Source organism: Myotis nattereri, assembly GCF_964212035.1.
Source record: "Myotis nattereri genome assembly, chromosome: 15".
NCBI lineage: Eukaryota > Metazoa > Chordata > Mammalia > Chiroptera > Vespertilionidae > Myotis > Myotis nattereri.
In genome coordinates this window covers 23,383,339-23,628,758 of record NC_138090.1, presented here as the reverse complement: position 1 = coordinate 23,628,758, position 245,420 = coordinate 23,383,339, and the positions used below count along the sequence as shown (strand labels likewise).

The window sequence follows — 245,420 nt, the reverse complement described above, 5'->3', positions numbered from 1 at the left end:
TTGAGATATATCATGCAGTAAATTGTTCCATATGGATACACCTGTGAAATCACCAAGTGATTCACAGATCAAGATAAAAAAAAAACATTTCCAGTAACTGAGAAGGTTCCCTCAAGTCCATTTCCAGTCAATACCTCCCAAAGGAAACCACTGCTCTGACAATATTGCTATTGATTAGTTTTTACTGTTCTTTAACTTTTCTCACTCAATACTACATCTTTGAAATTCTTCCATTTTGTTGCTTGTGCATTTAGCTTTTCTCATGCAATACAGGGTCTTTGAAATACTTCCATTTGATTACTGGGACTATACCATTGTGCAAATATGCCACAATTTATCCATTTTTTGTTGATGGATATGTGGATTGTTTCCAGTTCGGGGCTGTTATAATAAAGCTGTATGAACATCCTTAAACAAGTCATCAGGTGGATATAGTGCTCTTTTCTCTTGTAGCTATGCCCAGGTTCAGTTGCTGGATCATAGGGTGAGCATATGTTCAGCTTTAGCAAATCCTGCCAAACTGTTCCAGAATGATTGTGTCAAATTATACTCCCACCGGTCACATGTGAGAGGTCCAGTTGCTCCACATCCTTAAGTAATTGATGGTGTCAGTCTTTTAATTACCATTCTGCTAGGTGTGAAGTGATATCTTGTTTTAATTTCCCTGAGAATAATGATGTTGAGCACCATTTTATATGCTTTTGACCACTTGGATAACTTTTTAAAAAGTATTTGTTCAAGTTTTGCATCATTTTCAAAAATTGAATTTTAATTTGATTTTTAGGAGGAGTTATTATATATATATATATATATATATATATATATATATGGAAACAAATTTCTCCTCCCAATCTGTGACTCACCTTTTCACTCTCCTACTGATGTCTTTGATGAACAGACATTATTTTTTTCTTTTTGAAAAAAATTTTTATTGAATTTATTGGGGTTACATTGGTAAATAAAATTATATAGGTTTCAGTTTTACAATTCTATTAACACATCATCTGCATATTGTATTGTGTGTTCATCACTCCAGGTCAAGTCTCCTTCCATCACCATTTATCTCCTGCTTTACCCTCTTCTACTCCCCCAGCCCCTTTTCCTCTGATAATCACCATACTGTTGTCTGTATGAGTTTTGTTTTGTGTGTAATCCCTTCACCTTTTTCTCCCAACCTCCTAACCCCCTTTCCCTTAGACAGCTGCCAATCTGTTCTCTGTATCTATGAGTCTGTTTCTATTTTGTCTGTTAGTTTATTTTGTTCACTAGATTTCACATATAAGTGAAATCGTATGGTATTTGCTTCTCTCTGACTGGCTTATTTCTCTTAGCATAATACTGTCCAGGTCCATCCATGATGTCTTTTTTTATGCCTGAAAAGTATTCCACTGTGTAAATGTACCACAGCTTTTTTAATATACTTATCTACTGATGGGCACTTGGGCTGCTTCCAAATCTTGGCTATTGTAAATAACACTCCAGTGAACATAGGGGTGCATATATCCTTTCAAATTAATAGAACAGTCATTCTTAATTTTAATGAAGTTTGATTTATCAACCTTCTCTTTTTAAAAATATGTTTTCTTGATTTTAGAGAGAGTGAGGAACTGAGAGAGAGAAAAACAGAGGTGGTGCTGGAGCAGCGAGCCTCCTTCACATCCCCACTGGGGATCGAGCCTGCAACCCGACATGTGCTCTGATCCGGAATCAAACTAGTGACCTTTTGGTGCATGGGACTAAGCTCAACCAACTGTGCCATACTGGCCAGGGCTCAACCCTCTCTTTTATGGTGAGTTCTGTTTGGAAATCTTTGTCATCATGATACTATCCTCCTATGCTTTCTTCTAGAAGCTTTTCTTTTCTCTTTCACATTTAGGTCTATGATCCACCTCAAATGCATGCATTTCTTTAAAAAAAAAACCACAACTCAAAATTCAGTTTTTCAGAGACTCGCTCATTCATTCATTCAGTCTATCAATCACTTATTCATTTAACAGAATTTTTAATCACCTATCATATATCAGGCACTTGTGGGAGAACAAAAGCAATTAGAGTCAACATTTAAGGCACTTATTGGCCAGCAGGGGAAAGGGTGAGACTTGCACATAAACAACATCTAGAAAGTAGTAATTTAGTTGGAAAATATGAGGTGGCCTAATTATTCAGATGTGCCGCCCAGAGTCATTTTCTGTTTGAACACAGGCAGATAGATTACATTTCCTACATGCCCGTGATCCTGTCTTTCTCGTCCTTCATTTCCCCCATGTCCTCCAAGTAAAAGTCCTAGTCCCTGTGCTTGGTACATGAGGTGTCCCACCATCTGGCCCCTCCTCACTCCTGACCCTCATTCTTCTAGACCCCTCCATCTCCATCCCACAGCCTCTGCACAGACACCTGAACTCCTGAGCAGAGCGAGCTGTTCATCCTGCCAGCTCTTTGTCTCTGCTTTCCTTCTGCCTGGATTCCTCCCATGACACTGATGTCTGAATATCTGCTTACTGCTCCAGCACCACCTCTGTGAAGCCTCCCCTGGTTCCTTTCTGCCTCATTGTTTGTGCCTTGAAGTCTACCTCTGGAGCCAGACTGGTAGGTTTGAACCCCGCTTGTCACTTTCCAGCTCTGTGACCCTGGGCATGTTACCTAAACTGCCAACCAAGTCTCATGTTCTTCAGTGGGAATGGTTGTGGATCCTGGTATGGATGGTTTTGTGCAGAATAAATGAGATTATCCAGATGCAATTGTTTAACACAGTGTCTAGCTGCTCTAGCACATAGTAAGGGCTCAGTAATTATTTGCTTAGAAAACAATAAAAATAGTTCTAACCATCATACAAATGACATTTATCAGCTAATATATTGGTCTTTTCAGTAGACAGGTGTTTTCTTTAGATTATAAATCACTTCCTTAATTTTTCTACAATTGCCACTGGGACCAGTACCCAGCTGTGGAGGTCCTAGTGCAGTTCTCTATGCAGGGAGCTTTATGCCGTTACCCCAATGAATCTTTACAGCAACTTACAAGGTAAGGACTAGGATCTCCAGGCTATGGTTTGAAAAACTGAGGCTCAGAAAGCTGAAACTCTGTCCCATGTCCCTCAGCTGATTTGTTGAGGAGCCAGGATTTTGACTCCCTGCTTCATTGCAAAGTTTGTGAGCTACTAATTACATATCCCATCACATCACAGTGAGCTCACATTCGATGAATAGAATGGAGTCTAATAAGCCCAGAAGCTACCCAAGTTTGGTAAAAGGAGCATGGGCTTATCTGCACTGCTAAGTCTCCAATGTGATCATCAAAGGTCAAGCAACCAGAGGCTGAGACCCTCCCAGCAAACAGATAGCATCTCGAGCAGGTGCTTTCCACTTTTCCCTCTTGGGAAATGGCGGTTTCATCATCAATAATTTATACTCTGTGACTTCAAGGTGTGCTCTTTAATTGACACAATGCTACCTTTCCAGAGGAACAGGTTGTCACTTTTCACAAAATTTGCCCTATTTAATGAAACTTTGTTGTCTAATTACAGACCATTTCCTCTATTGCTGTCTCATAGTCCCAACCAGCAGTCTTAGAAAGATTGTTTTCAAACAGACTCCGGAACCTTGACCTCTCCAGCCCAGTTGTAAATGTCTTGAGAGCTGGGACCCCATTGTACTTGTCTGTGTCTCCTAGGCCACCTGACTTGGTTAGGCAGGAATTCAACAATTATCTGTTTACTTGTTTCATGCTGGGTACTGGGCTAGGCCCTGGGAGGGAGAAAGGAGGAAGCAGATTCAGATCTTGCCCTCCAGGAGCTTCTGGTCCAACCCAGAAGATAAGACTTAAACATAAGCAACAAACATCTGATATGGGAAATGGGGGATGTGGTAGGGATTGTAGCAGAGAGCTACACTGGGGTACACCCCCGTCCCAAAGCATCACTTGTACTTCAAGATTACTGTGGGATGCTCGGCTGGCATGGCTCAGTGGTTGAGCGTCAACCAATGAATCAGGAAGTCACAGTTCAATTCCCAGTCAGGGAACATGCCCGGGTTGTGGGCTCGATCTCCAGTGTGGAGCATGCAGAAAGCAGCTGATCAATGATTCTCTCTCATCATTGATGTTTCTATCTCTCCTTCTCCTTTCTTCTCTGAAATCAATAAAAAATATTTTTTAAAAAAGATTGCTAGGGAATTCTTTGCAAGTGTGGGCATGTTACAGTTTTATAACAATCATCTGTTATGTGCATGCATTTTAGGTAAAAGAAATTTCAAGGTGCTATATTTGGTAGACCCTTCCCCCTGCCTTCCTCCTAGGCTAGGTGGCTCTCTCTCCTCTGTCTTGAGGAATGTTTTGGTAGGTGATAAGCATGACTGTTGGAATCAGGCAGAATTAGGTTTTCAATCACTTTCCAGCTATGTGAATTTCAGCAAGTGGTCTGAGCTCTCTGAACATGAGTTTATTCATGATTTTATGAGTTTTATGAGAATCAGTGTTTTACATAAAGCTTTTGTCATATACACAGTAGCTTTTATGCATGTTGTGAAGAAATGAATGTTCATGGGACAGATGGATGGAGTAGAGAACAAGCCAGCCTGTTGCCACATAGCAAAAAAATAAAATAAAAAAAAAGGCACATATTCCTTTGGTCATTAGTACTTTGCAATTCTATGGCATTTTGTACCCTTGAAGCACTTTTGTATTCACACAAAAATCAAAGAAAGTAGAGCCATCTCAATTCTGCCTCTGAGAAAAAAATGAGGCCTCAAGAAAAGCCCAGAGTCTTGCCAAAACTGAGATTGGTCAACTTGAAACTGCACCTGGTTCAGCATCTTTAACACAATAACTTGAGGATGTGTTAGGGGGTGAGGATGAGGGGAAGAGGACATGCCTTTCAAATTACTGCCTTTCCTTTCTGAGCTGTGTACAGCCTGCTAATTGAGCTACATGTCATGGGCCATAAAATTCCAGAATCCACACAGCTGGGGCAGGGCAGAAGTTCTTCACTTTCCCTGTTGAGAAACTGAAACAAGCTATGGACTTGAATCTCCTTAACATACATACACACATAAATTCACATGCTACTTCAGGAAGCCTGTGGGCACCCTGAAGGCCCTCTACCATGCCCCCTCAGGTCTCAAGACCCCTCTAAAGCAGGCATCCTGAACCTGACTAACTGCAGAAACCACAAACTCCTTCAGGCAGAGGAGTAGAAACAGTACATCCAACATAGCAAATCTCAGCAACTTCAGCCAGGCACAGCCTACACTCCCAACTCTGCAATCATCTCAATTCTGGAAAGTTTATCTTTCAATAAATATCCAAAGCCACGCCATCCTTTTCCCTACCAGCTTTTGGAAAGTTTTGGTGGAAATCAAAATTGAGGTCATCTGTGTTTTAGAGATGAAAATTGCTAGCATGTTAATGGAACAGGGTGGAGACTGGTGAATAGGATAACACATAGTTATCTAGAATCAACTGGCTTCACCAAGGGCAATGCCTTCGCTGTCATGTAAGCCACGATCAGGTGTGAAAGATAAAGAACCAGACTCGCTGCTGGAAGGAAACTTGTTAATGACATTCACATCCTCATTCAACACTTGTGAATTGAGCAGCTACTATGTGCCAGGCACTGTTCTAGACCCCTAAGATATACGTGATACTAAAACAGAGAAAAATTCTTGTCCCACATATAATGGTTGAGCTTATATTCTAGTGAGGAAGATGAACAAATACCCCTAAGTGTAATAAATAAATTGTACAGTACATCAGAAGGCAAAAAGTGCTGGTGGGGAGGGGCAAGAAAGGAAGTCAATCAGGATAAAGGGATTGGGGGGCGTGTGATGGAGGAAGCAAGTTGCAATAGAGTCAGGAAATCTTCATTGAGGTAAGACTTGGGTGAGGTTTGGGCAAGGCTTGAAGACAAGGAGGCTGCCAAGAAGATGCCAATAACAATACTAAATGGCTAATATTCAGGCATTCACTCACAAGTGTGTATTGGGTGCATGAAGATCTGCTTGAGGTAGGCTGAATAACAGCCCCCAAACACACCCAGGTCCTAATTCCTGGAACCTGTGAATGTCACCTTTAGGGCAAACGGAACTTTGCAGATGTCATAAAGTTAAGGATTTTTTTAAAAAAAAATTCTTTTATTTTAAAACTAGGGGCCCGGTGCACGAAATTCGTGCACTGGGTGTGTGTGTGGGGGGGAGTGTCCCTCAGCCCAGCCTGCCCCCTCTCACATACTGGGAGCCCTCAGGCGTTGACCCCCATCACCCTCCGATCGCCTGATCGGCCCCTTGCCCAGGCCTGACGCCTCCGCCAGAGGTGTCAGGCTTGGACAGGGGACCCCAACATCGCCCCGATCACTGGCTCTGGCCCCCGCCCAGGCCTGAGGCCTCTGGCCCAGGAATCATGCCTGGGCAGGGGACCCCCATCTCCCTCTGATCGCTTGCTCCACCCCCAGCCCAAGCCTGACACCTCTGACCCAGGCTTCAGGCCTGGGCAAGGGGACCATCATATCCCCCCAATCCCCGGCTCCGCTCCCCACCCAGGCCTGATGCCTCGGCCAGAGGAGTTGACCCTCATCACCCTCCGATCACCAATCACCGGATCGGCCCCTTGACCAGGCCTGAGGCCTCCAGCAGAGGTGTCAGGCCTGGGCAGGGGACCCCCAGCTCCCCGCGGTTGCAGGCTCCGCCCCTGCCCAGGCCTAACGCCTCTGGCCTAGGCGTCCGGCCCGGGCAGCGGGGACCTGCAGTGGCAGCGGGGGGCGCCGCGATTGTGGGCTTCGCTTTGGGCCCAGGCAAGGGACCCCTAGCTCCTGGGACTGCCAGCTTCGACCGTGCCCAGCTCCCATCGCTGGCTCCACCCCTACTTCCTGCTATCACTGGCCAGGGCGGCAAAGGTGTCTGATTCTCCGATCATGGCTGGGGGGCAGGGCAAAGGCGGCCCCAGGGCTGCCTTTGCCCTGCCCCCCAGCTCTTAGCTCCCCCCTGGGTTTCCGATCACTGTCAGTGGCAGGGGGCTTCTTCCTGCTTTCCCTTTCGCCTCCCTGCATTGTGCCTACATATGCAAATTAGCCGCCATCTTGTTGGCAGTTAACTGCCAATCTTAGTTGGCAGTTAACTGCCAATCTTAGTTGGCAGTTAATTTGCATATAGCCCTGATTAGCCAATGAAAAAGGTATCGCCGTACGCCAATGACCATTTTTCTCTTTTATTAGTGTAGATGTTTTTATTGATTTGAGATAGAGAGAGAGGGAGAGAAACATGGATCAGAAAGCACCATGGATTGGCTGCCTCCTGCATGCCCCCTACTGAGGATCAAGCCCACAACCCAGGCATGTGCCCTGACCAGGAATTGAACTGACAACCTCTTGGTGCATGGGACGACGCTCAACCAACTGAGGACACCGGTGAGGGCAAGTTAAGGATTTTATGATAGGGATATTATCCAGGATTTTCCGGCAGGCCCTAAGTGTATGCATTAGGGGCCTTATAAGCGGGGAACAGAGGGAGACTTGACTATAGAAGGGAAGAAAGTGATGTGACTATGGAAGGAGGGGGAGAAGGGTGATGTGATGTGATGTAATGTGAAGCCGCCAGCCAAGGAATGAGGAAGCTGGTAAAGTCAAGCAAACAGACTCTCCCCTAGAGCCTCCTCCTGACACCTTCATGTTATTCCCATAGAACTGATTTAGACTGCTGACCTCCAGAACTGTAAGCATAAACCTGTGCTGCTTTACGCCTCCACATTTGTGGAAATTTGTTGAAGCAAATTACTACAAGTGCTATTGTAGACAAGGATATAGTAATGCGCCAAAGTGACAAAAATCCCTGCCATGTGACGTCCTATCCTTGACCACTTGTTCTGTGCCCTAGATATGCACAATCCCTTTGCACACCAGTGCTAGGAGATGGTTGTTACACGAGGCTGTGTAACTCAGAGACCTTGTTCTTTAACCATCCGAGGGTCTTCTGGTCATGCCCGATTAGACTAGGTTTGTGGCTCGATTTGCTCATGTCACCTCCGATGCCATTGGACTCCTGGGTGGATTGTACTACTCTGGGTGCCTGGGAAGCTAACCCCTTCCTCTCTCACCACACCAGGAGTAAGCCTCTTCCCAAAGAAAGGGTGACATCCTTCATTCAAGGTTATATGAATAGCATCCTCTACGTGAATTGCCCACATAATCTTAGCTAACTCAGAGGTGGGACTATGTGGCAGGCACTTCTTCTATGGGGTTTCAGAACAAATTTAGCCCTATAAGGTGGGTTTTTAGTATTCTCCCCATTTCACAGATGAGAAAACACAGGCACAGAGAGATTAAATAATGGTCAAATGTCATATGATCAGTAAGGGTTGGGTGCCAAGATTCAACCTCTTCACTGCTTTTAAGGCTTGTTAATAAAAATTAAGTAGTATTGAGCATCTACTATGTATCAGATACTCTTCATTTAAGCTTCACAACAACTCTTTGAATGAGAGAAAAGTACTATGTCTATTTTATGGATGATGAAACTGAGGACAAAGAGGATAAAGCCCAGGCTGTGAACCTAAAGCCCATTCTCACCTATTGTGCTGTCGTGTAACTTAAGCACCCACTTTGTCCCAGGAACTGTACCAAGCCCCTAAAATGACGTGAATAAGATTAAGTCAATAAAAGTAAATGGTTAAGAAGTTGAACTTTGTACTAGACTCATTGGGGTGATTACTTCGTAGGTTATAAATATGTCTAATCACTGTATTGTATACCTGAAGCTAACATAAGAGAACCACCATGTGAAGTACTAAAGCACAGTGTTTGGCACAGCATGAATTGTCAATACACATCAGTTGTTGTCATATTATTGCTATTATTATTATAAGAAAGCTCAGTTCCTGGCCTTAAATAGAGAAGAATGCACCAACGATGTAGACATTAATTATAATGGTAATTTAGAGAACCCTGACCTAGGGTTAAACCTCTTGTTTGCATAACCCAAATGTCAGACTGAAGGTGAAACCAGGGAACCCATCCATGTCTTTTACCTCTCCCGAAGACACCTGGAATAGAGAAGGAGATCTAGGAACATTGGTCACTTTTAATCCTCTTGGAACACAGTGGATGTACTTAAAGAAAATTCTAGCCTAGCCGGCATGGCTCAGTGGTTGAGTGTGAATCTGTGTGAACCAGGAGGTCTTGGTTCAATTCCAGGTCGGGGCATATGCCCGGGTTGCGGGCTCGGTCCCCAGTTGGGGGCAGGCAGGAGGCAGCTAATCAATGATTCTCTCTCATCATTGATGTTTCTATCTTTCTCTCCCTCTCCCTTCCTCTCTTAAATCAATAAAAAAAATATTTTTTAAAAAAGAAAATTCTAGAAAATCCCACCAGGGTGTATGAGTCTGACTTGAGCACTTATATACTGGACTTACCTGGTGCTCCACCAGGACCCTGTGATGGAGATGAGGAAGAGTTCTAAAGCTCCATTGCAGAAAGAGCCATGGCAACCACCACTGACAGAGGATTCCATCTTGGTCTCCAGGTCTGTGAACCAAAGCTTTGCTGGGACCAGTAGAGGACTGCCCCAGAGTTGTTTCTCACTGGTTGAAGGAAACATCTTCTAGGGAATGATGGAGAAATAGGGGCTACATTTTTTTTCTCTTCCTGGAAGATTTATAAACCCTAAAATGTGACTTTTATGCTGGGACAAGATATCCATATGCAAAAGAATGAAGTAGGACCCCTACCTGGTACTGTATATAAAATTTAACTTGAAATGGATCACAGTGCTAAATGTAAGTGCTAAAACTGTAAAATTAGTAGAAGAACACATAGGAGTAAATCTTTGGGACTACAGCTTAAGCAACCATTTCTTAGATAAGCAGAAAAGATAAAAATTAGATAAATTGGACTTCATAAAACTTTAAAAATTGGTGAATGTCCAAGGGCACCATTAAGAAAGTGAAAAGACTACATACAGAATAGGTGAAAATATTGCAGATCATATGTTTATAAGGAACTTAAATCCACAATATATACAGAACTCTTACGATTCAACAATAGAAAGACAAATACCTCAGTTTATAAATGGCAAAGGGTTAAGAGATTAACCAAAGAACTTACTTATATGCACAGCCCATGGACACAGACAATAATGTGGTGAAAGCCTAGGTGAGGTAGGAGCTGGGTGGAGGGGGGCAAAGGAAAGGGAAATGGGGATGTCTGTAATACTGTCAACAATAAAAATATACATTAAAAAATAAAAATAAAAATGGCAAAGGATTTGAGTGGATATTTCCCCAAGACAATGTACAAATGACCAGTAAACACATGTGAGATGTTCAACAGCATTAGTTATTAGGGAAATGCAAATCAAAACCACAATGAGACTCCATTGTATCTAGGACGACTAAAATAAAAACAGCAGACAATAACCAATGAGGGAGGATGTGGACATACTGAAACTCTCATACCTTGCTGGTAGAATTGTAAAATGGTATAGCCACTTTGAAAACCAGTTTGGGAGTTTCTCAAAATGTTAAACATAGAGTTATCATATGACACAGCAATTTCACTCCTAGGAATAGACTCAAAGAGAACTAAAAACATATGTTCACATAAAAAGTTTACACATGAATGTTCACAGCGGCCTTATTCATGATAGTCCCAAAGAGGAAACAACCCAAATATCTACCAGCTGACAAATGGATAAGCAAAATATGGTCTGTTCATACAGTGGAATGTTACTTAGCCAAAAAAGGAATGAAGTACTAATTCATGTGACAACATAGAGAAATTTGAAAACATTATGCTAAGTGAAAGCAACCAGTCACAAAGAACCCAAACATTGTATGATTCAATGTATATGAAATGTCCAGAATAGGCAAATCTATATATAAAGTAAAAAGTAGGTTTGTGGTTGCCTAGAACTGGGGAAGAGGGGTGCAGAATAAGGGGTGACTGCTAATGGGTACAGGGTTCCTTTTGGGAGGTGATGAAAATGTTCTAAAATTAGTGGCAATAGTTGCACAATTTAAAATATACTAAAACCATTAAATTGTACACTTTAAAGGAGTGGATTTTTATGGCATGTGAATTAGATCTCAAAAAAAAGGTATTATTTTCAAAAATGACTGTCCATCCTTGAAGAAGTCACTGGAGACTTCTCTTCAGTTAATGCCAATTCCATGCCACCTGAGAATAGATAAATTGGGGGTCTGGTTGGAACTTGTCTTTTCTGTGGTCCTCCTTTTTCAAGTTTCCCATGTTGTCTCCTGATTCCAGATCCAGGCACCACCCCTTTCTTTATCGGGACCCATATCACCTAGTTACCTGGTACCATCCTTCACATGTCAGCCGTCCCTGGCTCCCAGCACAGCATTTTCTTATCCCCATCCCACTGAATTGTGTTGGCTTGTTTCCTTGGTACTGTGTCCTGTACTATGCCATTCGCTCCCTGAGGACAGTTGAGATACTGGTTTTGCTTACCATTACATGCCAACACGAAATGAATGAATGAATGAATGAATGAATGAATGAATAAATGACTGAAAAGAACAAGTATATGTATTGAGTGGAAAGATACAGAGAATAAGAAAGAATAAGGAAATGGAAGAAGGGGAGATTTGGACTAAAGTCATATTAGCATGTACTCATACCCACTTTTTTTCTGTTTCTGAGAAATAAGGATTTCTCAGCCCTACAGCCACATTGATCATTTGAGTCTCTCAGATTCTAGAATGGCTACTCGGTTTCCTATGAATCAAACCAAACCCATCGGCCTTTCAAAGAACACCCTAAACCTTGTTTTTCTAACTTTGGCTCAGAAATCCTAAATTGGGAATCTAGCCAAAGAAAATAACAAGCACCTGAACACAGAGCCGGGGAGAGGGGTGAGCTCTTGAAACCCAGGCACAGAATTACTAAACTGGCATGACTTGTAATAGCCAAAACCACCACCAACTTAAATGTCCAGCAGCAGGGTAGTGCACATCATGTCACGTCCCAAAGATGAAGTAATATATACTCATTAGAAGAATTTAGTGACCTAGGAAAATGCGTGAATCATTCGTTGTGAAAAAACGACAACAGGTTATTAACGGATGAGTAGATTAGAAAGTGATTGCTAATATGCAAACTGTGCACACACAAAAATTTTTAACTGGGGAAAAAATACCCACACCAGAATGATTGAGGGGGTTTCCTTTTTGTGGTGTCTTCCTCATTTCTTTTTTTTTATATATATATGTTTTTATTGACTTTAGAGAGAGAGGAAGGGAGGTAGAGATTAAGAGAGAGAAAAATATCAATGTGAGAAAGAAACATCAGATCAGCTGCCTCCTGCATGCCCCCTACTGGGGATGGAGCCCTACTGTCAGGAATCGAACGGGTGACCTTTTGGTATAACAGAGCGACACCAGCCAGGGCCTTCATTTCCTTTTCTTAATGTATCCAGGTGTTCTACAATGACCATATAGGACTTTAATAACCAGAGGGAGGGAAATCCCCCAGTTCTCTCACTCCACTGCTGTTTCTTAGGAAATTCACTCTCCACCTGCTTCTTTCAGTTAACCCACATCCACCTGCAAATCCTCATCCTGAGCTGCACCCTCAGCCTACGAGGACTTTGCTGGGTGCTCCGTCCAACCACTTCTAGGAAGCCTTTCCTGATCACCAGAAGGAGAAGAGGCTGGCTGGGGCCCCACAGTGCCACCACATATCCCTCTGCTCATCTTTGAGGAAATCTCCAGCTTCTTGGCTGGTGCTTGACCTCAAGAGACCATTTCCCAGCAGCTGGCGTAGCCAGGCCTGTGTGCATCTGCACCTGGCTGATGAGTCTACACCCCTAACCACTATGGAAAACAGTCTGGCGATTCCTCAAAATATTGAGAATAGAGCTAACATACGACCCAGCAATCCCTCTCCTGGGTATATACCCGAAAACCTTGAAGTCATATAGTCACAAAGATATATGCACCCCTATGTTTATTGCAGCATTTCTCATGGTGACCAAGACACGGAAACAACCAACGTGTCCTGTGATAGAGGACTGGATGAGGAAGATGTGGTTCATATACACAATGGAATTCTACTCAGCTATCAGAAAGGATGAAATAGCGCCATTTGCAACAACATGGATGGACCTTGAAAACACTACGCTAAGTGAAATAAGTCACGTCAGAAAAAGCTAAGAACCATAAGATTTCACTCATATGTGGTATATAAAATGGAAACTCGTGAACAGAAACAGCAGTGTGGTGGTTGCCAGGGGGGAGGGGGTGGGAGGTGAAGGAAGTCCTAATATATAGTGACAGAAGATTTGACTTTGGGTGGTGGGCACAGGGTGCAATATACAGATCTTATAACATAGAAACCCACACCTGAAACCTCTATGCTAATGTTAACCAATGTCACCCCAATAAATTTTAAAACATTTTTAAATGAGCCCCCAGAAGGAAGTTGGTGTTGAGGCCATGGTCTCACACTTATTGCTGGATAATGAGGAAGGTGACCATGACTTTTCTGTCTGCATGTCCTGATTTGCCATGGGAAAGACTTCTCATTTAAAAACCACCCAAACAGTCTTCAAACAACTTAAGAAGTGATCAAAGGTATTTGTCTTTAACCTGGACAAGCAACCTTCTTAATGGAGTCAGCCCAATGCTTGGTAACTTTGGTTGGGAAGAAATGAACACGAACCAATACTGCTGATGTAGCTCGAATGCACTTAGATTTTCCGTGAGTTGAGTTGTCTGGGGATATAGATCCAGCTTGTTCCTGAATTGGAATTGACTTAGAGAAACGCTTGAAGGAAAAGGGGAGTGTGCCAGCAAACGCTTGAGAGCTTACCGTGTGCCTGGAATCCATCTTAGAGCACTTGTGAAATGTTGTGGCTTTCCCAGAGCAATAAACAGCTGAGTGATTTTTCCTGTAGAGCTTCCTGGTCACGGACTCCACCCACCTGGAGCATAACAAGGAAGGCTCGAGGATAGGATGGACTGTCTTGTGGTGCTTTGAAGAAAGGCGCATGCGTCTTAGCTCCTGTGGCATTTTGAGCTCGTTACCCTGGCCTGTGTATGAAATGCGATGGAATTAAGGTACAAGAAAAGTCAGATATCATGGGAACTGACCTTTGGTGCTTTTGAAACTGAGAAAAAAGGATTTGTTGTGCCAAGCTTCCTCATCAGTCTGGTATTTCACCTCTCATCTTAAACAAGGTAAACAAACCACCACGGACATATTTTTCTTCCCCGCAGAACTGCACCCTTTTTCATGATTAGGTCTGGGTGCTGTTTGGCAATGGGAATTGAGTAGAATGGAGGTGGGGAAGCATTTTTTCATTCCGCCCTCTTCTCAAATATTTAAAGTAGAATAACGAGTAGGTGAGTGACTATCATTGTCACAACTCTTTTCCACTCCTGCCACCTGAATACGGACATCAATCACCCTTTTCTTCGGCCACCACAGATGGCATTTCCTGATGTGCCCTGCAAGACCGGAGGTGCCGAGACCTCTGGGGGAGAGTCTGAGGAAGATGGGATGGTCTTCATTCTGTCAGCTTTAGGGTCCGGGTTTTTTTTTTTTTATGAGATCTGTAAGCTTTGCATGAAATGGGAGGACAGAAGAGGTTCTGAGGGACCAATAGGGGAAGAGCTAGGCTAGAGATCACAGGTGGCAGGAACCTGCATGGGAATTTTGTGTGTTGTCATTGGGGTCATTGTGAACGGTCTTCCTCATCTTCCCAGGAGATCCTCAGTAAAATAAATATCCATTTCTTGTTGGTACATTATCGAGTTGAATCTGTTTGTTGAGGGAATTCATTCATTCAACAGATATTTATTGAGAACCTGAACCTGCCTGCAGTGTTCTAGATGCTGAGGATAAAGTAGTGAGTAAAACATACCCAACAAGGGAACAAATTGGATGAATCTTCAAGGAATTCTGCTGTGTGAGAACAGCCAATCCCTAAAGGTCAATATTGTGTGATTCCATTTACATAACATTTTCAAATGACAAAATTTTAGAAATGGTGGTTGCCAGGGGCGAGGTATGGGAGAGAGGTAGGTGTGGTGATAGACAAGCAACCAGAGACATCCTTGTGTCAATGTACTGTTATTCAGTATCTTGACTGTAGTCCTGGATACAGGAATTTATACATGTGATAAAATTGTATAGAACTACACACACACACACACACACACACTATACTGCCCGCCGCCCCCCCCCACCCCCCCCCCCCCGACACACACAGGTAAAACTGGGAAAATCCAAATAATATCTGTGGATTGGTCTATGTCAATAGTCTGGTTGTGATATTGTACTAAAATGTTACCATTGGAGGAAACTTTAAAGTTCATGTAGAACAGCGGTTCTCAACCTGTGGGTCGCGACCCCTTTGGCGGTCGAATGACCTTTTCACAGGGGTCGCCTAAGACCGTCCTGCATATCAGATATTTACATTACGATTCATAACAGTAGCAACATTACATTTATGAAGTAGCAACAAAAATAATTTTATGGTTGGGTCACAACATGAGGAACTGTATTTAAAGGGCCAGAAGATTGAGAACCACTGCATTCTCCTGTTATCATTTCTTAAAACTGCACATGAATCTATAATTACTCCAATAAAAGTTTAAATTTAAAAAATGTCCCTGACCTGATGGTGCCTACATTTGAGTAGAAACTAAGTATGGCTTCAGGGTAGCTGCAGGGCAAAAGCCAAGACCATCTGTCCCCCTCCCCCTTGGAGTATTCATGCACTGTCATGGGAGATTCCATCCCATCCTTGTGACGTGTCATGAATCCCCTCCGGTGACTGAATGCAATCTAGACTCGGGAGTAGGCAGGTGCAACACTAAGGGTGGAATCCCAGGCCTCCCTGACCCCCTGCCATAGGTATCTGGGAACTATCCAGCCTGCCTTTGGTTCTCTAAACCAGGCACCAGGCACACCCCTGGGGCTTGCAGTATTCACATGGGACCATGCTTGGCTTGCTCCTAGTTTCCTACATCCCCACCACCATGCTCCTTCCACCTCTGCCCCAAATGCCTGGTCTGTCCTAATAGCACATTCACCTTGGAGAACCTTCTTTCCTGTACACACGGGTGTGGCTTGCTGCCCTGATTCTCAGCATCAGGCAAGTGCTCCTCAAGCCAGCCTTGGCCTGGGACTCAATCCTGGATCCTGGGCCCTTAGCCATGGCCAGTTGGATCAGAGTCCAGATCTTTAACCCCCTCCTGTAAAAGGCGATTCCCACACCCATCTGTTGAAGCTTTGCTGTACAATGAGCCATCAAGCTTACTACCAACCATCTAGCTCTGCCACTGTATTTTATTGCCTTAGAAGAACTTCAGAGGAAGGAAGCCATGTAAAAATAAAATAAGGTCTGAAGAGACTTTAAAGTTTTTATTATTTTATAGTATGTCATGCCTTGCATAGAATGGACCACAAAGCAACATGCCTTTCTGGCCACATAATTTACTAACAGGGCACGGTGAGAAGGCTGGAACTCCCAGACATACAATGTAGCCCACTGGAAAGAATGGAGGGAGGAAAGGGAGAGAAGGGGACAGAGGAAGAAGTAAAGATAAATGTTTATCTCTTCTCTGTCATTCTAAGAGCGATGAATACATGACAACATAATTTCTGACTCATGGTCATTGTCTTTATAGGAAAAGAGCTTCCTTCCTTCCTTTCTTCCTTCCTTCCTTCCTTCCTTCCTTCCTTCCTTCCTTCCTTCCTTCCTTTCTTTCTTTCTTTCTTTCTTTCTTTCTCCTCACCCAAGGATATTTTCCATTGATTTTTAGAGAGAATGGAAGAAAGAGGGAAAGACAGAGAGAAATATCGATGTGAGAGAAACACTTCGATTGGTTGCCTCCTGCACATACCGACCAGGGCCCGGGCCAAGGAGGAGTCTGCAACCGAGGTACGTGCCCTTGACTGGAATCAAACCTGGGACCCTTCAGTCCAAGGGCCGATGCTCTATTTACTGAGCCAAACTGGCTAGGGCAGAAAGGGGCTTTCTTAGAAGTGCTAGAACTATCAATAAATATTTGATCAATGCTCAAACAAAGTTTTTATGGCCAAAATGAAATGAAAGAAAGATACTGATAAGCTCTATCTCCAAACCTTTGTCTCAAAGCAAACACTGAAAGAATAAGCACCAAATGAAAGGAAGGACCCAGAGAGGGATCACACCTGTGTCCCGGGAGCCTACCCATGGGGCCGCTCACACCTGTCCTGTCTGCGATGAAGCCCTGTCCTGGACTTCCTGGGAAGGGGCCTGCTTCCTTGGGTCCCAGTCTGTGTCCGGGATGAATAACCCGTGGAGATCCAGGTGCATGTCCACATCAACATATGCGCGAGCTAGTTCTGCAAAAGTTTTGGCATCCAGAATAAGCAGAAAAGGCAGCTTTTGGGGATCGGAGGAGACAATGGCCGATAAGAGAATTCCTTTGGGGAAACAAAAAGAGACACTTTGTAAAAGTGCAGCCTTGAACCTCCTCCAGCTGGAGGGACGAGCTTCTCAGCTATGTTTCCCCGTCCTCTATGAATGTCAGTATCTATCAAAACAGAAGGAAAGTGAATTTTATATTCTGTGTGAGCCGAAGAGAAAGATCAGGGAACTGGGAGTCAGGAGACCTGCTTCCAGCCCTGGCTAGGCCAGTCCCTTTACCTCTCTGAACCTCAGTCTCCTCAATTGTAGAGTGGGATAATGTCCCTCCCCTCACAGGCTTGCTGAGAGGATCTCTTGCATGATGAATCATAAAAGCACTTTGTAAATTACTGCATGTGCTGCAAAATGGCTATTTCTCTAGTGTTTAGAAACTGATTATAGAGAATTGGTTTCGATGCTGCATTTAGGCTAATATGTGTCACTTGGCTAAATTCAGACTAGTTACACTCAAATGGCATTTGAATGAGCCCAGTTCACCTCAAGGCAGCCTCAGCTTCCCCCTCTGTACAATGGAAGCTTTCTAAGCACTCACTCTCAAGGAACAGGGGGTTAAACAAAATAATGCACATAAACTTCCAGCTAACATTTGTGCTTTGTCCCAGGGCCTCCCAGGTTTCAGAGTGGCTGAGCATAATTGAAGTCAGATTGGCTTGGTCTCAAATCCTATCTCTATAAGCGCTGGGCGTGTGACCGTGGGCAAGTTACTTCATTCTTTTAGCCTCTCCTGTGGTGAAGGGAAGACAATGCTACTCTCTGCCCATGGAGAAAATGCATGGCACACACTCTCAAAGCCCAGTGGAAGGCCGGCCTCAGCAGGAGGTGGTACCCACAACCCCCCACCTCGGAGATGACAGTGACACGAAGTCCCCAGCCTGGAGCCATGCCATGCATGATCAGTAGGTAGAAAACCGCTCCCTTCTCACCTGAGGGAAGCAGCTGGCAGGCTCTGTGGGGCAGCCCCACCCAGGGTTCTTGTTACCATCCTTAGCACCCTCATGGGTGTAGGCAGGGCATTTCTGGGTCAAAGTCAGAATCAAGGAGGGAAAGGACCATCTGTCATATGGAAACCCAGAAAAGCAAGGTGGGCCTCAAACACACATTTCTAGGTGCTCCTTCCCCCAAAAGTTACATGCTTAGATAATGAAGAACTCTGACCCTGCCATGAAAGTGAATTTTAAAACCAAGATTCTACTCTGGGAAAGGGTGGTGCTGCTCACTGGGAAGTGGGCTTTTGTGTAGTGAATAATTCAATGCCAGGAGGTAATGGCTAACCTGCGGCCAGCCAGATAACCTACCCTCACAAAGGGACTAATGGAAGCTTTAAGCCAGAGTCAGCTTGACCTCCAGAAGGGCTGAAGACTAAAGTCAACCACAGTTACGTGGCCAACACCCCCCCCCCACCCGACTCCCCACAGGCTCTGACACCAAGGCTCCGGGGAGTGTCCCTGGTCGGTGATACTCCACGGGTATTGTCGGGAGAAGGTGGCATCCATGACTTTCCCAGAGAGAACAACTGAAGCTCCATGCATGGAACTCTGCTGGACATTGCCCCCAACACCTCTTCTCTTTTTATCTGCATCCTTTAGCTGAGATCAACCATAACCATGAGAGGAACAGTTTTCAGTGTGTTCTGTGATCCCTTCTATTGAAACCAAGGGTGGTCTTGGGGACCACAAAACTCGTAGTTGGTGTCAGAGGTATGGGTGGTCTTGAGGACTCCCTAACCCTGCAGTTTTGGATTCATACAGACCAGGGTTTCAAAGCGTGACTCCCCAAGTTGTGTGATGTGGGCGGGGCCACTGTCCCCAAAGGATGTCTCTGTCTGAGGATGTGACCACAGGCAGAGTACAGTGGGTGGGCTCCCCTTCCCCGGGTCTTACCGTCATCCTCCTCTTTGGCATCTGGTGTAGGCACAAACACGGGTTCCGACGGCCAGCAGTGCTCCTCTCCCCATCTTAAGAACGACTTTGTGAGAATGTCATATTTTAGTATCTGCACATCCAAAGAGGAAAACATGGAGATGACTTGTTGGAAAGCATGCTTATCTCACAGAGAAAGAGGATTAAGCCCCTCCAATGTAGACTCCAACATGACATCTTGGAGTCATGAAAGCAATGAGCTTCCTCCTCTAACTTGAAGCAAAGGTCCTCCTGCCACCACATAGCTGACACTACACACTGAATTCTTTTCAAAACAAAAATCCTGAATTTATCTGGTGTTTGGTATCACATTGCAATTTCTCTGTAGTTAAATAAACTAACATATTCAATGCAAACATTTAAAGTATAATACAGCCCTGGCTGGTATGGCTCAGTTGGTTTCGCATCGCCCTGGGCACTGAAAGGTTGTTAGTTCAATTCCCGGTCAGGGCACATGCTTGGGCTGTTGGCTTGATCTCGGGCTGTTGGGGACTTGCAGGCGGCAGCCAATCTCTCTCTCTCTCTCTCTCTCTCTCTCTCTCTCGCCTTCAACTTTTCCTCTCTCTAAAAATCAATAAAAAAATCTTTTAAAAAAATAAAGTATAATACAATTCTTTTGTTGTTTTAAAAGTACAGATCACTGGACTTCTCTTAATTACCAGGAGGCCTGTTTCCTGTAGGGTATGGGGTTAGTGGGAAGTCACTTGTGGGGTGTGTATGTGTGCGTGGAAAACTTTATTTTATTAGTGTGTACTTTTTTGCACTGTATATTTTTTTCAGACTTCCCATTGTATTCTTTAAAAATGAAGATAAAAGTGGTATCTGTACAGCACTTAGCCTATCCCGTGGGATACAGCAAGTGTTCCACAAATACTAGTTTGAAAAAAACCACAACTAAATCTTCCAAGTTTCAGCTTTACCCTCCCTGCTTGAGCGGTTGGGCAGGGGATCCCCCTGTATACTTCCTTATCCTCATTGCCTACTACCTTGTAGCACAGAGTTGGCGTTCGAAAAACACGTACGGAATAAAGAAATCAATGGATAAACTCAGCCATGGCCTCTTTCCTGAGCTTCAGCCCACTAGGTACGGCTCCCTCCCTGGGCTCATCATTGCTTCAAATGTATTTGGTTCCAAACTGGCCTTACTCCCTGACCTACCTCCTGTCCCCCAGGGGACCTCCCTCTTGCCCTCCATCTTCTAATCAAGGTCACCCAGTCTGAGAACCTAGCTTTGTAGACAGACAGGACTGTTGCAAGCGATGATTACCCAGGAATCAGTACCTTGTTTGGGATGGGACTCCTTTGAACTTCAAAAGCAAAGACATACCGATATCGCTTCCCGTTGTGAGCGTAATTGATCTGAGGCAGTTCTAAGCCTAGAAAGAATGACACAGCTGACAAAGGCCCATCTTGAGGGCTAGGACATCGCCCTTTGTGCAGGGCTGGGCACCTTCTCCACAAAAACATCTCCCAGGCCAGGATCCCTGAACTCCATTCAGGCCCTGGATTGGATCAGGGTAGTCACCAGGCAGTGGGAAGGAACCTCTGATAATTATCCTGGCTCTAGTAGAAGGTTCAGGAGCAAGGTACTTAAGTATATAAAAATCTTTAATTATCCAAGATAGAAATCAAAAATAATTGCACGATTAAAATCAGAAGCCACTGCAATTTTTTAAAGCTCTTGGAAAAAAAAGTACTCATGTGTGCGCACACGTGTGTGTGGGTGTGAAAAGAAACTTCTGAATCTGTGTAAAGGAGTGTCAATGGGGAATAATTAAATAAATCTGTCGAATTCATATAAGAACCTTATGTTAAAATAATATCTACAAATAATTTTAATAACATGGGAAAGTGTCCATTTCAAAAGATTAAGTGTAAAAGGCTGATTATAGAATTATATCCACTATGCTAAAATATAAAGCGAAAAGTTTAGAAGCATTGCTGGGGTGATAACTTCCTTATAGTTTATATTGTACACTAGATTTCTCATTTTGTGAAATTTTCATTGTACTTATTGCTTTTAAATTAAAAAATACCCTTAAAATTTTGTCCATGTGAATGCATATATATTGATATATGCCTGTTATGTCAGATTCAATTTCTAAGGCTGAATACAAAAATGAAAGTCCCCCTCTGATGAAATATGCCAGGTAGTTGGAGCCAACTGCTGATGAAAATATAATGTCCAAGAAAAGAGGAAGCAGGCATGGGGACAGCTGCCACAGAAAGGCCTCCTGAGAAGGACCAAGGCATAAATGCTTCTCAGGCTCACTGAGGAGCAAAGGGGAACGGATTCCTGAGATGGGAAGACCTATAATCTTACAGGTGAGTAACCATGAAACTTACAAGACACAGGTCATGATGAATGTGATGAGGAGGGACCTCCCACACACTTAAATCGGAAAAAGATGCCCATAGCCCAGCCAGCATGGCTCAGTGGTTGAGCGTCGACTTATGTACCAGGAGGTCATGGTTCAATTCCCCGTCAGGGCACATGCCTGGGTTGCGGGCTTGATCCCCAGTCGGGGGCGTGCAGGAGGCAGCTGATCAATGATACTCTCTCATCATTGATGTTTCTATCTCTCCCTCTACCTTCCTCTCTGAAATCAATAAAAATATCTAAGTAAAGTCTGGTTAAGTAAAGTCTGACTCATCCCAGCAAATTCTGCATGGCTTATTAAAGATGCATTCTTGAAGAAGAAGCCTTTTCAGAACATTCTAGATAGTATGGTATAGTACACATTCCTAAAAGTATAAATGTAGAGGTTAAGGGTTTTTGAGTCAGAGAAACCTGGGTGCATATCCTGGCTTTGCTGCCTGTTACCATGTTGTCCTCAGCTTTGCTAGCCTCAGTTCTAAAGGAAGAAGAGGTCGTGCCAACACCAGCTTGCTGGAGTTGCTCTAATAGTAACGGCTACATCTCTCGGACTCTCACTACCCTGAGCTCAGCCCCTCGTGTGTGAACTCGTTGAATGTGGATGACAACAGGATGAAGTGCCGTGATGAAGGGAGAGGACGGCTGAGCAGCTCCTAGAAGAGTGCCTGGCATCCGCCAAGCAGTCCACACACAAGACAGGAGACTGGGTGGGTATTTCCAAGGGTTGTCACAGGTGGAGGTATCATGAGGGATTTATTTATTGCCATACTTTACAGTATTGCCCACCGTTGCTATAATAAACAGGAATTCTCAGAAACAAAAGGACTATAATGTTTTAAGTCTCCATCTCCCACACCACTTGGTGGATGAGAGAAAATTGAAGTTGATGCCTTAAGAATTAGAAATGGGCCCTAGCTGGTTTGGGTCAGTGGATAGAGCATCGGCCTGCAGACTGAAGGGTCCCGGGTTCGATTCTGGTCAAGGGCACATGCCCGGGTTGCAGGCTCAGTCCTCAGTGGGGGGCATGCAGGAGGCAGCTGATCAATGATTCTCTCACATCATTGATGTTTCTATCTCTTTTTCCCTCTCCCTTCCTCTGAAATCAGTAAAAAAATATATGTGTGTATATATATATATATTTTTTATATATATTTTAAGAATTAGAAATGGCCCTGGCCATTTTTTCTCAATGGTTAGAGCACCAGCCTGTGGATGGAAGGGTCACGGGTCCAATTCCCAGTCAAGGCAGTTGGTTGCACGTTCAATACTGGCCCTGGTTGGGGCACAAGCAGGAGGCAACCAATCGATGTCTCTCTCACATCACTGTTTTTCTCTCTATATATACTCTCTTTCTCTCCCTCCCCACTCCCCCTTCTTTTACATTCTCTCTAAAAGTCAATGGGGAAAAAATATCCTCACTTTTTAGGCGAGGATTTAAAAGAAATTTTTTTAAGAATTAGAAAACGAGATCTGTATTTTCACTTTTAAAGACTCTGAGAGTCTGGGGTGCCACGCAGATTGGTTGTTGGATCCATGGGGCACTGTTTACAGAACTGATTGTTAGTGGTCAAATCTGAGGTCATCCCAGGAAAGTCCCCAGACCAGCACCCTTCCAGATGCCTGGACCTGGCATGGGGCAGCCACCTGGGGAGCCACGCCTTGCCACGCCCCGAGTATCCTGGGCAAGCCTGTTCACTACGAACTCAAGTGTTGAACTCAGACCCAGACTTTTGTCACATGGTGATAACACTGAGCACAAAAGCGTGGTCCCCGCCGCATGGACTTGTAATATTCCAGTACGGAGGTTCTCAATCAGGGCCATGGTGCCCCCCATGGACACTGGCAATGTCCGGGCATGTTTCTGCTTATTCCAGTTCAGGGTGGGGGTGCTCTTGGCATCTGGTAGGTCAAGACTTGGGATGCGGCTCAACATCCTACAATGCCCAGGATGGCCCCACCATAAAGAATGACCAGCTCCAGGTATCAGCAGTGCCAGGTGGAGGAGCCCTGCTCTAGTGGGAGTGACTTCTAATCAAGGGTTTTACGTTGTGTGTATAGCTCAACCTTTCTGAGGCCTGGTTAGCTCCTCTGTGACATGCTGACAGCACCTGTTATGTGGGCTATTGTGAATGTGTAGAGGTAGGGATCCAAACGTGCTGTGCCTGTTAGTCCGCATTCAGTACAGCACAGCATTTGGGGGGGAGGGGCAGCCGTGAAAATCACCAGGTCCAATGACCACCCAGTGCCTTCCTGGGTGGGGTTTGAGGGCATATGAAAGACAACTGTCCCAAAATGCTTTGCATTGGGACAACCCCAAGAGCCTTCCTCTTTGTCCCTTGTCCATGCGTAGCATCTCTAAATCAGAAGGAGGTTACATAAAGAGGCCTGGGGGGCTTCATGAAATTCTGCTCTTCCCTTAACACAGGGATAGAGGATGTAGTTTACCTTCACAGAGCAACTCTGGTTGGCAGTAGACTTGGTCATCTTTTTCCTTCAGGGCTCTTGCTGTCGTAGATGCCAGTTTGATTAAATTTGAGCCCACTTCTGCATTCTGAAAGAATCAATTTTCCAACAAAAATGAAAACTTGTTACCCAGAAGAAACATTTGTTTTACTGTGTACATTTTTAAAAAAATGCTTCTGTGTATGCCATCTTGCTGTGTTCTCACATTACTCACAGGAAGCAGCTATTTACGTAACTGGTATTCTTAGTTAAAAATGTGGATTGGCGATTGTAAGTGACTTCTCCAAGATCGGATAGCTGGTCGATGGTAGGGCAGGGGCCCCTAAAACCGTGGCTCTTTTTTTCTACCAGGGGCCACCTTATCCCTCACAGGTGAAATTAATGAACTTTTTAAACACTGGATGATTCACCTGTCAAAGGCTGCATCAGTCATTACAAGGCTGTTTATGAAGAGTTCATAATAACATGGGAAATGCTCCTGACAGAATACTGAGTGAAAAGAGCAGCAGAGTAAATTGCATATGCAGTCTGACCTCAGCCAGCGAAAATAATTACATTGAAAAGAGCCTGGGGAGAAATAGACCAAATATTAACAATGTAGCAGGCAGTGGCAGTATGAAGACCTTAATTTCTTTTTCTATGTTTATCTATATCTTTGGTATATTCTCCTGTGAAAATGTATCACTGCTGAAAATAAAATAAACATGCAATAAATTTTACTTAGGAGAAAAATATCTATCAAGGACATTCCTTGGTCTCGAGTTTCAATCAGACTTAGCTCTGTTCAGTGCCTTACTGCCATCATTGTAACTCAGGAGAGGGATTTAACACAATTGATTGAATATTTGTTGAGCATTTGCCACTCCCTATTTCTCCACATACTAGTTATGTGAGTTGAGTAAGTTACTTAGTATCTCTGAAATTCAGTGTTTTCACCTGTATAATGGAGTATAGTATACGCATTGTAGGAATAGTATATGTGTCTCTGAATTATTGTGCAGATTAAATAATCCATGCAAATAATTTAAAGAGAGCCTGGTTGGCAGAAAGTGCTAGATAATCAGCTGCTGTTGATGATATGGCTGTTGTATTATTGCCACTAGTACTCCTACTATACATTACTGCCATTACCACGGGGAGAGAATGAGAAACAAGCCCCTGTCTTCACAGAGTTTACTGGGGAGAATTATTGTTATGGCTGACTTTTCATTTAAACTTTTCTCTACGTTCCAACTTTTCCAAAATGGGCTTTTATAATTAAAACAAACCTATTTGAACAATTGCTGCTTTTGGCTGGGAAGGACAGGAAATTTACTGCATCCTAGCTATTAAATTGCAGGGGCCCTTCAAGGTATTTTTATTAGTTCAATCCCTCAAGTGACAGAAGTCTACACTGAGGCCCAGAGAAGGAAAGTGGCTTGTCCAGGGACACACAGAGAGAAGCAGAGTCTGAGCCCAGACCTTCACCTGGCGATTCTTCTACTCAGAAGCAAGAGCACTGCAGGCAGAGGACAAAGCAGGTGCAAAGGCCCGGAGGCCGGCCCGTTCCCATCCTGCAGGTCTCAGCTCAACATCCCTTCCCCAACGACTCAATCTGCAGGGTCTCTGAGGTGTGTGTCCCAACCTGCAATCATCTCCTTAGGGAGCTGCTTCCTTCTTTTATGCTCTTTCCCTGTGAAGACAGGGACCAGATTTTGTTCAGTGCATGGCACATAGCTCCCAGGGAGTAACTGCTAAACAAATGAGTGAATACATGACTCAGTAAGCTTTCCCTTTAACTGTCAAGGGGCAAAACGTGCCTTGCCGAGTGGTTGTAAGAATTAAATGCGATAAAGTGCATTTAAGAGTCACTTAGCACCCAGCACATCTACGGTTTCTTATAAACAAAAGCTCCGAATGCCTCCACCTGTGATGCACAACCAATAGGTGGGAGGCCCCTCCTGGTGACTTGCTAGTCACATGACAGCAATAGGCCTCTCGTGCATGTCCTGGGCTTGATTCTTAGGGAGTCGATCTGCAGAGCCGTCTTAGAACTCCAGCCTGAAACTGGTCAGACTGGTTGAGGGATAAACTGAATTTTTCCACACACAGCAGTAATGAACATGACTCGGCTGCTTTCAGTGGCCAACATGCTCCGCTTTGGGAAGAAATGGCTTTCCAGCCAGAATTCAACAAAAATTCTGCGAGCTTACTTTGAAATCCCTAAATTCTAGGGGAGAAGAAGTCATCTCAGTAATTCCCCGAAACACGGACTTCGGGGTTCAGCAGCCCTGGGTGTGAAATCTGACTCCACAGCTTTCTCTGTGAACTTGCTCAGCCTCCCTGGGCCCCCTTCCTCCTCGCTTCGCTTCCTCGTTTATAAAACCGGGGGGGGGGGGGGGGGGGGCGGGGGGGGCATTCGTAACTTTTGGATGGGTTCCTTTGACCTGCATCTGAGGATAATGGCTAGGATTAAGTTAAATAATGGTTATGAAAACACCTGGCCCAGGGCCAGACCCATCATAATTAGTAACTGGGAGCCAGGCAGACATGCATTCAAACTCCAACTCAAATCTCACTGACAATTCCGCGATGTTGGGCAGGTGGCTCTCATCTGTAGTCACGGGATAATGAATCACTCAGAGGGCTGTCATAGAGATGAGGTGAGAAGCATGCAAAGCATGTAACCACCCCTAAAACTGCAGGACCCCAATGAGAATGAGGCCCACCAACCCCAGGTCTAAACATAGCCAATTTTTGAGTAAAAGGCCGTTCTCTCCTCTGCCTTGGCACACAGACCTTCACAATGTGGTCGACCGGTGCTGTCCAATACGGCAATCAGTAGCCACATGCGGCTATTTAAATTTAATGTTTAATTGAAATTAAATAAAATTTAAAATTCAGTTTCTCAGCTGCACTGGCCACATTTCAATAGTACATGTGGCTGGTGGCTACTGCGTTGGGTGGACAGATAAGTGTTCCTTCATTGTAGCAGCTTCCATTGCATGGTGCTGGTCCCAAGTGTGAATTAAAAATTCTAGGAACTCCTGGAGTCTGGAGCTGGAATAGGGTAGTGGAACGAGGGCCAGCTTTTAGGCCCAGGTTCTCTGCCCCTGCCCCTTTTCTTCCCACTGCATGGACGCCCCAGCCAGCACCACCAAGCCAGCAGCCAGCCCTGGCCACCGCGTGGGCCTGAGGAGGACAGGAGCAGGTGCTGCAAGCAGGCTGGGGCTATTTGGGCAGGAAATTCAGGGATCCAGGGTAGCCTGTTCAGGGTTGGGGTGGGGGAGGGTCCCTCTGGGTGGGCATCACTCCATAGCCCTTTAACTCCTCACTCTGGGGAGAAGGGGAACTGCTGGAGAAAGGCCAGAGCAGGGGCCCCTCTTGCTGAGGTCTAAGAGCAGAAGAGTCATCTTATCACAGGGCCTGGAACACAGTGAACTCCCATGGTGGCTGTCTTATAATATGGGTCATTTTTACATTTGGAGAAAAGACAAAAACCAAACCAACTGAGCTGCCCTTTCTAGGTCCAAGATACCTACCCTCCTCCCACCCCCTGCCCGTGAAGGCCCCTATGTGTGGATGGCTGTCAGGAGGGAAGTCAGTGTTTACGAACCCACCTGCAGGACAAGGGCAGGGCACCTGCAGGGACTGTCTGCACACGCCTACACCCCTCCCAGCCCAGCCCTGCCTTCCACAATCCCCACGCCACTCTACATAAACAGGCCTCTCCTTCCTTTGACCCCAGCTGGCCCAAACACAAGAGAATCTGGGGCAGCTAGGAGGCCCCAGACTTCTGAATATACTTCACTGTTCTCATTCTACAAGGCAAACACTTAACACTTGGGAAATGTTCCAAATGCTAAAGGAAGACCTTGTGCCCTTTTGGAGACCTTGATTCATGTTTTCATTCATTCAAAAATACTTAAGAGCTTAATGAGAACTCTTTGAATGCCAGACGCTATGATGGGTGCAGGGGATAAACTGACAAAACAGAGTCCTGGCCCTCTGGGAGCTTCAGCAGGAAGAGGAGACTGAACACGTTCATTACAAAGAGCTGCAGGTGCCATTAGAGTGTATAGACTCATCTGAGGGGAGTAAGGATCTTGAGACCTGCAGGATGACCAGGAATTTGCTTCCTGGATGTGAATTAGAATCCACTGCGGGCTCTGAGGCCATGCCCACCCCTGGACCCCACTCCTGAAGGATGTGGGCTGGGGCCCAGCAGGAGCTGATGTGGCCTCAGAGCCCCCAGGTAAGTCCGACCTGCAGCCAGGACTGGAGTGGAGATCTGATGGGAAGAGAATGGAGTTGCAGGCGGAGGGACAGGGATGTACAAAGGCCCCAGACTGAAGGGCATTAGAGAAAGAGTGGCATGGCCTGCAGTTCTTCCCTGATAAGCCTTTGGATGGGATGAAATGAGAGCTGTTGGATCTGGGCATAGAGGCCAGATTGATTTCCAGATTTCAATATGCAGGCGGGGCGACTTGAAAGTGAAGCAAGGAGACTTTTTTTAAGGGACAATAAATAGCAATTAGAACGCGTGGCCAGAGCTACCCTTCCCAGACTCACTCTTCCCTTGCAAGTTTCAAGGCAGCAGATGGCTCACTCGGCGCCTTTTAAAAATATACATGCTAAACGTCTTAGCTTGGTTCCAAGGAAGCAAATCATTTTCGAGCGTGACAAAAGGTTATAAAATACGGTGGTGTGTGGGCAGTGGGAGGGAGTCTTTCCTCTCTGTCTTTCCCCGGACTGAGGTCGACATGAAGTGGGGGCGGGCTGGGCCTTGGGATTTGCCACCTGTGAGCTTTGTGACACCCCCATTGCTTCCTGGAGCCAGGAGCTGCGGTTTGAGGCCCTGCCCAGAGCAAGGGGCACAGGGGGCGGTGGCTCCTGTGAAGATTATGTGGGACACGGCCAGTTCATTCAGTAGCCCCAGGGAGAAAGCTCATTCCTTTTTCTCTTCCAAGCTTTCTGACAGGTCAAGGAACAAGTCTCAGTTAGGTGCCACTAAGTCTTTAACAGGTAATACATTTTGGAACTTTCTTATTAACAAAGACATTAAGTCTTGGCTAGAGCGTAAGACCTCTGCTTTATTTCCATTTTTTTATGCTCATGATTGCCTGCTATTTGCAGCAAGCAAGGCTGGCTTCCCATTGGGTAGTGATAGGTTTTCTTTCAACAGTGAGTGATTTAAACAAAAATATGACTTGTAAATGTTAAATAGAGGTGATAGGAAATATGGTGTAAATCACAACAGAGATATGCAGATGGGGAAATGCCAGAGAGGCAGGAACAACCAACAGACCTGGTATTTAAATGCAGGCCTTGCTCACTGGTTGGGAGATGCCTGAACTCCAGCACTGAGGAGCCTGGCAGTAAGGAGCCTGGGTGGGAGAGGTTCCCTGGGCGCTGTGGGAGTGTCCCCTACCCCTCAGGCCTGCAGAGCCCCAAGAGGCATCAGTGCGACCCATCGGGGGTTCTTTCCAGGAGTTATACCCCTTACCATCCATAAGGATGGGTTTAGAGACAGGCTGGTGCAGATAATAACCTTGGCCCTGCCATTCTGAGCTGTGTGACCTTGGGCACATTCATTAACTTCTCTGAGCCTCAGTGTCTTCATCAATTAAGTTAGTCTAATATAAGGACCTCTCCCACAAGTTGGTTGGATCATTAAGTGAGGTAAGGAAAATAAAACACTTAGCAAAGTACCTGGCATATAGAGTGCAGTTAGTAAATATGAGCCATCAAAATTGAATTGAAATGAATTTGGCTTCATTTAAATTAATTAAGTCATGAAATCAGTGAGTTCTGGAGCCAGAAGCCTCTGTAGTCTCCAAAACCAAGTCCAGAACTCTGGCAGCATCACCCTACTTAAGGATAACATCTGACCTAGTGGTCATTTTTAATGCAAGAACAGAACTATTCAACAGCAGGGCACCAGGTAGGCAAATGGTGTTGAATCCCTGCCATAAGCTATCAGGAAAATAGCAAAACGATGTTGTAGAAGAACATTTAATGTCATGGAAAGATATTTAGATATACAAATAGGTGGGAAAAGCAGTACACAAAAGAGTATGTACACATTCAGCCATGTATGGACACATACTACAACACAGATGAACCTTGAAAACATGATGCTGAGTGAAAGAAGCCAGTCATAGAAAACCACTCCCGTATGATCCATTTCTATGAAATGCCCGAGAAATACATCCTCAGAGACAGGAAGTAGAGTAGTGGTTGCCTAGGGCAGGGGGTTCAATTCTGGTCAAGGGCACATGCCTGAATTGCAGGCTCAATCCCCATTGTGGGGCATACAGAAGGCAGCTGATTGATGATTCTCTCTCATCATTGATGTTTCTATCTCTCTCTCCCTCTCCCTTCCTCTCTGAAATAAATAAAAAATAGATTTAAAATAAACAAATAAAGCAGTTAAAAATATGTACAGTGTGATTGATTTCCTTTTATAAAATTAAATCACACTACATAAGTTTAATCACTTTATCAAGATATATATCAATATGTATGTAGTATATACAATATACATATACTGTATACACATGTCAATTATGTGCATATATACATATATATCAGTGTGTCTGTCTAGCTAGCTAGCTAGCTATGGAGAGAAAGAGAGAGAGACTGACTTGGGGGAGGGCAATACAAATATATCTACAAGGGGTTTATGGGGAATTTCTTTCCTTTTTACTTAATCTATATTTTCTAGTTTCTACTATGACTATCTACTAACTATGGGAAAATAATGAAAACCTTTTTCTGTCTCTCTTTAAGAACAGCTCATTTTGGATTTCAATGTCAACCAACTCAGCTTCCTACCTGGCACTCATGTCTCCCCAGGAATAAAATGGCCTTCCTTCAAGCCATTACCTTGTCCGTGCAGAGGGGCACGGCGAACCTCTTGAGGGTGGGGACAGGGACGATCCTGGAGTTCCCTTCGAAGCCTTGTTTCAGGTTGGCCAAGTAGAAGCAGTCATACAGGCTGCTGTCCTCGTAGGCGATGACGTCAAACAGAAGGCAGCCATCCTCTTCGTAGGCGTTGATGTGATGAAAGACCACCATAGGGTCCGTGTAAAACTTGGTGGACACGGGCTTCCCAGTCCTTTGGTTGACAATGTGAATGTAAGTCTGAAAGAAGAGGCACATCCAGTGGTCAGCTCCCCCTCTGTTGGCCCAGCGCGGTGGCCTCAGGTACGGGACAAGACCCAGCCCTGTCATGTACTGGCTCATGCCCTGAGTGTCCCTTCCCCCTTCCGACCTTGTGTCCCACTCCAGAGTGCCAGCCCCGCAGAGCACTGGGTATGTGGGGCTGTCACTTGCTGCATGTCTGGGATCATCTCTTTCCCACAGAGAGGAAGTTTGTGGGCCAGGGCTTCTGTGTCACCAGGACAGTGTTTGGGGGAGGCCCCGGGGGGTGCACTGTTTCCCTTGGTTGTGATTCCAGGTGGGCGGCAACATGCCAGCTCCCTGGAAATGGCCGAGTTGGAGAGAACTGGCGAGGTGCCAGAGCTCTAGGGCTTCCCAGGCTCCATCCACAGCCAGAGCCCCTAACACTCTGAAACCACACTTTCCCTTTTGGTTCCCCTCTCCAGCCTGCATCGCAGAGCCTGCAACCGGGATGCGGTTGCCACAGCAACACCCCTGCCCTGGAGGGCTGAGTGACCTGGTTCTAGTTAAGGATCCCACATGGGTATCTGCTCATGAGGCCGCTGCACACACTCTGGGTGTCACAAGGTGGTGTCACCCTGGGTGGTAATTAGCCATATCTGCAGCCCCAGTTGCCTAATCCAAAGGGAGGGGGGTGGTTCTATCTTTTGGCAGCTCTGGCCCTATCACCCTCCTGAAAAGAAGGGAGGGACCACTTCTGGCTGATCTTTCACCACCTCCTCCCTGCCTGTTTGCTTCTCTCTCACCTTCCTCAGAATCAAGCTTTGAATGTTGGGCAGGGTGCAGAGGAGGAAAGCTTTGACAGCATGGTGGTGGGAGTCAGCAGGACAGTGAGTACAGGGGTAATTATTTTAGGCCTTTTCTTCCCTAGGATCCCAATCCCTGGGTCTTTCAGAAAGTTCTCTTCGAAATGTCTTCCAAAGCTCTCCCAGCGTTCTCAGCCTGCCCTCCAGAGCCGGGGAATCCCCAGGGGCCTCAGGGTGGAGGCACAGAGGGCCCTGCAGCTCCTGGCAGTGGGATGCGCCTCAGGTATTTGAGGATTTTTTATTTTTGGTATGAGCACTCTCTAAGGAAGCAGTCTTTCTTTGCATTTTAAGAGAGTGGACACATAAATGAAAAACACTGCAGACAGGTTGGCAAAAAGCTCAGCCCCTTTTTAATTGACATCCTGGGAGAAGTCAGAGACGTGGGGAGGCAGAACAATGGAAGGCACACAAGAGACTACCTATGGTGCACCCTATGAGTAAACAATGTGGCCTAACTTCGCCATTCCCAAGAAGTGTCTGGGGGATTTAACTGGCTCCCCTGCCGCCCCTTTGCCCCACTCATTTATTCCACAAATATTTATAGAGGGTCTATGACATAGACAATTTCTCAGGAACTAGAGAGACAAAACAAAACCAAGCCTCTGCTTTCCTGCAATTTATATTTCAGTTGGGGTGAGGCCGACAGCCCATGATCAAATATATCATCTGTCAAGGATGATGAGCGCTACTGAGAAAAGTGAAGCAGACCCGGGGATGGAGAAGCCTGGGGAAGGGTCTGTTATAGATAAGTTCACCAAGGAAGGCCTCGAGGTCAGGGGGCTGGAGCTGAGACCTAGAGTAGTTTCGGTAGGAAGCCATGCAGGGAAGAACATTCCAGGGGATAGAAAACCCAAAGGTGCTGAGGCAGGAATGTGTGCGGCTGGTTTGAGATACAGGAGGAGGTGGAGTGAGCAGGGAGCCTCTGGTTGGGATGAGGTGTGTAGGGATTTACAGGCCAAAGAGTGAGGCCTTTGGATCTTATTCCAAGGAATATGGAAAATAAGTGGAAGGCCTTAGCAGAGGAGGGACCACACCTAAGCCCTTTGTTCCTTTGAACACCTTACGCTCCTCCCTGAGAAGAAAATATAAGCCTTAAAGAGCCGGGGGGGGGGGGGGGACGATGACACACATTTGTATATGTACATAAAGATGTGTGTGGTGCGTGGAAAGAGGAACAGAAGGATGTCAAACGGATATGGTAGTTCTCTCTGGAGAGGGCAATGATTGGGGGGAGGAGTGGGGGCGAGGTGGGAAGGGGCCTAATAGGTTGGTTTCTATACTTCCATATTATCTGAATGGCACAGAAGTATAGAAATTACTTGATATATTTCACAAGTAACAGCAGCAAAAAAAAATACATACATACACATGTACATGCATATATATAGACATATACACATTTATACACATATACACATGTGAAGACATATATAGACATCATACCTACATGGACACACTCACATGCATCCACACATACATACTTGGTGCACCCAGGGGTCCCTACATGGAAGATGTTTCTGTTGTACCGTCTGGTGGAATGCTCTCATTATGATGTCTGAACAATCTATGGCCCCCCTGCCCTGACATTACACAGCGGCCGCAGGGGTGCTGAAAAGGCCGTGTCAATGGACAATGGAGGCTGAAGGAGCCCAGATATTGGTTAGGACTGAGGGGAGTGGGGACTGCCTTGGTTGATGAGGCTACCTTTTCAGGACAGTCCTTTTCACTGACTTATTGATGTGGGACCATAAAGGCCCAGCTCCCTTGCCCTAACTCAGGACCTCTCTGAAGGACCACCCTAAGTTCAGAACTCTCTGGAAGGTTGGCTGATGCCTCCGGGGCGGCTGTACGGTAGCTTACTTCCTCCTTTCCTACGAAAGCTCCTCCGTGCTGACCTCCGTCTCAGTGTCCAGGGACACCTCACTCTGGCCGTCCTCATGTTGGGTGTCCTCATGAGGCCCAGCCAGGGCTTACCTTGTCCTCCCTGTGGAAAGCCAGGCAAGAAGCCCAGCTCACTCCCCGGATGTACGCAGTTGCCATCTTGAGAATATCCAACTTGAAGGGCTGCTCGAGAAAAATGATGTAGTTCTCGGTGACCCCGAAGCTGTGGTAATAGCTTGGGGAGAGGAGGGAGCGGGAGGGGATGGAGCAGAGCACCTCCGTGTGCTGCAGGGGGCTCTTCCTCTTCATCCTGTCTGGAGAAAAGCAAGCCTCAGGCACCAAGCAGGGCCTGGATGCCCAGACCACAGCACCATCACCTGCAGCAGAGCCCCTCAAACTGACCTGGTCACTAAGAACCTTGGAAAAGGAGCTGATGGGGAAAGCAGGTGAAGGGGTGCTGCCTAGCTGATGCGGGGCACAGGCCCACCCCACTCTGAGACCGGGTTCTGCATCTGAAAACAGTGAACCACAGTCAGACCTCTGGGCCAGGGGTCCACAACACAGCCCCGGGTTTAACCCGCCTCCACCTGCTTTTGGATGAAGGTTTATTCGAAGCACAGCATGCTTCCTCCTTTATGCAGGGGCCACGGCTGCTTTTGCTTTCGTGCCACAGCAGCGCTGCTGAGTAGTTGCAACAGAGACTACCTGTCTGCAAAGCCTCAAATATTGACTCTCAGAAATATTTACTGGAAACGTTTGTCAGCCCCTGTTCTGGAGCAATGCTCTCAAACTTTGATGTGCATATGGGTCAGCTGAGGAGCATAATGAAACGTGGAGTTGGGTTCAGCAGGCGGGCTGGGCCTGAGGCTCCATCAGGCTGGCCCAGGGGAGGGGCCAGCTCCCAGGCTAATGCTTGGATATTTAGCTGAGGACCCTCATTTGACATTGTGAGTTAATAGAAAAAGCATATTTTGGCGTCTGTCCCCAGGCCCTGGCACGGGGCTCCTAAAACCTGTGTAGTTTCCTAAGTAGTGAGAGCATGAGGAACATCCCTTGTTCTAATGTTTGGTCTTTGACCCCATCCATGACCCCAGGCTCCTGAAAGCTCTGTAAACTCCCAAGTGATAAGAGCATGAGGAGCATCTTTTGAGCTGACTCTGGGTGGGCTCCACGATGGGGGCTGGTTACCAGAAAGACCAAGTCATAATTACAGCTTGGAATTTTTCAATTCCATCCCTCATCCTCCAGAGAGGAGAGAGGGGCTAGAAATGGAGTTAATCATCCATCATGCCTACCGAAGAAAGCCTCTATAAAATTCCAACAGTATGGGGTTCAAAGAGCTTACAGGTAAGCAAATACATGCACACTGGGAGCCTGATGTACCCCAACTCCATGGGACAGGCATTCCTGAGCCCCGGAACCTCCCAGACCCTACCCTCTGCATCTCTTCATCTGTATATTCATGTGTATACTCTATTGTGGCTTTTAATAAACTGGCAAACATGTTTCCCTGAGTTTTATGCGCCGCTCTAGCAAATTAATTGAAACCGGGGGTGGGGGGGGATTGGGGGGGGGGCTGATTTGTAGCCAAGTCGGACAGAAGCTGTGCATAACCTGGGGACCTACTGCTTGTGATTGGCATCTGAAGTGGGGTAGGAGCAGTCTTGTGGGACTGAGCGCTTAACCTATGGGGTTGTCACTATCAAGTAGATAGCCTTAGGATTGAGTGAAATCACAGGACATCAGCGGGCATCACAGAGAACTGCTTGGTGTGGGGAACCTCTCACCCCCCAGCCAGGGTCAGAACTGTTCTGAGTGTGTTGGAGTGTCAAAGTGAAGGAGACACAAAGGTGGGGAAACTGGAGTTTTCCTAATACAGACATGTATTTCAGAGGGTTTCATGAATTTCTCTTGCCATTGCCCATTCTGAAACACTTGGGAGAGACTAAGTACCTATTGGTGATGAGGGGGTTTTCCATATATTGTGACCATCAAGGTAGGCTGTATAATTCGCATTTTATAGATGGGAACCTGAGACTTGGTGGAATGATCTATCATTATGGCCAAAGTTACAGGGTAAACCAAGAAGACAGCCCCTTTGCCTGGCTACCTCCTCTGCTATGTGTTAGGGGTCATAACATTCACAGCATGAAGGACGAGAAAAATGAGATAATGGAGTAGTCCAAGTACCTCGCCCAGTGCCCAAACACGGAAGGTGCTCAGTACATGTTCAGTTTTCTTATTCCTCTGCAAGCATGAGTCACCCACAGGCCAAAAGGCCTCCCCTCCCAGGCCTGGGGCTGATTTCTAATGAGCTGTCTGCAAGCGTCTCTCCCTTCCTTGTGGCCACCTGTGCACATTGTGAACAGCTGGCTGGTGGGAGGGAGGCTGTGGGTTGCGGGTTAGTTCTTTTTTACACAAAACAAATGAAGCACAAAGCAAACCAAAATGAAAAGCACCCTGGTCTGGCAGGCAGGAGATGGGTGTGATCCTAGGGAAGCCACCAGCAGGGAGCAGGCACTCGGGGCAGCAGCTTGCATGACGTTACTGTAAGCTGTGACTGTGGCATGTCACCTGATGCCCTGGGCCTCATAGTCCTCTGTAATATGAGGTGGTAAACTCAAATGCCTAGACCACCCCCAGGTCTGACATTCTAGGATTCTAAGCTACACCCTAGATACATTTATTGGTTTAATTAATAGGAGTTCCATTTAACAAGAATGCTCATTGCACCTTCTGACTTCAGGGGCTTGCTCACATCTGCCAGCAGAGCCTGGTAGCTTGCTTAGGAGGTCCTACAGGACTGGGGAGAGGAAGCAGCCGGGAGCACAGATGGAAATCAGTTTTCCTAACACAGGAGGCCAAGCCAAGCACCCATATAGTTCTGCCCTATCTCCAGCCACCACGGGAGGCCTGGTCTCCTGGGTGAGGTGCCCACGAGGGTCCTGGACAAAATAAGGCCAGAAGCCCCACCTTCCTCCCCCTTAGGAACACGCAATCGCAATTGGCCTGGGCTTCCCTCCAGGATCGCTGTGCTAAGTGGAGAAGGTCCAGAAGGCCTGCAGAGCAGGGTGGGGAACTGGAGTTGATCCCAGCAGGGCTGAGCTCCCTGAACAACCCTGGGAACCTGGCTTCGGGGGCTGGCATGAAAGTGGGTGGCACAGCCCTGACATACAAAAGTTGGTCAGAAGACTAAAAAAATGACAGGAAGGAAGGAAGGAAGGAAGGAAGGAAGGAAGGAAGGAAGGAAGGGAAGGAAAGGGAAATGGGTAGATGAGATATATATGGATGGATGTGTGGATGACAAATGAGTGGATGGATGGGTAGATGAAGGATGAATAAATAAATAAATAAATAAATAAATAAATAAATAAACTGTAAACTACAGAAAAGGTTAGAATAGTAAAGGATTCACTTCTTCCAAAAGAAAGCCCAGCAACATCTCTTTTCTCCTAGAGAAGGGAAAAGAGCTCATGGTCATCTGGACCATCTGGGAGGGAATGTGTCAGACTGAGTCTGTGTCATGAACAAAAGTCAGAACTCTTCAGAGAGAGCCACTTGGTGTCCATGCTTCTTGTACCCCCAGGACGACCTACCTGGTGCTGCGGCAGGGATCTTAAAGATCACATATTTTGTCTTCCCCTTGTCCACAATGGATGTGCCTATGTTGAGAACATTTCCAGCCGAATCATAATGAGGATGTGCTGTTGCCAGATTTATACCCACATATTTACGATAATCAACCTGAAAAATATGACAGGCACCTGGGTTTAAAAAGAAGAGAAGTTGAAATCCTATGAATAGCTGACTGATTCTAGGTTCAAAGAGATGAAGGCTAGTTCTGCACATTGTCTCATCTGAAAATAAGGCAGACTTCACCTTTCAAGAGAAGGTTTATTCTTGTGAACTGATATAACCTCATGGGGGGCCTCTACAGCAAATAGGTTGCAGGGAGTTAGTGAGCCCTGTGTTTTCTGTGGCAGTTTTTCAGATCCTGCTTCCTGGCCCTGTCGGGAGTCCTCAGAGTGAATACAGGACACCTCACCACAGAGAGCTCTCAGCAATGACCTGTGCAGAGAGGCAGCCATAGTGCTAATTTTGGCCACGGCTCTGTGTCATTCTGCTGAAGTCATTTAAACCATCTCCTTTTGCATTCCACAGAGGCAGAAATCTCCAGGCCTCTCTCATAGGATTATTCTGGGAATGGAGAGGTTACAAAAACATTTGTTCAGCCCTGCCCAATGTGGCAAAGTGATAGAGTGTCGGCCTGTGCACCAAAGGGTGGCAGGAGGCAACCAATCCATGTGTCTCTCTCACATCAATGTTTCTCTCTCTCTCTCTCTCTCTCTCTCTCTCTCTCTCTCTCTCTCTCTCTTCTCCCCCCTCCCTTCCTCCCTGCCCCTTTCCATTCTCTCTAAAATCAATGGAAAAAATATCCTTGGGTGAGGAGTAATAAAAAATATACACATAAGACAAAAAAAAAGGTGGTCAAAGCAAATTCAACTAGCAAGCTCAATAATGGCCCACTCTGAACAGGCCGCAGCTGTAGAACAATGCGGTGGTCTGGGAACTTGCTGTATGCCCTTCCTCCCCAGTACAGCACAGCCCCCAGCTAAAAGTCAGGCAATCCTCTGTTCAAGTAATACTCCTTTCTCTCCTAGGATTTCCTCTCTGCGACTTTGTGGAACTCATACATCAGTTAGACCTATGCCACCTCGCTTAAAAAGAGCTGGATATAATTTCACAGCTAAGAAAAGCACTCCTTTTAATAGATCATTAAAATGTATGATGAAGTCATTGAGGCTTTGAACAGCCAGCTGGAAAAAAATTGAAAGTGGGTCTATTGATTTTGACAAAAACGTTGACTTGATTCGGCCCAGGAAAGGTATCTGCTTGGGCATTTATTTTTGTACTCTTGCTCTCTGTCTAATGCCTCCCTCTTCAGGTCAATACAAGGTAGGGCCACTGCGATTCCTGGGAGGTCCAGCATAGCCACTCACTTAGACACTCACTGAGCTACCACTCAGAGCCAAGAATTATGGACTCTATTAAAGGTTGAGTTGTGGTCTTCCAAAAAGATATGTTGAAGTCCTAACTCATGGTGCCTGTATTTAGAAATGGGGTCTTTGTAGATGTAATCAAGTTAAAATGAAGTCATGCTAGATTAGGGTGGCCTTCATCCAATGATCTATATCCTTAGAAGGGACTAGAGCAGGGGTGGGCAAACTTTTTGACTCGAGGGCCACAATGGGTTCTTAAACTGGACCGGAGGGCCGGAACAAAAGCATTGATGGAGTGTTTGTGTGAACTAATATAAATTCAAAGTAAACATCATTACATAAAAGGGTACAGTCTTTTTTTCTTTTTTTAGTTTTATTCATTTCAAACAGGCCGGATCCGGCCCACGGGCAGTAGTTTGCCCATGGCCAGACTAGAGTGATACATCCTATCTATCAGTCAAGGAACACCAGGGATTGCTGGCAACCACCAGAAGCTGGAAGAGGCAAGGAATGATCCTCCCCTAGAGAACACTGTCCTCCTTCAGAGAGAACATGGCTCTATGGCACCTTGATTTCAGACTTTCAGCCCTCAGAACTGTGAGAGAACAAATTTCTATTGTTTTAGGCCACCCGGTTTGTGGCGCTTGCTAAGGTAGCCCTAGGAATGGAAAACAGCCACAAAAATGAAAAAACACAGTCCCAGCCCTAAAAAAGCTTAGAATCTAGTGTAAATGCCACAAGTTCTTGCAGTCCACATGGCCTCCCCTTAAGGGATTCCTGTCTTGAGTCAAAAACTGATGCTCATTGTAAATTCACTGATACCTTTTCCAGAGTTTCCAGAGTCTGTGGGTTGATTTTCCTGATGTAATTGGTCTCCGTGGTCACATAGAAGTCTTCTCCACACTTCATGAAGTTAATCAGGCAGTTGTCTGTGAAATCTGGGATGGTGTGGGACAAGTAGGTAAAAGCTCTGGGGAAGAAAGCAAATGTATGGGTCAGTGGCTGGGTCTACCCAGCTGGAAAATTCTGCTTGAGATGATTTTAGTTTTCCTAACACTTAAAATGTGCTACTTCAACTTAAGGCAGAAAAAGTGCTGAGTCCCAAAATGTCACTTGAGGACTCAGATATCAAGTGGCCAAAGGTACCACCATAATGAATAAACTAAGGAGTGACAATCAGCTGGACAACATGGCCACCAACTGAGCCCTTTGGGCTCTCAAAAATCCAAAGGTCTCCCGCACCAAAGCCAGAAAGAACTAGTGGGTTATTCTGAAGATTTTAAAGAAGCTCTATAGAAACCATACATGTACCCATAATGGTCCCTAAAGACTAGCAAAACAACTAATCTTTACTTTTGGCAGGAATGTGAGTCCACACTGGTTACCTCAAATTTGTCCAGGAAATGAGTTGTTGTTGTTGTTTTTTAAAGAAAGCAAACTAATTTTAAGTTAAGAACCCATAACTAATTTGATCATAAGGCAAACTCAAAAAAGTTAAGGGATAAATGGGGATAGAACGAGACTTGACTTGGGGTGGTAAACATACTACAATATACAGATAATGTATTATAGAATTGTATGCCTGAAACTTGTATACTTTTATTAATCAACATCATCCCAATAAATTCAATTAAAAAAAAAGAAAAAGAAAAAAAGCAAACCCAAAGCAGAAAAAAAGGATCCTGGATTCCTGTATTTGTTAGTGCTCCCCCTACTGGCAAGTAATATAACAGCAAGGATGCCCCAAAGGTGGTTTTATATTCATTCCCTCCCCTCCCCTTTTCTTTGCTGCCTCTTCCCCCTCCTGCAAATGTGAGTTTAGAGCAATTCTGGAAAAGCAGAAGCCATCATCCATCTCTGGGCCCCTCTACCCCTAACGCATTTCATAATTCTTTTATAATATATAAAGGGTACCAGGAAGGGGATACTGACAGCAAGCCCGATTCCGTGGCCAACAATTTAATTGTTAAATATGTAATACATTCATATGCATCATAACCCAGATGTTTTAAAATATATACAACTAAAAATCTTCCCCTACCCTTTTCTCCCATTTGCCAGTTTCCCACCTCCTTTATACATCTTTCCAGTTTCTTTTTGCATGTACAAGCAAAATAAAACTATATTTCTTCCTGCCTTTTTACACAAAATATAGCATATTTCTTGCTCTTTAAATTTTTATTTATTGATTTCAGAGAAAGGAAGGGGGGGAAGAAGGGAGGGAGAGAGAGGAAGGGAGAGAGAGAGAGAGAGAGAGAGAGAGAGAGAGAGAGAGAGAGAGAGAGGGAGAGAGAGAGACATCAATTTGTGGTTCCACTTATTTATGCATTCATTGGTTGATTCTTGTATGTGCCCTGACCAGGGATCAAACCCACAACCTTGGAATATTGGATGACACTCTAACCAACTGAACTACCCAGCCAGGACTTATTTGCTATTTATATACCTTGATTTTCTTAACTTAATATATCTTAGAAATCCTCCCATTTGATACATAGAAAACATCCTCTTCTTTTTTTTTTTTTTTTTTTTACTTCTGCCTGGTACTTTTTTTTTTTTTTTTTTTTTTTGTAGTTTTACTGTTAGTAATCTAACCATTCCTCTGTTGATGAACATTTGGGTTATTTTCAGTTCCTCATTATAACAAATAATGCAGCCATGAATAACCTTGTGCATTTATCATTTCAGCAGGAACAAGTATGCCTCTGGACTGAAGGGAATGTGCGTTTGCAATTTTGATAGATACTTTCAAATTGCTCTCCCACCAGCCATGTGGGAGAATACCTAATAATCTGTCAGATGCTCTTTGCCTCTCTTGCTATCAGTGACCGAAAATTGCATAGCGAAGACAGGCCAAGGCCAGTCACGTGACATTTTCATCTCCCCTAAAGACCATCGTCAGAGCAGCAAACGCTGGTTGTTTTGACCATCAAGGACATCATAAAGCATGACCAGATTAAAAATGGACAGTTACTTGGACAATACGTTTTTGCTGGGGTCTGGATAGGCCATTGTTCCAAACTCTGACACCACAATCCTGTTTGCCTCCATATTGGCGTTGTAGGTGTCACTTCTCAGGTATCTGCTCCTGTAATAGACTTCACCTGAAAGAGAAGAAGCAGAATCATCGCAGGCTAACACCTTCACCAGGCTTTCACGTTGATTTCAGCCATCCCAGGGGTTTTACTGGGGGATATTAGGGTGAGCATGATAGGCATGAGCTTTACCCCTGAGGAGATGCAAGTCTCCACATGGATATGAATCCTTGCTCCATCATCTACCAGCCATGCACTTGACCTTGTGTCACATGCAGGCTTAGCCCCCTTCACTGTGACATGAGGATCCTGATACCTTTCTCACAGAATTACTGTGGCATTTAAGGCCTGTATAGCACTTGGCATATAGTAGGTGCTCAATAAAAGCTACCTATGCTATTGAGATGCAGAGTAGAGTGGACAAGGCTTTGGGCCATTGTCACACATTGATAACTGACGGCTACTGAAATTCTGGATTGTCAGACAAAATCCTGGAGGCAGAAGGATCAGTTAGGGCTTGGTGAGGCTACACACACTGGTCTTTAACCAAATGCTACACAGAACCTGCTCTAGGGACATCCTAGTCTCCCCTTGATCTGGCCTGTTCTTTCCTGGCCTCTCTCTGAGAGTCACCACCCACAGGCACTGGCTAAGGTGCTTTGGCCCTGTGGTGCTTTACTTAAAATGTTGAATTCTGTTTACTTGAAATGTAAACACCCAATCCAGGCGGCCCATTTCATGTAAACAACCATCCCCAGAGCACGGAGCACTTGGGGCCACAGGAAAATGTCTCTGGAATTGCTCAAGGCTGACATTAAAGAAGGAGTCACCCCCCACCCCACCCCACCCCCACTCCTGGAAGAGTCCAATTAGCCACATTCCTTCTAAAGCAGCGGTTCTCAACCTGTGGGTCGCGACCCCTTTGGGGGTCGAACGACCCTTTCACAGGGGTCACCTAAGACCATCGGAAAACACATATATAATTACATATTGTTTTTGTGATTAATCACTATGCTTTAATTATGTTCAATTTGTAACAATGAAAATACATCCTGCATATCAGATATTTACATTATGTTCATAACAGTATCAAAATTACAGTTATGAAGTAGCAATGAAAATAATTTTATGGTTGGGGGTCACCACAACATAAGGAACTGTATTAAAGGGTCGCGGCATTAGGAAGGTTGAGAACCACTGTTCTAAAGGAAAGCAAGTAAACAGTCTCCTGCTTGGAATCTTCTATAATAAGGTCTGGTTTGGGGGGAGGGGAATGGCTATACACACACACACACACACACACACACACGTGTGTGTGTGTGTGTGTGTATGTTGGTAAGCTAACTTTCCAAAGGTTTAACAATCCTTGGAGCTATAACAATTGAAAAAGCTTGCAAAGGCTAAATTCTCAAGATCTCTTTTGTCTGTAAATCTTGGCAACTCTGGTTCTTAGAATTCCCATGTTCCAATCCTCATGGGACAACTTTGACTCTTACAAGAAAATTATTGACTATATTGCTGAGGGAGACCTGGGTTCATGCATTTCTATGCCTGCTTTATGAAATGCCTTATTTTGAAATCATTTTAGACTTAAGAGCACTCCTGCATACCCTTCGCCGGCTTCCCTTGCTCCACTCTGCCTTTTTCATTCAAATCTTTGTTTTTTTTTTTTTTATTATTATTAGTTAAGGTATTACAAATGTGTCCTCATCCCCCCCTTTAACCCCCAACCTCCCCCCCACACACAAACTCCAAATCTTTGTTTTTTTAAAGCATTACTTCTCAGGCCTCCGCTGAAGACCACAAGTCATTTTTCTGTCTTTTTGTTTTCTTGCTCCAAAGTCTTATTGGTTTGGCACTACCATAGGTTCTCCACGATGGCTGTATACTAGAATCACCTGGTGCTTTTAAAAATTTCAAGAGTCTGAGCCCCACCTCATAGCACCCTGATAAGCTTGGGTGGGGTGGGCTGGGCAGCCAGGCTGGAGGTCCTCGGTGGAGGCATTTTCCAAACCTCTGTATGCTCAGGGTCATCTGGGAAACATGTTAGAAACATGCTAGAAACAGATGCTCTGGCCCTACTTTCAGGATTATGAATCTCTGAAGGTGGTGGTGGTGGTGGTGTATGTGTATGTGTGTTTGTAGCTTTAATTAGCATCCCAGGGGGTTCCAGTGCAGGAGGTTCACAAACCACCTTTTGAGAAAAACTGACTTTGTGTTCTCTACAAATCCAAGAACCCCACTTGCCCTGTGCATGCCCTCTTGAGTCCTGTATAGTATACTTACCACTTTTGGTTTGTATTTCTATTGTTAGACAATGGGGAGCCATTGAGAGTTCTGGAGGAGAGGAGAGGAGGCCAGGCTGTGCCACACCAACACTGACCATCTGGCAGGCTCAAGAGGACTGGGCTGGGGAGATGGGGAGAGATGGTAGCTGGCAGGATGGGGTAATGGGGGCAGAACTGAATAATGATTGGGACTTGGGATTCTGGATTTAGAGAGTATTGGGTTTATATCTGACCACCACCACATTTTAGCTGTGTGCATTTGGACAAGAATCTTGGCCTTTCTGGCCTTAGACTCTCACTATAAAATCGAGATAATAACAGTAGTATCTACTTCAGAAACCATAGTGAGGGCTGAGGTGTGAATGGGCATGAAGCACTTAGGCCAGTGGCCAGCAAGCACTTCCTGTAGTGAGTACTGAAGAGATGGGTGGGAAAGGATTGCTTCCTTCTACCAAAACAATCTTTACTTTATGTGTGTCATTTCAGCTCCATAAAGAGTTTTAAAGTGCCTCTCTTTAAAGGGCAAGAACAGGACAAGGGAAGTAACTGGGTGTTCTCTCCATACTTCCCATTTTCCACCCAGTTTCAGATTATGAATAAAACTGTCTTTCATGCTACTGTATTATATCTATTCTAATTGTTTAACTTTATTGCTGTTGCACCATTTATACAATTATATCATTTCAATGCATCCATGTGTAGTATGATGTTTTGACATCTTAAAATACCTTCCTGGCTGGGGAGAGACTGTCTCTCCCTAGACTAGCCAATTCTGAGAGGTAGCAATGGGCCCAGGATGTCTTTGATATGCAAACTAATTCAGAATCAGATGGAAGACAGGAGGTTCTATCTGGTTCTTACACCCCAGGAGTGAATATTCTTCTGCCTTAACCATCGCAGGGCTAGGTGCCAGGCAACTAAAGATCACCACCATAGCCCAAAGTCCATTGAATCATTCATAATAAGCCAATCCTGTTCTGTCTTTCCTTTCCCTCGAAACCGCAATAAAGGCCGTGGCCTAAGCATTTTCCCTGTCCTGTCTTCTGCCTCCTGACCACCCTGGTGTTTTCCCATGTGGCCTTGCGTGATGTACTTTGTCTCCTGTCCCTAGGACCTGTAAGTATAATAACCTTTGTTTCCTGAGCTTCTCTGTGTCTCCTCTTGTGGTCACACCTGTCTGACCATCTCATAAAAGGATATAAGATAACTTCTTACCTTTGACAATGAATTTTTAGTTTGAAAACCTACTAGAAGCTTTTGAAATCCTAAACAGCATGGGATAACTTTGGTCGTTTGCTTATTTATCCCATGCTTCCATAAGACAGCCATGGCCCGGCCACTCCCTGCTGGTTCCCTTGTCCCTGGGAGTCTCTATGGAAGGATGCCAGAGCTACTGCTTGGTAAGCTGTGAGGGGGCCACTTAAGCAACCTGCTATTTCTCAGGTAGGGGTGTGTGTGTGTGTGTGTGTGTGTGTGTGTGTGTGTGTGTGTGTGTGAGGGGGATGGCTGCAAACTAAACTCCAGATAACACAAGTTGAGACCTCAGCCCAATCTGGATAAGTCACTCAACCTCTCGAAAGTTTCCATTTCTGCACCTGCAAAGAGGGGACCAGAACACCTCCTACAGCATCAACATGAGCACCAGACATGGCCACAGAGGACCTGGCAGGCTGGTGAGGCAGAGCCTCACAGAAAGGAAGCCACATTTATGCACCTCAGCCAGCACAGCATTTATTCCCCCCCGGAACCATTGGTGACTTCTGTCTAGTAAAGGAGGAGATTGTTAGAACTTGGGGCTATCAGGAAATATGGAACCACCCTCTCTGCAGCTCAGTCTGAGTAAAATGTCTAAGTTTTTGCAAACAGAGCTCATGGTTTTCACACATAGTATCTCCATTCCTGAAACATTTGAGCAAATTGCTGGCATAGAGTCAATAATTGCTGACTGGCTTGGAAGAAATAATAGTTATGCAAAAATAACTGTTAATGCTTACTGAGCACGGATTATATGCCGGACATTATACAGAGCTCCTTACACATATTAATGCCTTTAAATTCTACAGCAACTCTATGAGATATTTGGCCAAGGTCACACAACATAGGTGCATGTTAGCTAGGATGGTGGAGCTGGGATTCAAACCCAGAAATAGTGATGATGGTTTTTAATCTACTGAGCGTCTCCCAGGTGTCAGGCCCTTGCTAGTCATCTATACTTCTAAGCATCACAACAGCAATCAGGGGAGGATGATTATGCTCTTTTCACTGCTGAGGCCAAGGAAGATGAGTGACCACAGATTGCCCAGCCTAAAGCACAGGGGTTAAAGAAAAAGTTCACTGAGCTGAAGTTCTTAAACATGAATTTTCCCACCATGTGCCCCTGAGCTTATTAAAGCCTCATGCAAGCCATCCTGGACCTCTTGGAGAACTCAGCTCATGCTACTGTGACATAAACCAGCCAGTGGCCAACAGCAAAGAGTTTATACTCCACTTTTTGTTGTTGTTAATCCTCACCTGAGGATATTTTTCCATTGATTTTTTGAGAGTGGAAGGGAGAGGAAGAAACAGAGAGAGAGAAACATCAATGTGTGAGAGACACATTGATTGGTTGCCTCCACACATGCTTTCCAACCAGGGTGGGGGATCAAGCCTGCAACTGAGGTATGTGCCCTTAACGGGAATTGAACCCGGGACCCTGCGGTCTGTGGGTAGACGCTGTATCTACTGAGCCAAACCAGCTAGGGCTACAATCCACTTCTTGAGCCAGTACCCTGAAATCAGAATTTCGGCTTATCGGTGGCACTCCCTACTTTCTGCCCTATATTCTGTGTCCACTCAGGGAGAGCTACTGAATGTATTACTTGAGTGACATGGCTCTCCTGAGCAATACATTCGACTTTGATCTTTTCAGCTCTGTACTCCCCCTATTTTGATTTGATGCATGTTTGATTCCAAAGCCTGTAATCTTCTGCCTGTGGTTGCCCACCTTATTGAGAATACATATTATTTTGCAAGTTGAACTCTTTGAAAAAGAACCTTGGCCACCTTTCCAGGGAGGTTTATGCTTATGGTGGGCTGAATAATCACCTCCCCAAGAGGTCCATGTCCTAGTCCCTGGAACTGTGAATATGTTCCCTGACAGGGCAAAAGAGACTTCATATATATAATTAAGGTAATTACTTAATTACTTTGAGAGTGATGGTGATCCTGGATTATCTAATGTGCTCAATGTCATTATAAAGATCCTTATAAGAGGGAGATAAGAAGGTTAGAGTCGGAGAAGGATATGTGATTACAGAATCCGAGAGACAGAAACAGAGAAAGAGAGAGAGGTAGCTTTGAAGAGGAAGATGGGGCCACAAGCCAAGGAATGCTGTTAGCTTCTGAAGATGGATAAGACAAGAAAGTGAATTATCTCCTAGAGCCCTGAAAGAATGCAGCTCTGCCAACACCTTGATTTTAGCCCAGTGAAATCCATTTTAGACTCCCAACTTCCAGAACTATAAAAAAAATTTAATTTGTATTATTTGAAGCTGCTAAATTCATGGTCATTTGTTACATCATATAGAAAACTAATATAGTGCTTTTACCATCTCTAATTGTGAAGCTGTGGAGCAAGGCTAGGCCATCAAACCAATGGTTGTATCTGGTCTCCCCCACAGTGTGCATCCCGGGCCCATTTCGAAGCAGTGTTCCCTGTAGCCAGGTTGGGATCTTGCCTGTTAAGAGAAAGAATGTTTAGTTTCCAGTTTCCATGTCTAAACCAAAAAGCTAGGAGAAAAGACCATGGAAAGGAATTGAGGTCATACCACTCACTACATCCATTCATTACCTTGCAGTCATTTCCAGAAAGTGTGTCATATGCTTGATATGGTGCCAGCCCTGAGGAGACCAAGAAGAAGAGGCATCGCCCCTGTCCTTAAGTTGCTCTCCGTCCATTGAGAGACAGAGACAGAAGAATGAACAGACAGTCAAAATGAACTGTGCTAAAGGCAATGCAAGATGCAGCCAGGGGGTGAGGGGAGTGCAGTAGGGTGAGAGCTGCTTCCTAGGGGAAGCAACTTGGATGAGACTGGAGGGAAAGTTGTCTGAGGAAATAACATTTTAGAGCTGTGCAATCCAGTATGGTAGTAGCCTCCAGCCCCCTGTGGCGATTAAACACTTAAAATGTGGCTAGTCCAAACTGAAATGTGCTGTAAGTATAAAATATACACCGGGTTTCAGGGACTATGAAAAAATACAAAATATTGCATTAGCAATTTTTAAAATATTGATTACATGTCAAACTGGTCATATTTTGGATATGTTTGGTGTGCAAAATAAAATATACTACTACAATTAACTTCACCTGTTTCTTTTTACTTTTCTGAATGTGGATATTATTAAACTGAAAATTGCACATATGGCATGCATTATATTTCTATTGGACAGCACTGCTCCAAAGATAGAGTGCTGTAGCGGATGGTGTTGGTCCCCACCCACCTCCCCTGAGGGCTTTGTTCTCCTGCTGGGAGCTGCTCTGCTCATGTGCTGGACAAGCTGGAAGCACCTTGGAGAGCTAACATCCCCGGAGGCGGTTCTCACGCATCAGTGGGTGGGGAGTGGGGGGTCAAATGGCACCACTTCCTTGCCCTGAGCCGGGACAATGTGAGGCAAGTGTTATACTATGCCCAGAGGATTCAGCTCCAATGATTTCCAGTGGTCAGTGTCTTAAAATGCTCCTATTTTTTTTTTTTTTGGCTTCCCTCCCAGTATTTCTTGGAATCGAGGCCCACATAAACTACTTACACCTGAATGCTTGTCGCTGAAAGAACCCAAACCAAGAGATCAAAGACCAGCCTAAAGACCAGGAGATGTGCCAGCTGTTGAGTGAGACTGGACTGTAATGTTTTTTGTTTGTTTTTTTTTTTAAAAAAAAAACAACAACAAACATTGTATTGCCATTGATTCATGACACTTTTTAAAACAATATATTTTATTGATTTTTTTACAGAGAGGAAGGGAGAGGGATAGAGAGTTAGAAACATTGATGAGAGAGAAACATTGATCAGCTGCCTCCTGCACACTCTTTACTGGGTATGTGCCCGCAACCAAGGTACATGCCCTTGACCGGAATCGAACCTGGGACCCTTGAGTCCACAGATCGACGCTCTATCCACTGAGCCAAACCAGTCAGGGCTGGACTGTAATTTTTGAGTGAGAACATCATAAGTATTGAGGTTAGAGAGGTAAACAGGGGCCAAGTGACAAAGGTCAACAAGACCATACTCCAAGGGCTTTGATTTTATGTTCAGAAGAATGGGACACTTTTGATGGTTATAACAGAGAATAATAGGATCAGACTTTTTAAAATCCTTACCTGAGGATATGCTTACTGATTTTAGAGAGAAAGGGAGGGGGAGAAAGAGAGAAGAAACATTAATGTGAGAGAGAACATCTGCAGGTTGTTTTCCACATGCACCCAAACCAGGGATCGAACCTGCAACTTCTGGGTGTTTGGGATGATGTTCCAATCAACTGAGCCACATTGGCCAGGGCAGGATCAGATTTTTTTCTTTTTGACATTACAAAAAAATGTATGTTTTTATTGTTTTAGAAAGAGAGGAAGGGAGAGAGATAGATAGAGACATGGATGAGAGAGAAGCATAGATCACCTTGCCTTCTGCACACCACCCACTGGGGATTGCAACCTGGCATGTGCTGGCCTGGAATTGAACCATGACCTCCTGATTCACAGGTCGCCATTCAACCACTAAGGCATGCTGACCGGGCTGCAATTTTTTTTTTTAATTCTTTATTGTTTAAAGTACTACATGAGTCTTCTTTTCTTCCCATTGACCTCTCCTTTGCCACCCTCACCCCCAAGCATAAGCCCTCACCCCGCTACTGTCTGTGTTGATTAGTTTTGCTCATATGCATGCATACAAGTCCTTTGTTTGATCTCTTACCCCCCTCACCCCACCCCCACCTTCCTTCATAGGTTGTATAGTCTGTTCGATACTTCTATATCTCTGGCTCTATTTTTGTTCATCAGTTTGTTGTTCATTGTATTCCACAAATGAGTGAGATCATGTGATATTTATCTTTCTCTGACTGGCTTATTTCGCTTAGCATAATGCTCTCTAGTTCCACCCATGCTGTTGCAAATAGTAAGAATTACTTCTTTTTTACAGCAGCGTAGAATTCCATTGTGTAGATATACCAGTTTTCTAATCCACTCGTCTGCTGATGGGTGCAATTTTTTTTTTTATTCAGAAAATTCACACAACATAAGATCCACCATTTTGAAGTGCATAATTCAGGGGTTTTTAGTATATTCCCAATATTGTGCAACCATCACCACTATCTAATTCCAGAATATTTCCATCACCCCCAAAAGAAGCTCTGTACCCACACATTAGTCATTCCCACTCCCCAGCCCCAGTCCCTGGGCAACCACTGATCTACTTGTTGTCTTTAAGGATCTGCCTTTTCTGAACATCTCATATCAATGAAATATGCTCAGATTTAGGATTTTGAAAGTTGTCTCTGGCTGTGCTATGGAGTGTGGACAGCAAAGAGACCTGGATGACAGAACTGATAGGATTCAGAATTGGACTAAATACGGAGGAAAGGACAGAGACAACCAAGATGGCGGCATAGGTAAACACCTGAACTTGCTGCCATACACAACCACATTAAAACTACAACTAAAAGACAAAACGAATATCATCCAGAACCACGGGAAGGCTTCCTGAGTGGAAATTCTACAACTAGAAGGAAAGAGAAAAGCACATTGAGTTCGGTAGGAGGAGTGGAGGTGTGGAAGTGTGCAGATACAGAGGTGCGCAAACAAGGGGCTGTTGTCTTTTTCAATCGGGTGGGAGATACAAGCTCCCAACTGCTCTGAACTCCAGTTCCGGGCAAGAATTTTGGGACCCAGACTCATATGGAGAGAAACTATACTGTCTGGCATTGGGCCAGAATGTGAGGGCGACTTTCTCGCAGAGGTGCTTGCAGTGTTCACTGTCCCTACATGGGGCCACAGGACACAGACCCCGGGACCTCTCCAAAGTAGAGCAGACTGGTAGCCATTGTAGTTTGCTCCACCCTGGTGACTCCCTGAGACCCCGCACCACCCAATTTACAACCCCACCCAAGCTGTGAGCAGAGGCTTTTGCATACGAATGGCCTGGCCTTTCTCCGCCTAAAAACCTGTTAAACTGAAGCTGGGTCAGAGAACCCCAGAGCTTCCAAAAGAAGGCCTAAGGCTCATCAGCAGCCTGCATTCCTTCACAGCTGCGCCTCATCTGGGCATCTCCAAACCCCAAACAAACAGAAGGAATCTGCAGATCTCTCTGTAGCTCTTGCTGGGTGGCCTCAGGCAGTGGCTGACTTTGTACCTCTTTGGAGATTCAAGAGCCAGTCTACCCAGTTGTCAGAGTGAGACCATCCAGATTACAACTCTTCACATCCATAAGAGACACACTCAAGGGGGCAGACTCAGTGAGCGCCAAAGCCCCACTGAAGCAAGTCCTGCCCCAGAAGGGTGTCTCCAGCACAGAAGTTCTCCCATTGTAGACACAACTAGTCCTCACAGTCAAATGACTTGGAGGTCAATTCCTCCCAGGGATACCAACAGCAATCAAGGCTTAACTACAACAAGACTGTGCACACAGCCCACAAAGGGGTGCACCAAGAGTGTCCACCTCAGGTAACTGGGGAGGCTGAGCCACTGGGCCCTATAAGACACCTAGCACACAAAGCCACTCTATCAACACAGGGAAGCAGCCAAAATGTGGAGACAAAGAAACAGGTCACAAATGACAGAAATGGAGGACAGCAAACTACTGGATATAGAGTTCAAAACCACGGTTATAAGGTTACTCAAGAATCTTCTAGAAACCTCCGAGAAATATAGTGAGACCCTCAAGGATATGAAAAAGGATCAATTAGAAATTAAGCATACACTGACTGAAATAAAGAATAATATACAGCCCTGGCTGGTTTGGCTCACTGGATAGAGTGTCGGCCTGGGGACTGAAGGGTCCTAGGTTCGATCCCGGTAAGGGCATGTACCTTGGTTGTGGGCACATCCCCAGTAAGGGGTGTGTAGGAGGCAGCTGATCGATGTTTCTCTCTCATTGATGTTTCTAACTCTCTATCCCTCTCCCTCCCTCTCTGTAAAAAAATCAATAAAATATATTTTAAAAATTAAAAAAAGAGAATAATATACAGAGATCCAACAACAGACTAGAGGATCCCAAGAATCAAGTCAAAGATTTGAAATATGAAGAAGCAAAAAACACCCAACCAGAAAAGCACAAGGAAAAAAGAATACAAAAATATGAAGACAGTGCAAGGAGCCTCTGGGACAACTTCAAGCATACCAACATCCGAATTATGGGGTGCCAGAAGAAGAGAGAGAGCAAGATACTGAAGACCTATTTGAAGAAATAATGACAGAAAACTTCCCCTACCTGGTGAAAGAAATAGACTTACAAGTCCAGGAAGCACAGAGAACCCCAAACAAAAGGAATCCAAAGAAGACCACACCAAGACACATCATAATTAAAATGCCAAGGGCAAAAGACAAAGAGGGAATATTAAAAGCAGCAAGAGAAAAACAGTTAGCTACCTACAAGGGAGTACCCATATGACTGTCAGCTGATTTCTCAACAGAAACTTTGCAGGCCAGAAGGGAGTGGCAAGAAATATTGAAAGTGATGAATAGCAAGAACCTACAACCAAGATTACTTTACCCAGCAAAGCTATCATTTAGAATTGAAGGTCAGATAAAGAGCTTTACAGATAAGAAAAAGCTAAAGGAGTTCATCACCGCCAAATATGAAATGCTGAAGGGTATTCTTTAAGAAGAGGAAGAAGAAAAATGTAAAGATAAAAATTATGAACAACAAAGCGACAAGAAATACATATCTATTGACAAGTGAATCTAAAAATCAAGTGAATAAAAATTCTGATGAACAGAATAAACTGGTGAATAGAATCAGGGGCATAGAAAGGGAGTGGACTGACAATTCTCAGGGGGAAGGGGGTGAGGGGGTGTGGGGGTGTGGGAAGAGACTGGACAAAAATCGTACACATATAGACGAGGACAGTGGGGGGAGGGTAAAGGCAGGGGGTGTTGTGGGAACTGGGTGGAGGGGAGCTATGGGGGGAAAAAGAGGAACAACTGTATTAATCTGAACAATAAAGATTTATTTAAAAAAAAATACGGAGGAAAGGGGAGGGGAAAAAAAGCCAGGTAAGTCTCTTGCCTTGGGACACTAAGTCCCCTTGGGGGGACTATTCAGAGAGACCCAGGATGAAGGAGCAGGTGAGAGGTGAATTAGAGCATAGAGGTAATGTCATAGATACATAGGAACAACATTTATTGAGCACTATGCAATTTCCAAGGCAAATTCTCAGCTGAAAAGCTCCAATCTGACCTTCCTCATAAAGAATGCTCACTGTTTTCCTCTCCTCACATAACGTCCAGTTAATTTCTCCAAAGATGAACTTTGAGCATGAGCTGCCCCACATGCTGTTCTCAGAACACAGAGCAAAGGACAAGCTGGGGATCTGAGAGTTCAGACCCAGTCACTAGCCTGTATGTAGAATCTAAACAAGACGGTACCAGAAAGTCAAGTTGCAATGCAGAAGAGGAGAAAGCCAGAGAAATAAAGGAGACACAAGGAATGGGTCTTTTGGCTCTGCAGGCACTCCATGCCCAAACCACCCCTGTGGTATCTGGGAGGACATCACATCAGGTTCCCCATGCCTTCCGGTGAGCACATGCAGGAGTGGGAACTCACCCCACTTCTCGCACCACTTTGAAATTAATTCAGGATACACACATTTGCACAAATACAGCACCCAGTTGGAATGGGCCACATTTTGCAGAATAATCCCGTTGTATACCAGTATATGCCAGATGCAGCATTCCTGGGACTTTTCTCCTGGAAATAGTGAGGACAGTTCCCTCTCTATTAACCGACTTATTATATACAAAAGCACACCTAGATTGTCACAGAGAATGTGTCTGGTTTATGGGTCATTTTCTCCCAGATACTGTTTTCCAGAAATAACTTTAAAAAGCAGAAAAAAAGCATACATCTAAACATTAAAGGAGCCAATCATTTATACAAAACACTCACCTGTCACTTTGGCCCTCACAGGCTCTGGTTGTTCTTTCTTATTTCTGCCAAATAGTACCTCCATCGCGCAGGCCCCGAGGGAGAGTGACATTGACAGTGAGCAGACGCTCCTCTGCGTTCAAGGCGACTGCTCCCTGGCTCCTCCTTGCGCCTCCGGCAGCTTCCCTCCTGGTGTGCCCTGTTTCTCCCTTGGCTTTTCCCTCCCTCTCTGAGGGCCTGGTATCTCTTCACCTACCAGGGCGAAGCTGCACCTGGGCTTCTTATGTTTGGTCAAATGTCAATTCCCCAGCCACATGTCCTAGTTAATCTTTAATCCTCCTATTGTCTCTCGATTTTCAGTTCCACTTTTGGTTTAAGGGAGAAAAGCTAGTTTCTTGCTGGGCTTAGATTGGAGAGATAATTTAGCAGTGCATTCAGCTTGGGTATGCCATCTGAAATAATCCGACCAGGAGGTGGGGGTGGTTTATAATCAGGAGAGAGGCTGTCAGGACCATCAAAGACACCTGGACTCAATGATGAGCACTCATATTGTCTTGAAGAAGAAGAAAAGACACCTGGAATCAGGGGGTGCCAAGAGCACGCTAATCACGTGAATCCCTGCTGCACATCATGAGAAGTTCTGCAGAGACGGGAAAGGACTTTTTGGTTTGGTTTTAAATAAAGGTTGCTGAGCCTCCTACCCCACTCTCCATCCCCACTCCCCAATTCATATGTAAAGAGCAACTTAATTCGTATTTCTCTTTTGGAGAAGTAAACATAAAATATTTTATGTACCTATTTAAACAATAAATGGAGGAAACCAAGAACAAACTTCAGCTTAACTTCCTGGCCTATCAGGAGGGAGAAGCGATGCCTGAATTTGATTTTAGGATCTCCCTATATTTGTGCATCTTGATGCGATGCCATTGCCTAAAATCTATATTCAGTTGCTGGGAATGTTGGGTGATAAATTCGTGAGCTCATCTTAACTTGTGCTGCTTAAAGAAAGAACCAGCCATTCCCTAAGGAAAGGGGGTGGTGCGGCCGCTGAGTGGAATTACTGTCAGGCCTGGGAGGAGACTGTGTTCCAGTAGCTCAGAGCTTAGTCCCGACAGCAGCTGGCTGTGCTTTCCTTCTGGCTGCACATTCCTTTCACCTGGCTGGGCCCCACTCCAGAGCCATGATTCAGAATCCCTGAAGATGGAGCCCAGCCATTCAATGTCCTAAAAATGTCTCTAGATCAGTGGTTCTCAACCTTGGCTGCACATTAGAATCACCTGGGAATCTTTTTAAAATCCTGATTTCTGGGCCTCATCCTCCGGAAATTCTTTCTTTGTTATGGGGTGGGGCCACAACATTAGTAACAAAGAAACAGAATTTCTGGAGGATGAGGCCCAGAAATCAGGATTTTAAAAAGATTCCCAGGTGATTCTAATGTGCAGCCAAGGTTGAGAACCACTGCTCTAGATGATTCTCTGTGTGCAGCAGACATTGAGAAGCCCAGATCCAGGGTAGATGTACAAACTTGTGTTGATACCAGATTCACATTCCTCCCTTTTCTGTGCGTCTTGTCCTCTTTGAACCTCTATTTCCTTAACTGTAAAATGGGGGCATAATGATATCAAAATCTCAAGGTTATTGTAGATCAAAGATCTAGCAAAAGCACCTGGCCCCAAACAGTTATCCATCAATGTTATTGCCTCCCTATTCAGCCCCCTTCTCTCAGAAGCCACTTCCCTTTGACCTTCATTTTCCATTAAGTCCCGTAATACTTTCCAGTTTATTCTGCCATCTGGTCTAAACATGTGTATCCATGTCAGGGTTATTTATTCCCAGGTTGTGAAAGCTGCATCCTCACTTTGCAAAACAGGATGGCAATACATATGTCACAAGGTTTGTTGGGAGGATTATATTGAAATTATAAATGAAAACATGACATATTCTCCTTTATTAAAAGTATAAATGAAAACTGACATGTTCTCCTTTCTTGTCCATTTTGTGTCTTCAGAAAAGCAATGCCCCCAACCACTGAGCTCATTCTCTGAGTCAAGTGCTTTGCAAAGCACTCCACATGTAACAGCTCGCTCTGGCCTTATATAATCGTATGAGATGGGTATTCTTAGCATCATTCTAGAGATGAGAAAGCTCAGGGAAGATAACCAACTTGCCTTAGGATACACAGCTATTAAGAGATCGAATTAGGAAGCCAAGCCAGGCAGTCTGACTTCAATATGTACCATAATCTGTGACAATTCCACACAGCCCCAGTGCATGATGGATGTTTGCTAGATTTTTATTGAATGAAGTATCAGGTGGTTGTGTTGACGAGTGGAGGACCATGAGAGAGCCAGTCTTTAGTTGATACCATTGCCTTATTACAAAATACTGAGGCACCAAGGCAAGCTCTCTTCATTTAGGTCCCATCTGCACCCTGGGGACAAGGATTCAGAGATAAGGATTTTTTTAAATAATGGTGATAATATATTGATCATACTGATAGATATCTGTCTTAGTTTTGTAGGGCTACCGTAGCAAAGTACCACAGACTGGGTGGCTTAAACAACAGAAATTTATTTACCTACATTTCTGGGAAGTCCAAGATCAAAGTTTTGGCAGGGCTTCGGAGGCTGTTCTCCTTGGCATGCAGATAGCCTCTTCTCACTGTGTCCTTACATGGTCTTCCTTCTGGGGGCCTGCATCCCTAGTGTCTCTTTGTGTGTCCAAATTTCCTCTTCTAATGACACCAGTCAGGCCCAGTTACTGTGGCTCAGTTGTTGAGCATCGACTTATGAAGCAGGTCACAGTTCGATTCCCAGTCAGGGCACATGGCCGGGTTGCGGGCTCGATCCCCAGTAGGGGGCGTGAAGGAGGCAGCTGATTTAATGATTCTCTTCTTTGATAATTCTCTCTCTCTCTCTCTCTCTCTCTCTCTCTCTCTCTCTCTCTCTCTCTTCCTCTCAGAAATCAACAAATATATATTTTAAAAGAAAAGAAGAACACCAGTCAGATTGGATGAGGGCCCAACCTAATGGACTCACTTTAACTTAATCACCCCTTTAAAAATGCTATCAGCCCTGGCCGGATAGCTCAGTTGGTTAGAGCATCATGCTGATATGTCAAAGTTGCAGGTTGGGTCCCCAGTTAAGGCACATGTAAGAACCAACCAATGAATGCTCATTCTTTAAAAAAAAAAAATCAATAATTAAAAATAAATAAAATAAAAGTGCTATCAGTCACATTCTGAGGTACTAGGGGTTTGGGCTTTAACATATGAATTTTGGGGGGACACAATTCAGCCCATAACAATATCATGAAGGTTCAACAAGTTAATGGAAGATGCTTTGGCTGAAATTAACAAGAATATCTGCTGAACTCCTGAAAATGTGCATTCATCTTGGACATGATGTCATCTGTTGGGTCCTGGTAGCTCAGAAGCTCACCTGAGTCATCTCGTCAGGATCCATTCCGTCCGACACATTGCCATCTTCAGAGAGGTGGTTTCTCATCCATGGGCTTGCTCAGTTTTGCTTATGAATGACTGCCTTCACTCCAGGAATCGTCCTGGCATAGTAATATGCAAAAGCAGGGACATACCAGTAGGTGGGGACAAAAGAGGCATGTTCTCTTCGCATCTCTCTCCTTTAAAGCTAAAGGAAAATCTTTCCCAGAATCCCTGATTTTTTTCTTAGTCTCATTGGCTGAACTGTGTCACATGATCACCCCAGGCCAATCCCTGGTGAGGAGGAACTGGAGTGCCCTGATTTCCTTAAATCAGGAGTCTCTTCTGGGGGCAGCAGGTTGTCACATGAATGATATCAGGATTTCATTACCAAGGAAAAAAGGAGGGAATGGCTTGGGATAGGCAACCTACAGGCAGTACAGCATTCATGCATTCTCACATTCATTCACATTCAGTATATATTTACTAAGCATCTACTACATGCTATAAATACAGCAGCGAATAAAACACTAATTCTGTGCCTTCTTAGAATTCACACCGACTACACGCCAAGTTCTAGGGATACAGAGGTGATCTGTGAGACTCGATCTCTGCTTTTTTGGGCTCCCATTAGGTTCTTTTTGTTTGGGGTCGAGTTTGCATATCCCAAAGGACATGAATTTCCCAGAGGGGTTAGGGACTCTCTTCATGTTGACCCTCCATCCTTCCTCTTTATAAACAGAGATAACAAGCAGTAGCTGCTCTTCCCCAAGAAGCTCTGGAATTGCTCTGAGCCTGAGGAAGCCTGATCACTGCTTTGAGGTATTTACTAACATGGGAAGAGCAGGACAAGGGACTTGTTAGTCTCCTGGCCCATCCTCCAGCCTCTGATAAATGTCATTCACTGGACACTTGACACATGCCAAGTACTATGCTAAGCGTCTTATTAGCAGTCTTTTCTCTAATCCCTACCCATCCCTGGAAGGGAATCATTAGCAATTTTACTTTTATAGACTCAGAGATGCGGAGGATCAAGGTCAACAGCTGGTCAATGCATAGTCTTTCCCACTACACAGTAGTGCCTCCCACCTTTTGAAGATCCTGGTTGAGGAGATATGAGAGAAAAAGCGGATGTTCCACAGACAATGTTTTTAGAACATATTTGCTGCCTCAAATGGGATGAAAACTGGCTATTGCATAAGAGAACAGGGCAATGGGCACGTGAAGAGAGGTAACTCATCTTATAGATGGTTTCAGTCGGCCTTTGGAGAGTCTGAGTTGCTCACAGGGTGAGCCGGAAGGCTTCGTCTCCTCCCTTCAGGAGGGAGAAGGAAGGGTGTTCACCCCGCTCTGGATTTGCACACACCATATCTTCTAATCCTGGCACAGGCCTGGCAGGCAATTATTAACCCCTTTGTCTTGAGGAAGCAACTGGAGCTTGGTGAGGTTGTGCCCCTAGGCCAGAGATCACACGACATGTGGCAGGGTAGAAGATTTGAACTGTGCCATCCTCTTACTTCATAAATTGGGGGAAGGATTCCAGAGGAGGAGGCTACCCTTCCCTGAGGCCACTTATTCCACATATGTGTGATGTCCATAAAACAGTCATGAGGTGAAAAAGTGAAAGCTGAATTCAAGAAGAAACATTTTTGTGCTATAAAAAACAGCAGTCTTAGTTTGCAATTCTGTAGCTCCTATTACAAAGTTATTGCCTGAAGTGAGTTAATATTTCCCTTTCAGAGGTAATGTTATCATATCTAAATTACTTTGCAGTTTTTCAATTAAGTTAGCTTCTAAATGGTACCTTTAATTAGCCAGGGTGATGAGCTGAGCAGATAATGTGGAAATCTTAGATAACAAGGTTCAAGGTGGCAGGCAAAGTCCCAGCAGAGGTGCAGCCGCCTCCCTGAGGGAGAAGCACTGGAGGTGAGCTCCGGAAAACCCCAGTTCTCCGCAGGCCTGTGCAGGAGGGAGGGAGTGGTGGGAGAGCCGCCCTAGGACTCCTGGAGTGAACACTTCACCACTAAAGGAAAGACCACACATTAGGCAATTAACACTTAAGAGCATTCATTAATTCCACAAAGTCCTACTGGACAGCAGAGACTAGTGTCATATTGGGTATTAGAGATTAAACAAAAGCGGGGGTAGGGGGGGGGAATCATAGCTCCTGTCTTCAATGAACTCAGAGACTAACAAGGGAGAAAGGAATACAAATAGTAGTAGTAATAATAATAACAATAAGCCACTCTTGGAAGGTAGAATTGATGAGATTGAAATACAATGGGTATTGCTGTTAGAAAAAGAAGTGCCTTCTAATGAATGAGCTGGAAGACCTACATTTTCCACTGTGTGCTCAGGCCCAAACAGTGAGGCTGGACAAAAAATTCAATTTAAATAATAACTCCTAGGTTATAGCCTGGATTGTAGTTCTGACATTTCTACTTCCTAAATAACCTTTCGGATTCTTTCTCTCTCCTGCAGCTCTCCAGCCACTGTCCTCACTACCGTGTGCCTCTTGGGAACAGCCTGACTTCAGTCCCAACCCCTCCAATCAACCTTCCTTGCTGCCACCAGGTGACCTAGCTGAAATCCACACCCGATCCTGTCACTCTCCCATTTAAAAGCCAGAGTTGAGCACAGTGCCTGGCACCTGGCCTCACTGTGCTACATCATGTTGCCGCGTTTCCTGGGGCTGCCTTAACAAACAACCACAAACTCAGTGGGAACAGACCTGTCCAAGCATGGGCTCTCCCAGAAGCTGACCCCAAGGCAAGGATTCAAATGCAAGTGGTTTATTCGGGAGGTGACCCAGGAAAGGCCAGCAGCAGATGGGGGAGTAAAACAGGGAGGGAAGACACTAGGTACATTGTCGTTGCCATCACGGACACTGAAGCTGTCTGGCTGGGGGATGCGGAGATGCTGTGAACCTGCCGCAGAGTGATTTTGAGGGACATGGGGGACTGGTCCACCACTGCCAGTCAGTCAAGGGTGAGAGTTTCCCATGAGAGGTGTTAACTTCCAGGCACTTCCATCCTGTCCCTCGTATGCAGAGGAAGGCAAAGAGCCATGGGTGCAAAGAGCATTTAGAAGCCTTACATGGTAAGTGTGATGGGTTAAGGTGGGACATTGACAGTGTCTACAACAACCCTCAGGAGAGAACTCAGCCCAGGCTAAAGGGTAAATGCAAAATGATGTCCAGTGTTGACTAGAATAGCAAAACTGAACACATGGTAAACAAATGATGAAAACCACACAAAATATCTAGCAATGTGAGGATGGTTTAGTGATGTCCATTTAAATAAAGGAGGCACAGCTACCACCATGCTGCTTTCAAACCTTGAGCAGCATAGAAAAGACTCACCATCAGATGCTAAGTGGGAAGTGCAGGATGCAATGTGAACTAGTGATACGTACACTATGGTTGTGTGTAGGTAAATATCTATCTTCAAGCAAGAAGCATTCAAGGGAACCACAAAGAATTGAAAATGTATGAGGGTGATGGGACCAGGAGAATTCTTTTGCTAAGTTGTCTTTTCAGCCGAGTGGAGAGCAAAGATTTACTATGACTAATTAAAAACACAAATTCACGAGAGAAACCAAGATGGCGGCATAGGTAAACACCTGAAATTGCTGCCTCACACAACCACTTCAAAATTACAACTAAAAGACAAAATGGACACCATCCAGAACCACAGGAAGGCTGGCTGAGTGGAAATTCTACAACTAGAAGGAAAGAGAAAAGCACACTGAGACTCAGAGGAGGTGAGGAAGTAAAGTGCAGAGGTACTGAGGCGCACGTGGAAAGGGCTGGCAACTGAGGACACGGTTGTCTTTTTCAATCGGGAGGGAGTCTCAAGCTCCCGACTGCTCTGAACTCCAGTTCCAGGCGAGTCTCTGGGGCCCCAGACTCATACGGGGAGAAACTGGACTGTCTGGTATCAGTCGGAACTTGAGGGCGGCTTTCTCTCAGAGGTGCTTGTAGGGATTACCGTGGGACACTGAGACCCAGGACCTCTTAGGGCAGGGCTGAGGATCAGCCATAGCTTTTTGCTCCACCCTGTTGATTCCCTGAGACCCAGCCTCACCCAAACTGTGTGCAGAGGCTTTTGCATATGAATAGCCTGGCCCTTTGCGATCTAAAATTACCTAACAAACTGCAGCTGGGTCAGAGAGACCCAGAACATCCAAAAGAAAGCCCAAGGCCCCACAGCAGCTTGCATTGCTTCACAGCTGGGCCTCATCTGGGCACCTCCAAACCCCAAACAAAGAAGAGGATTCTGCAGATCTCTCCATAGCTCCTGCTGGGTAGCCTCAGGCAGAGGCTAAATTAGCACCTCCTTAGAGATCCAAGAGCCAGTGTACCCAGTGGTCAGAGTGGGACCACCCAGATTACAACTACTAAGATCCATAAGGGACACACTCAGGGGCAGACTCAGTGAGCACCAAAGCCCCACTGAAGCAAGTCTTGCCCCATAAGGGTGTCTCCAGCGCAGAAGTAGTTCTCCCACCATAGACACAGCTGATTCTCAGACAATTGGCCTGGAGGTCAATTCCTCCCAGTGATACCAACAACAATTAAGGCTTAAACTACAACAAGACTGTGCACATAGCCCACAAAGGGGTGCACCAAGAGTGTCCACCTCAGGTAATTGGGGAGGCTGAGCCACTGGGCCCTATAAGACACCTAGCACACAAAGCCACTCTTATCAACACAGGGAAGCAGCCAAAATGTGGAGACAAAGAAACAGGTCACAAATGACAGAAATGGAGGAAAGCAAACTACTGGATATAGAGTTCAAAACCATGGTTATAAGGTTTTTCAAGAGTTTTATAGAAACCGACTATAAATTTAGTGAGACCCTCAATAAATCTAGTGAAACCCTCAAGGATATGAAAAAGGACCAACAAGAAATTAAGCGTACACTGACTGAAATAAAGAATATTATACGTAGATTAAACAGCAGACTAGAGGATCGCAAGAATCAAGTCAAAGATTTGAAATATGAAGAAGTAAAAAACACCCAACCGGAAAAGCAAAAAGAATTCAAAAATATGAAGATAGTGTAAGGAGCCTCTGGGACAACTTCAAGCGTACCAACATCCGAATTATGGGGGTGCCAGAAGAAGAGAGAGAGCAAGATACTGAAAACCTATTTGAAGAAAGAATGACAGAAAACTTTCCCTATCTGGTGAAAGAAATAGACTTACAAGTTCAGGAAGCACAGAGAACCCCAAACAAAAGGAATCCAAAGAGGATCACACCAAAACACATCATAATTAAAATGCCAAGGGCAAAAGACAAAGAGAGAATATTAAAAGCAGCAAGAAAAAAACAGTCAGTTACCTACAAGAGAGTACCCATATGACTGTCAGCTGATTTCTCAATAGAAACTAAGCAGGCCAGAAGGGAGTGGCAAGAAATATTGAAAGTGATGAATAGCAAGAACCTACAACCAAGATTACTTCACCCAGCAAAGCTATCATTCAGAATTGAAGGTCAGATAAAGAGCTTCACAGATAAGAAAAAGCTAAAGGAGTTCATCACTGCCAAACCAGTATTATATGAAATGCTGAAAGGTAATCTTTTTTTTTTTTTTAATATATTTTATTGATTTTTTTTTTTTTTTTTTTTTTTTTTTTTTTTACAGAGAGGAAGGGAGAGAGATAGTCAGAAACATCGATGAGAGAGAAACATCGATCAGCTGCCTCCTGCACATCCCCCACCAGGGATGTGCCCACAACCCAGGTACATGCCCCTGACCGGAATCGAACCTGGGACCTTCCAGTCTGCAGGCCGACGCTCTATCCACTGAGCCAAACCGGTTTCGGCGAAAGGTATTCTTTAAGAAGAGGAAGAAGAAGAAAAAGGTAAAGATAAAAATTATGAACAACAAAGTGACAAGAAATACATATGTATCGACAAGTGAATCTAAAAATCAAGTGAATAAAAAATCTGATGAACAGAATAAACTGGTGAATAGAATCGAATCAGGGGCATAGAAAGGGAATGGACTGACAATTCTCAGGGGGAAAGGGCTGTGGGGGTGTGGGAAGAGACTGGACAAAAATCGTACACCTATGGATGAGGTCACTGTGGAGGGGGGGTAAGGGCAGAGGGTGGGGTGGGAATCGGGTGGAGGGGAGCTATGGGGGAAAAAAGAGGAACAACTGTAATAATGTGAACAATAAAGATTTAATTAAAAAAATAAAAACACCAATTCACATAGATCAATGTACTCCACACTCCCCTGCCACTGTTTCCTACTGGTGCTTGAATTCTTGTCTCAGTTAGCTTTTGGGGGAACCCAAACTAAAATTGGTCTATTCCCAGGACTGGGGTGTCTGGGCCACAGGGCATGAACATCTTTATGGTTCTTTTCATGGTTCAATTTAAACCAAACTCCTTCTCTTTCTGTTTTTATTTGCTGATCCCAAAAATCAGCATCTGGCGGCTCAGACAGCTGCTTCAGATCATTGGAAACACGTTCACACGTGTCCAGCCATGTCCTGCTTCCTTTCTTCATGTACACAGAGGCTGAGGAACTTTGGGAGTTGACATCATCAAGACATATTCTGTGCCCAGGAGCCTGCAATTTATCAGAATGTAAACAATGTGAAAATGGAATTTAGCCTGCAGATTGTGTTCCTTATCAAATGTCTCCAAGCACGTTCCACCGGCGGCACAAATTAAGCCTTTACCCAGAAGATACATTATCTCTGTGTGAGGCCTTCCACATAGTTTTCTAATGGAAGTCATTAGAAGCTTGGCTCTCACAGATAAGAGACCAATTTTGCCCATCCTGTGAGTCAGCAATGACATCGAATCCTGCCTTGGGCTCTGTCTGGCAGGGATACTCCGGAGGGCTTGCAAGGGCTTCTGGGAAATCAAAGGGGGACTAGAGTCAGCCCCAGGGACCTGGGTGACAAATGTTCATTGAGTCCTACTATGTACCAGCCATAGGATAGATAGAGAGTTTAAGAGACATTATTTCTTCCCCTCAAAAAATTCACAGAATAAGACAACTCAAATGTCCATCAATGGATGAATGGATGAACAAAATGTGGTTTACTCATATGATAGGATATTATCCAGTCATAAAAAGGAATGAAGCACTGACACAGGCTACAAGATCAGATGAACTTTGAAGACACTGCGCTAAAGTGAAAGAAGTGGGTCACAAAAAGGTCATCATCATATTGTATGATGATGCCACGTATATGAAATGTCTGGAATAGGCAAATCCAGAGACAGAAAGTAGACGAGTGGTTCTCTGATGCTTGGGGAAGGAGGAAATGGGGTGAAAATGCTAATATATTTCCTTTTGGTGGGATGAAAATGTTCTAACACAACCTCGTGAATATACTAAAAAACATCGACTTGCCTTAGCCGGGTGCTCAGTGGTTAGAGCATCATCCCACGGACTGAAGGGTCAAGGGTTCAATTCCAGTCAAGGGAACATAATTCTGTTGCAGGCTCAATCCTTGTGTATGTGGGAAGCAACCAATTGGTGTGACTCTCTCACATCAACGTTTCTGTCTCTCTGTCTCTCCCCCTCCCTTCCAGTCTCTCTAAAAAAAAAGATCAATGGAAAAAATATCCTTAAGTGAGGATTAATAAAAAAACAAAAAATATAAAACATTGACTTGTAAAGTTTAAATGGGTGAATTATATGGCATGTGAATTATATCTCAGTAAAGCTTTTATTGAAAAAAGAGAAAAACATTCAGAGAAGAGAAGCATATTATTATATGAAGCAAGTTCTACAAAGTTCACAAACGAAGTGAGATTTGAGCTGAATCTTGAAGGTGATCAGGGAAGGACTAGGAAGAAAGTGGCTCCTGGCAGAGGGGACAGCACAGGAGCACACAGTGTGAGGAAAGGTCTCCAGCAATCGATGAAGATAGAAAGAGCTGTGACTTTGAGCTTGTGGAGGATGGGGTGGAGGATATTTTTCCATTGATTTTTAGGGAGAGTGGAAAAGAGAGAAAAGACATAGAGAAACATCGATGTGAGAGAAATACATCAATTGGTTGCTTCCCGCACGTGCCCCAACCACGGTCCAGGCCAGGGAGGAGCCTACAACCGAGGTATGTGCCCCTGACCGGAATCAAACCCTTGACTAGAATTGAACCCAGGACCCTTTGGTCTGGAGGCCTACACTCTATCCACTGAGCCAAACCAGCTAGGACCATATATGTTTTTATGTAAATGCATTCCAGTGGTTCTCAACCTTCTGGCCCTTTAAAACAGCTCCTCATGTTGTGACCCCCAACCATAAAATTATTTTCATTGCTACTTCATAACTGTAATTCTTCTACTGTTATGAATCATAATGTAAATATCTGATATGCAGGATGGTCTTAGGCGACCCCTGTGAAAGGGTCGTTTGACCGCCAAAGGGGTCGTGACCCACAGGTTGAGAACCACTGCATTAGACCATCAACAATGTCTCATACTTTGCTTTTAATATTAACAAAAATATTAGATATCCTTCCAAATTTGTATGCAAAAATGAATTTGTTCATTTTTTTAATGGGTATGTAGGATGTACCACATTTTGATAGACCAATTTCCTATCAGTGGACATTTAGGTTGTTTCCAATTTTAAAAAATCTGCAATAAATAATCTCATACATAGTACATTTCACATATGTATGAATTTATCTGTAGGTGAAATTCCTAGAAGTGGAATTGCTACATTACAGCGCTTGTGCTTTTTAATTTTGTTTTCAGAGTTCAACTTTCTATTGAACGCGTTACAAAAGAAGTTTAGTCCAAAAGACCAAGGCCTGTGTCATCATCAGACTCCAAAGATTCTTCTTTCTTTGCCTCCACTTTCTTCTTCTCAGCTGAGGCAGCAGTGGAGGGGGCAGGACCATTGGCTGGTACAGCACCAGCTACTGGGGCAGGTCTGCCAGCCCCTACATTCCAGATGAGGCTCTTGATGTTGACGTTGGATAGAGTTTTGCAAACAAGCTGGACCAGAAGGGTTCAACTTTTACACCAGCTACTTTAATGAGGGCACTGATCTTATCCTCTGTGACCATTACCTCATCGTTTTGCAGGATGAGGTCTGAGCTGGTGTGGGTGGGCACTGGGTGAGTGCTGCCAGCCATGGTGCTAGTCGTTGGATGGAGTGAGGGCCTCACCCCAACTCGGCCTTAGCTTCGTAGGAAGAACCCAGCATCTTACCAGCAGCTGGGGAGAGGGACTTAAATTTTGACAGATATTGTAACACTGCTCACAATAGAGGTTGTACCAATTTATTCTTCCATTGGCAATGGGTAAAAGAGCCTGGTTCCCCACCTTTTGGGGAATATGTTTGGAAATATTGTCAATTACCAGTTCATGGAGAGCCTTGAATACTAAGCAAAGAAGTTTGAACTTGATCCACAGACCATGGACACCCACCGGAGGGTTTAAACACTGGATGAGGATGAATAGGTTTGAAGTTTTTTGTTTTGTTTTTTTAATTATTATTTTCTAAATATATTTTATTGATTTTTCACAGAGAGGAAGGGAGAGGGACAGAGAGCCAGAAACATTGATGAGAGAGAAACATTGATCAGTTGCTTCCTGCACACCTTTTACTAGGGATGTGCCCGCAACCAAGGCACATGCCCCTAGCCAGAATCGAACCTGGGACCCTTCAGTCCGCAGGCCAACACTCCATCCACTTAGCCAAACCGGCCAGGGCAGGTTTGAAGTTTTTAAAGCTTATTTGCATGATAACATCAAATTAATGTTGTAGGAAATTTTTATTCTCTACCAGACAATGAGTGGTAATGTGATGAATCAGAGAGGGTGAGGGGGAATCTCCATTAGGATTTAAGACATGCTAGAGAAAATGTGATTATCATTTAGGTACAGCAGCCATTCTAGATAATAAGATTGGATATGAGTGCAATCTGTTTTTTTTACAATCCCATAACTCTAACTTTCCTGCCATTTTTCTTTTATCACATCCTTCCCACATGCTGATGGCTTCTAATGAAGCATTTGGCCTTTAAGGGTGACGACATAAAACCAATAGCCAGGAATTTTTATCTGAAGCTAACAGTTGAGCAAACGAGAAGAGGACAGGTGAGATAGCAGCTTTATCTTTCTCTAGAAGAACATTCTGCAAATTAATTGTATTTAGAACTGGCATTAAACAAAGAGCTGGGGAAAACAAAACAGCAGACACATTCATCCTGAGTCATTGTTTCTTAAACAGGAGGTGGTCGCTGTTATTTGATGCAAAGAGAAAAGGAAGATGGATGGCAGATGGCTGTGAAAGCAACAGCATATGAAGGACGGACAGCCAGCTCCATCCAGACTCTCCAGCTGGTTCAAGGATGAGCGCAGCAGGCTTGGTCCTCCTGGGGCTTGCTCTGAGGTTGATGGCCACTCCTGCTAAGCCAGAGGAGAGGAGCGTTTGCTCTAAGAACCAAGTGGCTTTCAGAGACTCTTGCTACGAATTTGTGCCTTTTGACCACTCTTTCTATGGTGCCCAGAACTGGTGTGAGGAGCGAGGAGGCCATTTGGTCTTTATTCACGACGAAGGCACCCAGCAGTTTCTGCAAAAGCACTTCTCTCAGGACAGGGAATGGTGGATTGGACTCCCAGGGAACTCGGCTCAGAATGGAACTGCAGAAGGTAGGTGCTGTGATAACCATGTTTTATGGGAGCTAGTGGCTGCAATTCTCCCATTGCTTTCTACCCAGAGCTCCATAAAACAAATTAATATGCCCCATTCTCAGGGTAAGCAAACCCTCCTCTTTGGTTGTTCTGTGGATAAAATAATTCATGCACAGTATTTAGCACAGTGCCCGGCACAGAGCTGACACCAGAAATGTGCATTGTTTTGCATATGCCTCATATTCATAATATCTATGAATTCTTTGGTTCTTGTTAGAATAGTGTCCAGCACTATCCTGAGTGCGTCATGTCCATTATCATGTGAATCTTCACAATAACTGATAATATAATTATTATTGCTGTCTTTATTTTACAGGTGAGAAAACTGAGCCTTGGGAAATAATTACTAAGCTATTTTCAAAGCATTTCCACATGTCTTCCTCCCTATGAGACTGAAGCAGGTCAAGTGCTTAGCGTGGTTCAGTTCACATGGGATAGTCTCATGTTAATGGTTCTCCCAGGAACTCTCACTTAACCTTTCTCTGGGAGGGCTCCTTCCTCCAACCCCAGCACAACCAGTTGAGTCCTTCTCTATGTACCTGTAGGACCCTTTTGACATGACTTTAGTTATTTAGGTGTCTTCCCCCATAGACAATAAGCTCTTTAAGGGAAGGAACCATATTCTGGCCAATCCCTCCCACCCCCAGTGTCCATACATATCCAAGAATGGACACATAAACCTTTGTATTTAATCCTTACACCGGCCCCATGAGGTAGGCTTTGCTACTCTTATTTTATGGGTGAGGAAAATGAAGTCCAGAGAGAGGAACTGCCTTGCTCAAGAAAACACATCTAGGGAAGGGCAGTGAGGTCTTGAGCCAGTGTCCCGCCATCTCAAACTGCTCTGTGGAAGATACTGTGTTTTAGAAAATAAAAACTTGGTCTGTGCTAAGTACCTAGAGAAATATACCAGAGTGGATGGAAATGCTTTAATAAAGGGGCAGATGGGAAACTCATTTGAGGAAGCTCACAGCCAAAGGGATGCAATTTCTACAATGTGTCTTCAGCCAATATCTCTTGAATGGTTTTTTGCTTTGTAGATGCAGCAATTTGTGGATTTCCATTCGTATGCATTTAAAGGAGTCGGGTCTATTTAAAATATTCAGGGGATACTGCATGGCTTTACAGAAAATGAAGTAGATCTGAGTAGGCTGATATGTAACAGCTTTCAATAAGTAATGTTATTTGAGAGGCAAGAGACGGTGCTGTGAGCAATATGATGGCATTTTTGTAAATAGATTCAGGTACTCACGGGTGCTGATACATAGATAAAATGCAACATGGAACAACACGCAAGAAACAACAATAATGGGAGTGGTCCATAGGTTGGAAGAGGGAAGATGCTTTCATTTCATTCTCTTTTTACTCTTTAAAAAATTTTAACCATTTGTATGGATTTCTTTTCTTTAAAAAATTAATAAATAGCCCAACCAGCATAGCTCAGTGGTTGAGCACTGGCCTATGAACCAGGTCACTGGTTCGATTCTGGGTAAGGGCACATGTCCAGGTTGCAGACTCAATCCCCAGTAGGGGGTGTGCAGAAGGCAGCCGATCAATGATTCTCTCTCATTGATGTCTCCCCCCCCCCCTCTCCCTCCCTCCCTACCTCCCTTCCTCTCTGAAATAAAAAATATACATATTTTTAAAAATTAATGAATACATTTTTGAGTCTTTACAGCAAATATTTTCTATGTAGTGTTTTCTAGATCTCTAGTGTCCTTGAAATGCCTGTGTATCTCCCTCCCTCCGTCTCTCTCTGTCACACGCGTGCGCTCTCTCTCTCTCTCTCTCTCTCTCTCACACACACACACACACACACACACACACACACCTAACATCCTTGGGTTCAAGGCTCTGAAGAGTCCTGAAGTAAGGAAAACTGTGTCTGCAGTAGCTCAGCAGTGCCCATTTCTATTTGTCAAGGGCCCCCTTTCTATGTGAAATACCTTTTAACTCCCTAGGGCACACCCTGTGCTCTTCTTTAGGTTACGGTTAGATAGAGCTGAAAGCATTGTTTATTTAGTCAAGCCAACTTCTACAGGCTCTCCAGCTTGGGTTCCCGGTGTTTAGGTCGAGTTCTTGTGTTTGAGTGTTGGAAGATAATGGGTAGGAAATGCTCCATTGCTGGCACGGGAGAGGCCCTCAGCACTGATTGAGCACCTACTGCTCACAAGGAGCTGAGCTGGGACAAGCCTTGCACATAAAAAGGACCAGAAAAAGTCCTGGTGGTTGTGTTCCCTCCCAGGACCGGGGATCTGGCTGGACACCTCAAATGTGAACTATAGCCACTGGCACGGAGGGCAGGCCTCTTCTGCTCCCGACACCTGCGGTTACATCGGGAGAGACCCTTCTGCCAGGTGGGCTGCCTCAGACAACTGCGCACAGCTGTTCTCCTTCATCTGCGAGTTTGGTGAGCCTCTGTTGTAGAGTCTACTTCCTTTGCCCCATCTCTTCCTGTCTCTGTTTCCTTGTTTTCCTGTGTGTCTCTCTACTTCTATCTCTGTCTCTCTGAGTCTCTCTGCATGCCCACTTGTCTCTGTGTGATGCTCCATGTCTCTCTGTCTCTGTCTCTCTGTTTCTATCTCTGTTTCTCTCTAAATGCCCACCTACCTCTGTCTATGTGCTCAGTCTCTCTGTGTGTCCCTCCATCTCCCTAGCTCACATCCTTGCTCTCCCTGTCCATTTGCCTGCCTATTAGTCTTGCTTGTCTCTCTCTGTCTTTCTTCCTCATATATCTGCATCTAGGGGGAAATGCCCACTCACCCTTAACTCCTGCTCCCTGGCCAGCCTGAGTCTGAGCCCCCCATGCCCACATCCCACCAGCTCCCAACTGTTCTTCTCTTGTGCCCTTTATAGCTGCTACCCATGTCCGACTCCCAATGTAGATGCTGGGGACTGTGTATAATAGACCCTGCCGGAGTGGGATGTAGCCGCATACCAGGTCCTACCCACCAGGGGGGTACTGGGATTGGGGCCTGGCCTTAGAGCTGAGCCTCCTGGTCCCCTGACCCACAAGCCAGGCTTGATGGAACCTTCTGGGCTTTCTGGGTCCAGTCCCCTCCCTGGCTCTAAGCTCCTGGTTCCCAGGCCCTGTCCTGGGTTGAACATTCACAGGAGCTCCTGCTCCATTCTTCTCCCCTAGCTTTAAATAGATGCATTTTGCCCTGCCTGACTACTTCTGAAAAGGTGGAAGCTCCTGTGAAGCCCTCCCTGGTCTGTGCATTATGCAACTTCCCTCTTTCTATCACAGCCTCCCCAAGTCCCTGTCCCCTCCACCACCCCAACTTCAAGACTGTCTCTCAGACTCTGTCACTCCCAGGGCCTTGGAGCCGTGGCATGAGGTCACACTATGAAGAACTAATGAGTATCGAGCAAAAGTTCCAGCACTGAGCCAGACACTCCATGTACATTTATTCACCATAATAGAAGTCTGTCCACCATTCTATTGTAGGCCTATTAGAAAGCTAAAAAAAGTGAGACTCAGAAAGGATAAGTTCCTTGTCCAAGGCCAGAGAGCTGGGAAGTGACAGAGATGAGACCTAAAGCAGTTTTGCCTATGGAGAGAGAAAGAGAGAGGGAGAAGGAGAGGGAGAGGGAGAGGGAGAGGGAGAGGGAGAGGGAGAGGGAGACTGGCTTTGGAGATGGAAGAGGGGGCCACAATCCAAGGAATGCTGACAGCCTGTATAAGCTGGACAAGGCAGGAAACAGATTCTCCCCTAGAGCCTTCAGAAAGAACCTTGATATCAGTGTAGTGATACCCATTTGTGGACTTCTGACCTTCATAACTATAATATTATAAATTTGTGACAATTTGTTACAGCAGCCATAAGAAAATGAACACAGATTTGGTCTCTCCTACTCTGTGGACTTCCCACCAGGCAAACAGGCCTGAGTGTGAATTCAGCATTTCCCACTTTCTGGCTGTGCATACCTGATCCAGGTCATTCTTTTGCAACAAATGTTTACTGAGTAGGTGCCAGGAAGCAGGGTTTGTGTGGGGCTCTGGCACAGTGACCCCACTGAGCCCCATGTTCCTAATGGGGAGAATAATAGCTCAGCTCATAGGATTGGTATAAAGACTCATTGAAATCACTCATTCATTCAACAAAAGCTTGTTTGGCATCTATCATGTACCGGACATTGTTTTCAAATAAGGCTCAAGGAAGGTACTTAAAATAGGTAGAATAGTAATTGCTACTGGAATAGCCCATATTCTGAGTGTACAAACTCGTTTAATCCTCCTAATGACCATATGGAGTATGGGGAAGAATCCCCCCTATACAAACGAGGCACAGAGAAGCTAAGTAATTTGCAGAGGTCACACAGCCACTGGGTGGCTAGGCTGGATCTGCCCTTGGGCAGTCTGGCTCCAGAGTTACTGTCACCCCTGCTGAGTCTGCTTCTGCTGTGTCCTTGCATCTCACAGTCCTGACCCCTTCCCATCAATTAGGCCAGTGGTCAGCAAACTCATTAGTCAACAGAGCAAAATATCAACAGTACGATTGAAATTTCTTTTGAGAGCCAAATTCTTTAAAATTTAAACTATATAGGTAGGTACATTGTTATTAACTTAATTAGGGTGCTCCTAAGCTGGCCTTTGCTAAAAACGTCCTCAATCTGAGGAGTCGACCACAGCGAACGTACCCCCACTTCCTCTAACACCACTTCTTCAAAGTAGACTCGCCCAGGCCGAAAACCGACTTCTGCGCATGGGCCACGAAGTTTCAATAGCACTGTATGTGCGTGCCCACATGTGGTATTTGGTGAAGAGCCACACTCAAGGGGCTAAAGAGCCGCATGTGGCTCGCGAGCCGCGGTTTGCTGACCACTGAACCAGGCACTTGCCCACCCATGACCATAGGCCTCCTATGTATCACCTTACCTTTGTACAGGTGTCGGCCAGAGTCTGGCCTGCGGGGGCCATGATGCCACCATGCATTGTGGTTCCGGGGAGGTCATTCAGATCCGGGATGCTTTCTACGGGCGCCAGACTCCCCATTATTGCACCCAGGACACTGGGAGCCCCTTGGACCTGGAGGAGCAATGCAGCTGGGTCAGCGTCAAGGACGAAGTGGCAGGTAGGGCCCAAGGGCTCCACAGCTCTGGCTGTGGCTCAGGGAAGTTTCTGGTGTCCTGTGCCCAACAACAGGTTCTGGAAGGCTCCACTAATCCTCACATATGACCTTGAGCCTCCAACATTGGGAAAACTAGCCAGTCTCCGCCACAGCACTGAGCTGGGAAGCAAGGGAGCTACAGCTCACTCCTTCACTTTTGCTCCCCACCCAACTTGGATGCAAGAAACATCACTTTCTTTTTTTAACTTAATTTAAAAAAAATTAAATACTTGAAATACATAGACAAGAATAAAAAATACTTCAATGAACTCCCATAGACCCACTACCCAACATTGTCAAATCATATTTGCTTAAAATTCCCTCATGAAGGAATCGAGCACAGCATTGGATATACAGCCGACACTCCTGTGAAGCCCTCCCTGGTCTGCTCCTGTCATAAAGTCAGCGCTTGTTAATCGCATGGGTGGTTTTGTATTGCTGCCTTCGATGTATGCAAGAAGTATTGCTTTGCAGGTTTTTAGTGTTTATAAAAATTGTATCATATTGTATGTCATTCTGCAATGTGCTTTTTTTCTCTTTTCCTTCTTTATTTTATTTTTTGCTCAAAGTATTATCCATCTTGATACATGCTGTGTTAGCTTATCTGTTTCATCTATTGTATGTGCCAGAATTTGTCTCTTCCTCTGTGAAGAGTGTATGGGTTGGGTCTTAATCCTTGGTATTGTGAATAATGCCAAACAAATGTTTCTGGTGGCATCTCTTGTTCACATGGGAGAATTTCTCTAGGACCTGTTTTTCAAAATTAGATTAAATCTGCCTCTGAGCTGCCTTTGCCCCCTGGGAATGATTCACTTTAGGCCATTTGACTAGGTGCCACTGGACCAGTGGTTCTTAAAGTGGGGTTCCTGGGCCAGCAGTGTTAACATTACCTGGGAGCTTGTTAGGAGGAAATTCTCAAGCGGCCCTCCACATTGAGTCACAAGCCCTCCAGGGAATTCCAGCACAATCCACAGTTTGAGAACCAGTGGGATGAACTCTGAACTACTTGGGGATAGGAACCCTACTTCTCTCTCCCCCAGTACCTAGCACAGTGCCTGGTCTCCACAAACTGGTATTTGTTGGGCGGATGGTGGGTAAATGAATGAACGTGAGGTTATTCATCTGTGTGAACCTATCCCTTTATGTCCTTCACACCGTTTCTGCTTCTGCTGGGATTCGGGTGCTTCCCAGAACAGTGCCAGGGGCTGCAGGCATGCCAGGTGGCAGCAAATGGGACCTTCTCTGGAGACCTGTGCCCCACCCAGGGCAGCTACCTCTGGGTGCAGTACCAGTTTCAGGAAGGTGAGTCCCCAGCTTGCCTTGGCGTGGGAACTCCCTTCTTATTTTCACAACAGGCTCAGCAGAGAGAGCAGCTACCCTGGGGATTAATCTACTGTGTACTAAGAGGAACTGACAAGCCAGAAATGTGTGTGTGTGTGTGTGTGTGTGTGTGTGTGTGTGTGTGTGTGTGTGTATCATCTCTCCAAGTCACTAGCTTATTCTTTTAATAGCTGCATAACATTCCAGTATAAGATTATGTCAAAATGTATTTAATCAGTTCCCCTGCCTGTTGATAAACATTTAAGTTGCTTCGGTCTTTTGTTGTTACATATCACTCTGCAGTGCTTTCTTGCACACTCTCGTGCATATATCTTGACATGTACCTGAGATTATTTTTAAAGGAACGATTCCTAGTAGTGGAAATGCTGGGTCACAGGGTCTGCATTTTATTTTAAATTTACCTTTCTTGTTAAAAGTATTACAGAAGACCCCCCTTACCCGCCCCCCCAATGACCCCCTCTACCCTTCTACCCGCTCCCCAGGCCTTCACCACACTATTGTCTGTGTCAATGGTGAGTCTGTGCACTTTAAATGTTAATAGGTACTGCCCAATTACCCTTCAAAATTGCTGTATCGATTTATATTTCCACTAACAGTGCATGAGGGCGCCAGTGTCTCCTACGGCTGTGAAACCACATTATGCCATTTTCCAACACATTAATCGGTCAGAACAGCTACTCCTATTGAGGGCGTGTGTAATGATGCAAGGAGCTCTGAAGGGGAAAGATAAGTCAGTGAATGTTGGGATTCCCAGGGGCCATCCAGGAGAGCAGGGTCAGTGCGTATAGGAAAAGGGAGGACCACATGGAGGAGAGGGTACAGAAATGGGAGGGTGGCATGGAAGACACATTCTACCAGGGACAGTAGTCTGCTGAGCACGCTTGGGTAGAAAAACAGTGAGCAAGGTGTCGCAATTCTATTTTCTGGGAAGAGGAGGCCGCATGTTTTGGCAACACGTTCCATTTAGTGGTTTAGAGTGCCCTTTGACCTGCCAGGCCCGGTGCTGCTGTCATTGGACAAATGTGTAGCTCAGAGCAAGGGGCAGGCTGGATTTAGCAACTACATGGTCCAGATTTTCTACCCCAACTTTGTTTCAAATATCCTGTCCCCTTGTGAATCAGTGGGTTCTGATCTGATCACAATCAGGTTCTGATTTGTGAAAGGGGGAACTTTATCCAGACATCCCACCCCGACTGTGCCCAGAAGGGCCTGGTTGCATGTGACTTTCCTCAGGTAGCTGGGAATCTGACCTCCTGAAAGTCCTTTTTATTTGCAGTCAGCCTCTTTCCTCTTACCATTTGTGCTCAGAAACAAAGATTTTGCTGCATAAATTAGCCCAGAGCTGTGTGAAGACCCAGCAAATTCTGCCCTTCACCCCATCCTCCATGCCAACTTTTGAAGCTCAAGGTTTTGTAAAATTTAATGTGCATTAAATGGTTTACAATGAATCATCGGCCACCTTAGCCAAGGAGATTTTCTTAAAGGTGCTTAGGCTTTTGTCTTTTTAAACATTATAAAATGCATTTGGACAATCAATAGAATCCTGGCAAATAAATTATGGTACATTGTGTAGTTATTAAAAAGAACAGGGCAGCTCTAACTGAATTTATATAGAGCAATCTCCAAGATATACAAGTGAAAAAAATGGAAGGTGTCAATTAGTGAATATAGTATGCACCATTTGTATAAATAGAAAAGTACGTATGGGTTGTGGATATCTCTAGAAGGTGAAACGGGATATTGATAACAGTGGTTGCCTCTGGAAAGCAGAACCGGGAGGTGGGGGGGGGGGGGAGGGCTGAGGTTTGGCAGTGGGAGGGGGGTGTGCATTTCAAATTATTGGTCATATATTACCTATGAACAAAAAATAAAATTCAAAAGAACTTTAAAAACTAAAATTTTGAAAACTTTAAAAGTCCCACCTAAAGATGCAGGACAGGTGGATAGAAGGGAGTCCGTTTTTAACATGCAGTTTTGCTCTGCAATGGCACACGGCCCTCTGTGTTTTCACCTGCAGGCCTGCAGCTGACGGTGTCCAATGAGAGTTTCGTCTTTGAAAATGTCACCATCTCCCTGATGTGGCTCTTCTCTCCCTACACTGGAAACCTGTCCTGTATCATTATCATGGGGGATGGCCACACTTTTGATCCCTACTACCCCACCCCGCCTCCCCAGGTAAGAGGAATCTCTGAGCCTTGATTCAGGACATTATCAAGTCAATTTTTGAGGCATAACAAAACATCCCAAAACTTATAATAGTATTTATTATTTGGCATGTGTCCAGTGGTCAGCTTATCGTCAGCAAGGAGCATGTGTTGCTCATCACCCAATAGGCCAGCTCAGGCTCACTCGAGTGGTGGCAGAAGAGTTTCTAGCAGCAAGTGAGAGCAAGGCCCAATGTGCAGGCATATTTCAAATCTACTTGGGTCACATTTTTTAATGACCCATTGGCCAAAGTGAGTTTCATGGCCACGCCCAAATTCAACAGGTAGAGAAACAGACTATACCTGTTGATGGAAGAAATAGCAGAGCCATAGCACAAAGGGGCACGCATATGGGAATGGGAGAAATGGATGCTCACCTGTTTCTCATTATGGAAGCCACACAAACGGGCATGGAGAGCTGGTCCTTTTGGCTTGGCACTGTGTAGAGTCTCTCCAGGGTCACTGTCTGAGGAGTCGGTAATGGGGTAAAGAAGATGATCACCTGGGAGTGCTTTTCATTGGTAAGGATTATAGAAGTAATAGTAACAATATTCATAATAGTCCAGCTGGCAGCTTCACACATAATCTCACTAGAGCTGTGCTGTCTAATGTAACAGCCACTCACCATGTGAGCTACTGAGCACATGACATGTGGCTGTTCTCAGTTAAGATGGGCTGTAAATGTAAAGTACACGTGGGATTTTCAAGACTGAGTTCCCCCATCTGCCCAAAATGAATGTAAATATCTCACTAACAATTTTTTTCTCACTAATCATTTTTATATTGATTACACATTGAAATGATAGTACTTTGGATGTATTGGGTTAAAGAAAATAAATTCAAATTAACTTCACCTGTTTCTTACTTTTTTCAGTGTGGCTATTAAAAAATTTAAAATTACACATGTGGCTCCTACTATTTGTATTAGATGGTGCTGAGCTAGATGATCATTATCTTGTTTTCACAAAGGTACAGTCAGTGGTGTTGCCCAAGCCACACAACGCTGTGATGCAGTCAGGACTGTCTAGCCTTGAAAGGAGCTCAGGCTCTGAGGTCCCTGGTGGATTATACAGCGCATTGTATCTGGGCCTGAGAGCACTGCCCCCCCCCACTCCCCCCTACCCCCACACACACATCCTCCAGGAAACAGTTACCTCCCCAACCTGAGAGTAGCTAAACCCAACTCATAGTATTTCAAAGTCCTACCTGGGCCTGGGTAAGCTCCGATGGCCCAGCAGGAGGGTGCCCCAGATTGTTTCAGAAAATCTAGGTCCTCTTTGGATCCTGAGGCTCCTTATAGGGACCCCCAGTTCAACATGGATTCCCTGGGAAAGCACAGAGGCCCAAAAGCCTCTCTTTGAATCCCCAAATACCTCCAGTTCTTCCCTGTGGGAGCTAGAGGTTCTGGTCCTGTGGGTGCCAGCATTCCCAATAGCACTGGTTGCAGTGAGGCAAATAGGGGGCCAGCCCTGTCCACAGCCCAAAGCTGCTCCAGTGAGTGCAGGTCTTAAATTCAGCAGTGCTTTGAGGTCTCGGGCATTGTGCCAAACACACTGTGTCTGAGGCTGGGGTCCTAATCCAGGCACTGCTAATGTGTCAGACCCAGAAACAATCCCTGGCCTTGGGTTTCTGTTTCCTTCACTGTCATATATATATACACTAGAGGCCCAGTGCATGAAATTCGTGCATAGGTCCCTAGGCCTGGATGGTGATCAGGGCCAATCGGGGCCTTCTGGCTGCTGGCCAAGTTGAGGCCTTCCTTCCCTGGCTGCTGGCTGCCAGCTGGGGCCTTCCTTCATTCTACGCCACCCCCTGGTGGTCAGCGCATGTCATAGTGAGTGATTGAACTCCCTAGGGGACACTGCATATTAGCCTTTTATATATATAGATGTCTATATATATAAAAAGCCAAAGACTGGAACGCCAAAACAACCAGAACGACTGGAACAACTGGTTGCTATGACACCTACTGTGGCTGGCCAACCTCCTGTAGCCCCTCTCCCTGGCTGGCCCTCTCCCCGATCGGCTCCACCCACCCCAATCGGGGGTGTGGCCAACCAGCCAACATCCTGCATCCCCTCCCCCCTCCCCCGCCGCCAGCCCGGCCCCCATCGGGCCAGCTGGACCCCCCAACCGGGCAGGAATTCGTGCACTGGGCCTCCAGTGTATATATATGACAGAAAAAGGAACAAATCAAGATAACAATAAAAATCGGTGGTATAAAAAGAACACAGGTTGTAAAACCAGAAAAATCTGAATTTGAATTCCTGCTTCATTGCATACCCACTGTATAACCGTCCATTCACACTCCCTCTTACAATATCTATTTCCAAACCCATATAAAACTGTTTGGGCTATCCACAAGATAAATAAGGGTGCATGAAGTTAAATAGCTCCAAATCCCATAGTAGTATCAGAGCCAGGAGGGGGATTAGATTGGTTTTACTATAAAGTCTATGCTCTTTCCATTACTCTAAACCTACAATGACTAAAGCAGCAAAAAAGGAAATGTTTACATGAAAAATACACAAATCTAAGTGGACCCTACAGATCACCTGGACACTATTCAAAGTGTCCAGGTATTTATCTTTTGTTTCACTCTCTAAACATTTATTGGACAACTACTATAATCCAAACATTGTGTCAAATAGTAACAGGTGACTGTCTATGGTGGCATCCCAGGACTGTCTGGCCTTGAACGGAGCCCAGCTACATGAAAGAAAGGAAGGAATCCAGGATCAGTTTTGTTTTGTTTTGTTTTAAGGGTGGTCACAGAAATAGCACATAAAAAGGAATGCCCACTCTGAGATTAGAGGTGATGGCACTGGAAATGAAGACTTCAATAAAGAAAGGTTGCGTCACATTTATATTGTTGGCTGCCTTGATGGGAGTAAAATGAGAAATTACACGTGAAGATGCGTATGGAAAAAATGTTTAATACAAATATCATGGTATTTTCTGTAGGTTTCTTTCCACTTGCTCCCATTTCATCAATAAAACAACAAATGCCCAGTTAAAGAACCCTACCCCCACATTTTATAGAGCGTGGATGTGGCGTGAGTCAGGACGCACTGTCCGTAGCCCTGCTAAGTCTTGCAGTTACATAGGGACCTTCTAGCAATAAACAACCCGTAGTTAAAACTGGAGCAAATGGAACAAAATGCAAATATCTGTCAACTCTGGATGGCGAGTCCAAGGGTGTTTGGATTCTGGATTCTGCGTGTGATTAAATTTTTTCATAATCTAAGTCAAACAACAATAAGTGATGCCTTACATTTGCAGTTCCTTGGGCATTTGCTCTAAGTGAAAGCGACTGTCATTTTTTTTCTCTTTCAAAAGAAATAGATGGTGATATCCTCTGCCATCACCCAACCTGAACACTCAAATTTCCTCTTCTTTAAAGACTTGTTAGACCTTGAAACTACTCACCCACCTTCTTCTATTATTTTTATTAAGATTGGGAAATATATTTCTGGTGCTTTCTAATCAGTCTTAGCAGTCTCAGAACTCAATTTACAATGAAAAATAGCATGAATTTTAAGTCGAATATTTTGTGCAGACGTGACTGTGTTTTTCTTTTATTGTGTTCGTAGAGACTCCTACTTCTGCTTAAAAACGGAGGCTCCATTTCCATCGTAGAGAAATAACATGAGCTAATGGGGAGAATCCAGCCTCCATTAGGAAAGGCATAATGAAAGTCAAACAATATCTCCTTGAGAAGTTCTTTCTCGCCTTGCACTCCCCATGTCTTGTGCACATTTGCATGGCAGGCTGTTTTGTTTCTCTGTTATGGAAAACTTTCTACATTTCTGAAATCATGGAACAATTTGCATAAGGTGAAATTTGTCCAAGTCTAGCATTAGGTAACTTAGCACCACCTACTGACAGATCTAGGGATTGCTGCTATTCAGAGCCACACAGCCAAGTCTGGAGGGGGACGTCCCTGGAAATGGATCATTCACAAGCCAGGATAAGCCTTAGAGTGACTGAGATGTACACAGGCTGTTGGGAGGCGCAGAAGAGAGAACTCTGTGAAAGCCAGGTCAGAAAGGACTGTAGAGCCAAAGTCCTTGGTGGGGGACCAGAAATAGGAGGCAGGAGCAGAGAATGTAGAGCAAGGGAAGTCATGGATTTGGAGGGTAACTGTGAGCACCTCACTATACTGGGAGTTCAGGGGTATGTGGGGAAAATGAAAGACGGAAAACGCAAAGGGGAAAGGTGATGAAGAGCCTTGATACCTGCCAGTATAAAGACATTGTTTTTAGGAGCGTGTGCAGGTTAAGCACCAGGACACAGGCTCTGATTTGGGGTGCAGGTTTCCTGGGGGATACTAAGATGGGGCAGGGGGAGATGCAGCAACAGCACAGGCCCCCCTGACAACTGTGCAGCCACTGGATTCAGGATGTCCCTGGGGAAGGGATGTCACATGGGAACAGATGGCTCTCTTTGACTAATAATTCCTGGAGGTGGTTCAGCTGTGAGCCCTCAGCTGCTATCACGCCAGGATGCTGGGCAGGAGTGGTGGGGTGCAGGCCTCGGTCTTGAAGGGTGGAATCTGGGTGACACGCCACCACATCCACTACAAAGGATACACAGGAATCTTTAGGCCATGGAGTTACAAGCTCTGTGATTATTAGTACTGCCAGTATCAACTAATATCCACTGGGTAACTTTAAGGAGTAAATGGGACTACAGAGAATAACTGCTACAGAGTTGATTCTAAAGATTAGGTAATTGTTACTATTATATTAATATTACATGAAAGTATGTATTAATTTTATTTAATAGGCTAAGTGCATAAATGTCATCCTATTATACAAAAAGCTACAATATATGAGACTGTTACATGCCAGATACTTATTCAGCCATGGCCTCATTTGAACTTTACAGCCCAGCCAGGAATAGCTCTCACCTCATTTTATGGACAAGGGCACTGAGGCTCAGAGAGGTTAACTGAGTCATTAGGTTTTACAGGTAATCCTAGGAGCCCTAGGAGATCTCATTTCCAGTTTCCTACCCTTTCCGTTCCGTCACAATGCCCGATCTGGTCAGATGGCCTCATCCACCAAGCTGGCTGGCAATCTGTGAGCAACATAAATAAAATGACACAGATTATGGTGTTCTTAACAATTGGACATTATAAGCAAAGATAAAAAATGTGAGCTTTCTTCTCCACTTTCTTTTTAAGCTGCATCCCATCAACATCAACCATCAAAGCAGTATATACAAATCAGTGGATGTTAGAGTCTTGAACCAATTTTTAAACATTTTTATTTAAGCATAATACATGTACAGGAAAGTGCCCCAAAAGATATGGAACAATTAATTTTTATACAATGAACCAGCACCTAGATCAAGAAATAAAACATGGCCAGTCTCCCAGAAATCCCTCCTCTACCCCATAACCCTCCAGGAATTCTAACATCATCAAATAGTGTGACCTGTATTTGAAACTTATATAAATGGAATCTGATAAAGGACTGTTTATTCTCTTTTGTGTCTGACTTCAGTTCAGTAGTATGTTTTTGAGATTCATCCTTACTGTTGTGTATAATTAGGATTTCTTTTTTATTATCTACTTATATAAAAACCCTGGGTGTAACATAATGGCCAGAACTTTTTGACCAACTGGAAGGAAGTCAGTCCTGCAGGGGTTGTCTTGGTAACGGCTGCACCCTCCTCCCGAGCTGTTTCCCAGAGCTATTTCCTGTAAGGGTGGGGTTTGAGGCAGGAACCCGCCCTCGGAGTGTGGAGGCATATCTTTATAAAGTGTGCCGTGCCAGCACAGCCAAGGGTGAACCTGAGTGGGGGCGGCTGAAAGGCTTAGAAAAAACAGACAAGAGAATGAAATCTGGGTCTCAGTGGGACGCTGCTTCTCTGAGAGATAGCGACCACGCCCACAGCCCTGTCTTTATTTTATAGCAGATGCCACGAGGCAAAGTAAGGGTGTGACCAAGATGTTTACAACATTCTCCTGGGTTTCAATCCTACTCAACTACATGCACCTGAACTCTATCAAGCCTACATCACTCAGGCACGTGGGGCCATGTGTTTGGACCATAGGTTCAAGCTTACAACTATAGCTGTTGGCTATAATTGTGCTGGGAGGGCCCTGCCCTCCAAGCTGGGACTTGCACGTGGCAATGAGAGGACTGTGCCCTCTCATCAGTCCAAGGCTTGAACCTGTCCAAAACACTGTAGCGGCTCCCCACAATAAAGTTTTAATACATTATATTAGAGGTTGTGGTGGTACTGTTTTACCCACAGTGTCTACAGGAATTGCTGCAAATTTACTTCTCGGTGGAAGAACCATTCATTCCCAATATAAATGACCAATTCAAGCACTCTGAAAGTGTTTTCACTCTTAATGTGGGTGTACAGGGAGATATTAGAATAAGTTTAATCAATTTATCAGTCACTGTTTGCATCACTGTTGTTTTTATATCATGTTTTTGTTGTTTTCATATGTTTTTATTGTTTTCATATCATGTTTTTGTCATTTTTATATCATGCCTCTGTTGTTGTTATATCCTTTTGTTACTGTTTATTTATTAATAAATTTATATTCTTTTCATATACATTTTACTAATTTCCTTTCATTTCTCACACTCCTATTATAGATAAAGGGCAAACAGCAATATTAAAATATCTCCACTAATTAATTCCCTTTTAAAAAAAATATATTTTATTGATTTTTTACAGAGAGGAAGGGAGAGGGAGAGATTGTTAGAAACATCGATGAGAGAGAAACCTCGATCAGCTACCTATTGCACACTTCCCACTGGGGATGTGCCTGCAACCAAGGTACATGCCCTTGACCAGAATTGAACCCGAGATCCTTGAGTCCGCAGGCCAATGCTCTATCCACTGAGCCAAACCCGTTAGGGCAATTAATTCCCTTTTAATGTGCACAAATTTCGTGCGCCGGGATACTAGTTGCTGTATAGCATCTCATTGTGTGAATATATCTCAATTTACCTGTCCATTTTAGCACTGGTAGGCATTTTGAGTGATTTTCCACTTAGAGTATTATAAATTGTGCAGTCATGAACATTTTAGTGCTTGTCTTTGGTGCACATTATACACATTTCTGTTGGGTTTATAACTAAGAGTGGAATTGCACAAATCCATAGGATTATAACACAAATTTTTGAGTTGTTGTCTCCCTCTCTTTGTATTCCAAGCATATCTTCCATATGCTGGCAGCAGTTTCTAAAACCACTTTTAGGGTTCTCCTTTAGTGAGATCAGTGGGAGAGAAATCAGAAAAAAAAATCAATTTCTCTGCTTTTCAGTGCTAGACAGTTTCAGTTGGTACCAGAGTTTAAAAAACTTAACAAATTGCTTTTTCCAGACAGATCACTGAAAAACTGGCTGGATTTTGCTATTCAAAACCATCCTTCACATATCCACAAAGAGTTAGCATTTTCTTGTTCTAAAATCTACATTATCTGATATTAACAACGGTCACTGCAGCATTCTTCTGATTAGTGTCGGCTGGTAGATCTTTCTTCCATCCTTTTATTTTTTTTTAACCTATCTATATCATTATATTTATAGTGGGTTTCTTGTAGACAGTATATGGATGAATCTTGGTTTTTTAAAATATCCCATACGGAATGTTAAGAGCATTTACAATTAATGTAATTATTGATTTAGTTGAATTTAGATCTATTATTTTGGTATTTGTTTTCTGTTTTCCCTCTGTTTAATCCCCGCCCCTGGTTCCTCTCCTTTCTTGACTTCTTTTTGATTACTCAATATTTTTAGTATTCCATTTTAACTTAACTACTGGTTGTGTGTTTTTGTTTTCTTTTCTGTTATATCTCTTTGTATTACTTTTTTTAGTAGATACTTTGGGAATTTCTGGATACATGTCTAACCTTTCACAGTCTACTTAGAGTTACTATTATACCACTTCAAGTAAAATGTTGAAGCCTTACTAGCATATAGGTCCATTTGCCTGCCTAAGTTTATATTAATTGTCATATGTAGGACATCTACATATATTGATACCCCTTTCAACAATCATACATATTTTAAAGAACTTAGGAGGACAAAAGTCTATGCAGTTACCAAGATGGCCATTCCTTGTGCTCTCCCTTCATTCCTGAAGTCCCAAGTTTCCTGGTATAATTTCCCTTCAACTGGAAAAACTTTTTGTTGTTGTTAATTCTCACCTGAAGATATTTTTCCTTCACCATTTCTTTTTTTAAAAAATATATTTTATTGATTTTTCACAGAGAGGAAAGGAGAAGGACAGAGAGTTAGAAACATCGATGAGAGAGAAACATCGATCAGCTGCCTCCCGCACACCCCACACTGGGGATATGCCCACAACCAAGGCACATGCCCCTGACTGGAATCGAACCCGGGACCCTTCAGTCCGCAGGCCGACACTCTATCCACTGAGCCAAACATATTAGGGCTTCACCATTTCTTTTAAGTCAATTTCCTGGCAACAAATTCTTATAGAGAGTTTCTTTACTGCTGAGAATATCTTTATTTTGCTTTAATTCCTGGAAGATATTTTTACTGGATATAGAATTATATGTTGACAATTATTTTCTTTCAACACTCTAAAGATATTGTTCACTGTCTTCTGACCTCCGTGGTTTCTAAGGAGACATCTATAGTCATTTAAATTATCAGTTTCTCCATATGTAGTGAGTCATTTTGTTCAGGCTGATTTTAAGATTTTTTATTTTAAGCAGTTTGGTTATTATGTGTGTGGGTATTGTTTTATTTTTTCTTTAAAAATATATCTTTTTTTATTTCAAAGAGGAAGGGAGAGGGAGAGATAGAAACATCAATGATGAGAGAGAATCATTGATTGGCTGCCTCCTGCACATCCCCTACTAGGGATCAAGCCCGCAACCCTAGCAGGTGCTCTTGACTGGAATCGAACCTGGGACCCTTCAGTGCGCAGGCTGATGCTCTATCCACTGAGCCAAACCACCTCGGGCTGGATATGGTTTTAATGTGCTTTGTTTTGTTTTTCCCTTTTAGGGATTCACAGTGCTTCTTGAATCTCTATGTGTTTTGCCACATTTGGGAAGTTTTCAGTTATTATTTCTTCAAATACATTTTTTCTATACCAATCTCCCTTCCCAGTGGTGCTCAAATGACACATGGTTTCCATTTTTATATTATTACACAGATTACTGATGCTCCGTTCATTTTAAAATTTTAATATTTTTCCTCTCTGTTCTTCAGATTGGATTTCTCTTGCTCTATCATCAGGTTCACAGACTTTTTCCTCTGTGGTCTCTATTCTGCTATGAATTTTTTAATGGGGATTTAGATGTCTGCATCATCCATATGGTCTGTGTAGCTTCGAGAGAGCAGAGCCTGGTGCAGGGCCAGGAGAAGAAAATGAAAAAGAAACAGCTCAAAACAAAAACGGGTATTTCCTCTGTATTCTCAGGCTCACTGACTGGATCCCTTTTCTTGGTTCTCTGGCTAAACGGAGGGGATTTCTTTGGGGTTTTTTGTTTTATTCACTCACTGTGCAGTTCAATGACTCAGGCTACTACTCTGGAGACAAAGCCAACCGATAAAGGAGATTTTTTAAAAAGACACAAAACAGGAAACTCTTTTCTTCATGGGAGAAACGCCAATCTGCCTGCTATTTCTGTTTGTTTTTTTTACTTTTGAGTCCTCAGGTAGTTTCTTTTTTAGTTCTGTCCAGGTATTTAGTTGTGATCAATGGAGGAAATAGGCTATGGTGGGCTTACTCCATTTTGACTGGCACCAAGAATCAGGTTACGTTACTGTTTTCTAAGCTTTCTCACAAATATGCTTATTTGTCAATGATTTCTCAAGCACTATGTGCTAGGCTCTGTGCTAGGTGCCAGGTATATAAGAGAGAGCTAGACAGACACTCTGCTAACAGCCTAGCAAGGAAGAATGACAGTGAATAAGTAAGCACACAAGGCATGAGTATCACCTAGGAGAAGCAGCAAAGCTACAGCAGGAAAGGGAACCTAGGGAAGGCCTCCCTGAGGAAGTGATATTTAAGCTGAGAACCAACGGAGGAGTGTGAGCCAAGACCAGTGCACTTTCAGGCCTTGAGAAGAGCAAGAGGTGGCATGTTCTAGAAACTGAAAAGGAGGTCTCAGTGAACATATACTAGGGAGTTAGAGGAGTGTGACAGAAGATGGGGAGAAGGTCAGGAGAGGAGGTCATGTGCATCTTTGCAGACGATCTTTGAGATTTTTAATTAGTTCCCTAGGGAAAATGAGAAGCAAAAAACCCATAATTTTGATATGTTTGGAATCTGACCCCATTTCACAGATGGGGGGATGAAGACTCAGAAAGGTAGGCTAGGGCATAGTATTTTACAGATGAAGCAAGAAGACCCAGAAGGGAGATTTATGTGAGCCACAGAAGGAATAAATGGTAGAAAACTGACTTGTAGCCAAATATTCAACTCCCTGGTTGGTCAGTGCTATTTCTTCCACTCTCACTTGCTCCAGGACGTCTCACTGTCACCTTTGCAAGCACCGAGAGCTTGGTTGTGTAGCTCTTTTTCTTCACCTGTTTGTCTTTGCAGTGCAGAAAAGGTGCGGGGTGGGTGACTGCAGCTGTGCACGCATGTGTGCATGCATGTGTTTGCATATTCCCAACACTGGTAACATTTCTGTTTACAGCAGTTTGTCCAGCAAAGTGATCCATCAATTCACATCTCATGGGGAATTCACTGTGTTTGCTGAGTGCACAACTAGTGAGTGGCATGTGACGGCTCAGAAGCAAGTAACTATTTGAGACAAGATGAAGAGACTCAGGAAACCAAGATGGCAGCATAGGTAAACACCGGAGATTGCTGCCTCGCACAACCACTTCAAAAATACAACTAAAAGATGGAACGGACATCACCCAGAACCACAGGAAGGCTGGCTGAGGGGAAATTCTACAACTAGAAGGAAAGAGAAAAGCATACCGAGACTCAGAGGAGGCGCAGTGCAGAATTAAAATACAAAGGTGCGGAGGTGCGTGCGGAGTGGGCTGGCAGCTGAGGGCGCGGTTGTCTGTTTCAGTCAGGAGGGAGTCTCAGGCTCTGAGCTCCAGTTCTAGGCGAGTCTCTGGGGACCCAGACTCAAACGGAAGAAGCTGGACTGTCTGGCATCGGTCAGAACTCGAGGGCAGCTTTCTCTCCGAGGTTTGCAGCGGTTGCTGGGACACTGAGAGGCAGAGCCTCTGGGGACGGGACTGAGAGCAGCCATAACTGCTCCCTCCGCCTGCCTGGTTGATCCCCTGGGACCCGCCCTGCCCAAGCCTTGCACAGAGGCATCTGCGGGATAGCCTCAGGCAAAGGCTAGATTAGCACCTCCCTAGGGGACAGAAGTTCTCCCACTGCAGACACAGCTGATTCTCACAGCCAGTTGGCCTAGAGGTCAAATCCCCCCCAGTGTTACCTACAACAATCAAGACTTAACTACAACAAGACTGTGCACAAAGACCACAAGGGGGTGCACCAAGAAAGCATAAAAAATGCAGAGAAAAAGAAACAGGACACAAATGACAGAAAGGGAGGATATAGAGCTCAAAACCACACTTTTAAGGTCTCTCAAGAACTGTCTAGAAGCCTCCGATAAACTCAGTAAGGCCCTCGAAAAGACTGGTGAGACCGCCGATAAATATAGTGAGATCCTCAAGAAATCTAATGAGACCATCGATGTTGTGATAAAGAACCAACTAGAAATTAAGCATACACTGACTGAAATAAAGAATATTATACAGACTCCCAACAGCAGACCAGAGGAGTGCAAGAATCAAGTCAAAGATTTGAAATGCGAAGAAGCAAAAAACACCCAACCGGAAAAGCAAAATGAAAAAAGAATCCAAAAATACGAAGATAGTGTAAGGAGCCTCTGGGACAGCTTCAAGCGTACCAACATCAGAATTATAGGGGTGCCAGAAGATGAGAGAGAGCAAGATATTGAAAACCTATTTGAAGAAATAATGACAGAAAACTTCCCCTACCTGGTGAAAGAAATAGACTTACAAGTCCAGGAAGCACAGAGAACCCCAAACAAAAGGAATCCAAAGAGGACCACACCAAGACACATCATAATTAAAATGCCAAGAGCAAAAGACAAAGAGAGAATCTTAAAAACAGCAAGAGAAAGAAACTCAGTTGCCTACAAGGGAATACCCATACGACTGTCAGCTGATTTCTCAACAGAAACTTTGCAGGCCAGAAGGGAGTGGCAAGAAATATTCAAAGTGATGAATGCCAAGAACCTACAACCAAGATTACTTTATCCAGCAAAGCTATCATTCAGAATTGAAGGTCAGATAAAGAGCTTCACAGATAAGGAAAAGCTAAAGGAGTTCATCACCACCAAACCAGTATTATATGAAATGATGAAAGGTATCCTTTAAGAAGAGGAAGAAGAAGAAAAAGGTAAAGATATAAATTTTGAAGAACAAATATGCATCTATCAACACGTGAATCTAAGAATCAAGTGAATAAATAATCTGATGAACAGAATGAACTGGTGATTATAATAGAATCAGGGACATAGAAAGGGAATGGACTATTTTTTGGGGGGAAAGGGGTGTGGGAGTTGCGAGACTGGACAAATATCGTGCACCTATGGATGAGGACAGTGGGTGGGGAGTGAGGGTGGAGGGTGGGGTGGGAACTGGGTGGAGGGGAGCTATGGGGGGGGGGGAGAGGAACAAATGTAATAATCTAAACAATAAAGATTTAATTTTAAAAAATAAAAAATTTAAAAAAAATTAAAAAAAAATAGATGAAGAGACTCAGTGTGACTGGGTGCTCTGGCCTGTCCAAATTAGGAGCCAGCCCTCTCTGCCGGGTTGTCTTCGGGGACCCTATGTGGATTCAGGTGGAGCTCAATGGAGGTGAGTCTGCAGAAATGGTCAAGGTCAAGGTCAAGGCAACCTTGATATCCCCCAAATTTATCCATCCAACTCCCAGGCTTTAATAAATACTAACAGCAATCGCTTATCAGTTATTTAATTATTCATTTGTTTAGCACCTCATGTGTGCCAAGAACTGATCTAAGTATTTTACATATACTGGCCCACCCAGTATACTATTATTATCTCCATTTTACAGATGAAGAAATGGAGGAAAGGTTCAGAATCAAAGGTTTAAAGTCTCAGGCTATTAAGCTAGTGAGAGCTTCCAGCTTTCCAAAGGTTCTTCTTTGTATGCCCATAGTCCTATCTCAAGAATTTAACTTATAAGACACTCCTTGCTGGGGGTATTTAAATGGGACTGGGAGTGCTACCAACTGGGTCCGAGCCCATCTCAATGCAGCTGGCATTGACCAATTTGGTCCAATTATGTTGTCCCAAGTAAGGGCTCATATTCGGCTGCACACACTGCTACAGCCATAGCAGCTGTTATGACTGGTGTCCATTCTCATTGGTCACAGTTTCTTTTCTGATTGGTCACAAAGGCCATTCTAATCATGTCCATTCTGATTAGTCAAAGTGTCCATTCTGATTGGTCATAGCAACGTTTCTCATTGGTCACAATGTCCATTCTGACTGGTCACAGCACCCATTCTGATTGGTCACAGTGATCGTTGTGATTGGTAACAGCATCTAATCTATTCTGATTGGTCACAGTACCCATTCTGATTGGTCACAGTATCTATTCTGCTTTATCAGAATACCCATTCAAATTGGTTCGTACCCATGCAGTTTCAGTGTTAAATATTTTGAATACCACCCCTTCTCTCAGTAGAGACCTTCCCAACTAAAATCCATCCTCACCCAAGCCAGCATCTTTCCTCAAGGCACAGGTCCAATTTGAGATCTAGATAGAGGCCTGTAGAAGTGAAAGCATGACCTCACGTGACCTCACACTACCTGAAACCTCATTCAGAACAGTGACTTACAGGAACTCTAACCAGGCTTTACATACAGTACTTGGGACTCCTGTCTGTGTGGTGTGTTTGTTGGCTGAAGATGGTGGCTGTGTGTAACTGGAGAAGCTTAAAATAATCCTTTATGTATTTATTCATTCTACAAATATAATTGAGAGCATACTCTTTGCCAGGTACGGGAAAGACAGCAGTAAACCTGAAATCAGGATTCCTGTTCTCGGGGGCTTACATCATCATCATCGTCATCATCATCATCATCATCATCATCACTCAAACAAGAAACACACTAGCCTAATTACTTTCAGAAAGAATCCTAATTTGTTGGTTGATATCATATTTTAAGAGTCAACCACAATATTTAGCATTCAGTAAGGACAACCAGCCCCAACCTGTAAGGGAGCACCATCGCGATGTCAACAGGCTGAGTTCTCCTGTGGACAGGGTTTCTGGCAGTTAGCTGTGGGAGCAGAAGGAAATGCTTCACCTGCTCCTGCCTGAAACAAGACTTGAGGTTAATCCTCATGCATATACATCAGCTATACCCTTAGCCTTCCCTTTTTAGCCTTCCTCCCTACAAAAATATGGCAACAAGTAATCTAATACTTTTATTACAAACTTTTAAGCTTTTAGGTAACACATTCATAGTATAAATAAATTAGAATATACAAATGAGCAGAGAGGACCCAAAACTCATGAATCCAATACTCAGAGATAATCACTGTTAATATTCAGGGGCAAGTATATCCTTACTTATGTCTTTATAGCTATATCCATATCCATGTTGATTCCCAGAATCTCACTTCAGAGCTTGAGTTTGAATTATCTCAGTATAATCAACTACATAGTTGTTATCACATTCCTAAATGTTTCTTGCCCCACCTAGAAATGGAGGTGACTTACACTGTGCTATCAGATAACACAACCCTGACTGAATCCATCACACACCGCCCTGCTCCCCTACAACCTCACCCTGGACAGAGCAGCCCAGCAGGGTGTGGGTCCAGGGATGCACCACCTGGAGACCCGAGCCACCAGCAACACCACCACCTCTGCACCCTCCACAAACATCACGGTCCACTTCATGAAGCCTCTGCCAGGGCCGCAGGCCTCCTGGCCTTCTGACCACTTGGAGCTTGGACAGGATCTACTGGTCAACATCTCAGTGGCTCATGGCATCCCAGAAGAGTTGACCTTTGAGGCAGCAGGACTCAATGCATCCTCCTCCCATGAGGAAGAGAGACTTGGGCGGCCATCTGGGATTTACCATGTGGCAGGTCCTCTTGAAGGTACTTGGGATTGGTAGCTCCCTTCCAAATCTCCCTCCTCTTCCCTTCCTAACTTAGAATCCAGGCTCCTGCCAGCCAGTTTCCAGGGTGTCCTGGACACAAGCATGGTTAAGAGCATCCAACCTGAGTCACAAAACAAGACAGAGACGGATATTATCTGTCCTCATGAGCGTATTGACAAGGGTTCTCAACTTTGGCACTTCAGACATTGGGGACTGGATCATTCTTGGTTGTGGAAGCTGTTCTGTGCATTATAGGATGTTCAGTAGCATCTCTGGCTTCTATTCCTTAGATGCCAGTAGCACCAGCCTCCCAAGTCTTGGCAACCAAAAACATCTCCAGACAAAGCCAACTGCCCCTTGAGGAACAAAATCACCCTCACTGAGAACCATTGGGGGAGAGCAAGAGTATTCCAATTTCTTTCATCAGTTCTAGAAAATAGTGTGTTTGGGAAACTGCAGCCCATGCCCTTAGGGGCAAGAGAGGTAAACACTGAAGCATGGGAAGAGAAGAGAGAAGGACAAGAGAAGAAGTGTCATAATTCTTACTGGAATAGAGACAGGGCAACTGACTGGCTGGCAGACAGACTGGCTGGCACCAGCCAGGGGAGGAGACCACGCATACATTTGCATTTAATATAAAAGAACAGGGTCCTTGAGGGCAGTCAGGTTAGCAGGCAGGAATGTGATGAGGGCCCAGAGTCTCCAGCTCACCCAGGACCCTGCCTACAGCATCCTCTGCCCTCAATCTCAGAGGTGTGCAAAATAGAGGGTAATATGCAGGTGTAGGCCTACCATGCTGTCAGTAAGGGAATTGGCAAAAGAGATGACAGAAAAGACAATAGATTCAAGAAGAAAAGCATAGGAACTTAGCCAGATAATAAAAGTCCAGTTTGGAACAGGAAGAAGCCAAAATGAAATGATGATGGAAACTATACATAATAAATAGACTATAATTCAAATGCAAATTAATTTTGTCTCCTATAAAAGTTACTCAGGGGATAATAGATGAATTTTAAGCATGCCCTGTGACTTTATGGCTTACTCTTAGATCAGGGGTGGGGAACACCCAGCCCGCTGGCCATATAAGGTCCACAAAATCATTTGGTCTGGCCCTGCCAAGGCATTAGGGGTGAGTTAATTAAATGTTTGACCAAAGATAGCAGGCTTATTTTGTTGTTGTTAATCCTCGTCTGAGGATATTTTTCCCTTGATTCTTAGAGATAGTGGAAGGGAGGGAGAGAAACAGAGAGAGAAAAACATCTATGTGAGAGAAACACATTGATTAGTTGCCTCCCGACTGGGGCTGGGGATCAAGCCTGGAACCTTGACTGGAATCAAACCTGGGACCCTTCAATTCATGAGCTGTCACTCTATCCAGTGAGCCAAACCAGCTGGGGCAGCAGGCTAATTTTTAAGTTGATAATTTTGTATGGCCCACAAATAATGTTATAAATATCCAATGCCAGTAAAAAAAGGTTCCCACCTCTGTCTTAGAAGGTAAGCAATCTTCTCCCCACAAGAAAAACAGACTTGGACGACTCCAGTGATGAAGGGGGCGAGGAGGAAGGCAAGGGAACAGGTAGGACAGGAAGGCTCTCACTTGGACAGGCTGGCCCAGTCCTGGCTGGCCTTGGTCTCAGGGCCCACCACATATTTGCAACTATCTCTGTAAGAGCTTCTCTGGGCTCTCAAGTCCCCGGGCTGCGCCCCTCTGCTCCAGGGCTGGGTGCCACCTCTCCTTCAGCTGGTCACATCCTCCCACATGCCTCTTTCTTTACTACCAAAGAGGTGTCTTTAGCTCACTGGTAAACATAATGGTTTGCTTTTGATCATTTCCCTATGACCTGAATGTTTGCTATGTTCCCTAAACCATTTCCAAAGACAGGCAGATTCCCCAAGATCTTCAGCATACCTTGTGACTTTGTCCTTTGGCAACTTTATCAATACCACCAAAGTCTGACACCTGTTCCGACTGTGTTCACAGCTCCTTCCAGTCTCCAAGAATTATCTGGAACAAATGCTGAGGAAAAGAATGTATTTTTAAAAACACTTAACCTCACAAGAAAAAGATGTCCAAGCACTCTGTTTTTTGGGGGTTTTTGTTTTTTTGGGTTTTCTTTGGTTCTGGTTTTTCAGAACACTAGGAATCACTGGTATTTCTTCTGCTTGAAGAGAGACCCAGATGGATTGAAATTAAACAAAGCATGCTATTTGTGTTATAAATCAATAGTAACATATCTAGGATATGTACATATCTTTTAGCCATCTTGGAAATTAAACATCACACGTCTAAAAAAATATTAATGGGTAAAAGAAAAAAATCACAAGGGAAATTTAAATATATTTTTGAGTGATAATGACAATACAACCTACCCAAATTTGTGGGATGCAACCAAGGCAGTGTTCAGAGGCATATTTATTTCTTTTAATATGTATATCAGAAAATAGGCTTGCTTCTTACAGGGCTTTGATATTTCATCTTCAGTTAACACTTTGAGATGAGATCTGCCTCTCTTTTCTCATTAGCTATTATAATTAAAGTACTACTGCTTGGTCCCAATTCCATGATAAAAGTGCATTCATGGGCAATGTGATGGTTTTTATAGCAAGACTAAGTCTTTGACTCCTTGCTGTTGACATTGCTCATGCATGCATTTATTCAATAACAAAGACTTACTTTGCATCTACAATGTTCAAGGCTTAGTATTAGGGACTGGAGATACAATGGTGAATAAAAAGACATGATCCTGCCTTCATGAACCTTACTGGGTGAGATTAACAAAAAAATTAGCATATAACTAGGAATTTTGATATGTTTAACTAGAACCAATAGGGTGCAATGAAAGCAACTAACAGAGGGTGATCTAGCAAATGTGATTAGACAAGGACTTTTTTTTTAATTCTTTATTGTTTAAAGTATTCCATATGTCTCATTTTCCCCCATTGACCTCTCCCTGGACGTTCCCACCCCAGATAAGGAGTCTTAAGAGGTGACATTTAAGGGGGAACCTACTAGAAAGTAGAATAAGAGCTTTCTGGGTGCATGGATTAGAGGGCTCTGAGGCCTGTGTGGAGGAGGGAGAGGATGTAGAAGATAACACAGAGATGGGCAGACGTCAGATCACATGGGGTCTAAGGTGCCAAGGCAACAGGTTTTGGGTTTTATTATCAGGCCATGGGAGACCACTGGGGTTGAATTCTGCTGTAGCCTCATGTTATTCCAGGTCAAGCCCTATGAGCATAAGCTGTTTAACAGCTCCTTCCAGAACTGACTCCAGGAACACACTGTATGCTGGCTGATCCCTCTTCCTAGAATCCACATGCTCTCCATTGTTGCCAGCTCACCTTCACTCCTCCTCACAACAGCTCTCTTTGGGGTCCAGTCCTCTGGGGAAGCTTGCCCTGATGCCAGCTGTCTGCTTTGTAGAGGCAACAGCTCGGTGCCCTCCTCTGCACTAGACACAAGAGGAAACGCATCACTAGTGTCTCTCATTTGATCCACAGCAATCCCGGGAATCAGATGTTATCAAACCCTCGGAGGGACAGAAGCTAAGAGGCTTAGATACTGGCCAGAGGTCTCAGGGCCAATGATTCAGCCTGAGATCTGGCTGCCCCAAGGCCTACATTCTTAACTTAATGCCCCCCTCTCATACATTCTCATAATCTCCTGGGCCCCCTCTTCTGCAGCAGTGAGCACTCTGTGTTTTAATCGTTTCCTTGTCTGTCTTCCCTACTAAATGGAAGGACAGAGGCCTGGCCTATATTCCTGTTTGTCTAGGCATCAAGCACAGGGCCTGGCTAGAGCAGGTTCTGATTATGCAGTTGAACACATGGTGGACCTTTAGCACTGAGCCCACATTCCAACTAAAGTTACTTACTCAGTGACCATCCCAAGGGGAACCAGGCAGATCAGACAAGGTCTGTCTCCATTCCACACCTTGGCACAATTGCTCTGAAGTAGAGAGTGGGATGCTAACTGTGGAGAAGTGTCTTGCAAACCAGCTGCTTTTTCTGCAGAGAGATAAAGGGGATGTGGAGGTATACGTGGAACCTGGTCTATGTGGATCCTTTCACGACAGTGACTCTGCACTGGCTGGATAGTGAAAAGGATTTACGCTTCCACTGGTCATGTGGTAGGTGGCGTTAGAGCTCTGGAGCTGTCCTATTTCACCACAAAGCGATGGATAGCGGTTAGCTTTGCTGTTCTTTTTCTTAACCTTCACACCGGCATACTCATGCCTGACATTTTGTGTACACTGTATATGCCAGAGGCTGCAAATTCCAATGGAAATAAGAGGTAACAGTGAAAAACCAAGGTGGGGTTGGTCCTAGAGGCACGCAACAAGGAGATGCATTTAACTGTAGAGAATTTAAGAACTATAACAAACCTGAAAGTCGGTCTGCTTTTGTATTATCACTACAAACAATGCCAGTGGCAAAATGCTCCTCCCTCTTTGGTGGGTCCTTCCTTTCACCTCCATGCCTTAGAACAGAGGTTCTCAACCTGTGGGTCGCGACCCCTTTGGCGGTCAAACGACCCTTTCACAGGGGTCGCCTAAGACCATCCTGCATATCAGATATTTACATTACGATTCATCACAGTAGCAACATTACAGTTATGAAGTAGCAACGAAAATAATTTTATGGTTGGGTCACAACATGAGGAACTGTATTTAAAGGGCCAGAAGGTTGAGAACCACTGCCTTAGAAGAAGAAAGTGATGAAGCATTTTCTGGCAAACCAAAATTGTAACAATAGTGCTTATTTTAAAGAAATGGCTGTCCTGGTCCTGGCTGGGTATCTCCCTTGGTTAGAGCACCATCCAATATGCTAGTTGCAGGTTTAATCCTGGTCAGGGCACATACAAGAATCAATCAGTGAATACATAAATGAGTGAAAAACAAATTGATGTGTTTTTTTTTCTCTCCCTCTCTTTCTTTCCTTCCCCCCCTTTCTCTAAAAATAAATAATTTTTAAAAGTTACAACAACAAAAAAAGAAATGGTTGTCCTCCTTTTCATAAGGATATATTCTAGCTACATACATATTTTTTAGAAAGAAAATGAATGCCATTCATACTGTACATATTTCATTTGCTACCCTTCTTAATTGAACAATATATCCTACATACTTCAATGTCACAGTACCTTTGACTCCATCTTGATATTCATAGTAGTTGCATAATGGACTGTCAATTGATGCATGATCATTTATCCACGATTGCCTTCTTTTTGGACATTTTGGCCATTTTCAAATTATTTGCCTTTACAAACACTGTAATGAACATCTTTATAGCTGAATCTTAATTTGCATCAGTGGTTACTTTCATAAATACATTTCTAGAAATGCAATAACTGGGTCAAAGTCATGAAATTTGAAGAGGTTTTTTTGGTTGGGGTTGTTAATCCTCACCTGAGGATATTTTTTCCATTGATTTTTAGAGAGAGTGGAAGGGAGGGGGAGAGTCAGAGAGAGAAAAACATCTATGTGAGAGAGACACATCGATTGGTTGCTTCCTAAGTTACATGCCCTTGGCCAGAATTGAACCTGTGACACTTCAGTCTGAGGGCCGAGGCTTTAACCACTGAGCAACTGGCTAGGGCTAAAATTTTAAGGCTTTTGACATAAATTATTAAGTGGTCAGAATGTCCTTTTGAGTATTAGTTCTTGTTATCTAAATTAATAAAGGATACCATGCAGAGTTTAGGTAATTGAGCTGATGACCTGACCCCTGGACATGTCTTCGGAATGACTATCATATTTGGGGCAGGGGATAAACATCAATAAACAAATTTGAAGGGCAAAGAATACAGAGATTTACTGAGCTGGTTTCATAAAGCAGAAAATGACATTGCAGCCTCCCAGATGGAGGGACAGCTCCCCAAGTCCCCAGTGCACCCCACAGTGGCATACAGCTGTGGACAATTACTTCCATGTGGAGTGAGAAATACACCAGTGACAAAAAGCTGCCCTGGACATTCTCCCAGGCGGGCACCTCTTATTATATGCCAGCCTGCTCACCAGCGCAAGTTACTGGCACAAAACAAGGCAACATATTCTGCAGGTTTGCTCAGAGTTTGGGTGAAGCACAGGTCATTTTCCCAGAAGTATCTTTCTGCAGTACCATTCCTGCAACCTGCAAGTGAAATTTTAAAAAATATATCAAAATCTCTATTTGAAGCTGATTTTCTTATCTATGACCCTTTTCTTCTAAAAACCCCAAACCAGAAGGTAGCCACATGTGTGAAGTTCAGAGTTCCTGGATGGACAGTGTTTGCCCATCTCTGTTTCTCAGGCCGTTGCTGGGCTCAGTGGAACGACTGTATTGAGAGGCAGCTGCTTTGCACAGACCAGAGGGAGCTGGTGGTCCCGCCGTCCTGCCTGCCACCACCCAATTCTGCAGTCACCCTGCACCTGGCCATCTGGAGAGGCCAGGAGCTGGAGAAGCAGGAGGAGCAGTGCCTTTATGTGTCCGCCCCCCTGAAACTCAAGCCTCTAGTCAGGTGGGGCTGAGAGAGCGAACTCCTGCAGTGATGAATTCATTCATCATTCAGGCACCATTTACTGAGAACCAACCTCATCTGGCATTGACTTAGAGCAGGGCTTACAGTGGTGGTCAAAACCAGACCCGGTCTCAGTTCTTATAGATCTCAGTTACTACCTTGTGGTCAGCAATGATTCGAAAATGAATGAAAGAAGAGAACATACTTCTATGACAACTTTCCTAACTTGGGGTCAGGGAAGGCTTCCCTCAGCAGAGATGAGAAATGTGAAGAGGAATTAAGTTGGCCAGGGAAAAAGGGACTGGGAAGGAAACACAGTGATAAAGGAGGGAGAACAGAACAACCTGGATGTGAAAGAGGCTGGTGTGGGAAAGAGAGGCAAGAAGAAACTGAAGAGTAGGCAGGGCCTTGCAGTCACATCAAAGACAGGATTTTGGTCTTTATCCTAAGAGTTTGGGAAAGCCATGCAAGAGTTTTAAGCAGGTTCAGGACATGATCACGTTTTGCTTCAAAATGCTCTGGTAGCAGGGTGGAGGAGGGCAAGAGAGAACTCAAGGAGATTGCTTAGGCTCTTGCAGGAATCTAGGTGAGAGCTCAAGATGGCTTGGTCTATCAGCCAGGTCCCTGCAGGAAGCAGATGGCTCACTCAGACCAGGAGTTGATGAGAGCTGGATGAGAGTCTATTTACAAATGTGGGCAGAAATGAGGGAACAACCTGGGGATGACAATGCAGAACTACACAGGGAAAAGCCATTATCCCTCTTACGAATGCAGAAGGGGGTGGGGGGTGGCGTTACTAGAAACCTCAAGGATCTGCAGCTTGCGAGAGGTGCCCCCCAACAGGAACTATGGTCTTGGCTGGAGGAACACAGCCTCTGCCAGCTGCAGCCTACCAGGGGAAGTTGTAAGTAAATAAATACCTCAGCCTCTGTCCTCTCACCCCCCAACACCAGCCAATGCTTCCTATTGGCTAAGCCCAACAGAAAGCCAGAGGGTGCAGGAGCCCAGGTGATACAGTCTACAGGGATCAGTCTTCTAGTACACAGAGCTCTGGAGTCGATGGACAGTGGGCTGCAGGGTAAACGGAGAATGTCTGGCACATTCGTCCTAGGATAGACATGAAGACAGGAGTAGGGAGATCTAAAGAGCTTCTTTCAAGTTATAACTGAAAGGACCTGGGAATGGATTGAACACACAGCAAGTGCCAAAGTAATTCCCACTGGCTCAAGGGAGGGGGTATTATAGAGAAAGCCCAGGATTCAAATTAAGACATGTTGGTTCACATTCCATCCCCCTACTTAGGAGGATGTCACTGAAACAACTCATATATAAGCTCCCCAATCTAGTTTGCTGGACTGTATATGGGGATTCTAATATGACACTCATAGGGTTGTGGATAAGCTAATAACAGCGGAAGTCATTTATAAACTGTGGCATGCATGCTATAAAATCAGAGCATTCATTTATTATTATTAGAATGAGGAAGAATCATGGACAATGCCTGCTCTAATCCCCTCACAAGGAAACTGAGGCTGAGAGTTCATGCAAGGTGTCAGGGAGAGAATTCAAGGCCAGCGTCCTATCTCAGCCTTACACACTTTCCATATCATTACCCTGGGCAGTGCATGAAATGGAAATTCAGTCAGGCACAGATCACTCCACCTTCACGGCCAAAGCTATTTCCCAGTTTTGGTTGGGGTGAGGGTTGCTTTTATTCCATCTTTCACTTGAAAAAAGGGACCTTTCTCACCTTCTCAAAGGACTGAGAACAACTGGACAAAAGACCAGGCAGGTAGGTGGCCATGACGTCTGAATGAGCTTCCTCACTCTGTTCTCTGTCTCCCTTTCAGCTGTGAGAAGAGCTGCGGGTCAGTGAATGCCAGCGAAGATGTTATGCTCAGTCAGGGTCTCCATGGGGAACGACTCCCCAGCAGCCATGTTCAGCTGGTATTTAGATGACACTCCACTAGAGAAGGTGAGGACACTGGCAACCACTCAAAAATGGAAAAGTTTCCCCACTTTGACTTTCATATGCCCAGGACTAAGCTGGGGTGGGTCAACTCCACCCAGAGCTGGTGGAGGGGGAGTAAAGGGGTAGGGCACATTCCCCAAAGGAAAACCAGGGCATTGGTCAGAGAAAGAATGGATGCCTGGGAGCAAAAACAACGGGGAAACACCACCGCAGATGCTGTTGGTGCCCCAGCCCTGTGGCCAGTAACTGTGAAGCTTATGTGTTCCAGAGCTCCCTGTGGGATCAGGCTGAGGCTGGACACCCCCTGAGACCACTTCTTTGCCTAGTTTCATTCTCCACCCTATTCTGCTTCCTTCCCTCCCCTACTGGTTTTCCCTAAGAGCCCTCCCTCGATAAACTATCTGCAGGTGAATCCTCATCTCAGGCTGTGCTTCTAGGGAACCTGACCTAGGACAATACCCTGACCAGGCTGGAGACTGCACATCCAGGCTGACCTCAGGAAGCACACAGTGCTGCTACTCATCCATCAGAATAAATCTGAAAGGCCTCCCAGGGTTAGAAACCAGGGCCCTGCTGAGGTCTAGTGGCCTGACTGTAAACTCAGGGGTTCTGGACTGTGCTCTCTTTCAGATCCAGCCCCTCCCAGCAGCCTGTAGACTCCGAGGATTTTGGCCAAGACCTTTAATCCTCCTCCAGAGCAACACATCCATGCTGCTGCTCAACAGCTCCCTGCTGCAGGCCTGGGGCCCGGCCAGCCGCATCCACGTCACAGGTGGGAAGGCCTCCCTCCGTCTCTTGTCATGGATTCGGTCTGTTGCAGAAAAGGAGCCAAGAAAAACCCAGAAGCCTGAAATATGGAACATCAGGCTCTGGTGTGAATCCCATCGACCATCAGTTTCTAGCTTGGAGGCTTTAAACAAGGGATTTAACCTCTCTGTGCCTCAGTTTCCACACATGTACTAAAATCACCTGCCTCCTAATTGTATGATGCACGGTACATGAGACAACTCCAGCGGTGCAAGCAGATCATCCTGGGGGTCGTGCAGCCTGCATGTCTTGCCAGGACAATTCAGCACTTTTTACTTAAAACAAGCCCAGTGCACAGGGCAATGTAGATTCTCAAAAAGATAAACACTGAGGGTGAGAATTTTTTTTCTGAATGGATTCCTTTGACTCAGTATTTCTCAAAGTGGTTCATAGACCACCCACACTGGGATAACCTGAGGTACTAATATAGAATGCACACCCCTGGGTTTACCCCAAACTTTCTGAATTAAGTCTAGGCCAAAGAATGAGTTTTAATTAAGATTCTCTTTATGCCCAGTTCTTCCAGGTGCATACTCTTTTTGAAAAAACTAGGAGATTATGCCAGGTGATGCGGGATGTTGGTGGAGCAGGTCAACTTGGGGGTAGCGGGGGTTACTATTCTCAATGCTGTGGGGCCTGGAAAGAGCATGGTCTCAGGTGGGATCAGCCTGTTTCCAGATCCTGGCTGTGGCCCTACCTCGCTGAATGACCTTGAGCAAGTCATTGCTCCCAGTATACTCCCTCCTCACCAAACTCTGAGGAAGCTCCATTTTTACAGCCCCATTTTATAGATGAGGAACTGACTCTCAACAGCTTAAGTCCAAGGTCACATGGCTAATAGATGGCAGAACTAGGATTCAAGCTTAGGTCTGTCTGAATCTGTTCTTCCATCTCTGCCCAATTTCTCAAAGTGAGATGCTGGGATGTCCTGCATCAGGGCATTTGTTAGATTTCCAGATTTCTGGGCCCATCCCAGAACCTCCAGGTCTGAGACTCAGGGTCCAGAGTGGGACTTGGGAATCTGCATGTTCAGCAAGTTTCCCAGATGATCCCAAAGCATGGTGGGGTTAGTGTGACCCACACAGCCCTAAGCACCCTTTGTCTTCACTTCCTAGCAATGACCAGGCATGTCTACGGGGAGGACACCTATGTTATCAGCTCTCCGCCTCCCCCTGAGGTGCCCACCTGCATCATTGCCCTGGAGGAGGGCACCATTCTAACAAGCTTCGCCATCTTCTGCAACACCTCCGCGGTCCTGGGCCCCCTGGAGTACTGCTTCTGTCTGGAATCAGGTACTGGCCAAGGCTAGGCTCCTCCCTCAGCACTCGGGCTCCTCCTTTCCCAGAACAGGGCCCGTCTCTCTCTGGAAGCTGCAAAGAATATGAGAGAGATTTGCAAGATGAAAACTCCCCTAAATACCCCATCCCCACTGCACAATACTCTGTCACCACAACCCAACCCAGGACAGCAGTAGGGCATCAGCAGGAGAGATGGGGTGAGCAGCCACACTGCATCTGTTCTCCAGTTTATGGATGGTTGACCCTTGGAGAGCTCATATGCATCTTTGTCTCCTCCCAGTGGGTTTTGGCATTTTGGGACCCTCCCATGAGCTCTGAAAATATTCTAGTTAGATTAAAACTTTCTTCCAAACCTGGACATCAGGAGTGTTGCTGGGGCACTCTCCAATATTCAGCACTGAACACTATAAAGATATAAATTGAGTGCCTTGACCAGGGAAAGGTGGACGTAAGCTATCCTGCGGGTGTGGTTTTCATGGGGTGTCCCTCTTCGGAGGCCAATGGCAGACAGGTAGGTGTCCCAACCCAGATGCAGACCTCACACCTACCATATGCCCAGCTCACACCAGCTTTTCTAGGTGGATCTTTCACCACATCTTGAAGATGAGGAAATTGAGGCGTGGAGCTGAAAAAATGGTTCCAGAGACCATAACTTCTGAGAGGCAGTATGGTGTAGCGGGCCAAGAGCAGGCTCTAGTCTAGAAGGAGACAGACTGACTTCAAATCCTGCCTCTGTTGCTTACACGCACCTCCCGCACAGAGTTAGTTGTCTAAAGATGAAAAGGGTTCATATAAGTCAAGTGTTAGAAGCTTTATAAGTGCTTACCCTTTGTTCCCTCAATTAATGGTGTCCCATCATGGTCTGCCTCACTCCTCCACCCTCTCTCAGTCCCTGCTGAAGGTCCCACACTAGCCTCGTGACAGTAACCAAAGGTGGCATATGGAGACAGGTCTCTCTCCTTTCTCTCTCCTCTCTCTTGTCTTTGTCCTCTCTCTCCCCTCCCTTTCCTCCTTCTTTCCCCTCTCTCCTTTCTACACACTCCTGCGTTCTTTTCCAGGCGGCCACAGTGCCTCAGATGCTCAAAGTTGTGGAGCCAGGACGCCCTCCTGCTGGGGAGACTGCCCACGGGCCTTCCAGCCACACTGGCCACCCCCTCCATTTTCATGTACACCAATAGGTAACCAACTGCACTGCAGGTCCCCAAGAAAGCCCGTCCCCTGACCTGGCTCATTCCACACCCACACCCCAAGGCCCTGCGGCAGGCAGAGCCCAGGAGACCAGCCTTGGAAGTGGGAGAAGTGACAGGACGTAGAAGTGGAAAGGGCTTCTCACTGAGAGATGGTCCTGGTGTTGGGTTGCCCTCTTGGATCCCAGAACAGTTTCCCAAAGCAGTATCCTGATCACACACAAGGTCAAAGGTTATAAAGATGGGGCTGGGAGCCCCTAACATCAGAAGTCAAGTGGATAGGGAAGATAAGCCTGGAGAAATGTCCACATCACAGCTCACTTATCCACTCAACAAAATATGTATTGACCACCAGAATGTTCCAGACACTGCTTTAGGCACTGGGGGTACAGCAGTAAATGAAGCTGGCTAAAGCCCTGTCCTCATGGAGCCTCCAACCCAATGCAGGGGTATTGGCAGCCTTTTATGCTGCTGCTACTGACACAAACATGCAGAACCATATAAGGGATTGAAACAGAGCAGCCTATTCTGATGGTAACGCAGGCCTCAGCTCTTCCTCTGACACAGGCTCTCTCCTCTCTCCCGGCACCTCTGCTCTTACCTTATGGCCAGAATTCAGCCCCGGAGCTGGCAAGACTCCTCTGTGCACATTGATGCTGCCAACTCTGCGACCTTCACCCTGCCTGCTGCCTCCTCCCTTGGCTTCATGCAAGACTGTCAGGAGCCCGTGGACATACGGGTAACAACAGTAATAACCTGCTTGGGAACCACCCTTTACAGTTTGCAAAGCACTTTCACAACATCTGCTCAGTTATGTTGCTTGATCACAGTCCTGTCAATTACTCAGTATTATGATGCCCATTTTACAGATGAGATTCAATGACTTGCCCAAGGCCACGAGCAAAGTGGGAGAGCTGGGATTCAGACCCAGGCCTTCTGACCTCCAAATCCAACTTTTTCCACTATGTTCTGGAATTTCTCCAGCAGCCTTGGTTCAATTAGTCATTGTAAATGGAGCTCTTTTAACTTCATTCCATAACTAGGAAATGGCAAACCAGGGCTCTTTTCCATTTCCAAATTAGTGTGTACCTGACTCTTTGCTCCTTGAGCCCCACTGAAAGCAAACAAACTTCTTTCTCTCAGAGACTTGTTAGCAAACCAGGGCTCTTTTCCATTTCCAAATTAGTGTGTACCTGACTCTTTGCTCCTTGAGCCCCACTGAAAGCAAACAAACTTCTTTCTCTCAGAGACTTGTTAGCTTTGCTAGAAGAAAGGCTCAGACTATTGTACAGCCTAGTAACTGCTCAGCTATAGCCAATCTGTTTGGGTTGCCTATGCCCACCCAGCTTTCTGAGTCTACAGCGCTGAAGGGTAGACACACACTAGGAAAAACAGCAGCAGCTAAAGAAAGGGACCCCATTTACCCCTAAGAGTGAGGGCCCCTTGTACATCCCATCTTAAGATACCTCATAATTTCCATAGGGACCTTGTCACCTTCCAGCCTTTGGGGTCCTGGGCCAACACTCCTTGTTCTTGGTTCCAGATGATGAGTTTCCCAAAAAACCCTTTCCCAGCCCAAAGTCACTCTGATGTCAGCGGAACTGTTGGGGGCCTCTCTCTGACCAGCTCTAGTGGACAGCTCATACCCATGAAGAATCTGTCGGAGAATATGGAGGTAGACATTCGGTGTGCTGTCAGAAGTCAGGTGGTACTTCTACCTTTTTCAACTTGGTTGGGACTAAAAGTTGGTTGGCTATGGAAAAAATATATTAAAGAGGATAATCATTAAAAGTGATCCTTACCCTGCCCGGCTGGTGTTGCTCAGTGGTTGAGCATTGACCCATGAACCAGGAGGTCACATGTTCTATTGATGACAAGAAATTGAGGCTCCTAGAGCTGCTATAGGGCAGACCTCTCTGCCTCTACAGCCTGTGCTCCTAACTTGATCCACACTTTCACCAATACTACCACTAGTTCACAGGGCACCTTCGTGCAAATTACAAAAAGTCTCTGCTCTTTCTGTGCAGCCGCAACCCTGAGCTGTGGTGCAGAGCTTCATGACCATGGCAAGCTGAATAAAGACCCCAAGATGTCCATGTTCTCATCCCTGAGCCTGTGAATATGTCACCTAACATAGTGAAAGGGACTTTTGCAGATGTGACTTAAGTTAAAGATCTTAAGATGATCCTGGATTATCTGGATGGGCCCAATGTTATCACAGGTCCTTATAAAAGGGAGGCAGAGGGGGAGATGACTACAGAAGAAGAAAAGGCAGTTTGATTACAGAAGCAAGAAGGCAGGTGATGGGAGGAAAGAGCTATGCGTCAAGGGGTGTAGGCAGCCTGCAGAAGTGGGAAAAGGCAAATAAGTGGATTCTCCCAGAGAGCCTCTGGAAGGAACCAGCCCTGCCAATGTTAGCGCTATGAAATGGATTTTGGACTTCTGGCCTCCAGAACTAGAAGATAACAAATTTGTGTCGTCTTAAGCCACCAAGTTTGTGGTCATTTGTTATAGCAGCTCTAGGAAACTAATCGAATGAGCAAAGCACAGAGTGGATTTCAGTTCCCCCAGTGCTCACCTTGCCCAGCAGCCCTGATGCTTACTGGCATTCCCACCCTGGCTCACCCCTGATTTGGTTGTTTCCGATGACAGACCCTGCTGCCTCGGTTTTCAGGACACAGTGAGCCAACTGTGTTGAATCTGACCAGTCCTGAAGCTCTGTGGGTGAATTTGGCTTCAGGGGTGAAGCTTTGGGGATCCAGCTGCACTGGAGACCTGACATCCCACTCACACTCAGCCTGGGCTATGGCTACCACCCCAACAAGACCAGCTACGACGCCAAAGCTCACCTTCCACTAGTGACTTCTCCAGGTAGTCACATCATCAGACCAGTTTCTCAAGCTGCTTCCTGGGAGTGTGAGCAGCTCAAAACTTGAGAGCATCAGAAGCCAAAGGGAAAAAAGAAAAAGAAAAAAAAACACACACTTGCTATATTAGGTGAGTACTTACTATATGCCCTGATAAGCACTCACAGAACTGACCTCATTGCAATCATCATAACCCTCAGGAATGGGAACTATTGAAATCTCCACTTTCCAGATAACAGCAGAGAGGTTAAGCAACTGGTCCAAAGTCACACATTCAAGAAGGACAGAGTCAGAATTTGAACCCTCATCTGTTTGACTTGGCAGCCATGCTCTGCACACTAACTGGGAGTGCCTCGTTTAAGCTCCTATCTCAGGAGGAGAGGGTACTGCTAGCACATTGGGGAGACCATCAGGGTCAGCTTTCCTGGCAAATTATCTCAGTCCCCCTTTTCTATGATGTTAGCCAAGTCTCCACAAAGCTTCAGGCTGACCTTAAGCCCCATTTCCTGCAGATGGGCTGTCCACATGGAAACTGAGCCCAGAGGTCCTGCACTTTGGAGAAGGTGTCTACTATCTGACTGTGATCCCCGAGTCTGACATGGAGCTGACCCCTGGCAGAGACCTCACAGTTGGCATCACCACCTTCCTTTTCCATTGTGTGTTTTGGGATGAGATGCAGGAAACTTGGGACAATTCTGGGTGCCAGGTAAGAGGAGGAAGTGAAGAAGACATAACAGCTTGGTGGGGTGTGTCCTGCTCCTTTAGGGTCCTGTTTTAGTGCCTCTGGTATACCACCAGCTCCTCCTTGGGGCCTTTGCATATGTGCCTAGGAATGTGTCCCCAATCCCCATTCAGTGAAGTTAACTCCTCCATCACATTCCACCTGAAATGTCACTTCCTCCAGGAAGTTCTCAATGCCCTGGTTAGCTCAGATTTCCTACTGTGAACACTCGGAGCACATAGGCCCGTCTCCTCCATGGACTAAGCAGAATAGTAGTTCACATCCACTCAGATCACTGAACAATGTCTGTACCCTCAGTGCACTGGGAGTCACATGAGACAGGAACAATGTGCTTTGCTCACTGTTAGGAACAAATGACCACTGAACACATGGACAAATGGCTGGGAAGCCCTGCTGACTCGGTTGCGAAGAGAGGCCAGAGTGTCATGTCCAAAAAGTCCTCTATGCCATGGTGCTGTGTTCCATGCTTTCTTGTGTTATCTCATCAAATCTTCACAATAACCCTCTAAGGTAGTTGGTATTCACATTCTACAGATGGTAAAACAAGGCTCAGGAAATTCAACAAAGGCTCAAGGTGACCTGGGATGAGTCACCCCGCCTCTTTGAGCTTTCCCATCTGGAAATGAACACAAAGATACTTGTAGTTGTAGCCCTGAATCTCTCACCTAGTAGGTAGAAGAGTTGGGACTCAAACTCAGGTCTGTCTGCCTCCAGAGAATAAGCTTTAGCGATATGAGGCACTGTTTCTCCGGAGCCCCGCCCAATCTCACTGAGCCCCTGGGATGGCATGTGGCTCTATTAACTGCAATTAAATCCCTGTCTTGGGTAAGTTCAGCTCTTCTCCCTAGGAGGCAAATGTGCTGGTAGCAGCTATTGGCTTTGATGCCATCAGAAGCCATCGCTGTGTTATCAGTATCCCCCTCCCCACTTCTATGCTACTGTACATGCTGTTCTCTTCCCTGGAATGCCCTTCTTACCTATAATACTTATTCACCCTTCAATCTCCCACTCCACTGCCACTTTCTTCAAGGAGCTTCTCAGATGCCTGGAGTCTCCCTCTGTTGGATTTCCACAGCACTTCATATCCTCCCCAAGAACAGCAGCCTCCATTTCTAGCTCAAATTTATCACACATCTGTCTCCACCTAGAGACCATAAATGCCTTATTTCATTTATTCTACAAATAGCTACCATGTGCCTGGCCCACTGGTGTGGATATAATGGTGAGAAAAACCAGTGAGCTTTCAGTTTAGCAGAGGACACAGACAAGAAACTAATGGCACATGCCATGTCAAATTACACCAGTTACAAGTAGTGTAAGAAGTCAGGTTGCAACAGAGTCACAGAAGGGGACTCAGAGCAAGCTCCTTCCAGGTCTGTTTCTGCTGCCATGTCAACTCCTGCCCTGGCTTCCAGCTGCCACACATGGGGAGCTCCCAGAGCACAGGAAGAGATGAGAGGACACTGAGATGTCCAAGGCACACACCTGCAGCACAGGCCTTTGTTCCTTATGAACAATACCCTGGTTGTGTTGTGACCTCCTAGAGTCCTTGCTCCCAGAGGCTGTTTGATCCCCATGTTGCTGGCACAGAGTGCCCACTACAGGCTGCCCTCAGATGCCCGAGGCTCAGAATGTGTAGGGGCTGGCAGCAAGGGCTCCACCACTAGACAGACTTGGGTCCAATCCCACTTCATCAATTCTAGCAAGGTGACCTGGGATGAGTCACCCCGCCTCTTTGAGCTTTCCCATTTGGAAATGAGCACAAAGATACTTGTAGTTGGAAGGCGGGAACTTAGATGAGATTAGGGGTATAAAGTACTTGGTGCGGTGTCTGGCACACAGTGAGTGCTCCAAAGATTAAAGAGATGGCTATGTTAGCCAATCTGAACATAGAGAAGACAACACTGTACATAAAATAGAAATCAAGGAGCCGAAACCGGTTTGGCTCAGTGGATAGAGCGTCGGCCTGCGGACTGAAAGGTCCCAGGTTCGATTCCGGTCAAGGGCATGTACCTGGGTTGCGGGCACATCCCCAGTAGGAGATGTGCAGGAGGCAGCTGATCGATGTTTCTCTCTCATCGATGTTTCTAACTCTCTATCTCTCTCCCTTCCTCTCTGTAAAAAATCAATAAAAATATATTTAAAAAAAAATAGAAATCAAGGAGACAATGAACATGGGATTCAGCATGGTGGTTGGGTGGGGAGAAGCATGAGAACAGGTTTGGAAAGGACCACTTCGCTAAAAGTAAGTTATTGGGAAGTTCATAGCTTTTGAGTTGTGGGTTCTTGTGTGCTTATTATGTTATTAAAAATATATACTTACTGCCCTAGCTGGTTTGGCTCAGAGGATAGAGCGTCCCCCTGCCGACTGAAGGGTCCCAGGTTTGATTCTGGTCAAGAGCACATGCCTGGGTTTCAGGTTCGATCCCCAGGTGGGGCGTGTAGGAGGCAGCCAACGAATGATTCTCTCTCATCGTTAATGTTTCTCTCTATCTCTCTCTCCCTTACTCTCTGAAATCAATACACACACACACACACACACACACACACATACATGAATGTGGATGTACAAAGGTCATATGTGAAAGTGTGTCACAGACCAAAAGTACCCAATATTGTGCACTTGATGCTCATTATAGATAGATGTAAATACAGACACAGATATATAGAGGTCATTGAGGACCATAAATAAGTAAATGCGATCATCAAGTTTGCATGGAAAACCACCAATGAATCCTCTAAATAGCTAAAGAAGGTTCCAAATCTATGGACTACAGACCTTATCACGGGGTAAAGGCAGAAATATTGCAAGGGGTCTGAGAGCCATACTAAAGGCGCAACTACTGTTGCAAGAGGATGCACAGATTAATTTCAAATTTTCAACGAAGTCCTCATGCTGGAAAAGGTTGAGAAAGCGGCTTTTCCTTCCTCTCCCCAGGAGTCTTATGAAAACCCAGAACAGCAAAGATCTTAGACATAAATCAGATCTGGTCTCAGGGCTCTCAGCACTGAGATGGTCTTGTTACTGGCACCTGTTTGGGTTTCTTCTCTGAAATTAGCCCCACCCCTTCCGGGTGTGCCAAGTGTTCCCACAAGACCCACAGCTGTATGCCAAATGCTCTGGCCAGAATTGGGAAACAGTGAGAAAAACAACAGAGCACACAAGGGACTAAGACCGATGTGAAATCCACCAATGAACAGTTGGTGCCATGCCTTTGCTGGGTGGCTCATTTAAGGGAAAAGGGGCATGTTTGGAATATGGCAGATTCTTCCTTACCAGGCATTGAGCAGAGTACTTTCTGCATGCCAGTGTTTTCTGCTTCCTCCTACCTTCACCTTGTGGTGGACCCTGAAATGAATAGGTGGTTCTGGGTTGTGGGGTTGAATTAAATCATCTTTGCCCACCAAATGGCCACGGGGGGAGAATTCAAACTGGCCGAGGGCTTTAGGGAAGGCCTGCTTCTAAGTGCAGGGTATACATTAAGAGCATAGCTAAGGTTTCTGCCCTTACCCATTCCTGTCTCCCTGTCCCCAACCTCATTGTCCCATACCACACGGGACAGCGTGCTAAACTCCATCCACATGCCCCGCCCACTCAAGCTGATGATCCTGAGGAATAGGTCAATGTGGGTCCTAGAAGCAGAGAATTCTGAGGCTCCAGGTCCCCAAGCCTCAGTTTAAAAGTGAAAGGGTAGGATAAGTCAAGTGAGGCACCGGGAGAACAAAATTTAGGGAGGACTCATTCTCAGGGTCATCCAAGGCCTTGCCCTAGTCCTAGCTGGGTGGTATGTGCTGTGGTGCAAGTGTCTCCTCAGCCCCAACGCCTCATCCTGTGTAGAGGGGCACAGCCCAGGGACAGCTAGAGTGGGACCCTTCTAAGGAGAAGCCCAGGACAAGGGCTCCAGGTGCCTACAGCTAAGGAGGGGGGTCAAGTTTAGGGAATAGTTTCCTGTGCTGAGACACCAGCTTAGAATGAAATATTTACCCTTCCCTTTTCCTTTGCTGTTCAGTGTAAGATGACCAACTTAAGATGTTCAGTTTGAAAAGCAGGAAAGTCCCCAGCAAACTGAGATGCATTGATCATCTTGGATGTCCTCTCAGCACCTAGCCCATTGCCTGGCCTAGATTTAGCATTTGACAAATATCTGTAAAATGAATGAGCATCAGGTGAGAGAATGGACTGGAATGATGCACACCAAAGTGTGATAATGGTTGTTTGTGGAGGGTGAGGGACAGAGGGGACTTTAGCTTGCCCTGCAATACTTATCTAAAAAAGGCAAAGCAGACTGACAAGGTGGACAGTTGCCCATTGATAGGGATGGATGCAAAGATGTTAGTTAAAGGTAAGATTCTCCTCATTTTAAAATTATTTTTTAATTAAATTTTTAAAAACCCAAACAGAATCCTGAAGCTGGTCTCCCAACAGGCTCTCCAGCCCCTCCCCAGGACAGTGTCCACTTCTCATCACTCTCCCTTGGGCTCGAGCCATTCTGGAATGTACTCGCATTGCCACCAGGGCCTCTTTGCAGTTGCAGGTGGGGCCACGAACCACTCCCTTCCAGACACACTGCCTCTGCAACCATCTTACCTTCTTTGGAAGCACATTCTTGGTGATGCCCAATGCTATTGATGTTTGCCATACCAGAGAGCTCTTTGCCACCTTTGAGGACAATCCTGTGGTTGTGACTACCGTGGATTGTCTCATCGTGGCCTATGCATTGGTGGTGATCTGGGCAAGGAAGAAGGATGCTCAAGATCAGGCCAAGGTGAGATTGTATGGTCCTGGGGAATGGGAGGGAGAAGCAGGTGTGAACCCTTGCAGGAGCTCCAGGGAATGGAGCCCAGATGGGAAGCCAAGAGGCTAGATGCAAATCTAGGCCATGGCCCCTGTAATCATCTCAGGCAAGCCAGTCCCCAGCCTCTTTATCTGTAAAAATGTTCTTTTTCATAAAATTATCACAAGGATTATGATACTGATCATTTATTGAGGATTTACTATATGCTAGGCATTACCCCATTTAATACTCACAATAGCCCTAAGAAGAAGGTACTGTCTTGAGGGTCCCCAAGACCACCCTCAGATTCAATGCTTTGCTAGTAGGACTCACAGAACCTCAGAAAAGCTGTTATACTCATGATTATGGTTTATCACAGTGAAAGGATACAGATTAAAACCAGTAAAGGGAAGGGTCCATGGGAGATCAGGCGAGAGCTTCCAGTTGCCCTCTCCCAATGGAATTGTACAGGACAATGATGTGTGACAATATGTGCAAAGTATTGCCATCAAGAAAAGCTCACCTAAACTTTGGTGTCTAGGGTTTAATTGGGGGTCAGTCATATAGGTATGGAGTGCGCACATGACTGACTTTCCTTACATAGTCTCCAACAGTCTGACCCTGCCCAGGGTCAAATTGATACAGCATGGCTAAAAGCCCGCACTATAAATCACATTGTTAGCACAGACTACCTGCTGTGGCCCATGGCCCCAGGTATTGAAAGACACACTTATAATACTGGATCTTCTGGGGAGTTATAGATTATCCTTCAGGATCTGGACAAAAGTCAGTCCTTTCTCTGAAATGTGCAGGGTTTGGACAACCCAAGCTTGCTGAGTTCACCCTTTACTGCACAATACCTCTATCATCTTACAGAGGAGGCAACCAAGGATCAGAGAGCACAATTAACTGGTCAAGAGCTACCCTCCCGGGAGGCAGAATTCAAACCTTGAACTCGGATAATAAATCAGGTCTGAGGATAGAAACAAGATCAAACAACAAATTGTGCAACAAATTACAACAAAGTTCTGATTATTTTTCCAATATATGCCCCATGCCTGACACATAGTGAGCCTCCAATAAATATCTGTGAGTGAGTGAGCACATAAATGAACACTAGTATGCAGGTGCAAAGCTCTGAAACATTTCCATTCTCTGCCCTCTCCCCACATAGCAACACCTCTTGGATGTTAAGATGATATGGCACTTAAGATAAATAGCTGCAGTATTTATACTGCTGTCTTTGATTCATTCAAAGGATTAAACATTAATACTTTAAGTGCTTAGCTGTAGGTTGATTCCCACAAGGCAGAGTCTGAGATGGAGTTTAGCATGCAGGGTGTTTATCAAGCAATGCCCGGGATCAGCCCTATCAAGGAATAACCCAGTTAGTTGGTTACCTGCATGCAAATTTGCTCACATATGAAGAACAGTCAATAAAATGATCAATGAATACAGGGAAAAGAGAATTTATAAGAGAGAGGGGAGAAAGGAAAGAGAAAAAATGCCCACCATTTGAAAACAATGAGTCTTAAATTATATATATACTAGGGGCCCGGTGCACGAAATTCGTGCACTGGGTGGGGGGGGGGGGGAGTGTCCTTCAGCCCAGCCTGCCCCTTCTCACATACTGGGAGTCCTCAGGTGTTGACCCCCATCACCCTCCAATCGCAGGATCGGCCCCTTGCCAAGGCCTGACACCTCTGGCCTAGGCGTCCGGCCCAGGCAGCAGGGACCTGCAGTGGCAGCGGGGGGTGCCGCGATCGCGCGGGCTCCGCCCGTGCCCCTGCAGGATGCCTCTGGCTGAGGCGTCTGGCCTGGGCAGCGGGGACCCGCAGTTGCAGCGGCCCCACAATCGTGGGCTTCGCTTTAGGCCCAGGCAAGGGACCCCTAGCTCCTGGGACTGCCAGCTTCGACCGTGCCCAGCTCCCAACGCTGGCTCCACCCCTACTTCCTGCTATCACTGGCCAGGGCGGAAAAGGCACCTGATTCTCCGATCATGGCTGGGGGAAGATAAATAGCTGCAGCATTTATACTGCTGTCTTTGATTCATTCAAAGGATTAAACATTAATACTTTAAGTGCTTAGCTGTAGGTTGATTCCCACAAGGCAGAGTCTGAGATGGAGTTTAGCATGCAGGGTGTTTATCAAGCAATGCCCGGGATCAGCCCTATCAAGGAATAACCCAGTTAGTTATTCCTGCCCCCCAGCTCTTAGCTCCCCCCTGGGTTTCCAATCACTGTCAGTGGCAGGGGGCTTCTTCCTGCTTTCCCTTTCGCCTCCCTGCATTGTGCCTACATATGCAAATTAACCGCCATCTTGTTGGCAGTTAACTGCCAATCTTAGTTGGCAGTTAACTGCCAATCTTAGTTGGCAGTTAATTTGCATATAGCTCTGATTAGCCAATGAAAAGGGTAGCTCGTACACCAATTACCATTTTTCTCTTTTATTAGTGTAGATATATTTTTAATTAAATCTTTATTGTTCAGATTATTACATTTGTTCCTCTTCCCCCCCCCCCAACTCTCCTCCACCCAGTCCCCACCCCACCCTCCGCCCTTACTCCCCACCCACTGTCCTCATTCATAGGTGCGTGATTTTTGTCCAGTCTCTTCCCGCCTCCCCCACACCCCTTTCCCCCCAAGAATAGTCAGTCCATTTCCTTTCTATGCCCCTGATTCTATTATAATCACCAGTTCATTCTGTTCATCAGATTATGTATTCCCTTGATTTTTAGATTCACTTGTTGATAGATGTGTATTTGTTGTTCAAAATTTGTTGTTCAAAATTTTTCTTCTTCCTCTTCTTAAAGGATACCTTTCAGCATTTCATATAATACTGGTTTGGTGGTGATGAACTCCTTTAGCTTTTCCTTATCTGTGAAGCTCTTTATCTGACCTTCAATTCTGAATGATAGCTTTGATGGATAAAGTAATCTTGGTTGTAGGTTCTTGCTATTCATCACTTTGAATATTTCTTGCCACTCCCTTCTGGCCTGCATAGTTTCTGTTGAGAAATCAGCTGACAGTCGTATGGGTACTCCCTTGTATGTAACTGACTTTCTTTCTCTTGCTGCTTTTAAGAGTCTCTGTCTTTTGCTCTTGGCATTTTAATTATGATGTGTCTTGGTGTGGTCCTCTTTGGATTCCTTTTGTTTGGGGTTCTCTGCACTTCCTGGACTTGTAAGTCTATTTCTTTCACCAGGTAGGGGAAGTTTTCTGTCATTATTTCTTCAAATAGTTTTCAATATCTTGCTCTCTCTCATCTTCTGGCACCCCTATAATTCTGATGTTGGTACGCTTGAAGCTGTCCCAGAGGCTCCTTACACTATCTTCGTATTTTCGGATTCTTTTTTCATTTTGCTTTTCTGGTTGGGTGTTTTTTGCTTCTTCGCATTTCAAATCTTTGACTTGATTTTTGCACTCCTCTGGTCTGCTGTTGGGAGTCTGTATAATATTCTTTATTTCAGTCAGTGTATGCTTAATTTCTAGTTGGTTCTTTATCACAACATCAAGGGTCTCATTAGAGTCCTTGAGGATCTCACTATATTTATCGGCGGTCTCACCAGTCTTTTCGAGGGCCTTACTAAATTTATTGGTGGCTTCTAGGCAGTTCTTGAAACACCTTAAAAGTGTGGTTTTGAACTCTATATCCAGCAGTTTGCTTTCCTCCATTTCTGTCATTTGTGTCCTGTTTCTTTGTCTCCGCATTTTTTATGCTTTCTTGGTGCACCCCCCTTGTGGTCTTTGTGCACAGTCTTGTTGTAGTTAAGCCTTGATTGTTGTAGGTAACACTGGGGGGGATTTGACCTCTGGCCAGTTGGCTGTGAGAATCAGCTGTGTCTGCAGTGGGAGAACTTCTGTCCTGATCTCTAGGGAGGTGCTAATCTAGCCTTTGTCTGAGGCTATCCAGCAAATGCCTGTGTGCAAGGCTTGGGCGGGGCTAGTCCCAGGGGATCAACAGGGCAGGTGGAGGGAGCAGTTATGGCTGCTCTCAGTCCTGCCTTCAGAGGCTCTGCTTCTCAGTGTCCCAGCAATTGCTGCAAGTACCTTGGAGAGAAAGCTGCCCTCGAGTTCCAACCGATGCCAGACAGACCTGTTTCTCCTGTTTGAGTCTGGGTCCCCAGAGACTCGCCCGGAATTGGAGCTCAGAGCCTGAGACTCCCTCCCGATTGAAAATGACAACCATGCCCTCAGCCGCCAGCCTGCTCCGCATGCACCTCCGCACCTTAGTATTTTACTTCCGCATCGCACCGCCTCTGAGTCTCAGTATGCTTTTCTCTTTCCTTCTAGTTGTAGAATTTCCACTCAGCCAGCCTTCCTGTGGTTCTGGGTGATGTCCATTCCATCTTTTAGTTGTATTTTTGAAGTGGTTGTGCGAGGCAGCAATCTCCGGTGTTTACCTATGCCGCCATCTTGGTTTCTCCCCTAAATTATATTTTTTAGGTAAACTGATAGCTGGCATCTAGCTAAGAGGTCAAACTGAGCCTTGAGGTCCTTGAACAGGCTGACAGAAGGTAGTAAAGAAACTATTTCACTTATTTATGGATTCTCTGGAATCCTTGAACATTTAGCTGTGGGGCATACAGCAGGTTGTCTCTGTGATGTCTCAGCATCTTTAGTTAAGTCTGCCCTCCCTACACCATATCCTTTATCAGATACATTATCCCTTGCAGCAGCCTCCAAGGTTCCTTTACCAAAACTGAGGGCTCCAAGGAACACAGTTTGAGAACCATTGGCATTTTTAGTCTGTCCTTATTTTACCAAAATTGACATTAGGCTTCATCAGTGTAGGGCATTTATCTGTTTACTTTTTATTTTTTAACCTTATTATATATTTTTATTTTTAAAAAACTGTTTTATTTTTATTTATTGCTGTGTCTTAGGTCTTCAACCAGCTGTCTAAAACAGAGTAAGTGCTCAATAACTATCTGTTCAATTAATGTAGGATTCAAAACAAAAAGTAGGATTCAATTTTATCTATCTCATGAAATAACCATCTCATTTCTGTTTGACACTGAAGAGTCCTTAACAGGAAGTAAAACCTATGATGCCTATGATGCACAGGCCATTTCTCTTCATGGAGAGCTGCAGTCGCATTTCAATCTGATACAGTTTTAGTCTGATTTCCCCTAGCACAGAAAATTAGGCATGCCCATCAGCATCACCTGGATAGCTTTAGGAAAACACAGATTCCTGGGCCCTATCCCTAAATATTCCTACTTGGTATGTATGCAGCAAGGCCTGGTTATTTTCAACATAGGGGGGACGCATTCATTCATGTCTCGATGCCAGGCCCTCTGGGAGAGACTGGGAATATAACTGGTAGGGGGGAAATCAGTTCCTGCTCTACAGCCCTTACAGATAAACATATGGGAAGTTTAAAAAGGCCACTGGACATGAATACAGATAGTATCACCCCAAATATTCATACAACTAAAAAATAACCAGGCAGGTCCAACATGGGAGGAGAAGAGAGGATGAAAGGGTCATGCTTGCTGGTTTTCCTTGTGTTTGTTTGTTTTTTACATTTCCAGGGAAATACTGTCAGTGGGGCTTGGTTACCATGTGAAGCTGGCCACTCTGGTCTCTGGATTTCAGGTGACTATAACCCTGTATGGCCTGGATGGAGAGAGTGAGCCCCACCACCTGTCAGGCCCTGACATTCCAGTTTTTGAACGAGGAGGAGTGAATGTCTTCTTACTCTCCACCCTGTTCCCCCCGGGGGAACTGAGGAGCCTGTGGTTGTGGCATGACAACTCAGGGGATTGGCCATCCTGGTGAGTAGGGGTTGAGCAAACCACAAGAACCTACTAAGCCCTAGGCCAGGGCTGGGCACTGTGCACTTGCTGCCTTGCTGATCCTCACAGCCTCTGAAAGACACATGGAATAGATTCCTATTTCACAGATAAGGAAACTGAGGGTCAGAAAGGACCACCAGAAGATAAACAATCCAATCAAAAAATGGGCAAAGGACCTAAATAGACACTTTCCGAAAGAGGGCATACAAAAGGCCAAGGGAAATATGAAAACATGTTCAAAGTCACTAATTATCCAAGAGATGCAAATCAAAACAACAATGAGGTATTATCTCACACTTGTCAGAATGGCTATCATCAACAAATCAACAAACGACAAGTGCTGGAGAGGATGAGGAGAAAAGGGAACACTTGTGTACTGCTGGTGGGAATGCAGACTGGCGCAGCCACTATGGAAGACAGTATGGAGTTTCCTCAAAAAGTTAAAAATGGAACTCCCATTTGACCCAGTAATCCCACTTCAAGGAATATATCCCAAGAAACCAGAAATACCAATCAAAAAGGATATATATGTACCCCTATGTTCATAGCAGCACAATTTACCATAGCTAAGATTTGGAAACAACCTAAGTGCCCATCAGCAGATGAATGGATTAGAAAACTGTGGTACATCTACACAATGGAATACTATGCTACTGTAAAAAAGAAGGAATTCTTACCATTTGCAACAGCATGGATGGAACTGGAAAGCATTATGCTAAGTGAAATAAGCCAGTCAATGAAAGAAAAATACCACATGATCTCTCATTTATGGCTAATAAAGACCATTATAAACTGATGAACAAAAGTAGATACAGAGGCAGAGCAGCAGCAAACAGACTGTCAAACTACAGCGGGAAGGCCGGGGAGGGTTGCGGGGGTGGGGGTGGGGGTGGGGGGTAAGAGATCAACCAAAGGACTTGTATGCATGCATATAAGCATAACCAATGGACACAGACACTGGGGGGTAGGGGAGGCCAGGGGGATGTCAAGGGGGGGGGGGGGAGGAGACATATGTAATACTCTTTGTAATACTTTAAGCAATAAAACAAAATTTAAAATAAATAAATTTTAAAAAACACATATATAATTACATATTTTTTGTGATTAATCACTATGCTTTAATTATGTTCAATTTGTAACAATGAAAATATATCCTGCATATCAGATATTTACATTACGATTCATAACAATAGCAAAATTACACTTATGAAGTAGCAACAAAAATAATTTTATGGTTGGGGGTCACCACAACATGAGGAACTGTATTAAAGGGTCACGACATTAGGAAGGTTGAGAACCACTGGCCTAGACAAAAGGTAATTTTGCCCTGTTTTAACATTCCAAAGGATAGAGGAGTAGGATGTGCAAGGCAGTTCCTCTGGGATGGTAACTCTGACTCAATTTTGAAGTGGTTCTGCTGATATTATTTTTACAATATGTATACTGGGTAGAATATAGAATAGCCCTTTGAAGTGGGTACAAGATATAGAAGAGAAAATTGAGTGACTAAGAAGTCAGGGAGCTTGGCTAAGGCCAACAAGCTTGGCCAAGGTCACTCAGCTAATGGGGTGGAGTTGGATTTGAACTTGAACCCCAGTGGGTGGTGTCACCCTGAATATATCCACTTTCTACTACAGCTCCCTGAGATCAAGCAAGCCCCTTCGCGGCCTGCCCTGGTGGTGTGTCCTGGTGGGCTGGCGCCTGGTAGCCGCCACCAGCAGTGTGGCAGCCACCAGCAGTGTGGCAGCCACCAGCAGTGTGGCAGCCACCAGCGGTGTGGCAGCCTTCCTCACCATGCTATATGGTTTGCACTACGGGAAGACCAGCTCCCTCAAGTGGCTCATCTCCATGGCTGTCTCCTTTGTAGCGAGTGTGTTTGTCACCCAGCCCCTGAAGGTCAGGACCCCTTACTTTCTCTCCTGCCAGCTGCCGTGTTCTAACTTCAGCTGTTCCTTCATCTATTTGTTCAACAAAACTTCATGGAACACCACCTCTGTGCAGGTCCCAGGGCAGGAACAATAATGAAGATGAGTACCATGATGACCCAAGCTTTTGGCCACTCACTCTGGGCCAGGCTTAGTGGTTTACTGAGATGCTGGCATTTCATCATCACAATCACCCTCAGGAAGGACACTGCCTCCATTTTATAGATGAGAAAACCTGAAGTTAGAAGTTAAGGTCAGCCTTAGCTGGTTTGGCTAAGTGGATAGAGCATCGGCCTTCAGACCAAAGGGTCCCAGGTTTGATTCTAGTCAAGAGCACGCACCTTGGTTGCAGGCTCCTCCCTGGCCCAGACCCTGGTCAGGGCTCATGCAGGAGGCAACCAATTGATGTGTTTCTCTCACATTGATGTTTCTCTGTCTTTCCCTCTCTTCCACTCACCCTAAAAATCAATGGAAAATATCCTTGGGTGAGGATTAACAAAAAGAAAAACAAAATATCACAGAAAGGATATTTTTTTAAAAAAGAAGAAGGTAAGGTCATCCAGCCAGTGAGGCTCAATGGTTAAGTGTAAACCTATGAATCAAGAGGTCATGGTTTGATTCCCAGTCAGGGCACATGCCTAGGTTGTGGGCGCAATCTCCAGTAGGCAGGGTAAAGGAGGCAGTCGATCAATGATTCTCTCTCATTGAAGTTTCTATCTTTCCCTCTCCTTTCCTCTCTCTGAAATCATACAAGCACTAGAAAAGAAGAAGTAGTAGTAGTAGTAGTTAAGGTCATAAGCATCCTGCCCTAGGCTACATATATAAATAGGAATAACACCAAATTTCCTCAATTCTAAGATGCTTTTACTTGTAAAACAGGCCAGCAATTTACAGGAATTTGACCTTCAGATAAAAAACCCAAGTCAACTATTAGAAGATGCAATCCTATTTCTGAAATGTAAAGTTACTGTCAGAGTAGACGAAATATTGAGCCCTGGCCTGGAGTTCGAGGTCACAGCTTTCCCTGGAAAAAAATCAGGTGGTAGGAGTACTGTGTGTGGGGGTTAGGGGAAGCTAAAGAAAGGAGGAGGCATTTTCAGTGAGTCTTTACGCCTGTGAGACCCACCAAATCCCCTACCCCATTACCTCCCCTTGGCCCTCTGCCTTGTCATCAACAGCCTTTGTCAGAAGATTTCAACAGTTCCTGACACCTCCCCCAACCTAGTCTGAGAATTTTAAGAACAGAGTCCTAGGCCTTTCTGTTTCTAATCAAACCGCACAATCCTATTATACTGTGTACTGTGGTACTGTTGGGGAGGAATAAACTTTCCTCTACCCTCAAGGTGCTTTCAGCTGGTCTAAGAGTTAAATCTACGTGAGACAGATTAACAAGAGGAAATAACCAAATTTAATACACACATATGAATGGGAACCTGATATACATGAAGGAGTCAGAGAACCCACATACATGAGAGGTTCAAAGACAGAGAGGGAAAATGAGATATTTATGACACTCTGAGCTAAGAATCACCTTGGGGCTTCAGAGGGGAGGAAGGTCATTGCAGGATGATAACAGCAGGTGTTCAGGAATTAGTTTACCTTGCCCTACAAATAGGTCCTAAAAACTGTAATAACTCTTACTATAGGCAAGGCCCCCAATTTAAATTAAGAGAGAGGTAAAAATTGCTCATGAGCTTGCAGGGCCTTGATTCCCTCAACTCAAAACAATTCACATGCCAAAGAAACTTATTGGAGAGGCCTGTTCTGAATCCTTACATCAGAGATAGTATAAGGGCTAACCACTTAATACAGGAAGAAAGGGAGGAGGGAAGCTTAGCTCACCACACTGGAGTATAAGCCAGGTGCATGCAAGCCCTGGCCCTTGCCCTTCATAAACATGTGCCCTCTCTATAGAGGATGGGCTAGTTCCTACCTGACTTCCCCAGAGTATGGCTCCTGGGACAAGGATATAAAAGTGGCCCCAGTCCCACCCTCTCTCAGACCAGTAGTTGATAGTTTCCAACTTGGGCTTGGGGTTCACCATGGGTACTTTCCAGGTGCTGGGGTTTGCTGCCTTCTTTGCACTGGTCTTAAAGAGCGTGGAGGACGAAGAGGAACCTATGGCCTCTCTCCCGGGATATCTATCCAGCCCAGGTAATGGTGCAGGCAGGGGTCTGGAATCTGATAAAGCTGAGAAAGCCCTAGAGAGCCCAAGCACTGAGTGAGTGGTCCAGGCCTCAGATCTTTGCTCCCCATCTGCTCTTCTCCCCTGACTGGTGAAACATCCCCAAACCATCCAGAATAAGTGACTCCATTGTTGCTTGAGCAATTTTATTCCTTCTCTACTGGGCCTTTCTATCTGACACCTAAGCATGACTCCTTGGCCATTAGAGGCACACCTGGGGCCGTGCTCTGTGCTATCATTCTCTGTGTAATCTCAATCAAGCAGCTTTCTTCTCCAAGGCTCAGCTCCCTGGTCTTTAGAATGGAAAAAAACACACACACACATACACAAAAGCATGTGGGTGGGCTGCAAAGATTGCTATAAGTTAGAATTCTAGGAAAAGGATCTGCAAACCATAGCCAGGGGCCTGAATCTAGCCCAACCCCTATTTTTGTAGTTTTACTAGAACATAGTCAAGATGAGCCCTGTTGGAGGAGCCCCATGACCAGACCCTTCCCCCATCCTGATTTCTTACTTCCCAATAGAAACTCCTGAGGGTGCTGACAATAAGAGAATTACAAAAGCAAACAAGCAAACAGAACAGAATCAACACTCTTATAGTCTATGCAGTTCTCTTGAGCTTCAGGGAAAATAAAACAGGAACTAACAAAAGCCCATGTATCTACATCATTACGCAGTGTAGTTTTTACCCACACGGGCCTGTATTCTTCCATTCTAAATTAGAGTTTTGGCTTTGCAAATCCAAAGGTCCATTAAAATCTTCTTCCTAAGACAAGAGTAATTTTTCTCCAAGGAGAGGCCACCTTCCAGAATAATTAAATATTCATTAAGTCACTCCTTTGGCAATTATTCAGGGAGTACTTGCTGTGTGCCAGACAGTGTGATGGTCTGGGAACATAATTTATATGAAATCTACTTGTAATGTATAATTCATTGATTTTAGTAATTTATAGAGTTGTGCAACCATCATCACAATTAAGATTTGGAAAAGCTTCATCACCCCAGATTACCTCTTGCCCATTTGAAGTCAATCTCTGCTCCCACCCCAGCCCCAGGCAACACAGCATTGACAAGATAGAACAGGTTGCTGCCCTCGCAATGAACAGCCCATGTGGGAGACACATTAAATAATTAAATGCACAAGTAGACATATAAGTGTGAATTGTGATGAGAACTAGGTGTGGGAGAAGAAGAGAGAGCAGGCCTCTCTGCTGAGGTGGTACCTAAGCTGGCTCCTGGAAGATGGGGGCCAGGAGGGATTATACACTGGAAATGTGCAAAGGCCCTGAGGTGATATGCAGCTTGTCATTTTACAGCAATTATTGACAGTGTGGGCGAATCATTTGGGATTGGGGGGGAAAATGGTTCAAGATGAGGGCAGAGAGGTGAGTGGGAAGCAGGTCACTCAAGGGCCTTGTAGGATCTGGGTCAATGTTAGGGTTTCAAAGTGTTTTAAATAGGAGAGCAACATGGCCTATTCGTGATTTTAGAAAGATTACTATGGCTACTCTTGGAGAACAGAGGTATTATGTTAAAAGTGGAAGTGGGGAGGCCAGAAGGATGAACATCAAAATGGTCCAGACAAGAGATGACATGTGCTGGCAGTGAGGGTGAACAGAAGGGAATGGATTTAAAAAAAAAAAATAGTTGGGCTAATACACCCCTACCAGAATGGCTAATGTGAAAAAAAGTGGTATCACCAAAGGCTGACAAGGATGAAGAGAAACTGGAGCATTCATGCATTGCTGGTGGTAACATAAAATGGTATAGCCACTCTGGAAAACAGTTTGGCAGTTCCTTTAAAATCTAAAAACAGACTTAACATATGCTCCAGCAATTGGACTCTTAGGCATTTATCCAAGAAAAACAAAGACTTATATTCACATAGGAACCTGTGGCCAAATGTTCATAGCAGCTTTGCTTCATTTGAAATAGCCAAAAGGTATTTGGCCACTCCAAAGAATCTACCCAAGAGAAATAAAAATATATGTCCACACAAACACCTGTACTTGAATGTTCATAGCAGCATTATTCATATTAGCCAAAACTAGAAACAATCTAAATATCCATCAATGGGTGAATGGAAAAACAAAGGTAGTATATCCATACAATGGAATACTACTCAACAATAAAAATAAACTAACTGCTAATATATACAACAACATGGATGAACTCCAAAAATTGAAAGATGCCAGATACAAGAAACTAGGTACATATGATTCCATTTATATGAAATATCTTGAAAAGGAAAAGCTTATAGAGGCAGAAAGCAAATTAATGGGGCTCAGGGTGGAAATAGAGTGAAAGTGGGAACTGACTTCAATGGGACATGAGGGAACCTTCTGGGGGTGATGAAAATGTTCTAAAATTGGATTGTTTTAAATTTACTAAAATCATTGAATTGTAGACTTCCAATGGGTGGATTTATGAAAATTATATCTAAATAATGTGGTCTGAAAAAGATGATGCTGGAATTAGACATGACAGGAACTTTGAAATACTAGTTACCCTCATTCTTCCATTCTTCAAAGTTTTGAAAGTGATGGGATCCATCTTAGAATCCAGGAATGCAAGGAAGATGGCATCCAGGAGTAAGTAACCCTTCAGGGAGGGGAAGGCATTCATTTTTAGTACCAGGAGAATTCCCCACATGAAGAAAAAGGGATGGAGTTCTGGGCACTGGAATAGCATGGCAGAGCATGGAGGGCAGTGTTGGGTACCACAAAGGAGGAACTGTGAATCCTAGCTGTACCTGGTTGCAAATGTAAAGCCTGATTCGACTGCCCATGGGGGAACTGTCCTTGTGTTCTGCTTTCACAGACCCCTCCACCTTGTTCCGAGTACGAAGAAAAAGCAGAAAGGATGTCTACCAGCTGCCTCTGACTGCCAACATTGAGAAGAAGAAAACCACTCACCTCAAGGAACAGAAAGCATTTGCCCTAACCAGAGAAATCTTGGGTAGGCAGCCAAGATTACCCATGAGCAATCTTCCCATTTGGCTGGTTCTCAACACAGACTTGAAAAGAAACTGTGCAACCTCAGATGAGCCCCACACTGCATCTTGGACATTTTCCCAAGATATTAGCTCACTCCAGCTTCTGCCCAACACTTAAATTCTTTCAATGGCCCTTCAGATCAAATTCCCCACTGTGGCTCCATCCACCGCAGGTCACCTCTCTCGGCCCCTTGTGCCCTGAGCTCCAGTGACACAGGATTCTACAGCTTCTGGGATGCTGTGCCCGCTCCCGACCCCAGGCCTTTGCCCAGGCTGTTCCATCTAGTCTGCTAGAATGTGCTTATCCCTCCTCCCTACATTTTCTTATCGCTAAGTCCTCCTATTCTTTCATTCTCAGCCCAAAGACTATTATATCTTCAGGCAGGCTTCCTCTGACCAAAAGCTTTAAAGCCTATGTATATCTTAGACTGGGTTCCCCACAAGCAGATTTGGGTACATATGGTTGGTTTGGGAAGTGATTATGGAGAACATTGGTAGGGAAGGGGAAAGTGCAGGGGGAGAGAAGAAAGCCAGTGGCAAGTGGGGTGATGAGTGGTTTCCATGTGGACAACTGGGGCTCAGTCCTGCTGGGGAACCTCAGTGGGAGCATGTAGTACACACCCCCAAGTTGTAACCCACTAGGTCACTGGTGAAGGCTGCTCCTGAGGAGAACACAGGCCTTGCAGCACTCCTGGCCTGCCTTCCCACTGGCTGATCATGATCCTGGCCAAAGCAGAGAGCAGGGAGGCTTGTGCAGGAGGAGTAGCATGTGCAGAATGAAGAGTTTCAAGGGTGTGTGGGCAAAAGCCATGAGAAGTCATCGCAGGAAGAGGTTTCCATGATGCAGATTCCCAGGCCCTGACCCCAAGATTCTGATTCAGTAATGCTCCTCATTCCCCACATGATTCTGATATCTGACCTCCTAAACTAAATCTTTGTACCTTCTTTGGCCCTTACATCACACTCACCAGTCTCCTACAAGACAGGTGAGCTCCATGAGGGCAAGGAACACATCTGTCATCTTCACCACTCTATCCCCAGCATTACAACATGGCAGATGCCCCATTTTTAAAAAATTCTATTTAGGAAACACTTATATAACATGAATTTGAGCAGGCACTATTTTAAGTGCTTCATAAATATTAATTTCTTGACTTCTTTATCACAACCCTGTATAATATAGTTATTATCCCCATTTCATAGATGAGGAAAGTAAAGCACAGAGGGTTAAATCACTTGGAAAGGGCATATAGATAGAAAGTGACAGAGCCAGGATTTGAACCTAGCAGAAGATTCATGATCTGTGAACTCTTTCTTTCTGTTGTCTCTATAAAAATCAGTTCCGTGTCACCAGAGAGGTGAATAATTGGCTACAAAACCTCAATAGTTCAGATCCCATTTGCCATTCTGTTTCCTTCCTGGGCTTGATGGGAGTGGGGACTCTGCCTGACCAGGGGCTGTGCTTCCTTTCCCAGCATACCTGGGCTTCCTGTGGATGCTGGTGGCCTATGGACAGAGGGACCCCAGTGCCTACCACTTCAACAGACACCTTAAGCATAGCTTCACCCAAGGCTTTTCAGCTGTCCTGGGCTTCCAGGAGTTCTTCATGTGGGCCAACACCACCCTTGTACAAAACCTGTATAGTCATCACCCAGGTATGGTCCCCTTGCCCCAGGACCTGTGTCAGCCACCTGGTGGACTGTTCTTTCTAGGAACAAGTGTGGGTCTCTGTCAACAACAGCCTTAGGACCATATGCTTTAAAGGAGAAACACTAGGAAGACTGTGTGTAAACAGAGAAGGGCCCTAACCCTCTCCTGATGCAGAGTGGAGAACTTCCTAAATGAGAAGTAACTGAGCATGAATCTGCTAGGTGGAAATGGTGTCCCGGGCAGAAGGAACATGAGAAAATATGAGGCATGGCACATTCTCAGAACTACAACGTGTTGTTTGGCTGCAGTGTGGGGTAGGAGTTGAGTAGCAGTGAGAAGCAAAGCAGAAGAGAGAAACGGGGGCCAGATCAGGAAAGGTCTCGAAGTTCATATTTTATGCTCAAGGAAATGAGAAGCATTGATGGTTTCTACCTGAAGGAGTAACATAATCAAACTTGTAGTATAATCAAACTTCCAGAAGGATCACTCTGGAAATGTGGAATTTGGAGTACAGGGTGGGTAAGTTAGTATGCTGGGGAGAAATAATACAGCTGATGCAAGGCTAAGGGACAGGAGAGATGGGGAGACAAGGATGAATGAAGACAACAATGAAGAGGTAGAATTGATGGCCTTGTTGACCATTAGGATGAGGGTGTTGAGGGAAAAGGTACAGATGGTCTCCAGATTGATGAATAGGTGGTGAGGGTGCCATTCCCTAAAATTAGGCAGGAAGTAGACCATGTCCTGGGTGGGGAGATGGTGGAGCCTGTGATTAGCCATGAACTTCTCTTGGCTGTCTCCACAATGGGTACACTGAAACTTACATTAGCATCCAGGCCAGGAAGCTTGGAATGTGCTAAGATAATTTTGCTTACTTGATTTACTCATTTGCTTACTTAATTAACTTATTATCGATCTTCAGGTTTCATCACTGACGGGAACTCCAAACTGGTTGGCAGTGCTCAGATTTGCCAAGTGAGAGTCCAGGAAAACTCTTGCCCTCTTGCTCCCGGGTTGTGGACTTCTCTCGATGGGTGCCATGCACCATATTCCCTGGATGTTGAAGACCTGTCAGACTATGGGGAACACTGGAATGCCTCCAACCTCAATAGCAGCAATGGCTTCTCCCAGGCTTGGCAGTACCAGAGCCAGAGCCAGCGCCAAGGGTATCCCATCTGGGGCAAACTCACTGTGTACCGGGGAGGAGGTTACGTGCTCCCCTTGGGCACCAATCGCCAAAGTGCAGCAAGGTAAGGCTAACTTGATCCATGTGGAGCTGAGGAAAGACATTTGCTGGAGTCCAGCTCTGAGTGTCTTGTGCAGGCTTCAAAACAGAGCTGAGCCAATGTCATTTATGTCATTGTGGGGGATTCAGAATCATTCAGGTCATATTTTTCAGGACCCTGGAAACTGCAATCTCGGAGTTGGAAGGGAAGTGCCCCTTCAGCATTCTCAGCCTGGTGATCTCAGTCTAATGCAGGGATGGACAGCTCACACTTACACAGAGCTGTCCACCAGGCAAGTGAGAAGTGGTTAAGACTTAACCTTACAAAGAATTGTACAGGGTCTATATGCTACTGTTTCATGGATGTTGGCAGAAGACATGAGACTCCTGAGTTAGAGACAAAGGACTTTATTACAGCAAAAGCTTGTAGCAGAGCTTCGTGGTAGTTTGAGTCAGTTCCCTGCCAAGGGCCATGGTGGATATTTGCATATGCAGTGAGTTGCAGGACCAAAGAGAAACAGTGAGCTTGGAAGTGTTCACAGTTTTCACAGTGGCAGAAGCCTGCTGTTTGTCCAAACAAAAATGCCACCTCATCCCTCAAGGTTGTCCACTGCAAACACAGCCCTGAGAAATGGCCTGGGTGAAGCTTAGCCAGGACCTAGCATTTCTGGAACACCCAGCACAGGGACAGTCAGGGCCCATGCAGACTGCCTCTCCCAGTGCATTCTAGAGTCAGAGAGCCCTGGATTGAAACCCTGGCACTGCTCCTATTAGCTGTGTAGCCCCAGTCTCTGACTCTGTATTATTACAACACTGAGGTTGTTTATGATGGCAGGGCCCCCATCCTGCCTACAACACAGGTAACAAACCCCTAAGAGAATAACTGGCAGGAGTCCTCTGAGATTAAGGACAGGCCCAAAATAGTCTATTTCTGATTGAGGTCTTTTCCTACCACTTGGAACAACTGATACTCTCTCCCTGCTTCAATGTACCAAGCAAGATGCAGACACACAGGAACAGGGCACCTTTTAAAACAGTCCCATCATTATTGTTCTAAGTAATAAAAGCTATCATTACTTTGCACACATACACACACCCATTCCATTTTCTGTGCACAATGATCCTGACACTGGTGTTAACACCATTGTACAGTAGATGAGGAAACTGTGGCCTAGAGACGTGATTAACTTGCCACAGGGAAGTTAGGATTTGAGGTCCCTCCAGCACATGCCCTTTCCACCACACGAGCAGGCAGATCTCTAGGAACTAGTCTCATGGGAGTTACCAGCCCAAGATGAACATTGGCAGCTGTAGGTGCTCCTGCCTAAGCCCCTGATGTCTTATGTGGCTCCTCTAACACCACGGTCCTCATACTTTACAAAGCATCATAATCCCCTAAAGGGCTCATCAAAGCACAGATCCTCAGGCCCCATCCCTCACGTTTCTGATTCCTGAGGTCTCGGTGGGGGTTGAGAATCTGCATTTCTAACAAGTCTCCAAATGATGACAATGCCAATGCTGCCAGTCTGGGGACTCCACTTTGAGAACCTCTGCTGTAACAGTTAGGAAACACTGGTGCCAACACATTACACTATGGAATGGGAAACTGGGACCACTCCCAGGAGCAGCCCTAAGGCCTGGTGGCCCAGGGAGCAAAACAGAGGCAGAGGGAGTAGTTTCAACAGAAAGCCCTGGCCTCCTCCCCAGGGCTGAGGGGACAGGGAGCCACTTAGGGAACAGATGCTCCTAAATGCCCCTCTTCCCGCAGAACTCTCCAGTATCTCTTTGACAACACCTGGCTGGACAGCCTGACCAGAGCTGTGTTTGTGGAGTTCACTGTCTACAATGCCAACGTCAACCTGTTCTGCATCATCACTCTGACCCTGGAGACCAGCGCCCTGGGTAGGCATTTGCCTGTGAACCCATCTGCAGTGTTCCAGAAGATAAACCCTCCCCTCCCTCTGGGCTAGGGGCCAGCCCCCCAGTGCCAGAGCTCCAGGGCAAATGGTGGTCTGGGAAATTCAGGGGTGGTTCTTGGTTCTCCCTGGGCACCAAAGGCAAGGCTTTAGGGTTGCTCCATCCTATTCCTAGCTGCCCCACACCCCCCCTTTGGCCTTGTCTCTCAAGTTACCCTAAGAAAACTAGTTGGGGTTTGAAAGCAGTTCATACCCCTGAGCTTCCCACTCTGGTGGCGGTGGGGGGCTGGCAGTGAGGGGCAAGAAGGGGGTGATCTGGTAACAGATACCTTCACCTTAAACAATATTTTACTTGTACCTCAATCTACAGTGTGAAATACATTTTACATCATAATCCAACACACACAAATATACACAACTGAGATAACAGCTTCAAAAATATTTCCCTTAACTACGTGATACACTGATATTTTGCATTCTGTTCCGCTTTCTATTCTAGTTCTTTCTCCCCATCCCCCCACCTTTTACCATCTTTTAATGCTAATCACAATTTTTTGAAAACATTGACCTAAGGTCTCTTCAGCTAATAATCAATTTGTCTAAATGTCAACCACCTTTCTTTTGATAAGGAAACATTTTTAAAACATGTATTACTTTTATAAAACACTGTAATGTTTGTAGATTTTTAAAATTTTCAGAACTTTGAAAACACTTTCCATTATCATTATCATATCAATTTCCATTACCATTCCCCATTGTCAAAAATTTATTTCAAATCCTTATTTCGAGCTTATTTGTATCTCTTTTATTTTCCCATTTATTTTTGTCATCTTTTTGGCTTTAAAAAAATATATGTTTTTATTGAATTTAGAGAGAGAAAGGGGGAGGGGGGAGAGAGAGAAACATTGATGGATGAGAGAGAACCATCGATCAATCGATGGTCTGCCTTCTGCACACCTCTACCAAGGATGGAGACTGCATGTGTCCTGATCAAACCGGTGACCTCCCAGGGCATGGAACCATGCCCAACCAAATTTGCCACATTGGCCAGGGCCATCTTTCTGGCTTTTTCAGGACCTCTAAACAACTTACACCTGATTCAATTATGTATTTCTACAAATAGAAAGTGTGAGATAGATGTCAGATCTGATTGATGCAACAGGCCACTGATGTCAGTAAGGACTCAGGCTGTTTGCATCTTTCCATCTGCCATTCTTTGGGTTGGCTTTGCTTTTAAAAAAAAAAAAAATCCTTACCCCAGGACATGTTTATTGACTTTTAGAGAGAGGGGAAGAGAGAGAGAGAGAGAGAGAGAGAGAGAGAGGCTTCAATGTGAAAGAGAAGCATCAATTAGTTGCCCAATCAGGCTAGGGATCGAACCTGAAATCAGCTATGTGCCCTTGTGCCCTGACCAGGAATCAAACCCATGACCTTTCAGTGTATGGGACGATGCTCCTATAGGCTCCTATAAACCCAGCCAGGGTGGCTCCTGGCCACCCAGCCAGGGCTTGGCTTTGTTTTTGTAGGCAGTAGCCTTATTAATCAACTTAGTTTTTAAAAAATAATTTCAATACAAAAAAATGAAGGGAAAAACACAAATAGATAAAAGATGATTCGGAAGAGGGTTGAAGTTTAGGCATATTGGTCAATAGATGAATGGATTCTTGGTGAAATGTATTTAGATGAAATGTCTTTAAATGGGCCACTGTGAAGTAAACTGATGCTAAGTGGGTGGGTATGCTTTGGCTGAAGATGACTGAGTGCACACACAGCAAGCACCAAATGCAGAGGGGAAGGAGGAAGGTATTCCACTGCAGCTACCTTTGTCCCTTCTGATCTGCCCATTATCTTTGACATCAGTAATTGTCCCCGTTCAGTCTCTTGGGTTTGTGGGTCTGAAGGACCTCTATCTTCTCTTTTGCCCCCAGCCAGCCTCCAGAAAGGCTTGATTTTGAGTCATCCCGCTAATGACTTCTGGTTAGAAACGATGGCTCTGATTGGGAGTGGAGGGTGGGAGTGGGGGCAGTTGGGGGGTGGTGGTGGTGAAAGAAATGCACTCTGCTTCCCAAGAACCTTCTTTACATGCACTGACCTACAGAGCCTGCGCCTGTATCCCTTCATTGATGGCTGGCACCCCTTTGTGGTCGCGGCAGAGGTAATCTACCTCCTGTTCCTCCTCTACTACATGGTCATGCAGGTGAAGGTGGACTTGTAGCTCTATGTGCAAGGGAAGGAGATGGTGGTGTGCCCGTTCCCTCTCCCATCCTTACCCTCTTCCCTGGAGTGGGGTCTGAAAGAGGGGAGAAAAAGGTTCTGTTTACCTGTTTGTCAAGGCAACCTTTGGGGGACCCTTCTGCTGGTCCTGAGGGCTGAACTACTTCAGGAACCCAACTTTGGCACCTCAGAGGAATTAAGAACTCAGAGGGTGGTCCTTCCTGGGTAAGGAAGGAATTGGAGCAAGGCTCCCATTTCTGCTGAACTGAGACTTTCCAAGATGCTGGAGGTGGATATTCTCCATAGCTGGGGTTTCTCTAAACTCATATTGTGGGGGTTCTTAGCACTTTTGTTCTCACGGTGATCCCTGAGAATTAAGAAACATTCCCCTTGCTACCTTTACCACCATGTTGCACAATGAAGTACAGATTTTGATAATGACGATGGGAACACATCCAAAGCATATTAGATGTTGTTTTCCAAAAATGGAAACCAGATACCTAAAAGGGGCATCTTAGCTCCCCAATTCCCTGCTCCAACCACCACCACAGCAACCACTTTAAGAAATATACTTTGAGGGCTTACTAAGAGGCAGGGGTTTTGCTAAGAACCTTATGAGGATTTTCTCCTTTAACACCAGGAGAAAGGTCCTATGGATCCATTTCAGAGTAGGAAGCTAAAGTCCGGATGTGAAGTAATTCATCCAAGTTCAGAATTAAATCCTGAGAGTCTGACCCCAGATCTTGACACTCAACCCCTATGCCACACCATCAGTCTCAAAACTGGCAACACACATGCTCTCTGAGCATCCAATTCAAACTCACCAGTCAACAGTCATCAAATAGCAACTTATGTCTTATTGTTTCTCTAAGAACATCATAGGAGGCCCATTTAACAACTTTCTGAGCTTCATTCCTCTTCTCTCGATTGCCCCTAAGGTGGTTCAGGGAACCACCTTGGGAGTAAAGACAAGCACAGTTCCGGCCACAGCCTTTGATAGAACCTCTGGTTCCTTTCCCAGGGCAAGCTTAGGAGGAAGCAGAAATGGCGCTATTTCCACAGCAAGTGGAACCTTCTGGAGTTGGCCATCATTCTGGCCAGCTGGAGTGCCCTGGCAGTGTTTGTGAAGAGGGCCATCCTAGCGGAGAGAGACATCCAGCGATATCGGAAACAAGGGGAGGAGTAAGTGGCTCTGCCTCAGTCCCAGGTCCCACCTCTGGTTCTGCTTCCTCCAGCTCTGTGTAGCTCAGGGTTGAAAGGGGGCCTTTAAAGTTGTGTTGACCCCCAGAGGATAAAGGGGCACTCTAAAAAATAGCTATAGCCATCACTTAGATTTAGGTTTGTGGTCTGAAGACTCTAAGACAAAATAAAACAGGATCTTTTGCAAATCTTACTTAACAGAGGACCCACTGACTCTGTTAAGATCCCTCCCAGCCTGCTGAGCAGGGTTTTTTCAAGTATTTGTGTGATCAACTACATCTGCTACCATTTACCCAGTGTCCACTCTGTGCTAGGCAGGATGCTCTAACCAATCAGATCCTCATGAGAACTGATGGAGGTAAATGTTATCATTACCCCATTTTATAAATAAAGAACTTGACATTCAGAGAGATAATATGACTTCCCCAAGATCACACAGCTAAAAAGTGGCAGAGAAGTAATTTAAACCTACCTTGTATGTCTCCAGGATCCCAGTTTTTACTTTGAACCATTGCGTTTCTTGACTCACTGATTTTATAGATAGAGCTAACATTTATTGAGTTATTGTTGGATGCCATACACAGTCATAACGATACCACCTTAAAATCATCTACTTTCACCTTTCTGAAACGTCTGAGATATTATCATCATCCCTTTTTCACAGATGAGAAAATTGAGGCTCAGAGAGGTTAAATTGTCTGTGCAAGGTCACACAGCAAGGAAACTCAAGGCCTAGAATTTGAACTCTACACTCCTAACCTCTACTCTAGAATGTTTCTCATTCAACAAACCCAAATTGAGTTCTACTTTGTGCCACACTCATGTTGCCACACCAAATATACAACAAAAACACTACCCTCTCTAAAAGCCCCTGTCCATAAAAATGCCTCAGTATCAATAGAATTCTTTGAGCTCAAAAGTTATCAGAAGTACTTTTATTTTTATTTAAGTTGATTATAAACCTTATGCAGAACAGTTATTTTAAAAACTTAAAGATGGTTTAGCTTTTGAAGGGGTCTGCAAAAGATGACACAGGAGCTAAATCCAGCCCACCACCTGTTTTGTAAGTTATGTTTATTGGAACACGACCACACTCATTCATTTATGTGTTATCTATGGCTGCTTTCTGCTAAACTGGGTTAAGTCACTGGGACGGAAACTGGCCCCCAGGGCCTCAAGTATGTGCCACCTGGCCCTTCACATTAAAATTGTCTACTCCTGCTGAGAGAACAAAGCCTGAGTTCTAGGAAGGGACAATGGTGAGTCTGTTTTAGGTCACGCATGACTGAGATCATTGGCAGCCAGCGTGATTGTTGTTCCAGCACTGTCCCCACACTAGCCATGCTTTATGATTCCTTACAATGAGCTAAGCACATTCTTTTTTTGACATTCACACAAACTGGTTTCTTGATTAGATGAATTATAAAACAATTTTACAGCAAGAGAGTACTCTTTTTTACATTGAGTGTCAGAAAACAAAAGAAATCTGCCACTTTTGATAGAAACCTGAATATAGTTAAGTTTGGCATTATAGGAAACCCTCAGTTGTATTTGCATTAGTCAAATAACCAAAGTTCGTGTTTATTTCAGAAACTTGCAAATTTTGTTTTCTTGTTGAAATAGATAAACCATTTTGTAGTTAGATCCTGAATTTTAAAAGTACTTTTTAAGACCAAATTATATGCTTCATATTCATAGTCTCCCTTTAACCCAATGGTTCTCAGGCCTAGCTCCTCAGCAGAACCACTCAAGGGCATGATTCAACTCTGATGCCCAGGCCTACGAAATCAGGATGTCCGGGGACAGAGCCCCAGCACCAGCATTTTTAAGGTTTTCCTGTTTTTTCTAAAATGTAGATGAGTTTGAGCTCGCTGCCTTAATTAGAGCTAATTGCCATCATAAAAGAGGGCTTACATGGTTATTATTTCCACATATATGAACAATTAGATGACATGAGAGAAGGTTGGGTATTTTAAAAGGGGGAGGAACAAGGTGCTGCAGGAGCCAAAGGAGGAGGCCACCATCCATACAAGCCACCCCAGTCTGCTCAAAAAGGGAGGAAAGTTCTAGAAGGCAGGAGATTAGGTAGAAGAAAGACTTTCACTAGGGCATCATATATGTATATGAAATGCTTTTAAAAACTTGAGATCATATAATTTTGTTCTATAGACTGTTCCCATCTATGTCATTAAATATAAATCTATGCCATTTTTAATGACACACCAACATTAAGACTGAATTTAGAGCCCTAACTGGTTTGGCTCAGTGGATAGAGTGTCGGCCTGCAGACTGAAGGATCCCAGGTTCGATTCCGGTCAAAGGCATGTACCTTGGTTGCGCGCACATCCTCAGTAGGGCATGTACAGGAGGCAGCTGGTCGATGTTTCTAACTCTCTATCCCTCTCCCTTCCTCTCTGTAAAAAAATTAATAAAATATATATATATTTTAAAAAGACTGAATTTAGAGGGCAAAGGCATGAGAAGGGCATGAACGGCAGGTGGGATAGGGGAAGAACCTGGATTTTGGAATCAAGACACTCCTGGATCCCAACTGTCATTCTTCCACCACCAGTTATGCCTCTAATTATGTCACTAGCTGTGTGACATTATGCCAACTCTCTGTCCTTACCTGTAAAGGGAGACAGCAAACTCCCTCATCCGGTGGTTTTCAGTCAGATGACACAATGCAATTACTAGTAAAGTTCATTAGGCCCTCACTTAGCACAGCAACTGGATGGTACTTCCATCCCTCCTTCAAATACAAGGGCAATAGGGACATTCAAACAGGAGAAAGTGGCATCTAGTGACCCCAAACCAGGAGGGGAGGTTCATAGTACTCCCTCATCTTTGTCCTCTTGACCTGGGGAGGATCCCTCCTTTGTCATTCTTCCATAGCCCTGCAGCCATTAACCAAGACTGCTAGGTAACGGCCCCACGAACTAACTGCTGATGCCCCGTGACCATCATCACCATCACTATCCCTATCATAATTATCCTCATCATCCTCATCACCATCATCATCGCCACTGTCGTCTCTGTCTCCTTCATCATCATCATTATCACCATCATCCTCAGCATCACCATCTCATCATTACCTGGCTTGGGGGATTGGGACAGCTCTGTCTCCCAGACCTGTTGTAGGAAGTGGTGGCCTTTGAGATAAGTCTAATCCTGGGCTGAAATGAGTCCAAATGAACTCTGGCTGAGCTGTATACAGTCTCTGAGACCCAATCTTCCTTCTTGGTCGCAAAGGGGTATCAGTTTCAGTGAGACAGCCACAGCTGACGCTGCCCTTGGCTACATCATTGCCTTCCTGGTACTGCTGTCCATGGCAAAACTTTGGCATCTGCTCAGGTTAAACCCCAAAATGAATATGATCACATCAGCTCTACACTGTGCCTGGGGAGACATTTCAGGCTTTGTCATCATCATCCTTATCATGCTCCTGGCTTACTCCATTGCGGTGAGTGGCTCCTTTGGGAAAACCTCAGGGCTGGTCTCCTTGGAAGCAAAGACTTCTCAGTGCTAGGGGATTGGGAATTAGGGTAAAGGAAACCCTGGGAACCTGAGGGAGATGGTGAGTCTTCTGAACCTAGGGCCTTTTAGCTGGGAGCTCATGAACTGGTCACTCCAAATGGAGACCTCAGTTGGGTAAGAGTGAGGAGGTACAGTCTCAAGACTGAGAGGGCCAACTATCTCCAATGAAGGATTCCTTTCTGTATCCAGACCCTGCCTGGTTGTGCCAGTTCTCCCAGTTGCTCAAACATGCACAAAGCGCTCCTTCTGTGTCAGGGGATGTGGAGATGAATTGGGCAGTCCTGTTCTTGAGCTGGGGCAGAGATGGGGAAGTGAGGATGGATGTATCTGCAGGCCATGTCAATGCGTGATTCCCTACACATGAGGCATGAAGTTAGTAGGGCCAACGCCATTTTATTCAGCCCCTTAACACTGAGAGCATTTAAAAATTCACATTTCTTTTGTGACTGAAAAAAAAATTAAACTATCAACTCTTTTTCTATATGAAGAAATGTGAGAAACAAAGACCCTATAATACAGTGGTTCTCAACCTTCCTAATGCCGCGTCCCTTTAATACAGTTCCTCATGTTGTGCTGACCCCCAACCATAAAATTATTTTCGTTGTTACTTCATAACTGTAATTTTGCTACTGTTATGAATCATAATGTAAATATCTGATATGCAGGATGTATTTTCATTGTTACAAATTGAACATAAATAAAGCATAGTGATTAATCACAAAAACAATATGTAATTATATATGTGTTTTCCGATGGTCTTAGACGACCCCTGTGAAAGGGTCGTTCGACCCACAAAGGGGTTGCGACCCACAGGTTGGCGACACACAGGTTGAGAACCGCTGCTCTAATACATCCTGATCTTCATCTAAATATGCTCCCCATGCTCTCCAAGTCCATGATTCTCATCATAACCCTGGCTCCCACTCCTGACACTGTTCAATCTTGACTCACTCCTCACCCTAACCCCTTTCTGAATTATCATTCTGGCTGCATCCAGTCTCTCACGTTACACCATGCCCTGATCTCCATACCATCCAATAATCTATCTTATCCCCACTCATCTCTCTCTTCCCATTCCTGATTCTTTCCCTGACTATCACCTCAACCCTGACCCCCTACTCCATCCCTGACCTCACTCCATCTTCCTTTCTCACCCTCAAAAATAGGGTGAAATGCATTGATGGAGTGTATATGCCGAAAAGCTGGAGTCTGCTTTTGTCAAAAGTACCCCATCCAACCTCTTAGTTCATGTGGATTTATTCAGTCCTCCATACCCAATGCACAGACTGAAGGGAATTACAGTGTCCTCTGGGAATAAAGTCACTGACTCAGAGCCAATGGAGTGCAGGGATTCCCTCTGACACAGCCCCCTGTGGAAATCTTTGGGGTGGAGAATGTGGTGGTGAGGGAAAAGTACGGTGTGGAGAAGGTCCTGTTCAGCAGAAGAAGCCTATTGTCCATCCAACCCAGCTCCCCCTGCGCAAGAAGGATTGGGCCTCAGAGAGCTGTTTCATTACTGAATTTTAGAACAGCCATCTGAGAGAATGTAGTAGGAGCCTAGTGGGTGGTGTGTGAGCCCCAGAAGTGCACATGCATCCATGCAAAACTGGGTGTGTACTTCCACCAACTTCCATGCCTCAGTAGGTACCAGTAGCTTAGCCAGGCCAGGCCAAGGATGTGGCTAACTCAGACCACTGACTCTGTCAAACAACAGGCTTTAGGGAACTGCATGTTTTCTTTTGCTGCTCATGAGGACTCTTTCCACAACAGTCAAACTTGATATTTGGTTGGAAACTCCGCTCCTACAAAACCCTCTTTGCTGCAGCAGAAACGATGATCAGCCTTAAGGTAGGAATCTTCAACTATGAGGAGGTAATGGGGTAGGCAAGGGAACATGGACACTGCTATCTACACCAAGCCTTTACAAAAATTAGAAAAAGCAGTCCCCTCAAATGCCTTCCCAGTGGATATCACCCCTGTATCCATGGCCTGGCGAGTGCATGGTAACTATGGACAAATAAAAAGGCCCCCCTTCCTCCAGGCAGACAGCCCCAATCTAAGGCCCACAGCTCACCCTGGGGACCCCAGCTTACAGAAGAACATCAGGTACTGGCTACTCAGGAGAGGGCTGTGCTAGGGGGTCCCTGGAAGGGAATGCTCCTGACCCTAGCCAGAAATGGTACCGTATTTGGAAAAGGCAGCCATAAGGAGTAGGGATGCTGCCCTCTCACTCTCCTGGCAGCTGTTGAGAGCACTGCCCATACTGCCAGCCTCCAGGCAAAAAGGACTCTTCTGGCTCAAGGCTCTGCCTAACTCTGAGGACCAATTTTCCTTCTGAGGGTATCTAGTGGCCGATAGGACACAGGACCCTCAGGGATGACTCTGGATTTCTTCCTAACAGGTCCTGGACCACAGCCCAGTGCTCAGCTCCTTCCTAATTGGGTCCTGCATTGTTTTCATGACATTCATTATGCTGAATCTACTTATCTCTGTCATCCTGGTGGCCTTCAATGAAGAGCAAAAATACTATCAGGTGAATTCCTTTGGCCTATTCTTCAATAGTCATTGACCTTGAAATAGAAAAAGGTTGGCTGAGCAGCATTAGACATTAGGGGAATTTGAGAGACCTTGAAAGACCATTGTAGCTTAAAGCCTTCATTTCATGGGAGGGGAAACTGAGGACCAGAAGAAGAAAATTACATCACTAAGATCATAAGCAAATGAAGGACACACTAGAAATGGGTCTCCTGATTCCCAGTGTGGGACTGTTCCTTACAGCAGTGATTCTCAGCTCCGATTGTACATTATAATCACCTGGGGGCTTTTGGAAACTACTACTGTTGTACCTGAGACCACTAAAAACAGAATCCCTGGGTGAATGATGCAAGCATGGGTATTTCTGAAATCTCCCTGTGTTATTTTAATGTTCAGCCAAGGTTGAGAACCCATCTATAATAATAAAAGCATAATATGCAAATTGACTGAACGGCCGAACAGCAGAACGACCATCCAAACTTCCGGACAAAGCCGGCAGCCAGGGCTGTAGGGGCCAAGGCAGCCGGGATTGCAAAGGCCTACTCTTGCACAAATTTCATGCATCGGGCCTCTAGTTATAAATAATGAAAGAAAAGTTAGGTAATACAAACAAACTTTAATACCTCATGAAGTGATCAGTATCCATTCAGAGAACTGCAAGGTAGGATGGAAGGCAGGAAGTTTTTATAGGATAAAGAATAAAAATAAAAAACAAGGAAGAGAAAAATGAAAAATATCGATTGGCTGGGGCCACAGAGTCAACCTCTTTGGAGTGAGAAGGAAAAAGAAATAAGTACAGATAGAGCCCAGAGTTGGGTTGGTGTTCGGGGACTGGCTGACTGCAGTACTGCATTTCTGTCAAGGGGAGCATTTGCCGGGACACATATCTTGTCTAAATTTCAGTTTTTTGACATGGCACCCTGGGCAGGAGCAGCTCCACCCTGGGCCTAGAAATTTATTTCAACAAGTCACATGGTGACTTTGGTTCAAATTTTGAGAAACTGCCAAACTGTTTTCCAAAGCAGTGGAACCATTTCACATTAACAAGAGCAATATATGAGAGGCTTTGTACATACATTCCTAATCACATCTGATGAGGGGGTGGAGGAATTCTGTCATTTTCATCAGAGGGGAAGAAGGAACCCCTCCTTGGGATAAAGTGGAGAGAACACAACCTTGAGATTCCCTGAAAGAGATGAATCCCTGGATTCACAAAAGCAAGTCAAAAAGTCAAAGTGACTTTGGCAGGGACCAAGTTACACAAGAAAACCATGGTTTCCCCTTAGAAAGAAAAGCCCCCAAAGAGGATGTATCTATATATGTTGTGTGTTCTTTCTCCCTCTGCAGCTGTCGGAGGAAGGAGAGATTGTCGATTTGCTGCTGATGAACATACTCGGTTTCCGGGGCGTTAAATGTAAAAAACAGGAGTCTAGAAACTGCAGTGAGCAGCCCAAGTTGCTGTCAGAGGCCCAGCCCCCTCCACCTGCACCAGTGGCACCCCAGGTTTAAGCTACACACGATCATCTGTAGAGTCAGCAGAAGGCCAGAGCATTGGGCCTACGCTTACCATTGATTCTGTAATCTCTCCAAGTCAATATTTTCTGTGTCCATGGATAAGTTACCAAGAGTGGCATGTAAAAAAGCCAATAAAAAATGTATATACATACACATACAATTGCCACTACTGTAATATACTGTTCAAATGTATTTCCTTCTAGAAATAAAAATAGTGCGGACTTTGAGGGGGGGAAAAAAACTCTTTTACAGACTAATTATTTCATTAGTCTTTTACAGACTAATAATTATTATTTTCTTAGTCAGGGTTTGCCTTTGAATGGTTCTAGTTCAGGGTTTCTCAAACTGTGTCTGAGAGATGCTGATGGATGCCATTAGTTTGCTAGGGCAGCCGGAACAAAGTACCACAAACTGGGTATTAAAACAACAGAAGTTATTGTGTCAGAATTCTGGAGGATAGAAGCTCAAAATCAAGGTGTCAACGGGGCCACGCTCCCTCTTAAGGCTCTCCAGAGGAGTCTTCCCTTCTAGCTGCTAGCATTTGCCAGCAATGCTCAGTGTTCCTTGGTCTGTAGATGCATCACTCCAATCTCTGCCTCTGCCATCACTTGGCCTTCTCTCCTATGTCTTTCTCTCTGTGTCTTTTTCTCTTGTCATATTGGATTGAGGGCTCACTCTACTCCACTACAACTTTGTCTTAATTAATGACATCTGCAACAGTTCCTATTTCCAAATTTGGTCACATTCTGAGGTAATGGGTGTTAGGACTTCAATGTATCTCTTTAGGGGGCACAAGTCAACCCATAACAGGTGTCATGACCCCAAAAATGTTTCTGGATCAAATAAATGTGGGAAACACTGGATTATAAAAGGCTATCCAAGTTCTTTAGCATGGGAACTGTCAGAGCTTTTTTTAAATTATTATTACTTTATTTTATTTGTGTGTGTGTGTGTGTGTGTGTGTGTGTGTGTGAGAGCTTTTAATATGGTAAATGTGAGTCTCCTGGGATGACATGAGCAAGAGCACCAAAGTGTGTAATGATTCCCAAACACCTTTGATGAAGGCTGCAGTCAGTGATTCTCAACCTTGGCTGTATGCTAGAATCCCTAGACTTCATCCCAATATATCAGAATCTCTGGCTGGGACCCAGGTGTCAATATTTTTTAAGCCACCCAGGCCAGGTGATTCCAATGTGCAGTCAGACTTGATAACCATGCCCCTAATTCTGAGAGCTACAGATCTAGATAGTAAAAGGCTTTCAGATGTCTGTGGATAAGTGCATATTTCCCCTCCCCCTCGCAGGGGAAGCACCTCACACATCCTCTCCAGGTCACCCTGTCTTGTCCCTCCTCACACATCCATTGTAGCAGATACCCTAGGTTGCCTGCTCCCAATCCATTCTATGCTTTCCTCCTTGCTATCAGAATCTTTGAGACCATGGGGAACAATCTGAAGATGGCAGAGCAGAAAGATGAGAGGAGCATGCATCCCTGATGAAGTCTTTCAATAGCTGATGTAATCAAGGCTGGAGTCAAACTACTACCTTTTATCTGGACGAGACAGCTTAAACGTCTTTTTATAATGGTTCAATCAGTATCAGACCCTGATACCCTGACAATCAAAAACCTACAATCTATTATAAAAAGAGAGCCATATAACATGCAATATACATAAAACCTTGGTGATTTCATTATCTTCCATCCACCCAAAATCCCATGACTATTTTCTATTGTGTCAGGTATGGATACAAGCTATATATGGAGAGATGCTCATCAAATAACCCATAGCAAGGTGTACACATGTCTCCCGATAAACCGGTACAAAAACCTACCCAGAGACACACAAAACAGTCTATTTTAAATAGGAAATCTGGAGAAGTTGTAAATTCTTCATTTTTCTTTCTCAACTTTCCCATCTACTCTCCACTTCTCTATTGACTGCAAATATTCAAGCTGCCAACTCTTTCAACCACATTATGTATTAAGGAGAGACTGTACCATGATGTGACCCCTGACAACCTTGAGTTAGCTAGATCCAGGCCACAGGAGATTGCTTCCCTTAAATCTCCTCACAGACTACCTGAGCCATCACTCACATACGCCCCAAAGCTTGCTGGCTCCTGGAACAGGCTGTCACCCTGCCCAGGGCAAATAGGCATTTCTCCCTACCTGGAGCAGATTATGCCCCAGTACACCTACCCATCCTGCTCTGTTCTATATAGTTCTTATCACCTGCCATGCCCCACTTCACTCCTAGGCAAGTTAGTTAAACGTTTTGAGCCTCCAGCTCATCTACGAAATGAATTTAATACTTACCAGAAAGGAGTTTGGCGAGGATTAAAGATGTCTGCACAGTCCTGTGGTGAGCAGTTAGACAGACATGAGCAGATCAAGGACAATGGGCCATGTACAGAAGGTCACCAAGGCAGAAAGCCCTGATGGCCTAGCAATTGTAGGGTGGGACCTGGTCCTCAGAGTGACTTTTCCTCCCCTGGTATTACCCTGGTTATGCGGTTTGGACCCCCCGACTTTTCCTCCCTAGAGATAATATCTAGGCCTCAGTAGTATTTCAGTTCCAAGCCCAGAAAAGCAACACAACCAGACAAGCAATTCCAAGGCTGACCTCAGGACCAGCACACTGAATCAATGACCCACCTGCCCTGGCACCAACCAACCAATCAATGGAGACCCTGACCCTGAAAGGACACACCTAGAAAGCTGCTGAATATTCTATTGTGATCTTCACCTGGACCACCCTAAAATCTACACCCTTAAAGCCCTTAGGACAGGACCCAGGGAGCTCTCCCTCCTCTGGGGGCCGCCATCTTGAAAAGGCAAAGACCAACTCTTCCCTTTGAATTAGCCAATTGAGAAAGACTGTGCACCTGAGCTCCAATCAAGAGTGAGGGACAAGTCACATGCATCATGGATTATAATGCCGAGAGGACCACCTGCTCGGTGTGTGTGTGCTCCCAGGCCATGTATGCGCACCCTTCTACATAGAAGATATTTGCCTTGCTGCCTGGCTCCTGAGTATGTTTTGTGTTCTACCAGAACCCCTAATTGGGGGGCTTGCCTTATTTCTTACACCTCCAGAATTTAGCAATTCTTACTTCTAATAATGGCAATACATTTCTTTGCATGAACTCAATAATGCTAGTTTCCAATTGTGGTTTTATTAACCAAAACTTTGACTAGAATGTCATGTCTAAGAGAGAGCAGAAACACACAATGAAGAAAAGAAAGTCTCTTTAATAAAATTTTTCTCTTGAAAAATTGGAAAGCCACATGCAAAAGAATGAAACTAGATTACAGTTTGTCCCCATGTACAAAAATTAATTCAGAAGGATCAAAGACCTAAATATAAGATCTGAAACAGTAAATTACATAGAAGAAAACATAGGTACTAAACTTATGGACGTAGAAAACATTTTATGAACTTGACCCCAAAGGGAAGGGGAGTAAAGGCAAAAATAAATGAATGGGAGTGTTTCAAACTAAAAAGCTTCTGCACAGTAAAAGAAACTGATAACTAAACAAAGAGGCAGCTGACAAAATGGGAGATATTTCCAAACAATAGCTTCAACAAACATTTACTATCCAAAATACATAAAGAACTCATAAAACTCAACACCAAACAACCCAATTAAAAAATGGGCAGAGGACCTGAATAGACACCTCTTCCAAGAAGACATACAAACAGCCAGCATATGCTTGAAAAGACGTTCAACCTCACTAGCAATTAGGGAAATCCAGCAAAAATAGCTCAGTGGTTGAGCACTCCACCTATGAACCAGGAGGTCTCTGTTCGATTCCCGGTCAGGGCACATGCCTGGGTGACTGGCTCCATCCACAGAAGGGTGTGTGCAGGAGGCATCCAATCAGTGATTCTCTCTCATCATTGATGTTTCTATCTCTCTCTCTCCCTCTCCCTTCCTCTCTTAAGTCAATAAAAATATATTGGGGGGAAAAACCTACAATTAGATATAGCCTCACACGTGTTAGAATGGCTATTATCAACAAGACCAGCAATAACAAGTGTTGGAAAGATTGTGGAGAAAAGGGAACCCTCATTCACTGCTGATGAGAATGTACAATGGTACAGCCACTATGGAAAACAGTGACAAAATTGCCTGATTCCTCAAAAAATTAAGAATAGAGTTACCATATGACCCAGCAATCCCTCTCCAGCAATCCCTCTCCTTGGTATGTATTCCCAAAACTCGAAAACGTATATTCACAAGATATATGTACGTGTGTGTGTGTGTTTCTTATGTTGGCCTGCTCTAGCCTCCTTGCCAAGATGCCCTTGCCAGCCACAGCCTCGATGCTGGAGACACTGTGGTGAACCTGCTCTGCTGCTCCCACCTCCCCTGGCCTCCACCTCAGGGGAGAAGTGCTTCGCTGTGTTCTTTGGCAGAGCACATGTAGGATGGAATGTAGAGTCAGAGGGGAGAATGACCCTGTCTCCAAATCTATATCTAGACTCTCTGTGAATTTAACTCCTCTTATTTTTCTCCCTAACCTCAGTCTCAATGAAGTTCCAAGTGTGTCCCCTGAGGCTGAGCTGGGGAAAGGGAGAGGATGACATATATTAGCCATGCCCACTAGTGTCCTTTCTCCCTTATCTCTGTAGTCACTCAAGAATGCAGACTGGTGCAGCCACTGTGGAGAACAGTATGGAGTTTCCTCACACAACTAAAAATGGAACTCCCATTTGACTGACCCAGTGATCCCACTTCTAAGAATATATCCCAAGAAACTAGAAACACCAATCAGAAAGGATATATGCACCCCTATGTTCATAGCAGCACAATTTACAATAGCTAAGATTTGGAAACAGCCTAAGTGCCCATCAGCGGATGAGTGGATTAAAAAACTGTGGTACATCTACACAATGGAATACTACACTGCTGTAAAAAGGAAGGAACTCCTACCATTTGCAACAGCATGGATGAACCTGGGGAGCATTATGCTAAGCGAAATAAGTCAGTGAGAGAAAGATAAATATCACATGATCTCACTCATTTGTGGAATATAATGAATATAAACTGATGAACAAACATAGATCCAGAGACAGAGAATCATCAATCAGACAGTCAAACCTCAGAGGGAAGGTAGGGGAGGGTGGGGGTAAGGGGGAGAGATCAACCAAAGGACTTGTATGCATGCATATAAGTATAACCAATGAACACAGACACCAGGGGGATGACGGCATGAGGGGGGGGGGGCGGTAGGGAGCGGGAGGGCAGTGGGGGATAAGGACACATATGTAATACCTTAATCAATAAAGAAAGAAAAAAGGGGGGAAAAAAGAACAAGTATTGACTGACCATTGTAATAGACTGAATGTAAAACAAATTCCAATTCTCTGCATTTTTCTATGCTCTTTGTAATGAGACATTCAGCTCCTCCCATTAAGGAGTGGAATCTCCCCACCCCAGTGAATCTGGGATAGCCTGTGACTTGACTGGCTTTGGTTTGGCTGAAGTAAGAGTACTGTATGTCTGTTCCAAGCCTGAGTTCCACTCATTCTCTTGGCTCCTCGGCCATGCCCTGAAAACAGCCTGGGTTAGAATGCTGGCTGATGAAAAAAAAATGCTTCAGCCCATAACCAGACCAGAAGAGCTGCCCTCTCTGCCAAACTCAGCCCCTGTACCCCTATGTTCACTGCAATTTTATTCTCAGTGGCCAAGATACAGAAACAGCCAGTGTCTTGTGATAGAGGATTGGATAAAGATGTGGTTCATACACACAGTGGAATACTACTCAGCCATAAGATGAAATACTGCCATTTGCAACAATATGGATGAACCTTGAGAATATTATGCTAAGTGAAATAAGTCAGAAAAAGTTAACCATATTATTTCATGCATATGTGGGATATAAAACTGAAACTTTTTAACACAAAGAGCAGTATTGTGGTTGCCAGCGGGAAGGGAATGGGAGTGGTAAGGAGTGAAGGGGGCCTTATGTATTATGTATGGTAATGGAAGATTAATTTGACTTTGGGTGGTGGGCACACAGATTCTGTATTATAGAAATACTAGAGGCCCAGTGCACAAAATTCGTGTCCCTCAGCCCACCTGTGCCCTCTTGCAGTCTGGCAGCCTTCAGGGGATGTCTGACTGATGGCTTAGGCCCACTCCCGGCAGTAGGACATTCCTAGTGCTGCCGCTGAGACAGGAGAGGTTTCTGCCACCATTGCTGCGCTCACCACTCCTGAGCCTGGTGCAGGGCTTCTAGCTGATCAGGGCTCCCCCGGTGGGAGTGCACTGACCACCAGGGGGCAGCTCCTGCATTGAGCATCTGCCTCCTAGTGGTCAGTGTACAACATAGTGATCAGTCCTTCCCCATTCAGTTGATTTGCATATTAATTAGCCTTTTATTATATAGGATACCCTTAAAACCTATATGATCTTATTAACCAGTCACCCCAATAAATTTACTTATTTATTTTTTTTAAATATATTTTCTTGATTTTTTACAGAGAGGAAGGGAGAGAGATAGATAGTTAGAAACATCGATGAGAGAAACATCAACCAGCTGCCTCCAGCACACTCCCCACTGGGGATGTGCCTGCAACCAAGGTACATGCCCTTGACCAGAATCGAACCTGGGACCCTTGAGTCCGCAGGCTGATGCTCTATCTGCTGAGCCAAACCAGTTAGGGCCACCCCAATAAATTTAATTTAAAAACTGTAGTTATGTCAGCATGCCCTTGGGCAATGCCATCTCCTGGAATGATTCTGTTTAGACTTGACTGAATACCACTCTGCCTGCCCTAGAACCTCTGTAGGAGGGCAGGATCGCATCCTTTAACAGGACTGGGATTGCCCTGCATTCCCTGGCCCAAAGGCTAGGGAATGCCTACAACCCTGGGGCCTATATTGGCCCAGGGCTCAGGCGAGTTGGGGAAATGGGATTTGCTGATCCATCACTTCAACTGCCTGGAAGCAAGTCCAGAGGTGTAGCCCCACCCCTCCTGGGGAGGCCCCGCTCCACAGCCCAACAGCCCAGCAGCCCAGCAGCCCAGCCTGGTCTCCGCCCATCGCACTAGTCCTCTTTCCTCTCCTGCTGCCCCTTCCGGGCTTGAGGACCTTCAGCAAGTTCACGCCCTACGCGTCGCCCTACCAAGCCCCGCCCACTGCACGTCCAGGCTCCGCCCCCGCGTGCGGGCCACCTTCGCTCCAGGGCTGCCCCTGCTCCCGCCTCAACCGGCCAGGGCGGCCTTGGAGCAGTGCCGCAACTCCTCCAGCGAACATGGCGCTCCGAGCCGCAAGGGCCGTGCGGGCCGCAGCCTGCAGCCTGCGCACCGCGTGGGCGCCCGCTGCGCCCTGCCCGCTGCGGCCCTGGGGCCTGAGGGCGGGCGCCATCCGGACGCTGCGCACTGGTCCCAATCTGCTGTTGGGTAAGCTTTGAGTGGGCACGTGGGGCAAGCTGGGCTGCCTCGGGTGGGGGTGAGCTGGGACGCTTCCCCCCTCGCCTGATCCTTATCTCAAGTCCCGGTTGCGGATCGCCCGGGTCTAGCAAGCCAGGCGACTCCTGAGCACACTTCTTTTTCGCTGGGATCTCTAATTGTGCAGCCCCTCCTCCCCTCCCTAAGTGGTGTGGCTGACACCGCAGCCTTTGTCCTGCAGGTTAGGGAGGCGGGAGGGGGGTGGGGAGGGAGCCTGGAGCACGCTTGATCGCAGTGTCCGGGGCAGGAGTCTGCCGCTGGCTCCTGGAAAATCCGGCCAGTGCCCCTAAGCTTCTTGACCTTAGGTTATCTCTCATTTGTGGGCATCGTGGACCCTAAAAGTGGCGACTAATAATAGGCTTTTAGTTTGCTCCACGGATCATATCAGTAACTCTTAAGTAAAATTAAAGCAAGAGCAATAATTGAAGTGAAAACACTGGATCTAGATTTTTACTAGTTAAAGCAAGCAAAACTTTTGAGTCAGTTTCCCTCATCAGGAAAATGGAAATAATAGTCTTACCTCACAGAGTTGTTGGGAGGGTGAAACAATAGTAATGTAACTGTTGTACATAAAGCCTGGCACATAGTAAGTACTGGATAAATGTTATTAAATTTTAGTTCATAGAATCAAATAAATAGCAAAAAATGGACCGATGTTAATATATTTTATCTGTCTAGTGACTTTGAAAGAAGGGAAATACAAACCTTTCATAGATTACTCAAAACGCCTAATTTTCTGAGGCTCAAAGCTCAGTAAGAAAGTAATTATTTACATAATCTCCTGTCCACTTTTTTCCTGTTGGGCCAAGGGTTAAAGAATTGTACTAATCATTGAACCTAAGTAGGCTGGCCTAGAAAAAAGGCTTAGCAATGTTGCTGCCTCTTCCTCTAAACCAGTGGTTCTCAACCTTCCTAATGCCGCGACCCTTTAATACAGTTCCTCATGTTGTGCTGACCCCCCATTTCATTGTTACAAATTGAACATAATTAAAGCATAGTGATTAATCACAAAAACAATATGTAATTATATGAGTTTTCCGATGGTCTTAGGCGACCCCTGTGAAAGGGTCATTCGACGCCCAAAGGGGTCTCGACCCACAGGTTGAGAACCACTGCTTGCTTGCTCAGTTGCTAAATTGAATGTGAGAGCCATCTTATTCTTAAGATTATCTTTACAATTAGGTAAAATGGCAAGGCCAAAATCAGGACAGTGGTCTCAGAGAAGTCATATTTATAGTTCTCCAGCCTTTGAGAAGGTTATGTTAGGTTTAAACAGCCTGTTCTAGAGTTGTAAGAGAATGACAGGGAGAATTCATTGTTGTAGCCAAATAATTATATGCTAGATATTTTGCTCAGAATCCCTTTTACTTAAACTTTTAAATATTACTTCACTCCAAATTTTAAGAGTTTACTATATGCCCAGCATTGTTTAGAAATGGGAGTACAAATAAAATATACACTGCACTTGTTTGCTTTGTACTTATAATCTACCATCCTGGAGAAAATTGATAAATGGGCTATATCTGTAGTATGTTAAGTTTTATGAGTGTGTTTGGGGTTATGGTGAGAGGAGAGTAGTGCAGAGTTTTATGGGAATGTGCTGGATGGGCCCAGGAACCCAGTCTTGAAGGGCTAGACTAGGCTTGTGGCAGGAAAGAGCTTCTAAACTGAACTATGAAATAGTCAAGAAAAAGTGAAAGGTGGGGACAGTGTTGCAGTCAGGACATCAAGTATAAACCTTAAGCTTTTTTAAAAAAATCCTCACTGGAGGAATGAAGATATTTTTTCCATTGACTTTTACAGAGAGTGGGAGGAGGGATGGTGGGAGAGAGACACACACATCGATTGGCTGCCTCCCAAACTCAAGCCCCCACTGGGGCCAGGGATTGAACCTGCAACCAAGGTACATGCCCTTAACTGGCAATCGAACCCAGGACCCTTCAATCAGCGGGCCAACACTCTAACCACTGAGCACACCATCGAGGCCAAATCTTAAGCTTTTTAATAGAAGGATTAAATAGACTGAAGCATTCAGTTACTTGAAGTGGAACAAAGTAAAGCAAATTCCTTTGTGACAGATTTTGCAACTTTTTCCACTGAAGAATATAAAATTAAAAGCTTTTTAATGCTAAGAGGAAAAGAAAAGAATAAGCTATGCTCTATTTACATTCTTCTGTTGCGCATCAGAGCTGTGTAATCAAAGCAATTGAATGCTGTTTTAAGTATAACTATCTTTGGGTAAGGGAGAAGAGTGTGAACCAGCAAGGCTTACTTTAAAACAGTATTGGAATTAATGAACCATTTTCCAATTCACTTCTGATGCATTATTTTTGGAAAAAATCCTTGATTTTGGAAAGTAATATATATTTAAGATAGTATATACTTTTAAAAAATTACTTATTTCTTAAAGCAAGAACTTTTAACATTAAATCCTAAATAATTTTTTCATATCTCTTAAATTTTGGTCAGTCTTTCTTCCAGGAATTGTTGAATATTTGACCATATCTTTTTTTTTTTTAATAAACTTTTTTTTATTGATTTTAGAGAGGAAGGGGGAGGGAGAGAGAGATTGAAACATCAGTGATGAGAAAGACATTGATTGACTGCCTTCTGCGCCCCCCCACATGGGATCGAGCCCGCAACCCTGGCATGTGACCTTGACCAGAATCGAATGCAGGACCCTTCAGTCTGCAGGCCAATACTCTATCCACTGAGCCAAACTGACTAGGGCAGTGATGGCGAACCTTTTGAGCTCGGCATGTCAGCATTTTGAAAAACCCTAACTTAACTCTGGTGCCGTGCCACATATAGAAATTTTTTGATATTTGCAACCATAGTAAAACAAAGATTTATATTTTTGATATTTATTTTATATATTTAAATGCCATTTCACAAAGAAAAATCAACCAAAAATGAGTTCGCGTGTCACCTCTGACACGCGTGTCATAGGTTCGCCATCACTGGACTAGGGCGACCATATCTTTGAAGAGAAACTCATAGAGAAAGCCAAGGGCTAACCTGTCCAATGAAAGATCAATAGAACTTGACTTTCCACCTGTTCATGGCTTAGCTCTGAGGTAACTGTTGAGTTATCTTAATAGTTTGCTTCTTTAAATGATGGTAGCCTATTTCTTCCACACAGGCCTGAATTCCAGTAAAATGGAATTTTAAGAACTTATTTAAGTTGTAATTTACTAGGTCAATTTCATTCCTGTAAGATTCCACTTTGTCTGCAAGCAACCAACTTGTAGGGAAGATGTCTTAGGTCAACTTTAAAATGGCACGTTATTTTTTTAGCTTAAATAATTTATGAGCAGTCTGTGCTCATTCCAAAACTTCATCACTCCAAATCTGTCTTCAGAGGCACAGACTTTTCTGCAAGACAGACCAATTAATAGATAAGTATACATTTGAAATAGCCTCAAATTTTTTGTGTGTGATTTAGACTAAGTAAGGTTAGAGCAGATAATCAAATCACCAAAAGATGCACAAGGTGTTCACATCAAGCCATCTTTGTCTAAGTGATAGCACTGTTAAGATGTACCGTCTAGTTGTGATCATTTTTTCCAGAGCATGTACTATTGAAAGGCAATGTCAATAAGTCAGACCAAATACTGGGAAAGTTTTGCCTTTTGACAGCATTGATATAAAAAATGCATTATAAGAAGTGATGCTACTGCTTTTCTGAAATATTGGTCTTCTATTTTAGTGCGTAAATTCACAGAGAAACATGAATGGATAACAACAGAAAATGGTATTGGAACAGTGGGAATCAGCAATTTTGCACAGGTATTGGACTGTCTCGAAATAGTTAAAGTAGTCTGCTTTCACCTAAATTGGGTTGTCTCTGTCTTTTAAAATTTGTTTATTCTGCCCTTAGTGTTTTAGGCCCTTAACAGGCCCATAGAGAAACATCAATCATAAGTGAAACAAGTGAAAAACATAACCTGGTTAGGAGAGTATGTAGTGTTAGAGATATTGAAAGGTTAACATTTAAAATTGAAGGTAGGAAACAAACCTTATTCAAGAAAGAAATGTGTTCGTTTCATATTGGGGCAGTTAAGGAAAGCAGCAGCAAAAGGGTAGAGTGTTGATAGTGTTTTGTGGATACAGTGATACACACATGACCAGGGGAGATGAAGAGGGGAAAACCTAGATTGGCACAGATTACGCAGAGGGAAACCTTTTATTTAGCCTATCTATTTCTCTATTAACTCCCCTATTCCCACTGATCCCATATTTGAAATATTGTGTAAAAGAAAACGTTAAGTCAAATGGCAGCACCAGTTAATAATTTTAAACTGGATCTCTGGGAGGTGAGGCACTATGGGGAAAGGGGGTGATAACTGATGGAAATATAAAATATTTTATAGAAATTTTGTAATATCAGGTATTGAAAGTCAATGACAAATATATCTTCATTGGTATATCTGTGTACCTACTGAAGTCCAATACAGGGTGCTTGTGAAATACTGTGTAGTGTCCATACCTCCTGGAATTTATCTATGAGTGTAATTACCTACATGGAAAATGACATACAAAACATTACAAGATGGATAACCTGAGTGGTGAAGTGGGTGGTAACCTGATGGAGAGATAATTTCTTATTGGAGTCAAGGTCTTCAAGGCGTATAAGGCATGTGACTATGCGTTGAAGAATTAATGGGTAAGATTTAAGCAAATGCTGAGGGAGAAATGGCTGCAGAAGTGAAAAAATGCGAAGTGTGATTCTTCTCAGGGAAGATAGTAATCTTTTGGAGGATATACGGTTTGTAACCAGTCACTATGGCTGTGGGAAGTGCAGCTTGTGGCCTGTTTCTTTGTAGGTCCTGAGCCAAGAATAGTTTTGTGTTTTAAAGGGTTGTAAGAAAAAAAACACAAAAAATGTGGCCCATCAAATGTAAAATTTGTGCAACTATCTGAAATTACAGGGGATTCGGTGTTTGGCTTGCCCTTTTAGGAGGTTTAATTATATTTCTTAGAGTTTTTTTGTTTGTTGTTTTTAGGAAGCATTGGGAGATGTTGTTTACTGTAGTCTGCCTGAAATTGGGACAAAATTAAACAAGCAAGGTGAGTATTTTTCTTACCTTGGTTTGTCATCATTCATGCCATAAATTTTCTTTACCTAACCTTTACTTTGAATAATAACTTTTTAAAAAATCTTCACCAGAGGATGTTTCCACTAATTTCAGAGTGGGGTATGGGGGGGTAAGAGGGAGGGAGGGGAAGAGAGAGAGAGAGAGAGAGAGAGAGAGAGAGATCAGTTGCCTCTCTTACACACCACTGGCCATGGCTTGAATAACTTCTATGCACCCAGGATCAATTAGAGTGCTTTTCACTCAAGTAACAGGAAACTTAAAAGAGCGAGGAAGAGAGAGGGAGAGAAATATCAGTTGTTTGACTGGAAGTTGAACTGGAAACCCTTTGGTGCACGGGACGATGCTCAACCAACAAAGCCACACTGACCGGGGCTAGGGATTTATATCTTATACTAGTATAAATGGTCTGGACATAGGTGAAGAGAGGATTGGTTGAGTGGCTCAGTGAAGGACATGACCTTTTTTAGTACTTGTTCTGCCTCAATGTGTCACAGTTCACAACATGGCAGCAAGACCTTAAACATTGTCACATTCTCAGATGACAATGTCCAAAAGCAGGAAGAGACAGACAGGCTTTCATTTTTATTTTCTTACATCTCATTAGCCAGATATGGGTTATATTTGCTACCCCTAGTTGTAGGGATGATAGCAAAGAGAAAATGAGCATTTTTAGACATCATAATAGAAGGTAGGAAGAAGTAGAGGGAAATGGGTGTTAGCCTCTTTGCTCTCCACTCCACATATTCATATTGAGGCCTATTAAGTTTAAAAAGTAAAATCTGCTTTTCTTTGAGGTAGTAAAGCATATGAGCTAAAAGGGGTCAGAACCTGGTTTTCAAGCCTGGTCTCACAATATATTAGCTGTGTGATTTTGAGGAACAAACATAATCTAGGTCTCATCTATAAGTTAGGATAATAATAACAATAGTATCTACTTCATAGAGTTATAGTATTGAATGAAATTTAGCATAATGTAAGTATCTTTGACAGTATTGGCCATCTCTTTTTCTGCTTAAACTTTCCCCATCATTTATCTGGTTTGATATTTTTCTGCTTCCTGTCTCTCAACATCCTGGTCAGTCACATCCCTCTTTTTGAAGGGCTTCCTAGAAACCATTTCTGATGTCATAATAAAACCCCAAGTGTGGTTAATGATCTTTTTTTCTATACAACAACGCACAGTTCTCATTTTCTCAAGTTCTTTTATTTACTGTACCTGCTTTGCTACTCAAGCAGACCATAAGTTTCAGAACATCTCTTTATAGTAAGTGAGCGTCATGAGCCTTTTTGTGCATTAAAAAATTCTACTAATATAAATATGCTGGTAACATACTTAACTTAAAAATGCCTTTTAAAAACTTTCTACAAAATGTATTTTTAAATTGATACATATGAAAATACATAGATCTTAAGTATACAATCCAATGGCATACTGCATGAATCTTCCCAACTGTCTGATTTCTTTTATGCAATGTCATGATTTTTGATATGCATTCATATTGATCAGTTTTTTTTATTGATTTCAGAGAGGAAGGGAGAGAGATAGATAGAAACGTCAATGATGAGAGAGAATCATTGATCAGCTGCCTCCTGTGCACAACCCACTAGGGATTAAGCCCTCAACATGGCATGTGCCCTGACCGGGAATTGAACAGTAACCTTCTGGTTCAAAGGTTGACACTTAACCACTGAGCTACTCCAGCTGGGCAGTCGTTCAGTTTTTAGTTGCTGAAGAGTGTCCCACTGTATGAATAGACACATTTTTATCCTTTCTCCTGTTGATGGATGTTCATGTTATTTCTAGTTGCGAGTTATCATGAATAAAGCTACTGTAAACTGTTTTGTATGTCTCTTTTTGTGAATATATGTACTCATTTCTCTTGGGTAAGTACATACAGGAGTAGTATTTCTGGTTCATAGTGTAGGTATACGTTTAACTTAATAAGAAACTGCCAGTTTTCCATGTTTGTACTATTTTACATTCTCATCAACAATATGAGACTCAGTTTTCCAGAAGCTATAGATCTCATTGTGGTTTAAGCTTGAATTTCCTCGGGAACATTATTGTTGAGCAACTTTGTGCTTTTTACTAACATCTTTATTTGTTAAGTCTCTAGTCAAGTCTTTTACCAATTTTGTTTTTTGGGGGGTTTTTTTACCATTGACTTTTAGGCATTCTTTTTGTTTGTTTATCCTCATAGGAGGATATTTTTCCATTGATTTTAGAGACAATGGAAGGGAGGGTGGGAAGGAGAGAGACAGAGACAGAAACATTGATGTGAGAAAAAACATCAATTGATAGCCTACTGCATGTGCCCCAACTGGGGCCAGGAATCAAACCTGAGACCTTTCTATGCATGGGTCAGCACTCTAACCACTGGGCAACATTGGCCAAAGCTAGGCATTCTTTATATTTTCTAGATACAAATTCTTTATCAGATAAATATTTTGTAAATATTTTGTCATAGCTTGCGGTTTTACCTTTTCATTCCTTTAAGCTTTTTATATGATAAGCTTTTTAAAATATATATATATATATTTTTTTTTTTATTTGTTTTAGAGAGGAAGGGAGAGAGATAGAAACATCAAGGATGAGAGAGAATCATTGATCAGCTGCCTCCTGCACGCCCCTTATTAGGAAACAAGCCTGCAACCCAGGCTTGTGCCCTGAATTGATCCGTGACCTCCTGGTTCATAGGTCAATGCTCAACCACTGTGCCACGCTGGGAGTTTTCTGATTACTGCTTCTACTTCATCAGTTGTTATTGGCCTATTCACGTTTTCTGATTCTTCTTGATTTGCTTTTGGAAGACTATTTTTTTAGGAATTTGTCCATGTCATCCACATCATCCAATTTGTTGGCATATAGTTGTTCATAGTATTTTCTTACAATCTTTTGTATGTCTGTGGTGCCAATTGTTACTTCACTGTTTTTGTTTCTGACTTTAGTTATTTGGTTCCTCTCTGTTTCTTTCTTTTTTTTTTTTTTTAATACATTTTATTGATTTTTTACAGAGAGGAAGGGAGAGGGATAGAGAGTTAGAAACATCGATGAGAGAGAAACATCGATCAGCTGCCTCTTGCACACCCCCTCTTGGGGATGTGCCTGCAACCAAGGTACATGCCCTTGACCGGAATCGAACCCGGGACCCTTGAGTGCACAGGCCGATGCTCTATCCACTGAGCCAAACTGGTTAGGGCTCCTCTCTGTTTCTTGATTAGCCTGGCTAAAGGTACACCAATCTTGTATATCGTTTCAAAGAACGAGCTCTTGGTTTCATTGATCTTTTGTATTGTTTTTCTAGTCTCTATGCCATTTATTTCTGCTCTAATCTTTATTATTTCCTTCCTTCTACTTACTCTGGGCTTTTCTGGTTGTTCTCTTTCTAATTCTGTAAGCTGTAGATAGTTTATTATTAATTTTTCTTGTTTTTTGAAGTAGGCCTATAATGCTATGAACTTCCCTCTCAGGACTGCTTTTGCTATGTCTCGGAAATTTTGGATTGTTGTACGTTTGTTTTCATTTGCTTCCAGGAAGTTTTTAATTTCTTTCTTGATCTCATTGGTATCCCATTCATTGTTTAATAAATGTTATTTAGCCTCCATGTATTTGAATGTTTTTGAGTGTTTTTACTGTAGTTGATTTCTAATTTCATTCCATTATGATCTGAGAAGATGCTTGATATGATTTCAATCTTCTTGAATTTGTATAGACTTGTGTCCTAACATGTGATCTATCTTTGAGAATGTGCATGACCCATGTGCACTTGAGTAGAATGTATATTCTACAGCTTTGGGGTGAAATATTCTATAAATGTCAATTAAATCCATCTGATCCAGTGTGTCCTTTAAAGTTACTATTTCCTTGTTAATTTTTTTGTCTGGAAGATCTATCTATCCAGTAAAGTCAGTGGGATGTGAAAGTCCCCTACTATGACTGTATTGCTGTTGGTCTCTCCCCTTAAAGTCTTCCAGAAGTTTTTTTATGTATTTAGATGATCCTATATTGGATGCATATATGTTTACCAGGGTTATATCCTCTTGTTGGATCGATACCTTTAGTTTTAAGTAGTGACCTTTATAGTTTTGTGGAATACCCTGCTCGTTTCCATTTGCATGGAAAATTTCCATCCCTTCACTCTCATCCTGAGTCTTTTGTTTTAAGGTGGGTCTCTTGTAGACAGGGTATAATTGGGTCATATTTTTGTATCTATTCAGCAATCCTATGTCTTTTGATTGGAGCATTTAATCCATTTACATTTAAGGTTATTATTGACTAGAGGTCTGGTGCATGGATTCGTGCACATTGAAAAGAAATTAATTAAAAGGTGGCCAGCGGGGTGAGACTGGGTGAGACGGGCTGGACACACTCTGGAGCCAACCTCCCGTGCTGGTGACACCTGGGGTGGCACTGGGGCTCGAAGGACGTCTGCAGAGTGAGCGGTGTCCCTCTGGCAAGTGGGGTTCCTTGGGTAGCCTGCAGGGATCAGGGCGAAACCGGCAGTCTGACATCCCCCAAGGGGTCCCAGAGTGCGAGAGGTCACTCAGCAGCTCCTGCATTGAGCATCTGCCCCCTCATGGTCTGTGCATGTCATAGCTACCAGTCGGAGCTTCCTCCCCCTGGTGGTCATTGCGCATCATAACTACCGGTCAGACTGTCGCTTTGGCTTTTATATATATAGACTAGAGGTCCAGTGCACAAAATTCATGCATGGGAGGGGGTGTGTCCCTCAGCCCACAATGCACCCTCTCCAATCTGGGACCCCTCGGGAGATATCCGACTGCACGTTTAGGCCCAATCCCACTGGGCAATTGGACATCCTTTTCACAATCCAAGAATGCTGGCTCCCAACTGCTTGCCTACCTGATTGCCCCTAACCGCTTCTGCTGCCAGCCTGATCACCCCCTAACCACTCCCCTGCCAGCCTGATCGATGCCTAACTGCTCCCCTGCTGGCCCGATTGCCCCTAACTACTACCCTGCCAGCCTGGTCGGTGCCTAACTGCTCCACTGCTGGCCTGGTCATCCTCAACTGCCCTACCCTGCCATCCCAGTTGCCCCCAACTGCCCTCCCTTGCCAGCCCGGTTGCCCCTAACTGCCCTCCCTTGCCAGCCTGGTCACCCCTAACTGTCCTCCCCTGCAGGCCTGGTAACCCCCAACTGCCCTCCCTTGCAGGCTTGGTCCCCCACCACTGCCCTCCCCTGCAGGCCTGGTTTCCCCCAACTGCCCTCCCTTGCAGGCCTGGTTGCTCCCAACTGCCCACTCCTGCAGACCTGGTTGCCCCCATATGCCCTCTCTCCTGCAGGCCTGATTTCCCCCAACTGCCCTCCCCTGCAGGCCTGGTTGCCCCCAACTGCCCTCCCTTGCAGGCCATCTTGTGACCACATGGGGGCGGCCATCTTTGTGTGTTGGAGTGATGGTCAATTTGCATATTACCTCTTTATTATATAGGATGGGTACTTATTTGTTGCCATTTTAATTATTTTTTTTAAAATATATTTTATTGATTTTTTACAGAGAGGAAGGGAGAGAGATAGAGAGTTAGAAACATCGATGAGAAACATCGATCAGCTGCCTCCTGCACATCTCCCACTGGGGATGTGCCCGCAACCCAGGCACATGCCCCTGACTGGAATCGAACCCGGGACCTTTCAGTCCGCAAGCCGACGCTCTATCCACTGAGCCAAACTGGTTTTGGCGCCATTTTAATTATTTATGCCTATGTTTCACTGTCTCTTTATTCTTCTCATTATTGCAGTCCCTTTAGCATCTCATGCAGGGCTGGTTTGGTGGTAATAAACACCTTTTGCCTTTTTTTATCTGGGAAGCTTTTTATTTCACCATCTATTTTTTATTTTTTTAATATATTTTTATTGATTTCAGAGAGGAAGGAAGAGGGAGGGAGAGATAGAAACATCCACAATGAGAGAAAATCATGGATCGGCTGCTTCCTGCAAGTCCTCCACTGGGGATCAAGCCCACAACTCAGGCATGTGCCCTTGACCAGAATCGAACCTGGGACCTTTTAGTTCGCAGGCCAACGCTCTATCCACTGAGCCAAACCAGCTAAGGCATCACCATCTGTTTTGAATAATAGCCTTGCTGGATATAGTAATCTTGGTTTCAAATCCTTGCTTTTCATTACCTTGAATACTTCATGCCATTCCCTTCTGGCCTGTAGAGTTTCTGATGAGAAAACATCTGACAGCCTTATGGTTGCTTTTCTCTTGCTGCCTTTCATATTCTCTCTTTGTCTTTAATTTTTGGCATTTTAATTATGATGTGTCTGGGCATGGGCCTGTTTGGGACACTCTGTGCCTCCTGAACTTTATGACTTTTTCCTTCACCAAGTTAGGGAAGTTTTCTACCATTGTTTCTTTAAACACATTCTCTATCCCTTGCTCCCTTTCTTCCCCTTCTGGCATATCTGTCATGTGGCTATTGTTACATATCCCAACAGCTCCCTTAAGCTGTCCTGTTCTTTACTTTTTGGTTCTCTGATTTTTTTTCTACCCTGTCTTCTAATTTAGTAATCCAATCCTCAGCTTCCCCTAATCTACTGTGTGTTCTTTCCATTGTTCTTTATTAGTGCTATGTCATTCTTCATGTTTTCTCATGCTGTTAAGCATCTTTGCCATCATTATTCTGAACTCTATGTCTGATAAATTTCTTATCTCCATTTCATTTAGCGCCTCTTCTGGAGAATTCTCTTGTTCTTTCATTTGGGGTTTTGTTTTATTTTGGGGGAGTTTTTGTCTCCCTATTTTGGTTGCCTGGATGGGTTTGTGAGTATGTATTAGGTAGATCTGTTATGCCTCCCAATCTTCAGTGCAGGACAGTGTATAATGCTGTTTCTGACTAATTTGATTAGGCAAAGACTCAAAGCCTCCAGAGACCCACCTTTGTCTGCAGACTGATTGTACAGTCAAGATGTTCTTTTTAAACAAAAGCTAAAGACATTAATCTCCTTCTAAGCACCATTTTAGCTATCCTATATAATAAAAGGCTAATATACAAATTGTCCCCTCAGGAGTTCTACCAACCAGGAGTTCGACCGCTCGCTATGATGTGCACTGATCACCAGGGGGCAGTGCAGAAGGCAGGAAGGCTCCAGCCAGCAGCTGGAAGGCCCTGACTGGCCCTGATCGCTGGCCAGGCCTAAGGACCCTGCCTGTGCACGAATTTTGTGCACCGAACCTCTAGTGTCCCAAATATTTTGGTATGTTGTATTCTCATCATTCACTTCCGACCACTGGATATTGTCCTATAGGTGACTAAGGCTCTATTAATTTTTCAGCCTTTTAAAAATATATAATTTTTATTGATTTCAGAGAGGAAGATAGAGGGAGAGAGAGATTGAAACATCAGTGATGAAAATCACTGATTGGCTGCCTCTTGCACACCCCTACTGGAGATCAATATTGCAACCTGGGCACGTGCCCTTCATAGGAATGGAAGCTGGGACCCTTCAGTCTGCAGGCCTGATGCTGTATCCACTGAGCCAAACCAGCTAGAGCCAGCCTTTTTTTTTTTTTAACTGTTCTTTAGATTGGTTAATTTCAGATTATCATTCTTCACGTTCACTGATCCTTTGTTTTACTATATCCAGTCTGCTGTGTATACCATTCAGGGGATATTTTGTTTTACGTAGTTTACTTTCAGTTCTAAAAAGTTATTTACAAGTATTCCTCCATATGTTCACTTATTATGATGATCTTTTTTTAAAAAAGTCCTTTAATATGCTTATAATAGCTATTTTAAGGTTCTCTGGTAAGTCTATCAGGTGGGTCTGTAGGTTGTTTGGGGATCTTTCTGCTGACTACTTTTTCTCTTTTCCATCCTCATTTTCCAGCCATGTTGGCAGCCCCATACTTCATCCTTTGACCCTTCAAAGAAATAAGACTGGTCTTCTACTTGTATTCTAATTACACTGTGGTCTTTGGATAGCATGGTGTTATCAGTGTATGCATTGTATAAAAGAAGATCTCAGATTGGGTCCCATTTTTTTTTTTCCAATCATTAACTCTCCTTTTGGTTATCCTACAGATCCTTCACATAATTGTTTGTTTGTTTGTTTGTTTTGTTTTTTTTGGTGTATCTGTAGAAAGGTGGGTCTGAGGTACTGTACTGCTACTGGAATCTTCTGAGTTGTTTTTTTTTTTTTTCTGAACCATAGTAACTTGAAAGAAGATTGAGTTTTAGTGAATTCAAGCACTTCTGGTATTCAGATACATCACCATTTGTTTACTCTGTCTAAAAGAAATAGGTCTGCTTTATTGAGGATATTGATACTCTTCTCATAGGTGATACAAACATGACAAAATCTACGATTTTATTTTTAAATAAAGATACTTGGAATTTTATCATGATTGAACTTGAAGTGACCAATTTTCTATATTGGCATTTTCAGGTCATTAACTTTTGACATTTAATACTTTCTTTCATTTTCTTAATTTAGATGAGTTTGGTGCTTTGGAAAGTGTGAAAGCTGCTAGTGAACTATATTCTCCTCTGTCAGGAGAAGTAACTGAAATTAATACAGCTCTTGTAGAAAATCCAGGACTTGTCAACAAATCTTGTTATGAAGACGGTAAGTTGTTAATCTAAGGTTAAAAGCAAGTTTTAGCAAATTGACTTTATCTCTTTACACTTTTTGGTACTAAATAGAGATGTTCTGCTTTTAATTAAAAAAGCACAGATTAGCTGAATATCTAAGGTTATGTTTATTAAGATCATTGTTGATAAAATAAAGCATGGCCTTGTTTTACAGGGTTCTTAGTATTAAACACTTGCAAAATATTTACTTCTTCAAACATAAAGTGTCTATATTGGGATGTAGGGGATAATAGAATAATACTTATTTATTTTCAGTTTTCTCACATATTCATCTTTATAGTTACCCAGTGAGGTAGGCTAGTAGCAATTTTCTTCATTTTGTAGATGAAATGAGGCCCAGAAAGGTTTTATCTGTTAATGTCACACATCCATAAATGGTAAAATTAGGATTAGGTTGTAGTTCTCTGTTGCCTATCACCACGCCCTTCTAACTCTCTACTTTCTATGTCCTTCACATCAGTAGTTAACAGTGTTGGTGTTCCTCTTATTAATGAAAGATATACCTAGTCTCTTGTATACTTGGATCCCTATTCAGTGTCATTTGTTGATGCTTATTACAATCTAACAGTTCTTAATCCATTATAGTGGAATCTATTCTAGTTGTAATCTTTTCAATAATGATATGCAAGGATATTAATTTAATTCTTAATGCTACTAGGAATATATCCCAAGAAACCAGAAACACCAATCAGAAAGGATATATGCACCCCTATGTTCATAGCGGCACAATTCACCATAGCTAAGATTTGGAAACAGCCTAAGTGCCCATCAGCAGATGAGTGGATTAGAAAACTGTGGTACATATACACAATGGAATACTATGCTGCGGTAAAAAAAAAAAAAAAAAAAAAGGGAACTCTTGCCTTTTGCAACAGCATGGATGGAACTGGAGAGCATTATGCTAAGTGAAATAAGCCAATCAGAGAAAGATAAATACCACATGATCTCACTCATTTGTGGATTATAGAGAACAACATAGACTGATGAAAAGGGACAGACCCAAAGACTGAGAAACAGCAATCAGGCTATCAATTCCCAGAAGGAAAGTAGGGGAGGGCGGGGGTAAGGGGAAGAGATCAACCGAAGGACTTGTATACATGTATATAAGCCAAACCAATGGACATGGACAACAGGGGGATGGGAGCATGAGTGTGCGGGGGGGGGGGGGGGGGGGCGATGTTGGGGGTTAATGGGAGGGATGAGGACACATTTGTAATACCTTAACTAATAATAATAGAAAAAAAAAACCTTAAAATTCCTTGAACAAATGAGTCATTGAGGTAAATAATATTACATTAATTTTGAGGCACTAAAGAATTTATTTTAAAACAAGTGTTGGTAAGGATGTAGAGAAATGGGAATCCTATTGGAGTGTTTGTGGGAATGAAGATTGGTGCAGCCACCATGGAAAACAGTATGGAGGTTCCTCAAGAAATTAAAAATGGAACTACCTAATGACCCAACAATTGCACTACTGGGTATATAGTCAAAGAAACCCAAAATATTAATTCAATAATATATGCACCCCTATGTTCATTGTATATTATTTACACAAGTGCCCATCAATAGATGAGTGGATAAAAAAAGCTATGGTACACATATACATTACTCTGCCATTAAAAAGAATGAAATCTTATTATTTGTGACAACATGGATGGACCTAGAGGATATAATGTTAAGTGAAATAAGTCAGGCAAAGAAAGACAAATACTATATGATTTTACTTACATGTAGAATCTAACAAATAAAATAAATGAACAAACAAATAGAAACCAACTCACAGATACAGAGAACAGACTGATGAAGAGGGGCATTTGGAGGGTTGGGTGAGAAAGTCAAGAGAATAAGAAGTACTAGTTAGTAGTTACAAAATAGTCAACATAGGAAATCAGATCAATCAAAAATATTGTAATAATTGTGTATATGTTAGGTGGGTACTCGAAACGTCAGGGGGGAGATCACTGTATAAAGCATATGATTGTCTAACCACTATGCTGTGCATCTGAAACAAATCCAAAATAATACTAAATATAAGCTAATTTAAAATAAAACTATTTTCCATTTTTTAATGAACTTAACTCTTTAAAAAGGTAATTTGGAATATAAGATACTTTTCTTTGGTTGCAGGTTGGCTGATCAAGATGACACTGAGTAACCCTTCAGAACTAGATGAACTAATGAGTGAAGAAGCATATGAGAAATACATAAAATCTATTGAGGAGTGAAAATGAACCCACCTAAATAAAGTAGTCTGAAACAACTTATCTAGCATAGTTGTCTTAAATTAGTGGTGGATAGAAGATTTAATAATTCCAATGAAAAAAGAAACTACAACAATGTTACTGGATGAAAATACCCCTTAACCATCTAATGATGGCAGATAAATACAATATGCATCTTTTCCACAACTCCCTATGGTTTTAGGCTAGGCTACAGTTATAACATTCAGAATTCCTGAAATTATCCATGGTAAAATCTAGTAATAAAAATTATATATTTCAAGGATAACATTGTTATCTTAAGCCTTATATAATACTGTAATTTGCTTACTTCGGTCTCTGGATTTGGGTCACAATACTTAATGATCTTTCCATTGGAAATAACAGGCAATAGATAAAAGTTTTTGTTGTTACGGTGTCATGTGATGAACAATACTGTCTCAATTTAGCAATTACTGAGTTTGCTGGTGCTATTTTTATACACTGAAGTAGCAGCCTCACAGGAAAATAAGAAAGTTTAATAATAAAACATTCAACTTCATTAATTTTTTTGTTTTGCTGTTAATATATCATTTAGTGACTATGCTAGTATTTGTGAAGATGTGAATTTTAACTTATTGAAAGTTTGTTTGTTTTAAGGTTATTGAAGCCATAACAAGGAAAGATTCCAAGAAAATGTTTCCTTTTAGTTATTCATAAATGTGATTTTTCTTAAGCAAAAATCTAATTGCCTGATAATATTAAGTACTTTTTGGTCACCTTTAATATCATGAAAAAGAAACCACTGATACTATTTTTCTGTCATGCTAAGTTAGAAAAGAGAAGAGGAAAAACAAGGAAAGGTGAAAGTTTGATGAGTAAGGCACATAGATGGCATCCTTAAGAAAGTTAAATCATTCAGGTTTTCACTTAACGTAATCAGAATGGAAGTGAAACTTTTTGAGCTCAGACACTGACTTAGATAGTTAATGTTCTTTATAGTTTAAGCATATTTACAATCCCAAATGATATTTTAATTCAGCCAACTGTAACGTGGATATTTTTGGGATATTATATACACACGTAAATATAAATACTAGGTATACCAGTTAATAATGCGGATTTTTTTCAATAGATGGAGTTACACATGTTGATATATATGCAATTTGATGTGTATGCTATTTTGTTGTTTTGACAAGCTTCAAAACTTCATATGTCAAATTTGCTGAAGGTGTTAACATCATAGATATTTTTATGCTTAAAAATGTCGAATTTCGTGCCAAAAAAAGCACTTGTGGGAAGTTTTAATTCATTACTTTATTTTGAAGAAAAGTGCTGCTAAATACTTCGGGAAGCTTATGGTGAACATGCTCCATCTCAAGATACGTGTGAACACTGGTTTAAATGCTTTAAAAGTGATGATCTCGATGTGAAAGACAAAGAACGTCCATGTCAACCAAAAAAGTTTGAAGACCAACAATGACAAGCATTATTGGATGAAGATGCGTGTCAAACTCAAAAATGACTTACAGAAAGATTAAATGTTGCTCAGCAAACAATTTCCGATCATTTATAAGCAATGGGAAAGATTTTAAAGTAAGGAAAATGGGTGCCACATCAACTGAACGAAAGACAAATGGAAAACCGAAAAGTCATCAGTAAAATGTTGCTTCAGCGGCACGAAAGGAAGTCTTTTTTGCATCGAATTGTGACGTGATGAAAAGTGGATTTATTTTGAGAATCCCAAATGCACAAAATCATGGGTTGATCCAGGTCAACCATCAACATGCAAGGCCAAATCACTTCAAAAAGAAGACAATGCTCTGCATTTGGTAGGATCAGGAAGGTAAGGTGTGTGTTATGAGCTTCTAAAACCAGGTGAAACTGTTAATACTGATCGCTAGCAACAACAAATAATCAATTTGAACCACACTTTGATCATGAAAGGATCAGAATGTGCTAGAAGACACAGCACAGTAATTTTGCTTCATGATAACACACCATCACACACTTCAAAACCAGTTAAAGACACATTAAAAGGTCTTGCCTGGGAAATATTAACCCACCCGCCATATTCACCAGACCTTGCTCCTTCAGATGACCACTTGTTCCGATCGATGGCACACGCACTTTCTGAGCAGCACTTCAAAGCATACGAAGAAGTGGAAAATTGGGTCTCTGAATGGTTTGCCTCAAAACAAGAAAAGTTCTATTGGGATGGTATCCACAAATTACCTGCAAGATGGGGGAAATGTGTAGCTAGCAACAGACATTACTTTGAATAAAGTACTTTTGATGTTTCTCTTGAAATTATCGTGTTTTCTTTGATTAAAAATCCGCATTATTAACCGGTACACCTAGTATATATGTGTACTCACACAGCAAGAGCACACGAATTCTTCCATCATTTTCCTGTTACTAGAAGAAAAAGAAAGTATTCTGACTAACACGTTCTGATGGTGAATGAACAGCAATGAGACTCCAAAGGGAGTAGAGAAATAAATAACATCTTTCCTGCTCCTCAGCAGACAGAAACCATTCTTTCCAAGACTGCCAATGGCCATATCACTGTTGAGATGTATCGTTGCACTTTTAGCAAGAAGGAATCCGAGATACCCTGGATGATTGTCTTTCTATTTTTGTAATTATTATTCAGGGTAATTAATTTGACTATCTGCTTTGGAAATAAAAATGGGTGAGTAATTATATACATTTTACTTTTTTGTTTTGAAGGTGCTCTCATATATTACCTTCTTTAATGCGCATAATAATAACCAGAGGTAGATAGCTACCACCATTTCACAGATAAGGTGATGGAGAGAATAAGTGATTGTTAAAAAGCTGGGCAGTCATGGTTAGGATTTTCACATTTCCTGGTTCCATCTTTATCAGTTTTTTAGCAAATGTTACTATTAAAAAAATACTTAAATGGGAACGGGGGGTGGGGGGTGGGAGGGGGAAGGATGAATGTTCTATAAAGGTGGGAAACAGAAATGGCCTTTCTAAAGTGAAAGTACATCAGTGATTGTAGTCTGAAAGAGATGAGCAGTTTGATATCATCTCCCAGTATTTTTTGTTTGTTAATCCTCACCCAAGGATATTTTTCCATTGGTTTCTAGAGAGAGTAGAAGGGAGGGGAAGAGAGACACAGAGAGAAACATCAATGTGAGAGAGACACATTGATTGGTTATCTCCCTCAGGCCAGGCGCCCCAACCAGGGCTGGGGATCCAACCTGCAACCCAGTACATACCCTTAACCAAAATAAAACCCAGGACCCTTCAGTCCCTGGGCACTCATTCCATCCACTGAGCCAAATGTCTAGGGCAGTGGTTCTCAACCTTCCTAATGCCGCGACCCTTTAATACAGTTCCTCATGTTGTGGTGGCCCCCCATTTCATTGTTACAAACTGAACATAATTAAAGCATAGTGATTAATCACAAAAACAATATATAATTATATATGTGTTTTACTATGGTCTTAGATGATCCCTGTGAGTTGTTTGACCCCCAAAGGGGTCGCGACCCACAGGTTGAGAACCGCTGGTCTAGGGCCAGTTGACAGTATTTTTAATGAAAAACCACTAGGGGGCTCTGCATAGGCATGCTAACGTGAAAATGAGGCTGGTATTTCAGATCAACTTAGCAAAATAGAAATTTTGAATTTTTCTAAATTTCCCCAATTTTGGGGGGGCTGATAAAATGTACTGCTTACCTTCAGTTTATAGACAATCATGCTAACTATAACTGCCTTCATTACTGCTCTACAATCTATTACAGACTCAATCACACATTTCCCTTCCTCAGAAAAGGCCCTCACTTTACATCAAGATTAAAATCTTTTTCCTGCAACATGGCTTTAGTACTGACCACCTACCACCAGTATTTTTCCCCCTCTAAATAGACTTAATTTTTTAAGAGCAGATTTAGGCTCAAAATTGAGCACAAAGTATAGTTTCCATATACCTCCTGACCCCATCTTTCTCTGTTTTGGGAACATCCCTTTGCCAACTCTGAGATACTGTACTAAAACTACTGATATCTTGATTCAATCTATATTGGCTTTTTATAAACAACTGGCCAAACACACTCATCCCTTAATGTTTCTACTCAATCATGCTAGCAGGCTTTTACCTGCTAGATTTCATTAGTGATTACTAGTACATTTAATACATGCAGGCCTGACTAGTGTGAAGGAAATCAGTTACCAGATCTTCCAACTTTCACATGTACCTTCAGTCAAGAAGTTTAATTAATCATTTAGTGAATCTTAGTTAAGACTGGTATACTTCTCAGAAATTGAGAAAGTAGGTTTAATGAGTGGATAACATTCTGCTAAACAGATGTTTTTAAATTTTGTTTTCAATAGAACTAAAGTAAGACCCAACCAAACTGTCAGCTGATAGATCATTAATTTTTTTTTTTTGTTGCTCACCATGTGATTTCTGGTGTGGAAAGGAGTTTTTTAAAAAGTTAAGAGACTGCTATAACAAAACCACTTTCATGTGCATCTTTATATGAACAAGGTATCTCAGCTTACCTCTATGAAAAACCTGGATATTAGAATAAAATTCTGTGGAGGATGCAGAATAAAAATAAAATTATAAACTTAAGGAGAAAAAGCAAAAGAAAAATTTCCATCTTTTAGTTTATTCATGTATTTTAAAATAAATGTTGATAGGTATCAAATTGTCATTAAATTTAGATTTCTTTCAATACTATTAAAAGAGTAATGTAACATTTTAAAATGCGTGCTTTCATGATACTCTGCATGTTACATCCTTGGCTACTATTTATGTTTAAGATTAAAATTTTATGTTTTAACAAAAAAATATTGCAATGGGGTATGAGTTTTGTCTACAGTTCTTTTTAGAAGCATGCAGGCATACCATTCCTTCCAGGTTGTGAAAGCAAATTATCCAAATATGTATGTTTTAGGTAAAGAAATGATAACTTAAAACAGATTCTATACAAGTACTTTGTTCTAACATCGTAGAATGTGATATTCGAAGACGTTATATAAAATAGTCTTTGCATGGGCTTTAAAGGCTTTCTAATTATGTTCCGTAAAAAAGGCAGAAGTACCTGTCTTTTTTTAAATATATTTTTATTGATTTCAGAGAGGACAGGGAGACAGAGATAGAAACATCGATGATGAGGGAAAATCATTAATTGGCTGCCTCCTGCACGCCCCCTACTGGGAATCAAGCCCGAAACTGGGGCATGTGCCCTCGACCGGAATCGAACCCGGGACCCTTCAGTCTGCAGGCCCACGCGCTATCCACTGAGCCAAACCACCTACGGCAGGAGTAGCTGTCTTTCCAAATGCCTTTTAACCACTGCTCTAAAGGACTTACATTCTAATATTTTTCAACAGCAGAAATAGTCACACTTCTAAAACCAGAATCAAACCTGAGTTGGGTCGACGCTCTACCACCTAATGCCTAGGCATAGGTTCCCACCCCTGGCTGCACCTCTGGGTGCCCAAATGTACCAGCACCGAAGGTGGGAGAGCCCTGCACTATCTTCAAAGAGTTCCTCCGTTGATTTAAGGACGTGACGCTACTTTTCTTCATTTGTCTTTTTTTTAAAAAAATCTCCCAATGCCCACTTCACAGAGCTGTACGGCTACACAAGTTCAGGAAGTGTTGGTTGTACTGCCAATGGATTCAACCTAGTACTGTCTAGGCACGTAAGCAGGAGGCCAATGGATCCTACTATTACGTTTTTTGGCCTACATCACCCTAGCACCATCGTTCTCATGGGGGAGGGGAGACTAGTGGTCACCTGGCAACGTCGGGGACATTTTGGGCTCGCACGCTACTAACCATCCTGCAATGAACACGGCGGCCTCACCTCAGAAAAATTCGGCGCCAGAGCAAGACTGTCTGGTGAGGGGCCCTGTGTCTCCGAGGAGAAGCCAGTCGAAAGGGCCCTCGCTTTCTAACTCCAGGATCCGGCGGGCATCCAGCCCCTCGCTCACTCCCCTGACTGGCGTTTATGGCTCCACCGTACCGCGCCACGCCGCCTCTGGCTCCAGCAGCGGGCCTGGCCTCGGGGCAGCTTCCCCCGCGGCGGAGGGCGGGCGGCCGCGCAGAGCCTGCTGGGAGCACGCGCTCACAGTGGACAGCCAGCGTCGCCTCCCGCCCTCAGTTTGTTGCGCGAGACGGGCCCTGCGTCACTTCCGCTATGAGCCCCCGCGGGCCCGCCCACCACCCCTCCCTTTCGTGCGTCGTAACCCGGGGCAACTGTCGCCCGCCGCCGGCGAAGACTAAGCTGCCGGGGGCTTTCCACCGCACTGGCCCCACATGTGAGGGTGTGAGTGGCGGCGGCCGCTTCCCCGCCCCCAGTGCAAGGCCCCATCCCACTTCACGCGCAGCAGAGCGAGAGCCCTGCCCAGTAAGAGAAGAAGCTGCCCTCTGAGACGGGGATGCAGAAGAGAGAGGTACCAGCACTGGGATTGAGGGCGGGGCCTGGGGAGCAGCCGCACGGTGTGGGTGGGGCAGTGGGAGGGGCCGCTGAAAGGGCGGGTCCCTATGAGGGAGGAGCCAGTCGAGGAAGGGGTGGGGCTTGGTGAGGCAAATAGGGAAGTCTTGCTGGAGTGGTTAGCTCTTGAAAGAAGAGAAGGCATCTTTTGTGGCTGGGTAGGAACTGCGGTTGGAAGGGGTGGAGGTAGATGAGGAAGAAGGAAGGATCCAGGAAGAAGTGGGGGTGCCTGAGGGAAGGGAGGGACTATTAAGGGAAAGGGCAGAGCCTTTCCTTTAGGAGAGACAGGTTGGGTCTGTGTTTGATGACTTGTTTTTCAGGTGGACTGTAAGCTGTATGAGAGCTGCCCAGTCCTAGGCATCTGATAGGCACTGAGTGAGTGAATGAATGTGAAAGGAAAAAGTGGAAGAGTTGTAGACTGTGATTGGAATAAAAATGGTCTGATCCGAGGACAGATCGTTGTAGGAACTGCACTCCTATGAACAATCAAAGCTGCTGTGCTCTGTGGGCACATAATAAGCATAAGGCACACATAATTAACATGGGGAGGTAAGACTTATACTCTTAAAAGTGTAAACAATTTACTCAAATTGGGTGGCGCTTATGCTTAACTTTGAGGCAAAATTTCAACTTACAGAATTGTGTTTCAAAATTATAAACCAGATTGAAGTCCCAATGACAGTTTCCTTCAGAAACTATAGATCAGCATGCCCAGGTCAATCTTCAAGACCACTTCACATGGGTGAAGCTTAGCTCTGTATTAAGAAACTTAACTAGCCCTGGCTGGTTTTTCTCAGTGGTTAGAATGTCAGCTGTAGACTGAAAGGTCCCAGCTTTGATTCCAGGCAAGGGTATGTACCTTGATTGCAGGCTCAATCCCTAGATCCCTTGCCCTGGTTGGGGTTCGTGTGGGAGGCAACCAATTGATATTTCTCTCTTTGTTTCTCTCTCCTTTCCATTCTCTCTCTCTCTCTCTCTCTCAAAAAAAAAAAAATCAGTGGAAAAATATCCTCAGGTGAGGATTAAAAAAGAAAGAAAGAAAAGAAAGGAAGGAAGAAAAAGAAACAGCTTCCACCATGGCTGTTTCTATTTATTGATTTCTTCAACACAATGATAAGGTCCACAGGAACATCCATTTAGAAATCCAAGTGAAGCTGCCAGAAACCCATCTTTCCCTGGCTGAAATTCTGACATGGACTCGATTCCTTTAAACCTGAAACTTCTAGGAAGATGAGGGTAGGTGTGGAGACATGGTGTGTAGAGCCAGGGAAGTGGTAAGGAGTTTTGAGGGATTACAGCCTGCTTTTGACTTAAAAACCATGGGCCTTTCACTTCTGACGCATCAACATCACCCCACTGTTAATTGATTGCCTGACTATGTAGACAGGCAATGGCAAATATGTGGCAAATGTGCAACCACCATCCTTATTTGTTCCCTGACAGTCTTCATTAATCACAGAACTCTTTCCCATAGTGGCCAAGTCTTATGATCCTTCTCAACACAACACCCTAGGTAGCCACTACTTGTTTGGAACTGATAATTTGGAACATATTCTTCATACCTAATGTAGATAATAAATGTAAGAAAAATTAATGGACATCAATGTAAATGTAAATTTCCTTAACTCTTGGTAAGATTCCTTTTTGTTTTTAGTGGTGTTGCCTAAATAGATGGATCAGGAATCCTGTAGCATGTAGAAATGTAGGCCAGATAATTGTGTATGAGGTTGGATAATTAGTAAATACCCAATACCACAGATATCCATAGGACATTGTCCTTTATCCTCTCCTCAACATTTATATCAGTGATTTAGATGAAGTTACAGAAGGTATGTCTATTGAATTAATGAAGTTTTAAAGTAGGAGTTGGAAGAAATGATTCAGAATGATCTAAGCAGGTTGGGGTGATGATCGAAAAACCAAGAAAAAAATTTCTTAGAAGAATCTGATCAATTTGGATGTCTACATCTAGCAAATTAGAAGAAAAAAAATATATTTATTTATTTATTTATTTTTTTAAATATATTTTATTGATTTTTCACAGAGAGGAAGGGAGAGAGATAGAGAGAGTTAGAAACATCGATGAGAGAGAAACATCGATCAGCTGCCTCTTGCACATCCCCCACCGGGGATGTGCCCGCAACCCAGGTACATGCCCTTGACCGGAATCGAACCCAGGACCTCTCAGTCCGCAGGCCGACGCTCTATCCACTGAGCCAAACTGGTTTCGGCAGAAAAAAAAAATATTTAAAGGAAATCAACAGCATGGGCATGAAGTCAAGAAGACAGGGATTATTAACAATTCATATTAGAAAATCTAGAAGTTATAGTTGACCTTAAACTCAGTGTTATTCAGGATTGAGATATAAGCCCTGGCTGGGTAGCCCAGTTGGTTAGAGCATTGTGCTGATATGCCAAGGTTTCGGGTTCCATCCCAGATCACAGCACATACAAGAATCAACCAATGGCCTGTCCTGGCGTGGCTCAGTAGTTGAGAGTCAACCTGTGAACAAGAGGTCACCGTCCGATTCCTCATCAGGGCACATGCCTGGGTTGCAGGCTCCATACCCCATTGGAGGCAGCCAAACAATGATTCTCTTTCATCATTGATATTTCTCTCTCTCTCTCTCTCTCTCTCTCTCTCTCTCTCTCTCCCTCTCCCCTTCTCCCTTCCTCTCTGAAATCAATTTAAAAAAAAAAAAAGATTCAACCAATCCAATGAATGCATAAATAATTGGAACAACAAATCTCTATCTCTCCCTCTCTCTTTCAAAAAAAAAAAAAGATTGGGATATAGCATTTAAAACATATAGCAATCTTTGTTGAATTAATAGGGGTAGATCAAAGGGATCCAGGTTTCAAAACAGATACTTCTAGGCAAACCGAATTTAAAGTACTGTCCTAATTTCCAGATACTACATTTTAAAGACATTGGTAAGTGACTGTGCATTCTTAAGATGAGGGAATTTGAGATTCTTGTCTGAAGAAATGAGAACTATCTTCAGATATTTTCAGCATTGTCATGTGTTGCTTTTGGGAGGAATGCCAGGAACTGAGAAGCAAAATCTTAAGCCTTGCAGATGCCTTGATTTGAGAACATTCCAATTAAAAAAAAATTATCTTTATTTTTGAAAGTATTACAGATATCCCCTTCGTTTGTTTGTTTGTTTTTTCCTATTGACCCCCGCCACCCCGACCCTGCCCCTCCCAGGCCTTCACCACTTCGTTGTCTGGGTCCATGGGCTATGCATATCTGTAATAATAAAAGCGTAATATGCTAATTAGACCAGATGTCCTTCCTTTTGGACAAAGCCACAGCAGGCAAGGGGTGGGGAGCAGGGCACAGCAGAGGCAGCAGAGGCCCCCGGCTCCTGCGGCAGTGGGCAGGGGCCAGGGCCAAGGCCCTTGCATGCATTTTGTACATCAGGCCTCTAGTATACATATAAGTTTCCCAGGCAATTACTCCCACCCCCTCCCCATTCCTCCACCCCTGCCTTCCCTCAGAAATTCATCAGTTTGTTCCATGCTTCTGTGTCTCTGGATCTATTTTGTTCATCCATTTATTTTGGAGAACATTTCAATTTTAAAGTTGCCACTGAAATGGAAAAAGTAGCTTATAAAATAATGAGCTCTCAGTTATTAAAATTATTTAAGCATATCTAAGAACAGTGCCTAACCCCAGGTCAAGAAGATTGTGTTTGTTTGTTTGTTTTTTGAAACTTTGCACTTTTTAATGTAGGAAAATCATTCATGTTAACAAAATTATGAGGGCCAACCATAAAAGCTATATTTGTGGCACTGGGGCTGTGTGTTTGTTTGTTTTTTAGTTACATAGTTTTATGATTTTTATTTAGGCCTATGATCCATTTTGAGTTAATATTTTTTCTTTTTTTATGGATGGCCAGAGGTTGCCACACTATAGTTGGAAAGACTATCCTGTATGCATTTCACTCTTTTGGCATTTTGTCAAAACTCAATTGGCCATGCTTGTGTGGGCATATTTCTGGACTCCCTAGTCTGACCCATTGATCTATGTGTCTTTCCATTCACCAATATCATATTGAGTCCTATTGCTTTATGTTGATTTTTTTAATTGGGTAGTGTGATTCTTCCACTTTATATTTTGTTTTCATAATTGTTATAACTATTATAGTTCCTTTGCATTTCCTTTAAAATTTAAAGCCAACTTGTCAATATCAATAATAAACCCTGTGTTAGGTTCATATCTTACTACTCAGCCACCTTTTTAAAGATTGTCTATTCTTAGGCCTATATATCTTTATATACATTTTAAAATCCAAAAAATTGAAAAAAGTTTTAAGAAAAGGATTATCGTGTTATAGGCACATAGTCTTATCTTCCCAAGATCTAGGACTTCTCATTCCCAGGGGTCCTGGACTCTTTTCAAGGACCATAAATGTACACATTTTAGGTGGTGACATTCTTTGTACATAAGGACCATCTGTTTTATATGTCATATCAGAAAACACCTACCAGTGTAGTACCAAGACATTATTACTGGTCACCAAAATCTGGCTTCCTTTTTCTTCTGGAGATTTAGGAGGAAGTATAATCCCCACTTTTCCTAGAAGTTAGGCAGTATCCTCTGACTTGTTCCAGCTAATGACATGGGAACTGTAGTCATGTTACTTCCAGGCAGAAGTATCTAAGAGTCAGTGTGTGATTCCCCATGTTTGCTGTCATAGTTGGCTATGGTTTTCCATTATGGTGTCTCCATTAGTTCAATGCCAGAGTGAGGATAATGTGGAGCAGAGACTACAGCATCAGACAATGGACATGTCGCATGTGTTAGAAATAAAGTTTTATTGTTTTTTATCACTGGGGGGAAATTAGGATTGCTTGTTATTAACAGCATAACCTTGCCCATCTAGACTAATACTAGGTAGCTCTAGCTAACAGACAGTGACCATGCCAAACTGACCTGTATCCTGGTAAGGCAGCCAGGGCAACCTTTTCCAAAAATAACCTGGCAGGGCCCTAGGCAGTTTGGCTTAGTGGATAGAGCATCAGCCTGTGGACTGGAAGGTCCCAGGTTCGATTCCGGGCAAGGAAACATGCCTGGGTTGTGGGCTCTATCCCCAGTGTGGGATATGAAGGAGGCAGCAAATCAATGATTCTTTCTCATCATTGATGTTTCTATCTCTCTATCCCTCTCCCTTCCTCTCTGAAATCAATAAAAATTTATTTTAAAAAAATGAAAGAACCTGGCAGAGTGAGCCTTATCTGGGACAAAGTAAAAACAAAACAAAATCCCCAAATTCAGAGTTTTGTGGATACTTTAAATATCAACTTTTAACTTCACTTTTATTAAGATGAATTGGGCACATTATCACCTTCTCCATCAAAGAAATACAGAGAATACAAAGTCCCTTTCTAAACTAATATCACATCCTTCTCTCTCTTCTTGTGTCTTCTGCTATCCTTAGTTTCTCTTCAGCTACTAGCCTTTGGAAATTTCTCTATGTTCTTGGTCAGGTGCCCTCTACTTCATATAGTTTTTTCTCTACTTGTAAATAGTAGATATGGTCATTGTTCTCAGTTTACATTGATTTTAATCCCTTGTACTCCATTTTGACTTAATATATATAATTAATTTCAGAGAGGAAGCCAGAGGGGGAGAGAGATAGAAACATCAGTGATGAGAGGGGATCACGGATCACATGGGCTGCCTCCTGCATGCCCCCCACTGGGAATGGAACTCACAACCCTGCCCTCCTGGTTCATAGGTTGACACTCAACCACTGAGTACACCAGCTGCGCTTAATTTTTTTTATATTATTATGGGAAGGTTCATACATATAAAAGTAGAAAGAAGTAGCCCTGGCCAGATAGCTCAGTTGGTTAGAACATTGTCCTGATATGCCAAGGTTGTGGTTTCAATCCCCTGGTAAGGGCAACCAATGAATGCATAAATAAGTGGAATAACAAAAATCAGTCTTTTTCTCTCTCTCTTTCTCTCTCCCTCTCTCTAAAATTAATCAATAAAAAATTGTTCAAAGTTAAAAAAAAAAGTAAGTAGAGAGAATGCAGTTAACTTATATGTCCTCATACCCATCTACAACAAACAGAGCTTATGACTAAATAAACGTAATTTATTTTATCATAATCTCTCTAACCACAACCAGCACATGCCCCACACCTCCCACACCCCTTGCATGATTATTGTGAAGCAAATCAAAATGGCTTCTCTTTAATTGTTAAAATAAAATACACTATGTTACAGTTTTTTTACTGATCATTTGCTTTCCATTTCTGTCTTTAAATGCTACTAGAGCCCTGGTGGGGTAGCTAAGTTGGTCGGAGCATCATAAACAACAAAAGGTTGCTGGTTTGATTCCCTATCAGGGCACATATCTAGGTTGGTGTTTCGATACTCAGTCAGGTACATATGGGAGTCCATCGATTGATGTTTCTCTCACATCTATATTTCTCTCTCCCCCTTTCTCTCTCAAATCAATAAAATCATAACCTTTGGTGAGGATTTTTTTTAAAAAAGCTACTAGAAGAGAGATTTTCTAGATCATAGTGAATTTCCATCTCTGTTTCTTAGATTCTCATTCATCTTTATTTCATTTTCTAATATCTTAAGTTCCTTGATCAGTTTTTCTTCATGTTTATTCATGTTTATCCAAGCATGTACTTTGGGAGCTTGGACCTCAGTCAACATTTTCTTCTTTGTATAATTTGGTTTGAGTCACTCCAATAGTGTATGTCATGGAATTTAATACCTTCTGGCCTACATCTGTGTGCCTTCCTGCTTTGTACTCCAAATCCAATTTTTAGTTGCATCTGCAAATGCATTTTCCCATGGTAGCATTTTACAATATGATCTTTGTGTTTTCTTAATGTGATTTTCTTGGAAAAAAATTAATAACTGGACTTTGATGTTTGCTTTATACCAGTAATTCTTAAACAGAATCAGATTGTTAAGCCCACTGGAAGTCAAGAAGTGGAATAGTATGAACTTTTGATTTACTTCAAATATGTAAAGTAGGCATAATTTTACTATAAAAAATATGAGTATTATATCAGTGCAGATTTCTGTCTTCCAACATAAAAGTAAAACTGCATATAATTAATTGTAAGAAGCACATTTCTATTTGTCATCATTACAAGTGCTAGAAGACAAGAATGGGCAGTGAAACTTGAAGTCACACTTATAGACAGAAAACTTAAGACTATCCTTTCCACTAACTGAATTTTTTCTGATTAGGAAAAGACCACCAATATTATTTTAGTTGTGGAGCATCTTGATCCAGCTTGCTTGAAGATACCAGGGTTCTGGAGGAGCGATCCAGTATGTAGGAATCTGACCATTTCACTAAGAATACTATGTTTACTAACAGAGATGATTCTTAGTTTTTAGTCATAAGGAGGCAATATAGTTCTCATGATCCCCCATTAAATGAGTAAAGTGCTTATACAAATGTACTCATTATAACAAATATATAAAGTGCTTATAGGAAAGATTTGCACATAGTAATAGCTATATTATAGTAAGTTTTATTATTAAGTTGTTATTGTTACCTGGCTTTCTTTTGACACTTTGTAGTATGATGTGACTGGAACCTTTTCTGGTGGCCTCACTGGGTCCAATTCTACTGACTCCAATATACGGGCTTATCCAATATTGCATCCTTGGCCTCTGCTGTTCCTCTCTCTAGATCAGTGGTTCTCAACCTTCCTAATGCCTCGACCCTTTAATACAGTTCCTCATGTTGTGGTAACCCCCAACCATAAAATTATTTTCGTTGCTACTTCATAACTGTAATTTTGCTACTGTTATGAATCATAATGTAAATATCTGATATGCAGGATGTATTTTCATTGTTTGCGACCCATAGGTTGAGAACCACTGATATATAGAGATAGTGATATAGTCTTCCTCTCAGATTTCACATATGCTCATGGCATGTGAGAAATAGTTGAAGGCAGCAGAGATGGTTAACCTGAAAGAGAGAAGAATGCATGAACTTTTTCATAGGACTGTTGGGAGGCTGGGACAGTGGGCAATCTCTGTATCAATTATTCTTTAACCTTTTGTAGTAACAGACTGCTTTAAACTCAGATGCATGCCCTTCTCTGAAGAAAACTCATTGAGCATCTTCAGAGGCATCATAGACTTTCGATTTTTAAAGATATGTTTTTATTTATTTTTTAGAGAGAGAGGAAGGGAGAGGGATAGAGAGATGGAAACATGGATGAGAGAGAAACATGGTCAGCTGCCTCCTGCACGCCCCCTACTGGGGATTGAGCCTGCAACCTGGGCATGTGCCCTGACTGGGAATTGAACCAGGGACCTCTTGGTTCATGGGTTAATGCTCAACCATTGAGCAACACTGGCCAGGCATCATAGACTTTTTTTTTTAAAAAATATATATATTTTTGTTGATTTCAGAAAGGAAGGGAGAGGGAGAGAGAGATAGAAACATCAGCGATGAGAGAGAATCATTGATCGGCTGCCTCCTGCATGCTCCCTATTGGGGATCAAGCCTACAACTCGGGCATGTGCCCTTGACGGGAATTGAACCCAGGACCTTTCAGTCTGAAGGCCGACACTAACATAAACTTTCTTAATCCCATCCAAGGATGGGAAGGCTTCCTATCACAGAGCCTTGCTCTGGAGGGCATAGCTAGGACCAGGCAGCGAACCAGGAAAAGCAGTGCTGATTCAATATAAGAAAGAGCTTTTGAACAGAGCAGTAGTTCTCCAATTTTGCTGGATTTTAGAATCATCTCAGGTGATTTAAGAAATACGGCCTGGCCGATGTGGCTCAGTGGTTGAGCGTTGATCTAGGAATCAGGAGGTCACGGTTCAGTTCCTGATCAGGGCACATGCCTGGGTTTGCTTACTCCATCCCTGGCAGAGGGTATGCAGAGGGCATCTGATCAATGATTCTCTCTCATCATTGATGTTTCTATCTCTCCCTTCCTCTCTGAAATCAATAAAAATATATTTAAAAAATAATTCACATTAAAAAAAAACCCTGATGGCCAAGTTGTGCCCAGTCCAATTATAATCAGAATCTCTGTGGTGGGGTCTGGGCATTTTATTTTATATAAAGCTTCCCAGCTGATTCCACGGTGCAGCCAAGTTTGAGAACCAGTAAATTATTTTGCCACTTGAGAAGACTCTCTAAGTAGTGAACGCCTTGTCAGTGGAGATACTTTAAGCAAAAATAAACATTCTTCTTATTGATTCAAGCATTCTAGCACTACTTAATCTCTCCTAAACAATATCTGTTTCTTTGCTATAATAGCCTCAAGTTTTAAGTTTATTTTATTATTTAGTAAATGGCTTTCCTTTTGATTCTCTGCTTTTTTCCTTTTGAACTGTACACTTGATAAGTCTAAGGGGTTCTCTGGTACAAATGTATTTGTAATTTAGAAGAGAAAAAGGTCAGAATGTATTTATAGGAGCTTCTTTGGCCTGCACAGTGACTGAAGTGGAATTTCACAATATGAGAGGATCCGGCTGGTTTACACAACCTATCAGGTCCTCAGTCATGCTGTTTGTAAATAAAATAGCACTTCTAGTTTTTAGTCACTTGTAATATAAGTGTTTTTCTTTCAGATCTCATTCATTTCCTCTGATGTCATACTGGAAAGATTAGGATGTCCAAAGATATTTGACCTTTCATCGGTAAATGGAATTTTATTACCATCTAAACGCCACTCTAAGCCTAAGTAAATAAGCTGAAACGGTAATTGAACAGATATGTTACAAGAAGTTATTTGTCTCTACCTCAACAGAAAATGAAAAAAATGTGGGTTTCTGACAGGGATCATGTTGGGGTGAGAGAAAGCAAGGTATGTGGTCCCCAGTGGACTCTATTTCATTACAAGCAAGGACTTCCTCAAGAAGGCACTAGCTGTTCATTAGCACTCAGCTGGATCATTGGTGGCCACTGCTTAGGCATTAGAGTTCATCAATGTAGCTTGTGCAGGCCCCAGGAGGAACATCTGTCTATGGGAAAGTATTGTAATCATGCCATTTTCATATGAGCAAACAGGCCCAGAAAAGTAACTCATCTAAGCCTTACACAGCTAGTAAATAAGATTGGAACCCTGGCTGTTTGCCACTCAAGTCTGTGCTGATAATTAGGATATAAATTTTCTAACCCTTTGACTGGATTATAAATGTCAAGTCCCATTTTCAACTTGGGAAAAGCATCAATTAAGGATAGATAGCATCATCATCGTCATCACTTCCACCACCATCACACTGTCACCATCATCTACTGTATTAGTTTCCTAGGACTGCCACTCCAGAGGGCCACAGACTGGGTGGCATAAACAACAGAGCCTGCCCGTTCTAGAGGCTCGATGTCCAAAATCAAGGTGTTGGCAGGGCTGATTCCTTCTGAAGACTGTGAGGAAGGATCTGATCCAGGCCACTCTCCTTAACTAGTAGATGGCCATTTTCTCCCCGTGTCTTTTCATATTATCTTCCCTCTGTGCACGTCTGTGTCCAAATTTCCCCTTTTAATAAAAACACCAGTCATATACGGTGGATGAGGGTGAACTTATTGACCAGCTTAGACCATATGCTCTACCAGTTTCCTCAGAAGCCTAAGGATCCCCAAGCTGATATCCAGAGTTGTTGGGAAGAGAAAGAGGAGAAGGCCTGGGTGCATAAGTCACACACATCCACTACAGTGCTCTTGTTATTAGCACAATATCATCTGGACATCTTTGGAGTGGAGGGTAGGGAGGTTACATTGCTTACTACAGTCTGTACTCCATCATGAGGGATAGAGCCTTGTTAACAAACATCTTCCTCTCCTCTTTTCTTCACTCTCAACTTTGGTCTTTAAATCCATTAGTCTCTAATTAAACTTATACCTATCTTTTATATTGTCAATAGTTGGCAATGGATGGTTTTGTAATATTTCTTCTGAGTCTATTCCTGAATGTGTTGAAAATGTTTCACCTGAGTTACACTTTAAAAAGAAAATTAAAACTGAGTTCAATCCGCATTTCAAACTACAGGAAGAAGATGTTAAAAACTTTAAGCAACCATCAGAGTAATCACAGTAATGGATCTCTGTCAGAAAAATGAGACAGAGTTAGAAAATGGTGAAAATAATCAAATTCCAAGCACAGAAGAATCTGAACTAAACTGTACTTATTCAGATGAAAGAAAGGAAAAGAACCATGTTTGTTGTCTCCTCAATATCAGTGACATTACGCTTGAACAAGATGAAAAAGCCAACAAGTGTGTTATCGGAACTGGATGGGAAGAAGCAGTAAGTATCTTCTTGAGTTAGGTGTCTTGCACATCAGTGTTGTGGTTGTTGTTTTATAAAGTGTTTTTTTATTTTTATTGATTTGAGAGAGGGAGGAAGGGAGAGGGAGGGAGGGAGAGAGAGAGAGAGAGAGAGAGAGAGAGAGAGAGAGAGAGAGGAGAGAGAGGAGAGAGAGAAACATCAATTTGTTGCTCCACTCCTTTATGCAGTCGTTGGTTCATTCTTGTATGTGCCCTGACTGGGGATCGAACCCACAACCTTGGTATATCAGGATGACACACTAACCAACTGAGCTACTCTGCCAGGGCCTGAACATCAGTGTTCGGATGCAAGCCTTTTTACTTTTTTCAAAAATAGTTACTATTACCAAAAAATGTGTAAAAAGTTAAATATAGAAATATCTGGAACAGAGGTAAAATATTAATGATGAGGATATTGAGTATTTATGTCACTCAGTATTGGCAAGCACAGTATTAAGTGCTTCATTCCACCTCACAGTAGTCCTATGTGGCAGGTATTATGAACAGCCTCACTTTTTGAACAAGGATACTAAGGCACCCAAAGGGTGAAATAATGTGCTGAAGATCACCCAGCCAGTGGCCAAGTTCTTCTGGACTCAAAACCTGAGCTCCTTAACTACTGTATTAAATTCCCCAAGAGACCTGAGGCTTCTGTCCCAGTGATTCTACTCAGAACCCTGTGGGTTTAACCGTAAACTATTCTTAGAATCAAGAATAGCATCCTAAATTTAGAACTAGAAAGTAATTTGATCTACTGTTTCTCAGGTGACACTTGGCAATGTCGCAACAAGGGGCAAGGGGAGGAGATGCTACTGGCATCTGATGGGTGGAAGCCAGGGAGTGCTGCTCCACATCCTACCAGGCCCAGGTCAGCACTCTAGCAAGGAATAATCCAGCCCTGTATAGTTCAGGCTGCAATACCTGAACACCACGGACAGGGTGGCTTAAGCAACTGGGAGACAGTTATTTCTCCCAGTTCTAGAGGATGGGAGTTTAAGATCAGGTCCCAGCATGGTTGGGTTCTTGGCAAGGGCCCTCTTCCTGGTTTGCCCTCACATGGTTGCCTTTGTTGTGTACAGGGAGAGGGAGAGGGAGAGGGAGAGGGAGGAGGGGGAGGAGAGGGAGAGGGAGAGGGAGAGGGAGGAGAGGAAGAGGGAGAGGGAGAGGGAGGAGGGGGAGAGGGAGAGGGAGAGGGAGAGGGAGGAGGGGGAGGGGGAGAGGGAGGAGGGGGAGAGGGAGAGGGAGGAGGGGGAGGGGGAGAGGGAGGAGGGGGAGGAGGGGGAGAGGGAGAGGGAGGAGGGGGAGAGGGAGAGGGAGAGGTAGAGGAAGAGGGAGGAGGGGGAGGGGGAGAGGGAGAGGGAGAAGGAGGAGGGGGAGAGGGAGGAGGGGGAGAGGGAGAGGGAGGAGGGGGAGGGAGAGGGAGAGGGAGAGGGAGAGGGAGGAGGGGGGGAGGGAGAGGGAGAGGGAGAGGTCCCTTGACTCCTCCTTTTCTCCTCCTTTTCTTATAAGGACACTGATCCCATCATGAGGGCCCCATCCTTTTGACCTCATCTAATCCTAATCACCTAAAATGCTCCACCTCCAAATACCATCGTATTGGAGATTAGGGTTTAAACATGGGACTTTAGGAGGGACACAAACATACAGTTCTTAACAAGCCCCAAATAGTAGTTGTGCCAAGGCTGAAAAACCCCAGTCTACGTGGTTTATTTTATAAATGTGGAAACTGAGGGCAAGACAAGGCAGAGTGATTCGCCCAAGTCCACTTGACAATTGAAGTAATCATGTCTTCCAGAGCCCTCCTCTAATACTCGCTCTACTATACTGCCCCCACCACATGTATGACCTTCCAAACACATGTTCCCATGCCAGGTAAGTCAGGGCTACAGGCTGTCCTGTTTATGAATTTAAAACTTTCTTAAGTTTAGATGGTTCAGTTTACTATGGAAGGTAACTGCTTTAAAATACACATCTAGCCCTGGCCGGTTTGGCTCAGTGGATAGAGCGTCAGCCTGCAGACTCAAGGGTCCCAGGTTCGATTCTGGTCAGGGGCACGTACCTTGGTTGCCAGCACGTCCCCAGTGGGGGGTGTGCAGAAGGCAGCTGATCTATGTTTCTCTCTCATCGATGTTTCTAGCTCTCTATCCCTCTCCCTTCCTCTCTGTAAAAAATCAATAAAATATATTTTTTAAAAAAAACAAAAATAAAATACACATCTAAGGGCTGTTGGCATGGACCTGCCTCTGCTCATCCTCTCTCCCTCCAACGTGCCCCCCCCCCACCCCCCCACCCCCCGCCCATGCAGCAGTCTCCTGGATATGGTAAACAGAGCCTGGAAGGACAAGAAAATCTGTCGGGGGGGGGGGGGGGGGGAGCGACAAGGAAAAATAGTTTTGAATTGATTTTTATTTAATGTACATCTGAAAAAATATATAGTCAGCACATCAAAGTGGGCAATTACAAATCTATTGCTTAGTATTTTAAACAACCTATTGCTAGTATTTCAGATTTAAAAATACTATTTATATGAGGCTAACATAGGCATTGAAAGTAAAAAACAACAACAAAACAAACAACATCTGTTTAAAGAAAAATATTAGTTCAAATGGCCAAAATGGGAATGGGACCAAAATTGGGGCAGCCAATCAGCTGAGAGTAATATGCTGCTTTATTTTCAGGTTCGAGGTTGGGAAAAGACTTCTCCAACTGCTTGCATTTGGCCCAGAAAGAAACGTAAGAAGGCGAAGGTGGGAGAAAGTGTCAGCGGCTGCTTACTCTGTGTCAGTCTCTCCCAAGGGACTCCCGAGGCTGGGCCTCAGACTGAGGCTGGAAGCTTGGAGTCAAGGGCTCTCGCTGAGGCAGGCTCAGAGGAGGATCGAGGGGGCCCCTCCCAGACTCAGCTCCCCACTGGCTGCCCCACCACTGCCTCCAGGAATATTAGCAAGATGTGCTCTCCCTCTCATACTCAGGGAGAGAAAAAAAGTCTGCAAATAAAGGAGTTTTTTTGGTGCATGGAAGAGTGGGCCATCCCAGAGACTGGTAGGGACCAAGACTCCAACAGCAGGACTGATCAAGGTCCCTCCATCTCAAACTCATTGAATTCCAAGGCCCTTTTAGTTCTCCCTCCCCTGAATTCTTCAGCCCCACATGGCGTGGATGTTCAGGTTAAGAAGAGTAAGAACTCGCTCGTGCAGCCAGAAGAGAAGGTGCTGAGTGTGAAAAAGGATGAGTGTGTGGCTTGTGCATATGGATTGAAAATAGTTGAAGGGAAAGATGGAAAGAGACCCTTTGAGCTGGCCAGTCACCTTAAGGTCAGCTGCGTGCAGCCTTTTCCTTCGCCAATGGTTGGGACAAACCTCCTGGCCAATCCAGAACTGGGCAGCCTGCACTGGTCCCTCCTGCCTGAGAAAAACCTGATGTGCCCTCCCAATCCCAATAGTGTTCACTGTCTCAGGACTCTGCAGCTTTTGCAAAAACAGAAAGAGCAAAGCTACAAAGCCAAATTCAAAGCCAGGGAGCTGAGACCTCCCATGAACACCCAAAAGTGCATTCTCAAGGAGGCCAAGCAGGAGAACAGGCCCCGTCCATTGGAGACCAGTGTGTTCCCAAGACCTCTCTTGCCATCCCTCACAGTGAGCAGAGTTGTTATTCCCACCTCCACTCATAGATTCCTCTGAATTGCCACAATATAATTTCCTGGGAATAAGCACCTTTGGAAACTCATTCATTCTCTTTCTCCCCTACCCCCACCCCATTCTCTTCTAGTTTCTTCCGTTCCCTTCCCTCCCTTCCCCTTTTCCATCCTTTTCTCTCCCTCCTTGCCTTCTTCTCTGTCCATTTTTTTTTAAAAACCAGAGGAAATAAACTCATTGTATGGATTTTGATTTATTCTCAGAACACCCATATTTATGTGTTACCTGCTTCAGTTGCTTAGTCATTTATAAAATGCAAACTAGTAATGCCAGTCTCAGCCTCTGCTTGCTTTATTTCTCTCCCGCTGGAAGCCAAGTGGATGGTGGGGAATCTGAAGAGGGTCTCTCATGGTGATGCCCCAATATCACCCTTGAACCCACTGGAAAGGAAAGGGCTCTTCTCTACCCCAGTGCCTGAAGCTAAGTGTACTGGCCTTTTTTGGACCAAATTATTACTTGTCTTTTTAATTTAAAGATTTTTTTTTTAAAGATATTAAAGTTGGTTTTTGTAGGGAGAGAGAGAGCGAAAGATTGACGTGAGAGGGAAACATCGATCTGCCTCCCACATGCCCCCCACAGGGATCGAGCCTGCAACCTGGGCCTATGCCCTGACTGGGAATCAAACTGGCAAGGCTTCGGTGCATGGGACTATGCCCAAACAACTGAACCACACTGGCCAGGGTTTCCTGATATTTTTAAACCGGCAGATATCTGTTGGTTGTCTCATTTTTTTCTTGCAACAAAGATTTGAAACATTGTTTCAAAAGAAAACTCCAAACCATGTCTAAATGAACATACTTGCATTCAGGTGAAATATCTGTATATTATATCCATGAGGATACTATACCCATTGTATGCTATATGTCCAAAGTGACATAAATCCATGGTTTTACCATGTTTATTGTATCCTAAGTGTCCAAAGTGATATATCTTTGTGTTGTAACCTCATGCTAGTCTCTGTGTCTGGGAAATTTTAGCCACAGTTCCACAAAACCTGCTTGGAAAGCAGGTTAGAAATCATTATTTGAGAAAAAAGCCACTGTGATTATTGTCACCCCACATGCTTCCTCCTGCCTTACTCTGCATCTAATATTTGGGAACTCCAGACAGACGCTTACAGAATGGGGCTGTTACATTCTCCCTTCCCCTGATCCTTCTCCCCACTCATTTTACTCCAATGCATATTTCCTGAAGTTGTCTATAAATTAAACATTGTTTGTAAATGAGTTATCGTTTAAATGCCAAGTGACAATGCTATGTAGAGAAATGCTCTGGAAAAAAACCCACCACTTTGTAATGAATAACCATTCAGCTGCCCTGTAATTACAGTTTGAATTTGCTTTCGTTAGGTTGTAGTTGCACTCTGTACTTTCCATTCCCTAAATGATGACTGCATTTGTAAACATCTGCTTTCTGTAATTGCTCTTTAGTTTAGGGTTTTTGTTTTGTTTTGTTGGTTTGTTTCTTTGAAACACCAGAAATACAGGAATGATTATAGTACAGCATTCATTAAAAGGTATATTTTGCCTACTTAAGTTGGACACTTCTTTAAAGTCTAGAAGCAATTTGTAGCTTCCATCCATCCCTTCTTCCCCGAATGAAGGAAACATCTGGATTCCATCCTCAAGAAAAGACCTTGATTTCCCACTGTTTCTTGACAGTGGGGGTGTTGGAGCTGGTACTCTTTGAGGACAATCTAGGAATGGCAGCCTGCCCACCTAAGTCAGTGGTTTTCCACGTCCCCTGTACAAACAGCAGAATAATAAGCTCAATATGTAAAAGAGTCAGAAGTATTTGATTGGGAGGGAAGGGTATGGACCAGCAGGAGTGAGCAATGGAGCCCCACCTACTTAGCCTAGATACATTTACTTTTGAGATCTTTTTAAAAATATGTTTTTATTGATTTCAGAGAGAAAGGGAGAGGGGAGACAGGGAAACATCAATGTGAGAGAGAAACATCCATCAGTTGCCTCTTGCATGCAACCCAACTAGGGACTGAACCCTCAACTTGGGCATGTGCCCTGACTGGGAATTGAACTGGTGACCTTTCAGTGTACAAGACAATGCTCAAACAACTGAACCACACTGGCCCAACTACTTTTGAATTCTTGAGGCAGTTTAAAAACACTGATATGTTACAACTTAATATCTCTTTCTTATGAAAAATCCTTTTGATGAGATAGAGTTATAAATTCTACAGATTTGGGAGTAAACACCTATCCTATATAATAAAAGGCTAATATGCAAATAGACTAAACAGCAGAACAACCAAACAACCAGTCACTATGACGTGTGCTGACCACCAGGGGTGTCAGCAGGTGCGAGCGGGGCCTGGAGTCATCAGCACGTGGGAGCGGTAGCAGCAGGAGCAGGGCTGCTGGCAGCCAGGGAAGGGGGGCGTGGCAGGAGGGGCTGGGCAGGGGTGTGAAGGATGGGCCAAGACCCGCCCCTGTGCCCACTGCAGCCTCGTGGCCCACAGTTCCTTTCAAGGTGCACGAATTCATGCACTGGGCCCCTAGTATAGAGATAATTTAGAGTTAACAGGAAGGCCAGTCTGAACAAAAAATGGGCCAATATATGAAAGATTCATAGTATCCATCTTTTTGGGCAAATAATTAATTTGGTCAACAAAATATTGAGTGGAACATTCCTCTGTGAATGTATAAGAATGACCCCTTGGCATCCCGTTGTTAGATAATTATTCATGCACCTGATGAAGTCCCTTTAGGGATACTATTTGCATTGGCCCAGGTTTCATTTGTTTCTCTGTGGATAAAGTCATTGTAGACCTTGTCCCAATTTCCATTCAGAAAATTGGGACGCCCAAACTGGTCGTTGATGTCCAAGACTAGATAAAGGCTAAATGTTTACTAGAATGCAGGCCCCATCAGGGTTCTAGGTCACTAAGAAAACTCACAGGGGAAATAAGGAGTCAAGCATGTTATAATACAGGTCCCAGGGGCCTTCTTCCTATCTCAAGGAGATAGGTTTTGGTTCCTTTAGTCCTTTCCAAACCAAGCATGAAGAGCTCTGTGTTTCATCCCTCAGTCTATTGTTTTTGGATGTCTCATGAGTTAAACTTTACAAAACTCCCATTTTTCTTGTAAATTTAAAAATCACAAAGCAGAATTGTGGTAGTGTCCAACACAGGGCCTGAGGTCACCTATTGGGTGAGGCTGGGTTGAGGTCTGGGAATGCTGCTGAGGGTCTAGGTGAGGCAAAGGAAGGGCCAGAGGGGCAGGAGATGTTGAACAGACAGAATGTCAACCTGACAGAGAGATGAGGGGGTGACATGTTTGAAGGGCAAGGGGGAGATTTTAAATCTATTCTGATTCTAGACCTGGCTACATACATTTGGACAAGTACATAGGACTTTGGCTACTCAGGGAGACTTTCCCTAATTTTTAGCTTTACTCTCTTTTCATTCTGGACTTTGCCTCTATTGTGGAATTTACCTGTACTTCAAAGATCATGGTATAAAATGATTTGAACCCAGAATCAAATTTGCTTTCAATCTCCCCCTCTAAGTGTAGGAGCCTCAGGACCCAGTGAGACCACAGAAGCCCATCCCATCTCCCTGTGGGTGCCCCTAGCTGGCCAAGCAGGCCAAGCTGCACAGCTGGTGGCCTCACATCTGGGGCTTTTTGGGGTGTCTGGACTTGGGTCCACTTGGTGCTATAGTTTAGGGGCTCCTGAGAAGCAAGGTGGGGAAGTAAGAAACAGGGGGGCTCCTGTGGCCATGACAGAGGACAGACCAAGGCAGTTGCTGGTCCCACAGAGAACACTTTTCTGCTGTCTGCTAGGCCCGTGGTCAGCAAACTGTGGCTCGCAAGCCACATTCGGCTCTTTGGCCCCTTGAGTGTGGCTCTTCCTAAGCCTTAGGAGTACCTTAAGTTAATAACAATGTACCTACCTATATAGTTTAAGTTTAAAAAATTTAGCTCTCAAAAGAAATTTCAATCGTTGCACTGTTGATATTTGGCTCTGTTGACTAATGAGTTTGCCGACCACTGTGCTAGGCTAACTGGGAGCCATGAGAGACTCAAGGTTATGCTCTCGCTGCCCAGGCTAATCTCCTAGCTGGTCACAGAATGCAATTCCACTTGTTTTCAAGGCATTGTTGTTTCTAAAAGTTCAAACCTCCTTTGGGGCATTATCTCTTTATCCTGAGTGTATGCATGTGCATCAGGGATCAAGTTCTTCTGTAACCCCAAGAGAATCCAATCAGAGATTGCGTTTAGTCAGGCCAGGTAGAGTCTGGAGGGTCCAATATGTCTCCCAGGTGGGGGACAGTTGGAGCACTGGGTGGAAAATACCACATAAGGCAGGAAGGAGGGCTGGAGAATGTCTTTCCTGTGGTGAGGATGATGAGGTACGTAAAACAACAGATTTGTGGTTTTCCTGAATGTACTAATCAGATCAAATATGAATAGCTGAATCAGTTATTTCCCTTAATGGATAAGTGACTTCAAAGTTGTACAGAAAGCCTATGGGCATGGTGAGTTGTTATTTGGACCTTGAAGGATCTTCAATCTTTAATAGTCCTCACAGCTCAGCTTTGTAACTTGTTGAACTAAGGCTCTTTGCTTGAGACCCTGTTAATCAATCCATGGGCTATCTTTAGCCCCTGGTTCTTTTCTTCATCCTGTTTTGCCTGAATTTTCCCTGCACCAGTCTAAATACCAGCACTCTGTTCCCTGGCTGTGGTGTCTCAGTGGATTGAGCATTATCCCATAGACCAAGAGGTCCTGGGTTCAATTCCCAGTCAAGGTACATGCCCAGGTTGCAGGCTCAATCCCCAACAGGGAGCAAGCTGGAGGCGGCCGATTAATGATTGTCTCACATTGTTGTTTCTATCTCTCTCTCTCTCCCCCTTCATCTTGGAAATCAATAAAAAATGTATTTTTTTAAAAACAGCGAACTTGAAAATATTCTATAAAGTAGTCTTATTTTCAGCACCACAGGAGGGTTATGAATATTAACCAAGTCCTCAATGTGAAAGGGCTGTTAGCAATTTCATTTGTTTTAATCTGCATGTTGCTGTGAAGAAAACTCTAATCTCTGAATAAAACATTTAATTCGGGACAAATACCACTGGTCCTGATACTCTTCACTTGTGAAGGTGCAATTTCTATGGCAATTTACCCAAATCCTTTTGACTGATTTCCCTAATGTAATTTCAGGTAAATGGAATGTCAGAGAGACACTTCTCATTATGGTAGCTATTTAGAGAACTGTAAATCTGAAGACCTACTACTCAGGTACATTCTTGTTAAGACAACAGTGATTTAAGTAGTTTAAAAATATACCACATCTTAACCAAAAAAGGTGAAAAAGAGAAAAAATTGACACTAACTTACAATTCATTAATAGTACCAGACTTCAGTATAGCTAAACAAAAATTACTATCATGAACTGAAATAGACAATATAAATAACTCCTAAAGCATAACTTGCCAAAGTTTGGATGGTTTCTCAAAAGTGTAATATAAAATCTTAATTTTCGAAGGCTCACTTTTTAATTAGGGAAAAGTTTTTGAGGAGCATTTTAAGGGTAAATATTCTTTTGTGATAAGTTAATTCAGATGCACAGACTTCTGCCACATTTTTATTGCGGCATGAACTCTAGATTTTCTGAAGTCACTAAATTTCTCGTTACAGCACAGGAAAAAGGAGATAAAGTAGGAGAGGGATCAGTATCAAATTCAGCCCTAAGCAGCAACATGTTTGAGATGCAATCATAAAACCAAGTATCTCACCCGGGGCATGGAAAACGCAGTGGATCATCAGAAAGCAAAGACTAAAAAGCCGCAAGCAGAAGGAGTAAGAAGATGCCAGGCCTGGAACAAGGTCTTACTGACACATACCATGTTATTAAGCTCACTCCTTTAGGGAAAAAAAGTCTGTTGTTCACATTGAGAATGACAATTGCCATGGAGATACATTTTTTCAAAAAATTTTTCATTTTCTGAAATTTTACTGATAAGCTAAAAAAGAGAATCACTTGTTTCAATTTTGTTATTTTTCCAGCCTTATGTTCTGTAATATTAACTTGCTTGAGAGTAAAGTATCAACAATTAATGGAAGAGCCTTGGCAATAGTTTTTCCTATGCTTGCCAACCTTCACTATTTTGAAATTGTGGATTTAGAATAAAATTACAAATGTACTTATTAGTAAGATAAAATTTGGAGTTCTTGAAAAGTTGGTTGAAAGAACTGAATGAATATTGGTACTCTTCTAGTTCAAGAATTATAGAAAATGCTTTTATTTATTCACATCATTTGGGCACTTGCTTCTTTCATATATATATCTTATTAATCCTCACCCAAGGATATTTTTCCCATTGATTTTTTTGACATTTGAGGATTTTTAAAAAATATATACTTTTATTGATTTCAGATAGGAAAGGAGAGGGAGAGAGATAGAAACATCCATGATGAGAGAGAATCATGGATCGGCTGCCTCTTGCACACCCTCTACTGGGGATCAAGCCCACAACCAGGCATGTGCCCTTGACCAAGATCGAACCCGGGACCCTTCAGTCCACAGGCCGACGCCCTACCTGCTGAGCCAAATGGGTTAGGGCTTTCCCATTGATTTTTAAAGAGAGTAGGAGGAAGAGGGAGAGAAAGAGAGAGAGGGAGGAAGAAAGAAACATAGATGTGAGACACATTGATTGATTGCCTCCTGCACATACTCCAACAGGGGCTGGGGTTCCAACCTGCAACCCAGGTACCTGCCCTTGACTGGGAATTGAACCCGAGACCCTTGGGTGTGCGGACCAAGGCTTTAATTACTGAGCACACCAACCAGGGTCAAACATGCATATTTTTAAATGTAGTACCCACATTTATTAATGTTTTAGAACCCTGACAAACTAAGAATCCTCTCCATTTGCTCTCTAGTCTGCCTCTCTTGATAGGTAAACAATATATCAGTGTATCTGCTAATAAAAACAGTTCACATGACTTAATCCTTTGGATGTAAACATTGCAAAACAATAGTATTTAGCAGACTATCTTCTAGGCCATAAAAACATTAAAATAGCCAACATCTTGCTTTAGCAACTGGATTAAAATTCATGTCATTGAACAAAGTATTTTAGATGCTGGATTATGAATAAACTAAAGATAGACCTGTCCTCTTTGGGTGTCAAATCCAATCAGTGGTAGTTTAACACACTTCAGATGAGAACACACACACATATACTGTGAAATATAAGGGAAATAAACTGCACAATACTTGGGACTTCAAAGCCTTCATCCCTAAATCCACCCACGCCCCCTGAATTACTTGAGCCTTCTGAGGACAAGTTTGAGAAGCACTAATCTAAAAATACTGTAAGTTCTCTTCACAGTCAATATTAGATGACAGGCTTTGAAGTGCAGTTTTCTACTGGAAGTAAGAATGACACTCTAAAATTAAGGCCATAGGCCTTGGCCTCTGTGCTCAGCGGTTAGAGCGCCATCCCGAGCACCGAAGGATTGTGGGTTTGGTTCCTGTTCCAGTCAGGGCACATACCCATGTGTGCATAAGGTAGCCAATTGATGTTTCTCTTTCTCTCTCTCTTCCTCCCTCTAGGATCAATGAAAAAAACCATATCCTCCAGTGAGGACTAAAAAATAATCAAGGCCATAAAGGATGACATGTAAATATCAACCTGTCACTTGCCACTATAAATAAAATAATACAACTTGACAACTAGATTGGCACTGATACATTTTCTTCCCAAAAAGTAGCTTCAAATCTTCCATGGCATCGTTCAGGTAAATCTACAAAAATTTTCTACCTTTATATTTCCTTTATGTCAAGGGAAATAGAAGCAGTGATTTGATTTCCCTGTAAATTAGTGACCAAAGAACTACTTATATTTTAACCTCCCCTTTTTTTTTGCTCTTAAGCCAGAACCACATTATTTACAAAAGCCATCACAGTATAAAATGGTCACATTTGGCAAATGTATTAATTGAAGTAAAAATAAATTTTCCAAAAAATTATATCGTAAAGTGTATAGTTTTTATCAAAATAAAAACTTTACATCAAAATAGGAACTTTAAAATGGAGTGTCTTTTCATTTTCTATTAGGAAAACTGTTAGCATGTTTTTATGATCAGAAGTAAAATAATGAAATAACTAAGCACAATCATTTCATCATGTGACTTTCAGAAGACGACAAGTTTGAAAAAGTAAGAAATCAACGTAAGTCACATTATGAGTAGGTCGAAGAATTCACAGAAAAAAAGGGAGAATTCTTACTTCTGTTTAATCACCGATTTTGAGTTTTTACAAATAATTCTTAGAACAAGTCAGGTATCTAAGGTTTTGGGGAAACAGTGCTTACTTATACATGAACTATTACATGCTCCATTTTCTATAAATAACTCTATTGGCTGGATTAACAAATACTGTCACAGAAACAAAAAAAAAAATTTAAAGCCATAGATCACTGCATTTATATTTACAAAAGCCATAAACAAACATGCATTTCTCCTTTACTAGGACTTAAATAGGTGTTTGAACATTAAGGCAGTGATGATTCTAAAACAATGAAATGTTAATTAAGGCTTATGCTTGTTTTGAAATCCATATTCATAGGCAACTGTGACCAAAGCAAACTTTTATCTACGGGGTGGAGCTCAGGATGTTTTTTATCCACAGCGAACAAAAATTCTATGAAATAGGAATTAGCAACACAACTTAATGAATTATTAGTCCCCTCCTTAGGTTTCATTTTGAGGATTTAACCTTCAGCGGCACAAGCATGTGTCACAGAAGGAACAGAGCATTTGTTTATTTTTTTTCGTGAAGTTAGAAAACCTATAGGCTGCACTGATTTTTATTTGCCTGAAAGTTGGCCAACAATCAAGAATTCAGGATCTCCTAAATATAGAAAATCCCCAAAGCATCCTTGACCATGCTCCCATCTCAAAATAGAGGATTATTGAAGCAGTTTTCTTTGAAGACTGGCTAATATTACCTTTTCTGAACAAATGAAGCAACAAAATGCAGAAGCTGGATTTATTATGTAATTGTTATCCTCAAGGCACAAATAATATCCTTGCTAGATCAATGTCTTTCATTATTCAAGGAAAAGATGAGAGGTGGATGAAGAGTCACTGTCATATAATTGTTGATTGCACTCTTCTCTTTCAAGATAATGCTATGAATTGAAATTTAGGGGGAGTGTCATATATATATATATATATATATATATATATATATATATATATATATATAATTTAGAGTGACATAACTCAGATCCAGCCTGTGCACTTAGACAAAGAGCCAAACAGCTCTGAGCACCGCCCTGGCCTACTGTAGAGAATGGGAGGGGATGTTTGTAGGGTACACTTGGTATGGGCTAATAGGCATGATTCCATGACTAGAAGGAACACTATTTACACTAATTACTTGCCACTACTACCTTAAGCAGTAATTTTACAATATGTCTGTACGCTTACATTGGTATCAATAGTAGTTCATGTAGAGAAGGGATGACAATGACATGAAAAGCTAAAGGCAGATGTAGTTTTCTTTTGTCTGCAATGAAGAAGAGATAGATGTCAACGCAGCTGAAGCTGCGGACAGTAGGAGTCTCAAACCATCTATGCATAGGTGTTTAAACCTGATGGTGCAGCATCAAATTTCTTTAGGTATTACTATCAGGAAAAGGAATTTCTAACAAGCATCGTCAAAAATATTTTAGGTGCGATTTAAGCAAGTCACACTTTGACTAAATTATTTTGGAGATTTGAAAAGTCTGTACCCTAGTACCTGGTAAGCTTGGCTTTAGCTAAATGACTTGATGGGTTTTAAAGGTGTGAAATTGCCCCCCCCCCCCCCCCCCATTTTTTAAGATGGAACGACTAGCTGTAAAAGGGCAAATGTAGGCAACACAATACAATCCTTTTTAGGTCAACATCTTCACTTTATAATACACTCACATTTATACACAAATTTCATGTTTACAAGTACAAAAGGCAAAGAACCTCAAAGAACAGAAGCAACTGCATATTAACTACATTCAATAGAGTTAATACTGTTGTCTCCACTCTTCATTTTCTAAATCAAGGAAATTGTAAATGCCGTTCCATACATGGACTTCACTTTCAGAAGTTGGAGACTGTGTGTGGTTCTGTACATGTCTGGGTTTCTACAGAGCTGAGCTGAGATTCCATCGTGTTCCAGGCCAAATCAGCAAGAAGAAAGTCGTCCATTGCTGTTTGAGTTTCATTGCTGGTGAAGAACAAGCTCCCCAGGGTTTCAAAGCCAGAATGCATGGTCTGTGTTTCTGTGCTATTTAACTGAACCTTGCTTTCTAGAGCAGAGATGTTTTTAGCAGCAGAGATTCCTTCAGTTTGGGTCTCAGTGTCAGACGAATCAGTACTCATGGAAAAGCTGGAGTGTTTCAGAATACTTCCCAGAGGCAGATGAGGGCTACTGTCTAAAAAGAAGTTTAAATCTGTCTGTGTCTGTGTGTCAAACATTTCAAGGCCTAAGAAATTAGAATTTCCCCTATAACTGTAGGGCTGGGCAGAGGTGTCTGCAAGTAGGAAGTCAGTTTGGGTCTCTATGTCCAGTGATTCTAAGACTGGCTCAGTGGTCATGCTGCTAAGCCCACTCTCTTCAGTTTGAGTTTGAATATTTGAGGCTGAAAAGAACTCTTCGATATCAAAATCAATTGCAGGATTCTGGGTTGGACCAGATGGGAGCTGGGTATCAGGTCCGGTGTTTGTGTCAGACAGAAGACTACGATTGTCCAGTGTCTGACCAGGCAGATTACTAGACAAAATGTTTTCTAAATCACTTAATAAATCTATAGTTTGGGTCTGATTATCTGTCATGTTCTGTGAAGGAAGCATACCGTTCTGTGCACTGAAGTTTATAACTGGTGCAGATTTCTCAATATCTTGACTTAAAGTCTTAGGGTGGTTCTGAGGTAACAAACCATGAGTAACAGTCTCTCCTACTAAGCTGCTGCTTATAATATTGTCTGTAGAAATACTGTATGATGAATGGACACTCTCAAAAATGTCTCTGCACATTACAGCTTGGTCCATTTGTACTCGGTCATTTGTTGGACTTCCCATTCCACTGGTTTGAGTTTCTCTGGAGATTCCACCTGCCTGGAAAGAAGCATCTAAAAACGCATCAGTCTGAGCAGCTATAGATGAAGTTACCTTAGAACTGGGCAAAAATGTTTGGGTATGAACACTAATGGGAAGGGAAACTTGAGAACCAAAAGTCAAATCAGTTTGAGAACAAGACGATACAGAGGAATCAGGGCTGACCCACTGTGCCGAAGGTATAAAGTGTTGTGTGGCGTAAGACAGATCTGTCTGTACATTTATCGAAGAAATGCTGTTCTTTTGACATGCGTTCCCTAGTTCTTGTGAAGGATTAGATGGATTTTTACTCAAGTTCACTTGGACACCTGTACTAATTGGCTCAACAGTAACAGGATTTATAATTTTTGAAAGAGGAAGGCTCTCCTTAAGAGAGCAGGCTTCTGAATCAAGGCCAAGAATCAGAGTTCCTACTGACAAGGGCAGTAAGTGCACAGCACCGGAGGCAGAGCCCTGATGATCAACACCTAACACTACAGGCTGGGCCGAGGAGTCAGCTGTAGACACAAAGACAGGCATAGGAGAAAACTGCATAATAGGTAGTTTAACCAAAGCCACTTTGGGCTTTGGTAAAAGCAATTTCTGAGGATATTTTGGTGCTGTCGTAAGAGTCTGTTTTCTGGCATTAGAGCCACAAGAGTCTTCAAAAGAAGCGACTAGCTTTATTTCTGAAGTTTCTAATTCTTGAGTGTCTGGTCTTGGGGTTGGTTGGTTGCTCAAGGATTCAATGGTTTTATTGGACAACTTCTGGTTGTGCAGGCAGTTTTCCATTTTTCTTTTCTTACCAGGTGGATCCCTGAAAGTGACAGAGTAAAAAGAGGTCAGAATCAATCCAGTGAAGAGAAATCCCTTCTTTTACACCTCTTTGAGAACTGGGCCTGCTGTATGGCAGGCAGAAGTTCAGGAATATGCAAAAAGGGAAGGAGAAAGGGGGCGGGTGGGGGAGATACAGCTCTAAGTACTAGAACTCAACTTAGATTTGTAAGCATAAGGATGCTAACAGATTAAATAATGCAACTTTTATCATTTCTCAAGTAAGAAGCTTATACCCCAAATATAAATCTGGCCTTTAAGATGAAGTACAGGCATGGCTGGATGGCTCAGTTGGTTGGAGTGTCTTCTGTATATGAAAAGGTTGCAGGGTTTGATTCCCAGTCAGGGCACATACTTAGGTAGTGGGTTCACTCCCCAGTCGGAGTGCATATGGGAGGCAACCAGTTGATGTTTCTCTCTCTCCTTTCTTCTCTCTGGAATCAATGAATAAATCCTTGAGTGAGGATAAAAAAAAGAAAATTAAATAAATAAAATGAAGTATAGTTTCATATTAAGGTACCCTCAAAAGAAGTTGGCAGAAAGAATAAGGAAGAACAACCGGATTAAGTAGACATGGATCCTTTATTAGTACTGCTACCTTTCTGCAAGTTCCCTTCTTCCATGTCTTACCTTTTCTCCATTATTCCTCCTTTCTTCCTACACTAAGAGCTTTCCAGGAAGTTTCATTTGAAACTCTTCCCACAGCTACTGACTTTTGGACCACCATTTCTTCCCCTTTACCTGTGCTCTGCAGGGATCTCATGGCCAGTTCGGTAGATGTGGGACTGTAATGAAGTTCTACTTGCATAGGGACAGCCACATGTGCACTGGAAGGTCTTGCCACAATCCTCTGCATGTCTTTTCAAGTCCCATTTAGTGCCGTATGAATTGCTGCACTTACTACATTTATGCTTCTTTTCAGCGTGCATTTTCATAAAGTGCTAGGAAGAACACAAAGGAACCAGAATGAAAAACTGCAACTGCTCAAAACATTTCAAAAACCATCAACATACCCAAGTTAACAATGATTTTACACGATAAAACATAGCAGTCCAAATCAAAGAATGTAGAAGCAGGCAAACTGCAGTTTATCATATGCCTCTTTTTCCCTATCACTTCTACTTTGTGAAAAGTGTGAAGACAGTTTTGGAAACAATCCATAGTACCCAGCATTTAGGTTCTGATCTACAAATAAGTGCTGTAGGAAGAATAAAAAGTCTTTGCAATACTTTTTATAGGACCTCCTCCAGCAAACCCTCTGGGAAGTATTTCAGCTGCCTATTTCTTGCAGTCCTGAATCACCTCCTTTCCCAGTTGCTGGGCCCCCTCCCTCCCCTTAAGGTAGCTGTTTCTGAAATTCTGCCTTATCTTACTCCTTTGGGAGAACATTTCCTTTGTGCCTTTGCTTGTCTAACCTTGGAGGCACAGATTCACATAAGAGATACGAAGTACACGTGTTCTCATTCTTTGAATTAGCCATCTTCTCTTTCTCTCTGAATCCACTTCTGGACATCTTTCCCTCCAGAACAAGGCACGTGTCCTTCACTTGCATTATACCTTACTCACCTTTTCCAATTGGAAAACTTTTGGGTAGATATCCTCACACAACTTTCTGCTCAATTCTCGTTATGTTTGGTAAGTAATTAGAATGCACACTAGGTTTATACCATTTGCATTTCATCCTCAAGGAAGTATACTTAAGATAAGTAAAATACCTGTTTTACGAGATAAAATTGAGAAAATGGCCTGTCAGGACCTCTAGGACATCCTTCAATTGGACAACAGTAGAATTTTGGTACAGTTTTCAAATCTTTTCTTATTGTTGGATTTACTATGCCATCCTGAAAAAGAAAAATTACTTTAAATAATTATTTTCAAAAAATCAATACAACAGATTGGGAGTAAAAACAAGGAATGACTAAAGATGGGAACAAGGGATCTTATTTGGGAGATGAAAATATTCTAAACTGAATTGTGGTGATGGCTGCACAATGCTAAAATAAGTGAATTATTCACTCAAATTAGGTAAACTTTATGATGTATAAACTATAGCTCAAACCATGTTGTTTCAAATTCGATCTATTCCTTTAAACTATCCATTCTAAACTTACAATCTCTTCCCTTTGTGGATGAAAAAGGGCTTCTGTAACAAATCTAACAAAGTAATTTCCCAGGGTGATCTGATTATAAATTCCTAACTGGGCCGGTCATGGTGGATAGTCATGCCTCGGGTCTATAACTTCCCTAGTAGAAGTTTATCTTTGCAAGCCCTGTGCATTGTTTTTGTGCATCTAGGTTAACATCCCTGTGAAATGCTACTTTTTCATCCCTCAGACCCAATCATAAATATTTCCCTGCCTTACATTCTCCCACTTGCATGTAATCTTCTCTACTTCCCTCCTTAATTTCAAATGTATAAAAGAAACTGCAAACAGTCATTCTGGAAAACATTTTCCTCAGTCTGTTGAGATTTTGCTTCTAGGCATGTCTTCTGTTTGGGGCACATAAACTCTTAAAAACTCATAAAAATTTTCTACAGGTTCTTCAAGTCAACAACTTGAAGCAATCTTCTCTATTTGCAAAGTGGTATATTTACAGTTTATAAGGCTCAAGATTTCTATATCATCCTTAAGTCTTCCTTTCCCTTTTATCTCATGCCCAGCGTCTTAGTATGAACTCCTGAAAAAGCCTCCCTTGACCATGATGTTGGCCTTCCTGATAAAAAGCACTGTGACTTTCTCTGATTATCACACTGCCCCTAAAGTAGCTAAAGCTAGTTGACACAACTTTTATAAAGCATGCTATGTTTGAAATTTAGTAATTATTATAAAGGCCAGTACTAACAAAGCTTTTACTAGTGTTAGACACTATTCTAAGCACTTTATATATACTAACTCATACATAACCTTAATAATCCCTTATTATTAAATATGATTAACTTTTGGGCTAGGAGTTTTCAAAGTCAAACCTCAGTTCTCGAATGTCTCCCATCTTGAACAATTCGGTTCTTGACCAAATTTTCATGAAAAATGTCTCAATTGTCAAACAAAACTTCGGTTCTCGACAACCCTTTCATGTTGATACCTGAATCATCAGTCATGGGTCTCTCAGGCGACAAAGGAGAGAATGTGCGAGTATGAGTCAGTTTACTGCTAAACCTCAAGTTGTTAACATCTCAGGAAATTCTGATGTGAATATTTTCTAATGGGGAAAAAACGATGAGAGAGAATCATTGATTGACTGCCTCCTGCACGCCCCTACTGGGGATCAAGCCCACAACCCAGGCATGTGTCCTGAACAGGAATCGAACCAGTGACCTTTTGGTTCCTGGGTCAACCACTGAACCACACCAGCCAGGCCTCTAAGCCATGTTTTAAAAATATAAATGTTGCTAGATAAAAGGTTCTTTAAGGGTCCTCCTGTCCTTTTCACTGCTTTTAAACACAATGAATAAAAGAATTTCTAACAAACAAGAAATGCCCATTTACCCCTACTATTCCTTTCCCTGAATCACCAGCTTTCATTTCTATATGGATCCCCCCTAGGCAAGGCGGAACTAGGATATCGCCATATTTTCTTATAGGATATGAAATATAGACATATATCTGAAGAACCCACATAAAACCAAAATGCAGCATGTACCCTTTACCTTACAATCCCACTCTTATCCATCATCTTTCAGAAGGGTTTGTTAATCATTTATGTTAAGGAATATTTGGTTAGGGGCAGGGTATCCTATGAAGAAAGATTAGAATAGAATTGGAACCATATAGCAACTAACAGGGGAAGGAATAAAATTATCATAATTTGAAAAAATAAAAATTAGGAGAGGAACTAGAAATATGCAAGTAGCTATAACCAAGAGAATGAAAGGGAAAATTTCCACTGAATGTTATGCAAATGTGCCAACCAAATATATACTCAAGATTAGCTTCAGAACAGAAACTGACTGGTAGTGGAGTCTCTGGTCTAAACACAGACTGCTTTTAAAACCATGGGGAACTCCCGGTCAGCCCTTACCAGGCCTCCTCCTTCCAATACTTTGAGAACAATCAAGTGTCAAAAGTAATGTTTGAATTCAAGAGCCTCTATTCCGGATCCAGACTAAGAATACAGACTGGCCACACCGAGGCATTACCATATGGATATGGTTATTTTGTCACATAGGTCACTTTCATTAAAGAAAGTGGACCTCCTCCCCTTCCACCAAGACATGAGATGCTCAGAGGCTGCTATGTACCATGGTTAGAAAGGCAGGAAAGGGAGGTTCAGGAAAGTGAGCCTGTTTGACAAGAAAAAAACCAATGATGGTTCTCAGTGCGGTTTCTTTAATTCCTACTGAAACAGGTCTCCCTAGTGACTTTGGAAGGAAACTCAGAAAAGCCCATTTTCATTGTTCAACATTTTTAGTTTAGAAAGGGATCTTGAGTGCCGTCTTCAGAAAAACCTGAAAAATGAATCTGACTAGAACTGAAGAATGACAGACATTACACATGTTCTAAGCGAGGATACGCATACTCTGAAAGGCTGAAGTCCCAGTAAAGATGTCAAAATTTCTATTTTCCTTACACATATTCCTCCTCCTCAGGCCTATTATATTTTCTGTATTGGTATCTTCAGAATTCTGAACTTTACATATTTTAAAAACATAATTAGAAATAAACCTACTGTATACATACTATCAAAATCCTGGAGAGTAAGTGCTATCTTCATGCTAAACAGATGCTTCATAAAGCCTTGAGAGATGTAGAGCTCCAGACAGCAATTCCAAAGAAAAGAACAATATAAAGTGTTAAGACGTGCTTCCTACAGTGATGTTCAGCCCACACAAGGACCGTCCTCGTTAGACTGGCAGCTTCATTTGTGCTCAGAGATGTAATGTCTGCCTTAGCTATGGGATGAACGTGGGTGATGGCGATTGCATATGGGCTAAAGAGAACCAAGGGATTAGGCTGCAGAATTCCTACAAATGTATATTCATCCACTCAAGTTAAAATACGGTTAAGGAAAATAAATACGGTTAAAAAAAGGAAGGATATAGTTAAAAGCAGGAAAGAGAAGCCCATTCCCAGAGTTACTTCGCCCGTGTTCTGGAGGAAACCCCAAACTCCTCTGCGGAGAATTACAGCCCCACGGGCAGGGTCTCCCCGGAACCCCTCCATGCACATTTCCTGTGTGGGGCTCCTAGTCCTCCTACGGGAAGGCAGTTAGTTGCACTTCTGTTCAGTTGGTGCCCATTAACAGATCTCTCTTTATGGGCAACACATCTGCCATAGCTATTAGACTTTCTGCTGTGACATTCTTATCAGAAGCCCGATTCTAAGGACGTCTCCACGGAGAAGCATGCAATATGCCAGGTAATTTAAGCTTTCTCCTTAACCAATTCAGACCGTCAGAAGCTACAGACTCACAAGACTGCTTTCAGTGACTGAGGGTTTCACATTATGTCACTGTTGGCCAGGAAGGGCTCTAAGTGGTGGAAGGAAACCTCCAACGATAATGACTGGGAAATTATGATTTAATAGGTCTGGGTGGGACTGAACATCTGGATCTTTAACAAGCCTTCCACAGATGTGCATTAAAGGCTGAAAATCACCGCCCTATTTTATATAAGGGGGAAGGGATGTTCAGACTATTATTACACCGCGCTCACGGGAGAGATTTCCCTTAGGTCTCATTCCTGCGCTGATTTTACCGACATAGAAACTTGTCACTGCCGGCGCTCAGCCAGGTCTGCAGCCAGCTCCCTCTGCCCACGGGGCAGGGGCAGGACCCGGCCATGTCTGCAGCCAGCTCCCTCTGCCCACGGGGCAGGGGCAGGACCCGGCCAGGTCTGCAGCCAGCTCCCTCTGCCCACGGGGTAGGGGCAGGACCCGGCCAGGTCTGCAGCCAGCACCCTCTGCCCACGGGGTAGGGGCAGGACCCGGCCAGGTCTGCAGCCAGCACCCTCTGCCCACGGGGCAGGCCCGGCCAGGTCTGCAGCCAGCTCCCTCTGCCCACGGGGCAGGACCAAGGCCCGACGGAGGAACTGTGGGCGTGGTGGAAAGCACACGGGCTTCAGAACCAGAGAGCAGGTTTAAATCCCAGCGCTCCTCAGCCCCGTAACCTGTTTCTCATCAATGCAATCAGGACGGTAGGTCCGTACCTCTCGAAGTTGCGGGGAGAACTAGCGAGATCCACGCCCGGGCCGCGAAGTTAGAGGCCGGTAGTCCCGGCTGGTCCGAGCGGCATGACACAGTGTTTTCCTATTATTACGCGTTCCCGCTTCCTCGCTCCCTCCTCCCCGGCCGGGACGCCCTCCCCGGTTTGGCCCGTTTTATGGACTCGGAAGCCCCTTCTGATGCAGGCCGGCGGAGGCTGGGCTCACGGCGCTTTCCAGACCCCGGGCCGCGCCGCGCCGGGAGCAGGACCCGCGCCCACGCCCCCGAGCGAGGCGCTTGGTCGGCGCCAGGCCTGAGGAGGCGCCGTCGGCGGCGGGCTCACCTGCAGGCGGTGGCTCTTGACCAGGTGCATGTTGAGCGCGGGGCTGTTGGGCAGGATCTTGCCGCACCCGCGCACAGTGCACAGGATGTTGGTCCGCACGGCCCGGGACAGCTCGCTCACCGACGGCTGGATCAGCTCCCCGGCCGGCGGCGCCGGACCCGCGGGCTGCTGCCTCGCCGCCGCGGGCCGAGGCCGGCTGCCCCTCAGTCGTCCGGGGGGTCCCCACAAGCCCGAGGCGGCGGCGGCTCCCCTCGCGGCCGCTGGGACGGCCGGAGCGCCCGAGGCCAGAGCCGCGGGTCCGGCCGCCGCCGCCTCAGAGGCCGCCATGGCTCCCGCACAGCAGTCGGGCCCAGCTCGCAGGCCTCGCCTCTTAACACTGCACTTCCGGCGGAGGGCGGGGCCTCCAGGCTCATTAGCATCCGGTCAGGTTGGGCTGGACGCGGCGCCCCCTGCAGGTACTGAAGTGTACGTCAGCGGGGAGCTGCTGCCAGGTGAGGCGGGAGGGTTGCAAAACCCTGGGATTCCTATGAACAGGTAGAAGGTGTTGGTTGTGCTTCCAAGAACTTGACATCAGGCAATAATTGGAGAAGAAAAAGTGATGCGTTCAGAAGTTTTACTTCCCAAAGATTAGAAATAACTCCAATGTTCAACAGCAGCAAAGGCGACATTATGTTAATTACAGCTGTGTTTTATTTAGTTTACCATGTGCCAGACACTGGAGAATGCATTTGTCATTTAGTGTCTTGTTATGTCCTCAAAACAGCCATAGCGGGTAAGTACTATAAGTTTTCCTCCGTTTTGCAGAGAAGTAACTAATTAATCCTAGGTCACATTATACAAACGAAAGGATTGTTATAATTGATAGTTAATCATTTCAGGGAGGCTGTATTTACTTGCTTGTATTTTAAAGGATAAGATTTGATTACTATATGGGAGACAGTATAGCTCAGGGCAGGGTTCTAAAACCTAAGTACCTAGAGGGACTAGGTAGGTCATGTAGATGAGAATAGTAGGTCAGGTATAGACAAAAGGGAGGGGTAAGGACTGCAGTGAAATGAGAAATAAATTTTTTGTTTAAAGGGCCGCCATGGCTCCCGCACAGCAGTTGGGCCCAGCTCGCAGGCCCCGCCTCTTAACACTGCACTTCCGGCAGAGGGCGGGGCCTCCAGTGCATCTTTGATATCACTAGATTTTTCAATATTTTTATGTGAAACCATTCAACATTTATATATTAGCATATGTATTAGTTTTCTACTGCTGCAATAACTAATTTCCACAAAATCTGTGGCTTAAAACACAGATTTGTTATTTTTTTAAATATATTTTATTGATTTTTTTACAGAGAGGAAGGAAGAGGGATAGAGAGTTAGAAACATCGATGAGAGAGAAACATCGATCAGCTGCCTCCTGCACATCCCCCACTGGGGATGTGCCCGTAACCAAGGTACATGCCCTTGACCGGAATCGAACCTGGGACCCTTCAGTCCGCAGGCCGATGCTCTATCCATTGAGCCAAATCGGTTAGGGCACAGATTTGTTATTGTTGAAGGACCTCAAAAAGAGCCTGGAGGCTTTGGCTAGAAATAAATGATAAGGACTTATTCAAGGGTCTTGGAGTTTGCAAGCTAGGAACGCAGCAAGGCAAAAAAGTGTTCCAAAGCAGAAAGAAAAGGTAAGTTCTTATAAGAAAAAGTACATTCTTGAGAATTATCAGTCTTGCATTCTTAGCCTTACAACTGATCCAGGATGATTATCAGTCATATGTCATGGCAGTCAGGGTGATGGATGCCAGGAGGTTTGGTCACATTCTCTGGTCTGGATAATGGATGTCAGGTGGATGTGTATGTGAGTCCTTCAGAGGGTAATCAGGTAGTCTGGGTACCTGAGTCCTTCAGGGCATAAACAGAGGGTTATCTAGAAGTCCATTTGTAAATCCAAGCATTGACACAGGAATGAAAAGTTAAAAAAAAGTTTGTTACCAGGTTAGAACAAGAATGGAATCTTTTATGCCTCAAACTTCATGTTAATTTTAACAGCTTAGTTAAAATGACTCCACCTTATATATTCCATCTTCACTCTTTCTTCATTATTTGACAGTTTCAGAGATTAGAAGTCTAGAATGATCCTAGCTACCAGACCAGGATCAAGGAGTTGGCAGGGCTGCATTTCTTCTGGAGGCTCCGTGGAAGTAGCTTGCCTCTTCCAGCTTCTCCAAGTCAGTAATGGTGAGCTGAGTTGTTATATCACTCTGATTTCTTCAGTAGTCATATCTCCTTTTGCTCTCTTCTCTTCCATTTTTGAGTACCCTAATAATTACATTGTGTGCATTCAGGAACTCTCCTCATTTGAAAAATCCCTTTGCTTTTAAGGTAACATACAGATTCCAGGGATTAGAATGTGGGCATCTTTGAACAGGGCGTATTATTCTGCCCACCAAAGGAATTATGATTTAATAAGTACTGTGGGCCAAAAGAACTCCTATGTGTGGGACAGGATCCATGGGCTATTGTTCTTTTCAGCATGGAGTCTAGAGTGCAGGCTCTGAGGTCTGCCTGCCTGTAGTTAATGTGGGCTCAGCCACTTACTAGCTAGGGCTAAGCTTTGTTATTCACTGGAGTAGAGTAAGACTAGTAATGCCGCCTGCCTTGAAGGATTGTTATGAAAATAAAAAATGGATATAAAATACTTAGCAGTGTCTGCCATATATTTAAGGACTTAATTAGTGTTAGCTAGTATTCATTTTTAGAGATTCTACCTAATGTAAAATTAGATTCCTAATTACAAAAAATACAAAAATCCCACTGCATTATTCTGAATCAATTTCTTTTCCCTAATTTTACATTAGGCAGTAAATATGTTGGCTATAGAGGTCCTTGAATGTATAATTACTGCTCCATCTGTTCTCAAGACTACATTTGAATACAGGATGTGTGTCTGGATCATCAAGACATAATAGGTAAGAGTTCCTTGTATTCTCATTTCCTTAAGCAGTTACCTCTGTCTGGAGGGCCTCCGTGTGCAGCCTCAAGTGATTCCACTATAGACTGGATAATATGATTAGCATCTTCTTTCAGGTTCCAATTGCTCACCCTTGCCAAGCACCAAGGAGAGCTGTGAGCTGTGAGAAGCCAACCCAGGAGCATGCAACACCTCTATGTAGACCTGACACAGCCATTCAGGCACTAAGCAGAAGTGCCTGCCCTGTGTGCACAGATGCTTTATTTTATTTATTTATTTTTTTAATATATTTTATTGCTTTTTTACAGAGAGGAAGGGAGAGGGAAAGAGGCTTAGAAACATCGATGAGAGAGAAACATCGACCAGCTGCCTCCTGCACACCCCCACTGGGGATGTGCCTGCAACCAAGGCACATGCCCCTGACCGGAATCGAACCCGGGACCCTTGAGTCCGCAGGCTGACGCTCTATAATCCACTGAGCCAAACCGGTAGGGCTGTGCACAGATGCTTTAAATCACAATGGTGATCCATAAGAAAATTAGCATTAAGCCCTTGCAGACTCAGTGCCTCACTCTAAGATAACCAAAGTGTCTTTGCTATTGCTAATTAAATCTAAAAACATATTTTTCACATAAAACCCCTAGTCTGTAGAAAATACCACTGTATTATAAAGCATACTTTAACTCCTTTTTCTGATTGTATTTATGTATCTTTACAGTAAGCCTCTTTTTGATTTTCATCAAAAGTAACTTATGTATCAGTTTTTAAATATCTTTATTCGCAAATCAGTATAAAATTGGTCAGTTTGAATGTCATATAAAATAGATTATAAAAAGTATATTTACAATGAAACCATTATTTTATATAACTAAATCATCTGATACACTACCTCCTGCAATAACTTAATGGAACCCAAGTCTACCCTCTAAATGTACGAAGTTTAAGATTCTCCTAGAAAGTTTTTGAATTGGGTATAGTTTCTTGGTATTTCTTTATGTGATCCAAAGCTTAAGAGAAAATACCTAAAAACTAGCAACTGGAACCAGACCTCTCTAGGATAGAGGAGAGACAGGAGTGAGAAAAAGGACATCCTGTCACTCAAAGACCCACAACTGCTATGCTTTGCAGGATATGAGGAAGAGGGAGCACACAGAGGAAGAGGAAATAATCATTCCCAACAATTATACTGAACATTTTAAAATTGTCAATATTAAGGGTTCATGTTTAAAACAGTTAGCCATGAAGTGAAATATGTATACAATATAGTCAGGGAGATGTGATGCTTACAAACCACATATGTCTTATTTATCTTTAATTTTAAAATAATTCATTCTTTTTTGGGGTATACAAGTGAGCAATGGAGAAAGTGGTGCATCTGCAATACCTGAAATTAAAAAAAGAAAAAGAGACAATTAAAATAATCACAGGACAAAGATTTGAGTCAGTTTAAAAATGGGCAAGATCATGGACCCTCATTACGTGCAGAAGCAGAATATCCAATACGGGGTAAGATGGGATACCAGACTGGTCATGAGAAAGCTCAAAGGTAATTAGTCAGCAAAGGGAGGTTTGAATGTAGGTATGCTGTTAATTGTTCTAGCTTGCAAAATAAACTGACTACTTACCTGCTGGTGCTAAGGATTTCAATGCTTCCAGAAGATTCGGGCTAGAGAACTTTACTAGGCACCGGAGAGGTTCTTTTCTTTCAGCCAAGATGCCCCTATTTAAGTCACTTTTGAATTTTGTTTCAAGCTGTCAACAAACATATTTATAAATGACTATTAAATATATCAGTTGGAATGGCATCATGTAACAAAATTGGATTACTCATTTCACTAATTATTATCACCAAGAAATACAGGGCTTAATGGATGAGAGAAGCATTAATTTGCTAACTGAAAATGTAGAGGGCAACCAGCATATCAAACGATAGAACACACAAAATGCTAAGTGTGCACAGTGCCTGACACACAGGAGCCCTTGGATGGCAGTTTCGCCCGCAGGTGTCCTATTTTGCATTTTTTTTAAAAAAATATATTTTTATTGATGTCAGAGAGGAAGAGAGAGGGAGAGAGAGATAGAAACATCAATGATGAGAGAGAATCATTGATTGGCTGCCTCTTGTACACCCCCTACTGGAGATCGAGTCTGCAACCTGGGCATGTGCCGTTGGCCAGAATTGTATCTGTACAACCTGGGACCCTTCAGTCTGTAGGCGATGTTCTATCCACTGAGCAACACCAGCTAGGGCCTATTTTGCATTCTTAATGGAAATTTAGCACTATCTTTTGTAACCTGTTATTTCAATATAAAAATGTCTTGTCTTTTGAGTCACTATCATGATTTCTTTTTTACTTCTCATTATGGAAGATTTAAAAAAAAAATACACAAGTAAGGCGCACAGTATAATGAGTCCCATGTGCATATCACCGAGCTGAAACAATGATCAACTAATGGTCAGTATTTTTTCATTTATTACCTTTCTTCCCATTCCCTACAGCCCACCCACACTGGATTATTCTGAAGCAAATCCAGGACATCACAGTATTCCATCTGTAAATATTTCAGTATGTATCTAAAAACACCTAAAAAGGACTCTTTCCATCCCCTTACATTACCACACATAAAAAAATTAATATTATCAAATATCCAAGTATTGCTAATTTAATAGGTACTTGGCTCTTAGATTCTAATTTCAATTTCTTTTAAAACTTGAAGCGATCCTTCGCATTTAGAGGCAGTATGCTGAAATAGCTGAAGTCTGAGTAATGCCGGCAACTAACTCAAATGGCTCAGCATCAAGAAAGAAAAAGAAAGCAACTGTGGCAAAATGTTAACAACTGGTGAACTGAAGCAAAGGGACATGGATATTCACAGTAATATTCTTGCAAGTTTGCTGAAGGTTTGACATTTTTCAAAATAGGAAGTGAGGAAAAATTAGTAGCAGGTATGCATCAATGTGCACCTTGACTTATAGAATAGAGCCATTCTAAGATATATGTAAAGGGAAATTTTGTAGATTAAATCTTCTGTATACTCCTTCAGTGGACCTCTAACTTTAGTGTGCAAAATTAGCTAGAGAGGGCTTGTAAAATCAGATGGCTGGGTCCCACCTGCAGAATTCTGATCCATTAGGACTGAAGTGGGGCCGAGAATCCACATTTCTTATCTATTCCCAAGTGATGCTGGTACCGCTGGTCCAGGGACCACACTTTGAGAACCAGTGTCCCACAGTATGAGCTTTCTAAAGGAACTGGATTAAAACTTGCCACTCAGGGAACCAAACTTGAAAGGTGTTAATGAGCTATTCGTACTAAAAACACATAAAACCAAATAAGCATTAGGCCTAAATGAGCAGATCTATGGCAGATTTGAAGTGTGGCCTGTAGGGGCACTAAGCAGAAAGAATTTTAATGAGGTGTTTAAGGGGAGGAGAGTGTTGTATGAGCATGAGTATGAGATTAATGATCATGACAAAACCTTGAATTCTTGTAATGGTGGCAATGGGCTTGTCCCTGACACTGGTCTTCTTGGTGGGCAGTGGTACACTTCCGGGATGAGCTAGGTTTACAAAACTAACTAGGCTACTGGTTTTTTCTCCATGTGATATCAACTGGACTATGTAATGACTTATTCACTCTTTTATTCAACACCCACTGCATTGTAAGTATTGTTCTAGGTATGGATGGATTAGAAAGGTATAGCCTACAATTTTTTCACCTCAAAAAATAATAGATCACAGCCAGTTATAATTAATTGAATTAATATGAAAGATGAAATGAAAAGGCAAATTTAAAATTTCCAAAGGTCTTCTTTAATAGAGAAACTTACTAAATATTATAGAAGTCTATTTTAACTCATAAATTGATTATATAAAATTAAAGTGACAAATGAATAAGAAAGTTTCTTAGAACCAGTTCACTTAGATGTTTTATTCTCTTAAAAAAATATTGATAACTGTAGATAGTTTATAGCAATGTCCTACCTTATACTGTGCAAATTCAAGTCTTGGTTGAGGATAGTCTCCAAAAATTTCTTGAGTCACTCTTTGTACTCTGTCTTTTTCTATTATGTTTTCATGAATGATCCTTGAATCCACTATAGATGGAAGATTTCAAATAAAAGAGCCGTTAGGAGTATATTTCATCCTTAAATTATCCCCTTTTTAATTCCTAACCTTTCAACTTGCTTGTATAATTTAAAGATAATGTTTACAGGTTCTTCTCTTGATTGTAATATTTTCTTATTGTAGAAAAATTGGAAAGCACTGATAAAAAAAAAAATAAAAACCACTCATAATTCTACCACACAGAAATAAGTACTGTTAACATTTTATATATTCCTGTATAGCCCTTTTTCAGAGAATAAAAAGTGTATTTTTAACTGGGATTATAAAATACACAAATTTTCTTTCCTGCTTCCTTTACTTAACATGAAATCAATAGCCCTTCCTATGCCATTGGAAAGCCATTAAAATGTTTCAGAATGGCTGTACCATTTCATTTTATTGCCAACAAATTGCTAAGAGATAGAAAAATTTTCATTTTTAAAAGTGTACTTTCAAATTTCAGTTTTTGTTTTAAAACACACATACTGTTTATATCTAGCCCAAGGTTTCTTTCTTGTAGAGGTGTAGTAGCGTTGTGAGTTTCAAAAGTCTAGAGAAAAAAAAGAAAAAGTGAATGTTTTCCTGATTTTAACACCTTGAAGTACAGCTATTATTTGTTTTAGTACATAAAAGTATGTCAAGTTTTACCTATTTTTTTTTTTTGTTAATCCTCACCCAAGGATTTTCCCCCTCAGTGATTTTTAAAGAGAGTAGAAGGAACACTAACGTGAGAGAGACACATCGATTGGTTGCCTCCTGTACACGCCCTAACTGGGGCCGGGAATGAACCTGAAACCCAGGTATGTGCCCCTGATTGGGAATTGAAACTAAGACCCTTCGTTGCTCGGGCCAATGCTCTACCACTAAGCCACACCAGCCAGGGCTCAAATTTTATATTTATTTTTTCAAACAAGAAGAGATTTGAGCCCATATCCAGGCCGAGTGGAGCATTTCTCCTAGAGCAGGATATTGGCAGAGACATCTAGGGTAAGCAATGTGGCTGTTTTGCCTGAGTAGCTCTGTCTGTATTTTGTTATCATAAAAATGGACGTGGAAGAAATAGGTGGTGAGTACAAAAGCTAGAGAAATCAGGGCAGAATTTGCAATGTGAAGTTTTAGCTTTATGCTATGTCTTTATAACTCCAAAAAACTCACTGAGATTCCTTTTGTAAAAATAATTTTCCTACTAAAAGTTTGAATTTCTCAAATCCCTTCTCTGACCTTCCCCCACTAAAGCCACTGTTTTTATAATTAAGTATTTGACAATGTGTATTTTCCTAGGAGCAAAACAGTTGATAGCAATTTGATGGGAATGTGGTTGGTAAGAGGGGAGGGGGCTGCTATGGGAGAAAAATCATTATCTAACTTCTTAATGTTAGATATGTTTTCCTTAGAGGGCTTACAGAGAGCCATTACTTCTTTCTATGTAGAACAGATGAAGTATATAAATATAGGGTAGGGCAAAAGTAGGTTTATAATAGTATTAAAACACAAGAGTTTAGTCTTGTATTATTTATTAATCATTGTATTATTTTCCCTGTTAACAACTGTAAACCTACTTTTGTCTCACCCTGTATAATATATCTAAGAACTCAAAGATATACATAGGGTATTAATGACCCATCTACAGGAGTCTGAACATATGAGCACACAGATACCATGCACAGGAGCAAATAACCCTGAACCTGTAAGGCCAGATCTATTCTTATAATTAAAAGTAAATGATACATTTAATGCATTTAAATAATTTTAACAAATAAATAAATTGTTGGACTTAATAAACCAATGCTTTTTCCTTAACTTCTAATTCCTGTATCACCTACTGGACTGATGGGACAAAAAATTAATTCTACTTTTCTCTTGCAATAGAAGAGAGTAGTAGAATTAATTTTTTTGGAATTAGCTTAAAAAGGCAGTAAGTTATTCTAAAGAGAAAATAAACTCTAATTAGAATAGCTGATCTGGAAACTGGGATCTAACAGACTCCAATAAGTAATGAGCAGTATAAAACACAAAATATGATCATAAAAAGATGACAGTGAGGCATTTCATTATTTTGTTTCCTGTAATGTTAACTAACAAAGTTTTCTCTGCTTCAGTAGTACCTGAAGGGATCTCCTTTTGTTGTAGGTGAACTTCCCACCTGCTCAGTGGCTTGTAAAGAGAAATGGACACTTAACTTTAAACAGTTACTGATGGGCTCACCTGATTATACTGTTTAAAAACAACAGCCTTAAGAGAGTCCAGATATCGGCTTCTGAAGTCCATTTTCACAATCCGATGGTGTTTGCTAGCAACTGTCAGTGCCTTAAAGTGAAAGTTAGAACGAATATTAGGATTACTGTGTCTATTCCTGTATTTACAGTATTTGTCAAAGTAAAATTAAGAGTGGCAGTAAGTGAATACTTTCTACTTGCGAGTGAAAAGAGAAACCCAGAAAAATGTAATCTCATGTCCTGTTACTCAGCTTTTTTAAAAGACAAAAAAAGGCTAATGGCATTAAAATGATCATAAATGCAAAATCTTTTATACCATTTTTAGAACTGTGTTCCTATTTAAAGTTAGGATTTATAATACCTTAAGTTCAGACTTAGGAATAAACAATGAATACTTAAATGTTACCATTTTGGAATACCAGTCATCTAATATTACAATGATATTGCCACACTAAAATGCAAGTATGTATACTTTAGGACAAATACTGAAGAAAAAAGTACATATTAAATGCAATTTATAAAAGCTTCCCATTATCTGGAGAAGCAAGTTAGAAGGCAGAAACAGAATTAATAAAATACTTACCTGGAACTAGAGGATAGAGATAAGTTTGCCTTAAGATTCACAGTGGAAATAAACATTAGCTTGTGAGGCAATGTTTAAACTAGCTACGGCAGGGGCGACTCATCTGGCTGTAAGTGGATGAACCACCACTGCTAGTATATATTAAGGAGGAAAAGATCCCAAACATACAGAAGCAGAGTTAAGTGTTAAAGGGAAGTAGAAGCATGTAGCAGAAATCCTTCTGCCATTTCAGTAAACAGCCAAGGAATTTAAATGACAAGCAAGTCTGCCCACCAGGATCCTAAGGCTTGTAGATCCATACTGTGGAGTGCTCGCTCTACTAGAGATGATGGAGCCTGGATGGTGGAGCTGCTCACCTACAACCAGCTTAAGTGGTAGCTCTGGCACCAACTGAGGTGCCACTGTAGTTGTGAACAGAGAGTGGAAGCAGCAGCGGTTGCCAGGCCTATGTAGGGATGGCTTATTCGGGGGAAAGATGCTAGGAAGCCAGAGCTATAACAAGAAGCAGGCTGTGAGTAGACGCTCCTTCTTGTGCAAAGAATGTAAGGAAAATGATTACAAATGAAAATAATGTTCATTAATAGGCAAATTATGCAGTCACAAAAAAGTTGTGAGGTGTATCAGATGGAAACACATGGAAATGTTAAAAAAGCAAACGACAGGTGATATGCTATTCTGGTTTTTGTAATAAAACATCTGAAAGGAAATAACAAAACTGTTAACAGTAATTATTTTGGGTAAACAGGATTGGGAAAAAGGATATGAAGTTTTAAAAGACTAAGGGTTGATCTTTAAAGACCTCTGTGTTGGTTGAAGTTTTACATTAAATACGCATTACTTCTAGATGGAAAGACAATAATGAAGAGCTCCGAACCAATGCTTATACCACTTTCCCATATGCAGAAGAACTACTCTTCCTTATTTTAGGAAATCAAGAATTACATGTGGCATTTTACATAGCGCTTAAACCTACATAGACCTTTGAGATAAGATAATACAACTTTATAGCTGTAGTAACTGGTTCCATACCTGACCCAGAAGGGGAATGCTGCTCCTCAGCCTGGAAGAAGAAATGAAGGCATACGGAGTCTGGGAATAGTATACCACGTAAGTAGGTTTGTACTGGTTTGGCTTTTTACACTGTGTTCCCCAGGCAATTCGAATCCATACTGCATTCTCTTCAGCGTCCTTGAAGGTGACTGATACCTTATTAAAAAAGAAAATTTAAGTTTCCTAATTAAAATCTTGTAGCACCAACACGTGCTTTCTAGGGGTGAAGGATGTCACTGTAATCTTCCACACAGTCTTGTCTCCTACTTTTCATTACAGTGTTTTGGGAATCTTTGAGAAAATATTTTGTGGTTGTTTTATATATTGCTCTGCAAAGTCTTTTGGAAGAAAAAAAATTAAAAACCTACAATCATGGTGTGATACCAGAATTTTTCAATAATTTCTTGGGCTTGTCCTGAAAAACTGTTCCTCTACCTGTAAGAGTTTATGAAGGCAGCCTTACAAATGATATTTTTATAAAATGGAGCCTTTTTTGCATGGAACATAGAACTAGGGTGCACTATTAAATTTAATAGCAACACTAAAATATATACTAATATATATAGACTTAAAAATATATTAATCCTAATGCTTTTATGCATTTAGCTGAGATGCTACAAATTAAAGGAAAGTTATGTGCTGAGAATAGGAAATTCTATTTGGTTTCCATTTCATGGATAAAATGTAGACCTTCCTAAACTTTTAAATGTGACTATCAGTTCGTCTGGAATTCAGTAGCCTACTCTTAGTTATTAGCTCCCCCTTGACTCAGCTTTCCCTCGGAGCTCAGACCCTGCAAAGGCAGTACTTGAGACAGGTGTACTTGGCTGGCCCATGTCTCTTCATTCCCACCCTCTTATACCTTACTCCAGTAATTTGGTTGTAATGTGACTTCTGGCATTAAGAAGGCAGTTGCTTTGACTTTGCCCACTCTTTATTTGTCTTTTCCAAATCCCCTTGGTGCATGAGACAAGGAACCCTCCCCAGTCCTGGGCGTGGAGGGTGCATAGCTGTCTGACCCTCCCTGAGTGAGCAGCACAGCGATTGGTCCCAACAAGTGGACTGTTACTGCCTTGAGTGGAAGATAGGGTCTTATTCTCAATAGCCTCTGGGTGTCATGTTACCAAAGTAAAAACACCTGTAAAATCAAGACTAAATAAACTATATGGAGGGAACACTTTAACTAGAGAGAGAAAACTGGTAGCACTCAACATAGTCAAGTAGTCTCTCTAGCCCAGAATGAGAATCTTTTAAATGAGGGCTCCAAGAAGCCCGTGACCTCCCTAAACTGGATGCAGAGTCAGGTATATAAATATAAGTGTATGTTTTCTGGAGAGACATGCTGTATCACATATCAAAATTTTCATAAGGGTCTATATCCGACCCAAAAAATATTTAAAAAAATCAATGGGCAAAAAAAACAAGATGTCCACAGAATCAGTATAATTCTGAACAGTGGCCTCCAGGTGTTCCATCTCATATTCTTATAGCAAGATCCTCAGAAAAATGAAGGGGTGGTGATGAAGGGACTCCTACATGAGGGACAAGAAATATTTCATTCCAAGAGTTTTATGCTTAAAGATGAGCATGGAGAATGGATGTACTTTTACTAGGATTTAGGCATGTTTATAAGCATTAGAGTAGGCATCAGTAGACGAAGGGGTTGAGAATGTGAAAGAAGAGAGAAAAATCAAGATGTAGGCCCTATGAGGATGTAGGAGATGGGTTCAAAGCCTACGAAGAAGGGTCATTTTAAGAAAGGAGAAAATATGTTCACTGACAAGTGGATGCGTAGAAAGAATGACAAGTTACAAAGGATGAGGCAAAGTGATGGAAAGATCAAAGAATTGTGTATGAAAAAAGAGGGAACACTACTACTCTGAGGACAGCCATAGCATGGCAAATGTGATTTTTTGGCTGCTTTTATATGTAAGGAGGACTGAGACAGAATAATGTGCACAGAGAATGAAGGAGAGTTTGCCCAAACCTATGACAATAAGGTGGTACTTGTGGAAATGGAATGGCAGAAAGATTCTGTGGGTGGTTTTAGCTGCTCTGACCATTACAGGAGCCACCAGGCACCCAGGGCTATTTAAGTAAAATCTGTTGCAGTTAAATAAGATCCTCAGGAGGGGAGCCCAGCCCATGTGGCTCAGCAGTTGAGTGTCTATAAACCAGGTGGTCACGGTTCAATTCCCAGTCAGAGCACATGTCCGGGTTGTGGGCTGATCCCCAGTGTGAGGCGTGCAGGAGGCAGCCGATCAATGATTCTCTCTCATCACTGATATTTCTATATCACTTCCCCTCTTCCTTCCGCTCTCTAAAATCAATTAAAAAATATTTTTTAAAAGAGAGAGGTGAGCAGAAAGTTTGCATAATAAAAAGTTCTTTCTTGTTATGAACTACAATAGCACGGAATATTATTATTTGAAATTCTTACAAATAAAAAAAGGTAGTAGCACAGATGCATGGAATTGAATTTCATTGAAGTTCAGAAAGATTTTAATCTTACATTTTTTAATGCTCTCTGAAGAATTTTCTTAAATGAACTTTTGAATTGTTTTATATCAAAAAGATCAATATCTTCACCTGTCAAAATGAAAAGAAAAATCAAGAAAAATTAAGGGAGCTACAATGTCTTTAATAAATACATTTCAAAGACCCTAAGGCAAGCATTTGTATAACCTCAAAGAGCAATAATATTCAAATCACAGAGATGCTGCTGGTACTCTGACACAGCATTGCCAAATATATTTTCATTTTCCCAAAGAAGAGTAATAATCACCTCATTTTGAAAAAGAAGTGATTTAAGAGGAACATACTGCTATTGATTTTTAAATAGCCAAAATATCAAATGTAAATGTTTACTTAATTATTTTTTAGATAAGTTCTTTATTTTTTAAAATCTTTATTGTTGAAAGTATCAAATATGTCCCCCCTTTTCCCCATTGAACCCCTTGGCCCACTAAATGTTTACTTTAAAAGGGAAAATGTTACCTGGTTCTTTAGTCATCTGAAAAACATCCCAAACTTTCTGGTGCCGATGAAATTGAGTATCTGAGAGAGGGAAGAAGAACTTATTGCTATTATATCATAGAACTTTTAAGTACTGTGCTTATGTATTACTATTTTCTCCACCTTCATGTTATTAAAAATAACATGAAGGTGGAGAAAATAGTAATTTATAAATTCGGTTATACATTTTTATTCCAAGATAAATTTTACATGGATGAAATTTACTCCAAATAAAACACGTCATAAAGAATTACTCAATCTAGTAGAGCTTTAGCATTTACTCTTAAGTCAGATCATTTATTTTATTTTCACACAGAATGCAGCATTATTGAGCATGCCAGGGATGGTGTGCTCCCCATAACTGGTGTGTGTACTAGCTGGCTGTTCCTTTGTCTGGAGCATTATTCTAGCTCATTGCATACTTCATTCCTGCACCTCATCTAGTCTCTAATAAAATGCCTCCTGATCACCCTAACCAATCTGACCCCCCCTCCCCACCCTGCTTTAGTTTACTTCATAGCACTTACCATTATCCTATAGCACATCATATATTTAGATGGTCATTTGTATACTGCTTGTCTCCCCAACTAGAATCCTGTGGAATACACGACTTTGTCTTGTGCACTGTTGTATTCAGTGTCTAGACACTGGCTGGCAGTCCGTATTATATATGATGAATGAATGAATGATATAGAAGACACCTTTCAGGAGTTATAAACTTAAGAGTGTCTTGGAGTAAAAATGGACCTAGGAAGTTATTAAGTTCAATCCCACTACATTATCATCCGGCTTTACTGTCCCTGTACTGACCTCCATCTGCATCCCTGAGTCTTTGCACCTAGGACCAAGGTGCTCTGCATCCCATAAAAAGGGGCTGTTGACCCCAACACACAAGGGCACCAACTTACTGTGCTTTTTGTACTTTCTGTCCTTCCTACAGTTTAGTGGGTTTTTTTTGTTTTATATTTGGTGCCTGGTGTCCCCAGATCTCCCTCTCACCCCATTTATAGCAATGGCCTGACAATTCTTGATTCCCTAAGTTTTGTCTAAACAGGTGTAATCTGGCACAATGTGATACCTGCCCAAGAGACAGCATCTGAAGTGCTTTTGTTCCTTTCTGGTATTTTCTTCTTGATTCTGTATTTCAGAGTTAAGATAGCCTCCTAACTGATCTCTGAATAAGGTTGTTACAATAATAATAGAAATTAAAATTTTTGTTGTAATGATTCCATTAAACATCATGCAAAAGTTCATGATTAAGTGGCAAGGACTTAAATACATGAAGACACTTCCTCAAACAGAACACGTCCTAGGCTAATCTATGATCTTTGTGACATACACGGTCCACCTCTAGTGTTCCCTATCTTACTTAGCAAGGGGCTCCACTGTCCTTCTAGTTGCACCTATAAACCCCGGAGCCATGTGTGCTCCTCCCACTCAGTCCCCCTAAACCAGTGGTTTCCAAGCGGTGGTCTGCGGACCACTGGTGGTCCGTGAGGTCCGAAAGGTTGGTGACTGCTGCCCTAGACCACACCACGTGCAAAGTCCAGTCAGTTTTAATCCTTACGTCCCTTACAAAATGCACTATAATAAGAACAAATTTTCAGAAATATATTTTCAATTCTATTAATATGTACTTATATATGCCTGTCACTGTGATAAGAACCTTTCAAGCATGATCTCATTTAACCCTCACAACGATCCTGTGCTATATTATTATAATGTTATTATATTAACAGGTGCTATTATTATTTCTATTTACTAGTAGAAGTCTGGGGCCTAGAAAGGCAAAATGACTTGGCAAAGGACACAGGACTGGTAAGCAATAGAGCTGGGATTTTACACACCAGGTCAACTTGAGCCCTTATCTACAATATTACCTCTCTGATGAAACTGTATTGGTTCAATATAAATACAAATCACCAGAACTTACAAATAATGTCTAAAAGGGCAGCATCATTGACATTCGCATGCTTCTCCTGAAAGAAAAGGTAAAATATTCAGTAAACATGGCCATCAGTTTGATTCTACCCTAGAATCACAGCACATTTTAGAATTGCTTAGGACAGACTATGAGCACCCTCTCAATACTTTATTAACCTGTCTCCGATCTACTCTCCCGTTAAGTAACAAACACACCTTCTGATTCATGTTTAGTACAGGTACTTACACCTGTTCTCCCACAGTTTACTCCTCATTCATCACTTTTAATTTTTGTTTTGTTCTTCTCATCAACAGGGTTTCTTAACTGGGCACCACTGACGTTTTGTGTCAGATAATTCTATGTGGTGGAGAGCTGTTGTAAGACATTAAGAAGCGTCCCTGGCCTCTATCCACTGGAATCCAGTAGCACCCCACTCCTACCGTTTTGACAACCAAAAATGTCTCCAGACATTGTACCCTCCAGAAGACAAAATTCATCCCAGCTGAGAACCACTATTTTATACATTATACATTTATATGTATGCCTAGCATATAGTTTTTTTCAATGTGCACACAAACATCTAATTTACTCTTTCTAATGGCTGAATAATATTTTATGTGGAGTATAATCATCTTCTATGGATAGTTGTTTGCAATTTTTGTTTTTATAAACAATGCTAGTTAACGTCTTTATTTATATATATTTACATATTTATAACTACATACATATGTTTATCAATTATATTTATATACATTTCTTTATTTTTTATGATTTTACCCACATTAATTTCCAGAAGTGGAACTGCTGGGTCATAAAGTATACTTATTGAAAAGTGACTAAGGGAAGGGTATACTGGAACATGGGAATTCTTTGTACTAGCAAATTTTCTGAAAGTCTGAAATCTTTTTAAAGCAAAAAGCAAATAAACAAATAAATACATGGGAAAGAGTATCTCTTTCTACACAACTTGACCAGCACATCTGAGTATTATCTTTTCATCGTGGACAATCTCATAGGTATAAAAAGAATGCTGCTCATTACTTGTATTGTCTGTTTTTTTCTCACATGGTATTCACTTTTTTCTTAATGATTTGTAAGCAGTTTTGATAAGCTGAAAAGCCAATTAAAAATTAGTGTCCTCTCCACTATAGCAGTATGTAGCCTCAACACTTCACAGCTTAGCAGCTGCCTTAAATCCCTTTTGGACAAAGGGAACAAAGAAAAAAACCAAAGCATCAAGTTCAAGGTTAATCATTTTGAACATTGTTACCTCACAAAGCATAACCAAGTCATGAACAAGAGATTCCTTTCTCTTCCGGAAGTTTATGGTCTGCAGTTGACTTTCAGGCAAAAAATCCCAGGCTTTCAGGATTGTCATCATTTCAGCCATTGGGATTTTCAAGATGGTCCTCTTGATAAACTCAGCAACAATTTCATCCATTTCTTTGGCACTGTAATAAAACAAAAACAGCACAAGTTTAACTTAACAGTTGATTTTTTTAAACATCGTATTTTTAGCCTGAGATTTTGATTTGTAGGTCAAACACCCAAATGTTTATTGTTTCTCAGGCAATCTGCAAAGTGTTTTAACAAGAGGATTTAATAACTTTCTCCTTAAGCTGTATATTTAAATGTCTTTCAGAGTTTTTAAAAATTAGTGCTCTCTCTCCTTTCTTGGCTAGAGTATTTTGAACTTTTGAAGGCAATAATATGGAAACCATTCATTCATTTACTAATTCATGTAACAAATTAAGGAGCACTTATGCATGCTAGACACACTCAAGTCACCAAGTAGGGCTTGAGATTCTGCATTTTAGAGTGCCTCAGAAGATTCCAAAAATGTTGGGTAAAGTGTGTAGAATGCCATTCTGAAGAATTTTGGTAGAAAGAGCGCACTTAATCTCACTAACAAAGTCGAAAAACTCTTGCGTAAACTCTGATTCCCTGTGATGACCTAATTTCTTATTTTCTAGCATGCAGCTCAGCTCCTGGCTTATAGAAGGTGCTCAAGATATATTTGTTGAATGAACGCACGACAAAAAAGAGCCCTTTTAAAAGTGACCTTCCTGTAGAACTACACCGCTAAAGAATTGCAACAAGGAGCATAAGAAGTAACGCGGGAGGCTGCATGGACCTAAGAGGACGGACGCCAAGGTTAACTGAAAAATCAAAACACCCAACACTGGGCAAAACAGCAATCTAAGGCTGGGCTCGCCGAGCAGGCCGTCACGTGACCATTCGGAGCGGCTCAGCTCTGACGCACGCCTTCGTAAGCCCCGCCCCCATAGGGCGGATGTGAGGTCACGACCAAGCGTCATAGCCCTCGCCAGCCTCAACCGTAGTTCCAGCCCTTATGCCTTCAGCCGAGACCAAGCGCCAGTCCCCCGCCGGGGGGCGTGTGGCAGTCCCAAAAAGTTGCCTCAGACGCTTGGGATGTGGGTTCTCGGGCCTCCTCCACCCTCTGGGGCCCGCTTCCATGCTGTTAGGGGCTCTCTTACCGCTCACATCGCCAGCCGCCTCACTTCTTACAGCTGTTCCCGCCCGCTGTGCCTTCAAAGCCACCAATGGCAGTCCCCGCAGCCCTGGAGCCCCGCCCACTGGGGGGGGCGCAAACTTTGGACTCTCTCTCCTTCGCAGGGGGCCGCGTGGGGGAAGCGGCAGAAGTGAAACTCGGCGAGCTCTCACGTCGTTTTTCTCAGCAGAGAATATTGCTTAAATGCAGTTAATCTCAGACACGGCATCTGACTTGTTGGCTCAGGTTGTTCTTTAGGCTTCACCGTGCCTCTGTGGGCTGGCTCCCCCTTCAGTTCCCCCAAAATGGGCCCGTCCAGGCCGGGCGGCGCATGCGCCTCAGAGGTGGCAGGCGGCGGGGGCCGGCCCAGCGGGTCAGCTGTGGAGGGCGTAGGAGCGTTCTCCTTGCGGACTGACGGGCTCTGGCGCCCCGGCCAGCGGGACTTGGGGTGAGGCGTGCTCGCTGGTGAATTCCGCTCCAGCTCTTCAGGTGTGGCTGTGAGGCGGTGAGTCTTGGGAGTCGGGGGGGTCAGAGGAACGCGCTCTTTCCTACCGCGGCGTCCCGGGAGGCCGCGGGACACCCACCTGTCCCCGCTCTCGAGCGCCCCTCGGCGTCGCGTCCTGTGGGGACTTTCCTGTTGCCATTGGAGGTTGGAACCTGGAAGGCCGGGTCCTCGGGGCGGCCGTCGCCTGGCGCCGGGGATTTTGTCAGAGTCGCCACAGGTGCGTCCTGAGCTGCCCGCCCGCAGCTCTGGCTGAGGACCTGCTCGTAGCTGAGGGTAGGGGTGGCCTCGAGCTTTCCCTCTCCTGCCGTCTCTCCCGTCGCTCCCGAGCCTTCTGACCCAGCGCGGGCTTCTCCCTTCCCCGAGCCTCTGCGTCCACGCCTGAAAAATGGGTATAAACCCGTTGCATCGATTGTGAGAAGTGATGTCCTTAGCACCGTGTTTGACACGGCGAGCGCTCAGTACAATTGCATGGTTATTGCTCTTGATTATGTAGTTTAAAATTTGCCTGTAGAAGATAAAAGCCTGCAAAGGCGCATCTCCGCTGCAGTGAACCTTGGCACCGATCCGTCTTGCGATGGGACGGTCCCGTGAGATCCCCGTCAGTACATTGTTCAGGGAATGCGCCGTCCATATATCCCTTTCATCGGGCTTAAAGATGACCGTGCCCCTGGTTTCACAGTGGGCGCTGTAAGTAAACCCGAGTTCCGGAAACCTTTATGTAAAATTTTAAACGGATAGAAGAAGTTTGTGCCGGTAAAGGAATTTTGTTGTGACCCCCCTTTGGATCTCCTTTCCTATACATACAGGCTTTTGCACTCGTTTAGTTGATTTTAAATGAGCCTTATTTCCATCCTTAAAACAAAACAAAACACACCACTCTGTTGAGGTCTGAACCAATTTTCAAATCTATGATAATCCTCAACTCAACATTCAACAAACAATTACTGAGCAAATAATTGTTTGCTCAGTTGTATACTAGGTGCAGTTATAAGGATGGTCCCTCATTAGCCTGTGTGTTCTTTGGGGTGTATGGACTAAGTCCCCCCACTTCTCCCCGGAAATTCACCTGACGGGGCAGAGCGCTCAGCACCTGGTAAGTGCTGGTACGTGTTCAGGGGAAGCTACAGCTTGACCCATTCCTTAGGAAAGGATGCGAGGAAGTCCGAGCCCTGCAGTCAGTCCTCCCTGAGCCCCGGGGTTGCTCTGTTAGCGGAGGGGCCGGTCTGTACGTTGGGCATACCAGGCACTGAACAGCATTTGTTTAGATGTGGTCACTTGGCAGCTGTGATAAGTACAAGCAGGTAGGGTAGGTGGCCTACTGTTATCTGCTATGTTTGCTGCCTCTGCTAAATATGGTGCATTATTTAAAATGATAGTTGGAGAAGCGCTAATTTAACTAATTCCAGTGCTTTCTGAAATGTGGGCTTTAAGAATGTATTTTAGAAAGCTTTAAATACTGGTTTACAGGTTTGTCTGGAGAACAGATTTTTTCAGAGGTTTTTGTGGTCCTGCTTTCTGCTTGTTTTTAAAGTGACATTAGAAATTGCAACTGTCGTGTAAATTTATTTTTGGTGCAGCCACACAATAGCAAGATCCAAAGAAAACAAAGTGGCATTAAAATAATAATGGGTTTTCAAACTCCTTGTAATTATAGGTCTGCTAAATGGTGTAATTGGAAGGCTTACTCCCTTTTCTTTATTAGTTATGAATTGCTTACTCTTGGTTAAGTTATTTCCTGAAATGGTGCCACCTGGTGGTTGAAATCTTCTATCATAGAATGCTCATTAGGAATCTTTCACCTCAAAAGTCTTGGTAAAATAAGGTAAAGGAGTACATATAATATGACGAATTTTTATATTGTCAGAGTACCCTACTGCTTTTGCTCACCCAGGTTACCCCAAAATAAAAGCTAAAATTGCTTTTTATGGGCCTACTAGCCATTTATCAAAATATCAAATTGTCACAGCTGAACAATTTTAAAAATTTCAGCTATTTTGGTATCAATGTTTGCAAAGTTGAGGAAGTGGGTGGGGTTAGCATGGGGAGGGGAGTTTTGTAATTGTGACAAGTTAACCCTTCTGATGTTTTCTAAATGCGAGTGGGACTGAAGGTTTGTTCTTTAAATGAATAATGATGAGCTTTATCCCCCTCTTTCTCACTGCAAACATCCATGCTTGAAGGCTTATCACAAATGAATATTCCGTTCCCCTTTGTTTCAGTGGTGTTCATAAGTACCTTGGCACTACCCTTTTGAAATTGTTTTTTGTATTCCTAGTAGTAACAGGTGTTTATCATTTGAGTGTGAATTTTGTTTTTGGAGCTGGCTTAAAGTCATTTAATTGTGAGCTTAGATTTGAGAAGAAACTTAAGAATGTAATGTCAGAATATACTCTGTGGCATCCTTAATTGATGTAGCCAGTCTCTTTTGGGCACGTTTGGACAATAACCAAGAACTTTATACAACATGGCATTTCATTGTTGGACAGCTCCATGAAGATGACTGCCTCTGTAATTTCCACCTTTTGGTTTATAGTCTTGTTCTTGGAAACACCTCAGAGTAAATTCAATTCAACCTTTTCTATTTTGTGACAAAGCATTTCAGATATACAAATAATACTTTACATATGTCACACACACTGTTCCCTGTTTCAGAGAGTCACGTATATGTTATTTTAAACCTCATGATAACATGGAGGTATAGGTTAAGAGTTAATTCCCTTTTAAGAAAGAAGAGACTTAGGTCTTATATCAAGTAAATAAAGTGATATAACTTGTGAATAACTGAGTCCACAATTTTTGCTTTCAAACCATTTTCTCCCATCAAATCCATTGTTTGTCCAACTTAACCAAGTTGTATCTTTTATCTGTCTCCTCTATTGGGGATTCCCCTACATTGGTAAATATTGTCAATTTCATTCATGGTTTTCTGTTTAAATCTAGTGTCAGAACCATCACCATCCTGAGCACTCTCCCCAGGAATATTTAAATAGTAAATATTCTGGACATAGCAAATCAGGATGGTATAGTACTGCTCTTTTTCTTGTTGTAGACAGACCCTCTGTTTCTAATAATACAGGATAATATTACAAGTATATTGACTTCTTTGGAAACTAGGCCTAGAATTAGTACCCGTTGAACTCGTAGCCAACCAAAGGCTCTTTGGGAAAGAGTAGTTTTTCTAACGGAATTTATTTCATTCACAAACTACTGGGAAGGTATGTCTTTTCTGTTTTGAATGTGGGAAAAAATATGCTGTGATAAGAGATGAACTGCTACTTACTTTGTAACGGAGGCTTAGTTTTGCCATGGAAATGTGGGGAATGTATATTTTGACCTACAAAAAGGCAATTTCTTATGATTCAACTGAATTTTAAAAGGTACTTCCTGTAGTTATTGGGAGGATTATTAAACTTGTGCTTAGCACATAGTGTTTTAACAAATTATTTTGTACATTAATAATGTAGCTGCCGAAACCGGTTTGGCTCAGTGGATAGAGCGTCGGCTTGCGGACTGAAGGGTCCCAGGTTCGATTCCGGTCAAGGGCATCTACCTGGGTTGCAGGCACATCCCCAGTGGGAGATGTGCAGGAGGCAGCTGATCGATGTTTCTCTCTCATCGATGTTTCTAACTCTCTATCTCTCTCCCTTCCTCTCTGTAAAAAATCAATAAAATATATTTAAAAAAAAATAATGTAGCTATGTGCTTATGGCTTTGAAGAAACTTTAAAAATAAGCATTGGCATATATGTTTAGCTTTACTTTATAAAATTACTTTGAGTTATACTAGTGTTATTAGAATAGGCTTTAGAAAGATTTTTTGAGAGAGAGAGGGAGGGAGAGGAAGGGATGGGAGAGTTGGGAGAGATGGGATAAAGAAACATTGATTGGCCACCTCCTGAAACCCACGTATGTGCCCTGATGGAATCGAACCAGACTTTTTGGTGTACGGGACAGTGCTCTAACCAACAGAGCCACAACAGCCAGGAGTAGAATAGGCTTTTAAAGATAACTAGTGAAAGGTATCAGCACTTATTTAAGTGTGTTCTAAGAATAATGGTATTGTTTTATGGTTAAACTAGAGGCCCGATGCACAAAACTCGTGCAAGAGCAGGCCTTCCTTCCCCCAGCTGTTGGCACTGGCTTCCCTCCGGCATCCAGGACCCAGGCTTCCCTTACAGCCTGGCTTTATCCGGAAGGTTGTCCGGAAGGACGTCCAGTCTAAATTAGCATATTACACTTTTATTATTATAGATATTTTCATGATATTCATTTGTGCTTATATACAACATGCATGCATGTTTTTATCTCTGCAACCATGTGTCTTCTCAAGTGTTTACTATGTCAGTTAAAAAAGTCATTTTAGTAAATCATAAGTTTGTTCCTGAACTGTAAAAGCACACATTTGAGGGCTGATTGATAGATATATGCAAAAATACTTTGTTAAATATATTTATAAAATAAAACAGAGATATTTGCTAGGTGACTAAACTATGTACAGCTTCTTTCAGAAGAAAAAGTGAAGCAGAAATCAGATAACGGATACTATACATAACAGCGTAGTGTTTTGAATCTGGCTTTTTTTTCATTTAGCTTTGTGCTTTTGAGGTTCATCCACATTGGCACATGTGTTAGTTAATTTATTTTAACACATTGTATGCGGGAAACATATTTATACGTTTTATGTATTTATACGTTCTACCAGTGTAGTAGAGCGCGGGACACGTATTAGTACGTTTTTTATAGACTAGCGGTAGAATGTGGGTAACGTATAAATACGTAAACTAAAGTTATCGTAATTTTACTGAACGTTGCCATTTGCGCAAAAAATTAGCAAAAATGGCCCACACCACCTGTTAGCGCGCGATAAAAACTACCCGCAAACAATGTGTTAATTGACAAATAGTATTCCATTGTGTAAATATACTACATTTGTTTATCCAATTACTTGGTTATTGAACATTTGGGTTGTTTCCAGTCTTAGCTATTATAAATAACTAGAGGCATGGTGCACAAAAATTTGTGCACTTGGGGCGGTGGAGGTCCCTCAGCCCAGCCTGTGCTGTCTCACAGTCTGGGACCCCTCAGGGGATGACCACCTGCTGGCTTAGGCCTGCTCCCCAGGGAATTGGGCCTAAGCTGGCAGTCTGACATCCCTCTGGCAGACCAGGAGCCCTCGGGGGATGTCCATTTGCCAGCGGGGAGCAGGCCTAAGCTGCAGTCGGACATCCTTAGCGCTGCTGAGGAGGCAGGAGAGGCTCCCACCACCACTGCTGTACTGGCAGCTGTCAGCCTGGCTTGTGGCTGAGCAGAGCTCCTCCTGTGGGAGCTCACTGACCACCAGGGGGCAGCTCCTGCATTGAGCGTCTGCCCCCTGGTGGTCAGTGTGTGTGTCATAGTGGCCAGTCATTCCCAGTTGTTCTGCTGTTAGGGTCAATTTGCATATTACCCTTTTATTATAGAGGATGTTGTGAACATTTACATACATATCTTTTGTGTGGATATACAGGGTGGGGCAAAAGTAGGTTTACAGTTGTACACTAATCCTATCTAATAAAAGAGAAACATGGTAATTGGCATACGACCGCTACCCTTCCCATTGGCTAATCAGGGCAATATGCAAATTAACTGCCAGCCAACATGGCGGCCAGCAGCTAGGCAGCTTGAAACTAACATGAGGCTTGCTTGCTTCAGTGACGGAGGACTCCAATGTTCCCCGCCTGCTGCTTCAGGCCTCTGAGCTGCAACTCTAAGCAACTATGTAACAAATATAGAAGCTAAACAAAACCCCAGAAACCTGCTTTAGTCCCGGGCTTCAGCCAGCAGGATCGCAACATTGTAAGCAAAGGCCAGAAACCTACTTTCAGCAGCGGAGGCCTAAGAGCTGGAGCCAAGCCTCAAAGCTAAGGCTGGCCCAGAATAAAAAAGAAAAAAAGAAAAAAAGGAGCGGTTGGGAGCTTCAGTCACCCCCAGCCTGAAAACAGCCCTCAGCCCCTCACCCAGACTGGCCAGACACCCCAGTGGGGACCCCCACCCTGAAGGGTGTGTGACCAGCTGCAAACAGCCATCATCCCCTCACCCAGGCTGGCCAGGCACCCTAGTGGGGACCCCCACCCTGATCCAGGACACCCTTCAGGGCAAACCAGCCGGCACCCACCCGTGTACCAGGCCTCTACCCTATATAGTAAAAGGGTAATATGCCTCCCAGCACCGGGATCAGCAGAGCCGCGAGGCCTCCCGGCACAGGGATCAGCGTGACCGTGACGGGGCAGCGCCCAAACACCCTGATCGCCCTGCGGCTCTGTGTGTGACAGGGGGCGGGGCCACAACCTCCCTATCCGCCCTGCTCTGTGTGTGACAGGGGAAGGTGCCCCAACCCCCTGATCAGCCCTGCTCTGTGCCTGATAGGGGGGAGCTCCCCAACCCCCTGATCGCCCTGCGGCTCTGTGTGTGACAGGGTGCGGCGCCCCAACCCGCCCCCCCCCCCCCCCCCCCCGTACACGGGCCCTGCTCTGTGTGTGATGGGGTAGAGCCATAACCTCCCCATCGGCCCTGCCCTGAGTTTGAGAGTGGCGGCGCCCCAACCCCCTGATGGGCCCTGCTCTGTGGGTGATAGAGGGCGGTGCCCCAACCCCCTGATGGGCCCTGCTCTGTGCATGACAGGGGGTGGCTCTGCAACCTCCCCATTGACCCTGCCTTGAGTGTGACAGGGGACAGTGCCCCAACCCCCCAATCAGCCCTACCCTGAGCGTAACTGAGGGTGGCATTGCAACCACCCGATCTGTCCTGCTCTGTGCATGACAGGGGCGGCGCCCCAACTCCCCAATCAGCCCTGCCCTGAGCCCGACCAGGGGCTGCACCTAGGTATTGGGCCTGTCCTCTGCCACCCGGGAGCAGGCCTAAGCCAGCAGGTCGTTATCTCCCGAGGGGTCCCAGACTGTGAGAGGGCACAGGCCGGGCTGAGGGACCCCCCCTTCCCCCCGAGTGCACAAATTTTTGTGCACCGGACCTCTAGTAAATAATATAAGAATAAACTGTTTCATGTACTCACAACTGTAAACCTACTTTTGCCCCACTCTATACATTGTGTTTTCATTTCTTTTGAATAGATTCTTAGGAATGTAATTTCCAAATCTTATGGTAAGTTTGCATTTAACTTCTTAAGACACTGCCAATTATCTTCCAAATTGTCTGTTCTGCTTTACATTCTCCAGACCAATGCATGAGGTCCATTTTTTCCACATTCTAACCAATGCTTGGCATTGTCTGACTTTTTGATTGTAGATATTCTGGTGGATATGTAGTTCTATCTCATTGTGGTTTTAATTTGCCTTTCCCTAATGACTAATGGTGCTCAGCATCTTTTCATGAGCTTAATTAACTAGTCCTATACCATCTTTGGTGAAATATCTATTCAAATCTTTTGTCCATTTATTGGGCCCATTTGTAACATTGGCTTGTTTGTAAGCATTCTTTATTTTATTCTAGATATAAGTTCTTTATCATATATGACTAGCAAATATTTTTTCTTAGTCTGTGGCTTGTGGTAGATTTTATTTTATTAGAGCAGTTTTAGGTTGGCAGCCAAATTGAGCAAAAGTAGAGAGGTCCCATATACTTTTTGCCTCCACACACTAACAACTTCCCTCACTATCAACATCCCCACCAGAGTTTATATGTTTATTACAATTGATGAATCTAAATTGTGGCATGTCTTTTAATTTTCTTAACGGTGATTTCAAATTGAGAAAGTTTTTAATTTTGATGAGTTTTTACCAATTTTTTTCTTTCATGGGTTGTGCTTTTTATGTATGTAAGAACTCTTTGCCCAATCTAAGGTCATAATTTTCTCTAATGTTTTCTTTCTTAGAACTTTTAAAAGATTAAAGCAATTAATTGGTTCTTCCTTTCAGTTATCTTTTCTGAGTTAAAAAGCATTGTTTTAAAAAAGACAATAGGTGTATAGTGATATATAACTGTAGTACACCTCAATATAATGTTTTTCCTTTGACCGTGGCTGCTAATTTTCTTTGTGAATGAACCAGTTAAACCAATTTTAGGGATTTCAGCTTCTTGTTTTCATGGTAATAATAGCATTTTATGAGTATATCTGCTAAATTTAAAAAATTTATTTCCCATCTGTTTGTTGTTTCTTTTCATTGGTTAGTTAGATTTTCCTAGCCAGATGTTAGGAAGAAAGCAGTCTATATTAATTCACACTAATGTGAGATGACTAATTTTCCCTTTAACACTCTCAGAGGAATACACATTTTTAAAGGATTAATAAGCCAGTTCTCTTAATTAGGAGAATTTCATCTAAACAAAATGAGTTGTAATCAGTTTCAGGAATGTGGGTCTTATTAGCATAGGCAAGCTATTTCTGCTTGAATGCTTATTTCCAGGATAGGGTCTATTGAGGAGTCCTGCTTTTTTTCTGAACCTGCATGTTCTCTAAACACTCCTGATAAATTACTGAATCTGTTAAATCTTTGGATAAGGAACTTGAGGCTCAAGTTTGATAATTTACCTAAGGTCAACATTCTTTTCTGATAAAGGTTCTTACTAAAAATATGAAAATAGTTTTAGGTCACATTAACAAATAAAGTCACAGACATTCAAGACACTCTTGTATCCACAGGTTGCTCTGCTGTGCTCCATCACCTCCTAAAGATGCATCCTGACTTATCTCCACACTTGCACACTGAAGAATGCAACGTCTTGATTAACTTACTTAAGGAATGTCACAAAAATGTAAGAGTTCAGAAAAAATATTATAAAGTAAAAATGAAGCTTAGGTACAACACACTGATGTAATTTAAATGTTATGTCCACTAATGGAAGGGAATAATAATGTCTTAGCTTAGTAAAGACTAGCAACTGATGCTGTGATTTTTTTATAAATCACTTCCTTTTATGATTAGTAAAAATCAAGGATGAAAGTTTGTTAGGGATCTTTTGAAATGATATGCATTAGTTAGAATCCATATTCTTACAATAAAGTACTTTTCCTAATTACAGGGCACTAGAACAATATGTTCAGCTCTGATTCTTCTGATTATAATGGAATTAATCTAAGATTTTCTGTTCCTTGATGTATGTCATTCTGTATTTAAAGGAAATTGAAACATTTTAATAATTAGATATTAATAAATTTAAATTATGATTGGCTTAATTTGACAGATTTACTTGTTAGTAGAATGGAAGTAAAATTCCATGGTTAAAACCAAAATAGAAAAAAGCCCATTTTTGGAATGCATTAAGTTGAGCTGATATTTTTTACAGATGTTGAATATGTAGCTTTTTCCATTTACATCATGCATGAGACAGTGATAAGCGTCTTTAACTTTGCATGATGCATTATTTTCCTCATGATATTCTTAAACTATAGATATACCAAATTATAATAGTAGTAAGTGTGATTTAAATGAGCAAAATTTTAAGACTGAAAGTAAGAAAGTAAGTAAAACCCATGACCTGTGAAGTCAGGTATTTTTACTGGTTCAAATAATGTTGTTGATGATAGTAGGCAAACTATTTTCAGCATACATTTAAATGAAGAATTGGTATTGTATGTCTTCTTAACTTTAGCTGTTGAATGGGTATGTTGTAGTATCTCATTTGGTTTTAAATTATTATTTCCCTAATGGCTGATGATTTTGAGTATCTTTTCATGTGCTTATAAGCCATTTATATAAAGTCTTTTACCAGTATTTTAAAAAATTGAGTTCTTTGTCTTATTACTGAGTTGCCAGAGTTACTTTTATCATTGGGTATACAAGTCTTTTGTCTGATAAGTGTATTCTGAATATTTTCTCCCAATCTGTGGCATCCTTTTTCATTTTCTTAAGAGTGTGTTTTGGAGAGAAATTAGTAAATTTGATGAAGTCTAATTTACCAGTTTTTTCTTTTGTTGTGTTTTTTATGTTCTACGGATCTTGTATATTTCCTGGTCACAAAGATTTTCTATTTTTTCTTTTAGAAGTTTTACATTTAGGTTTGTGATTCATATCATGTTTTAATTTTTGTGTATGGTGTGAAGTATGAGTCAGTTTCTTTCCCTATCAATACCCAATTATTCCAACATAACTTATATATTATTTATTCTTTCCCCACTAAATTACCTTGTGCCTTTGTAAAAAATCAACCGACCACTTGTGAGTGGGTCTATTTCTGGGCTCTCTGGTCTGTTCCACTGAGATAATATATGTCTATTCTTAACACCAGTTAATTCTAAAGTTGTCTTACTGAGGTCAAGTGGTCCCCTGACTATTTTGTACTCTTCTCTGTCTTAATTTACTTTCCACAATGCATCTAGAGCAGTGATGGCCAACCTATGACACGCGTGTCAGAGGTGACACGTGAACTCATTTTTTTGGTTGATTTTTCTTTGTTAAGTGGCATTTAAATATATAAAATAAATATCAAAAATATAAGTCTTTGTTTTACTATGGTTGCAAAGGTCAAAAAATTTCTATATGTGACACGGCACCAGAGTTAAGTTAGGGTTTTTCAAAATGCTGGCATGCCGAGCTCAAAAGGTTCGCCATCACTGATCTAGAGTGATCTCTCAAATACAAGTTTAATCATTATTCCACTTTTAAGGCTCCCTTTGTCTGTAGACTAAAATCTTCTTTCTTTCTTTGTGTTGCAAGATTTTCATGAAACTGGCCCCTACTTACCTTGTGGGCTACACCACTGCCCTATACCTCTGTTCTTCCCCTCATTCCTGTTGTTCTTTCTGCAGTTATACTGGAGCATGTTTCTTTCTTGTAAGCTTTTGCACTTGCTTTTTCCTTTGCTTGACTTAGAACCTTTCTTATAATCTTCACTTCCCATTTGCTATACCACTTGTCATCTCCTAGGTTTTATTCAGATTAATTTATCATTTCCTCTTCCTTTTCTTCTTTCCTGGCCTAGATTCTCTTGGGATAATTAACCTGCACTCCAATAACACCATACATAACCCAGTTCCTACTTTATGGCAGTTGTTCTCACACTCTTTGGTCTCAGGACTCCTTTATACTTAAAAATCATCGAGGACCACAAAAAACTTTGTTTATATGGACTATATCAAATTAATTTAGAAACTAAAAATAATTTAAAAGTGATAATAAACTCATGTTAACATAATTAAGTTTCATAAAAAGCTCTTAGTTTCCAAAAAAAGAGTGACATTGCTTTTGCATTTTTACAATTCTTTTTAATTTCTGACTGAATAGAATACAGCTGGATTCTCATACCTGCTTCTACATTCAATCTGTGATGTTGCACTTCATGTAGTCTCTGGAAAATTGCACTGTACCCTTATTAGAGAAAGTGAACAAATCAAATAAGATCTTTGATTATTAGGAAAATAGTTTTTTACCTATGCATCTCCTAGAAAGGTCTTGGGAACTCCTGGATATTCCTGGAATATACTTTGTAAACTGCTTTATAGCAATCACTTCATTTTTTGTCTCCTCCCTTTGACTATGTGCAATGAGAGTAGGGCCCAGGTTCACCTCCTTACTGTGTATCCTTTTAGTGCCTGGGACATTGTCTTCCAGACATTGATTGATTGATTGATTGATTTGCTTATTCAATCAGTTGCTTAGCCAGTTTAGTTCTCTAGAAATAGACATCAGACACTAGTGCAGCCGTGGGCAAAACTACGGCCCACGGGCCGGATCCGGCCCATTTGAAATAAATAAAACTAAAAAAAGAAAGACCGTACCCTTTTATGTAATGATGTTTACTTTGAATTTATATTAGTTTACACAAACACTCCATCCATGCTTTTGTTCCGGCCCTCCGGTCCAGTTTAAGAACCCATTGTGGCCCTCGAGTCAAAAAGTTTGCCCACCCCTGCACTAGTGGCATATGCTATGTGTGTAAAAGAGAATTGTAATACATGGACATGTCTTTTACCAATTCCCCTAGGCATTTTGGGTTTTTCACATAATGTCACAAGAGTATAATTCTTATTTGGGCTCAATATTGAGGTAAAAACAAAAATATAAATTAGTTTTTTTCTTGGATTTTTAAAAATAAGATGTATGTATATGGGATGGAATAAATGTAAGCTGAACTATGAAATACTGCCTTGCATTCTAAAAGTCTAATCCTTTCTGTTATTTCTACTTGACCAGAGGGGTGTAAGCTGCATTGTCCCTGCTTATTTGTATTTAAGTATTTAGGGAAAATACACAGGAAATACTTATTCTGAAGAGGTCATTAGGTAGCCAGTAGGAGCTCTTAGCCTATCTTAAATGCTTGCCAGAAAAACTGTGACTATTTTCCAATGTGGACCAGAAAAGCACATTTAAAGTGGTAGTGAATTAGGAAAAAAAGTAATAGCATGAGGCATAGCTTACTAATTATGAGTTGTCTGGTTTTCATGAAAGTCTTAATTAGAAAGAAAAGGAAAAGAAGTGCTTATTATTACAACTATAAGTTCAGCATTTATGGCATTATTATAGGAAATCACCATGCTCTCCAATCTACCCTTAAAAATTGTGGACATGCAAACACACTAGATATGGCCCTACTAAAATTTAGCTTCTTGACTTCAGTCTTCATCTTAATCTACTTTGGAACACAATTTTTGCCATGATAATAGTTATAGGACTTGAATCCACTAGGAGATATTTATTTTTGCTTTTCAAACCAAGCCGACTGAACTTCAGACATAGACATAGATTTCCTTATATGTATTGTGAATTAGTGGCTTATTTATGTGGCCCATATAGGCGATCTAATAACTGTTATGTGTTTCGGATTTATTTTGATGACATTTTGAATGGAGTCAAATGAGAAAATGACTTTGGCACCAAGCATTTATTTAGTAGCTCTTCTACAAGACAGTGTGTTAGCTAGTGAAGGAAATTCATTGTGTTAATATGGCCACACTGCTCTTTGACATTGCTCCCTGTAATGGAGAATGGATTATGCTTTTATTTTAACATGATTTTAAAAAAGGAGGTATTAGGAAATAAAATTGTTTACATACTGTCACTGTGAGGTTTTGGCAAGCAAATAGACTTCCTGTTTATCAAGGAAAAGTTTTTTTTATTTTTAACTATAGAGTATTTATCCCTCTTTTTTAGGAAGGCCAGGATAAACCTGTTTATTTGTATATTTTATACTTGGGATTTAATTATTTGCTTATTAACAAGGTGACACATTAAACCCATGATCTAAGAATAAGCATTTAAATTCTATGCGCCAGAGACCATAGCATATTATGGGATGAAATATTTTATCCCTTTTCTTCCTTTTAGCACAGCATTCTGAAATTTTTTGGTCATTGCAATGATCTTGATCGGGAGATGAGGAAATGCTTGAAGAAGGAGGTAAGAAAACTGTTAAAGGGTGGAAATCGTTCAACAATAGAACAGAACATTTTAAAACAGTATGATATATTACTGCTGTTATTAACTCCTTCCCCTCCCCTCCCCCCAATTTTAGTATAACAGAATAAAATAGATTTTATATGTATGTCTATAACCTAGGGGAGAAATGAAAGCCTCTTCTGGGGACAATTTTAGAATACTGCTGTTGTTCGGCATTCATATACATGAAACAACTTCCTTTTTATAATCCTTGTAATTCCTCTGGATGAATTTTAACGTTTGGGAAATTGACTTTGTATGCTATATGATTGTCTAACCACTATGCTATATACCTGAAACTAATAAAAAAATAATATTGAATATAAACTGTAATTGAAAAAAAAATAGATGCAATGGTAAAAGAGGATTCTCTTCATTGGAATTTGATCTATAATTGTCTTTGTTTAATTTTTTAAAAGTTTAGGAAATTGATTCTCTTTCAAACAAAAAAGACTTGTCAGTCAGTTATTGGCTACAGGTAACTAAAACTCTCTGGACCTCAGTGTCCTTATACAACACCAGTAGCCCTGTGCACGAATCCGTGCGCCAGTAGCTCACTGCCACCCTCCTGTAGCTCCCCTTGCCCCCCCCTCATAGCTTGCTACCCTGCACCTCCTGTAGTTCTCTGCTGCCTGCTTGTAGCCAGTAGCTCACTGCTGCCCTCCTGTATTTCTCCCCACCCCCCTCTTCCCTGCCCCCACCCCATAGCTTGCTGCCCTACCCCCTCCTGTAGCTCTCTGCCACTTGCTTGTAGCTCGCTGCCCCACTCTCCTGCTGATCCGTCATCCGGTTGTTATGTAATGACCATTTGCATATTACATCTTTATTATAAAGGGCTAGAGGCCCGGTGCACAAAAATTTGTGCACTCGGGGGGAGGGGGTCCCTCAGCCCGGCCTGTGCCCTCTCACAGTTTGGGACCCCTCGGGAGATAACGACCTGCTGGCTTAGGCCTGCTTCCGGGTGGCAGAGGGCAGGCCCAATCCCTAGGTGCAGCCCCTGGTCGGGGGCTTGAGGAGCTCCCCCCTGTCACTCACAGAGCAGGGCTGATTGGGGAGTTGGGGTGCCACCCCCTGTCATGCACAGAGCAGGGCCCATCAGGGGGATTGGGGCTCCGTACCCTGTCACGTACAGAGCAGGGTCGATCAGGGGGTTGGGGAGCTCCCCCTTGTCATGCACAGAGCAGGGCCCATCAGGGGGTTGAGGAGCTCCCCCCGTCACGCAAGGAACAGGGCCGATCAGGGGCTTGAGGAGCTCCCCCCTGTCACTCACAGAGAAGGGCCGATCAGGGGGTTGGGACGCCGCACCCTGTCACACTCAGGGCAGGGCCGATGGGGAGGTTATGGCTCTACCCGGTCACACACAGAGCAGGGCCTGTGGGGGGCGGTTGGGGCACCACCCTCTATCACCCACAGAGCAGGGCCGATCAGGGGGTTGGGGCACTGCCACTGTCACACTCAGGGCAGGGCCGATGGGGAGGTTATGGCTCTACCCTGTCACACACAGAGCAGGGCCCGTGGAGGGGAGGTGGGTTGGGGTGCCACACCCTGTCACACACAGAGCGGGGCGGATCAGGGGGTTGGGGCGCCGCACCCTGTCACACACAGAGCTGCTGGGCGATCAGGGGGTTGGGGAGCTCCCCCCTATCAGGCACAGAGCAGGGCTGATCAGGGGGTTGGGGTGCCTTCTCCTGTCACGAACAGAGCAGGGCGGATAGGGAGGTTGTGGCCCCGCCCTCTGTCACACACAGAGCCGCAGGGCGATCAGGGGGTTTGGGCGCTGCCCCCTGTCACGCTGATCCCGGTGCCGGGAGGCCTCGCTGCTCCGCTGATCCCGGTGCTGGGAGGCATATTACCCTTTTACTATATAGGATAGAGGCCTGGTGCATGGGTGGGGCCAGCTGGTTTGCCCTGAAGGGTGTCCCGAATCAGGGTGGGGGTCCCCACGGGGGTGCCTGGCCAGCCTGGATGAGGGGATGATGGCTGTTTGCAGCTGGTCACACACCCTTCAGGGTGGGGGTCCCCACTGGGGTGTCTGGCCAGTCTGGGTGAGGGGCTGATGGCTGTTTTCAGGCTGGGGGTGACTGAAGCTCCCAACCGCTCCTTTTTTCTTTTCTTTTTTTTATTCTGGGCCAGCTTTAGCTCTGAGGCTTGGCTCCAGCTCTTAGGCCTCCACTGCTGAAAGCAGGCATCTGGTTTGTTTGGGTTCTATAATCGAAACACTGTTTCAGCTCTAGCTCTGAGATCCCGGCTGGCTGAAAGCAGGTTTCTGGGGTTTTGTTTAGCCTCTATATTTGTAACAATGTTTCAAACTGCAAGCTCAGAGGCCGGCAGCGGCAGGCGGGGAACGTTGGAGTCCTTTGTCACTGAAGCAAGCAAGCCTCATGTTAGTTTCAAGCTGCCTGGCTGCTGGCCGCCATCTTGGCTGGCAGTTAATTTGCATATCGCCCTGATTAGCCAATGGGAAGGGTAGCGGAGGTACAGCTAATTACCATGTTTCTCTTTTATTAGATAGGATGGTGAGGCTGGACTTAGGCTCTTGACAGCTTTCAAATTTTGAATTTCTTTATAATTACAGACAGTCCTCGGGTTACATTGGACTCGATGTACATCTTTTCATGGTTACGTCGCCATCTCCCATTTATTTATCAAAAAAAGTTTCGTCATTTCGACGTATGTACATATGTGCTTTATGTTCTTTTATTATTTATTTACCACAAGTAAAGGTCGGGAATTATCTTTCTTTAAAATTTTTTTTACTGTTTCACTTCATTACTGCTGTGTATGTGCTCTATGTGAGTGATGTAGGTGCTTATGTAGGTGGGTTCCGACTTAACGGCGAAAATTGCATTACGTTGCGCTGTAGGAATGGATCTCCGACCTAACCCGAGGACCTACTGTATGGTATATATAAACCACAGGGATCTAGTTTGACTTATTTGGAAAGACTAATTTTCTGAACCCAATTTTAGGCTAAGACTTGAACTTGGGCACATAGTCAAAATACCTAATTCATTGTATTTTTACTGGTATTGCTAACCAAGCAAAGTGCATTTTAAATCTTTGAAAATAAATTTAATGTTATTTCTGTTTTGTACGTCAGATATTTTATGTGTAGAAACTTTAAAAACCTATAACTACTAATAATCTGACTTTCAGTTTTCTGTATCTTTGAACTTTCCCCCCCATTAGCCTTATATTGAAAGATATCCTGTGTAATAAAAGGCTAATATGCAAATTGTCCCCTCGGGAGTTTGACTGCTCGCTCTGACGTGCACTGACCATGAGGGGGCAGCGTGGAATGAAGGAAGGCCCCGGTCGGCAGCCGGGGGAAGGAAGGCCCTGGCCAGCAGCAGAAGGGCCCAATTGGCCCTGATTGCTAGCCAGGCCTAAGGACCCTACCTGTGCACAAATTTCGTGCACTGGGCCTCTAGTTCTACTATATAATAAGAGACTAATCTGCAAAGTGACCGAATGGCAGAACGGCCGGTCACTATAACGTGCACTGACCACCAGGAGACAGACACTCAACACAGGAGCTATCCTCTGGTGGTCAGTGCACTCCCACAGGGGAGTGCTGCTCAGCCAGAAGCTAGCTTCATGGCTGCCAAGTGCAGTGGCGGTGGCGGGAGCCTCTTCTGCCTCCGTGGCAGCACTTAGGATGTCCGACTGCCAGCTTAGGCCTGCTCCCCACAGAGAGTGGGCCTAAGCCATCAGTCAGACATCTCCCAAGGGCTCCTGGATTGTGAGAGGGTGCAGGTCGGGCTAAGGGACCCCCCCCCCCGCCGCCGCCGAGTGCACAAATTTTGTGCACCGGGCCTCTACTTAGATATAATATTTGAAGCTGTCCAGCATCTATCTTTATTTTTATATTTTTTACTTTGGGCTTTTTGTTTTGTTTCTTTTTTCTTCTTCCTGGAATCCCTTTCCAAAGTGTCTTTACTGTTTGAAGAACTTTCCAGAGTTCTGAGTTAAGGGTGATAATTTTCTTTGTGAACAAACATGTACATAGAAAGTGTTATAAACTGATTTTTGTAAAGAGTTTTTCTTTATATGCAAAGGCTCATTTAGATGGAAACTAAACTTAGGGCTCTGGTCCTTTTTAATAAGATTATGGGAAAAGTAGAGGCCCAGTGCATGAAATTCATGCCGGGGGGGGGGGGTCCCCTCAGCCCAGCCTGTACCCTCTCCAATCTGGGATCCTTTTGGGGATGTCTGACTGCCGATTTAGGCCCGATCCCTGGGATCGGGCCTAAATTGGCAGTTGGACATCCTTCTCACAATCCTGGACCGCTGGCTCCTAATTACTAACTTGCCTGCCTTCCTTGTCGTCCCTAACTGCCCACCCCCTGCTGGCCTGATAGCCTCTCACTGCCTCTGTGTGCCGGCCTGATCACCCCTAACTGCCCTCTGCTGGCCTGGTCGCCCCTAACTGCCCCTCACTGCTGGTCAGGTCGCCCCCAACTGCCTCCTCCCTACCGGCCTGGTTGCCCCTAACTGCCCCCCCCCGCCAGCCTAGTCATCCCTTACTGTCCCCCCGCCTGCCTAGTTGCCCCCAACTGCCCCACCCCCTGCTGGCCTAATTGCCCCAACTGTCCCCCTTGCTGGCCTGGTCGCCCCCAACTGCACCCCCCTCCCCGCCAGCCTTGTCACCCCCAATTGCCCCGCTCTGCCAGCCTGGTTGCCCCATCTCCCCCCCTCCCCCGCTGGCCTGGTCACTCCTCATGCCTCCCCCCCCCCCCCCCCCCCCGCTGGCCTGGTTGCCCACACAGCCTGCTGTTCAGTCATTTGGTCGTCCCTCACTAACCCCCCTGCCAGCCTGGTTGTAGGCAGCCATCTTGTGAGGGTGTGATGGTCAATTTGCATACCACCACTTTATTATATAGGATAAAACCCACACTATTGTATTTGGTATAGCTGTTTATTTCTCACATGCTTTCAGTTGTATAGAATAACTTTTTTCCTACATTTATATTTTTATCTCCTTGTAGATCAATGATTTTGCCATTGGTGATTAGATCATCTGAAATTTTCTTCCGAGGTAGTCCTAAACTGTTAGGGACTATTTGGTAGAGTGTTGTCTACAGTGTAGATACTCTTGTCTAAGTTTGTTTTCATATAAATTTCAAATTTTCTCCTTGATTTATTTTTTAACTCCTCTGTGTGGTTTTTATGTTGCTTTATTACTTCATTTATAGACATTTTTCTTTCCTTTCATCCTTCAATCCTCTGAACCCATGCTCATTTGTTTTCTCTCTGCTTTTAATGCTTTCTAGTTTACCATTTATTGCTTCTAGTGCTTTCTTCCTATTTCCTTGATGTGTCATTTGAATACTTCATTCCTTGAAGCTTTTAACTAGTAAAAGGATCCACCCAGTTTTGTTGAGCCTCTCTTTGCTGTTGTGTGTTGCTTTTGTTCATTTATTGAAATAATCACTAATTTTACTTCTGTAGCATCCTCTTACTTGTGTTTTGTTTGGTTTTTGGTTAATTGACCTTCCATTCTATCTGTGTTATTCAGTAGAGTTTTGTGAATAACATTATATTCATCCTTTTCTCTCTTCTTTTACTCAGGGGCCATTTTGACTCCCTTAACATGTATTTTAATATAGACTATATTTTAATTTGCTCTATGCTTATTTTATTGGTTCGCTACAAAGTATTATCTTCAGAACTCTTACTCTTAAGACCCTCCTCCCAGCCTAATTGCTGGAGGCAACATGTGATTAAAAATATCAAACATTTTTCTCAGAGCATATATCTATCCATGTTCTGGACACTTTTTTCCCCTGTAAAATTTTTTTTTATATATCTATATATATATTTTTTATATATCTCTCTACATATTTTTTATTTCAGAGAGAAGGGGAGAGGGAGAGAGAGACAGAAACACCAGTGAAGAGAGAGAATCACTGATCGGCTGCCCCCGTCCTCCCACTCTATCCTTCTTTCCCCCCCCGCCCCCCCCTCGGTCCTCCTCCCCCCACCCTCATGCCCCACACTGGGGATTGAGCCCGCAGCCCAGGCATGCTCCCTGACCAGGAATCAAAGTGTGACCTCCTGGTTCATAGGTCGACACCCAACCACTGAGCCACGCCAGCCAGGACCCTTAAATTTTTTAAAGCAATAAAATACATTTTCCCCTTAACAATCTTAAGAGGAAATTTAATATATGACAGGTAAAAGGAATGGTTTTTGTTAAAGGGACCTGGTGCTTCATCTATAATTTGAAGATGCCCTTTGATGGGGAAGAAAAAAAAGTTTGAAAACTATCATTCCAGGACATACGTTAGAACCCTTCAATCAAAACTTTAGACTTAGAAAAACTTCTTAAAGATTATCTAACCCAACTCCTTATGTTTGAGGTTACTGGACCAGAAGATAAAGTAACTCAACATCAGGAATCGCCACAGTCGGAGTCAGGGGAGGGGATCCAGTCAAGTCCTTGGTTAACTCTATCACTAATCTTTTGTTTCTGTGACCTCTTTCCATATCTCTGTCTCCTAAAAGATTTTGATGTCCAACAGTTCACATATACTCAGTTTTCCCCCTTCTGCTAGGTATTCTTCATTCGCCTTTAAAATATGTCTATATTATTAGTATATATTTATTATAAGCCTCTACATATGTACTTATAAGAGCACTTAAAATCAAGTTTCTCTGCTTTAAATAAATGCTTTTTAAAGTGCCACGCTCTGTATTTCCTGTTATTTATAACCTACTAGCCAGATCAGAATACTAGGTTGAAAACATTTAAGGTTAAAACTGCATTTAGAGCCACCTGATTACAGAAACATAGAATTTGGGGAGAATTTAATTCAATGGCTTATCATGTTGAAAAAATCCTGGGAAGTTCAGCTGACTATAAGTTTCTATATGAATCAATAGGATAATATGGTTGCTAAGAACCAGTTACTCTTTAAAAAAAAGAAAAAGATATATTTTGTTTATTGATTTCAGGGAGGAAGGGAAAGGGAGAGAGAGATAGAAACATCAATGATGAGAGAGAATCATTGATCGGCTGCCTCCTGCCTGCTCCCCACTGGGGATTGAGCCCACAACCTGGGCATATGCCCTGACCGGGATTTGAACTGTGACTTCCTGGTTCATAGGTTGACGCTCAGCCACTGAGCCACGCCAGCCGGGTGAGTCAGTTACTCTTGGTAATATTTATAGAAATGTAATGTGTCCAGGTCATAAGAACTAGTAGGCCCATTGTACTCCACATCTGTCAGACTACTTCTAGAGCACTGTATTTAATTCTGGGTGTAATATTTTTTTAAGGAGTATTGATATTAAAATACTTCATAAAGGTGCTTTATAGAGAAGATACTAGAAGTCAGAAGCCATGTTCTTTGAACAGTTGTAGAAACCAGTGACATTCAGCCTGCAAAAGAGATTGTGAATGGGTTATCTGTAATCAGATATTTGAAAGACTATAACAGGTGAGAAGAAGTAGAGGACAGTGGGATAATTTACTGGGAAACACTTACTGGTTCAACATAAAAAACTTTGGAACAGTTATTCGAACAATAATTAAGTAGATAGTGAGCCCTCCTTATAACTAGAAGTGTTCAATCAGGTTGGATAATTAGATTGTGAGCTCCTGGAGAACAGGGACAAAACTCATTCATCTTAAATATTTACTGAATTCATATTTTGGGAGGAAATTAATTCAGTAAAGACTTAAACATCTGTTAGAATGTGGATACTGTATTATATTTAAATGAACTTGTACTAGATAGCCTCTAGGATTCAGGGAAATGAAGAGTTTTGCCCGCAAAAACATTATTTTTATTCTACAAGTATTTTATTTAATATAATGGTAATATAATCTACTCTTTTCTCCCCCTTCCTTTTATTTTCCAGTACATGGAAAAGAGGACCAAGAGCAGGGAACTTGGCAATGCGATGCGAAAGAGACTTTCAAATCCTCCTGAGGAATCTGAAACATAAATTATGTTATCACTGGATGCCTTGGCTGAGAGAAGATCTGAAGACTCTTGGTTGATAAAACCAAAAGAATTCTATCTCATTTGGTCTCCAGAATCTTTTGAATAGCAAGTGACCCATGAGAAATCGAGGCATGGAGAAATACAGAAACTCTGGATTCAGAATATTTTTTGGGCAGAGCCTTTAGTACTCTGATTCCTTTACCAACACACCTGACTTTTAATATGTTTCTTTCCTTTGCCTGCAGCCATTTAACACTTGAGTAATTTATCACCCTCAATAAAATAATTGATTTTTAGCATATTTTCTCTGTTCTGTTAGTCTCTTCTGGAATTAGGGAGGAATGGTTCCATTAGACTTTCCCTTTTGACAACATGGCAGTTCTAGAGCTTAAACATTGAAGATACAAGCTATGGCTCAGTGGTTAAGTGTCGACCTGTGTATCAGGAGTCACTGTTTGATTCCAGGTCAGGGCATATACCTGGGTTGCGGGCTCCATCCCCAGTAGAGGGCATGCAGGAGGCAGATAATGGATGTTTCCCTCTCATTAATATTTCTATTTCTCCCTCCCTCTTCCTTCCTTTTTCTGAAATAAGTAAAAACATCAAATCAAAAAGATACAAGCTAAGGCAAAAAGAGTTTGAGGAAATTCCCAGCTGTGTTAACTATATGAAAATGTTGCGACTTTCTTGTTCTTGAAAGAGCTGTTTTCTAAAAGGGTAAGTG

At 43.3% G+C, this 245,420-nt stretch overlaps 7 protein-coding genes across 16 annotated transcripts; 4 read left to right on the top strand and 3 right to left on the bottom strand.

The window, feature by feature from the left end:
- Window positions 1-16,356: 16,356 nt before the first annotated feature.
- BCO1 (beta-carotene oxygenase 1) lies at window positions 16,357-54,577 on the bottom strand (the record flags this gene model as incomplete). The annotated part of the gene is made up of 11 exons (XM_081108709.1): window positions 16,357-17,416; window positions 19,301-19,412; window positions 20,621-20,715; window positions 24,162-24,267; window positions 31,047-31,304; window positions 34,124-34,344; window positions 37,627-37,774; window positions 39,853-40,000; window positions 42,005-42,134; window positions 47,941-48,069; window positions 54,487-54,577. The coding sequence occupies 11 exons, from the start codon at window positions 54,575-54,577 to the stop codon at window positions 17,193-17,195; spliced, it is 1,662 nt and encodes a 553-aa protein (XP_080964835.1). The 3' UTR covers window positions 16,357-17,192.
- Window positions 54,578-68,163: 13,586 nt separating this feature from the next.
- Window positions 68,164-141,240, top strand: LOC308531424 (polycystin-1-like protein 2; the record flags this gene model as incomplete). Its single annotated transcript, XM_081108359.1, is given in 38 exon segments — window positions 68,164-68,543; window positions 70,831-70,995; window positions 73,478-73,663; window positions 74,891-75,001; window positions 77,058-77,194; window positions 77,196-77,215; window positions 87,908-87,998; window positions 90,005-90,116; window positions 92,095-92,397; window positions 96,358-96,454; window positions 96,456-96,532; window positions 98,694-98,901; window positions 100,752-100,803; window positions 100,805-100,876; window positions 101,504-101,645; window positions 102,796-102,972; window positions 103,538-103,643; window positions 104,037-104,156; window positions 104,778-104,904; window positions 105,709-105,840; window positions 106,818-106,905; window positions 106,908-107,036; window positions 107,545-107,738; window positions 112,310-112,540; window positions 117,435-117,460; window positions 118,086-118,328; window positions 119,987-120,245; window positions 122,332-122,428; window positions 125,280-125,417; window positions 126,930-127,109; window positions 128,027-128,354; window positions 130,098-130,231; window positions 132,315-132,442; window positions 133,481-133,641; window positions 136,912-137,122; window positions 138,967-139,068; window positions 139,598-139,729; window positions 141,079-141,240. Coding segments are annotated over 38 exon segments (5,679 nt in total). The 5' UTR covers window positions 68,164-68,242.
- Window positions 141,241-148,265: 7,025 nt separating this feature from the next.
- On the top strand, window positions 148,266-166,929 carry GCSH (glycine cleavage system protein H). The gene is made up of 5 exons (XM_081108402.1): window positions 148,266-148,657; window positions 152,415-152,494; window positions 153,712-153,775; window positions 162,264-162,395; window positions 164,549-166,929. The coding sequence occupies exons 1-5, from the start codon at window positions 148,510-148,512 to the stop codon at window positions 164,644-164,646; spliced, it is 522 nt and encodes a 173-aa protein (XP_080964528.1). The 5' UTR covers window positions 148,266-148,509; the 3' UTR covers window positions 164,647-166,929.
- A 3,941-nt stretch (window positions 166,930-170,870) lies between these two features.
- On the top strand, window positions 170,871-194,140 carry LOC308531471 (uncharacterized protein C16orf46). Of its 2 annotated transcripts, none has more exons than XM_081108400.1 (5): window positions 170,871-171,062; window positions 180,699-180,767; window positions 180,878-180,934; window positions 182,117-182,373; window positions 185,072-191,004. In XM_081108400.1, the coding sequence occupies exons 4-5, from the start codon at window positions 182,164-182,166 to the stop codon at window positions 186,068-186,070; spliced, it is 1,209 nt and encodes a 402-aa protein (XP_080964526.1). In that variant the 5' UTR covers window positions 170,871-171,062; window positions 180,699-180,767; window positions 180,878-180,934; window positions 182,117-182,163; the 3' UTR covers window positions 186,071-191,004. The 2 variants fall into 2 exon arrangements, with proteins under 2 accessions (XP_080964526.1, XP_080964527.1); XM_081108401.1 differs by lacking the exon at window positions 180,878-180,934 and adding an exon at window positions 193,667-194,140 and having other exon boundaries at window positions 171,044-171,062; window positions 185,072-186,025.
- A 191-nt stretch (window positions 194,141-194,331) lies between these two features.
- Window positions 194,332-204,871, bottom strand: ATMIN (ATM interactor). 3 transcript variants are annotated; one of them, XM_081108398.1, is made up of 5 exons: window positions 202,704-204,307; window positions 200,993-201,225; window positions 199,740-199,865; window positions 198,766-198,965; window positions 194,332-198,007 (listed from the first exon to the last, which is right to left on the bottom strand). In XM_081108398.1, the coding sequence occupies exons 4-5, from the start codon at window positions 198,957-198,959 to the stop codon at window positions 196,195-196,197; spliced, it is 2,007 nt and encodes a 668-aa protein (XP_080964524.1). In that variant the 5' UTR covers window positions 198,960-198,965; window positions 199,740-199,865; window positions 200,993-201,225; window positions 202,704-204,307; the 3' UTR covers window positions 194,332-196,194. The 3 variants fall into 3 exon arrangements, with proteins under 3 accessions (XP_080964524.1, XP_080964523.1, XP_080964525.1); XM_081108397.1 differs by lacking the exons at window positions 200,993-201,225; window positions 202,704-204,307 and adding an exon at window positions 204,508-204,871; XM_081108399.1 differs by lacking the exon at window positions 202,704-204,307 and having other exon boundaries at window positions 200,993-201,752.
- Window positions 204,872-204,935: 64 nt separating this feature from the next.
- CMC2 (C-X9-C motif containing 2) lies at window positions 204,936-244,997 on the top strand. Of its 7 annotated transcripts, XM_081108610.1 has the most exons (6): window positions 223,227-223,378; window positions 230,484-230,514; window positions 232,013-232,125; window positions 236,634-236,705; window positions 239,320-239,414; window positions 244,611-244,997. In XM_081108610.1, exons 3-6 carry the CDS (start codon window positions 232,045-232,047, stop codon window positions 244,750-244,752), a joined length of 390 nt encoding a protein of 129 aa, XP_080964736.1. In that variant the 5' UTR covers window positions 223,227-223,378; window positions 230,484-230,514; window positions 232,013-232,044; the 3' UTR covers window positions 244,753-244,997. The 7 variants fall into 7 exon arrangements, with proteins under 7 accessions (XP_080964738.1, XP_080964736.1, XP_080964737.1 ...); XM_081108612.1 differs by lacking the exons at window positions 223,227-223,378; window positions 230,484-230,514 and adding an exon at window positions 204,936-204,998; XM_081108611.1 differs by lacking the exon at window positions 230,484-230,514 and having other exon boundaries at window positions 223,227-223,362.
- On the bottom strand, window positions 207,770-223,488 carry CENPN (centromere protein N). The gene is made up of 11 exons (XM_081108608.1): window positions 222,860-223,488; window positions 221,632-221,812; window positions 220,371-220,416; window positions 218,420-218,479; window positions 217,935-218,011; window positions 215,402-215,578; window positions 213,779-213,880; window positions 212,060-212,123; window positions 211,451-211,563; window positions 209,091-209,217; window positions 207,770-208,849 (listed from the first exon to the last, which is right to left on the bottom strand). Exons 2-11 carry the CDS (start codon window positions 221,800-221,802, stop codon window positions 208,767-208,769), a joined length of 1,020 nt encoding a protein of 339 aa, XP_080964734.1. The 5' UTR covers window positions 221,803-221,812; window positions 222,860-223,488; the 3' UTR covers window positions 207,770-208,766.
- Window positions 244,998-245,420: the final 423 nt, after the last annotated feature.

Excerpts from the sequence above, each read along its gene's own strand:
- GCSH (XM_081108402.1), top strand. The coding sequence starts at position 148,510 with ATGGCGCTCCGAGCCGCAAGGGCCGTGCGGGCCGCAGCCTGCAGCCTG. Across the intron at positions 153,776-162,263 it reads GACAAAATTAAACAAGCAAG|ATGAGTTTGGTGCTTTGGAA; the intron begins GTGAGTATTTTT and ends TTCTTAATTTAG. Across the intron at positions 162,396-164,548 it reads CAAATCTTGTTATGAAGACG|GTTGGCTGATCAAGATGACA; the intron begins GTAAGTTGTTAA and ends CTTTGGTTGCAG.
- LOC308531471 (XM_081108400.1), top strand. The coding sequence starts at position 182,164 with ATGGATCTCTGTCAGAAAAATGAGACAGAGTTAGAAAATGGTGAAAAT. Across the intron at positions 182,374-185,071 it reads GAACTGGATGGGAAGAAGCA|GTTCGAGGTTGGGAAAAGAC; the intron begins GTAAGTATCTTC and ends CTTTATTTTCAG.
- ATMIN (XM_081108397.1), bottom strand. The coding sequence starts at position 204,834 with ATGGCGGCCTCTGAGGCGGCGGCGGCCGGACCCGCGGCTCTGGCCTCG. Across the intron at positions 198,966-199,739 it reads AATTTTATCTCGTAAAACAG|CACTTTATGAAAATGCACGC; the intron begins GTATTTTACTTA and ends TGTTCTTCCTAG. Across the intron at positions 198,008-198,765 it reads GAGATCCCTGCAGAGCACAG|GGATCCACCTGGTAAGAAAA; the intron begins GTAAAGGGGAAG and ends TGTCACTTTCAG.
- CENPN (XM_081108608.1), bottom strand. The coding sequence starts at position 221,802 with ATGGATGAAATTGTTGCTGAGTTTATCAAGAGGACCATCTTGAAAATC. Across the intron at positions 218,480-220,370 it reads TGCCCTTTTAGACATTATTT|ATACTCAATTTCATCGGCAC; the intron begins GTAAGTTCTGGT and ends TCCCTCTCTCAG. Across the intron at positions 211,564-212,059 it reads CCTTGGGCTAGATATAAACA|TGGATTCAAGGATCATTCAT; the intron begins GTATGTGTGTTT and ends TTCCATCTATAG.
- CMC2 (XM_081108612.1), top strand. The coding sequence starts at position 232,045 with ATGCATCCTGACTTATCTCCACACTTGCACACTGAAGAATGCAACGTC. Across the intron at positions 232,126-236,633 it reads TTAAGGAATGTCACAAAAAT|CACAGCATTCTGAAATTTTT; the intron begins GTAAGAGTTCAG and ends TCTTCCTTTTAG. Across the intron at positions 236,706-239,319 it reads GGAAATGCTTGAAGAAGGAG|ACAGTCCTCGGGTTACATTG; the intron begins GTAAGAAAACTG and ends TTATAATTACAG.